Source organism: Amblyomma americanum, chromosome 11 (genome assembly GCF_052857255.1).
Source record: "Amblyomma americanum isolate KBUSLIRL-KWMA chromosome 11, ASM5285725v1, whole genome shotgun sequence".
Taxonomy (NCBI): Eukaryota; Metazoa; Arthropoda; class Arachnida; order Ixodida; family Ixodidae; genus Amblyomma; species Amblyomma americanum.
The window spans coordinates 110,020,494-110,260,517 of NC_135507.1; the positions used below are offsets into that span (position 1 = coordinate 110,020,494).

Here is a 240,024-nt window from a genome sequence, read left to right on the forward strand (position 1 = left end):
AGGAAAGATTAGGCTGGGGGGTGGTAGGTACATGAGCGGCTGGGGGCTGGCGGCGCAGCAACCGCTATGGTATCTCTTTTACAGATTGCGATGGTTCGTCGAAGATATATCGTCGGGAACCGATGAACAGGGTTTTGTATCGCAAAGAAAAACGGTTAGTCTTGCTTTTGGCAAATGTAACTAGATGTTTGCGCACATTGCGAACGCGGCGTGAAAAATCTTCACCGACGGAGTAGTCAGTGTTCTTGAATTTGCGGCCATTAGCTAGAATTTCGTCCTTCGTTTTGAAAAGTGCGAATTTGGCAATTAACGGACGGCAGCGATCAGGTTCGTGGCGCCCAAGACGGTGAGTGCGGTCTATTGTTTTGGGGTCGAGGGTGATGTCCAAAAATTCGGAGCAATGGCGAATTAGTAGCTTTTCAGAGTCAGCCCACGTTTCAGATGGGTCAGGGTCCGGAATGTTGTAGAATATGAGGTTGTTTCTTCGTGATTGGTTTTCTGCTTCGTCTATGCGATCCTCGAGATCACAGAGCTGGCGAGTTGCCTGGGTGGTGTGAGTGCTTAGGCCTTCTATCTCTGTGCGTAGTGACTGTATGGTTTGGTAATGACCTTCAAGAGCGCTGATGCGCCTGCTTAGATCAGAAATAAGGTTGTCTGTTGTTAGTAACTGGTTTTTGAGGTCTGTAACTTCCGCGATTAATGTCGACTGACCGGCGGACAATTTTTTTAAGTTCCGTAACTACAGTTTCGAGTGAGGCAGGGCCGGGGTTAGTCTCTATGTCGCCGGACAACAAAAGCAAGGAAATAATGACATCAGAACACTCAGTGACAATGGCAAGGCAGCATTGCGGGCTCGGCAGCTGTATCAAAAAGTAATCACTAGATTTCTTAGCGTAAAGACAACATGGCTTACTAACCTGCATAGCGAGACAGAACGGGTTAAGCGACCGCATCGTGGCACAGCCACCGAGCCCACAAAGCGACGCCGGTGGCCGAAGCTGCTTAAAAGCTGGAGCGGGAGAGGATGTTGATGGCGATGGTGTTTCCAACTGTCTGTCGAGGGTGCAGTGCACTGGTGAGGTCAGCGCACGATCGGGCGAAGCGGTGATGGCGCAAGGCTGGCACATATCGGTTCGGTTGAGAGCGGGCGTCCATTCCGGCGAGATGTCCGGTGGACAGGCAGCAAGAGGGGCGGGGAAAAGCGTGGTAATCCAGAGGGGAGCGATCACCTGCATAGCGAGACAGAACGGGTTAAGCGACCGCATCGTGGCACAGCCACCGAGCCCACACCCGATTACCCGATTAGTCTCCACGACCCTCCTTTCCGTTTCGAAAGCCTGCCTCTGGACCTCTGGGATTGTGCATATGGCCACATGCACACTCTCAGAGGCCTCTCTAAGCCTACGCATCCCCACCTCCAACTGCGTCTCAAGATTCTGGCTCCTCCCCTGCAGTACATCATTGAGACCAGCATGGATGACCACAAGGTGTTCGCCATCCATGCTGCCCACCACCACCTCCCGGGCTCTGGCCATTGCATCCACCATGCACTTTCCCGACTGAGCCTCCACCTGCACCCGCCTGTCTGCCTTCACTGCCGTCAGAACGCCTCCCTCAACCCTCGCTACATTCGAGTCCCCGACCACCAGAACTCTCCTGCGCCCCAAACGTTCGTTTCCTAATTCCGTCTGTTGGCCTCCGGATCGCTCTAGCTGACTCTCCTGCCGCTGTGCGCTATTGTCGCGAGTTTCCATGGCCGCTTTAACCTTTTTCATTTCGTTCTCATTTTTCACACTCAATGCTCGCTGCGCTACAGCACGGTACGATCGACGAGCTTCGTCCCCCACCTGACACTTCTCCGAACTGGGGTGCCCAGCGGGCCGCGACCTGAGCGCTTCAACCTGTTTTTCTAGCTGGGTCCGCTTTTCCCGCTCTTCTTTAATCTCGCCCACAATTCGCTTCAACGGGGCGGCATTATTCTCCTCCTTTTTAATCAAATCGGCGACCTGAGCTTCCAGCTTAATCCGTGCCTCTCGTTCGACCTGCCGGTCCGCATTAAGTGCATTAAACCCAGCTTCCCATTCCCCTTTTAACGCATGAACGGCGTCCCCAAACCGCTTACACATCTTACACACGAAGCTAGCCTCCTCCGCCTCGGCTAAGCTCCCGAACCCAGTCTCATCTAAGTAACACCAACGGTCGCACTCCTGGCACTGTACTAACTCCCCGTCCTCGTCCACCTTAACTTTCCTAGCTTGCCGACCCATCGTCCGGCCGACTACGCCTTGTGAAAGCCCGCCAAAATTCCTATGCCGATAGCCCTCGACCCTGCGCAACGTAAAAACCCGCCAAAAATTATTCTCACACACCTCCGCTGGCCTCCCTACCCTTAACTCGGTCTAAAACTACCGCCCGACAGCATGTATACAAGTGTAAATACCAAAAGCACTTAGCTTCGGACGTAGTTGCTGCAGCACCTGTTCCTTTCAATGATGTGGGGTCGCCGCGCCTCTTTCGGCCTGTCCCTAGAGTGCCTAGGGAATCGCTAGGGCCGGCCGGCCGGCCGGGCGTGCGTGGTCTGCGGGCATTCTCTTCGTGAGCGTAGGCGGCGTCGCGCGCTTTTCGGGAGCTGTCCAAGTATGGCTTTTTTTGCGTGGTGCGCTCGTCGGCGACAGCCAGCTGAAATTTCTGTACAGTTCTTGCTTCCACGACATTGCGACGACCCCCAAAAGGCGCTGACCCGCGAGAAATCGCCAGCGACATAAAGGTACGCATTTTATCTCAAATTTCGCTTCATCAAGTGCTGTACCGCTTACTTACATGCCTTGCGCATTCCAGGACCTCGTTTTCCTGCTGCAGGAGCACGTGGCGAGTGTCGTGCTGGTGTTCAAATTTTTGCAACTCCATTACGACGACCCACATAAGGTGCGGTTTGAGGACCGCCGGCGTCGCCATCTGAACCGCCGTCTGACAGCCACGATGAAGCGCTTGTCGCGCGTGCACGTTCTCAATCACGAGGTAAGGGTTGAAAAACGTTTTCGCAAGTTTTCCCGTGCAGAACTCGCCAAATTGCGGCGCTTGTAACGTAACTTTTTTGCAGCATCGTTTCCCGGATGCTTCTGGCGAGCCGATGCTGTCCTTATTTGCCGCGGACCGATACCACATGGCGAGACGCCGGGGCATCGACCCCAGTGCGCCTTTGTTCCTTTGCAGTGGCATGTCCAGGGTAAAAGTGGCCACGATAATTCTGCCACTACAATCTGCCCTTTAGGATCGCTATCAGCTGCAACGGTAAGTCCAGAAGTTCCGACTCGCGCATTGTGGAAATCGCGCCTGGCCTAAGTGTACAGCATTCACCCAGTGCAGTGCAGCTTTGTTTAATTCCTTAGAGACTTCTCGCGCTTTGTCGAAATCGACGGCAGCCGTGAAAATTTACATATTAGACCTCGCTACGGCGTTATCCCAGCGCAGCGCGCCTTTGTTTCTTTGCGTCGGCAAGCGTTAGAAGCGCGCGCCGTCTCGCGCTTTGTCCAAGTCGGCTCTAAAACTCGCGCTAGGCCTCGTTGCCTGGTTGACAAAGTGCACGGCTTTGTTCCTTTCAATGGCAAGCCTCTGTCACTGCAGTCGGCGGCCTTAATTTTTATGATCGCTGTCAGCTTCAACAGCACGTCCAAGAAAAGTTATGACGATCGCGCGGTGTGGAAATCGGCGGTAGAGACAAAAAACTCGTGCTTGTAGCTGCAGACTTACCGAGCTCCAGTGCGCCTTTGTTTATTTCCGTTGCGACTACCCGCGCTTTGTAGAAATCGACGCCAGCCGTGAAAATTTACATATTAGACCTCGCTACAGCATTAGCGCAGAGCGCCTTCGTTTCTTTGCGTTTTAACTTGTTTGCTCGTTACTTTTGTTCTTTTCAGTCGTTTCCTGAATCTGTCCAAAGAGCCGTGCTAGGTGGATGATTGTTCGCCGTCAGTGGAACCACATGGCAATCGCACCCCTATCAGAAAAATACACTCTACTGGGCATGCTGGAACCCGGCACCCGACATGATAGTGGATTATGGTGATGGGCAATGGTGGGTACCTACCATATTGCTGGGTACAGGGTGGCCGCCATATTGCTGGATGTTGGGTATCATGGTGGGTGCCCAGCATAGTGTTGGGTACTGCTGGGTGTCGGGTAATACACTGTTGACTGCCCAGTATAGTGGCAGGTGCTCGTGTGTGCCGGGTAACATGTCGGGCACTCAATAAAATATTAGATACCGGATAAAATTATAATGAGAGACGCTGTCTAAACTCTATATGATGCATTACACTAAGATTAAGGAGCACATTCACTGCATGATGAACAATAAACTGATGCACTGCAACCTGCAGAGTATAAATTATGGTGATGTAAAAGGAAAAATACGGCTGTCTCCTTGGCCTGTTTGCAAACAGCGAAAAACAACCTGCTACCATCACAGGTTTATTTGTATGCAGAGCTTGTACGGCATAGCCTCTGGCTTACATAGAGCTGCTCAACGATACTTGTGCACTCATGCACAGCAACGCTCCTGGGACAGCATGGTGTGGAAAGGTCATCGATGTCTTGCCCAAGTCTGTAAAAAAGGAATGAGGATGATCACCTACAGGAATGGCAGCAGTAGAAAAGTATTAATTTCTTGCCACGTTATGAATCCTTCGGGCTGCAATTCAGTAAACTACCACAAGAATTCATTCCCTCATACAGCCTCCGCAGTTAAGATGGGCATGTACTATTTAAGGACGCACTGAGGACTCCATCTAATTTTTTTTCCATGCAAAAACTGAGTCACGGACATTGTGGCGCTTTCTGTCTATGTTAATCGCATTTATTGCAGACAGCTGAATTTAGAAATGGGACATTTTTCCCACTACTCAGTTTCCATTTGTGAGGTCAAGACCAAAAAAGACTCCGTGATGACTGTTTTGAAGTGAATGGTGGTGCAGCGTACCTTCAAGCATATGCTCACAATAACTGCCATGAGAGCACCAGTTTGCTTGTAAAAACGACCACTGGTAGTGGTACCTGCATTTTATTACACACTGGCTTCAAAACCTCTTTTCAGTGAAAGTAGGTTCTTTCAAATTAGAACGTAGGAATTTGTCAATACAGACCATCATCATCATCATCAGCCTGACTATGCCCACTGCTAGGCAAAGGCCTCCCCCATGTCCCTCCAATTAACCCTGTCCTTTGCCAGCTGCACCCACCGTATGCCTGCAAACTTCTTAATTTCATCCCTCCACCTAACTTTCGGCCGCCCCCTGCTACACTTGCCTGCTCTTCGAATCCGCTCCGTTGCCCTACCAACATTTATTTATTGATTTGTTTATGTTACCCCTAAATGCCCTCTACAGGAGCAGCTGGGATACCTTTTAATATTACATTAAACAGAGGAAAGATTAATAAACAAAATTAGCATAGCCAATGGCAAGCAGGCCGCTACTCATAGCTATTTGTACCTAGCACAAAAATATGAATATATGAATACTCTTCTCATCCAACCATTCGTACTTCATCGAAATACAAAAATATGATTTCAATTCAGTTTTCAAATGGAACACTTGTCACAAAAAAATTTCCCTGCAAAAAGGTAGATATTCAAACAATAAACAGGATAGCAAACTGAAAATACGTGGTTACTTTTAAAATCCTTCAGACGCGAGAAAAGAATCTTTTGGCTGCAGTGCATACTTAAGTCTAAGCGTAACTCTAGTACTGTACGCAGAATATAAAAAATCTGACCAGGAAATCATTTATTTCTGCTTTAATTACTATGTAAGTATTCTACTTACGCACTATAAAAAGCATTCAACCATTAGCTCCTTAGCTTGAGCAAAGGTATACACCAGTTAAGACGGTGAAATGAACAAGTTGGTAAGAATGCATACTCAAGTAATACAGCGCAAAAAACACTAACACCGAGAGAACGTAAACCCAGTCCTGACTCGCAGTTTAATACACAACAGAAACTTATTTACAACCTCAAGGCATGCAGTGTGGGAAGGTGCGCAATCCAAAAAGGCCGCAACAGGACACATGTTCGCCGTCACTGCCGCGCCAAAAATGCAGATTCCTTATATTAGTGAATGTAGAGACTGTTGATGCAATCACCTCCATTTCTCCTGATATGAAAGCCTTCTGACACTTCCCACACTAACTGATCCCAGTGAAGGAATATGAAAGAATAAAAATCTTAGTCCTATGCAACCAAATTTTTCTTTCATCCTTTCAACTGCGCCGTTCACACGAGGCACAGTGCGCTGAAAGATAAAAAATTCTCCTCCTGCTGCCCGCTGACACCACGGCGTCTGACTGATATAATATTGACGACAAAACATTAGCACCTATGGCACCAACATTGGCAGGTAGCCTGTCTTGTGCCTGACACCAAACTCAAGCGGTATGCAATCTTCCTTGGTGCGAGAAACCACACATACTTTTACCTCTAACTCGCATTGCCAAGGCCTTGAGATAGCTTATTAAGGTAGTATGACAGCAACCTTGTGCCCTACCGGCCTATCCCGAGCTGGTGTTTTCACTTGGCCTTGTATCAAACCTGCACACACATATACAACCAGATCTTGTGAATAGCTCGTTATCGCTAATTTTTTAGACTGAATGGCAATACCATATGATGGTGGCAAAATCTACTGAGCATTGACTTGAAGTACAAGACATCACTCTTCACCAACTTCGAATATGTCAACAAGAAACTCAGGATAGGCACTTTTGTCATTGGGTAGTAAGCCTAGCAAACACGCCATGTTTTCCCCTCCTTAAGAGCATCAAGGAACTGCAGTCACTTCGTCTGGCACTTTAACACTGAACTCCAATCCCATGATTTCCTTTTTGAAGGCCTTACAAACATGAAGTAGTTGTAACTAAACACTTGTAAGGCAAGGCCTTGCAAACTGCGCTAAATGTTTTGGTCCACACACACAAAGAAAATATTACTCAGGATAGGAGCCACACCTAAGCCTGCCCAAACTTCTTTCTTCCACACATAAAGGCCCTTCTGTTCCCTCACAAACATAGAATCAAGGTGAAATTGCAAAACCTTGGAGACTGCATCAACAAAAATACCACAGTTGTGGTCAGAAGAGCTTTTGCACAAAGAAAAAGAAAGAAATTAGCTTGCATGCGTTCAAGAGTGGTTCCTATCGTGAGTGATATTTCCCTTGCTTGTGTAGACCAAAACATTGAGCGCAGTTTTAAAGGCTTCGTCTTGCAGGTGTTTAGGTACAGACACTTACTTCGTGTTTGGAAGTTCTGCCAGCCAGCCTAGAGCCATAGTTGCAATGCTGCGGGTTATCAATGAGCAAGGCTGGGGATTAGATTTCAGTGCTGAAGCACCACATGAAGGGATTCTGTAGTTCCTTGATGTATGGCCTTTGTCAAAAATCATAGCCTAGGGAGTTTGCTTCCAAGCTGCATAACGAGGGCCCTTGTAGCAACCTGGGAAGCCCTAGATTTCAGTGGTGTGAGGATGAGAGCTCCTCTTACCTTCATGAGGTTTATAAACCTGGTGATAAGTAACGAGACACACGCCATGGCCGAGAAGCAAACTTCTTGGGCTCAAAATGTTTGACAAAGGGTGCATGTATGCAGGTGAGACCAAAACACATTTGCTGGGTGTATCACCAGAGGTCAAACAAAAAGCAAACTTGTTTTGAGCTTCACGGCAGCATATTCAAAGGAAGTAAAGAGGGGTATTGTAGTGTCATGTTTGAAGTCAGTGCCCATTAGGCCTTGCCACTGTCAGACTGCCTCTAGCTTTGGCCCTCAGCATTTTTGGTCTCTTTATGATGAAGCTGGCAAGCTCACACCTGTTACCGCGTTGTGCCACGTTTGGACAGCAGAGGGAAAAGGATGAAAGTAAAAAAAACACCGTAAGCCTTTGTTCCATAGTGCTAAGATTTTAATCTGTCATCTGGACCAGTAACGTGGGAAGTGTGGACAATGTTTCATATAAGCAGAGGTGGAGATGACTGCATCAGGTTTGCCTCTCTGTACTTGTATGATAAAGGAATCTGCATGTCTGACTTTGTAATGTCAGTGTACAAATGTCCAGCTGTGGTCTTTTGGTTTGCGTGCGTGTTTTTTCCACAGCCTGTTTTTTGGCACAATGATTTCTACAAAAAAGCACAATTCTGAAATGTTGTAGGGAGCAGAAAACATCAACTTGACATCATATTTTGCCACCATGTATTCTAGAATCTTGCCAATACTCTCCTAAGGGGCAGAAACATGGAGGGTAACGAAAAGTGTTCAGCGTAAGTTTAGGACAATGCAGTGAGCTATGGAAAGAAAAACGATAGGTGTAACATTTAAGAGACCTGAAGCAGGCAGAACGGTGAGGGAACAAATGCGGGTTATTGACATGCTACCGAAATCAAGAGGAAGAAATGAGCTTGGGCAGGGCATGTAATGTAAAATCAAGATAACTGCTTACCCTTAATGTTAACGGAGTGGATTCCAAGGGAAGGCAAGCATAGCAGGGGGTTCCAGAAAGTTAGGTGGGCAGATGAGAATAAGAAGTTTTTTGGGATACGGTGGCCACAGCTAGCAAAGGAAATATATGGGAGAGGCCTTTACCCTACAGTGGGCATAGTCAGGCTGATTCAAGTTATGAGAGAATTTGCATAATTATGGTTGTAGTATGCACTTTGATCCAGTTCTCTGTTCAGTTTTTCTCACACTGTTGGTCACACTGTAAAACTGCTTTTACACCGTTTCTACCACTGCTCGCAAAAGTGGCAAAGGGAAGAATCCTGTTTTCTGTCTCAACTTGTATTTTACTCAGCTCTGCCTTTAGAGAGTATGAGCTTACGACACGGTCGTTTAACCAGATGAGACTGCGAAAAATAAATCGCCATGACTTCTTTCAATATTCTAGAAATATGAGCTCAACATATGGTCCTGTTTAAAGGAGCACTAAAGAGGATTCTGAGCTCACCTTTTTATGATGAGAACTCGATCTACACACTGCAAGCTTTCTTAGAGACTTTGAATTGTCCTGTGGAGTAATACGGGGAATGATTTGTGAAAACAAACAGTCCACGGAGATCTTTATTTCTGTGGGCCTAATTGCCAGCTATGCTGTCTGCAACTGAAACTATTCATAGAAACCTGAAAGCAAAGCAAAACCAAGAGCCGCCTGTGACTGGCTGAAGGCACTCCCCGCGCTAGTTGACTCCTACTCTCAGAGGTCAGTTAAAAAAAAATGGTGGGAGCTAGGACATCTAATCCAATTTAACAGAGAAATTGGCTGCACAAGACAATAATTCGAAGTTTCCAAGAATGCTCGGAGCATGTAGATAGAGTTTTCATGGTAAAAATACGAGCTCAGAATCCTCTTTACTACACCTTTAAAGAACTGCGCTGCATCTGAACATTTCAGACACTTTCCTTGCTGCACTTCCAAAGCACAGTGAACGTGAATAAATACTGAGACTTCAGGAACAATCAAGCAAAGTTGGCGTCATTTAATTTAACAAACCATAAAACCAGTAAAAGATCATTTACATATCTCACCATTGTTAAAATCTGGACATCACATAAGGCAATTGCTAGCTCTTTTGTGAATGTTGCTATAGTCGGATACATACCAAGAGAGAAGCAGCAGATACCATTCAAAAGAGGCCCTCCAGCCGATGACGTCGAACGATTTTCCTTACGCCATGGTTAATTTGCTTTCGTCTGGCTCCCCCTACGACGCCACCCTAGCAGGATTGAGGGGATTAACCACATTTTGAGAACAAGTCCTCGCCATTGGCTGGGTGCAATCATTTGAGGGGCATTTGCCGCTTTGTTTTTGAATTTTACCTAACTTTATAAAATTTCACGAAATTTGTTACACCCGACCAAAAATCAAAACGTCAATCTTGCACAACCACAGGCTTTGAAATCTCACCATTTTTTCACATTCACTATGCACCACTTTGGAAATTCCACAAGTTGAGTGTCTCAGGGGTTTAGATTCAAGCTAGTCACTTGAATGCGACGTGTTACACTGATACGCCTAGAATAGCGACAGAAAGAGCGCATATTTATTTTCCGCATCCTTAACCTGTTGCACGGGTAAAGAACCTTCCTCCTGTAATTCTGCTGTCGTCAGCACCTAACAACTTCAGACAGAGCCGAGTAACAAAAAAGTCGAGAGCCTTCAGAAAGCAGGCTTCCCTTACCGCCTTTGCAGGCAGTGGCAAAAACAGAGCTGAAGCAGTGGTAGAAAGTTCCCAACAATGTGAAAGAGGCTGAGCACATAACTAGATCAAGTATGTGGCACTACCAAAAATAGTACACAAAATTTCTCTTAGCCTCCAAAAAAGTGGTGGCAAAATATGTCGAGCTAGTGTTTTCTTCAGCACCCCCTCCACCCATATACTTATTAAAGGTCAAGTTAAATGTTTTTAATTCTATCACTCCTCTTGCATTTTAGTTGAGGTTGTGATTACTTAAGGTGGAGATGCACATTTGTCATTGCTTGCCAATTGACAGACTTAAGTGTTCAACCATCTTCGAATTCCTTAAAACCATCACAGTTTATTACATTAGTAAGGCAAATCTTATCCCAGCTTGTTTTTACGAAAAAAAATTTCCATGCCAAAGCCGCCGTATCAAGTTTCGAAACTCGTGTAACAACAAATAAATAATAAACTCGAAACAAGGTACAAAACTGCGATTTTTCAATTTTTGATGTAATTTTATGTTCTCACAGTAATCATTACAACTACTTTGTAAGTTGCCTGGCAGACAAAGAAGCCAAAAAAATGTTTCAGCGATTAGAAACCGTAAGCAGTCAGAAAAAAAAAATTCTTAATATAAGAGGGGACACTGGTCTTAGAGCTATTTTTCTTATTTTGAAGCCTATCCTGACGAAATCATAAAAATATGTTCAGTTTTTATGCTGGTTTCAAATCTTTATTTTTTTCTTTCTAAGTCAATTAGTCAATGAAATAATTAATTTTTATTGTTCATTAATTAGTACCTCCGTGCAGAAAAATTGGCTCCATAAAAAATTATTTCTAATGCATGGCAACGTAGTACAATGACCAGAGAGTGCAACAATCGAAGCAGTTTTTTCATTTTACCCTTATTAGAAATCTTGCAGCACTTGGAATACCATCCTTCAAGTTGTGCCTATCATGCTTCAATGAACTTTGCAAGATAAAAAAGTTTTGAAGGTTAATTAAAGAATTCTGCTTCGATCATTGCACTCACTGCACTTCCAGCTTTCTTTAGCAAAAAAAAAAATACATCTCTGCCCATCATAGGTGCAAAGATATCGACAAACTAAAACAAGCAGGTGTACAAAATTTGCGTTTTGAGAAAATTGAGAAAAACAAACTAGACATAATTTATTCAAAATTTTATGAAGATATATACATATTTACATTTCTTAAGGGCTAATAAGCACCAGGCATGTAGTCAGACTGCTTGGTTTGACTAGAATGGCACTTTTTCAGTGCCCGATGCATGGTTTCAGTAGAGGCACGCTTGCGAGCAGATTCTGCTGTCCGGCGCCTGTCTTTCTCGGTCATCCTCCTGATATTATGTTGGCCAGGGTTCATACTGAGCTCGCTCAGTATTTGGGAAGATGCCTTCAGGTTTCCCGCACTGAAGCGGACAACAGCCTCTGCAACGGCTGCTTGAACTGAAAACAGTGAAGCATGTCTCTCCTTTGGTGCAAGCGACCATATCAGCGAGTGCAGGCTTTCATTATTATTTTGAGTTTTGCCACGCAAGCAACGCTGCAGTAGCTTTGGGTCTCCCAAGCGCTCATATATGGGGAAAAGTGCTTTGCACACATGTGGCGGCAAATTATACCTGTGCTTGGGAGCGGGCTCGCCCTTGGCTGCAGCAGCGTTCTGGCGGCACCATGAGTTTGGGCCTGTTGGGCACAAAGTGTGGTTCGCTGCACTATCATTTGATGTTACATGATAGTATATCGCCATCACGGCCTTGTGCATGGCTTCAATATCTCCAGCATGGGATTTCAGGGCCCAGCTGTAATATGATGTCAACTTAGTGACAAGGTCGCCTGTTAGCTTTCCTTTGCCACTAAGGCTCTCTTTTGCATTGCCTTTATGCTTGGCAATTGCATTGCGCAGAGCCGTGCCTATTCGCTTCTGCACATGCTTCGTGCAGTCTTCTTTTTGTATTTTTATATAGCCATATACAGACAATTCTTGCAGTGCAAGAAATGTGCGGCTATCGCCATCTGAAAGGACAGTCGTGTATCTAAGGCCATGTTTTTTCCATGACCTTTCGAATAACACAAGTCCAGCCAGTACTTCCATTTCACCGGACTTTTTGTCCGTGTTTTTTTGGCACAAGTGGCTGTCGCTCCATGCTTGATAGGACGGGTCGTCGTCCTTAGGCCCGCGCTCGCACCCGGCACAGAAATTGCTAAACACAACGTAATCCAGGACGAGCCCAGTAAAAAGTTCAATCACTGCACCGACACCTATGCGGGATGAATGACCCCGAGTCATCCACGAACCATCGAAAGAGACGGAAATGTTCCCGGGGTTGTCAAGGTTCAGCACGCGGTAGAGCTGCCGAACAGAATTTGCGCTGTCATTCAACACTTCTTCGGCTGCGCGTGTTGCTGCGGGCATCAGCTTGCTTTTCACATAGCTCTGCCACGTTTTCGTGTGCAGGCCACGATGCGATATATTCATCGCAGCAAACACATCATTTAGCGCGGTTCGCCTATTTCCAGTACTTTGCATCGCGCGTGCAGCAAGAATGTTTACGGCAAACGGATTTATCTTTTGGCTGCCTTCCGCGCGTGGCGAGCTCCATGCCGACGCAGTGTCTCCGCAATTCACACACACGAGGGACAATTTCACCGCTAAACCATACTCGCGATTCCCTTTAGAAACGTGCACATCTCCGCCACACACTCTACACTTCACGGCACGCAACAGTTCGTTGAAGGAGTCTAACCTCACAATAGAGAAAGCACTATCGTCCGCACGGCGACCGTCTGTACCGTCAAGGGGACGGTCGTCACAGCTTCCGATGAAATCAAGCTTTTTCTTCGTCGCTGCAGTTGATTCCAGCTCCTGCAGAATTCCTTCCGCTTTTCGCTTATTTTCAAGCAAGTCCGAAGGCTGCAGCATCGTTGTGTCGCAGCGGACGCGGCCGCTGTGTGTAGACGTCGTTGAGCTCGTTAGGCCTATTTCGTCCGCAGGGTCTTCACTTGCCACTGGCTCCTGCACGTTCTCAGAGCATTCGGGTGACGCAGAACGTTTTCGGAAGTTGTCACCGCGCGCGGACTTCTTCTTTTTGCCGAATTTGTGGCGCGAACGAAATTTATTGAGAGGCATCGTTGGACCTCGGTCTCGACTGTCAACAAAATGGCGTCTTCGACGCTTCCAACGCTGGCTCAAGCAGACGATGCATGGCGGAATCCGCCAATCGGATGGCTCGATTCAGTCACGTGTGCTCAGCAGCGAATCAGACCCCGCATTTTTTGCTTTTTTTATGGCTCTTTTTCTTGGTGGCCACTGAGGCCTTGCAACCAGCAATGGCGGGAAATTGAAGCCTAGAGAGCGCTCTTTCAAACGAGCCCAACATGGCCGCGATCGGTACGGTGGCGGCTCCGCACGATGAAAAATGTGCCGTTTTTTCGTCTGCTCTTGCGCAAATTCAGACCACGCGGTGATCTAAACTCAATAATACCCTGAAACTACTGACTTCTGGAAGAAGAGAACTGGTGAACTTGGAGAATAATAGCTGAAGATTCCGAAAATGCTATTTTCAGAAAATCGGTTTTTTGGCCATTTTTGGGTCTCAAAGACCCATGTCCCCTCTTAAGTAAAGTAGCTTTTTGTGCCATATTAAGCTGTGAATTCATTGTGAGGTGATACTAGTAAAAATATGAAAGGTAGTAAGCTGCACATTACCATTGAATGCAATTTATTCTGGAGAGTGAAGTAATTTTTGTATTAGGCGAGAAAACAGTGTTGAAAGCTGAGCACCGATGCCAAACCTCAACGTTGCTCTGTGCCTGCTCTTTACTGCAGTGCTCACTAGAGCCGGTTGCAAACCAAATATAAGCAGTGCTGCAAGGTGCTCCAAATGGATGTTACTATGTTTGTGGGTTGAAAGGCCTGGTGGCATGTTCATCCATGTTTTAACACTTGAAACAATTGGGTCACTGATTACAAAGTAATTCTAGCATGCACAGTTGAAGCACCACTGGCTGTTTCACACGTAGAGAGAAACTGGGAGTGCGACACCGCCAGGCTTTGAGAACCACTGCTGCCAAGAGCCGGCTAGAACGGGCGCATATTTATTGTGCATGTACCTTTGCCATCAAATCTCCTCAGCTGTCGGCAGCTGTGGTTTGCGAAGCACAGCAGCCATCCACTCCCAGTTTTCCCTTAAGTGGAAAAGAGCCTGCACATGAAGACGATGTGACGAAACACTACTGTTCTTTCCAAGGTGCTCTTTTAAACCACTTAGTGAGTTCAATTTGTTTTTCTTGAATGACTTCAAGGAAGCAGAAGACAGCACCATCATTTCATAGTGCTTCTTGCTTCTGCGCAATGAGGAGCGTGGCTGCAGTGGTCTTTGGTCCGCATCTCCAGTTACCACGAGAGTTGACTTGATGCTTCTGCTAAGTGGCCATTTAATTTTTATTTTTTGTAACCGTGCCCTTGAGTAGACCTCTGTACTCCAGAAGCTGAAAGCATTCAAGCCCAGCACACCACCTGCAGCACTGCTTAAACCTACACTTGCAGCTGGCTCCAGCATGCACTGTACTGAGGAGCAGGCAGGGAGCAATACCACAGTAGGGCATTGATGCTTTTTAGAACAAAAATTACTCGAATTAAACTTGTGATAATAAATGCGACTGAATGGTATCGTGCAGCTTACTACCTTTCTTATACTTACCAGGACCACATCACTATGCAACTGACAGCTGAATATGCCGCAGAAAGCAACTTTTTTCCAATTTAGAATTTTTTCTGGCACGGCTTAGGTTTTCTCATCGCTGAAACATTTTATAGGCTGCTTTGCCATTCATACAACTTCTGTGAGACCATAAAATTTGGTAAATAATTTCAAAAACGAATAGCTTTACACCTTTTTCAGTTTAAAAATAACGAAACATGAAACAAATTAATTTCAAATTTTTGTAAGTGAAAGCATAATGTCTATTCTAAAAAATTGATAGTCATGCGTTCTTTATTAAGCCAAATGAAAAGTGATAGTGCATGCATGTGGTACTTCAGATATCTTTAGCGCATTCACCTTTCCACTGTGCAGAAAACATATAAGATCATGCACCTGCATAGTGCTTCCCATGTTTATGATGTGCATGAGTGCATGTCTGTGCGAGCACATACTAAAAATTAAAAAAACACTTCGCAATTTCATAATGCCCACTGCCAGCCCAAAGTAGCTGATTCGATGGTTGAATTGAGAAAGAAGCTGCTTCACTAGCTGTATAGCAAGCATACACACCATGAATGTAGTTCTGAGCTTTGCGGTTCTGATCTTGCTGTGTACAATGGCTGTACACAGCCAGAGTGCACAAAATGCCCAGCGAAAGCTTCAGCGCTGATGTTTGCAGCTAACCTTTCTTTCAGTTATCGCTTTTGCGCTGTTTTAACTACGAGACCCTTCGCACTGTCGGCTATGCTCGCCATGCTGCCTTCTTCGCATTTCGACGGTAATGGCCCCATATGGCAATATAGCGTTCCTCCAGAAAGCTTACGAGTACGCCACTCGCTATCACGGCTCAAATCTACAATGGGCGTTACCACGTGTTTCTCGCTTTTCTTACACGTATATCTATAAGTGTTGTTTTCTGGTTAAAAAGACATAAGTGCTTTCAAGTGATCCTACCTTACCAGTCTAGCCTGTCTTAGTACTTCCCTTTAGTGCACCTTTAAGATGGGGCCACAGCACAATTTTTTTTGGCAAAAACAAGCTGGGATAATGATTCTTCTAGTAAAAGAATAAACTATATGCATTTTTAAAGGAAATCGAAGATGCTCGAACAAAATCTGGGTCAGATGACTTGGAATGACCCAATTTCAAGTTTATAAACTAAAATACACCATCACAAAGTTATTCAGTCTTGTCACATTTCAGCTGCACAAAAAACATGCACTGACGTCTCATCAACAGGTGTCTGCTGAAATTGCTATTTTTGTGTTGTGTACCCAGATATCTCATCCAATCCACTAGATACAGCATGATACTTATGTGAGCACACTTACCAGTTGTGTTATAGGCAGCACCTTTCCCACATAATGATGTATGAAGTCTTCAGCATACTTTTCTGTGAATACATCACAGTGAAGGGATAAGGAAAGGCAGCTGCGCTACAACACAACAATGCATAAATGATCATGCACCACAGGTCTTTTCTCCTCCAACTGCACCAATAACCCAAAGTGTCATTAAAAACTTTAGGTGCTCTTTGAATGACACGAGAAAGTTTTACTGGCTGAAATGAAACAGTTATGTTATTAGTGTGGCCACACCTGGATGTGCAGGTAAAGCAGTCAGACCCCATGACACGGCACAGCTGTGCAACAAGCAGGCAGTGATATTCTTGCTCTCTGCAGTAAGAAAATGAGAAAAGAACATCATCATAAAAATCAGAAGCATTCAAAGCAAATAAAAAAAACTATAAACACTATACCACATGCAAAATGGTTTTGGGGCGGTTGGTTCAGCATTTTCCGAAACAGCGCTCGAAGAGACAGACAGAAGGATGAGAAGCACTACACACATTGCACTGAATTAACAGAATTTTATTCATTAAGCATTACAATATACACAGTGCAGAAAAAAGAGCCAACAATCACTCCCGTCACAAGCTCCATCATTATTCTCATCTTTCCCCTTCCAGAAATACGCTTTGTTTCACTAGAAGCGATAGCAATGCACTGCTCAGGCATATCTCTTTATAATCAAAGATTATATGCAATAATACACTGATAGTTGACTGAAACCGAGATGAAAAAGCACAGGAAATTATTGAGCGTAAAACAATGTTTGATTATAAAGACACATGCATAAGTAGCACCTCCCAATCACTACTAGCAGAAGAGGCATTTTTGGAAGAGGAGAATGAGGGTGACGATGGAACGTGACAGGACTGATTGTTGACTGTTTTATCTGCATTGAACATATAAAAAATGCTTCATGAATAAAATTTAGTTGCCAGTTCAACATAGCGTGTGCGTCATCATTCTGTCCACATCTTCCAGCATTGCTCAGAATAATATATACCAAAGCTGAAGTACATCCAGCACACGAGGTTTTCCTCTTTGGTTGGCCCATACAAAAACTGCAGCTTTTTTTTTTTGCTTTTCATCACAACATTCAACACACTGACCGCTCTCGCTACGCCAGGTAGCCTGCAGACTGTCTTTAACCTTTTATAAGGTGCAAGCTGCACGCATGTCTCACCATGGCCGGTCTCGAAGGGAACGTGTGCTCTATTTCTTATGGCCTGTGCAAAGGGGTCTGTTTCTGCCTCTTGGCACATCGCGGTGGGGTCGCCACTGCCCCACCGCTGCATCCGCCATTCACGCGGGAGAAGGTGCGTTCGCTCCCAGTTTGGTCCACGTCATTGGTAACCATCAGGCCCGTATGTTTCATCCTTTGCACTGTATGCAAATACGTGAATCAGACCCCGTTCCTTTGTTTTGCCATGTGAGAAATCTGAAATGAATTAATGTTTGTGCATGCTTGCCTTCAGTCCGACTGTGCATGATAGCATGTACTCTTCAAGCACAAATGTCAACCGTTCTACACTTTACATTTCACAAAAAGTCAAGACTCTCAGCCTTTGTAGGTCATCTTCTGGCAGGTCTGCATCAGTGTGCAGAATGATGTGCCATGTGGAGCATTAGCATGACAATTTTCAAAGTGTCAAGAATTCTGCAGTATTAATATAGCTCCTGAAATTTCAAGCACAGCTGCTTTAGCTTTGCAAAACAGTGGCATTAGCAAGAATTCATGCTGCACCCAAGCAAAGTGCATCATATAATTCGTGAATGGAATGGGCACCGAAAAACCCCAAGACTGGCCACAGGAGCACAGTGCGATGACAGCACGTTGCACACACTTAACCTCCAAGAGGCATAGACCTGCTCCTCTTGGAAAGGCATTTTGAAGTTTGCCGGTGTCTCATGACTGTCCATTCCCCCAGATTACAATGCATAAATTAGTTATTGAAAATATCTGCCATCACGAGCTAACTGCCAGCAAGTCAAAGTTCGGAACTGCGCTTTGAATAAAATCAGCCTTCGCTAGCAAACAGACTTATCTCAGAGGCAATGACAGCCAGTGTGACACAGTGTATTCTGCATTTGTACAGCCTCATCATTGCTTTTGATAAACCTCCCAAGAACATGAACATTCCTCATATCATTAAGGAAACGAAGAAACGCCCAGAAAGATTATTCTTCTCAACCTAGCGTAGGTAAATTAAAGCAATCTGCAATGTTTTATGCTAGTTGGCTTACCTTGAGATGTAAGGAGCTGAAAATTAAGGTTTGTTATACTGACATGTTAATAAGTTCCTGAATTTAAGAATAATAGAGGGCAGTGAACATTCAACCGCACGCACGGCTAGCCATAATCTCAGCCCTTCTTTTATAAAAATGTTTAAATGAAATATTTTATTGGTAGCTTCTTCAGGGTATGCTGCAAGTTAAATGTATACGTCGACAGCAAAATAGGGTGCTCTTTATTATTGCTTAAACAATTCATCGGACATCATTTCTGAAATTCCAATACTCAGTACACGTCACTATCTGTGCCAGCACACACAACTTGTACTGTTGCTTTCTGGTGATTTTAGGCAGACAAGAATGCCTACAAGCAAACTTGCGCTTAACCCAAAACCTGCTCATTGGGAAAACCCATGTCCTCGAACATCTAGCAGTTCGGCGGCAGCAATAATAACACCAACATTAGTTTTTCCTGATACTTGCTAACATATTAGTCATTAGTATTCCTTCGAGGTATCGATACAAGTCCCTCGTTTAAGGAAGTTGGGAGGTATATGGGGGGTAAAATAATTCAGAACAAGTGAAAAGTGATAGCGTAATTAAGTATTATATATATTGCCCCACAATATTTATTTGACAGTCAAATGTTAGTGTATGTGAGTCTGACTACGCTCTACAAGTATCGTCTCAAGCCAGCAGCCAATAATGGCGGTACAGGATTTACCACTCGCACGTTGCGGTCACTTTTGCCCTCGATGGTACATTTTTATGAGGTGAGCTCAAAACTCAGAGTTTTCCTTCTCTTCCCCTTAGCATTAAGCATCATTTAATCATGGACTATGAGACGTGCAAGAAAATCATCAGAGTACTTCCTTCTGGATGAGGAATGAGTGATTCCTGCTTTTAAATGTTTTCACCAAGCACATTTTGTGATGAATCTGTGCACATGTGGGCTGCACTGAAGACGTACAGGCTCAGCATTGTTTTTTTTTTAATTTCGGTGTTGCACTCACCATAAACCAGTGGCCGACAGCGCGAACCAAGTGAATGCCACCCACCACCGCAGGTTCAGGCAGGGAGCAAGCGGTCGGGTCTTCACGCCTCTAGCAACAGCAGACGGAGTAACTTCTGGAGAAAAACTCCCATTGCTTCTGCGGTGATTGTAAAGGCCGCAGGAAAGAGTGAAGCGGTCCCCTTGACACCAGCTTGGCCTGATATGCATACAAATGGTAAAAGTGCGTTCAGAATGGTTCTGAAAATCCAATGACATCGTTTTCAAGCCGTTTTGGCCACACGTTTTGTAGAATGGTGAACACATTTGCACCAATGACTTCGTTTCTTTAAAAAGACCTCAAATGCGATGCCTATGTTTTATCTACCTATAAGAACACTTGTAATATATTTGAAGATTGCTTAGAGGCAGTTTACTGATGGAAAAGGCTGAAACGGTCAACAATTTTTCCAAATTCATTTCCCCACCAGTGCGGGCCACATCAAACTGAACACCAGTAACCCTTATTGCCGTACTTCATGTCTACCCCTCATGTAATAATACCCTGTAATGGGGCCTTTGAGTATGAATATATAAATAAACAAGTAAATACCCATGCTTGTAAATACACACAGAACACCAGGGGGACCATTACCAAAATATAAAAACATTCTGAGTGGTTTGTTTTATTGTTAGGTAGTAATGAGCACGTAAAATGTGTTATGTAATGTATCATATTCATTTGCCCGCACTTGAAGCAAAAGGAACGCGAATCCCCGATTACTACAAAGGGTTCAACATTTTTCACATACTGTAATGGCTGAAATGCAATTCGTTTAAACCAGCATGATTATCCAATGTGTACTGAAATCCAAAAGCTTATTTAAATGCTGTCCTGAAACAAGCCATAAAATAACACTTTGTCGGAATTCACGCGCTCCTTTTCATTCCATACAACTCACAAAGTTTACTTTTACGAGGAGGCAAGATCCGTGCTGTAGGCTCCAAAGTGGATGCAGACGAGCCACATGCGACGAGCCATGATCCACCTGCGAACACTCGTTATTAGAGAGCATAGTGATATAAGAAATGAAAGAATGTGTCAAAACATTGATTCCCCTCAGTTATGAATAGACAAAAAGAGAAAACTAGGATATTTAACGCAATCAGCTCCCCTAAAATTGCAGTCTGTCAACACAAGTACTTCTGTTATGACAACTGCCAAAACCTGTTAAAGCACCAAGTAAACTCCAGAAAAATAAAGGCAGCACACACACAAAATGCGTGTATGTGTGAAAGGAATCAGCAGGCATTAATTACGCATTGTAGCACGCAACAGACGTGATGCCCTTTATATTCCAACCAAAATTTACAGGAGCAAAAAGACACAGAAACACAAAAAGCTTGACAAATGAGTGTTCAATTTTTAACAGTGATCAGCAAATGGTAGACAGACTTGCGCTGAAGCTTCTCCACATACTAAAAGCCTGTAAAGAGAAGCCCATTTCTGTATATTATGGCATTCCTTTTGTGAAAAGAACCACACAGGAGAACTGAATGGACATGCTCCGAATTATAATGCATCTTTTCAGCTAATGATAAGGATTGCAAGCGAATAACTCGCCGAGTTGCACAATCGCAGCATTTGAAAGCTGGCCTGCAAGTACTCTCGTTGCCGCTTACTTTTGCACTAACTGAGAAATTTTACATTGTGCTAAATAGGCGCACTAAATTTTCCGTTCAACGGATTCACTACAGGTACGTAGCATATATTATAATCGGCGACAGCTTTCTGCGGCTGCGAAGCAGAAAATACGAGCGCGAAACGCCGGCTCTCACGCACGCGCTCACGAACCAACGACGCAAGCTTGTGAGCCGGCGGTGAGAGCTCGTAGCTTCCGCTGCATAGTCACTCCTTCAGAGGCAACTTCACAGAAAGCTGTCCAGAATAATGTCCGTTTGACCAAGTGGATTTATTGTTTCTGCAAGGTCATGAACTATTTCTATCAGTTGGGTAATTGTGGACAGACCCTTTCAGAAGCCATGCTGATCATAATGCAGGATATCATGCTGGCCGAGATAGCCGAGGGGGTGCTTGGATATGATGTGTTCAAGCAACTTCGAAACTGTACTACTGAGCGAAATTGGGCGATATTTGCTAACAGAATTATTTCTGCTTTTATGAACTGGTATATATATATTTTGCTCGCTTCCAGTCAGTTGGAAAGCATCCGCTACTAAAAGAAGACTGAAAAATTTTTGTCAGCATACCTATATAAAAACTCGTAAGGGATACGATCTGGACATTGGCTTTTCTTGACGTAACAGCATATTAGAACACCTTGCTTGTCACTTTGTAAATCAGTAATAGGCTAGGTCTTTCAGTTTCAGCGTTAAAAGGAGGCAGTATGCCATTATCACTTATGTAAACAGATGAAAAATATAAATTAAAATCCTTAGCACGCTTATGGGCATTCCCCTCGGTCAGAGCAGGTTGCAGAACTTTAGACGGATTTATATAGCGCCAAAATTTACCGGGCGACTCGCGGAAAAATTTCGTGAGCGCCACGTTATAGAATCTCTCTTTTGATTCCTTAAGAAGTCTTTAAATCCTGACTGATGCCGCGAATACATAGTTTACTTTCGGGGTTTGGGTTGGGTGAGTAAGCGTCTTCGTTAGAGATGAAGTATGTCTCTAGTTATACAGGGACTCCTTTTATTGGTGCGCTTAGTTTTCTTAGGAACAAAGTGACTAAGGCATCGTTTTGCCAATTCCGAAAAGAATTCCCATAGTTGGTCCATACTAGCATCAGAGTCATAGAGCTGCATAAAATCTGCATATGAATAATCAAGACAGTCTATCACAGCAGCGTCATCAGTGTCATGAAAACCATCCTGTCATCTGACCAGCCCTCCAGGATTTCACATTCGCAGACAGAAGTTTGTATACGTTTGGGAACCAAAATCAAATCCAATATGGATGATGTTGTAGGACATATCCTTGTGTAATCAGATACAACTTGAACTAAATTATGACAAAAAGCCGGTTCAAGTAACTGCTCACAACAAGGCACCTCTCGTGTTCCAGGTAATTGCGAACACCAGTCAATGCCGGGTAGGTTGTAACCTCCAAGGTAATAAGGTCCTACTATCATGAGGCAAGTAAGAGTCCATAAATGTTCTTAGATTTATCAGGACGTCCAGCGGAGCACTTGGGGCCCTGTAAACACCCCCAATAAAAACTGTTTATCTAATTTTATCTTGGCCCATAGCGCTTTTATGCCATTCGCATCTGTAAGTATAGAAAATGTATTCTTGTCTTCGATAATTAACGCAACTCCCTCTGTCTTCTCGATCCTTTCTTACTATTTTATGAATACGATGAGTAATTTCAGTGACTGGCATATCCATATGCAGCCATGTGCAGCCTTTTCTGAGCGTGTGCGGCACGTTCAGTCGAATCCTTCTTGCCACAAGCAGAGGTGGGCAAATCCCCTCATTTTTACTTTTCCTCCCTCACCCTCATTTTTGAATCTATGGCCCTCATCTTCAATTCGAAAATTTTGCTGGCCCTCCCTCGCCCTCGTCCTCACATCGTCGGCCCTCCCTCACCCTCACCCTCATGAACAGTCGTTTTAAAACTCGTTATTTTTAGCAGTCGGCCACTTCTGGCGATATTACTGAGTAATAAACATACAAGACAAGACCTCAAGTCACAATCGGACGAGAGGTTAGATCCTTATATTGTGTGTGTCCGTGTACATGTGTGTGTATTGTTAGAGCTAATAAGTGAGGCAAAACCGTGACAGTTACGAGTTGAGCCTCAAAATGTCATTCTGCCTTTACTTCTGGTGCGCACTGCGTGCATACATAAGCGCTGCGCTTATAGCATTTTATTATCTATATGCACTGCTAAAATGAGTCAGCGCGTTGTGCTCTTTGTACAAAAACTAATGCATGCCAGTAATATTTCGAAAACAATGCAGTAGCCGTTACCACAACAATTACAATAAGTGCTGAGCACAGAATAGACTCAGAACAAGGAAAGTTTGCAGGTCGCTTAATTACCATTACCCGATGACATTGCGATAGCACAGGGTATTCTGAATTTCACTGCTTCTAATCTCCCGTCATTTCGTGCGGTTTTCTGCACGATCGTCTGATGACGCTTCCACGCGCACGCATGGAAGATGATGAAGACCACGCTTTCAACCTAAAGCGTGAGAGACTGGCAGTTTAGCGCACGTGAACGCGGGTACGTGACAAAGACGACGACATTGCAAGCACAGCTAAGATCGCTGACATTGGCCGATCCCCCAGTGTGGGTATGTGCCATCTTTTGATAGGCTAACAACAACAACAACAACATCGGCTCTGCTCTGCTGGGATCGATCGGCTAAGTTTCGGGTGGCTGGTTGTGGCCTTTTCTCTCTGCGTTTTTGCGCGGCAAGGCAGTAAGCCCGGGCTACGTCGACCCAGTCTCCCGGCCAGGGGAGCTCCCTCTGGTCGGCTTCTCTGTCCCCTGATCTCCTGCCGTTGTAAGCTTTTTTGCGCAGTGGTGTCGGCAGTATCCCTGTCGCGCTGGTGCCTAAGGATGGTGGTGTAATCAAGATGAACAACCCTGGTGCTGTTCGGGCTGCTCTCCAGTCGGCGACTTCTCTATGAGTCAATCTCAGAGGTACGCCAGTTTGGACGCGGCGGGATTCTGCGCAGATCGCCAGACCTCGCCTGTGTAAGAGATTTGCTAAACGCCTCATACTTTGCCTCCCTTCGGGTAAGTTCCTTCATCCCTTCAGATCTGGCGTGCACGAAAGGTATTGTACGAGGCGTAGATTCTTCCCTGTCTCCGGCAGAGACTCTTGAGCTTCTGTCGGCTGCAGGCGTTGTTGCTGTGCACCGCTGTAGCCGGGATGTAAACAACTTGCGGATGCCCACTGAATCTGTGATTGCTACCTTTGCCGGCACTTCCTGCCCCTCTGAAATCAAGGCATGGCCTCTAATTCTTCGGGTAGACCCGTCATCATCTCGGCCTCTGCAGTGTAACTGCTGGCGCTATGGACATAGCGCCGGCGGTTGCAAATCCAACTTGAGGTGTTGCAACTGTGGGGATGCTCATTCAACAAGCACCTGCACTGAGAAGAATGAGAAGTGTTGCCTTTGCGGTGAGGCCCACTCTGCAAACTACTCAAATTGTCCCTCTCGAGCTCAGGAAATCCAAATTCTGGAGATAATTGACAGAAAACGCTGTTCGCGCCGCGACGCTATTTCAGAGGTCAAAGAACGTGGCCACGGTTATGCCGGTGTGACCGCTCGGCAAGGTGTCATGTTAGACTCAATGCAGTCCCAGGCAATTGCGGCTGCTGTGGAGGCTTCCATGTCTAAAATGGTAGAAAAGATTGTCGCAAGTGTGTCGGAGTGCCTTACAAACGTTCTAGCGTCTCAGCTTACACATGCCGTGCAGGCCGGTTTGGCACCTCTTTCGACAGCAATTCCCTCTCCTCTTATCCGGTCTACAATTCCAGTAGCATCACAGCCCCAGGAACAAACCCCTGCCCCTTCCGCTGTACCTACCTCGAGTACCTCGAGGGATGTTGGTATAATCTATGATTCGGAGATGGTGGAGCCTGATGCGTGGCTTCTTAAGCGCAGCGGGTCCCCCATGCCTCATTCGTTGTCTTCTCTGTGCACCCAGCCCAAATCAAAGAAGCAGCAGCTTGACACCAAACCCAAGGATACAATTTTGGAGCAGGCAGTTGCTGCTGCTAGGCTTTCGCAACCATAGCGTCGTTGCGAGTTCTGCAGTGGAACTGTCGCTCTATTCTTTCAGCTTCCACAGATTTACACTGCATATCTACCCAGCTTAATCCGGATGTCATAATTCTGCAAGAAACGTGGCTTTCAACCGACAAACATTTCCATATCAAAAATTACCGTTCATTTCGCCTAGATCGCCAGTCTAGAGAAGGGGGTTTACTAACTTTAGTCTCTTCAAAATTTTGCCACAGGGCTATGGTATCTTTTCAACTAATGTCTCCTGACTGAGATTTTGGCACTAGACTGTACTTCCTGGGTGCTCTCCATTTTCAATAGCAAATTGTTATTTCCCCAATGGTGTCCAGGATGTTAGACCTCTGGACTTGTTACTCGCTAACTGTAAAAACCCAGTTCTCGTGGCTGGGGACTTCAATTCTCACCATGTGTCGTCGGGGTTTAGGACTAATACATGCTGCAAGCGCCTTTGGGACTGGGTTTCTGATCACAACCTGATGTGCTTAAATTCAGGATCGGCCACTTATCTTCGCTCACACACTCAATCTGTTTTATATCTCACGTTCACTAGTCCTGGAATTGGCGTAACGAATTGGTCGACTGTTGATAGCGGCACCTCAAGTGACCATATACCTATTCATTTTAATATCATATGTTGTGTAACTCCGGCGTCTTTTTAGTTGCGGTAACATGTAAATTATGACAGATTTCAGACAGCGTTGTGCTCTGCCTTTGCTTCAGTGTCTAACATCGCCGAAGCCCACCAGTCAGCAAGCATATGTCTGGCTATAGAGGAAAGCCGTAAAAAGTCGGAGTTCCTGGTGAGGCCAACAAAAGGGAATTCTTCTAACTGGTGGAATGCGGACTGTACAAGAGATTACAGGCGGAGGAAGGCAGCATGGAAAAAGCTTCTTCATAACCAATGCCCGAATAACTGGAGTGATTATAAATTTATTGCAGCCACCTTTAAACGCACAGTTTCTCGCGCGAAGGAAAAATATGACTCAGAACGCTTTGATTATCTTTCAAAGGCGGGCAACCGACGTGCACTATTCGGTTTTCTACGGTCTAGGAAGCAGCTCATGTCCTCTCATAATTTTCAATCATTAGTTATGTCACCTGAAGAAGCTATCCAGGCGGTTGAATTAATTGCCACAGGCCTGCAAAAGCGGTTCTCGTCTTTACTACCTTTGCGCCCAATGTTGTTTGCACCAGTCGTGTCAAATGAAAATGCCTCACAAGTAAATCTATCAGATCTTTCACAAGTTGTCCAGAGATTGCCAGCTGCTGCTCCTGGTCCTGATGGTGTTACTACAAAGATGCTCAAGATTCTCTTTGAAGAGTCTCCCAACTCCTTATTGCACCTAATAAACTCTCTCAAACACGCTTGGATACCTTCTGAGTAGAAGCTGTCCAAGGTGATCCCTGTACTTAAAAATCAGGGCGGAGGCTATGAATTGGATAATATTAGGCCAATTTCTTTAACAACAAACGTGGTAAAGTTGATAGAAAGGGTGTTACTAATTCGGGTGTCAGCCATTGTGGACCGCAAAACTATACTCAGCCCGTGACAACTCGGTTTCCGGCCACGGTGTTCGATATGGAATGCACATGCTGATCTTGAGAGCAGAATTCTCCTTGCTCGTCGTCAACGCCTGGTCGCGGCTTTGGTTACGTTAGACGTCGCCAAAGCTTACGACAGTGTAGAACACTCCATCCTGATACATAGGCTAGTCTCATCAATTTCCAGATTATATAGCTGCATGGATATCTGCATTTCTTTATAACAGGGAATTCTTTTGCGTCCATAATGGTGTTCATTAAGAGAGGTACAGACAAACGCGAGGTGTACCGCAAGGAGCTGTTCTTTCTCCTGCGCTCTTTAATATTCTGTTGAGCTCAATTCCTCTCCACCGCCATGTACGCACTTACGTCTATGCGGACGACATTGCGTTTTTTGCTGCTGCGCCGGATATACATTCCCTGTATGGTCTGTTGCAGTCATATTTGAATACACTTGAGCATTGGTTGAGCGCATTACACCTGAAGTTAAATGTTGGCAAGTGCGCCACCCTTGTTTTCCCTCTATACACTCCTGTAGTGGTCTCTCTCACTTGCCAGTTAAAAATAATAGCGCAGGTTCAATCCCTAAAATACCTAGGGGTCATTTATGACAACAAACTAGCCTGGCGACCTCACATTGACCATGTTGCGGCGAAAGGAGCTCGTGCCGTGGGCATGTTACAGAGATTGTCATCAACGGTACGGCATACGCAGAGATGCGCTAATAATGATCTACATAATGTATGTCAGGCCAATTTTAGAATTTGGATCAGTGTTGTTTTCAGGCTCGGCTACATATAAACTTAGTCCTCTCGTCCTTTTATAGAGGTTTGTGGCTACCAATATGATGTACCTTGAAGCGCGCATTCCGCCTCTCTTATCACGACTTCAATTTTTAACTGTGCAAACTTACCTCAGGATCTATGAATCCCATTTCCACCGTTTTCTGTTTGTCAGCCGTTTTCTGTTTTTCAGCATTTTCTGTTGTCAGCCGACCTCCTTTTTTGGTGTCCCCTGGTCTCGTTTCAATTCCCCTCAGGTAGTGTTTGTGCAAAGATTACTTCAGCCTTTAGATGTAAACATTTATGATATCCTTCCTGCGCTTCGCAATGGGCCCGCTATCCACATTCTTTTCGATGACATATTCCCAAAAAATGCAAAACTTTTGCCACCGAGTATTCTAAATGGTCTACTAGAAGATCCCCCCCCCCCCCCCCATTTGAGGACCCTACCTACAGATATAGCAATAGCCACTGACGCATCGCAATGCAATTAAAAAGCAGGTGTGGGAATATTTTGCTCGCATTTAGACCGGTCCTTTTCACTGCGCCTTCCAGATTTTACCCCTATTTTTCAAGCAGAGTTTCTAGCAGTTGTACTTGCACTACGCAAGCTAGACCCCTCTATTATAGCAGTTGCAGTAATTACTGATTCTTTATCTTTGTGTTCGTCCCTCGCTGCACATGTTGACGGTCCCATTTTAACAACTTTTTTTATTTCTACTTCCTCCGCATTTGAGCCTTGTTTATTTAGTATGGGTTCCCGGTCACAGCAGTGTGACAGTAAATGAGATTGCTGATAATCTCGCAAAGGCTTCCCTCAGCGGCCCCGTGTTGCCAATCATCCCGGCTACAGCCTATATTACAGCATCTAGATTTCGGCGACGTGCGTTTTTAAGCACGCAAGACACATCACTTTTAACATCGGCGGATTATGAGCCCCTTAAATATTATTGGAACAGGAAAATCTGTTGCTCTCGGCAGCTTGAAGTATCACTGACGAGACTGCGTTGCCGCATCTCCCCTCTAAATTTCTATTTGCACAAGTCGGGTTTGGCGCTCTCTCCCCTTTGTGCATTTTGCCTTGAGCCTGAATCTATAGAACATTTTTGGCTGTATTGTCGCCGATTCAACTCTCTGAGAAAAAGGTTGCTGGAGGAGCCCTTGAAGCATCTTGGCCTTAGTTTGAGCAGCCCGCTCTTGCTATCATTTGGCGCCACCACATTTGGGTTCAGCCACAGACCTGTTTGTACCGCTGTTCTAAATTTCCTGGTAGAATCTCACCGACTGCCTTGCTAAGTGTACCAAAATTTTTCTTTTCTATCAATTATTACATTTTTACTTAATCATTATTATTTAATCCCTCTCTTTATTATTCATATAATTTTGAAATCAAAACTCTCACCCCTTTTTTCTGTTCTGTTTTCTGTTGCGCTCCCACGTGCTTTTCCTTTTTATTAACTGCGTTCAGGTGAACAGCCACCCGATTCTTGGCCGATCCCCCAGTGTTGGTATGTGCCATCTTTTGATAGGCTAACAACAACTAAGAGCATGGCAGTTCATACAGGCAGGATGTTAAGATTTCTCCCAACTGATCGTACATCTGAGTGAAGTATATGAACAGACCTACTTTAAATGCGAGTGGCATTCCCTCTTGGTGACATGCTCAGCCTTACCTAGCGTCTAGTACTCTCCTGATTTGTGTTTTTGCGATGTGTTTCGTGGCATTTCCGAAAAGATTTTTAAATAATTTAATTAATGTAAATATATATTTTTAAATGCAATAAATAGATGATTAATAAAAGCTTTGGCGATGGCGTAGTAGTCCAAAGTAGCGGCCAGCGGAACTGATTTTTAGCGCTGCCGCGGGTTCGGATCCCGCTCACCCAGCTATGAAGTTTTTTTTATTTCTTTAGTGTCTTCCCCCAGTGCGATGCCGGCTTTCCACTGTGGTGAGGCTCTTACGCTGTTGCTTAAAATAAAAATTGGCACTCGCTTAGCTCGGCTATGCCAGGATATACGTAGCGAAAGCTAAGGCATAGCTTGGTTAGCCTTGGGTGATCTTGATTGCAAGTCCAGGTTAGTCTGGGTAGTTGTTGCCACGTGGTTCGTCACGCGGTTGGTCACGTGGTGCGGTGCGACCACGGTGGGAATGCGAGCGCGGTGAAACTGCGAGTTAGTGGCCAGTGTAGCTTCCGCTACAAAACATTATTCATGCCACTTGAAAATCAAACGCGTCGCTGTAATGCAGCATTTGGGCTCAATAACTGTAATTACTACCCACCCCCCAATATTCAATAGCCTTAATTCAATAGCCTTACTAGGTATAATTCCTACATGCTTTACTCTGCACTCTGATGATCCGACAGACTCATTGCTAATAATGAAAATGCTGACTGCGGTACCACGGTTCTCGTTGGACCGGCGGCTATATACCCGCACGGCCAGACCAGTGCCTATACTTGTTAGCGCACTATACAGGGTGTTTCACCTAAATATTGACATAATTTCTAAAAATAGGCTTTTTAGTTAGAAGGGCGCTTTTTACGGCATAGCATTGTCAGCACATCGCGACGACGTTCTCGAGATGTTCGGCTCCCCATGTTTCTTGTTCGCCTCGTGTACCTCCATACTGCAGAAACTACGTTTTCCCCGGGAACCTTCACCCTAAGAACTGGCGCTTTAAAACGTTAATTCATAACAGGCTGCGCAAACGAGATACGTTAGCCCGGAGTACGGTTCGAGTCATCAACCTCGCCCTCAGACCGTGCATCTTGCCCTCTCTCACCCTTACCTCCCCATGTCTTTCCTCCCTCACTCTCACCTCACCGAGTTAAATACTCATGAGGTGAGGGTGAGGACGCCCTCACGAGGTCTTACCCTCGTGAGGATGCCCATCTCTGGCCACAAGTAAATTGTTTTTTTTTTTTTGGCCATACAATGAACGCAGCAAATATTTCACTAAACAGTGAGCAGGGTAGCACATCACTCATTCCCATGTCTGCCAAATAACTTGGACCAAATGACATATTCCTACACCATACTTCTGCATATAGGAGCAGACGATCACGTGACTTCGGCTGAACAGTGTCTCAGGATGCTGCCTAAATGGCAACACACACCCAGGGGAAATAGTAAATGCTTTGGTTTAGTTGGTTTATGAGGGTTTAACGTCCCAAAGCGACTCAGGCTATGAGGGACGCCGTAGTGAAGGGCTCCGGAAATTTCGACCACCTGGGGTTCTCTAACGTGCACTGACATCGCACAGTACACGGGCCTCTAGAATTTCGCCTCCATCGAAATTCGACCGCCGCGGCCGGTATCGAACCCGCGTCTTTCGGGCCAGCAGCCGAGCGCCAAAACCACTCAGCCACCGCGGCGGCCTATGGGAATAGTAAATGATCTGCGTGCTAACTTAAGAAAAAAAAGAGGATTTCGAGCGTGTGGCATAACAGTGATCTCTAAAAGGTGGCAAATAATAAATTACTTGTTTGCTGCTGATCTTTGACTTGAGAAAAGAAACGCGAGTAAAAGCTTACTGCCAGAAAAAGGGATTCGCCTTGTGCGATAAGAATAAAATTGACAGTCAAGCACCATATAGTTAACCGAAATTCCAATTAGGTGGCCATGGTTTTCAATTATTTATCTTGGATTTGAATTTTTTATCGTACTTATGCTTTGTTATGCATGATACTGGTATGTGATTAAAGTGGTATTCCAGGTGTATTGGGTGTGTTTGCATGGCATGAATGCAACGTCACGTTTACAGTCATTATGTGAACGTATGCGCTAAAAGCGACACAAGAAAAGTGTACGCACAGCGAAGCGGCATATGCATTGGTTCGTGTCTGGCTCCTGCACTTTCGAACCTGTACATGACAAAGGGCGATCGCACCCTTAAACCAGAGCTGGAAGGCAGGAATGTGTTGGCATGCTTTCGATATGTAGACGATTTTTTGCTCTGTTTTAGTGCGGAAAAAGCAGGCGCGGTTGACGCGGATGCGATGGTCACGCTTTTTAAACGCATATTCGATGGTCTTGACTTCACTTATGAACTACTTGAAAAAGCTATATGTTAAGGTTCCTCGATCTAAAAATATAGGAAACCCCTGTCCACACTTGCCGGTGGTATCATACAAAAAGCGAAAAAAAACATCATGAGATATGATTCCAGCCAGCCTAAGCTTGTCAAAAGGAGTGTTGCCCACTCGTGCATGATGTAGAGGCTTACGAAGTCCTGCGATCACAAAATGACTGAGAGCATGAACATGCCAATCAGTTGGCTGATCGATAGTGGGTTCCCTGACAACATGACCGCATCAGTGTCCGAAAAACTGCTAAAATCCTTGACGAGGAAAGGAAAGAAGCCAGAAGAGCAGGGGAGCAGAGGATTGGTTGTCATACTGTATATACATAAAGTATCACACGCATTGAAGAGAGTGGCAAACAAACATCAAATGAAAGTAATATTTAGCGCATCAAAAAAGCTGATCAGCCTCTGAAACAAGGTGAATGCGAAAGGAAAGCGTGACGTGACATTGCCCATAGAGAAAGGCTCATACCATGCCAGAGAGACGTTATTTATAAGATTCCAATATCATGCGGGAAACAATACATTGGACAATCAGGAAGGTGTGTCAACACAAGGCTTCTAGAGCATAATAATGACGGCGAAAAAATTTAACCACCCGGGGAATTTAGCGCAACATTGCAGCAGGTGCAAAAAGAAATGCGAACCATAGTTCCACAGTTGTAGGTAAGCAGAAAAAAAGGAATTGAAAGAGAAATAGTTCAAGCGTTTTTAATCGAAAAGGCGGAAAATGGAACGTGTGTAAGCACTCCTTCTATTGCACTTACAAAAACGAAATTGATATGATAAATGCAGATGCTAGGTCGTGGTGGTGGTCACGTGTTTGACGACGGGAAGGTTGCATTTTCTAAAAACTGACATTGCGTATATATAAACGCATCTTCCGTAAGGAATAAACCGTTGTTAGTTTGCGCTCGTATCGTGTATTGTCTTGTGTCGCTTTTAGCGCATACGTTCGCATATCGTGCATATCAGTCACGCCTCCCACTGTGCAGAAAATCCGCCGTCGTAGGCAGCGGCGTTGTGTGGAAAACAGGCGACCCACCTGCTACATAGGTCACGTGACCCTGTGGAAAACACCTGCTAACTGCGTATTAACCACATTCTCCTTTTATAACTAGATGCAAATTGCACATTACGACCTATACAGTATTGTGCATCTTTATCTTGAAGACTTGTAGAAATTTTCCTGCCTCAACCGCTGAATGGTTTGCGGTGAGAGCAGAGCTTGTGTAATGTTTACCTTCAGGTTGAGCGACTGGAAAGGGCGGGGTTTTTTTAGTTTACTGTTAAGAGTGATTGCTGAATCTGTAGACAGAAAGAGAGCGCCTTTCCCAAAAACCGGCCAGCCTGAGAAAATATGATTTCACATAATCTTTATTGCAGATCATTTTTATTGTACATAACCATTAGTGTAACTAGACTACTCTTTTATACTTTCCTTTTCACTGTTTTTTTTCCTAGTAAAATGAACAAAATATTGAACTGTTACAGTGTTGTCATTGTTGCCAGCGTGGTTGGAGCTTTGTCAGGCTGTTATTGTGCAGCTTTTTCTCCAACCCCCCTTTTCGCCATGTATATACTTTATGTTGGTGAAAATAAAATTGAATTGATTTTCAGGTAAATATGGTATTGATATTGCTTTTTCCGAACATTGCAAACTTTGTAAAACCTGATGGGAAAGAGTAACTCGAAACCAGGCACGTGCAGAAAAAAACACATGGAAGATATTCCACTCAGTTGCAGTTTTCATAATGTACGAACTGGTTGATGCAAGTATGCGTGTTCCTTGCGGGGGCTCAAATCTGCCAGTTCACTACCACAGTTGCCAGGGCTTTTGCCCACAGTTCGGCAGTACTCGGATTATAAGGGACAACTTGAAAGAGATAAGAGGATGAATGTCTTAGCTCACCTCCTGTGTCGATCCTACAAAAAAAAAACGGTTTTCTTTTGGTTGCATTTTCCTTTTTTTTTTCCTGCGCGGTTTCTCAAGTGATCACTTCCACGTGCGGTCTCACTCAAGTTTCAGAACTTTTTGTTATCCTTTCCATGTACTACTCGTTTCTGCTGCTGGAGCCCTTTCGTTTCTTCACTTCCCCGTGCAGGTTGTCTTTTTCAAAGATCTTGTTTTGTTTCGTTTTTTATATCTTCATCCTAAAAGATATGTTTTAAGAGCGTTAGCTCTGACTACTTACGTTTGTCAAGGATGAGTCTGTCTGCAATGATAGTAAAATTGACCAAAACACTTACCACGTGACCACACTGTATCACATAGCAACAGTGGGCACATAGCGCCTCGATTGATACCTATACTTACGATCCGTTATATATGTGCCAGTACAGCGACCATCGAAGCGGGACCTTCCCGGGACGACCATTTGCATAAAATTAGGGGCCACCCGTTTGATGCAGAATGTTCGAAGTGGTCTCAAATGACTTGGCGTGCTCCTGAGGATAAAATTACTATTGAGATGAAGTAATAATAATAATTGGTTTTGGGTGAAAAGAAATGGCGCAGTATCTGTCCGTATATCGTTGGACACCTGAACCGCGCCGTAAGGGAAGGGATAAGGAAGGGAGTGAAAGAAGAAAGGAAGAAGGAGGTGCCGTAGTGGAGGGCTCCGGAATAATTTCGACCACCTGGGGATATTTAACGTGCACTTACATCGCACAGCACACGGGCGCCTTAGCGTTTTTCCTCCATAAAAACGCAGCCGCCGCGGTCGGGTTCGAACCCGGGAACTCCGGATCAGTAGTCGAGCGCCCTAACCACTGAGCCACCGCGGCGGGTGAGATGAAGTACAAAATGTGCGTGGGATTTGCAACGACGACCTTTCCGCCCCCAAATTGTGCAATCTGAGGACTTACGGCCGAACTGTTGTGATCACGTTTATAAAATTTATTAACTGATATAATGAGGAAATATACCGGATATAGCGAAGGTGGCTGTAAATCGCAATAGTAATGCAAAATTCATGAGGTAGATGGCGCTGGTTCTGGAAGTTTGGCTCGTAACGACGTCGGAGGAGGACGCTTTTTTTCGGAGCTCCAGCGACTACGTCCGCAGCTAAGTGCTTTTTGGTATTTGCGCTTGTACATGCTGTCGGGCGGTAGTATTAGAAAGAGTTAAGGGTAGGAAGGCTAGCGGAAGTTTGTGTGAATAGTTTTGGCGAGCTTTTACGTTGCGTAGTGCCGAAGGTTTTTGTGTAGGAATTTTGGCAGGTTTTTACGTTGCGTAGTGCCGAAGGTTTTTGGAGTATAAATTTTGGCGGGCTTTTACGTTGCGTAGTGCCGAAGGTTTTTATATAGGAATTTTGGCGGGCTTTTACGTTGCGTAGTCCCGAAGGTTTTTATATAGGAATTTTGGCGGGCTTTTACGGTGCGTAGTGCCGAAGGTTTTCTGTAGGAATTTCATTGGGCTCTTACCGTTGCGTAGTGCCGAAGGTTTTTGGTGTAGGAATTTTGGCGGGCTTTTACGTTGCGTAGTGCCGAAGGTTTCTATATAGGAATTTTGGCGGGCTTTTACGTTGCGTAGTGCCGAAGGCTTTTGTTTAGGAATTTTGGCAGGTTTTTACGTTGCGTAGTGCCGAAGGTTTTTGGAGTAAATTTTGGCGGGCTTTTACGTTGCGTAGTGCCGAAGGTTTTTATATAGGAATTTCGGCGGGCTTTTAGGGTGCGTAGTGCCGAAGGTTTTTGGTGTAGGAATTTTGGCGGGCTTTTGCTTTGCATAGTGCCGAGGGTTTTTATATAGAAATTTTGGCGGGCTTTTACGTTGCATAGTGCCGGTTTTTGGAGTATAAAATTTGGCGGGTTTTTACGTTGCGTAGTGCCGAAGGTTTCTAGATAGGAATTTTGGCAGGCTTTTAGGTTGCGTAGTGCCGAAGGTTTTTATATAAGAATTTTGGCGGGCTTTTACGTTGCGTAGTGCCGAAGGTTTTTGTGTAGGAATTTTGGCGGGTTTTTACGTTGCGTAGCGCCGGTTTTCGGAGTATAAAATTTGGCGGACTTTTACGTTGCATAGTGCCGAAGGTTTTTATATAGGAATTTTGGCTGGATTTTACGTTGCGTAGTGCCCAAGGTTTTTATATAGGAATTTTGGCGGGGTTTTACGTTGCGTAGAGCCGAAGGTTTTTGGAGTATAAATTCTGGCGGGCTTTTACTTTGCATAGTGCCGAAGGTGTTTATATAGGAATTTTGGCGGGCTTTCACGTTGCGTAGTGCCGGTTTTCGGAGTATAAATTTTGGCGGGCTTTTACGTTGCGTAGTGCCGAAGGTTCTTAGATAGGAATTTTGGCAGGCTTTTACGTTGCGTAGTGCCGAAGGTTATTATATAGGAATTTTGGCGGGCTTTTACGTTGCGTAGTGCCGAAGGTTTTTGTGTAGGAATTTGGCGGGTTTTTACGTTGCGTAGCGCCGGTTTTTGGAGTATAAAATTTGGCGGACTTTTACGTTGCAGAGTGCCGTAGGTTTTTATATAGGAATTCTAGCGGGATTTTACGTTGCGTAGTGCCCAAGGTTTTTATATAGGAATTTTGGCGGGGTTTTACGTTGCGTAGTGCCGAAGGTTTTTGGAGTATAAATTTTGGCCGGCTTTTACGTTGCATAGTGCCGAAGGTTTTTGGAGTATAAATTCTGACGGGCTTTTACTTTGCATAGTGCCGAAGGTTTTTATATAGGAATTTTGGCGGGCTTTTACGTTGCGTAGTGCCGGTTTTTGGAGTATAAAATTTGGCGGGCTTTTACGTTGCATAGTGTCGAAGGTTTTTAGATAGGAATTTTGTCAGGCTTTTACGTTGCGTAGTGCCGAAGGTTTTTATATAGAAATTTTGGCGGGCTTTTACGTTGCGTAGTGCCGAAGGTTTTTGGAGTATAAATTTTGGCAGGCTTTTTGCATAGTGCCGAAGGTTTTTATATAGGAATTTTGGCGGGCTTTTACGTTGCGTAGTGCCGGTTTTCGGAGTATAAAATTTGGCAGGCATTTACGTTGCGTAGTGCCGAAGGTTTTTGGAGTATAAATTTTGGCAGGCTTTTTGCATAGTGCCGAAGGTTCTTATATAGGAATTTTGGCGGGCTTTTACGTTGCGTAGTGCCGAAGGTTTTTAGATAGGAATTTTGGCAGGCTTTTACGTTGCGTAGTGCCGAAGGTTATTATATAGGAATTTTGGCGGGCTTTTACGTTGCGTAGTGCCGAAGGTTTTTGTGTAGGAATTTTGGCGGGTTTTTACGTTGCGTAGCGCCGGTTTTTAGAGTATAAAATTTGGCGGACTTTTACGTTGCATAGTGCCGAAGGTTTTTATATAGGAATTCTGGCGGGATTTTACGTTGCGTAGTGCCGAAGGTTTTTATATAGGTATTTTGGCGGGCTTTTACGTTGCGTAGTGCCCAAGGTTTTTGGAGTATAAATTTTGGCGGGCTTTTACGTTGCGTAGTGCCGAAGGTTTTTGTGTAGGAATTTGGCGGGTTTTTACGTTGCGTAGCGCCGGTTTTTGGAGTATAAAATTTGGCGGACTTTTACGTTGCAGAGTGCCGTAGGTTTTTATATAGGAATTCTGGCGGGATTTTACGTTGCGTAGTGCCCAAGGTTTTTATATAGGAATTTTGGCGGGGTTTTACGTTGCGTAGTGCCGAAGGTTTTTGGAGTATAAATTTTGGCCGGCTTTTACGTTGCATAGTGCCGAAGGTTTTTGGAGTATAAATTCTGACGGGCTTTTACTTTGCATAGTGCCGAAGGTTTTTATATAGGAATTTTGGCGGGCTTTTACGTTGCGTAGTGCCGAAGGTTTTTATATAGGTATTTTGGCGGGCTTTTACGTTGCGTAGTGCCCAAGGTTTTTGGAGTATAAATTTTGGCGGGCTTTTACGTTGCGTAGTGCCGAAGGTTTTTGTGTAGGAATTTGGCGGGTTTTTACGTTGCGTAGCGCCGGTTTTTGGAGTATAAAATTTGGCGGACTTTTACGTTGCAGAGTGCCGTAGGTTTTTATATAGGAATTCTGGCGGGATTTTACGTTGCATAGTGTCGAAGGTTTTTAGATAGGAATTTTGTCAGGCTTTTACGTTGCGTAGTGCCGAAGGTTTTTATATAGAAATTTTGGCGGGCTTTTACGTTGCGTAGTGCCGAAGGTTTTTGGAGTATAAATTTTGGCAGGCTTTTTGCATAGTGCCGAAGGTTTTTATATAGGAATTTTGTCAGGCTTTTACGTTGCGTAGTGCCGAAGGTTTTTATATAGAAATTTTGGCGGGCTTTTACGTTGCGTAGTGCCGAAGGTTTTTGGAGTATAAATTTTGGCAGGCTTTTTGCATAGTGCCGAAGGTTTTTACATAGGAATTTTGGCGGGCTTTTACGTTGCGTAGTGCCGGTTTTCGGAGTATAAAATTTGGCAGGCATTTACGTTGCGTAGTGCCGAAGGTTTTTGGAGTATAAATTTTGGCAGGCTTTTTGCATAGTGCCGAAGGTTTTTATATAGGAATTTTGGCGGGCTTTTACGTTGCGTAGTGCCGAAGGTTTTTAGATAGGAATTTTGGCAGGCTTTTACGTTGCGTAGTGCCGAAGGTTATTATATAGGAATTTTGGCGGGCTTTTACGTTGCGTAGTGCCGAAGGTTTTTGTGTAGGAATTTTGGCGGGTTTTTACGTTGCGTAGCGCCGGTTTTTAGAGTATAAAATTTGGCGGACTTTTACGTTGCATAGTGCCGAAGGTTTTTATATAGGAATTCTGGCGGGATTTTACGTTGCATAGTTCCGAAGGTTTCTATATAGGAATTTTGGCGGGCATTTACGGTTCGGAGCAGTGTCGGGGGGGGGGGACGAGGCTCGTCGATACTAGTGCTGTAGCGCAGCAGGCTTTGAGTGGAGGGGAGGTAAAAACGGGCACAGAGACGCGCAACAGTAGTGTACGGCGGCGGGAGAGACGGCTAGTGCGATCTGGAGGGCAACAGTCGCAGTTAAGAAACGAACGGTTAGAGCGCAGGAGGGTTCTGGTCGGTGACTCGAACGTAGTGAGTGTTGAGGGAGGCGTTTTGACGACAGTGAAGACGGACAGGCGGGTGCAGTTGGAGGCCCAGTCAGGGAATTGCTTGGTAGATGCAATGGCCATAGCCCAGGAGGTGGTAGGGGGCAATATGAATGGGGAGCATCTTGTCGTTATCCATGCTGGTCTCAACGATGTGCTGAAGGGGAGCCACAATCTCGAGAAGCAGTGAAGTGGGGATGCGTAGGCTGAGTGTGGATGTGACCACATGCACAATATCAGAGGTCCAAAGGCAGGCTAGTGAAACGGAAAGGAGGATCGTTGAGGCTAACCGTGTAAGTAGGTTAATGAGTCGACGACTAAGATACGGGGTAATGGAAGTTAACAGGGAAGTGTACGAGGTCAGGCCCCACCCCTTTGCACAGGATGGCATTCACTACGGTGGTGTCAATGGCAAGAGGGTGGGTAGTAGGATAGGTCGCCAGGCAACAGCTTTTTTGGGGGGACCCAGAGCTCTGAGGGAACCAGTGTAGAAGAGGAAGAACCAAGATCAAAGGGATGATGGAACCATAAAGAAATAGACACAAGCGCCAGGGCCAAGTTAACTCAGATATAGGTTTCATTAACATGCAAGGTGGCAGGAATAGACTGAAATGGGAGGAAATAAAAGAACAGTTAAAGTAGGAGGAATTAATGGTATATGGTTTAGTGGAAACACATCTTAAAAACATGGAGCAACCAACCTGTAATCCAGACTACGCATGAGAATATTGCAATAGAACAGAGGGCAGCAAAAGGGGGGCTGGAATTGGGACATTCATTCATAAAAGTGAGAATTTTCAAACGGTTAAACTGGGATGCAAGAAACATTTATGGCTAAAAGGAAAAGTGGCAGGGGAGCAAACACTCCTTGGATTTGTATACCTGTGGACAGGAGCTGATGCCAAGGAGGAAAACAGGAAAATGTTGGAATGTATTGCAAGCGACATTGATGAGCTAGGAGGACAGGACGAGATAATTATATTAGGCGACATGAACGCACATATAGAAGACCTGGATGGGTACACACATTCGACAGGAAGCATGCTGCAGGACATGTGTGACAGGCATGATTTAGTTTTATGCAACAGTACCGAGAAGTGTGAACGGCTCATAACATGGGAGGGAGTCTGCACTCAACGAGATTATGCACTAATGTCACAGAGGATGTATAATAGATTAGGGGTAATGAGCATAGATGAACATGGTTCCAGAAGTCTAGGTAGTGACCTCAAGCATATCAAGTTGAGTTTCAGAAGAGAAACCAATGTAGGACTGAAGCGAGATGAACAATCAGAGGGGAATTTTTACTCAGAAAAGCAATTGGAAGCAGCAGCCAAACAAATTGAGAAAGTAATTTTTGAGTATAGTGAAATAGAATTGACTTATAAAAAATTAACTCGATTACTGGAGCTAGAGCTAGCTAAGGTGCGAGTAAAGCTAAAAGGGAAAAGACGCAAACCCAAGACTTAATAGGATGAGGAGGTCAAGAGGGCGATAGAGAAACGTCAAGAAGCGTCCAGGGAACACAAATATTCCAAGAGGGGCGAACCAGAAGTTGAAGTAGACAGAAAATGGGATATCTTCATAAAGTGTAGAAGGGAAGCATCCTATTTGATTAACGCGAAAATTAGAAGGGCGCCCAATGTCAAAAGTAAATAAAAAGGATAGAAAAGCAGCTCAAATTCTGGAAACATCTAAATGCAATGAGTAATAAGACTAGGCTAGAGCAAAGGTTTATTGTTACAGATCAGAGTATTCGACTAGAAGGGGATGAAGCGATACAACACATAGGAATGCCAGAAAATTGAAAGAAAGAAATGTTGCACATAATTTATCGGAGGATAGACCGGTTACTGCAATAGCTTCACTTGACCAAAGAGTGGGAAAGGGTAGAGAAGAAGGTTCCTAGTGGCACGTCGACAGGACCAGATGGTATTCCAATTATGTTGATAAAGAAGCTAGGACCAAAATCTAAGCAAACATTAATACAGGTAGTGAATAAAATGATAGTGGATGGGAAAGTCCCCGATGAATGGCGATTAAGTAGAATGAGCATGATATATAAGGGAAAGGGGTACAAAGCTGACGTAACTACCGTCCCATAACAGTGACATCTGTGGTTTACACGGTGGTGATGCAGATTATAAAGGACAGATTGCAGGCTTGGGTGGAGAACGAGGGGCTGCTAGGGCAGCTACAAAATGGGTTCCGGAAACAAAGGAGGTTGGAGGACAATCTGTTTTCATTTACACAGTGTATAGAGATTGCTGAAAAGGAACACAGACCCCTATGGCTAGCATTTCTGGATATTAAGGGAGCCTGCGACAACGTTATTCAAGAGTATCTGTGGGACATATTGGGCACTAAGAAAAGAAGCGCCAACAGAGACAAGACGTAAGAAGCGACACGGACAAGCGCTACTGACAACTGATTTTTTATTCAGGGAAACACGCTATAGGCGAACAGTGCCGGTGATAATCAGAGGCGGTAAACGTCACATGGTGTATAGGGCCATAAAAGCGATAGACTTGCATGGTGAATATGTAAAAACGATAAAAGAGCAATGACACGTGATGTACAGGCCACATGAAAAGGAAAGTATAAAAGGTTTTTAAAAAGAAACATGAATTTCAGTTTTTTTAGGCATGCGCAGATACCAGCTTTACACTTGTTCCAAATTAAACCGCGGCCTTCTTCTAGGAAAGCCAGTTCACTTTCCTAGAGCAATTTTGATGGGTAACTTACGCATTCCAAGTCCTTTCGTTTGATGAAAAACGCCTTTTAACTCGTGAGCTAAGCTGTCTCGACTTCTGTCTAAAACAACAGTATCTTCTAAGCGAGGCATGCACTTACATTTTTTACAATGAATCGGAAGATTGGATCCAGTGCCCTTGTCCAGTGATCGGTCATGTTCCCTCAAACGCTCATTCAGACCAATGTAAACCTTGCCACATGTGAGCGGGATCTGGTAAACCACCCCTTCCTTGCATCCGACAAACATTCGAGCATGCTTGGTTCCACAAGTTTGCTTTTTGGTTAATAATCCGAGTACACAAGGAAGCCAGCTTACAAGGGGCGGAAAAAACTACAGGGACCTTGCACTTATTCGCCACCTTCTTCAAGTTATGTCCCACACGGTGCGAGTACGGGACTACAGGTTTTACCCTCCTGTAATCCTCCGGAATGTGATGCCTTTTAGTTTTTGAAGCAAGGACTCAGTTACTGCCGACAAGACTGTCTGCAGGAATCCTGCCCTTTGCAGCCGTTCGATCTGGAGTTGAAAGCTTCTTTGCATACAATGTTCACATGACCTCTTAATCGAGTATTCTAATGCCGATATGGCTATGGCTCGTTTTACTGTTTTTGAATGGAATGACTTATATGACAACAGGTCTTTTTGAGCCCGTGGGTGGTACATCCAGCAAATTCCATCTTGTACCAAGGCGAGTTCCAGGTCCAAAAACTGCAACTTTTTGCCTTCGGGATGTTCACAGGTAAATTCCAATCCATGGCTTTGCTGTCTAAATACTTCTAGAATATCATTCATGGTGTCAGGGTATGTCAATGGGTCCTGTTTGTTTAAGATGACTAGAAAATCATTGACATACCTAAATACCTTCAGAACTTTTCCTTTGTCCAGAACAGTGTTCAAAACTTCAACGGCTGAGAGAAACATTACTTAAAATAGGCGCCACACAAGAACCTATGCAAATACCTTTCTTTTGAATGTAGACCCGGTCTTCAAATTCGACCACCGTGGCACTTAGGTAGAATTCCAATGTTAGAAAACTGTCTATTGACATTCCCACTGCATTTTGAAATGACGCCGCACCTTTTTTCTCGATACATGACTGAACGGCTAAGAATAATTCTTTGTGGGGAATAAAAAAGATCCTTAACATCGACCGAGAAAACGCTGCCTATAGTTCCACAAGTCTGAAGAAAGTCTATTAGATGTTTCAAGAGGAATTGGCTAATAAGGCGTTGCCAAGACTCGCTCACAATGCAACGGAACGGTACATCTACCTTATGAGTCTTGGCAGTGAAAAACATGCTTAGTCTTTTCCTTGCACTTACTTATAGCATTTGCAATCTTTTCCAAATCCAGGTTCCTACAGAGGGTGACTGCTCGAGATCTCTTTTCCCGGCTTGAGACATGTCACAGCGAAATTCTTTTCCACTGCAGCGCATGTCTTTTCTTTGTAGCATCCCGGTGGTACCACCACAAAACCTCCTTCTTTGTCTGCTTGTAATAACCGCAGACCTCTGTCCTTGAAAAAAGTGACGACGGTGTCACCGTGTCACTTCTTACGTCTTGTATGTGTTGGTGCTTCTTTTCTTAGTAACATGCACCAACTAGCCCAGCAAAAACTTCTACTTACATACTGGGCACATTGGAAGTGGAAGATGGAGTACTTAATCTTTTAAATGATATATATATATATATATATATATATATATATATATATATATATATATATATATATATATATATATATATATATAGGTAACAGAGTGCTGGGGAAAAAATGTATCAGAGCCTGTAGAGATACAGCGGGGGCTTAAGCAAAGATGTCCTCTGTCTCCTTTGTTGTTCATGTTGTACCTGCAAGGGTTGGAGAACAAGCCAGAGAGGAGCGGACTAGGCTTCAACCTTTCTTTTTTCAAGCAAAGAGAATGGATTAAACAGTCATTTAAACAGTCATTACCAGTACTAACATACGCCGATGATATAGTGGTAATGGCTGACAAGGAAGATTTACAGAAGTTGATAGACATGTGGTACAGAGGGAGATAGATTAGGTTTCAAGTTTAGTAAGGGAAAATCTGCAGTCATGATATTTAATGATGAGGGCGGCGAGCATAGAATACAGGAGTGCACGCTAGAAGTAGTGGATGAGTACCAGTATCTTGGGGTGTGGATAAATAACAGTGCTGAGTATCTGACAGAGCATGAAAAATATGTAATAAAGCTAGTAGGAATACAGCTGTCATGAAAAATAGGGCACTGAGGAATTACAATAGGTATGAAGTGGTAAGAGGGATCTGGAAAGAGGTGATGGTTCCTAGCCCGACTTTTGGTAATGCGCTCCTGTGTATGAGACCAGCTGTTCAAGCAAGGTTAGAAATCAAATAAAACGGCGTAAGGAGGTTAGCTTTGCGAACACATTGCAATACACCAAATCAGGGGGTACAGGTTGATAGGGGATGGGCCTCGTTCGAGAGCAGAGAAGCTAGCAGTACGATAGCATTTGAGGAGCGATTGATAAAAATGGGGGAGCAGTGGGCGAGGAAAGTTTTCAGATACCTGTACATAAGGAATGTGGACACGAAATGGAGAAAGCAAACTAGAAAATTGACAACCAAATGTCTGGACAGCAGTAGGGGGGAAAATCAGCAATTATCGGTTAAGAAAAAGGTTAAACAGAGAGAGCTCTCTGGAAAACAGGGATCCTGATGAAATCAGCACTGGGAACATACAGGATCTTTAGGCAGGAAATTGTTAAAGAAAATATCTATGATAGCTGTAGGGGAAGCTCTTTTTTGTTTGAGGCTAGGACGGGAGTTTTGCAGACTAGGACAGAGTCAGGTACCACGAGATAGACGTGCGTTGCATGCGGAGAGGAGGAAATGGCTGAACACTTGGTAAAGTGCTTCACCCTACAGTGGAATGCAGCAGGGTTGATTTATTCAAAGCATTGGGGTTTAAGGACAGTGAAGGAATAGATTTTAAGTGGGTAGAAGTAACCAAGCGAAGGTTATCCGATTGGTGGCTAAAATCAAGAGTGCACGAGCCACCCGATTTAAAGGCACCCACCCGTCTGTCCCTCTGTCCGTCCATAGCATGTTACCGGAAGCATGCCCGTATATTTGGATTTGATCTTCACGTTTGCTGAGCACATTGATGTAAACAATTAAAGATCCCCTAGCTAACGCTCTTAAGTCGAACACTGAGGCAGTGTGGGGGGAAACATTTTCTATAATTTTTTTGTTGCAATCACTGCCCTGTGTTGTCACCTGCCTCCGTGCAGTGTCTAACTGGCCTACAGTTTTGCCGTCCTCAGTTGCGTACTGCAGTAACTGTCTCGTAGCAAGTTTGGCAGCGGTATTTACTTGGTTCAGCCAGGAATGATAGAAATCCGTGACCGTCCACACCCCGATGAACGAAATGGCCGAGCTAGTCAACATCCTGGAAAGAAGATACCACAAGCGCAGCTAGCGCCAGGTTGCCACCGAAGGGCGGCAGTGGCACCATGCAAAGCTCGCCTCGGCACCTTTTGCATCGTGGCGCTTTCCTCAGCAGACAAGACATGGGGTCACCATCGCCCCTTCGGCAAAAAGTAGGCATTGGCAGCTTTCGGTTCAACTATCTTGAAGCACATGATTACGACTTTGCAACATGCGCAGCTGAACCGCGTATCATTATCAAACATGATACAAAAGTTACACAAGAGCATGCTGCTCTCAAGGCTTCAGAACGCATCATGGGCTTTTTGCTGAGTGCGGGCTTAAGTACTAGCGCACCTAAATCGCAGTGCTAATCTATTGCACTACGGAAACGAGAGTGCATATTTTCCACCACCCCTTTCAAAGGGGACGCTATCTTCCATGCATTGCAGAGACCGCCTTACCTTCCTCCTCCCTGTCTTCATGCGAGCTGCCGTTTTCCCACTTTTCTTTTTCTAGTCTGGCCCAAGAAGTCAACTCTGTGGAGCCTAAATGTGGCAGCCGTTTATTTGGCTCGAACCAGGAAAGAAAAACGGAGTAGCCTAGCTAGAAGTGGCGAGGATGGCGACGTTCTCGGGTGTCACGTCCCGCGCGACGAAGTGCACCAGCCTGGCAGCACTGAGTGTGGTCGCAGAGCCCAGATAGCGCGCTCTGGCCTCGTCCAGCAGAAGCTTGCAGCGGCGACCCACCTCTTCGCGCCGTCCCACGGAGAGGCCCATGCGCACGTACCTGCAAGGACATTTGCCTGCTGTCGTGACAGTGCACACGCAGCACCAGTAGAGGACACCATCATAAATCACTTGTACAGTTGGTGGCGTTTCTGGCCTCTTCGCGCCGTCCCACGGAGAGGCCCATGCGCACGTACCTGCAAGGACATTTGCCTGTTGTCGTGACAGTGCACACGCAGCACCAGTAGAGGACACCATCATAAATCACTTGTACAGTTGGTGGCGTTTCTGGCCTCTTTGGTGTGTGAAGAAATTCCATCGTCCATTTCATCGCCTGGAGATGGAAAAGAGCGACTGCTCGGTGCAGGAGGTGGGTCGTTAGGACTGATGCTTGGGCGAGTTGGTATGCCATGTTCAAGAAGAACAGCGCGAAAAGACAAGGACCACAGGAAGATACACAAAGACAAGCGCTGACTTTCAACTAAAGATTTATTGCTCGGAACGTGGTAATAAATACATCAGGCTCTAAGCAACAAAAAGAACACATAGGAGTGATACACACTTGTCCACGCACACAAAAAATACCAAACAGATACAGCAGCATTACTTCCTTGCAGATAGAAATTCTAATTCTTTCTTTGACAAAGATATGGAGGGACAACTGATACATGCGTCATTTAGCCGGGCGATTTCAGCAGCTTCAATGATTTCTCGAGTCAGCGTATTGGGGTGTCTACTTAGCACTTTTGTTTGTTGGAAGAATGGTTGGCCTTGTAAAGGCAGGATATCCCAAGCAACTGCTCGTGTCCGTTTCTGAATCGATGCTCGCAAGTTTAAGCAAAAACAACAAGAATGATCTGACAGAGTCTGCCAAGGAAAAAGAAAAAACAACAGTTGTTCCTTACATTCATAAATTTTCCCATAAGCTAAAGAAGATAGGCAACCGAGCTCAAGTAAGAGTTGTTTTTTCGGCTCCCGAAAAGCTTGGGAAATTGTGTAAACGAGTTAATGATGAATTCACGCCAAAAAAGTGTTCCATAAAGCATGAAAATAAGTTTGTTGCATGCCAAGAAGGTGTCATTTATTCTATTCCACTTTCGTGCGGGAAACAGTATGTTGGCCAGACGGGCAGATGTGTGAACGAGCGCCTAAGAGAACATAATATCACTGTTTATAATACTGTTAAAGGGCACCTCGGCATCCACTGCCGAGACTGCGAAAGCAAAACGTGCCAACCATTCTTCCAACAAACAAAAGTGCTAAGTAGACACCCCAATACGCTGACTCGAGAAATCATTGAAGCTGCTGAAATCGCCCGGCTAAATGACGCATGTATCAGTTGTCCCTCCATATCTTTGTCAAAGAAAGAATTAGAATTTCTATCTGCAAGGAAGTAATGCTGCTGTATCTGTTTGGTATTTTTTGTGTGCGTGGACAAGTGTGTATCACTCCTATGTGTTCTTTTTGTTGCTTAGAGCCTGATGTATTTATTACCACGTTCCGAGCAATAAATCTTTAGTTGAAAGTCAGCGCTTGTCTTTGTGTATCTTCCTGTGGTCCTTGTCTTTTCGCGCTGTTCTTCTTGAACAGGAGGTGGGGTTGTCGTACCAGCATCGCATCCGGAAATGGATGCGATGGCTGCGAGAAGCCAAGCCGGGGTTAGACAGGGTCTGAAGCCAAAGTTGCTAGCTGCCAAAGGGTCCCAAGGGCTATCCAACAAATGCCTGGTCGCCACTGCATGGCAACCTTGGGGGCCTATACCAGGGAGTATAATATTCTAAATGCACCGAGGTTGTGGGGACCTGCCCTGCAGCCCCCTGAGTTTGCTTTCCCGCGAGGCACCGTGCAGCGGCGGTCTCACTTCGAGGCTGGGCGCATTCCCTTGTGAGTTACATTAACTGGCAAGAGAGGGCGCCAGCATCGCTGCGCGGAAGCCCCCCTCTCCCGCGCGCGGGAGTGGGGGGCTTCGGCTGGGATCGTCGGCCCGAGCGGACGTGTCGCTCGCGGCTCCGCTCTTCGCCGGCGGGGCGAGGAAGCGACGGGGAGACAGGCTCCCGTACTCGTCCCGTCCGGCCTTCGGAGGATATATCCCTTGCCCTAGCGCGGGCGAACACTCGCTCGGAACCTTGCTGGTGAGTCGGACGACCTCGATTCATTAGCGTACCTTATTGCTAGCTGGCGTTATTGTTGCTGTAGCGATAAATGCCGGTTTGTGTCAGCCAATGTGTCGTTCCTTTGTTCCCCCAGAGCAAGGCCCGCCGAGGTCGGCGAGCGCTCGGTAGCGTACGCGATCACGGGGTGGGGTCCGGGCGGCTTTGAACCGTGTCAGCCGCGATTGAGTGGGGAGAACGTAGTACTTATCTCCCCAATTCAAACCTCACATCTGGCAGCCCAACGTGGGGCCTGCTCTTGGAACATTGGACGACTGTCGGTTCGGTTCGAGGAACGCTCTTTGTCCGGACTTGATTGCTAGGCCTAGAGTGAATTTTGATCGCTAGGACCTGCGGCATGTTTTCTTGAGTGCGAGGTGTATTGCGCTGCAGCATGTTTGAACTTTTCGACATGCTCAGCACATTTTTTCCCCTGGAGATACTTCGCGAGAATCACTTGGTCCGCATCGAGGGAGCGCGAGGCCTAGCGCCCGCGGAGTCGCCGAGCCCGAAGCGAGTGAGTACGGAAGCCGCGTGGGTGGTCCGAGTTTATATATTTTCTCTACTGTCTCTTTTTCGACTCTGGGAGTCGCGGCTCCGGGAGCCGGGTGGCCTGGGGCCACGGGTGCCGCTACAAGCTCGCTGGTATTGCAGCTCGGCACCGGGCGCTCCGACACCGTCCGATACGGTGGGCGCCGACCGCTCAGAAGCTGCTTTGTGCAGTGAGCGGGGTAGGACCACCCCACAAAGCTGACGTCTCCTCGCGGCTGCGCGCACATAACCCTTTTCGGGTTTTTGTTGTGGTCACGGTCGTTGTCGGAGTGGTAGTTAGGCCTGAGGCTTTCGGAGCTGCCTGCACCATGTTAAAAGAGACGCGACCATCGGACCGTGTCGTTGAGAGGGGGCGCTTTGCTGCCCGCCCGTTTTTTTTTGTAACCTCGCACGAACTGAGCAGTCTCTTTCAACTCAAGAAAGGGCTTCGTTCACTCGAACTTTGCGTTTGCACAGCCGCCGACACGTTTTGCTAGCGAGTTAGGCATTGTGCCACGAGGCCCTTGCGGATGCCGTTTCCCCTCCCGCGACCTACGTTAAAGGCACGCCGAGAGCGTTTCGGCAATTTTGCAGATTCGGTGGAGCCACCCAGGCTTGCTGTCCGGTGCACATCGTCTCGCTGCCACCTGCTGCGACGGAGCGGCCTGTATCCTGTTCGCCGCATCCATCCGAGGCAGCTGTGGCAAGACTGCCAAAGCCCGCGCGTGGGAGGGGGGCTTCGGCTGGGATCGTCGGCCCGAGCGGACATGTCGCTCGCGGCTCCGCTCTTCGCTGGCGGGGCGAGGAAGCGACGGGGAGACAGGCTCCCGTACTCGTCCCGTCCGGCCTTCGGAGGATATATCCCTTGCCCTAGCGCGGGCGAACATTCGCTCGGAACCTTGCTGGTGAGTCGGACGACCTCGATTCATTAGCGTACCTTGTTGCTAGCTGGCGTTATTGTTGCTGTAGCAATAAATGCCTGTTTGTGTCAGCCAATGTGTCGTTCCTTTGTTCCCCCAGAGCAAGGCCCGCCGTGGTCGGCGAGTGCTCGGTAGCGTACGCGATCACGGGGTGGGGTCCGGGCGGCTTTGAACCGCGTCAGCCGCGATTGAGTGGGGAGAACGTACTTATCTCCCCATTCAACCCCACAAGGTTCAAGTCAAATTTGAAAGCTCTGCGTGGGCCCTACAATTTAAAATAATTTTTAAAAATCACTGTCGTAGTAGCTCGCAAGCGATTAGGGCCACACGCCTCACCGTGTGTCCCCTACCCTGATGTCGTCAGTGGGCAGACGGGGCCAGCTTGAAGGTCGGCCCTTCCCACTGACGTCATTGACGTGTCGCCCTGATTGGTTGCGAGCTGCTGCGACAGCGATTCGATTCTTAAAATTTATTTCCGAATTATAGGGTCCACGCAGAGCTCTCAAATTTAACCCGAGCACCCACAAGGACCAACTCTGCAGATTTGTTGTGCCAGAATATGCCCGTCGAAATCATTTCAGGGTCCCTTTAAGACATCTTCAGACCCTTTGCACTTGGCCTACTGAGCATGAGTGGAATTGAAGCAACTGCAGCAGAGCAAAAGGTTCAACAGAAGGGGTCGACCTCTGCAGAGTGGCGACGAGCGAGCCAGGAACATCAAGCTACGAGACCGTTGGGCGCCAGCAACTATCGACTGGCCAACAAGTGCGTCGTATGCTCGAGTAGTGCTGGGACCACCTGAAAGCGCCATGGCGTCACTGGAAACGCAGACAGCAGCAACACGCTCTCGGCATCACTGGAAACCAGCCGCAGCCTGCCAAGCACACACCAGGTAGCGCATGAGCCAGAGTGTGCACCAGCAACACCACTGCGAAGGTCAACCTGAGGAGGAGACCGGTGGCGGTGCGGTGGTGTTTGCGTCAGTCTTTTTTGTTCGTGTTGAGACCACGCTGTAGTCCTCAAAAAACGTTAAACCAACAATCCAGCCATTACATATTAAAAGAGGAGGACATGATAACATAGCGGTGTGACGTGGCATTACGTCAGTGAGCCGTTGCCGATGGTGGCGCCATCAGACTGAAAACAAAAAGCGCAGGGGATGGACCAGCAGTTGTGACCAGACCTCGATGACTGAGGTGTTTCTCAGGCAAAAAAAATTTCTTTTCCCTTCAGTCCGAAGTTGTCATAGTTCCACACTTGTTCAGTCTGTTCTAGCATCTACAAATAGACAACCTCAAAGGTACACAGTGAAATCAGTAAAGTACTTCCAACAGTTTTGTTTACATGCATTTCCATATGGGCCCTACCCACAGCTGTTACCCCGACCAGGTGATAGCAGCGCCACCGCATGTTGCTTGTGTTACACAACGGTAGTGGCCCACCATTCGTGAGAGGGCAATCAGTCAGTAGACGAGGAAGGCTTTTACGTGTACAGTGACCAGAAAGGCATATTCGCCTCGTCCTAACTTGAAAATGATACCATCTACACATGCCTGGATACCTAACTCTGCAGGGTCTCTCCTGCATGCTCTCAGTGAAAATAGCTTCCACGGATGTGTTGTTCAGCAGCAAAGATGCATTTATTGGTTATGAAATAGCATTGGAAAGCCATATGATCAAAACTTGGGACGTCTGCTATAAGTTCTATAAATCTGCCCCAACATGCTCTTCTTCCTGAACGGTGTAGCCTAGCTGCATCACAGCTCACTTGCAAAATCGAATGACACGCAGGGCCGCTATAAACATACAAAAAAAGATGTGTGCCTAACTGCAATAGTTAAGAAGCAAACTTTTGCGGATTGTGGGATTTTAACGTCCTGAACCGAATTGGACTCCGTAATGGAGGGCTCAAAATTAATTTAGAGCACCTGGGGTGCCTCAACCTGCGCCGACATAGCACAAGGGTCTTTCTGTACTTCGCCTCCATAAAATACGGCCGCTGTGACCTGGATTGAGCCCACAACCTTGGGATCAGCAGCCAAACGCCAAAGCCACTGAGCCATAGCAGTGGGTGGAAGCTAACTATTAGAATATAGTTAACCACTTTACTACACAGTTAACATGACTCTCATTTTATGATGTCCGCATGTATTGGTGTCACTATACCACAGGTCATTTCTACAGCAGAAAATTTTGGTAGCCTAGTTGGTTCACAGGTGTAGAATAAAAAAGGCGGGGCACACACAACTAGCAGAAAAACGAAGGGACTTACTTATAGTGCAACAAGTGCAAATCAGTTGTGTACTTTCTTACAACAGGCAGCCCTTTGATGCCTGTCATGTTGACACACTCACCTGTTGACGGCAGCACTCGGCTCCTGGGGAACACAGTGGTCACTATTGACGACTGCTGCTGCACGAGCTTCTGCAAAAGAGGAGCATCGTTGTACTTCGGTAAGCCTCCGCTGATCCGCCAGGACAATGCCCTAAAAGATGGCGGTAGGATGGACCGTCAGCTGAATAAGGCTTTTGTGCGGTTTAACATCGCAGAGCAAATAAGGAGGGGCACTGCAGACTGTGAGAGTTGTGCTAATGCCCGAGACGCAGTAACGGATTAGTTCTTTTCCTTTATTTTTAGCGCAGACCATATTAACCTGCATGTAGTAACAAACTGAAATCCCCCCCGTGGTGTCACACTGTGATGGCACATTTTATTTATTTTTTATTTGTACCTCACAGGCCCAGAAGAGCACTGGGTGATACATTGATACAAAGCATGTCCGTTCTAAGGTGACAATCGGATGAGGAATCATTGTCATGATGTGTATGCACCAAACAAAGAAATTGCAGAAGTAGAATTGACATTTTAGCTAGTTGGTGTAGCACCACGGAAAAAATAAAGCGCACTTTCTCCTTGTCTTCCTTGTCCTGAGTGCGCTTTATTTTATTTTTTCCATGAAAGAAATCACACCCTCATGTGCATTGCAATGGCGGCTGTTCTGGCGACGTAAACTCCTAGGGAGCCTCGATGCATCACTCCACCGCTTTGGAGCACAGACACATTTAGCCACATCAGAAAAATTAGGGGACAATTAAGAGCGTGATGAGAGAGTGTTAGTGGTTATTTCCTACTTTCTTTCTTAATTAGTACCTCTATCTAACTGCACAAACTCATTAGAGCACATCAGTAGCCTTACTAGACATCATGATACACCATGAGAGGCCTCTCTTTAACCAAATCAAACAAACATGCCTCAATAGCCTTACGGTTAGTGTGTGTGACTCACAACTGAAGAGTCATGGGTTTGATTCCAAACTAATTACCCCAGTTTTCTTGCAAGCATAATTACATGAGAAACTTTGTATTCACCATCATTATTAGAACTTGTGTTCCTATCTTGCAAAATAGTTGATGTCATTCAAGCCGAGAATATCGGACCATAAAATTGTATCCCTTGATGTACCAATTGGCACACAATCATTGGCATCAATATTCCTAAGCTGACAAACCAGTACGCTCAGGTAGACGACACAACAATAGCTGATGTTTTAAGTCTATCATTCAGTGAATTTGAGCTGAGCTTGTGTCAGCTAACAAATCTGTAGAGGAATTATGGCAGCGTTTCAAGAATGTCGTGAAACATAGCATAGATTCACTTATTCCTACTGGCATGAAAAAAAAACAAGAAAACAAGACAGCAAAGCCCACATGTAACTTGGGAAATTATCCACAAAAAAAGCAGAATAAAGTGATCATACATAAAAAAAACGCAGCTTAAATGTCGAATTTGTGTTCTGAGCTCAAAATAGTGTTAAAAGAATCCAAGCAGTTCTTTAAAGAAATGCTTGTCAGGTTTCTGAATTCTTCGCAACCAAAACTCTGGAGGTAATTTAGTGATACATAACAAGAAATAGACCAGATAAAGTGTGGATCTGAAGTGATCACAGAAAAGACACAGATTGCAGAGTGTCTAATGTTAATAAATATGCAGTTATTAAGGACGAAAAACTCTGCAGGTTGGTGGGGATTCATACTTAAGCCTCGCGAACTACAAGGACCAAGTGAGCGAGAAGACACGACACAGGCGCAGAAATGGTATGCACGAAAAAGAGCCCATTGATCAAGATACGCAGCTAATAAGGACGAGAAACTGGGCAAGTTGGTGGGGATTCATACTTAAGCCGTGCAAACAACAAGAACCAAGTGAGCGAGAAGACACGACAGGGGCGCAGAAATGGCACGCACGAAAAAGAGCTCATTGAACAAGATACGTAGCTAATAAGGGCGAGAAACTGGGCAAGTTGGTGGGGATTCATACTTAAGCCGCGCAAACAACAAGGACCAAGTGAGCGAGAAGACGCGACACAGGCGCAGAAATGGTATGCACGAAAAAGAGCCCATTGATCAAGATACGCAGCTAATAAGGACGAGAAACTGGGCAAGTTGGTGGGGATTCATACTTAAGCCGCGCAAACAACAAGGACCAAGTGAGCGAGAAGACACGGCACGGACGCAGAAATGGTACGCACGAAAAAGAGCTCATTGAACAAGATACGTAGCTAATAAGGACGAGAAACTGGGCAAGTTGGTGGGGATTCATACTTAAAGGGGCTGCGAAACACCACTTGAACGGATGCCGTTTAAACTTCAGATGGAATCTTTATGTCGCACAGATGCTGACTCAAAAAGAATTGCGAGAATCGATGCATAGGAACGGGCGTTATTCAATGAAGAAATTTCAAAATACAAGGAAACAAAATGCTGCCCTCAACTCTATTTTCGCAGCTTCCCATTCCCATTTCACTCTCCCAATGACGACACACTGTGCGATCAATCAAAGCAGCCTATCTTAGCACGTGGCGGAAGTTTACACTCCATGGTTGCCTGTTCTCTGTAACTCGTTCATGCCAAGGCTGGCGGTGCTGTTTGCATGGTTACAACAACCATGTGAACGCCCAGCTGACCCAGCGATGCTTCGTCGTCACCTCAACGGCGCAGAAGGGAACACTGATCAGTGACGTTCCCTTACTTATGGATTCCAACTCGAGCGCGAGATACTGCGACAGTGTGACAGCTTGTGCAAGATGTGCATAGCGCATACCGCTACTGCTTACCGCCAACCATCGCCCCTAGCGCACTGGTTGGTCACGTGGCGCCATCTGGCGCCGCCGACCGGTGATCCTCCACAAGCTGACGCTGCGCACTGTCTGCTAAATGTGAACTGAACGCATCATTCCTTGGGACCAAAACAAACGCTTATAGAGTGCAATGACTCGATCGGATCAACTCCACAAAGCCGCTCTCAGATACACAGAGTGTTAGTGCTAGGTCGTAAGATGTTTACAGAGGCGCAAAGTCCGTCGATGCAAAAAGTAGCCAGAGCCTCTAGTGGTGTATCTTTGTTTTACTTGCTTTACAGTGCTTTTATCTAGGGCAAACAAGTTGGTTTTGTTAATTTAATATAGAACACAAAAACTCGACAAAGCGTATCTCTAGTTATTAACACAATTTGCAGTATATTTACTCTTTGTCCAATCATAAAGCTCGCCCTCCGTGATGTCATATCCGATGCTAAAAACTGCCACTGTATGGTGACACCGTATGGCTACTGGTCGACTGATGAAGACCACATGCTAACGGCAATGGGCTGCATAGCAGCAGCGTGGGACGACATCCCAGGTACTTTGATCGTGCGTGCCTTTAAAAAGTGCAGCATATCTAATGCGCTTGACGGTACCGAAGATAGTGCACTGTTTGAAGGTGACAGTGACAAGGAACACAGCGACGACGACATTGAATGAGCTCTGCACGTTATGATTCAATAAATGCTGTTTGCATTTTGTGAACGCTGTCGTCGCTTTTTTTTGTTCGGCCTACATTCGAGGTAATTTTTTGTTGTTGTTGTTGTTGGTTACAGACTTAGGGGGTCGGCCTAGATTCGAGTAAACAAGTTACATACTATGCAGTATCCCAGATGAGCGCAGCTGAACAAGTGAAAATTTGCTGACGAGCAAGCATTCAGAAAGGAAGGGAGAGTGTGTGATACAAGTGTTCTTGCCCGGAGTTAGGGATGCTGTTCGCACCATCAAGTTTTTCAAATTATTTGTCATTTTTAATTTATATTTTGAAACAAACACTTAACTGGTACCGATATAACTCTGAGTTGGGACCACACTGGCTTCAAGAAAGAAATCTTTGCAGGGTGACCCACAGTTAACATTAAAGACACAGTGAAGAGCCCTTTTTTTGCAATTTGTGAATTTTATGAACAGAGGAATGTGTTGCAGTTCCCCACACAAGCTGGCAATAATTTAAGTAAGAATAAAAAAAGTATGTTGTAAAGAGGTACTTTAATGCATCATGTGCAAGCAATCATGGCAGCTACTCTAGCCACCTCTTTGACAACATGGGTTGCATAGTGTTCCCATGACATAGTTGAAGAAAAAAATACTCCAAGGCATTTAAAGTGAATATAGGTCTAGAGTTAAAGCTATGAAGGTCGTTCCTAGAACTGTCTCTTCTAGGGTAACCCAAGGTACTGTTGTAGCAGCTCTTCTTTGTCGTATAACACAGTGGGCATGTCTGCAGATGACTGCATAATTTATAAAGAAATAAAGGACCATAACTACCATATCATTCTAAATTGCCAAGACTGGCAGATGACTGCCACTTTTGAACCACTTGGATTCCGAACATCTTCGACGGAAGTCCATCTGGCTGGGGTCTTGATGCTAGTTGAGAGAAAACTGACGCCAACCAATATTTTTAACTTTACCCAAAGTTTCGGGACGAACTCGGTCCCTTCTTCAGGGGTGACTAAAGTGTGCCGGCAGCAGCAGCGAGTTGCTGCCTTTGATCTCCCTTTGTTAGCACGTGGCGCAGTCTACTAATGTACGTGGAGGGGAGCATTCCTGGAGTCCTATTCATCGCCTCCTTTGTGAGCCAAATGTGCCATGACTCCACATGGACGAGTGCACTCCACACGGACGAGTGCATGGTTTCATTCGACGGGGTCTCACTCTTTACCAGCGTTCCTGTGCCCTTTGCCGTGTCCGCAGCGACGCAAGCCCTCAAAGCGGACGCTGACCTAGGTACCAGGACGAGCCTGAACCCAGAAGAATTCTGCCGGCTTTTGGAGTTTTGCCTAAGCAGCACAGCTTTTTCCTTCAAGGGAGATTTTTATAAGCAGACCAGCGGCACTGCCATGGACGCCACGATCTCGGTGACTGCTGCCAACCTGACGATGGAGGCCATCGAGGAAAAAGCACTGATGTCGTTCCAAGAAAAACCAAAAGTTTTCATTCGTTACATTGACGACTGTTTCTGCATTCTGAAGACAGCGCAGGTCGAAAATTTCCTTGCACACCTCAACTCGGTCAAGCCGAGTTCGCAATGGAACGAGAAGTGAACGACACTTTGCCATTCCTGGACGTCTTCATAAGAAGAAAAGGGGCAGACCTAAAATTCGGTGTCTATAGGAAGCCAACCTGTACCGGCCGCTACCTAAATTTTAATTCCATCCATCCTACTAGCCACAAAGGATCTGTTGTTGCCTCTCTTCTGAGAAGAGCAAAGTCAATCTGCTCCTCCGAAGCAGAGAAAAAAGCAGAAGCCACCGTTGTCGCCGACCTATAGAAGAATGGCTACACACGTGGCTTTATTCAACGCGTTAGTCGCCGTCAAGCTCGGAGGACAGGGGGACCAGACAACAATGGAACAATGAAACGCGCGTGCGTTGTCCTTCATATGTGAGGGGAACCAGCGAGGCACTCGCACGCATTCTCGGAAAACATGAAATCCACGTGGCTCACAAACCTGTTTCGACACTAAGCCGCTTCTTACCATGACCGAAAGACCGCGTCCCCAGAGAAAAACAACCGGGTCTCGTCTACAAAATCCCGTGCTCAAAGTGCCCGGCTTCATACATCGGAGAAACAAAAAACCTCCACCAAAGAAAGGCAACACAAAAATGACATGCGGCTAATGAAATCAGAATCCAACCCCCTCGCCGAACACTGCGAGCGCGCCGACCACCGCGAGCGCGCCGACCACCGGATAGCCTTCGAGGAGGTGAGCCTCTTGGCCGTGGAACCAAACCTGTTCAAGAGGCGACATGTGGAGTCATGGCACATTCGGTTCAAGGAGGCAATGGACAGGACTCCAGGAACGTTCCCCTTGACGTACGTTAGTGGACTGCACCACGCACTAACAAAGGGAGAGTGAAGGCAGCAACCCGCTGCTGCTGCTGGCATACCTTAGACACCCCTGAAGAATGGACCGAGTTGGTCCCGAAACATTGGGTAAAGTTAAAAATATTGGTTGGCGTCACTTTTCTCTCTACTATCACTTGGATTCTCTTAGAGAATTAATCGAATATCTTGCTAATAAGGTGGATTGTTGAGCTAGTTGGTGCATGATCGAATAAATGGCAGCGGAAAGTAAACGAAGACATCGAAGAAACACACAAACGAGGACGATGCTGCACTGACAACTGAACGTTTATTGGAAAGGCCGCATATTTATACTTAGAGACCAGCCAGTGCTTCGAATGATATCCTATCGATTCCTGCTTGCATCCCGGCACAGATATCTCACTTCTTTTTTCGATAGGCCAACCGATGGCGTGCTGACGCATTGCTCTCCGGATTCACGGATGGCCCAGGCTTCCAGGATTTCTCTTGTCAGCTTGTCTTTGCTCTTTTTCACTACTTGCACGTGGTGAAGGTCAGCAGGGCTTGTTTTTTTTTTTTTTTGCAAGTTTCGCAATCTCTGCAGTGTATCGCAAGGTTGGTGCCAGACTTGCCTGCTATGGCTGTTGCGTGCTCTCTTGCTCTGTCGTTGACGCATCTCCCGGTTTGGCCTATGTAATGCTTCCCGCAGAATAGAGGGATACGATAAACAATGCCCTGAAAGCACTGAGAATACCTCGTTCTGTGTCCGATTTGGCAATCGGATTTGTTTTTCTGCCCATTCACTCGCGCACACATGCTTTTCGCCTTGTTTGGCGCCGTGGGAATGATCTTGATGTTGTGCTTCTTCCCGATCTTTTATTGGAAAGGCAGCATATTTATACTTAGAGACCAGCCAGTGCTTCGAATGATATCCTATCGATTCCTGCTTGCATCCCGGCACAGATATCTCACTTCTTTTTTCGATAGGCCAACCGATGGCGTGCTGACGCATTGCTCTCCGGATTCACGGATGTCTTCGTTTACTTTCCGCTGCCATTTATTCGAATATCTTGGCGTTGTTCTTTCTTCTGACCTAACGTGAAGCAAGAAGGTTTCTCACACAACAAATAAAGCTCTTCTCCCTGTAATGTTCTATCCAATCTGCCTCCGCCGCTAATAAGCTGCTAGCCTACACCACGGCTGATCTTCTTATGGCCCCATCGTTGCACCCGCCATTCATGTGGATCGTCAGTGGTGACCATCAGGCGCTTATAGTGAGTGTGCAGAATGATATGCATTTGCATGTCAAGTTTCAAAGCGTTAAGGATTCTGCGGCGTAAATATAGCTCCTGAAATTTCAAGCGCAGCTGCTTTAATTTTGCACAACAGTGGCATTAGCAAGTGTTCATTGTGCTCTCCAGGAAAACACGTCACGTCATTCGCAGAAGGAACGGGTATAGACAAAACCCAACCATGGCCGCAGGAGCAGAGCACGTTGCACGCACGCTATGTCCAAGATCTCCTCTTGGAAAGGTGTTTTGAAGTTTGCTGGTGTCTCGGGACCGCCCGTCCCAACCAATGACGATGCAAAAATTAAGCCAGTTGCTGACTGCCAGTGTGAACTAACTGCCAGCAAGGGAAGGTTAGTCTGGAACTGTCTCAATAAAATCGGCCTTCACAAGCGAACAGACTAATCCAAAAGGTGATGCAGTGTTGCATATATTGCATTCTCCTGCATTTCTACACCCTCCTCATCGCTTTCGATAAACCTCCCGAAAACATCAACTTTTCTCATATCATTCAGGAAACAAAGTAACACCACAAAAAGCATCTTTTCCGCATTGTAACATAGCTCCACTAAACCTCACAGCAACGTGTTACACCAGCCTGCTTAGCTTATGATGTAAGGAACTGAAAATTAACATTTGTGATATTTACATACTAACAAATGTCCCTGAATTTAAGAAAATAGGAAGGACATTCAACTGCATGAATAACCATAATCTGAGCCCTTCTTTTCCAAAAATATTTTAATGGAATATTTTATAGGTAGCTTCAGGATGCCACAAGTTGAATATAACTCAACAGCAAAAAAGGGCGCTCTTTATAGCAGCTTAAGCCACACATTGGACATAGTTTCTGAAATTTCAATAAATGGTTTGCATCGATATACATGCCAACACACGCAACTTGTACTGTTTGCTTCTGTTACGTACTTGCATGGTGACATTAGGCAGGCCAGAATGACGACCAGCAAGTTCGTGCCCAACTTCAATGGGTGCTCTCAACGGTCAACTGAGGTCAGAAAGGCGGTAGCTTTCGGCCTTGCAAAATTTAAAGGTGACAACGAACTTGGAACCTACCCTTACGACAATTTCGAGCATCGAAGGGAGACTTTCGCACGGCTACAATCATTCCAGAGAAATCTGGTAGCCTCTTGACTGACAAACAAAAGCGATATAAGGTCGCGTGCTAGCAGCTTCAAGCAGAGAACAATACATTACAATTCTTCACAACACTTTCGAACATATAAGTGGATAGTATTTTTTTCAGCTATCAATACAGGCCAGTATTCGTAACATGCGAAAAATAATACTGGTGTAAGTATAAATATATTTCCCATATATCAATTTATTTCGCAGTGAGTGTACGTGAGTGACTCAACCCTACAAATATTGTTTCAAACCAATAGCTAATAACGGCGCTATATGATGTACTGCTCACGCATCATGGAGACATTTGTTCCCGATAGTATATTTTTATGGGACGAGGCCCAAACTCTCACTCTCCAAGTTTTCTTTCTCTTCCCCTCGGCATTAACCTACAATTTAATCACGGACCATGAGACACATGGGATAAATCGATGAGAGTACATCCTTCCGGACTGAAAACCGCAAATGCTCTGAGAATGGGAGACTGATTCCTCCTTTAAAATGTTTCCACCAAGCAAATTTTGAGACGAGGAATCTGCTCACATCTGGACTACATTAAGCACATGCAGATGAAGCATCTGCTTTTTGTTTTCTTTTATTTCAGAGCTGCAATCACCATGAAGCAGCGGGCAGCAGTGCCAAACGAGGCAAACGCCATCTGCCGCTGCAGGCGGAGAGCGAGCGGTTTACAAGCAGTGGGGTTGTCATGCCTCGGTGGACAACTCCCGGAGAAAAACTGATTGCTCTCGCGGCGAATGCAAAGGCCGTAGGAAAGAGTGCGTGCTCCCCTCAAGACTGGCTGTGCCTACACATCCTTGGTTCATCCTATACCAAAATATAGTGATCTCCTTAATCAGAGCTTCTCTCTTTCATTCACGCAGCACGATGACGAACACGGACAAGAGGGGAGATACCACAAAGCGCTGACTTAACATTTATTGCTGCGTGCAGCTTATACGTATACAGTACAGCGCGCATGCACATCAGCAAAAAAGGAACACAAAGAGTCAGGCTAAAATTAGCAGTGGCACTGAACCGTGCAAGGATACGCCTTTCATCAGTACAAGAAAGAAAGCATAAAGCTAAAGACTAAAAATGTGACTTTTCTCAACAACCACACAAGACATGAAGGAGGCATGTCCCTTGTAGAAGCTGTGCATCACCTCTGGCTGTGCAGGTGGCCCAGCCTGCCAGGCAGATGAGCAGCTCAAAGTCCATACGGTCCAGGCCCAGTGACTCCAGGAAGGGCCGGCCCACAAACGAGTCCCACCGGCACCGGTGGTGGCAGCACGTTGCCATCAGCACGCCCCGGAAGCTGCAGTGAACAGAGGGCGCTCCTTGTGCACTGACAGTGAAATGCTAGCATCAAATTATGTGAGTGTTGCCCAGTGTATGCTTCACACGTGACCTGCCAATGATTATTTGCAAGATGACGGCCTGTGTTTGTTCATGCTATGAGAGGGTACAATGACTGTGACAAAGCAGTCAGAGTGGAGCCAACTCTGCCATCTCATCCTGCCACAGCCTTGCCAAGCAGACAAGGCTGAACCAGAAGGGTTCTCAGGTACCGCCAGTGCAGCAGCAGTGTGTAGGGACTCAGGAACAGGGTGGGGGGGGGGGGGGGGGGGGGGCACTAATGCTGGATATGTAAAACAGACTGACCGATCTTTGTGCCTTATAATAAAGCTGCTTCTTTGAACACTAACACAACTGCATCCCAACAACAGAAGCTGATTGATAGATCCCACTCCACCAGTGTGATAAGCACTCAGACTATGTGCAGATATCTTATAATCTATACTCCATTTCATACATAGCAGGCAACGCTACGAAGGTAGTGCATCCACAAAGACATATTAATCCACCTAAGCGGCACCACCACAGCACAGAACTGGTGCATCAAGTATAGGCAAATCGAACAGAACAACGTACTTGACCCAACCATGATTGGAGATCACAAGTGATGCCGCTGGCTGCAATACGTAGATGTAGCCTTCAGCTTTCTTTATTCAGATGTAGTTGGATTAAATGCATTAATTCTGGAACAACCCATAATAAAGTAATATAATAAACAAATAAATTGTGCCAATAGCAAGAGGAAAATAAACATACAAAATTAACTAATAAATTAGAAAGAAAAAACCAGGGACCGGGTACTGATTCAGATTCAGACTGTAGCTCTAATATTGAAATACTGAAAAAACATTCTCAAAGAGCAAGTGAAAACCAACAAAGTTTTGAAACAACAACGAACCTGAAACAGGTAGAATCAACTGTTTGTAGCATCCAAGACAGGATCACAGTAATTGAGACAGAAATGAGTCGACTTAAGCAATGTGAAGATAAAATTGCAGAATGTGACGCAACCTGTCAGAGTACTAATAAACAGATGCTAGAGTTAGTAGCCAAGGTAGACGATTTAGAGAATAGAAGCCGGCGCAACAACCTTGTCATATACGATGTGAAAGAAGAGCCGGAGGAAGATTCAAAAACGCTAGAGGGTAAAGTCAAACAAGATATTTTCAAAGAGGTTCTGGGAATTGACGTAGTGTGAACAGAAAGAGTACACAGAGTCGGCAATCACCAGAGCGACAGCTTCCATCCGATCATGCTGAGACTGTTTGATTTTTCAGAAAAAACTAAGATTTTGTCTAACTGCTTCAAGCTGAAGGGATCAAATATTTCAATAGCTGAAGACTTTTCAAAAAGGATAAGATACATACGCTCAAACCTTTGGCGTTCCACAGCAGATGAAAGAGCAAATGGATCGAAAGCGACTCTCAAGTTTGACAAATTGAAAATGGACGGAAAGTTTTACATCTGGAATTCACAACGAAATTGCAGAATGGAGGCAACTCGTCCCACTACTTCTACCCCTCGCAAATCAAGAGTTCGAACTGAAAAATGACAAGGCGTCAATAAAGTTCTGAGAGTTTGTCACGGCTCTCCCCAGAGAACACTCGGACCAAAAGAATGGACTAGGCGACGTGTGTACCCACACAAACGCACATTTAATACACCCTATGTGACACACACACTAGAACACAAAACTAACAAAACTAACTCAAAACACAAACACTATAGATACACACGACCCAGGCACACTGCTACCAGCGTCTACTACTAGCGTTCTACTATTCGTGGTTGGCGTTCGTGCTCACGGTTGGTTCGGTGCGGCTGTGGCGGTGTATGGATCCAGTATCCGGCGTTGAGGCGGCGTTCGGCATGCTTGGGCTGGCGTCGCTTGCTGCGTCGTACAAGCTCCAGGTCCAAGCGCCCGTGGAGGTGATGCCGGTGTTGTTGGCGTTGAGGGCACCACCCGGATGGGTGGAAACAGCGCTGGAGACACTCCTGGCCGTAGCAGGTGGTAGCGTCCTCCATTGACTCCCCGGAACGGGCTCAGGCACGGCACGAAGTCTACGATGCGATGCCGTAGAATGCGAGCTTACTGGAGCAGTAGCCGGCGTCGCTCTCTTCCAGCCGAAGTGTCCCTGACCTGCCGGAGCCTCCGCTTCTCTGCTGTTCCCCCCTGTGCCTCGCTCTCACTCGCCCTTCTATAGCTTCGGTGTTAGTCCATGTAAGCCTTGTCATCGTCTTCTTCTCTTCTCCACCAGTCATCTCTCTCCATCTCACCGAATGCTTCTCCACCAATCATCTCTCTCCACCTTAACGAATGCTTCTTCTTCCTCTTCTTTAATCTTTGGTTAATTCGCGTGTCTTCTTCACACCCTTTTCCTTTAAAATTTAGGCTCCTTAATATTTGTGACAAGGGCCCCCTCTTTCAAGAGTTTTTCCATGAAAAACTGTTCACGTCACCCTCATCTCCAAGCCATCCAGCCAACAGACTATCTTCTTTGGCGATTCTGAACCCAGCACACACCACACCGCAGATGTTCAGCACACACCAAACGCACACCACTAACACAGCACACCAAACGGCGTTTTCAGAACACTAACACACCACTGCCGCTGTCCGTACAGAGTCCTTAATAAACATGTTCGTGTCCACAACACACTCCCTTGAATAATCACATAACACCAGCAACAGCAACAACAACAAGATAAATCCCAGAGATACGTTAGCACAACAACAAGATACATCCCAGAGATACCTAGAGCTGTTCAGTTGGCTCTACTCATGAAGTCCGCTCCAACGTTATCTCTGCCTTTAATATGTTCCACCTGAAATGAGTATTCTTGCAGGGCCAAACTCCATCTTATAACTTTACTATTGTTCATTTTGGCCTTGGTTAAGTATTCAAGCGGCTGATGATCTGTCTGAATCCTGAAATGTCTCCCATACAGATAAATGTGGAATTTCTTTACCGCCCACACCACCGCCAAACATTCCTTTTCAACGGTGGAGTAGTTGCGTTCACTAGCCGATAATCTCTTGCTTGCAAAAAATACTGGATGTAGCACGCGATTCTCTTCTTGCAAGAGTATGGCTCCTAATGCTCTATCTGGTACATCAGGGCGAAGAACAAATTCTTTATCCAATGCCAATAGCCACTCTTGGAAGTGCTAGGCCGATGGCTGGCGTTTTGCCCAGAGCTACAGGACCAACTCTTCCCTTCGGGACTGTGCGCTGGCACACGTCACATGAGCGAACAAAGCGCTTAACGTCACTCCGAACACCCGGCCAGAAGAACTCGTCGGTGATCCTAGACACCGTTTTTTGGACACCCTGGAGTCTGGCCATAATGGCGTCATGTCCTAGCGTAGCACGGTCTCTCGCATATCTCTCGGTAACACCAGCACTTGGACCCGCCTTCCTGAACTAAATATGCATTCCCTCTGCAGAAGACCATTTACCAATTGATACTCGAATGACGTCCGACCCTTCTTTCTTTTCACTCTTTCCCCGACTCTTTCGAAGCAGGTCTTCAGGCTCGGGTCTTCTTTTTGCCTAATTGCAATTTCGCCCGGTGTTACGTTCAGGCACGTCGTAACAGGAGCAGAGAGCGGACGCTGCGTTGCTCGGGCTGTCGCTTGAGCTCTTGTCTCCACTGCCGACGAAAAACTGACTGCACCCGTCTGAGCTGTCGCACGCCTTTCCTCCTTTGGATGTCCTTCACCGTCGAGCATCCTCCACTCGGGATCGGGGTCTTCAACGCTTCTTGCACCCGTAATGTTTCCCAAGATGAGATCGTAGATGGGTTGGTCTACGCATTTTGCCACTACCTGCCTAGTATAATATGGCGTGGACACTAGGATCCTGGCTTCAGGAAGGTACCTTACTGTGCTATCTGCAAGAGTGACGGCCGACGCTTCCCCTGTAAGATCCTCGTCCTTCACCAGGCTTCTACGAACCAGGACTGTGTGGGCTCCGCTGTCTCTAAGCACCAATATAGGGCGGTCCCCTATTTGCCCAACCACCACTGGCATTGCTGCTTTCGACTTGGGTGTTCCACTCACTGCCTCATTTTCCAGCGGCGTTTGCTCTCCTTTCAGCTGTGGAACTTCGGGTGGCGTGACAAGTTCTACCCTTGAGTCGACAACGCATGCAGCTCGGTCCTGCGTTCTGTATCGGCACTCATCCAGAGTATGACCGCTCCTCTTACAACCTTGACACAGAACCAGTGCTTTCTGGGCAGCACTACTAGTCCGACAGTCAGCTGCACGGTGTCCCACCTTGCCGCAGAGAAAACACCTTACTGGCGCCTTAGATGCACCGCCATATGCTCTTGGTTTTGCTGCATCTGTCTCTAGGGTCTTTTGGGTTTCCTCCTTTGCCTTACTTAAATTTCTTAGCCCTTCAGCCTCGAGGAATTGGTCTGCAGTGTCGGCGAACTCTTCCAATGAACACAACTTTCTTTCAGGAATAGCGCTAGCTTTGAGCTGCAACACGTTAAAAATTGCTCTGTGACCACCTTGTCACGCACCCCTTCGAAACTCTTTTCTGTGTTTGACATATCAAGCCACCTATCAAAATAGTTGGTCAGCCTGCAGGAAAACTGCTTAGCGGTTTCCGAATCCTCAGGTTTTGCGGTGCGCAATCTCTAACGAAAACCCTCTGCCGTAAGGCTGAATCTTTGGAGTAGCGCCTTTTTGACTTTCTCGTAGTCCATGGAATCAGCAGCAGGCATCCTTCCAAACACATTCAGCGCCTCTCCGACTAAACACATGCTTAATGCCGTGGCCCATTCACTGCGCTGCCAGCATTGCCCCAAAGCTATCCGCTCGAATCGTTGCAGATATGCGTCCAAATCATCTCTCTTGTCATCGAAAGGAGCCATCAGCTTTCTTGGGCAAGCTCTGGCCGGTCTGGGAGATTCTGTACCCGCCAAGGAACGCTGATCATTGTCCGTGATATCGTCATATCCTCCCGCGACATGCTCCTGTTTCCACAAAATAAACTCCTTCTCTTGTTCTATCCTTCTTTTCTCCTGTTCTTCTGCCTCGCGGGCTCTTCTAGCTTCTCGCTCTTCTGCCTCGCGAGCTCTTTTCGCCTCGCGCTCTTCTGCTTCGCGAGCGTCTGCGCGTGCTTGCGCCCTTTCCTCTCTCTGCCTCTTTGCCTCCTCGTCATAGAGACGCATAGCCTATTCTTTGCTTAACCCCAGCTTGAGCGCCAGTTCTAACGTTTTTGCCAAATCCATACTTTCTGCCGTCGAAAAATCGAAAAGATCTGAGACAAAGCAAAAATAAAAAAAATAAAATGGATCCTGGCACAGGCTCGCCACTTATCTTTGTCACGGCTCTCTCCGGAGAACACTCGGACCGAAAGAATGGACTAGGCGACGTGTGCACCCACACAAACGCACATTTAATACACCCTACGTGGCACACACACTAGAACACAAAACTAACAAAACTAACCCAAACACAAAGACTGTAAATACACACGACCCAGGCACACTGCTACCAGCGTCTACTACTAGCGTTCTACTATTCATGGTCGGCGTTCGTGCTCACGGTTGGTTCGCTGTGGCGTTGTATGGATCTAGTATCCGGCGTTGAGGCGGCGTTCGGTGTGCTTGGGCTGGCGCCGCTGGCTGCATCGTACAAGCTCCAGGTCCAAGCGCCCGTGGAGGTGATGCCGGTGTTGTTGGCATTGGGGGCACCACCCGGATGGGTGGCAACAGCGCTGGAGACACTCCTGGCCGTAGCAGGTGGTAGCGTCCTCCATTGACTCCCCGGAACGGGCTCAGGCACGGCACGAAGTCTACGATGCGATGCTGTAGAATGCGAGCTTACCGGAGCAGTAGCCGGCGTCGCTCTCTTCCAGCCGAAGTGTCCCTGACCCGCCGGAGCCTCCGCTTCTCTGCTGTTCCCCCGTGCCTCGCTCTCACTCGCCCTTTTATAGCTTTGGTGTTAGTCCACATAAGCCTTGTCGTCTTCTTCTTCTCTTCCCCACCAATCATCTCTCTCCACTTCACCGAATGATTCTCCACCAATGATCTCTCTCCACCTCAACGAATGCTTCTTCTCCCTCTTCTTTAATCTTCGTTAACTTCTTCACACCCTTTTCCTTTAAAATTTAATTTAGGCTCCTTAATATATGTGACAGAGCTATATCGCTTAATGCGCGAGGTGTACTAAACAAATTCAATCTTCTAGAACGCATAATACTATCTTATCAGCCACACATCTTAGTTATTACCGAAACATGGTCGTATGCAGAGGTGCAGGACTCTGAAGTTGTCCCACCATCGTACAAGCTTATCCGCAAAGACCGAGGTGCAAGAGGCAGAGGAGTAGCAATTGTAGTTAAAAACAACATTACATTCTCCCGCATGGATGACATTGGTGGACACAAAAGTGTATGGTGTAATTTAGAATACGCGGGCAAACAGATACTGCTCGGAGGTGTATATCGACCACCAAACGCTCCCGCCGAGTATCTCGAAGTAATGCACGACTATCTGCATTTAGTTTCCAGTTAAATCAATTAGTTATCTCTGGTTCAGCAAAACGTTGAGTTCGGCTAGTCGGTGCACACTTCCAACTGAAGGTTTGATTCTTTAAACCTTCGTATATATAGGTACACACAAAAGCACGAAAAGCAGGGTTACTGTTCACCTTTGAGCTGCCAGTGGACGAAGAACTGTAATTTTTGGACCTGCGGCTGTGTTTCAAGCAAAACCATATATGCTGGAGATACAACCCTAGATCGACAAAGGAGCTTCTCAATTCACACTCAGGCTATTCAAAATTGGTAAAAACAGCATTATCTGTTCTTGCCTCTGAGGTGTTTTGACGAAATCGTGCTATCATGCCACTGGAGCTTTCAGGCCCAACTGTCCAGGGTCAAGGATGCTGGGTATGAAGACGAAGTGATAAGTGGGGCTTGCTCTCGGTTACTAAACTCTAAGTGCCAGGCTCAACCTGAAAACAAGACAAAGTTACTGTTCTACCATATGTTCATCGCCTCTTCCATGAGCTAAAAAACATAGGACGAAGGTGTAATGTTGGTGTGTTCCTTTCAGCGCCCATCAAGCTCAAACAGATATGCCCGGCGGCCATTCAGAGAAAGGAGGAGGCCAAGAAAAAGAAAAGCTGTGGCCTCACGCACAGGGATACGTTTGTGGACTGCTGCACAGGTGTTCTGTAAAGTGTCCCCCTTTCCTGCAGAGCCCCCTATATTGGCCAGACTGGGCAGTGCCTGAACAAGTGCCTACAGGAACACAGGAATAATTTACAGAATGGAAATGACCAGTCTCATCTGGTGAAGCATTGCCAAGCATGTCAATTGATGAAAGAGAACAGTGCAATGCATTGTTTCATGACACACGTGTATTATACAACCACAAAGATCAGACAACATGCAAAGTGGTAGAGGCTTACCACATTGCAAAAGACTAACAGAACTGCATAAGCAAACTGACTGTTCTTCTGTGTGATAAGGAGGTTGCATTTCTCGATGGTGCTTGAAGGGTTGGTGTGAGCAGTTTTGTGTGACGCTTTTTCTGCTGTGTTTTTAGGCTTTTTGGTTTTCATGCCTTTGTGTGTTCCTATACATATATGAAGGTTTAAAGAATAAGACGTTCAGCTGCGAGTCAGCGCGTGTCCTGTGTTCTCATTTCTCTGGTCCGTCATGTTTTGCACTGTTTTATTATGGATACTTACAAACTACTCCGTTTCATACATCAGGTGCAATGCTGTGAAAGGTATGGAAGTAGTCTGCGCGGAAAAATAAAGGAAGGCGTGTTACTCCGTGCTTGTTCTGTCGCCGAGCAGTCTAAGGCACAAGAAAGCAACAGCTTGTCAGCAGGAAGAGTGCATTTAATCAAGATCATGACAAATGTGTCATGCATATATAACGATACAATTGTTGGTAAAATAACAGATGTAACAATTGGATTCTGGTTGCTCAAAAGGTGTTTGCCATTAAAATTTGCTGGAAAGTCTAAGAAAAGACAAAGTACTTTGAAGTAAATGACATCAAACTCCGCAAACCACAGAGCCAGGGAAAGCTGGCGGCTGTTCACTTCATCCACCATGGACACAGCACAGGAAGACAGCACACCAGAGATCCGCAGTTCATTTCAGATCCGAAGCATCCAAAGGCGCTTGACTCGAAGTGAGCAGAGCACATTGTCTGGTGCCTGCTAGGCCTAAATTCCCTCACTGGGATCCATTTATGCAGCAAGCTGGGTTTTGCTGAGTGAAAGCCTGTGCTACCTGTGCATGACATGTGAAAGGGAACAAGTGTCTTTGTGAAGTGAGAACTAAGCAGTCTGCTGCTGTGACCACTCCGCACATATTTCATAGGAGTCTCGGAGACGCATCTTTAAAAGCGCAAAGTCCTTCGACAAGTGCAACTTATGTTAACCGTACTCGCCGAGGATTGTGTCTGGTTCATTTCGATGATGGTGGCTGCACATTGCATGCAGGAATGACTTCCACTTCATGAATTAATTCACACAAACACCCGCATGTTGCACTTATCAGCATGAACGCAGCCATCACTTACTTGTGGTAGGAGAGGTTTGCACTTCCTAATTCATGTTTTTCTTGGCAAAATCTGTAAGCATGGCGCCAGGACATGCCGAGAGACGGCACTTAGTGCACACAAACTAGTCATTCCCACAGTGGATGAAGTGCTCTTTCATGGCCTTTTCAGAAACTCGCATAGACGGTGGCGCCAGCTTTCCCTCTAGGCAATATTTAGAAACTCTATGCTGGAAACGGACCAGCTTGGCAAAATGCCTCAGGAACCAAGCACTATCGTAGCCACAATCGCTGGAGGGAAGACCTTGCTTGGCTACCACCGCGCAACACTTTCTCACGCAATTCCGCCTTTCATTCGTGAACTGGGCAAAAATGGGATGACTAAGCTCAAGGAGATATCTCTGAACCCACCCTCCACTTTTGTTGTTGAGAACTGACTTCTTTTTTTAAACTTTTCTTAGTGCCTTCCTCCTTTTCATGCTGTCCGGGCGCAGACCTTGGCAACGCGCCAAGATGCTCAGCGCCAATAACATCACAGTGCATTTATCTTTTGATAGGTTCGGAGAGGGTGGCTCGCTCGGTGAACTTCGCAGAGTGCCAAGATGCAGGGTGCCCTTGACACGAGTGCCGGTGGGGGTGGCTACATGCATGGGTGTGTTCTTTTTGCTTTTATTTCTTTTTCTTGCTGGTCCAGATATAACGACAATCAGTTATAACTATCGGATTTTCTCGATATCGTTATAAGTGAACTACACAAACAACAAATGCTTTTTATTTCCAAAATCGCATGGTACAAAGCGACCCATGCAAGCCAGTGGGTTCCGCACACAAATGTGCTATCAATCACCTGCGTCGATCCGACAACATTTCAAAGACATTTTGTACATTAGAACAAACAATGTGGGGATCGCAGTGCATAACACAAAATTACAGGGTGATAATTCAGTTACATATGCGGCCTCTACCCCGCCAGCGCTTCGACTCCTTCACCGATAGCCAGCGCCACAGCAGTGCAAATTGGAACTTTCGCAATCACTGGTGACGCAGTGCACTCAGTGGGGCTTTCCCAAAGGAGATCGAGCTGCCCTGTCAGCAAACTTTAGTGGTGCAAAGACTGCTAAGTGGAACTGACCCTGCCTGTATTTCTTCTCCAGTAGCTACTGCTTCTGTGTTCTTGTCCGCCAATGGTAGAGGGCAGTAAGTACCTGGGGGTGATTCATGACCTGCGCTAGTGCACCCAGGTGGAGGATATCTGCTCTATCAGAAACTGTGCTGACCGAGAAAAAAAGTAGAGCATGCCCCAAAAAAACTTGAAGCTAATTGCAAACAGGATGTTTACTCATCCAGTACTGGAGTACACCACCTCTGTTTGGAGCCATCGCCTGCGTGACTGCGAGACAAAGTGAAACAAATTGAGAGAACTGCAGTATATTTAGTTTGTTTACATTATTGGAGAACCAATTCTGTAACTAGAAGGTTGAAATCCTGCAGCCTGGAACTATATTAGTAACATGACGAGCAAAATGACAACTGAAATTGTTTTTCCAGATAAAAATGAAATAAAAATAAACAAAGAAGCATATATTGTGCAGTTTGTGCTGCTGCACAGTTCCGGACTGCACAGTAGCAGCACAAAATGGCAGAGTTTGAACATTTTGAGAGCATGAGCTCTTCTTGGTTCATTCCTCCCTCTGCAGCAGAGGGAAAAACGAGTGCTGTGCATGAATGCGCGTGGACGGCCCAACCTGCACAGATGCCACACAGCCATTTGAGCTGGCAAGCAGGCCCCGGACAGTTGTGCAGCCTTTGGAAGGACACAGCTGATCCTGTCCTGAAACGCAGATTCTGGAGGGAAGAAACTCATCCTCTCGTGCTTGTGCGGGTCTCGAGGAGACAAGGGACACGCGTTTAGAGAGACCACTTTCCACTGGAATGCGCTGCCACAGAAATGCTGTCGGTCTGGCTTCTTGTCCTGTTCTCCTGTCAGCGCCAGCTTTAGTGTGAGCCCTCTTCTAGCAAATGAACTACGACTTCCTCAATAATTCTGCACATGAGCACGATCTTCCGTTTGAGGCAGTACACACAATTTGATCCTAGACAATTGGCACAAAACAACTGACTTTACTACATTAAGAGAAATAAAACTGTCAAAACTGAATGAAATATTTTTTGCTCTCACCCCATAGTAAATGCGTTACATGCAATCGTATTACAGGCAATGAGAGAAGTGGTTGTGCTTTAGCTGCTGCATTGCTGACACCCTTTCCTGTTATGACCACAAATAAACAGATGAATAAAACATGCAAGTGGCTCACGCTTGTGCCCTGCTGCTTGCATCTGAAGCCGTCTCCACCAAGCACCGCAATGCAAAGTCTGCAGAAGGAAACACATGAAAATGACATGACGGTGCAGCATCAGTCTAGTGCACTCTGTGAACAGCAGCCCCATATACATATGCTCCCAGTGGCACCCTGCAACCAAATGCAACGTTCACTTTACAACCTGCATAGCTGATGTGTGAAAACACATGTTTAAAAATGAAAGTGTGGTCGGATGCAAGTCCTGAGGCTAGGATGTGTGGCACAAAAATGTGTTGTGTTGGGTTTTATGGCACTGTCACATATATTAAGGAGCCTAAATTAAATTTTAAAGGAACGAGGTGTGAAGAAGACAATGTGGATTAACCGAAGAATAAAGAAGAGGAAGAAGAAGCATTCGGTGGGGTGGAGAGAGGTGATTGGTGGAGAAGAGAAGAAGATGACTACAATACGTGGACTAACACCGAGGCTATAAAAGGGCGAGTGAGAGCGAGGCACGGGGGGGTGAAACAGTAGAGAAGCGAAGGCTCCGGCGGGTCAGGGGCACATTGGCTGGAAGAGAGCGACGCCGGCTGCTGCTCCGGTGAGCTCGCGTTCTACGGCATCGCACCGTGGACTTCCTGCCGTGCCTGAGCCCGTTCCGGGGAGTCAGCAGAGGACGCTACCACCTGCTATGGCCAGGGGTATCTCCAGCGCTGTTGCCATCCATCCGTGTGGTGCCCCCAACGCCAACAACACCGGCATCACCTCCACGCGCGCTTGGACGGGAAGCTTGTACTACGCAGTCAGCGACGCCAGCCCAGGCACGTCGGACGCCGCCAGCGACGCCAGCCCAAGCATGTCGAACGCCGCCTCGACGCCGGCTACTGTATCTATACAATGCCGCAGCCGCACCGAACCAACCGTGAGCACGAACGCCGTCTGCTACCAGTAGAACGCTAGTAGTAGATGCTAGTCGCAGTGTTACAGGGTCGTGTGTATTTATAGTCTTTGCGTTTTGTGCTAGTTTTGTTAGTTTTGTGTTCTAGTGTGTGTGTCACGTAGGGTGTATTAAATGTGCGTTTGTGTGGGCACACCTGTCACCTGGTCCATTCTTTCGGTCCGATCTCTCGACGGCAGAAAGTATGGACTTGGCAAAAACGTTAGAACTGGCGCTCAAGCTAGGGATAAGCAAGGAAGAGGCGATGTGTCTCTGTGACAAAGAGAAAGAAGAGGCAAAAAGGCAGAGAGAGGAAAGGGCACAAGCACGCGCAGATGCTCGCAAAGCAGAAGAGTGTGAGGCGAAAAGAGCTCGGGAGGCAGAGAGAAGAGCTCGTGAGGCTGAAGAGTGAGAAGAGAAAAGAGCTCGCGAGGCAGAAGAACAGGAGAAAAGGATAGAACGGGAGAAGGAGTTTATTTTGTGGAAACAGGCACATGTCACGGGAGGATACGAGGAGATCACGGACAATGATCAGCGTTCCTTAGCGGGTAGAGAATCTCCTAGACCGGCCAGAGTTTGCCCAAGGAAGCTGATGGCTCCTTTCGATGACAAAAGAGACATTGTCTCAACCGGAGACATTGTGACATACTTCAGAAGTAACAACCTTAAACTCTTACAAGCCAATAAGGAGGGCGGTTTTGTTGTGTTATCTGCAGATAGTTTCTCGGAATAAGCCACACAGGCACTAGAAAAGAATTTTGTGTCTGTTAAAGTAAAAGCAACTAGAGTTAAGAACAGAGCTGTTGCACTATGTGAGCAGTTCGGTTTGGACCGTCTTGGCAAACAGATAACAAAATGTAAGAATAATGCTTTGAAGGCTTTCTTTTCAGTAATAACCCATAAGCAAGGTATGCCTTTTCGAACAATAGTCACAGAAAAATGGTCGCGGCAGAAGGAGCTAAGCCAGTTCTTGTTGAAGCATTTAAGTAAACTTGAAATAGGCGACCCATTTCTTACAAAGAATTCTGACGAAGTTTGTGACTTCCTGAAATCGCAATGTGATGTGGGGCGCGCCTTTTCTGTGGATGTGGTGGATTTATTTTACTCTGTTCCTCACAAGGCCCTATTTGCTGCACTCCGAGAGTGTATAGAAAAAACGACCCCATTTCCTTTCAGAATACTGTGGGAGTTTCTATTGACAATTTTTTAACCCTTTTAGAGTTTTACTTGCAATCGACTTACATAACATTTGACCAGCAGTGTTTTCTGCAGAAAGCCGGCATATGTATAGGATCCTGTGTGGCACCGGTATTGTGTAATATTTTTCTTTCAGAAATGGGTCAAGTTTTACATCAGGTTTTATCGTCTAGGTATGTTTTTAAAGTGTTCAGAGTCGTGCACAATTTTTTTTATATTTTTTACTAAGGACGGAAGATTGAACTTCGAAGAGAGTGTGCATGATATTTTAACCTTATTTCGACAACATGGAAATGGCTTGCAATTCACTTGTGAAGTGCCTGAGGGTAACTGCCTGCAGTTTCTAGATATAAATATTCGGTTTTGTGAGGATCAGCTTTGTTGGGGATATGCTCCTCGTGCAAGAAAAGGGCTCCTGCCGTATGACTTTACCCATTCGAAGTTGATAAAAAGAGGAATTACTTCACTTTGCCTTAAATCCGCCCTCAGGAAATCGTGTCCTCACAGAATGCAGGTTAGCTTTCAGAACCAAGTGGCCAGGCTGTCTTCAGCCGGATTCCCTGATTTGGTTGTGATGGCAGTCGCCAAAAGCCTACTGCAAAAAATGAAGATTGTGGCGGTTAGAGCTGGGGAAGGTCCCTCAAGAGAAGAGGCAATGAGACCGGTAGTGGTGCCCTATGTACATAAGATGGCCCACAATTTAAAGAAGGTCGCAAGCAGGCATGGGGTGCCGCTCGTGTTTTCAGCCCCCCAAAAGCTCGGAAACCTGTGCCCGCGTATCGAAAGAGTACGTGAAGAGGAAAAAGGATGCATGCGCGACCGTTTTTGAGGTGCGCCGTAGGGGTGGTGTATGAAATTCCCCTCTCATGCGGTCACTCATACGTAGGGCAAACCGGGCGCTGCGTCAATGACCGCATTAGGGAACATGAGAGAAATCTAGAGCAAAATAAAGAAGGGCCAAACATACTCAAGCATATTAGGTCCTGCCCGTCACGCTCCTGTGAGGCATATTTTTCAGGGGCGAGGATTCTAGCTTCCAGTAAAGATAACAAAGCTCGGGAACTAAATGTGGGTGATCTCTTCTCTGCATAGCTCGCATGTAGGTATTTCTAGTTTTGCTAGAATAAAACTTTGTGCAAAGATTGTGTGTTTAATACGGAGGCGAGATAAAATGACACCAGTGTGAGCGTGACTTCCACTCTCCTATGAAGGGCTTTTACTAGGTGCATTTTATTATTTACTGCAATATTCCATTTATCTTTCAGCTTACATTGTAACAACTTCACTCCATCTCTGTACGGGATGCTTACACTCTTGGTTTCTTTGTGCCGGGCTTGTGCAGCAAATGCATCTGCGTCCTCATTCTCACCGATTCCGAAGCGGCTCGGAACCCAGCAAAATTTTGTTTTGTCCCTTTGTTGTGGCTCTTGTTATGTTGTGTATGATACCGCCGATTATTGGCATAACTGCATTTCCAGGGTGGAGTGCAGTGCTTAAAGAATTGGTGTAGATTATGCTGTTCACAATGTTGTCCTTCATTATATTTTCTACAGCCACAGAGACTGCATAACACTCGGCTGTGAAAATGGCAGCAGCCTTACTGTCTTCTCCCATTTTTGTTCTGTATTAGCACTGCACTTCCAAGGTGGTGGGCTGATTTTGAACCGCATGCATAAAATACTCCTTCAGTGCTAAAAAATCTTGTAATATATGTTCATGTGGCGTTTGTTTTTTCTGAAATGACGTTAATGTGAAGTCTTATACAGAGAGCAGACTAGGCGGGAGTGGATCAGATTTGCTGGCAATATTAGGCAATGTGTCCATTACATCTGGTTCTCTTCAAAGTGCAGGAGAAGTGGCCCGTTTGTTTGGGGCTTGTTGGTAAACACTGCTCGACACGGGCACTTCGTAACCATTAGATAACAGATATGCTTCGGCAATGAACGTATTATTTAGAACGTAGGAGCATGTTAGCATTGTTCTTCTGGCTGCAAGTGGTGGTTCATTAGTTTCTACACACAGACTGTTTATGGTTGATGTTCTGTATGCACCACTTGAAATCTAATTTGTGTACTGGGTTCAATTGTTTCAAGTATGATGGCCTTCCTGAACCATGCACTATACAACCATAGCCTAAACAGGAACATACTACAGAGCGATAAATTTGCAAAAGGCATACCCTAACACAATGTTTGCCTAAAAGGACTTTGAGTATGTTCAGTCATTGCGAAGCTTTCTTTTCTAACACGTTTATGTGAACCAGGAAAGCGAGTTTTTTTTGTCAAAAAAGTTATGCCAAAAAATTTCTGTTCATTTTTTATTGGTAATTAGGTTTCATTCAGGTCTAGTGTGGGGTCTGTCTATAAGCCTTGTTTGAGTGAGAAAAAGATGGCCACTGTCTTCTGTGGAAACCATTTCTATCCGCCCATGTTGCCAGTTTATTTACTGTTAAGTGTACTTGTCTTTCACATGTTGGTATATTTGAGGACGTGCAGATTATCTGAAAATCGTCTACATAGACTGAACACATAATGGACCTTGGGACTATTAATAACACATAATGGACACATAATGGACCTTGGGAGTTCACCTTTAGAATAAGCAAGGCTGTGCTTAAAATACTTCCCTGAGGAACTCCATTGTCTTGAATGACTAATAGGAGTACTAAGAGAGCTAGGTGATCTTCCTGTTTTTAAAAATGGAACAAAAATGGGTTTCTTCCATGCTTCAGATATTTTACCCGATGCCCAAACTTTCATAAAAGATCTTAACAGTGCCGAAGTAGAGCGTCATTGCAGGCTAGTTGTTTTGTTGCAGAAAAAAGGTTAGCACTGCGCGAATGAGACACATGTAACAGGCAAAGGCGGGCTAGTTAGTGGTTGTTAATGGAGGGCACATTGCAACCATGCAAAACGACGAGGGACAAAGAGAAGATCCGCGTTTTGTCCTGGGCTTTATTCTCTTCATCCCTCGTCGTTTTGTGCGGTTGCAATGTGCACTCCATCGAATGAGACACGACGGGAGAACGAGGAACAGGCGCAGACGTCCAACTGTTTATTCCAGACCGAAAAGCAAACGCTATATAAGAGATGAACCTAGGCGCATAACCATCACTGTCATTCACACAAGACCTGGTCAAAATCTAGACCGCATTGATTAACATTTTAACGTTACACAAGGGCCGATAAACCACAGAGCACTAAGTCAGCATGTCCCCAGACACTCCATGCCAAGAAAACGATTAAAAACAAATAAGGAACATAGCAATCAACTTGAGTAAAGAGGGTGAAAAATGCACGAACTGACAACGCAGGTGACCCAACAGACAACAAGAGTGAAAGGTATGCAAACGCGATAAAATCATGGAGTGACATATGGAAAAACCGGCATGAGAGCATGGAAACAACAAAGAACACGTGTAAAGGTGAAAGTTAGAACCAGGTAAAATAGTGGATTGAGGTATGGAAAAACAAGCATGACATGGAAGCCAACAAAGAACAAGTGTAAAGGTGAACATAAAGCCATATAAAACTACATTTCCGGCCTTAAGGTACATTTTAAGAACAAAGTTAGGACAGCAGTGATACAATTATAGGTGGCCTCCTAAAAACGAGATTTTACTCAGTGAAAGCGAAATAAACTGACACATTTTTCACCATTTTTTACGATGCAATAGGCTGCGACGACCTCCCTTTCCATCTTATCTCTTGATTTAAACAAAAAGGTAGTGTTGCGCAAAACTGGGTTGCAAGGTACTTTTTTCTTGCCCTTGACCTTCCCTTTACAGTTCTTACAATGATGTGCCAGATGACCTCCCATATTGTTCTTCACTGCCACGTTATGTTCGTGTGCCTGTTCATTGAAACACCTACCAGTCTGCCCATGTAAACTCTACCACATGTGAGGGAAATTTTGTAGACAAGGCCCGAATCGCACTTTGTGAACTTCTTTTCGTGATTGGTATACATCGCGGCCTGTTTCTCTTCTCTGTTGACAGCAAAGGGCAGACGCTGCTCAGCTTGATCGGTGCTGAAAATACCATTCCGACACCATATCGGTTCGCCACTTTTTTGATGTTGTGGGATACCCGGTGTATGTAAGGCATCACCTGCAGTGGCTTTTACTTGTCATTTTCATTTTTCTTTTTACGGCCTTTAAGCTTCTGCAATAGGCTTTCACACGGTGCAGTGATGAGGTGGGGCGGATAACCAGCTGCGCGGAAACGTTGAACTTATTGGCTAAAGATTACTTCTATTTTGTGGTTGCATGATTTTTCTAGGGCAGACTGGCAGGCTAAGATTATGTTGGCGCATTTTACGAGCTTAGAATGTGCGCTTCCAAACGACAGTGGGTTCTTTTTGGTTCTCGGACTGTATGACCAGCAAATGTGTTGAGAGGCAAATTCGAGTGTAAGATCAAGGTGCTGCAGTCTGCTGTTGTTAGCTAACTTGTGGGTGAAGATTAAGCCCTGGGAGGAGGTGTCAAATATCCCTAGAATCTCAGTCACCACCTCATTAACGTTATTTTCTGGGGAAAAGTTAAGTATAACGAGGTAATCATCAATGTACCGGAAAACACGCAAAACCTTTTCACTGGACAATCTTTCTTGAATGCGCTGATCAACCGCTGACAGGTAAATATCACAGAGGACAGGGGCTACAGATGACCCTATGCAAATTCCAGCTTTCTGCAGAAAATGTTTGCCTTTAAATTCAATGACAGTGGAGCTAAGGTAAAATTTTAACTCAAGAAAATACTCCGTGCTGACCCCTGCCTTATTCTGAAAACCTATTTCCCCACTTTCTTGCATTTTTTGGCGGATTGCATAAAACAGGCCATCATGTGGCACAGAATAAAAAAAGTCTTGAATGTCAATTGAGAAACCAGTAGTGGCTTTCAGCAGGCTTAGATCCAAGTACGCCACTACTTCACTTGAGCTCCGAACGAGAAATGGGTCTTTCCCAACTATCATTTCCAGATTACTCTGTAGATAGTGCCGAATCGTCCTTTGCCAAGTTTCTTTTTCAAAAATGATGGCTCGTAAAGGACACTCCGGGTTATGGATTTTCCCACTGAACAATACATGCAGACCACCAGTTTCTTTCTTCTTAACTTTCTTGGCTATATTTTCAAGGTTCATGTTCTGCTGCAGCTTGAGTGCAAACCTTTTTTGCCTCTTTGGAATGAATTTTGCTGGTTTGAAGTTATTTCTTACTGCTTCCATGGTCTTTTTGTCGAACACACCGACAGGTTCATCCAAATTTGAGTTCGCTATGCCACAGCGGTTCGGCACATGCTATCTATGGCCTTCCCAAGGTGCACAAACCGGACGTACCACTACGCCCTATCGTAGACTTTACGTGCTCTCCGAATACTTGCATCAAGTGCTTCACCCTCTGGGTGGAAGACCAACGACGTATGTAAAGGACTCCTCCCACTTCGTCAAGAAGCTTAGGGACGTCACTATAGACGACGAGGATGTCCTAGTCTCTTTCGACGTGGAGTCAATGCTTACGTCAGTCCCGGTAGGCCTCGCAGTTTCATCCTGCAAACGCCTTTTAGAGAACGATGCCTTGCTCCCTTCACGTACGCCTTTTGAGGTTGCTGATGTTTGTTGTCTGCTCGAATTGTGCTTGCGCAACACGTATTTTATCTTCAGGAAGCAGCACTAAAACAACTGTTTGGTACAGCCATGGGCGCTTCCGTCTCTGTCGTGTGCGCAAACATTGCTCTAGAACACAGTGAAGCAATAAACGTTGTTGAAGTTCGGTGCTTTGTGGTGTCTCCCCTCTTGTCCGTGTTTGTCTTTGCACTGTGTGAATGAAAGCATAAAATACCAGCTCGCCCAGCAACTGATTTTACCACTTTGTGAATAAGAGCTGAAGAGAGCCGAGGACAGGCAGCAGACTGGGACTGGCTGAATGCATGTACGGGCTGGGTGACCCCTGTGTGCAGTGCTCAGGCGGTGCACTTCCCTGCAAACAAATCCAGATCTCGTCGCAGCTGCTAGGTTCCAAAGGCCAGATAGACCTGCCCAGAAATCAGGGGCTGCTCTCCAATTTGAGTTTTCATTACTGGGTATGCACTGCTCGAGAACTCTACTACACCAGGGTGGCGCGGACTGTACCTGTGGTCCACTCAATCAAGCACGCTGGTTCAGTGACGTGACGAAGGGATCACCAACCCACCTGTAGCCTCCCCACAGAGGTGTTTGCAGAGGCCGACTAGCTTCCCTTGGTGTGCCCTGACCAGGTCAACCTTTCCTGTTGTGAATAGAGAAGAGGCAGCACACGAGAATGTGAAAACTGTGCTCATTCATTACCAACAATTGTGGAGCACCATTAATTGGTGGGTATATAAGCATGAGCCCATGTCAGTACATTAGAATGAATGTAAATGTGCAAATTCAACACATACCTTATTTAAGCGATTGTAAGTTGGCTCAAATTTAAGCCCATATCGCATGCCAGAAAAAAAAAAAAAAAAACAGGATGTCGCTTAAGCTTGGCTTTAATAGTAGAACGCGATAGCATTATCCAACCTCATCCACTTATCAGCCTCTATCGGCTGCTGCACGCGGGCGTGCCCGTGAGCACATTTCAAAGCGAAAATGTATGAAGTCACTGGACTACACGCCCACACTTGCACCATCATCCTCACTAGCGCTGCCAACGTGATCGCTGCTGCGGTCCCACAGCACATCATTCTAGCGTCGTCGTGGAGTGAAATCCTGCACTTCCCAAACAGCCGCACCACGAAATCACGTGGAACAGCTGAAAATTTTTCCTCACTGCAGCTGCCACACCTGAATCACCCATTGCAAATGTCGAACTTACGGGCCGACGCGCAGTTCATTTCTTCAGCGTAAAGAATGACAGACATCTCGAATGTAGCCATGAACAAGCGCAGGACCCTCCTGTACCCGGAGCACAAATGACAATTGACGAAACACTACATTAAAAACTTGTAAAACGCGGCCGGCAGTAGTCAAATGCGTCAGAGCCAGAGAAACTACGCTTAAGCGGCGTTGGCTCTTCCATCAGCTACTGACACTTCCTAGCACTGCTGTCGTCCCGAGTGGCGGTGCCGCCGCGGTTTGAACAGCGGCCCTTCCATCTACTATTGACGCTCCCTTGAGTGCTGAGTGCGCAGTTGAAAGTAAACAAAACTAAAAAAACTTGGAGGACGCTTAAGCTTCCCCTTTAGGAGTAGAACAGGATAGCATTATCAGCAGCCGCAATCTGCAGCCACATGTGGGGAGGATGGGGCTGACGGTTTTCTGCCGCTGTGCACGGGGAAAAGGTGCCGGTTCTGTGCGTTGACATAGCAGCTGCTCAAGACCAGCACCAAGAGCGTGCGACGGAGCCCCAAAACAAAAATGCAATCACGTTGTAGCATCCCTGATATCTCATTTGTCTCACCTGTATTTATGGTGCCATGCATTGGTTTCGATTGTAAGTCGACCGCCCACCTCAGATTTTCAAATTAAAAAAAAGATAGGTCGACTTACAATACTGTAAATACTGTAAGTCATATGTACTGTGGTGCTCTCTTGTAGCTCTTTTTGCCGCTTCCCGAGTGTGGTTTCAAGTTGTGCACTCTAACAAACGGCAGATACCTGGCCTTGCAGGGTGACTTTAACAGTTCAGCAATACAGTAAAACCATTTAAAACGTACCCAATGGCAGTGTCAAAAGACTACACACAAATTAAACAGCAGTGCGCCCTAAGCAAAAACAGCTTCAATATTTGCACTTACCTGATAAAGGGTTATACCTAGCGTATTCCACAAAGGAAGCCACACATGGAAGCTTTTATTCACTTTGGCTTAAGGAAATCTTTTTTTTTGTCAATCACTGACGCAGCCTCGCATCGCAGTAAAAGCTCGTTAATTTGAACTCGAAGGGGACCGGAAAATTGTTCAAATAAAGCAAAGTTCGAATTCCCGAATGGGCGCTAGAATGAGCGGTCAGTGCCCCACTGCGAGCGCAGAACTGGCAGAACCTGAAGCAGTCACATCTAGACTTGTTACCGCGAGCTAGGCGCTACTACACATTTGTGGCAGGCGATTCTGAGAATTAAATTCAACCGGTCCTAATGGCAAATGAAATAAATTGATCGGCCAGTTATGCGCCAGAAACAAGTACTGGACTGCATTCGCTTGAACAGCAAGCTTTAGTGACACTATTTATGCCCCAAAACATGTTTATATACAGGGAAGGGTTGTCAAAATTCAAAATAATCGGCAAAGTGCATTTGCTTGCGTTTCTTCTGCTGAGACTCCAACAGCATCATCTCCAGCTTGCCCAAAGCTTCTGTGCAATGCCAGAGTTCTAAGTGGCGTGTTGCAACATCGAGTCCCGACACTATTTCACGTGCACTTGGCGGTGCCATAGTCTCATTGCTGCCGTCGGACCCATCACTGTCAACTGTTCTCACCACACGTGAGCCCTGCGACGTCTGCTGGGAGCATGGAGCCCCAATTATATCGGCGTCACTCAAGGGCCTCCATGCTACTGTCCATGTAGCTCCAACAAAAAAAAGCGCATGACTGCGGCGGCAAAACTGGTTGAACTGTAAGACTTGCATTTGAGCTAGTTGATTGTAGCTTGACGTGGTTTACCTAAATGTATACTGGCACGAAAAGACAGAGACAACACACACAAGAAAGGACTGGCGCCAACTTCCAACTAAGTTTATTCATGGAAAAGCCACTTAATAACCACACGAGCAGGCAAAAAGATAAAAGCAAAAACGATACAAAGGGTGACTTAAAAAAAGGCACACGTGCCAAAAAGGACCAAAGCAATGATTACAACGTTGACAATGACCCACTAAGAAAACTAATCTCTTCTTCTGACAGCGACACAGATAGCTTGCTTATGCAGATATCGCCGCTCTGCTTGATGCATGCAGGAAGGAAAATTTTTCTTCCTCCATGGCTTGATGGCTGAACTGCGTTGTGTACACCAAGTGATCGTGACCCAGCGACCGGAAGATAACGAAAAGCTGGAACGGCTTGCGCTGAAGCATCAGCGGCGCGGGCGAGTGCTCCGGCAGCGAAAACCTGCTACGGCATGCACCGGAACGCGGGCTGCGTGAGCCTCATGTACTCGGCTTTTTTTCTTTTTCATTGTTTTACACCTCTGGTAAATTTCGAGCGTGCTTTACTCGCTATGGGTCAACTTCTATCTACGAGGAGCAGTGTGAGCCAGTGGCTCCTAGTTCGAATCAACCGTAGCGGATGCCGAGTTGTTCGAATTATCGGGAGTTTTCTCCCACTGAAATACACAGGGCTGGGCCGGGACCCGGGCGTAAGTTTGAATTAACCTAAAGTTCGAATTAACCGAGTTTGAATTAACAAGCTTTTACTGTAATTGCACTAAAAGAGTGTGGAACAGGGTTAATAAGTTTTGGACTAGTTGGTAATCCATTCTTTATAACAAAGCATGCAGAAAACGACGAAGACGAAGATGACAAAAGGCACAGACAAGCGCTAACTTCTAAATGAATTTTATTCGGAACATTGGTCAAAATATATAGGAACATGACAGGAAGGGGGGAAGAAAAGGCAATAAAAAAACGAGGAAGAAAGCAAATAGCTTACAACACCAAATTCAAGTAGTCAGGCGGTTGGGACACAGATACCTAGTTTCCTTTTGCAACAGAGCAACTGAAGGCATGCTTACACAGTCACCACCCATCCTACCTATCTCCAGCACTTCAAGTATCTCTCTTGTGATCTGAGTACAAGATTGCTTGAAGGGTCAATGTAAAGGCCATTCTTTCAGCACCCCATACACTGGGCAGGCTTTGTAGGCTGACGAACTCGTCGGGAAATCAGAATGTACACTGCCACACACGGCATGCTAACAGGTTTGTTGATTACATAGAGAATATCATCTACACAACACCATTGCCATATGGCCACTCCTAAGTTGGCCAGAGGGAACGACGTGTAAATGATCGACTGCGTGGGCATGTCAATAATGTAGGAAGGATGCATGAAACTCTTGCGATTCACAGTGATTTCGAGGGTGGCGGCCACTGTGCTCCTGAATTTGAGAGATGTATTATTATTTACAACCATAGCATACTCAGATCACAAGAGAGATACTTGAGGTGCTGAAGATAGCATGGGTAGTGAGTGTGTAAAGCGCACCTTCAGTCGCTCTGTCGCAAAAGGAGATTAGGTATGTAATAAGGCTGGGAATAACAGCGCTGAGACGAGGGACGAAGAAAGAAGATAACAGGACCGGCGCTGACTATCAACTGAAAGTTTATTAGAAAAAACACGCAAAATATACTCCTTTGACAACCAGGAGTGCGTGGGCAGCACCAAAAGCCATAGTGATACATCAATCACTTGAATCAAGGTACATTAGTTCACAGTCATGAACTGTTACAGAGGGGGTGCTCACGCACGAGTCAATGTTTTTATGAATATGAAATGCCTCACTGATTTCTCTTGTTAGTTTATCTTTGTGTTTGTACAGGATCCTAGTTTCATTAAAAAGGGGGGTACATGATTTTTCAGAAGAATCAGGTTGGTTATTCCGGGGTCAGTTCCTGTAATGCAAAGCTAGATTTGAGGACGGAGCTCCTTTCAAAGAAGTGTTGTGGTCTCGTAGGCGGGTATTTAAGCACCTTCCTGTTTGACCTATGTAGGTCTTCCCGCACGTGAACGGCACACATCATACACAACCCCTTCATCACAAGGGACAAACCACAGGCCATGCTTTATCTGGCACCCTCTTTTTGTTTTTCTTCGTTTCTTTTGTTTTCCCTGGCCCCTCTATCTATAATGTTTGGTGCAGAAAAGAGAGCATCAGTGCGACATCTGCTGCCTACTTGCTTCAAACGGTGTGACGTTTGGTGAATGCACGGTAGAACAGCACTAATTCTTATCTTGTTCCAGTGATTCTTGCTGTTTGACCTTTTTAAGTATCTTACTGCAAGCAAGTACTAAGACATCATCTGGAAAGCCGGCAATTCTTAGCCTCTGAACCTGCTGATTAAAACTAGTACTGATAGCACGCACGCATGACTTGGCAATGGCAGCACCTAGGCAAGAAACTGCTATGCCACATTTAAAAAAACCTTCGAATGCGCTGAAAGAAAACTGAGCAAAGGCTTTTCTGATCTCTGTAGGAAGGACCAGCACATATGATCTGGCTTCGTTACCAATCTTATATCTACAAATTGTAGCTCATTCCTGTGAGGTTTTTCAAAGGTGAAAGTTAGGCCGTGTCCGCTTTCGTCAAAAATTTTTAACAAATCTTTGTCCCTTGTCTCAGCGCTGTTATTACCAGCAGCATGTACCTAATAGCTCAACTCTCCGTCAATGAGTAATTACTCCCCTATTACAAATCTACTCCACCTTGGGGGTCTCCCCTAAACATGTGACCAACGGAGATCAGGTATATCCCATCCGCCTGACTACTTGACTTTGCTGTTGTAAGCCACTTGCTTTCTTCACTGCCTTTCCTTCCCCCCTTGCTGCCATGCTCCTGTATACTTGGACCAATGTTCTGAATAAAAATTCAGTTGCAGGTTGGCGCTTGTCTGTGCCGTTTCTAGTCTTTCTCATTGTTGCTTTCTGCACACTTTGTTGTCAAGGATACTGCACAATGTCCTTCTGACACGCAACCACACATTTGCTGTTTCCACGCTGCCGAGGTTCTAGACAGGACACACATAGCTCTGCTCTGACACGCACTGTCACTTGGGAAGCAGTGTACGTGGAAAGCGCACAATCCATCACAAAGCCGATAGTGCTACGGAGCCAAATCACTACCCAGTGACGTGGAGGAGCTCTGTGGCTGAACTGCAGACAAGATGAACAAACAATAAGTGATGGACTGGAATGAGAGGTCGCAAGGGTGTGGACGTAATGTGTCAGGAGCACCAGTGAAGCCTCCCTGTGATGCACAAGTGGGCACCAAGTGGAAGTTGAGCCAGCCATTTCGTGCGACAACTATGCCTTAACGTGATTATACAGTTTCCAATATTTTTCTCTGCATTTAGGAAATGTGACACTTGAGAATGGTTATGAAACAAAAAGGACACCACAGAAATCTTCTATGAAGAAAGCTAATGAAAATGTGGTAATAAACCGCTGGAACCATCAGCCTCCCAGCTCTGAGAACTTGTCCGACAAGGTGCATGCTCACTGGCTGGAGCTAAAGAAGCCACAACTGAATTAGCTGCAGCCCATCAGAGCTTCTCCGAATCCCTCTGCCTTCCTAGCACTCGTTCTTGAAAACAAGGAGCACCACACACAGAGTGGGCACAGCTCGGGGATCAAGAAAAAATGATGGCACCCACCACTCCGAAACCACCCAGAGGTGGCCCAAAAAAGCATGCAAAATGAAGATGCACCAATGTGGGCAGATCCTGAGTGCTATACAGTTGAGAATAATAATTACACTTGCCTGGCACAGGTGCAGAGGATGCGGCAGTCCACTCAGGACCCACTTACAACCTATACAGTTAAACCTGCATGTAACCAACCTCCATGTAGCGAATACCTCGATATTACCAAGTTTCTCACATAACAAAGGTATAAGAAACTTGACACCAGCCTTCCATTAGCTAGTGCTGCATTGCCTGAAATACGGCTATAAAATGCAAACCACCACGTGAGAAGTAATGACAGACACACCATGCAGCACTGTCCATAGCTTTAGCTTTTGCAGCCCAGCACCAAGGGGCACTACAATGGCTCGTGTCCAAAAGCAGCATAAAATGACAGGAATGCATGGTGCGCACCCATCCCTGCTGCTCGGTTGCTCACACAATTCAAGCACTGACAGCAGCCGCGCTGCAGGAGTGGGGGGCTACCGAAAAAGCCGGCCACAGATGGCAAAGAGGGCTATGGCGGACGACCAGACCGGCAACGGAAGCCGAACACATGGAGAGACTCCTGCTGCCTGCCCCACTCTCCTCATCCCACGCATAGCGACATCCACACCATGGATGGTAGCACTCATGTCATCAATGCGATCACAAAATGTCTCTCCATGTTTATGGCCTCGAGCGAAGGAACACATTTGCTAGACATTTCATCTACATTTATTTTTCGTCTTGGCTTCCGTTCTGCACAGTCTTTGAGTGTTCACGTCAAAAACAGATGTAACAAAGAACTTGAGACCCTTCTCAGTTTCGTTACACCCAGATTTAACTGTATCATGCCAGCATTTCCTCGAACTGGCTTCTAGTTTTCCGCCCACACTGTGAGCCTCCTCCTTTCCACTGAAAGATTCCACCAGCTGTTTAGTAAAGTGACCTCCCAAGCATCTAGTGTTGCACTTGTTCCCCACTGATGATTTCACGAGCCTGGGTAAAGCAAACACTCTCGGCCACAGCCTACGGAATGCCTCAACCATGTGTGCTGCAGTGAAAAACCGCTTTCCACGTGACTAAGCATCTCAGCATTTGTGTCAGCATGCCCGCAGAAAGGAGGCACACCACGGGTGCACCATTATCAAGCGGCAGAACAGCGAGTGAGAAGCACTGGGTTGAGAGACCCAAAAACAAATGAATGGATCTGGGCAAGCACCTCGAGCAGACGGAAGGGTGGCTAGGAGGATCCGTGGGCTGAACCCAAATGGCAGCAGTCTGACCTTTGGCAAACAATGTCCTTAGTGATGCTGGCGAGGCCTTCTGCTTACCTAGGCACAGATGCTGGATGTCGACCTGGAGCCGCCGGATATCAGGGACATCGGCCTGCTCTCTTTTGAGCTTGTTCTCAAACTGCAAGAGTTCAAGTTTATTGCCATTCTTAGGATATGCAAATTTGATACATAATAGGAGGTATGAAACTACCTGCGCGACCTGTTGGTACAAAGTGAGTGGTTTGAATACAATATATGCACCAAGCAGAGCAGCTGCAAACTGCAAGAAAGGCTCGCAAATAGGAAGGCACAGAAGATTTTAAAAATAGAGCACAAATAAAAAAACTCTAAACGATGCAAATACAAATTCTGGTACCAGAAGGTGTACAGAACTTGGGCTAGAAAGGACACACTAAAGTTGTACAACACAATATATATAAAAAAAGGCATCCCACCACTTCACTATGAGTTCACAATTGCATTCCACGGGCATTTTATTTACTTTTTAAAGGTTCAGAGGTGCTCCAGAAAGAAAAAAATTTATAAAGTGGACTACAATTGCAGGTCATCAATCTGACTACACAGTGTATGCCTCACCATCATCAGCCCGACTACACCCACTGCAGGGCAAAGGCCTCTCCAATGTCTCTCCAATTAACCCTGTCCTTTGCCAGCTGCTCCCACCCTAGCCCTGCAAACTTCTTAATCTCATCTGCCCAACTAACTTTCTGCCATCCCCTCCTACACTTGCCTTCTCTTGGAATCCACTCCGCTGCTACTTGAGGGGGCTGTGAAACACTGCTTGAACGGAAGACGCTTACACTTCAGATGGATTCTTTATGTCACACAGATGCTGAGTCAAAAAGAATTACAGGAATCGATGCATAGGAACGGGAGATGTTCAATAAAGAAATCTCAAAATACAAGCAAACAAAATGCTGCCCCCAACTCGATTTTCGTGCAGCTTCCCAGACCAATCAAAACAGCCTATCTGAGCACGTGGCGGAAGTTTGCACTTTATGGTTGCCTGTTCTCTGTAACTCGTTCTTGCCAAGGCTGGCAGTGCCGTTTGCACAGTTACAACAACCACATGAATGCCCAGCTGACCCAGAGATTCACGTTGACGGTGCAGAAGGGAACACTGATCAGTGATGTTCCCTGACTTATGGATCCGAGCATGAGCCACTGCGACAGAGTGATGGCCTGCGCAAGCATAGCGTATACCGCTACTGCTTACTGCGTACCATGGCCCACCATTAGGAAAGCGCTGATTGGTCACGGCGAGCAAGGTGCGAGAGCTGTTGACGGGACCATGGCACCATCTGGCGCAGCAGCCCGGTGATCCTCCGCAAGCTGACAATGCGCACTGCTAAATGTGAAACGAATGGCTTTTTTCTTTGCATCCTTCCTTGGGACCAAAACAAACACTTGTAGAATGCAATGACTCGATCGGATCGATTCCGCAAAGCCGTTTTCAGATGCACAGAGAGCAGCCATAAGTGCTGTGTGATACGAATGGCTTTTTTCTTTGCATCCTTCCTTGGGACCAAAACAAACACTTGTAGAATGCAATGACTCTATCGGATCGATTCCGCAAAGCCGTTTTCAGATGCACAGAGAGCAGCCATAAGTGCTGTGTGATAGGTCGTAGGATGTGTCAACCCGTGTTTGTCAAGATGTGTCAGGATGTCAACCCGTGTTTGTTCCCTCACCCACTCTTCCCGCTTCCGGTCTGTTAACGCTACACCTATCATTTTCCTTTCCATGGCTCGCTGCTCTGTCCTTAACTTAAGCTGAACCCTTTTTGCTATCCTCCACATTTCTGCCCCATAGGTGATTGCTGGTAAGATACAGCTGTTGTATACTTTTCTCTTGAGGGTTATTGTTAAACTGCCATTCATGATCTGAGAGAAACTGCCATATGCACTCCACCCCATTCTTAATTCTTCCAGTTACTTAAATCTCGTAATCCGAATCAGCTGTCACTACCTGCCCTAAGTAGACAAATTCCTTTACCACTTCCAGCACCTTGCTACCAATTGTGAACTGCTATTCCCTTGCTAGACTGTTGAACGTTACTTTGGTTTTCTGCATGTTAATTTTTAGACCTACTACTCTGCTCTGCCTGTCTAACTCACTGATCATGATTTTCAGCTCATCTCCTGAGTGACTCGGCAAGGCAATGTCATCAGTGAATCGCAGATTACCAAGATATTCTCCATTAACTCTTATCCCCAACTTTTCCCAATATAGGCCTCTGAATACCTCCTGTAAACAGGCGGTGAACAACACTGGTAAGATCATGTCTCCTTGCCTGACGCCCTTCCTTATTGGAATTTTAATGCTGACTTTATGGAGGAATATGGTGGCTGTGCAGTTCCTACATATATCTTCCAGTATTTTGACATAAGGCTCATCTAAGCCCTGATTCCGCAGTGCCTGCATGAGTGCTGAGGTTTCCACTGAGTCAAATGCTTTCTCGTAATCAATGACCGCTATATATCGTTCACTGTCCTTATTTTCATGCCCTTAACGCCGTCTTTCTCACTTGAGGAAAAAGTACAATTTTAGCCTTTAGGACCAAAAATTTTTATGAAAACAATTATGAAAACCTCAGGGAGCATGCATTTCAGCATGCTGAATCCAAATATACCATAAAATTTATTGTCAAACTAGTCCTTATGTTGTTATGTTACGCCATGTCATGTTATGTAAGGTTTATGTCGCGAGATGTTAAGAAATTTTGTAGCAGGGAACTTTAAAGTGCATACCGTTGGTTGTTCCTGATATTAAGGAATGCAATACGGCTAAATTGATCACAGTGACTATCATGAAACTTGAAACAGGAAATAAAGCTCTTCGGTTTCTTAAGGGTTTCACAGTTCACACTGCGTGGTATGCAGCTTCTGTCTGGGCTTTGAAAAGTGCACCACTGACTGGTGAGATTATCAACATGGAGGAGATGGACATAGTTTAGCCCTGAATCACACTTGCAAGGGAATGCCACATCTGCCATCACACCGAAAGATGCTTGACTGTTCACTCCGAACCGGTCTGCAAGCTTGGTGGCACTGCGCCTTCACTTCACTTCACTTCACTTTATTCACCTTAAAGGCCCCCTTCAGGGGGTATTACATAAGCGGTGGGTTAATATGTTGATCAACAAGTACAAGTCATTTCTTTGAAATAATTGCTTAGCGTATCTGAAAATGCAGGCAGGTGTGTGATGGCAGCGATATCGGTGGGGAGGCCATTCCAGTCAACAGTTCGGAGAAAAAATGAACCCGAAAAAGCTGCAGTACGCGACACAGGGCGGGCGATCTGAAACGGATGGGCAGTGCGGTGAGATATGCGGTTCGGATGAGTAATGTAGGGTGGTTGATTTAGAGAACTATGGAAAAACTTGTGGAGCAAATAGAGGCTGGCAATGCGGCGGCGGTCTGCGAGGCTTTCAAAGAGCGGAATTCTTCTTCAGAGCTGAAACGCTGGTGGTATATGAATATGCAGAGTGAATGAAACGAATGGCGCGGTTCTGAACTGATTCGAGTGCATTTGTTAGGTATGCATGGCGTGGGCTCCAGATGGGGCTGGCGTACTCAAGTTTGGGTCTGATGAGGGTTTTATAAGCGAGAAGCTTCACGTGTTGCGGCGCATGACGAAGATGACGTTTCATGAATCCTAGAGATCTGTTAGCAGATGATATGATTGTGGTAATGTGTGTTCGCCAGGAAAGATCGCTGCAGAGGGTGACACCAAGATACCTAAACGATTGGACGCTTTTTATAAACGAGTTAGCAACTGCATAGGAAAAAATAAGAGGGTTGTGTTGTCGATGAAAGGAAATGAGTTTGCATTTGTTAGCATTTAGTGTCATTAGCCAGAGGTCACACCATTTATGGATGCTTTAAGGTCGTTTTGAAGGGCCATTTGATCAGAAATGTTAGTGACAGTGCAATAGATTACGCAGTCATCAGCGAAGATACGAATTTTACATGACACATGTGAAGCTAGATCATTAATATATATTAGAAACAAGAGTGGGCCGAGCACAGATCCCTGAGGGACGCCAGATTTAACAGGGAGAGCGCTTGAGCGGTGGTTGTTAATAGAAACGAACTGAGATCGGTTAGCTAGAAATTCTTTAATCCATTGCAGGATATTAGGGTGTAAATTTGAAAGGGCGAGTTTTAGTATTAGGCGCTGGTGAGGTACCTTGTCAAATGCCTTCGCAAAATCTAAAAATAACGCATCGGTCTGCAGGTTGCGGTCAAGGTTAGCATGCACGTCGTGAGTAAAGATTGCCAGTTGGGTTTCGCAGGAGAGCCCCCTACGAAACCCGTGTTGAGCCGGATCAAGGAAGCTGTTTGAATCTAGAAAGTTTATGATATGGGAATAGATGACATGTTCCATGATTTTGCAAGGCACGCTGGTTAAGGAGATGGGACGATAATTTAGCGGAGAATCCTTTTGACCTGATTTCTGGGCCGGGATGACCCTCCCCACCTTCCAGTCGTCCGGTAAAGTTCCTGTCGACAGCGATTGCAGAAACAGTAATGAGAGATAAATGGCAGAAATGTGTTTTGTGTTTTTCAGTACTTTTGAGTTCATTTCGTCCACTCCAGCGGCTGACGAAAGTTTAATTCTGTCGACAAGGTTTTCAATACCCTGCGCTGTGATTTCGATGGGAGACATTGCTGGCAGTGTTAGAGTAGGCGGAGTGGGCAATGGTGAGGCTGTGCTCAGTTTTCCCAAAAACCACCACCACTCACACTGGCTCCCCCTTTTTCCTGCGAGTGAAGCCAAGAAAAAAAACTATGAACGATTTTTGCTAAGTTTAACTAAATGCGACAAAGGTGCACTAGTGCAACTGCACCTTCGCTGGCACACTAGACCTACTGCATTCCAAGCATACTGTGGTTTTCCAGTGTCTGCTGCCTAGAACTGGCATGATGCAAATGTTCTGCTTTCCTCACAGCATGACGCAGGTAGCTGCAGCTGTTGTGCAACCTGCGGCAACTAGTGTTCCTTTCAGCTCGCCTACTGGGATGCATTGCCCCCTTCCAGGCACTGGAAACTCACCTTGTGGCGAGAAGCTGCCTTGTCAATGAGCAGAAAACGGCAGCCTTCTCCAGGCAGGATCTTGGCAAGCCAGTAGGAGAGGCGGCCTGGGGAAACGGTAACATGGGCTACGAATTAGTCCCACCAGCAGAGCGGCGGCGGCAGCGTCCAGCCGAGGCCCAGGTCCTGAGCGTTATTGTCGTTATCCTCAAAAAGATAATGGCACGTACCCACTGCGGGGGATTAGCCAAGACACAGGCGGCGACTGACAGGTGCTCAAAACGTGAAAAAATAAGATATAAAAAAAAGAGAGAGCAATACAGATTCGATGATTTAAATTAACAAATCGACCACAGTGAGACTGGCCATGAAAATGGGAATGGGGCTAAATGAGCCGTGTTTAGGAAGCTTTGGACACAGATGAATTTTGAACATGAGTAGCCTCAAGCTACTCGTAAGTAGCTAATGACACTGCTTTCCTGAGTCACTCGGGAGATGAACTGCAAAGCATGGTCAATAAGTTAGACAGGCAGAGCAGAATGGTGGGTCTAAAAAATAACATGCAGAAAACGAAAGTAATGCTCAACAGTCTAGCAAGGGAACAGCAGTTCGCAACTGGCAGCGGTGTGTAGGAAGTGGTAAGGGAATACATCTACTTAGGGAAGGTAGTGGACAAATAACTAGAACAAGAAAGAATGCAGCAACCGAATGCAGAGACATCCTGCCGCCGCTCACAGTCACCGACATCCGCTTTCCGGCGTTTCGACCCATCAGGTGTGGCAGCTGCGGCAGATTACGATGCTTTTTATTATGACGCAAACTCGGAATACGGCCCCAGGAAGGCGGAGTGAGAATGACCAGTCGAGGGGGAGAGAGAAAATATCAACACAGCCCTTTCTGCACATCGTGAGGCGTCTGTCGCAATGAGCACATGAGAGCGTGATAAACTTCTAATAAACTGTTGAGCAAATGGAAAGGCATAAATTTTGCATGGTTTGGAAAGATGTCATTAAAGACAATCTCAATAGATGTAGAACCAGCACACACTGGTAGGATGTCCAAAATGCGGACGTTTAAGGGGTCTCGGAGAGATTGCACAGAACAAATTTGTGGAGTATGGAGACAAGACCAGCTTTCGTTGAAAAATGTCCTAGGCTGACGAAGGAAGAACAAATTTGAGGCATGAAGCGACGAATTGCATATTTTTACAAACGTTTGGACTGTTAAGAGTTGAAATCTTGAAGGCAGTGATGGAATCCGTGCTTCCAGGTACAAAACAGATTTAGTCACAAATTTTGGAAGGCCCAGACAGAGGCGCAACGCCTCCTACTCCAAGAGAAGAAGGGGGTGAAGTTTATGTGCAGGTGCTCCAGAGAACAAGACACAGCCGAACTCTAACATTGGATGGACATACATTCTATAAATCATCGATAAATCATTCTGTAAGGCGAGTGCCTTCTCATGCCCAAACGAATATTGCTCAGCCTGCGCAGCATGAGTGGACACGGCGGTCCTGCCATGATGATGTCGCCTCACGTCCCCTTCTTCGTGCAGGTGCTCGCTGGGTTCTTTTTTTTGCTGCGGCACCAGAACAGAGCCTACGGGACGAATGGCTTTTCCTGCCCTGCAACCAGCCACCTTTGCAGCTGTGGTTCCACGCCCACATCACCTGTCAACGCTCGTGATTTCATGACGCTGACAACCGCTTGCCTTGTGGACAGGACCTTCTGCGACACGCAAGCCAAACCAGCAGATATAAATTGGACGTTCTCTTCTGTGCCCTTCAGTGGACATGGCGGCCCGGTCGTCTCACGTCCCCTTATGCGTGCAGGTTGGTGACGAAGGATATGGCTTTCATAGCGACAGCTTATGTTTGGTCATGTTGTCGTGTCCACATACCGTTATGAACTGTATCTGTGAATGTTTTGTTGGCAAGCCTGTTGTCGCTATCTGGCGACGTTGACGAGAATCCTGGCCCTTTCTCGGAGGAAACGATTAAAGAATTGCTCGACACGCAGAAGATAATCTTGTCAAAAATTACAGAAATTCAGGAAAAACAAGCAGGGTCTGAAGCTGGCTTCCATGAAGTTCAAAATAGGCTTACGACTATTGAAAACAAGTTACAGGCCCTCTATGAAGCCCACAACAGGCTTGCCAAGATTGAAAAGTCCTTACTGCTAAACAGGTGGAATTTTCTGCTCTGTGAGAAAAGGTTGATGAATTAGAAAATCGCTCTAGGAGAAACAACTTGATTGTGAGAGGTGCGAAAGAAGATGATGAAACAGAGGACTTGTTCATGAAAAAGGTGAATGACGATATCTTCGACACCATACTGAAACAGAAACTGAATTCTATTGAAAGAATACATGAATTAGGAAGAAAGAGTCCAGCCGAGACCGTCCTATAATTCTTAAAATTGCTGATGACAGGGATAAAAGAAAGATACTCAACAAGTGTTACATGCTTAAAGGTACTGATTTTTCTATTAGCGAGCACTACTCAAAAAGAGTTGCCACAATTCAAAAGAACTTGTGGGATTCTTCGGCGCAGGAAAGAAAGGAAGGAGCGAAAGTAAGTCTAATTTTTGACAAACTGAGAGTTGGCAGGGTCATGTCTGCTTGGAATGAGGACACTAACAAACATTACATGCTTAGGAATGCTTCAGAGAGCGACAACGCATCACCTTGTAATCCTTAAAGTTTTAAAATCATAAATATCATTGCAAGAAGCATAGCAACCAAGGCCAAAGACATAGATTGCATAATATTTGAACATGAACCTGATATTATAGTAATTACCGAGACTTGGCTACACAAAGATATTCTGGACGCTGATGTTACCCCGCCTAATTATACCATAGTAAGGAAAGACAGAAATACTAGAGGGGGAGGTGTATTGCTACTAATCTACAATAGCATTCCCTTTACTATTCTTGATGCTCCAAATGACACTGAGACTGTATAGATCAAGATCAGGTTGAACAATCGCACTATCTATGTGGGAGGCGTTTATAGGGCTCTCAAGTCTTCATCTGATCTGCTTGAAAATCGAGAATCGCACTCACCCGGTGAAACAGAAACTGTCAGCTGCCAAAACAACTTTCATTTGCCTTCAATTTGTTGCAAGTTGTGAAAGATTACCTCTTCCTCTGTCCTCGACCTCATTTCTATCTCTTCTCATTTGGCTCCATTTCTGCGCAATTGCAAGATGTGCAATGGCTTGCCAGACCACAAAATGGTAATGACATCCTTCAACATGCAAAAAAATTTGCACCTCTCTCGAATGCAAAACAATTTTAAACTTTGCTGCAGCAGACGATGTTAGTATTCTAGACATGCTCGAAAGTTCATTTAGTGAATTCAAAGAATTGTATGAAACAAATTCTGGCACTGATGTACTTTGGTAGTATTCCTCCGAGCTGGTTACGTTAAGTGTTGAGTGGTACATGTCCGCACATTCAAGAGGAGTTAACAAAATCAATCCCTGGATTACGCGAGAAATAATAGAAGCGAAACGATAGGTAAAGCGAAAGCGTAATCCCTTAATCCCAGCGCTCAACTAAGAGAAACCATACATCGTATGAGTAAACACCTAAAACATCTAGTGAACCTTAAGGGAATAATGGTGCAGCATCAAGTGACCAGGACAGCAGGAGAGCACACAAGCGCCATGTGAATCCTCATCTGTGAAGCGCCATCTAGTGAAGGACTCCCAAAATAAGTCTTTCAATGTTACCTTATGCAATTTTCTAACCGAGGCACCCGAAAAATTCAGCAGGTTTACTTGCACACTCAGTCGGCTAAATCCAGAGGATTCTCAGGAGGGAACAGCCAACCATCTGCTCAAGCCTTTAACACATATTTTTCTACAGTCTAAAGAGCTACAACTGGGGCTAGTTGGAAATGCATCCTTGAAGGTATTGGTGAGCGCTACCAAAATACGGAAAGGGACGAACACACAAGACAAGCGCTTGTCTTGTGTGTTCGTCCCTTTCCGTATTTTGGTAGCGCTCACCAATACCTTCAAGGATTCTACAGTCTACACTAGTGATGATGGTCTCGCTCCTAATTCCACGTCTCCTAAGGATCAGCCAGCCATAAATAATGTACTAATCACTGAACCTCCTACTTAACATTAACATAAGGAAAAGCCCAGGGCCCGATGTATCCCAGATAAATTTCTTTACCGATACGCAGAATGGAAATCAAAATACCTCTCTTATTTCTCAGTCTTCAGTCAGTAATGGTTCGTTTCCTGCGGCGTGGAAGCTAGCAAAAGTTATCCCGATTTTTAAAAGTGGCAATAAAGTAGACATAGCTAATTACCGTCCTATATGACTCATAAGTACATGCTCGAAGGTGCTAGAGCACATAGTATTGTAACGGGCTTCGTGTCGACGATGAAGAGGAGAAAATGGGCAGCGTAGAGAAAAAATAAGCTGGTCGGCCTGGCCGGGTTGAGCTCTCCGCCCCCGTCACTCAACCTTTTAAATAGACGCCCCAGACTTGCTCAGTGCCTGCTGAGTACGTAACAGTATCAAAACACCTGCAATCTTACCTTCAGAAATATAATTTATTATCTAGTGTCCAGCACGGCTTTCGGAAAGGGTTATCAACAATTTCTCTGCTGACCGAATTAGTACATGACCTTTTTAAAACAAATGATTCATGTGGCCAGACCGACATTATTTTTATGGATTTCGCCGAAGCCTTTGACAAGGTATCACATCCTAAATTATTAACAAAAGTTAAGGCAACATTAAAGGGACTATGCAATGAATAAAAAGTTGCTTGTAAATGTTTTCAACGCTTAGAATTGATGCTAAGAAGCATTCACACCAAGTATGAGTCTTCGGAACTGAGCCGGCAATTTATTATGAGTTTTTAAAACCGTGTTTTTTAAAACTAGCGGGCCGATTGGTGTGCTCGTAGTGACCGATTTTGAAACTAAAATCGTGAAAAAAGACGTCACTATACCCATGACGTCACCAGGCCACCACACGCTCTCATTCGCTGGAGCCACGGCAGCCACGATGTCACGGGCACACTTCCGGTAGCCGTGAAAATCGTCTGCTCGTGCCGCCGCGCAACCCTCTCAGGCAAGCGAGCCAGGGCATTGCCTTCGCGCATATGGTTTCAATTTTCCTCTGCCGCCTCCTTCTGTTGGGAGTTCCAGAGCCACTCGCAGTGGCTCGCCAAGTCGCTACTGTCGTCGCAGGAGTTCAGCCGGTACGGCGTGAATGCATAGGGCTCGATGCCCATCGCGGCCGTAAGAGCGAGCAGTCGTGCCTTCGAGGTCCGGGTCCATTACTGCTAACTACAACAGACGACAAGCAAAGAAACCCGACGTGCGCCGCAATCATGCCGCTGACACTGCTGCTGGGGCGCTGGGTGTGACAACTGGAAGTTGCAAAAGGAACGTCAGCAGATGACGTGGTCATGGGCGGCGCCCAGTCCCAGAGCTGTTTTCTTTATTTTTGTCCGGTGCCCCGTATGTATGAGTTGAGGGGGGAGAGGAGGAGCGTAATTTTTAATCGTCTATATCTTGGTTGTTATTGATGCTAGCTTAAAAATTCTTGCGTTGAGGTGACGAGTGATGAAATGCCTATCTCTCGTCTGCTTTATGTAATCCCAATTAATTTATTGCATAGTCCCTTTAAGGAACAAGTATGTCACAGATTGGTTCCTCTCATATTTACATGGTCGTGAGCAGCATGTTCAGATGGGAGAAAGCAAATCTACCCTTTCATGCACTGCCTCAGGGGTACCCCAAGGAAGCGTTCTGGGCCCCCTGTTGTTTCTTATTTTTATTAATGATCTCCCTGAAAACACTGATGTACCAATAAGGCTTTTTGCAGATTACTGCACAATTTATAACCCTATCAATACACTAAGCGACCAGGTAAAACTAAACTCAAATTTGGAAAAAGTAAAAAAAATGGTGTGATGAATGGCAAATGGTCTTAAACCCGAAGAAGACACTCTTCAAGGTGAAAAACGTAGCGCAATGAAACGAGGACACAGAAAGACAGACAACACACGGCGCTGTGTGTTGTCTGTCTTTCTGTGTCCTCGTTTCTTTGCGCTACGTTTTTCACCTTGAAGTTATGAACCAACAAGCCCAAGCATATACCCTTCTGAAGACACTCTTAATGACAATAACTAGGGAAGAAAGTACCATGAATTTCCTATAATATAGAAAATGAAGTAATCCAAAAGACAATGCAGCGTGAATGCTTAGGTCTCATATTTACCCCCGATCTTCGTTGGAACACTCACAGAGATTTTGTGAGCTTGAAAGGTTGAAAGGCACTCTGGAGCCTTGGGCAAAACAGATACCATGCAACCCCGGAAGTAAAATGTCTAGGATATAAGATATTGATCAGACCAATCATAGAATACGCGAACTTTGTCTGGGACTCATACACGAGAAATAATTGCTCAAAGAGTGACAAGGTCCGGTGTCTTGCTGCCAGGTTCATATTTAACAAATACCGACATCTTACCTCACCTTTCGATCTCTGTTCACAAGCTGGTCTTCATACGTTAGAGTCACGTGCAAAGCTTGATAGGCTAAAATATTTGTACCAAATTATCTATAATCAAACTAATATTGAGATGGCAATTTTTTGGCACTGCTGTGAAGGGGTGCCATCGCACAATAAAAAGCAGGTCCTGCGCTAGTACCAAGGACAGACCGCATACAACGCTTAACGGAAGTCACCTGTTGACAACCGCCTCTGTCCCAGTGGGTCTGCTGCCCCCTTCATAACCGCTTGTTGGTGGATTCATCGTCAGAGCTGCGAGAACACTTGGGTTTGCCCTTCTTTTGTGACATTCTTGCAAAGTCTCCATTATATTACACTCTGTGACACCCCCCTCCACCTTACAAGTGACTTCCTCCATCACACCACAGCCATCGCTCATAAAGTAGCTAATTAGCCAACGTGTCTGGCTCCCACAAGCCTCACATGTGCAAACACACCGACAACTGTGGAGGATTCGATATGTATGCATCAATATCCAGCACAGGAGGGCACTGAAAGAGCCGTGACTGCACATCAGAGGCAAGGCCATGAAAGTGGAGAAACACACTTATGGAGAGGGGTTTCGAATGTTTTGTATATTTTTTTTCTGAGCATAGCCCTGGGTTCGAGGTTCTGTTTTAGAATTTCCTGGTTTATTCAAGCCTGGGCTCCGGTCTCAGGGAATGACTGCCTAAACTTCCTTATTTCAGAAGGATTTAACTGTGCTTAGCACATAATTTTACAGCACCAAGGCATTAACTAAACCCTTTAGTGAAAAAAATAAGGTCCTGTAGAGTTGTTTCTCTGTGTGAGGTCGCATTGCTTTACGCTACAGTGCGAATTCCCTTCTGTAACTTGCAGTTTACACTTATGTACTTATTCCTCATCTGAATCATTGTCTTCTGCATCACCACCACCGAATCACCATGTTTTGAGAAGTCTGAGCCCGTCCAAAGAACTCAATAAGCCACCCTAAGTTTACTCCACCTTAATCCATTTTCTGAGGTGGGTAAACTTGCAAAATTTGAATTTTTGGAATTTGGGGGATTTTGGCAGGTCGTGATGACCTCGCAAGGTCACGTGACCTCTCTTGGCCAATCAGGGAATTTCGCAAGAGAGAGGATGCAATTTTTTTGCAAGACGACAACCTAAACACTGTCGCATTAAAAACAGTTTCCTTAATCAGAGCAAACCTTCTCCGCACTTGGTGCTACAAGAAGGTGCCCTCTCTTGTCGCCAAGCAAAGCTGTGCAGAGCCCCTCAAGCTGCTGAGCAGCAACTGGATTAGCGGCTAGTGTGCACATACCTCGGCCGGCACCAAACTCGATGAAACACGACTCCCTGGCCAGCAGGCCATGGTGCTCTGCCAGGCCCAGCAGGGCTGCCTTCTGCGTCAGGTGCTTCTCGGCAACCGCACAGCCAGACAGCGTCCGCAGCTCAGTGGAAAATGCCTCGTGCAGCCGCACATGCTGCTCCGGCAAGGGCACCCGCTCTGCAACAGGCATCGCTGGTCAGCCTGGCTTGATCCAATTTATGGCTGAGAAAGTGGGATTCAATCATTCAACCAAAGAGGACTCTGTGATCGCTGATGAAAGTGAAGGGTAGTGTGTACTAGCCTCAAAGATTCATGGTAAAAAGGTAGCAGCACCTGGAGTGACAAAGTTGCCTTCCCTAACTGCCAAGCAAAGCTGTCACCCAGTGCAGCACCCCTTGAGCTGCTGAGCAGTAATTGCAGTGTGGGAAAACAGCATTTCGCTCCTTTCAAGTCCAATGTTAGGGGAGAGTAGCAGCCTCCTCCTCATCATTAGATGCAGGCCAACATCACAGTTTTCCCTCCTCTTTTAATCGCAAGCCACTGCTTGGAAATGCGTGTCTGTATAGTAGCAGCAGCAAACTGCAGGCCCAATGTTTGTCACACACCAAGCACCCTGGTCTCAAACATCTGCTCAAGCAACACTGCTGGGCTCCACTCTGGAATAAATTCACAATAGCACACTAAGATAAGGACTTGGACTGACACGAAGAAGAAACCCTGAATGGAGTATCCACCGTTTTATGAAATGCAAAAACAGAGAAAGGCCCTGGTGAGTCTACTGGTACTCAAATTAACTACTACGTATGATGAACGGACATATCCTTTGGTGATGTTTCTCCATCCATTCAGATTGTTGCCGGAAAAAATGCTATCACAGATATATACACAAGATAAAAAATTAATAAAATGATGACAATAAATCTCAATAACGCCGAGACAACAGAGACAGAGGAAAACGAATAACTACAGCAAATCTCTTCTGCAAAATGAAGCAAGTCCTGGAAACACCAGGCACAATTTAGAAGTATCATCATCATCAGCCTGACTATGCCCACTGCAGGGCAAAGGCCTATTCCACGTCTCTACAATTAACCCTGCCCTTTGCCAGCTGCAGCCACCGTATCCCCGCGAACTTCTTAATCTCATCCGCCCAAGTAACTTTCTGCCGCCCCCTGCTATGCTTGCCTTCTCTTGGAATCCATTCCGTTACCCTTAACAACCAGAGGTTATCTTGCCTTCGCATTACATGCCCTGCCCACGCCCATTTCTTCCTCTTGATTTCGACTAGGATGTCATTAACCCGCGTTTGTTCCCTCACCCACTCTGCCCACTTAACGTTACACCTATCATTTTCCTTTCCATAGCTTGCTGCGCTGTCCTTAACTTAAGCTGAACCCTTTTCGTTAGCCTCCATGTTTCTTGAACAGGTTTGGTTCCACGGTAAAGACGCTCACCTGCTCAAAGGCTATCCGGTGGTCAGCGCGCTCGCAGTGTTCAAAGAGGGGGTTGGATTCTGAATTCATTAGCCGGATGTCATTTTTGTGTTGTCTTATTCTTTGGTGGAGGTTTTTTGTTTCACCGATATATGAAGCCGGGCACTTTGAGCATGGGATTTTGTAGACGACAGCCGGTTGTTTTTCTCTGGGGACGCGGTCTTTTGGTCGTGGTAAGAAGCGGCCTAGTGTCGAAACAGGTTTGTGAGCCACGTGGATCCCATGTTTTCCGAGAATGCATGCGAGTGCCTCGCTGGTTCCCCTCACATATGGAAGGACAGCGCGCGCGCGTTTCGTTGTTCCATTGTTGTCTGGTGCCCCTGTCCTCCGAGCTTGACGGCGACCAACGCCATTCTTCTATAGGTCGGCGACAACAGTGGCTTCTTCTGCTTTTTTCTCCGCTTCGAAGGAGCAGATTGACTTTGCTCTTCTCAGGAGAGAGGCAACAACAGATCCTTTGTGGCTAGTAGGATGGATGGAATTAAAATTTAGGTAGCGGCCGGTACAGGTTGGCTTCCTATAGACACCGAATTTTAGGTCTGCCCCTTTTCTTCTTATGAAGACGTCCAGGAATGGCAAAGTGTCGTTCACTTCTCGTTCCATTGTGAACTGAATAGAAGGCTCGACTGAGTTGAGGTGTGCAAGGAAATTTTCAACCTGCGATGTCTTCAGAATGCAGAAACAGTCGTCAATGTAACAAATGAAAACTTTTGGTTTTTCTTGGAATAACATCAGTGTTTTCTCTTCGACGGCCTCCATCGTGAGCTTGGCAGCAGTCACCGAGATTGCGGCGCCTATGGCAGTGCCGCTGGTCTGCTTATCTCCCTTGAAGGAAAACGCTGTGCTGCTTAGGCAAGACTCCAAACGTCGGCAGAATTCTGGGTCCAGGCTCGTCCTGGTACCTAGTCAGCGCCCGCTTCGAGGGCTTGCTTCGCTGCGGACACGGCAAAGGGCACAGGAACGCTGGTAAAGAGCGAGACCACGTCGAAAGAAACCATGCACTCGTCCGCTTCCAGTTGTGCGTGGGGAAGACGTTCGACGAAGTGGCTGGAGTTGCACACGTGCGTTGATGAGTTGCCTGTCAGGGGCGATAGGACTCGGTGGAGGTAAGCAGAGAGTGCCTTAAGCGGTGAGGTGGTGAAGTCGACGATGGGGCGCACCAGAACGCCAGGTTTATGAATTTTTGGCAGTCCTTAAAAGGCCAGTGCTGAGCCGTTCCAGCAGATCAAGCGTAAGTAGAGGTGTTTTGATTCCGGGTGGTGCTTGAAGGTGGATGCTAAATGTTTGTTCATTCTGGCCTGAAGTTGTGAGGTTGGATCCTTTCTTAATTTTTTGTAAGCTGTGCTGTCACGTAGTGTTTTGACTTCAAGGAAGCAATGGCTTTTTGTAAGGTATTGTTTGATGAGCCATTTATACATGCAAGGTAATGGGCATCAGGAATTACGCGACCGCAAGTTTGAGCAAGGCTTCAAAAAGTGGCAAGCATTCTTACAGCCAACCTCCGCCTGCAAGGCCGGAAGATTTCTACTGAAAAATGTTCCCTTTTTGCCTTTACTTGCAAGAGCACGTCCCATTACCTTGTATGTATAAATGGCTCATCAAACAATACCTTACAAAAAGCCATTGCTTCCTTGTAGTAATCATCGATCGCAATCTAACATTGAGCCCACATGTCTTGTACATGAAAAGGCGACTGACATTGATCAACCACATTCTCTCCTTTCTCAGAGGGAAGTCGTGCGGAGCATCAGTGCAGTCGATGCTCCAGCTGTACACCACATTATTCATGGGGTTCCTTCGGTACAGTATCCCTGCACTAGAAAACTTGACGAAAAGGAACATACGGTGTCTACATAGTGTTCGAGCTCAAGCTCTCCGGAGCGCCTAGGACTGCCAAAACGCACGTCTACAGCCGCAACACTACTCATCGCTCAGGAGAATCCAGTGACTGCCTATGTCACAATCGAAGCCTTGAGAGCGCATATTCGTCACCTCTCTCAGATTCCCGCACAACATCTTGCAGTCTTCCTGCTAACCGGCCGAGTACATCGTTTGCCAAAATTATTGATGCCCATCGCGGCTTCCTACCAACCCAATTTTCACCAGCCTCTAGACCGTCTTCTCCATTTCGGTGTCTGCACCAACCTCGTGTGCTTGTTTCTATACCGGGCATAAAAAAGAAGGCTGATTTATTGTCGACAGCACTAACAAAGACCACTCCTGAATATTTGCATGAGAAACACGGACACCGACTGCACGTGTACACAGATGGTTCAGTGACCCCTCACAGTTCCTCGGGCTCCATGGTCATCCCCATAAGGCCCATAGTTAAGAAAGTGAAAACATCACACCGGACTACATCGACTGGTGCAGAACTTACTGCTATTTGTGTCGCCATTGAGCATATCAGTGAAGAAAAACCCCAGCAATGGTCTGTTTTTACAGATTCAAAGGCAGCCCTTTAAGTGTTACAATCTTCTCTTCGTCATGGGTCCCATGAACAACTAGTCGCCGAAATCCGAGAGCTCAACCACACAGCCATCAACAAAGGGCATGATATTATTTACCAATGGCTGCCAAGACACAGTGGCATAGCAGGCAACTACCGCGCGGACGAGGCCGCGCATGAGGGCGATTGTATGTTCATCCCCATCTCGAAAGCCGACGCAGCGGGTAGGCTTCGACCACTGGCGCGGGACATCACGCTTGCCGCATGGAATTCAGGCCAATTATCGAATTTGAGTTTAAAAACATTGGACCCAGATCCATCTGGCCTACCACGACGTGAAGCAACTTTGCTGTGTTGCCTGTGGCTTGGTGTAGCTTTCACCAAGCATTACTCTTTTATAATCGGTATGGTTGATAGCCCTGCATGTGCCATCTGCGGGTGTGATGAGACCATAGCCCACATTTTTTGTGAATGCCCCACCTACAGCACCAAAAGGCAGTCTCTCTGCCATGCACTGGAGCGTCTAGATCCGCGCCCACTGACAGAAATGAAGATTCTCGGCCACTGGCCGCGGCGATCGTCGGCGGTGAAGGCCTACAAGGCACTGCTCAGCTTCTTGGACTTCTGACCTGCACGATAGGCTGTGAGTGTACCGAACGCTGTGACTTTGCATACTGACTTCAATTTCCTGCTACTCCCTTTTCTCCATCTTTTTATCCCCTCACCCCTTTCCCCCCCATGCAGGGTAGCAAAGCAGTTATTCTTCCGGTTAACCTCCCTGCCTTTCCTCTTCCTTCTCCTCCTTGTTTGGATATAAGGTACGAGTGATGAGGGTTCCAGATTAGAAAGACATATTCGAATTGGGGCTTTTTTATAACAATGTTATAAACAAGGAGGTTAGTTTCTCTGTTACCATGATGCAATAACCTCCGAATGAAACGCAGAGTTTTATAAGCGTTGGCTCATATGTGGCCAATGTGCGCGACAGCGCGAGCTCTCAACGACTGCGCCATTAATTGTATAACCCCTTCAGGCGCAGGGTCCACATATGTGCACGTGACCTAAGTCTCTTCATATTTTCGTACACAAGGCGAATTTCGACCTTTGAATACTGCACTTTTATCATTTTGACCCTTCCCGTCAAGGTTGTAGCGACATCTCTTGCAGCTACAGTGAAATGCGTTTGCAAAAAAAAGAAAATATGTGCATCACGTCGTTTTTTGACAGGACGAGTAAATAGCTTTACTTTTTGCATTCTACCGTAGCAAATAATCTTCAATGATGCAATTTAGGGCTCGGGATGTGTCGATAGGTTAATGTAGGAACGGCACACCAATTTTCATCGTCATAGATGAAGAACAAGTGCTGTGGTGGACGTTCAGAGTGGCGCGTCCACAAATGAGGACATGGCGCCTCAATGCCGAAAATATCGAAGTGGCATTTTCTCCCTACAACGCGCCGTTTTTTTGTGGACGTATGGTACAAAATGGGCTTACTGCTAATGGGCGTTGAAAACTATGCTTGTACAAGGAGAACGTTGGACGAGTCCAGCGCCGAAGCGTTTTTCGTGAAAATAGCCGATGGAGAAGCACGTACAAAGAATTGCGGCCGACCGAGCAATGAAGACAAGCAGATGGTCGCAAAGAACTGCCACTTAGCTGAGCCGCTGCCAACAAACACAGCACGCTATGACCAGTGCTTAAAATCAGGGAGGTCTAGGAGAATTTTGCGCCCCCTACCAAAATTTCAAAAAGTTATGAGAGACCACCTGTGCTAGATTGTAGAATGCATGAATCCGAAGGAAGCAGTCATTTCAGTGGCGGTCAGAAAATTTTTTCTCTGTTTTTGAAAATTTCGCTGCAGTTTTTAGCAAGAATCATTAGATCTTTATGATTGGCAGCACTACACAATGGGGGATGAAAAAGGGCAACCCGTGCCCTCACACCATGGCCGCTCAGATCCAAGGCAACGAAACAACAATCAGCACACTGGTAGAGCAAGGGGACTATTTGTTTCAGGTCTCTGACATAAACTGAGCAAACGACCTTGAAAAATGATTTCTCATTTTTGTAAAAACCATGCGTAAAACAGGCCGCAAGATGCTCTCTCTCTCTCTCTTTCCACCTGTGCTCAGATGACTCGAGACCCCTTCGATGCAGCCGGACTTTAAGCATTACTTATGATGGAAGCAACCATTGGCCCCCACTTCTGAACACATTAATTACAAAACAGTGCCGACGTGAAGGCTCCACATCTAAATGCCGCGTTCGGTCCTCGAAATACTGGATTTTCCTCTGCCTGTCATCACAGAATGACTGCGTTGATCTGTTTTATAAGTCACGAACTACAGAATAATTGCCTGAAGCATACATTCTCACAGCTAAACATTTATTCATGTCTAGCGATCAGTTAGAAAAGGCAAGCAAATGAAGTAGTGTTTACGTTCATGTATCAGGTTTAAGGCGCTATGTCCACAAATGTGGGCGCAAATAAAATATGCTTAAATATGAATATTTTTGCATAACTTTTTTGCACATCACCTCTGCTTAGTCTACTGATCGTCATTTATGCAAAAAAGATTTTTCCTTTCAGCAGATTTAATTGGCGCCTGAAGGGGATAAGTGTTGTGCAACTCCTGATTCCACGTAGTGAAACATGCAAGTTTAGTTTTTCTAATGTTTATAGTCCTCTGCCAGTCAGAACGGCATTTAGTTAGACTCTGTAGGTTATCATCAAGTCTCAAACAGCCACTAAGGTTAGCCATGGAGTGATAAATGATGCACTAATCAGCAAACAGTCATAGTGAAGAGGCAATAGTAAGTGAGAAATCATTAATGTAGAGAAGAAATAATGTAGGCAAAAGAGAGGGTTAATTGCAGAGACATGAGAGATGCCTTTGCCCTGCAGTGGGCATAGTCAGGCTGATGATGAAAACGGAACCATGGGGAACTCCGGATTTTATGGCCTGCAATGTAGAATGAACATTCTCTATTTTAATGGCCTGTTATTTAAGTATGCCTCGACCCAGTTAATTATCTTGGCTCATTTTAAGTATTAGTAGTTTGTGGGCAACAAGGTCAAAGGTTTTCTCAAGTCAGTAAATATGGCGTCAATCTGCTCTAAATTGTGCACACCACACTGTGGTGAATTCAAATAGCTGGGTTTCACACGACCGGCCATGCTGAAATCCATGCTGATTATTCTAATATCAGCGTCATCATGGCCATTTCAAAATACCCTGACCAGTTTTTCTTCACAATCCATTCAGACATTCTGCATGCACTAACTACCGTAAAATAAAACCACCAATGAGTCATATTTCGTCTATTCATCCTCTCAATAGACGAGAAAGGAGAAAAAGCAAGAGCTAAAGGCGTAGCTTGACAAGGGCTCTTGCTTCATCCAGCAGTCACAGTGCACAGGATGCACAACGGTTGCATAAGTAATAAACAGATATCTGTAGCACATCTTGCATAAAAATCAACATTACTGAAAAAGAGGTATAGAACTAGGAACAAAATTTCGGAATTATATAAATACAAAACAACCTATAAATATCAATTCAGTCAGATATTACTGTAATCATTTTGCAATAACCATTTCCTCAGTTATTTATTGGATATATGTTGCGAGAGAGTATAGCGCAGAGTAGGTCAGGACACAAGAAGAATGGAACAACACGAGCGCTAACTACCAGCAAATTTTATTTCACACATGCAACATATTTGTATACCAAAGATACGCCTTAAAAACTCGAGTTCTTTATCACATAAAAAGATAAGAGGGAGTGCTTACACAAGTCTATCCTTTCAGCTTTAATTATTAATCGCATGGTCATGCCGCTACTTTTTGCTAGCACAGCAGTTTTTTCAAAATATGGTTTGTACGTTTTAGATTCGCATGAACGAATGTGGCCAACAAGTGATCAACGTTTATAAACTGGAAAGGAAAACCATACCTTCAAAAGGACTGAATATGTATCGGGTATGCTAAGCCCCAGTTTTAAGTAACCTGTTTTTATCCCAACTTGACACGACTGTTATTAGTCGCCTTAATGGTAAGGACGTTGTGAAAATCTTTAGATTTGTTGATGATTTCCAAATCCTTGTTAACAGTGACTCTGGCTCACTAAAGTCAAAGGCCGTAGGCATTTTAACCATCATGAAGGATTGTTTTGAACCACTTGTTTTAACCACTGACTTGCCAATAAATGACACTATCAGGTTTTTAGACCTCAACTTCACCTTTCACCCTAATCACATTTGCTGGGCCTACCAGCCTCGTAGTAACAAACATGTATTACAATATCATTGTGCACACTCCAAACTCGTAAACAGAGCCATCGTCAATGTGTTTTCAGAACTCCCTGAGAAAATCATGTACGCACAGGATGTATGAAAGTTTTAAGGAGCAGACCAAAAGGCTGACTGAAGCTGGGTACCCTGCTGATGTCCAGGTGTCTGTTGCTGAGAAGCTTCTAGGAAAACTGAATGAAGATCAATGTCAACAGCCTCTGATGCTCGGTGAAAGGAAGCGCTTTATTCTATTGCCCTATTTGCACAAGATTTCTCATAATCTGAAAAGAATTGGACAGCGCGCAAACGCAACTCTCGTATTTCTGGCACCAAAGAAACTTGCCCCATTGTGCAAGTTTGGGAAACTAGCAACAACAGAGCACGTGGTTGCACGGCTCATCATCAGAAGCAGTATGTGACATGGACTGAAGGTGTCATATATAAAATACCGTTATCATGCGGGGGCCAATACGTCGGGCAGACGCCTCAATCAGCGATTGATGGAACACGCACACGACGTCAAGAACGGGAAAGACAGATCATTTGTTGACCCCATTCGTTCATGGAAATCTAAAACGTGGAAACCATTTCTTGAAAAAACTGCTGTGCTAGCAAAAAATAGTGACATGACCACGCAATAATTAATTGAAGCTGAAAGGATAAATGCTTCAGGAGAGACTTGTGTAAGCACTCCCTCTACCTTTTTGCCTCGTTTCTGAGGCAACGTTACTGTTAGCACAAGTGATGACGCGTCTTTGGTGCGTAAATATGTTGCATGTGTGAAATAAAATTAGTTGGAAGTTGGCGCTCGTGTTGTTCGTTTCTTCTTGTGTCCTGTCCTACAATGCGCTATATTCCCTCGCTATGATCATGCACCAACAAGCCCAAATAAGCCACGCTATTGGATAAACCAGAGCAGAAATAAATGCTACCTCCTAATTTGTTTAACACTACCTCTTGCTGGGCTAGTTGGTGTAACATTGTGTAACAAAAGTAAAAACAGCGCTAATTCTTACACAAACCACACAGAAAGACCAGACAGGACAGCGCCCGTCCTGTCCGGTCTTTCTGTGTGGTTTGTAGCGCTGTTTTCACCTTTGGCTCCTAATCTGTTGAGCAGAACAGGGACCTGGTAATTAACAAGCAGCATGCCATAATTAGTGTGGATTCTTGGTGTTTTTAATTAAAGTCTCCTTGCGCAGGCTGTACCGACTGGGTGACTTGGGCATCGTGCTCTCATATTTTGCTAGTCTAAAATAGTAAATAAGTATTTTACGAAGAATATAAACATTCTTTGTTCCCAAGTGTTTGGAATGAATGGTTAGCTGCTGTATTGCGGAGTGTATAAAAAACTTAGTGGTTTGAAGCGCTGACCCTTCTATTTCAACCCCAGTGCTGTTCCACACATTCCTGCGCTGCTGTTTCCCAAGTGACCCCAATGTCTGCTTAGCTTCTGTAGTTGCTGTAACCACACCTGCTTGGGCCTGCAGTATTTGTGAATAAATAAATAGTGCGCTACTGTATAATTTTAAATCTCATGAACATGTCTTACCTCACCCTACACAGCTCTGCCGCTGTGATTTGAGCACCGCACAAACCACTGCACTGGCCACAGGTGAAACAACACGACTCTCATGGCTCAAATGAATTACAGTCCTCCTCACATTCATCGCCAAGAGATGAGGTATTGAATAGACTTCTCGCAGCAGATTAATCTCTACACCACCGGAGTATTGAAAAGACAACCTTCGAGGAAGACTCAAGCACTCTTTGACACTATACAGTTCCTCCTCTAACACACTATCACGGTAAGTCTGGTAAGAAAGAGCTGTCACACTCACTCACCAATGTGAAAACTGCCTTATTTCTTTTTCGGCAGTGGCCAGCACAGTCACCTGTTTGCACGGTTCTTTCTAACATCCTGTCCGTTGCACTCTCTTAGTGTGAGCGATTAAACCAGGAAGTGTAGTACTAAACTATACAGTCAAGCCTGTTAGTTCTTGCTGATACCTGGTTCAGTGAAAAAAATAATTCATAACACCAAAACAATGTTTGAAGGAGAAGAATGTTTATCAAGACGAGAAAGCTGCACATCAGTGAATGTGCAGAAGGAGGAACTGCAACGTCTACACAGCAAATTCTCACTAGCCCATTTTATCAACACTACGTTTGTAGCCAGCAAACTGTTTCAGAACCCAAGTATATTTAGAAGCTGAATAAACCGTAATGCCGAGTGTATCAGATGTCATGTAGAGCATAAAAATGTGGATAATTTTCATTTCTGCTCACATCACTGTGAATTGGTAGAATATCACGACCACTTCAAGTGTTTCACTGAAGAACTTATCTGTCATTATGAATGCCCACCCCTTATGTAAAACCCCTGCACAAGAACTTTTGAGGTACTGAAAGCAAATAAATAACTAAATGGCTTATTGGTACAGGTGCGGCAGCATATAAAAGAAATGGCATGAGTAAAACAACAAAAAACATGGGAAAAAGATACCGCACAACCACACAACTGGACTGAAAACAAGCCGCGTCACTGATTATGATACGCATTTTCCTTAGGTAATAGATTTATTGACGGGCTGCTGATACAAGTGCTACCTAGCTTTTTTATATGGCAGGCCTCCGAAATGAGCCTCGCGGTCTCATCTGTATATCGGGCGATGATAGTGGTTCGATTGAGATGCGCTTTACAATCGTTATACTCTGCTCAATGCAATGCAAGATGGTTTCTATGCGACTTGTGTCTCTATATCCTTTGCGTGTTCAAGTAGTCGATCGTTTATGCAGCGTCCCATGTCACCGATGTAGAAATTGCCACACGACGTCAGGATCTTATAAACAACACCAACAAGACAGTTGACAAACTTCTTGTTGGGAGCCTTTTTTTATTTTGCTTCCATCCTCATTTACGCATTTGCACAATCCGCTACGTTTATTCCTGGCTGAAAAAACCAGCCTAATGCCTCCTTTGCCCACTATATTCTTTCGATTGTGCGAAACTTTGTGCACAAACGGGATGCACACTGTTTTCTTTCTCTCTGCCTGACCCGCATCGGTGTGCTTGTTCTTTCGCGTACTACATTCAGCAAGTGAGGACTCAGCAACACTTGGAACAATCTTCTTGGGGTATCCCGCTGCAGATATCCTGTTCACCAGTGCATAGAAACTGCCTTTTGCCTGATGATCTTTGCAGTGCAGCTCTTAGGCATGCCTTGGCGATACTGCGCTTAACAATCTCGGAGTGAGCCAACTGGAAAGGCTCTTCTTGGAGCGCGGTGAGTATGCCCAACAAACATGGTAGTTAGAAATTGTCCGTTCTGCCTAAAAACCTGTGCCTTTTATTAGTGGAAGCTCTGAAGTCAATTGGAGATCACTAAGTTCATAACAGAACATGTCAGAAATTAGACACCCATTGTAGGCATCATATTTTTGTCATCAAATATGGTTAAGAAGGGATTCAATTTACTCAGCCATGTATGGGTCTTTTGCTGCTGGACAAACACCAACACAAGAGAATCAACATTTTATAAAGTTATTGCCCCTCCCAGAAATACTTTTCGCACAAAATTTATCATCAATTCTCCCACCCCCATATATTGGGTGTTTCACCTACTAAGTTCTACCATTTTTTAAAAAAAGGCTTTTTCAGTTGCATCACGGGAAGCATCCGGACCACTTGGCACATGATTCTTGGCCAAACAGAACGTGGGGCAACAGCACACAAGAAAAGAAAACACAGAGCTGACTTCCAACTGAGCAATTTATTGCTTCGCTTGCAATAAATACAGGAAGCATCATCTAAAATACAGTCATCGTCTTGTTTTGTCCTTGTAATCACTCAGCGCAGTCAAGAATCACAGCAACAAAGAAGGACATAAATATTGTCACCTTTGTTACTTCTGTCATCATTACTTAGTTTCTTTTTGATGATGGCGTGCTTATGCAGGATGACAAGTGCGAAATATGCCTTGTACAACTCGCACATGGACTACAAGAGTGCTTTTTATGGAATAGCCTTGCCAGCGGTGCAGCACATTAGAAAAGAGCTTAGACGTGCCAACAAGTAGGCTGGTTAACTAATGTTGAAAAGTTCACTTTTTACTTATTACTGGTAGTCTCCTCATTTACTGTGAGGTGTATGGCTCACCATGAGTAATATCCAGATCAGTTTTTAGAACGTCATAAACGCACTTACCCTTCGCCTATTTTACCTATTTCGACAAATTATACCCCTGTCACGCGGGCATTTCGAAGCCCTTGAACCGATATTCTATCGACTCAAAGGCGTCCCGAGCGCAGCTACGTGGGCAGCTTCAATGGCCATCAAGTCAATAGTCTATCAAGTCAACGAAGCAGCGCAAAACTCTATATAGAGATTTCGAGGGCCTTAGAACATTGCCGAAGGTTGCTAGCATTACTTCGAGTGGTGCCAAGTACACTTTCGTACACGATCCATTCACAGTACAAAAGCATGAACAAATATTATTCTCCTAAACTTTAATGCAAGCAGTATGTACAAGCCACGAGCCCGCTTTTACGTCACGGTCTACGTCATCGCCATACCGCGGTGCCAGCTCTACATAAACCCAACGCAAGCACTGGGACGCTTCACTTGGCAGCGGCGGCAGCAGCGGGACAGCACGGCTTACGCTGTATCTCTTCTTCTATGCCTCGCAGATTGCCTATCGTCCGCCGGCCCCATCGATATATCGGCCACCCATGATCATCCCGTGACAAGCCACGAGCCCGCTTTTACGTCACGGTCTACGTCATCACCATATCGCGGTGCCAGCTCTACATAAACCCGACGCAAGCACTGGGGCGCTTCACTTGGCAGCGGTGGCAACAGCAGGACAGCACGGCTTACGCTGTATCTCTTCTTCTATGCCTCGCAGATTGCCTATCGTCCGCCGGCCCCATCGATATATCGGCCGCCCATGATCATCCCGTGACAAGCCACGAGCCCGCTTTTACGTCACGGTCTACGTCATCACCATATCGCGGTGCCAGCTCTGCATAAACCCGACGCAAGCACTGGGACGCTTCACTTGGCAGCGGCGGCAGCAGCGGGACAGCACGGCTTACGCTGTATCTCTTCTTCTATGCCTCGCAGATTGCCTATCGTCCGCCAGCCCCATCGATATATCGGCCGCCCATGATCATCCCGTGACAAGCCACGAGCCCGCTTTTACGTCACGGTCTACGTCATCACCATATCGCGGTGCCAGCTCTGCATAAACCCGACGCAAGCACTGGGACGCTTCACTTGGCAGCGGCGGCAGCAGCAGGACAGCACGGCTTACGCTGTATCTCTTCTTCTATGCCTCGCAGATTGCCTATCGTCCGCCGGCCCCATCGATATATCGGCCGCCCATGATCATCCCGTGACAAGCCACAAGCCCGCTTTTACGTCACGGTCTACGTGATCACCATATCGCGGTGCCAGCTCTACATAAACCCGACGCAAGCACTGGGACGCTTCACTTGGCAGCGGCGGCAGCAGCGGGACAGCACGGCTTACGCTGTATCTCTTCTTCTATGCCTCGCAGATTGCCTATCGTCCGCCGGCCCCATCGATATATCGGCCGCCCATGATCATCCCGTGACAAGCCACGAGCCCGCTTTTACGTCACGGTCTACGTCATCACCATATCGCGGTGCCAGTTCTACATAAACCCGACGCAAGCACTGGGACGCTTCACTTGGCAGCGGCGGCAGCAGCGGGACAGCACGGCTTACGCTGTATCTCTTCTTCTATGCCTCGCAGATTGCCTATCGTCCGCCGGCCCCATCGATATATCGGCCGCCCATGATCATCCCGTGACAAGCCACGAGCCCGCTTTTACGTCACGGTCTACGTCATCACCATATCGCGGTGCCAGTTCTACATAAACCCGACGCAAGCACTGGGACGCTTCACTTGGCAGCGGCGGCAGCAGCGGGACAGCACGGCTTACGCTGTATCTCTTCTTCTATGCCTCGCAGATTGCCTATCGTCCGCCGGCCCCATCGATATATCGGCCGCCCATGATCATCCCGTGACAAGCCACGAGCCCGCTTTTACGTCACGGTCTACGTCATCACCATATCGCGGTGCCAGTTCTACATAAACCCGACGCAAGCACTGGGGCGCTTCACTTGGCAGCGGCGGCAGCAGCGGGACAGCACGGCTTACGCTGTATCTCTTCTTCTATGCCTCGCAGATTGCCTATCGTCCGCCGGCCCCATCGATATATCGGCCGCCCATGATCATCCCGTGACAAGCCACGAGCCCGCTTTTATGTCACGGTCTACGTCATCACCATATCGCGGTGCCAGTTCTACATAAACCCGACGCAAGCACTGGGACGCTTCACTTGGCAGCGGCGGCAGCAGCGGGACAGCACGGCTTACACTGTATCTCTTCTTCTATGCCTCGCAGATTGCCTATCGTCCGCCGGCCCCATCGATATATCGGCCGCCCATGATCATCCCGTGACAAGCCACGAGCCCGCTTTTACGTCACGGTCTACGTGATCACCATATCGCGGTGCCAGCTCTACATAAACCCGACGCAAGCACTGGGACGCTTCACTTGGCAACGGCGGCAGCAGCAGGACAGCACGGCTTACGCTGTGTCTCTTCTTCTATGACTCGCAGGTTAGGCACTATGTGCGACTGAATTATTCACGTTGCTTTTTTTCTGCTGTTGCTACTGCCAAAGTCATTTTTTCTGTGTCTGTTTTTGCTGTAATGTCCCCTGAGGAACAAAAAATGCTGAAAGATTTGAAACAAGAAATTCTTGATATGCGCTCATCTCTGGAGAGAGAATTTAGGAAGGAAAATAGAGAGATTAAGAATAGCCTGGATCATATGAACATTGTTTTGAGGAAATGTGTACCACCATGAAAGATATTCAAAAAGAAAACGCTCAAATCAAGGCTGAGAACGCTTGCCTCACTTCAGAGTGCACACTACTGAAGAAGCGTGTACTGGAAGCTGAGCTCAGAATTGTACAACTAGACCAATATTCCAGAAATAAGAATCTGGAAATCAAAGGTGTTCCAACTTCACAGGGCGAAACCTTTCTGCCATTCTGAAAAAACTAGGAGAAGTTGTAGGTGAGCCTATTAGTGAAAATGATGCTGAAATCTGTCACAGAATTCCAACGAGGGATCCTGGGCAGTCTAACATTGTGGTACAGTTCCGCAGCTGAACAAAACGCGACGCTGTCCTCAACAAAACACGAAATAAGTGATTATCAGCCACTGATCTTGGCTACACACAGTCTTGTGCTGTGTTTGTCAATGAACACCTGTGCTCTGAATTGAAAAAACTTTTGAGCATGATGATCGCGCGAAAAAGGGAAAAGAATTGGCGTTTCGCTTGGATGCGGGACGGGAAGATTTTCGCTAGGAAAAGTGAATCCTCCCAGTCACTGCAAATAATGCATGTTTCTGATCTGGAAAAAATTGACTAACCAAGGTTTCATGGCTACTAATGATGACGTCATGTTTGGAAGAGCTACGCACGCATCATATTTTGCGCCGCATGAAGTTGGCAGCCTGTATGCCGAAAATAAGAACTGCCTATCTTTTATCCATCTTAATGCGCAGCCTGCCCAAAATAAAGAGGAACAGATTCTTGCACTTATCGCTGCGTTTGGCTTTGCTCCTGACATATTAATGGTGACAGAAACTTGGTATCAATGTGAATCGGAAGTTCTTAAGTTACCTGGCTACACAACATTTTTTATGAATCGATCATGTCGAAGAGGAGGTGGTGTTCTGTTAATGGCAAAAAGCACACTCCGTTGCAACATTGTTGCGTGTTTTTCTCTTGTTACGTTGGATTATGAAGCGCTTACTGTTCAGTGCAATGATAATGTTTTCTGCATCCTATATCGACTACCAGGATTGAGCACGCAGAACTTTCTGTCCTTTATGGAAAAATGCTTCTGCTGGGTGACTGATAATGGTTACAAGTTAATTCTGGCAGGGGACCTAAACATGTATTTCTTAAAGGCTTCTACTTCTCGAGAAGAACTTAGCAAGACAATCAAATCAAATAGTTTTGAAAATGTTATAAATAGTCCGACTCGTATTTCGATAGATACATCGGCATTAATTGACGTCTTCATAACCAACATCCACCATTCTAACATTTTATCTGGTGTTGTGAGTGCTCATATAAGTGATCACCTTCCAATATTTCTTTTGATGACCCAGTGTTCACCTTCAACATCCAAACACCGTTTACCACAAATGGTTCGTGATGTCAATATGCAAAGCCTGAAGTATTTTCGTGAGGCAATATCGCTAATAGATTGGTCAGAACTGATGTGTGCCAGTGATCTTTCTTAGAAACTGCTTATAAATACTTTTGCAGTAGGTTTAAGAATACCTATGATAAATGCTTCAAATACATAGTAGTTAAACCAGCACGTAAAGCCAAAAAACCATGGATAAATAAAAACTGTATCCGTGAAATTCGTGCCAAAAACCGTCTCTACAAGACTTTTATTGACACCAGGACTGAAAACGCTTTGCATGAATTTAAGGTGCAAAGGAACAAAGCAAATAGTTTTTTGCATAAAGAGAAGAGACAGTATTTGAATAATTTGTTCAATAATGACGTAATAAAGATATCTGATGTTATCTGGAAGCGTATTAATGGTTTTCTTGGGCGAGGAGATAAGAACACAACTATAACAGAAATTACACCAGGTGATAAAGTTTTATCAAATGAGACGCTTGCAAATACATTTAATAGCTATTTCACAACCTTAGTAAACAGCACTCATGATCCTAATTCTTTGAGTTATCTTCGCTGCAGGACTAAACAATCTGCATTTTTAGTGCCTACTATGGAAAATGAGGTATTTACTACTTTTATGTCTATCAAAAACAGCAGATGTTGTTACGTCGAAGGATTCGAGATCATGCCAATTAAGCATGTCCTGGACTTGATTCTACCTGCATTAGTACACATAATCAACTTGATATTTTCCAGGGGCTCGTTCCCGAGAAGACTTCAGGTTGCGAGGGTAGTAGTTTTGTACAAAGTTGGTGATAAATACGAACTGACAAACTACTGTCCAATATCTATGTTGCCCATTTTTTCTAAAGGTATAGAAAAACTAGTACATGCCCGCATGACATCGTTTCTGATCAAACATGACCTTATAACTAGTATGCAGTATGGCTTTGTGAAAGGGCAGTCGACAGAAACTGCCTTACTTACTCAAAAGGAAATTATATTGCAGTCGTTTGAACAGCAATTATGTACTCTGGGCATCTTTGTTGATTATTCGAAGGCATTTGATTGTATAAATCATTCCACACTACTCCCCAAACTTGAACATTATGGATTTCGTGGCGTATTTCTTGAATTAATACAGTCGTATCTGCAACACCGTATGCAACAAGTGATCATAGAACGATATGTGTCTAATTTAAAGCCAGTTCACGCGGGAGTGCCACAAGGAAGTATTTTGGGGCCCCTGCTTTTTTGTATTTATATCAATGACTTAGTTACTATAGATAATAATGTGAAATTTATTATGTACGCGGACGACACAACTATTCTGGTTACCGCACCGAATTCCAGAGAGGCTATCGGTATCGCAAATGAAGCACTAACAAAACTGTCCTCGTGGTCTACCGCAAATTCACTTAGCATAAATATTAAGAAAACAACAGCTGTTCTGTTCAGACCGAGAAATCGTAATGTCGCTACAGACCTAACATTACAACTTAATAAGTCTACTATTCCGATTGTGCCTACTGTTAAATGTCTGGGGTTGTATTCGAACAACATATGTCGTGGAATTTGCATGTGGATTTAGTCGCTCCAAAAATATCCCGTGTGAGTGGAATTTTATGCAGGTTAAGATATTTTCTCCCTAAAAGCATCAAACTTCTCCTATACAAATCCTTGCTTCTCAGCCAAATTCATTATTGCCATCTTGTTTGGGGTACTACGACACTTTCTAATATCACCACATTACACAGAATACAAAAAAAGGCCATCCGTAGTATTCTGGACGTTCCCCACGACACACATATGCCCCCACTTTTCAAAAAACTGAATTTACTTCCTATGCCTGATATTTATGAGCAAACACTAATTCACCGATATAAGACAGGTATTAAAAGAAATAATAACACGTTAAATACTATATCGAACTTAAAACGTAGAGATGGGAAGCTAAATACACGCAGTTGCGAACTCTGGGAGATGTCATGGGTAAGGACTAATTACATACCAAATGTTACGCTGTACATTACCATCTTGTCTAAATAAAATTAACACTGTATAAGTTTCATTATTGTGCTATCTAGGTAGCTATCTTTTCCTTGTTTCCGCAAAAATGGAAGAAATTGTTTTTGTAACACTGTATTTGCCGAATTGTGCATTGCAGTATGTTTTATGTGACCCATTTGTTGATTTCATATATGTATAATGTGCATTAGTAATTAGCATTAATTCTTTCGGTTTCAATTGTACGTGAGTGCTGTATGTACTGCATACACTTTGTTTCACTTGAATTCATTTTACGCATATATGTATGTATATATTATATATATATGCTATGTCTGACACTCGTGTTATTGGGACTTAGGTAATTCTAGCTTAATCTGTAATACCTAACCCTATGCTCTGTCACTGCTTGTTAAAAGGGGCTGCGGACCTTGTCAAGCCACAAAAGGCTTTTTGTTTCGCAGTCCTCAACATTGTAGTGTTGAAATAAATTGAACTGAATTGAATTGAATATTGTATCAGTCTCGTTTAAAGCGCATTAATTTTATACTCTCCATCGCAGAAGACAGAAATGCCAGCAGTATCAGCGTTGCCAGAGCGCTACAAAACTATGACAACAAATCCTAAAAAAGGCAGTGTCCTTCAAGACAACGCAACTGGCCTTTAATAACAAATAAGTACCTCCTGTGACTACACAAAAGTGTATTTTAGCACTTAGTATAGATTTATAGAATATTTTTTGTTATTTGCGCAAAATCGAAAGTAGCGATTGCGGCACCACACAAGCTTGGCGTAAGACACGAGAACCATTTCAATGGCTCGAGAAAGAAAAAAACAGTAGTGCCGAAAAACACACACAGCAGAAGAACGATGTAGGACAAGCGCTGTTTTTCCTTTCTCGAGTACAATAAACCACCTAGCCCAAATAGAAGTTCTTCTAAACATTGCAATGGCCATTGAGATTTGCCGTGAAGCAGCGAAACAACTCCTTTGAGTTCGATGGCAATTGAGAAAGGCTCTCGACTCGATGGCCATTGAAACTGGCCGTGCGACAGGGGTATTACTTACACTAGAGGGGTTACTTTGCCTGCAAGCTCCTTGAAAATGTGCATTTTGGTGCAATGAAAATAAAATTTATAGGGCCACAACAGCAAGGGCAACTGCGTTTTCAAAATTTTAAAAACTGAGTGGATATTACTTACGATGGGCTACACGGCTCTCAATAAAAGGAGCTCTTTTAGGTCAAAAAGCTTATTTTTACAAATTGCACATTTTAGGTGAAACACCCAGAAGTGACCACAGGCCAGTAAGAAAGACATAATTAGAAATGGCCAAAGTACAGCTTAAACCAACTGAAATCCCAGTGCCTGAAATTGTGTCTAGGCCAGTTCTGATAGGTGTCCTTGTGGATAGCCCCACCACAAACAAGAAACACAGCGAGAGGAGACGTGATCCCAAGGTCACATTGCACAACTCAAAGCACTTTTCCTCACCTACAGAAGCCATCAATGGCAGCAGTTTCAGTTGGAAGACTGAAAGTGGGACTTGTCTACTTTCCTTTCATGTCTAGCTAAAGAATGAAGTTTCGTGAAATAACTTGGAATGCACCACTCTGATTGAATGCTACCAGAAACAATGAATAAAAAATACTGGTCAAGCACGTTTACATACCATCAAAGATTTTGTCAATTTTGTGGATGACCTCCCACAGTCTTTCATCCCCAATGTCCTTCAACGTGGGCTAAACAAAAGGAAAAAAAAAAAGGCCTTTTTCACTATTTTACAAACACACCAAGTGAATGGCTACGTCAAGAGTACACCACGGTAAGTTGTTCCACATCGCGCAAATAGCACTGTAACATTGCCTGTGCATACTCAGTGGTTGTTCCACCTGCACTGACATCACCATCCCGACTACATTAACTGCAGGGCAACGGCCTCTCCCGTATCTCTCCTGTGCCGTGCCAGCTGCAGCCACCCTATACCCACATCTCATCCGGCCACCTGCTGCCCCCTGTTACGCCTACCTTCTCTTGTTAAGCAATCAGCCCTTGCAATTCATCCCTGAGTGACTTAACAAGGCAATGTCTTTATAGCTATTGGCCAAGACAACATGCAGGACAATGTTTCGGAACCCAAATGGGACAGCGCTTTGAGCTTAAGCCACAGAGCGAAACCTGACAATGTGCCTTCTATCATCCAAACCATGAGCCATACATGCCACTAACACTCATCATGTCACAAAACCTTGCTTTTGAATTTCACCCATTCATCTTGCGATCACTTAACCGAAATTTGGACGCGGTCACCCGTAACCCTTTTTTCCAACCTCAAGGGACCACAATATGAAAGACTCGCACCTTGGTTGTCACACACCCACCGGAAAGTGATGGTGTGCCTGAATTGATGTTCCTGATGAAAAACTCCTGAAACGAGGTAAAAGGATAATACACTCAACCACAAGCTACAATTTTCTCCACGAGGGTGGGCACAAATGAAGGCCAATAGGGGAGGAGCATGCTGCATGTGCCCAACACTGCAGCCAGCAAACTATGCAATACTTGAATTTTAATTTTGAATTTATTTCAAACAAGCATGTTCACATACATGTTTGAGAAACATGGGAGTAAAAGCCGCTCAAGAGCAGCTTGACAAAGCTCCCATATCCCTTCTATACTCGGCAGTGCAGGACAGAAAACACAGATTACACTAAAAATAAAACATAACAAAAATCAGCCAGAAGCAGTACAGTACAGCAAAAATTGTGCAAATACAACAATACAAGACATTATTATATGCTCACTTTAAAATGCTACTCTTGCAATCAATATACAGGTGCATTAGAAAGAAAGTTCTTTTACGCTTTTAAAAGAAAAAGAAGAACCGGTAATATTTTGTTGTGTGACTTTAAATTTATTTAATGCGTATGGCAAAGCACAGTTAAGTGTTTGAAAGCCATAGTTTGTGCGCGGATGTGTTCGCGGCATCGTGTTGTGTAGTTTGTGGGATTTCCACACAATTTAGTGATGTCTCTAGATAACATATTGTTTTGTTTAACCTGAACTTTATAATAAAGCACCTAAGAATGCAAAATTCATATATTTTTTTCGATTTCCATGATGTGGTACGTTGAGAAATGGGAGCTAATGTGTGACGTAAAAGATACATTCACTGTGGCTCTCATCGCAGCCTTCTGCAATTTCAGAAGTTTATTTTTACAAGTAGACGTGGTTCCCCGCACCAAATTACAGTAGTTACTATAAGACTCGAATAAAGCATGATATATTGCAATCTTTGTTTTAGCTGGACATGTGCGCTGAAATTTTTGTAATACTCCTACAATACGAGCTAGCTTACTGGTTATCAGGTCCCCATGATTGTTCCACAACCTGAATTCATTAAAGTAAACGCCTAATGTTTTTACAGCACTCACTATTGCTATTGTGCTACTACCAAGGGTTAAGGTGAGGTCAGTCGCAAGATACTACGACGAATATTACGACTTTAGATTTGTCTGTGTTAATGAGCAACGCATTTCTTCTGGACAATGCATGCAGTTTTGCCAGTACATCGTTTCCTCTACATATTAAATATTCTGCATTCATTCCTGTAATAAATATACTTGTGTCATCGGCAAAAATGATGTAATCGATCTCATCATCTATTTGCACCAAATCATTTATGTAGATGTTGAACAGCAGGGGCCCCAATATGCTCCCCTGAGGGACACCTTGACTAACTGATTTAAATTGCGAGCGACAGTTACCCAAGTGAACAGATTGAATGCGGTCAGTCAAAGATTAAGCGGCATGCCACGGACGCCATATATAGAGAGAGTTTCTGTATCAGAGTTAAATGGTGCATCCTGTCAAAGGCTTTTGAATAGTCTACGAATATACCGAAGGTCAGCAGTTTGTGTTCTATGTTATTTAACATTAATTCTTTTTGTTTAAGTAGCACTATTTCAGTAGATAAATTCTCTCTAAAGCCGAACTGCTAGTTGATAGAATATTATGTTTTTGAAAAAAATCTGTTGAGGCAGATGAAAAGTATCTTCTCTAGCCCTTTGGAGAAGATTGGAAGGATCGACACTGGTCTGTAATTACTGAGCATGTTTTTAGGACCACCTTTATGTATTACAATTACTTTAGCTTTTTTCATCGCTGACGGAAACACTCCGAAGTTTGGTGATAGGTTAAACATATAATTTAGGATTGGGGATATGACATCAAGTACATACCAAACAGGTTGTACTTTTAAGCCATATGTGTCTTCACTTTTGCTCTTTTTCATGTTGTTAAATACTGATAACACTTCTTCATTGCTTGAAGGCGATAGGGCCATAGAGTCACATACATAATTATTAATGTACTGAAGCGCACTAGGGTCATATGCACTGTCAACTAATGTAGTAAAATACTGATTAAATTTGTCTGCTAACTGAGCGCCGCTATACTGAATTCTATCAATTTTAAGAGTTTCGGGTGCTTTATTTGGAGTTCTGCAAAGTAGGCGATTTAGCTTTGCCCATACTTGACTTTGGTCAGTTGTAGCATTGAACATGGTGATGTGGTAACTATCCTTCGCCTTCTTCAAAGCCGCAGTCAGTTTGCTGCGGTGCGCTTTGAAATCTGAAAAATCATCAGGATCATTACTTTGTAAAGACCGTTGAAATAATTGATTTTTTTCGGAGATCATATGAAGGATGGTCGACGTTAGTCAGGGCTTGCAAGCTTTTTTGGGGGGTTTGACAGGATTATAGGGAAACTTATCTCGATATACGGAAGTGAATATCTCAAGAAAGGAGTTAAACGCCTCCTCTATGTCTGTTTGATGGAATACTCAATTCCAGTTTGTGTTCATGATGGCAGCCCTAAATCAGTCAAGTGTCTCAGCGGTGATGAGTTGAGTCATCATGAAGGCAGTTTTTTTTTTTGTGATATGTACTTAGCCCAGGAATTTTACACGCTAAAAACATGAGAAGGTGGTCACTCATAGCATAAATTAAAACACCACCGGATAAGACTTCAGATTCAATCTTAGTTATCAAAAGATTTAGAACTGCTGCAGATGTAGGTGTTACACAGGTGGGTGTATTTACTACATTAGTCAGTAGATACGATTCAAGAAGGACAAAGAATTCTTGAGTTCTACTGGACGCCTCCTGGATATCAATATTAATATCGCCACCAGTAGTACATGATAATTGTTTTCACTTGCGAACTGAAAAATTTGTTCCAAGGAGTTCAAAACTATCTCAACACATCCCTGCGGCGGCCGATAAACTGCAATGAACGATACTTTGTTACTTAAAAAACACAACCCCTCATAATCGGCAGCAACAACACTAAGGTGATTACATAGTCACAATATAAACAGTCGCGAACAAACAAACACACACCACCTCCACGTCTGTTTTTACGATTCAGAAAGAACGAACTGTAACCGGACAGGCTGAAACACTCAGAATCATCAAAAAGCCACGTTTCAGTTAGCATGATAGCCGTGAACTCAAATTTGAATTTTTGTAAAAACACGTGAGCAGAATCTATTTTGCCATGAATAGACTGGATATTTATACTGAACAAAGATGAGCACTCAGGAATACCAGCTACTAGGTTATTTAACTCGTTAGTTGTGAAGAACATCCCAGTCATAGACTTACAAGCTATTTGAAAAGGGAGCACTCTACTCGGTCAGTGCTTGCAAGTCGTCGTCGCTCTGAATGACATGAGCAGTTTCTCCGGTTGCCTTCCTAACTAGAACCTTGCCATTTCGGCACCACACATACTAATACCTAGAACGGTCCGCTCATTTCTTGGCGGATTGAAGCAGCTGCCAATTTAACTGCGTCAGGTTTTCTGTTATTCCTACTTTAGATTCTAACTTTCTCAGGTCCTTATTGATCAGTAGCCATTGATCTCTCTCGTCTTGGCGAACGAAGCGTACAATGATTCCAGAGATTTTGCCTAGCTTAGCAGGAAGCCTGTGCACAGCGCAAATGTCCTTCAGACGAAGATCAGGTAGACTAACAGACTGGGCAACGTCATTAACTTTGCAAAGCAAGTCCTCATTTTCAGATAGTTTGACACCGTGAATCACTCAGAAAATGAAAGGAAGGGCCCCGCCCTGCTTGGTTTACGGACCAGAAATATTTGCAACATCTGATAAAAGAGGTGGTTTGCAAGACAAGGACAGAGGGGCTCATTAGCCAACAGTCACTGAAACGAAATAATTTAAAACTTTGCGCGGAATAACACAGGACGGGAGGAAGAAACACGCACACGAGCGCAATTGAAACTGAAACGAAGGAGCACAGGGGAATGTTTCCTTTCTTTTTTTTTTTTTGTGGTGCTTATCAATGGGAGGTTAATAGAGTAATTATTTTATCGCATAAAGATAGCCGAGAAAAAGCAACTACATGCTGCCGGTGGGATCCAAACCCATGACCTCCAAATATTGTGTCCGGTGCTCTAGCAGCTGAGCTACTGCGATGGCAGTCCAATCTTGTGCTTTTCAGGTGTATTATGTTATAATTGATGAAAGGCACCACCAGCAAATTGGGAACAAGGCACCTGTGCCACTCAAGTCAAGTTTATTTTTCTCTTCGTCGAAAGGAAGAAGCCAGGATTAATTGATCAAATTTAAATGCCACTAAGTGCTTACCACCTTAGGTTTTAATGGCATTAGCCTTACTGCCATTCGCGACCAACTGAGTTGGCCACAAGTCATTCACCCCAGCAATATGTACTCTCATCCCTATTCCACACACAGAAAAGCACGCAACTTTGTTAGTACTAACGACTTCTCCTACCCAGGAGCAAATGGCTCATTCATCACTTTCAGTCAGATGAGGCATCTCTACTGCATTCCAGATATGAAGGGTGCCACTTTTATTAGCTCTTCTGACAGATACTTGGGTGCTGACACAAGAGTCTATGGTATTATTTCTCAAGCAACACAATGCAGCATTTTCTGCAATATAATTTTTGCAGAATTTTTGCAAAATAACAGTTGAAGAACTTTGCCGTGATATTGTGATATTCAAGTGAAATTTTTAACTGCTTTGCAGGCATTACCATTCTCGTGACTTGCACATAATGACATTATATATTTCATTTCATTTTTTATTCAATCACAACCAAAACAACACAAGCAACATTCATACAAGCATCTGGATCCCTAGCTCGCAGGCTAGTTGGGATCCATGCACATAACGTTCACAAAACTAAATCAGCAGACAGCGCAGACATGGGACACAGTTTCAAAGGAGCAAACAAGGTCACAACCTGTTACAATAGTAAGCCGTGCAGAGAAGTTAGTATTTTGTGTTATTTTTATTGGGGTTTCATTCAAAACTCTAGTCCCTATGAACAGAAGAGTTCTTTTGCCATACATGTTTGTACTAACTGGAGTTTTAAAGTTATTTACCGAAATTCTTCATGATCTACATTGTGAAGAGACAAAGTGAGATGATTGAAAACTACACATTTTGACAGATTTGCCTGTCTGGCTGGGTTTGAAGACTTATAATAAACTGCACGCCTCCAACCAAAAACAGGTACAATAAAGAGGAATTTGAACTCACCTTTTTACAGCGGGAACTCTATCTACACGTTCCAGGCATTCTTAGAAATTTCTAATTATTGTCCTGTGCGGCCAATTGCCCTAATTAAATCGGATTAAAAGCCCCAGCTCCCACCTTTTTATGAACCCAACGCGGTAGGTAGGTGGAATCAACCAACTCGTCAGCAAGTCCTGTGGCGGCTTCGCTTTAGCTTTTAATTTGCTTTTTAGGTTTCTGTGAATAAACGTTTTCAGTCACAGACAATATAGCCGCAAATTAGGCCCACGAAAATAAAAATACATGTGGACTCTTTGATTTACGTATCACTCCGCTGATGGCAGAGCAGCAAGCCGCCACAGGACTGGCTGACGCGTTGGTTGACTCCTCCTACCTACCACATTGAGTTCAAAAAAAGAGCGGGAGCCGGGACGTTTAATCCGATTTAATTAGGGCAATTGGCCGCACAGGACCATAATTCCAAGTTTCTAAGAATGCCTGGAACGTGTAGATAGAGCTCCCGTGGTAAAAAGACGAGTTCAAATTCCTCTTTAGTGCACCTTGAATTTTAACCTAACATTTCGAACCTGACTCGGCTCCTTCATTAGGGGTGACTGAGGGAAGTAGCTACCGTCTTTAAGTATGGAGGGGGTCAAAGGAACGAAAGCTGTGATGCGAAAGGCGTGGGGGAGGGGAAGGAAGGTGAAGGTTAAGGCTGTTAGTCACGTTGTCACACTGTGGGGAGGCGGTCAATGGCGGCTTTTTTTCGCTGAGCTGAAGAGCGAAGTCCCTGGGCATATACTGGGGGCGGGTTTCCTTTCATGCGGTTGATGCTGTTCGGGGTGGTTTGGATGTGCCAGGATTCCAGAAGGAGCCTTTTGTGGTAATTTGTTTCGGTTCCGAGGATGCTGGTTTCTTCGAAGTTGATTTTATGGTCCGAGTCCTCGGACTTCGCTCTTCAACTCAATGAAAAATAGTTGCCATTGACCACCTCCCCACAGTGCGACAACGTGACTCACAGCCTTAACCCCCCCCCCCCCCCCCTCCCCCACGCCTTTCGCATCACAGTTTGCGTTCCTTTGACCCCCTCCTCCCCTCCATACTTAAAGACGCTAGCTACTGCCCTCAGTTACCCCTGATGGAGCCGAGTCGGCTTCGAAACTTTGGGTTAAAATTTAAGGGCTCAGACCATAGAATCAACTTCGAAGAAACCCGCGTCCTCGGAACAGAAACAAATTACCACAAAAGGCTCCTTCTGAAATCCTGGCACATCCAAACCACTCCGAACAACATCAACCACACAAAAGGAAACCTGCCCCCAGTATATGCCTAGGGACTTCGCTCTGCAACTCAACGAAAAAAAGTCCCCATTGACCGCCTCCCCACAGTGCGACAATGTGACTAACAGCCTTGACCACACCCCAACCCTTCCTCCCCCTCCCCCACGCCTTTCGCATCACAGCTTTCGTTCCTTTGACCCCTTCCTCCCCTCCATACTTAAAGACGCTAGCTATTGCCCTCAGTCACCTTTGATGAAGGAGCCGAGTCGGCTTCGAAACGTTGGGTTAAAATTAAATTTTTTGGTTGAAGACGTGCAGTTTATTATGTCTTCAAACCCAACCAGACAGGCAAATCTGTCAAATTGTTCAGTCTTCAATCTATCCGTGCAGACTTGGGGCTAGAAGCTATGCAGCTCGCCAAGAAGTACACCAAGACCATACAAGGAATCTCGGTATTCAAGACACACCTGGAATTCACCAAGAAATGCCAGCAAATCAAGGCTGCACCCCAGAGCCTACGACAATGACGCCCGGTCAGCACACCGGAAGGACATCATCAACAAGGCAGAACAGCACCTAGTGACAGCACGGATACATGAGTGCCGTAGCGTGATTAGGAAGAAAGAAATCGACGTCTTCTTCGCCCGCCGACGACTAGAATACAAGATGGCCAAGCAAGTGACGTCAATCGAGGCCTTTGCCAAAGAAACCGCATCATCAGAAGCCAACAAACACCGCACCAAGCAGAAAGAGAAGTTGTCGAAACTTCAACGCCGGCCCGAAAAACCCTCACCGGACCATTCTGGCCTGGTCGCCAACTTCTCCAGAAAGCTCACAACCGCCGAAACGTCAATCCTAGCTGAGGGACACAAATTCAACCTCCAGGTGAATAGACCCCCCCTTCCAGTAATCGTATCTGCGCTTGAAGTCGGTATCCGGCAACTGGAACCTGGTGTACGAGAAGAGGTCAGGCTCAAAGCAATAGGTGTACTTAATTGAATACAAACACACCGAAAAGAATCAAACCTGCCACCGGATGAAAGGCAAGCCATGCAAGAACTCAAGACAGACACCAACATATTGATCCTCCCAGCGGACAAGGGCAACACAACAGTCGTTCTGGACAGACGGGACTACGAAGAGAAAATATCCACCTTACTCAGCAGTCAAGAGTATGAACAATTGAAGAAGGACACCACAACTACCCAAGCAAGGCTAAACAAAACGTTGAAAGAAGTCTTCCAAAAGCACCCCAACTTCCGAAACCTCTACCTACAGTTATTAAGCACCAACGGATCGGCTCCACCATTCTATGGTCTGCCCAAAGTCCACAAACCGGGGTCTCTTTGCGCCCGATTGTGGACTTCCGGTGTTCTCCCTTCGCTCGTTGTCGAAAAACCTTCACAAGCTCACATCCCCAATCGCAGGAAAAACAGCGACCCATCGAACTTCATCGAACTGGTGTCCCAAGCCAACCTTGAGGCCGACAAATGCCTTGTCTCCTTCGACGTGGTGTCCCTTTTCACAAAAATCCGCGTGAAGCTTGTGGTGACCGCTACCAAAACACCCTACAATGCGACGACACACTCGGCGCCCGAACGCCGCTGAGTGTAAATGATGTGTGTTGCCTTCTGGAGCTGTGCCCATCAAACACATGCTTCTCGTCAAACGGGGAATGGTACCGACAAGTGAAAGGAACGCCAATGGGAGCCTCCATCTCTGTCGTCGTGGCCAATTTAACCATAGAACACATCGAACAACGAGCCCTCAACTCATTCCACCCGAAACCAAAGATTTTCCTCAGGTATGTCGACCACAGCTTCGCCGTCATCAAAAGATCTGAGATTCAAAATTTCCTTTCTCGTTTAAACTCTGTAGAACCTGATATTCAGTTCACGCTAGAGGTGGAACTAAACTCCCTGCCAATTTTGAACGTCCTCGTGTCCCGAAACCAAAGTACCCTTCAATTCTCCGTATACCGCAAACCAACTCACTCAGGCCGGTATCTCCACTTCTCTTCGACCCACACGACAGTCCATAAAGCATCAGTGGTGAAGACGTTGTTCAGAAGAGTTGAGGCACATTGCAGCAAAGAACTTGACAGAAAAAAAGAACAATGCACAATATTCAAAGAACTCATCATGAACGGCTAACCAAAAGACTTTATTCAAAAAACCATTCGACGTCAAAAACATGACAACATGCACCAAGAAATCAACGCACAAACACCAACACCAAACCAAAATACGTCACATTACCTTATGTCGGAGCTGTCAGCGAAACGATCGCCCGAATTCTAAAAAAAGGCGGTCTCCAGGTTGCGCACAAGCCCACAAACACTGTTGCACTTTGCCTACCTGTTCCCAAAGACCAGCCGCAGAGAGAAAGAGCACAAGGCACTGTCTACAAAATTCCTTGCGCCGACTGCGATGCAAGCTACATCGGGGAAACCAAACTCTAAAAGAAAGAATTCAGCAACATAAAAACGACGTCCGCAACTTCGCAAGAGAGTGCAATCCTGTAGCCAAACATTCCGAGGACTAAGACCATAGAATCAACTTCGAAGAAACCCACAACCTCGGAACCGAAACAAATTACCACAAAAGGCTCCTTCTGAAATCCTGGCACATCCAAACCACCCCAAACAGCATCAACTGCACAAAAGGAAACCTGCCCCCAGTATATACCCAGGGACTTCACTCTTCAACTCAGCGAAAAAAAGTTGCCATTGACCGCCTCCCCACAGTGCAACAACGTGACTAACAGCCTTTAACCCCCCCCCTTTCCTCCCCCACGCCTTTCGCATCACAGCTTTCGTTCCTTTAACCCCCTCCTCCCCTCCGTACTTAAAGACGCTAGCTACTGCCCTCAGTCACCCCCCATGAAGGAGCCGAGTCGGCTTGGAAACGTTGGGTTAAAATTAAAGTGTTTGGTTGGAGACGTGCAGTTTATTATAAAGTGAGATGAGGCTAAAGTATAGTTGTACAGGTGCACCATTATCGCAGTTTTATATTAATTATTAGATGAAGGCGAGATATGAGCATGGTAACTAGCAGATGATATGAGCATGGTAACTAGCAGATGATATGAGCCTAACTGCTCTTTTTTGAATTTTGAAAAATGGTTCTAAATATGTCGGGGTAGGTATGGCCCCAAGATTCAACACAATATGACAGGTCATAGCGAAATAAATTGAAGTATACTGTTCTTAAAAGTGACTATCAAAATACTGTTCACATTTTAACAGTGTGAGCAGACACATGATAGCTTCTTGCATAGAGATCCTGTGTGTGGCTGCCAGTGAAACTGCTCATCCAGTATTACTCCTAAGTATGTGATTTGAGCAATTTGTTTAATAACTGAGCCTTGAATGTGAACATCCAGGTGTTAAGTTGGTGGCAACCTGCGTGGGAAGCTGAATAAAACGCACTTTGTTTTAGCGTAATTAAGCACTATTTTATTACTAGCAAACCAATAAGAGACAGATTTAAGTTCAAGGTTCGCACTTATGACCACATCTTCATATGATTCACTAGCACAAATCAAGGCAGTGCCGTGAGCATACATTAAAGCTGTAAATGTATTTAATGCTTTCGGGAGGTCATTTATGAATATAGAGAACAGGACAGGTCCGAGGACTGACCCCTGAGGAACGCCGGCACCAACAACCCTGTATTCTGATTTTACATGGAGCAATGCAATACTGTTTTCTACTACTTAAATAACTGTGAAAAAATTTTAGTGTTATACCACGAAAGCCGTAGCACTCTAATTTGCGTAGCAAGTTGTTGTGGTCTACAGAGGAGTCAAAAGCAATTTGAATGTCTAAGAACACGCCCAATACAGATTTGTTATCATTTAATAGCTGATTTATGAGGTTGGATATTGAGAGGACCACGGCACTAGTTGATCGACTTCTCCTAAAGCCATGCTGACAGGTAGAGAGTATAGCTTCGTGTTCCAAGAAAGCAATTAGCCGCGCAGCTAAATGTTTACAAATAGAGTACTAATACTGCTGAGGATGAAAATGGGATGATAATTTTCAAAAGCATTATGTTTCTAATTTTTAAATATAGGAAGAAGTTTAGCTACCTTTAGAGAGTCTAGAAATATAGCTTCATGAGAGGCGTGATTAAAAATTTTTTCTAGTGGAACGTCTATGATATTAATGCATTCTTTTCATTTCATTTCATTTCATTTTAATACCTTAAAGACCCACTGGGGGTATTACATAAGGGGTGGGTACATACAGTCAAATGAACAAGTGTTATGTTGAAAAATGGTTGGTAACAGCTTCGGCGAATGTGGATGGGCATGAGATGGTAGCGATGTCATTGGAGAGGTCGTTCCAGTCTACAGAAACACGGTGAAAAAAAGAAGCGGCACAGGTAACAGTACGGGCACGGGGGCGAAACACTTGGAAAGGATGACGAATGTGGTGGGATATGCCGGCTGGCGGGGCAATGTAGGGAGCGCAGCGCAGCGAACTATGGAAAAATTTATGGTATAGGCAGAGGCTAGAAATACGACGACGAAGTGAAAGGGGCGCTAAACTGGATTCCGCTTTTAAAGATGTTACACTGATATCGTACGAATAGGAGGAATGAATGAATCTGGGTGCTCTGTTTTGAAGTGACTCGAGCGCATTGATAAGGTAAACTTGATGAGGGTTCCAAACTGGCGATGTGTAATCTAACTTTGACCTGACAAGAGTTTTATATGCTAGTAATTTTACCTGTTGTGGGGCGTGGCGAAGATGACGTCGTAAGAATCCGAGAGTTTTATTAGCCGAGGAAATGACGTTAGTAACGTGTGTAGCCCATGATAAGTTGTTACACAGTGTGACGCCTAGGTATTTGTATGATGAAACGGACTGCAGGTGAACGTTAGCGACTACATATGGGAAATCAAGCGGGTTACGGCGGCGGTGGAAGGACAAACGTTTACATTTATGAGGGTTCAGTTCCATTAGCCAACGGTCGCACCATTCCTGTATGCGGTTTAGGTCATCTTGAAGGTATGTTGGGTCGGAGGCGTTAGTAACTGTGCGATAAACGACGCAGTCGTCCGCAAACATGCGAATATTAGTACAAAAGGAGAGATTTCGTCTATTCCAGCAGAACGCTTCGCCAGCATGGCATTAACAACTGTGACAAATTTCTTCAGCAGTTATATCAGTATACCCGGAACGATGCCGAACTGAAGTAAACGGTAAAAGGACTGTTAACCAAAGGACATGCGTTCGCAACACATGACCCTATTTCACAGAAATAAATATTAAATGAAGCAACTGATGAATTCAGCGTTATATTTAAAACTCCAAAGTAAGGCATTATAAAACCAACAGCTCTAGGTTTAATGACCGAGTTAATCTTTGCCATTTCATCTTCGAATCATTGGAACGTTTTTCTATCAATTGGGAGTAGTATTCTTTTTTACACTTTCTTAAGGCTGCAGTGACTTTATTTTGCTCAACGTTGTATTTCATTCTATAGTATTCTTTGATTTTATTCTGCTTAAGCTCAGTATGCCAGAAATCTTTGGTTTTATTAGAGAGGATTGTTTCGGTCACCTATGGAGAGATCGGAGTGCTATAGTACTTCTTGGAATGTGCTTCAGTTGACTGAGAAATCGCATTCTTTATAGTACTGCTAAGCGCATATATTGCAAGGTCATGTCTTCAAGGCCTGATGGCTCCAAATTCACCTCTTGTAGACACTGCTTTAGACTATTAAAGTCAACATGATTGTAAAGGCGTCTTGGGGCATCCTTAATACTACCATTGGACGGAAAAGGGAAGCCAATCGGAAAATGATCAGTTACGGGATCGTCATATGTGCTACACCGGCTCAGATCTGTGCCAAAATTACAATGTATATGGTCAATTATTGATGATGAGTCACACCAACTCTGAAAATAAGGACATTAATAAACCATTTCTTAACGTGACAAAGCTGGAGACTCTCACGTGGTTTTCCTTCCTCTTGGCATTGCATTTCTTGAGGTGCTGGCTGAGAAGGGCAGCTGAGCAGGTGCTGAAAGTTTCAGAGGAACATTGTTGAGAGGTGCGCATTACACGACTGAAGGACACAAGGACGGCAGCACGAATGTGGGCTCCGACATGGCACTTCGCGTTTGCCCCTCCATGAGGCACCCATGTGCCCAGACGTAAGCACACGAGTGCCATGCAAACAGTGGATGCCCGCCTCTGAACTGCATGGAGATCCAGAGGTGGGCGTTCCCTTTTGTAGCTTTTGAATTCACCCCTGCCATCCCTTTTCCTTCATATGTTTTCAACACTCCCTTCCTCTCCACAGCGCTTGCTAAAAATAAAAAGCACACCTCACTCTGACCCACTGTCCGAGACCACAGCTTTGAGTTCGTGAAAGCACATTTGTTATGTCCATGAGACAGCCACAACCGGCGACTACAAATGCCGTCGTTCAAGATGGAACAGGACGCTCATGTTTCTACTTCCTTATGTCTACTGTGGTCTCAACTCAGTGCACTCTTACTGTAAAGAATACACGCTAGCGATATTGTGAAGACCACGAGCTGCAAAAACAAAGGCTGTGGTGCAATGGATGCCTTCAGAGCAAGCAGCCTCATAATTCCATTCAGCTGATGAAAAAAAAAAATCAGCTGCACTCTGATCAGTAACTCCCAACCGCTTGCCGTCACCCACAGTCTGAAGGCAGCCTCACACAACCCAGAAAACATCCTCGGACGGTGCTCACTGGGTCGAGTCCAGGGGACAGACGATCCGGTCGTGGCCCTGCGATCGAACCGAGAGAAGCGCGGTCAAACACCCTTTGCGCTCCTTCGAGGACTACTCACAGAGTCTTCCGACGACGACAGCACGATGTGCTCGCCGCAGTAGCGCGAACCGGACACCTGCCGCAGTCGACAGCGCCGACCTTTCTTCGGAACGATGAAGGCGCACTGAGTGTCGCTCATCGTCGCACAAGCAGCGCGTTGCGCCGTTCGAAACCGAGGCTCAACTCCCAGCTCTCGCCGCCGTCGACCACAACAGGCGCTGCCATGACGGTGCTCTGCAGACGATTCACGATGTAAGCTAAAAATACGAGCTGGCAACAAAAAATGTTTAAAAAGAAAATATTCAGAAGAAAAACAGAACGTGCTACGTCAAAAATCAATTAAATCCAGATTGTTGCAGACACGACCGTTGCGAAAACCAATTTCGGAACCGAAATCAGATTCAGCGCAGATATGAGCGCAGACCATAGATTTAAAAAAAAAACAGCGCCCTTTAAGAAATAACGACACAGCGCTGTATCGTTATTTCTTACTCAGTACTTGTCTTAAGGTGCGCTGTTTTTCCAAATATGAACTACCAACCATAAAGTTAATAGCAGGATGCGTTGTTGGGCAAGTTGGTTCATTGCAATAGGAAACATTGGTTGCGCTTTCTAGACAAGAAGACAGGACAGGCGCAAACTAACAACTAGAACATAAATGCAGGCCCCTGCTCCACAAAGTTAAGATCCTGCGCAAGTGAGTAATGAAAAAGCACGTGAACTTCTTGAGTCATATTATATAAAAAAGAAGGGACAAGCATGCATCAGTGACACATCAGTCATACTTTACAATAGGGAGGCACGTTTTCTTGATAGTATGTTTAGGTGAGCCACGCCTTTGGTTTTTTTCTGATTTTGGGTTGTTCTTTTGTTACGCTGCTGATACCCTGATGTGCCTGCGCTGGTATGGTATGATATATAAGTGTTTTTTCTGGAATAAACCTCATTTGTTAGCTTGCGCCTGTCCTATCTTCTTACATGTGATTGTCTAGAAAGCGCACCAATGTTTCCTAAAAAGCCCGCGAACCACGGAAACCATAGGAGAGGCCCTCGCTATCCAAGGCTGCGTTCCAATACTCTAGACGTCTAACAAGACGTCTAGTGTGACGTCTAGGAAGCAGTCTACATGTCCATGTATTGGAACTTGTCTACTGCTCACGCGCCTCGCGGCATAATAATGTAACTAAAGCTTATGAACAGTTGTACTACTATTTTTCACAAACTGAGCAATAAAGATAATTAAAAACGTGTTTTCAACAAGTTTACACATTTCTTCTGGAATGAATTTGCGCGTAAACCGGACTGGTGGATGTGCCTATCGGTCAGTCTACTTGTAGCAGACGGGACCGCTCTCCGAAGAGGACGCTAAAGAGATATGCGATTATTCTTTTATTATTGATGCTCAACTGTACATGCTCCTCGAACGTGCTCGTCCAGACGGTCCTGTAAACATAAGAATACGAAAGACTGTAATTAATATGCGCGAAATGCGATACGGCTAATATACACTGCAACAGGAAAACACATACGCGACATTAAACCCGCTGTCTGCCCTACGTGGCACTCGGAGACAGCGAGAGACCTAAATACAGCAGCGATCTTTAATCCTGCAACGACTAAAATCAATTCGCAACATGCCGGTGTATTTGTTCTGAGAGTGTGGAGAGAAAAAAGAATGCACGCGAAAGAGTTGATGCAACTAATACAGCAACAGAAGAACACATTTGTTAACCGTCACGCCAGCCGTCTTAACGCCCGTCGAGGAAACCAACGACAGCGACGAGTATTCTCTAAAATCAAGGTGCTAATTAAGATCCGGCATCGTCAGATGCCGGATCACGTAAACAGACCTACAGCGTCCGCTGCTGTAGCAAAGCTCTCAACTGCACGATTTTCTCCTGCGTGATTCACTTCTAGGAATCGCACGTCCACGAAGATTAATTAGCCACTAGTTTGCGTACCAAATAACATAATAGAATGACTCACATTTTTCCTTTCCTATACTCTGTGTACAGTCCGACGCCCGCAAGAGCACGACTCGCTCATCCGCGTACATCAGCTCCGCCATCTTTAGACAGCAAGTTAGCCTGCATCGATGTGGACTTCGGCGAAGCAGTCTTATGAGACTGCTTCGCCGAGAAATGGAACGCGTCCCAAGATAAGTAGCCGTCTACTTGGGAGTATTGGAACGCAGCCCAAGCCGCATGACAAAAAACGTGCAGGAAGTCACGTGGTTTTGCAAAGCCTACTGGGATTTGTTGGCCGATGGCGCAGCCAATAGCAGCGTTGGGCGCAGCGGCGTCGTCTGCTTCACGCATCACCCATGTCGGCAGACCGGTCGAGTAGAGTTGGAAATTCGCATTTTTATTCAATCGTTGTGGTCCGCGGGAGGCACAAAGGCCTGTAGTCGGTGCTGGTCTTCATTGCTGTGCACTTAGTTCATTCAGGACGCCGTCTTGACGAAAGCGGTTGTTTTGGAAGCCCGCGACAGCTTTCTCTGAAAAGGCTTGGTGGCTTGCACGTGACGTCACATCCGCCTGCTCGTTGACCCGGCGACCATGCTTGTGACCCAGTTGACCCAGTCGCCAAGGCGGATTTAAAGTGGTGGCGAAGGCTGGGCCGAAAAGTGGTTTAGCGCGACTGCAGCACAACCAGAGGATGGGGGGCAAAACACTCATATAAAGAAATGATAAAGCTACAAAATTGGAATGTAATCTGCCAACAAAAAAAATATATTAGCACCTTGTTTTATGGAAGAGGTAAGTCATTTTATTAAAACCTGGCAAATTTTGTATTTTTGCAACACTCTTGACCTGCCCCCTATTCATGAGTGTGCGGTGCATTACAGCGCGTCTTTGCAGGCCTTGTTTCGATACCCGGCCACAGTGGCAGGAGCTCACGAAGCGATTTCTTATCGCCAGCTGTCTGCGATGGCGCGCCTGGTAAAGCGTATAAATTTAGCTCGCCGGTCTCAAAATGCTCCTTTTGCGAAGTTTTCGTCGTCCTTGCACGTCGCTTCTTTGTCACCGTTCGGTAAGATTTGCACCCCGCTGCACCGCTGCGGCAGTTTTCTCGGTTTTGTCGTTTCCTTCGGCGTGCGGCCAGTGCGAAGTCTTTTTCCGTCTTTGTACGCTTCGCGCTCTTCTTTTGAAGCGCTTAGCGCTTCATTTCAAGATGAGCTTGCGGCATGTGAAGAAACGATGCTCCGTGGTACACTGCGACAGCGTAGATAGTACCATTGGTGTCACGCTACACCGATTCCCGCTGGACTTTCACAGGTGTGTCGTCTGCTCTAGGTATGCGCGATAGCTTCGATATGGTTTCGCCGGGCTGTTCGCTCGTGTTTCATAGCTGTAACCCGTTCGTGCGTACTTGGCTTCATGTCTTTTTCAATGTATGGTATTTGCTCCTACGTTGAGCACGTTTGAGGGTGCTAAAGCTTGCAGATGTAAACGCACCTGCTATATTCTTTCAGCTGAAGAAATTAAATGTGAAGAATAATCCCAGTGTGCTCTATGGTCTGTGTTGATGCGCCTACTTATGTCATGTTATGTTTGCTTCAATTGAAGCTGTCGTAGCATTGTTTCCTATACTTTTCAATTTCCTAACTGACAACGTTCGTGGCACTTCAGGGCTTTTTCCTATCTGCACTGTGACTATTGAGATGATTAGCCAACTTAAACAATACTGCTTGTGCTGCCTGTGACATGTATTTTTTGTTTGTGTGCCAAGGGTGTGCTTTGTGACTGTATTTGTTTGGTTGCTGCAATAAACAATGAATATGAAACTATGAAAACCATACTTGCCGTACACTCTATTGCGAACTGTGCACTTGAGCCAGTGCTTTGTGCATCATACCTTGCATCATACCTTGCTGTACTCAAAAGCTCTCAAAAGTACTAGCACCAGTATTTGCACTACGAATCATGCATGCTTCGCCAGTGTCTGGAAGTGTTGCTGCCTTTCTATGCTGCCCCTCCTTTACCAGTCACTTTCATTGCGTTCCCAATTGCACATTAACAAGGCCATAACTAGCAGGAACTCGAGCACATTTGACTGGCAAAGGTTGGGGCGCGCTGAAAGGCAGCAACCTTCGAGAGGTACGGGCTCGAAAACGCGGATTCTACAGAAAGACCGCTTTATAATTCGCGCCAAAAGCATACGTATGCGTGACGTCATTCTACGTCACGTTTGCGTAGTTTGCCCCCCAAAATTTAGGGGGCGCTGGAGTGCCCACGAGCCGCCATTTTTTGGACCAATGGGCGTCTATGGAGCCTTCGCTACCAGTGTACATCTACCTTGCAGTCGCTCAGTTAGAGATGGGCATAACGGCTCACTTCAGTGAACGGCTCAGAACGGCTCCGCTCACTGAAGTGAGCCGGATCATTTTAACGGCTCACCCGCTCACTTGGGTCGCTCAGGAAAGAGCCGGGTCTTTTGAGCAACTCCTTTAAAGAACGAGTGAGCCGTGGTTCTTTCCTTTCCACTCCCTCTCTCCACAAGTGCGGCGCAGGGACCATCACTTTTTTTCTTCTTTTCCTTCCGCATGCTACCGGCTCCTTCAAGCGCGTCTCTATGCGTCGCGGGCCTCCGCTATCTGATATTTCTGGGACGAGCCAGTGGGTTAGTGGCACCGCCAGTTAGCTGAGAAAAAAAGAAAGAAAACTTGTCATCCTTCGAGAGGCGACGCGCAGGTGGGGTGGGGAAGGAAAAGAGCATCACGCAATAAGGGTAAGGGCTCGCGTAATAATAGGTTTTTCGAAAATTTTCGTTATGTGTTTTTTCTTTTATCCAAGCCCTGGGCTCGAGGTTGTCAAACTTCAGGGCTGTACGTGGCTACCTTCATTGGTTATCGAAACTTAGGACGGGCCTCGAAATACGGCCGCTCTAACTTCTTTGTTTATAAAACTTACAAAAACGCAAGCAAATGTATTACAAATCACAAGTCGGTATTGCCTAGTTTAGCTAGAGGCCCCGTGCAGTGGCTTGTAATTCTGCAAATATACCTAGGCTTTAACACGTGGGTCGATAAGGTCTTGTGTATGTTCTCTGTGTGAGAATTACCTTTTTTTAGTTACAGTTAGTTCGGCCGTCTGTGTGAGATCTGCTTCTGTAACTCAGTTTGCCTTTGTACATTTATGTAGATATATTTCCTCTCTTCATCATCTGCATTCGACAATCGTCCCTATCTTCAAACACTGCCTGGAGAGGCCCTGTTCCTCTCTTAAGAAAAGGAAGAGACCATGCCTGAAATTACTACACGGCTATTTTACTGATGCATATATCGTTTTGTTTTCAAGAAAGCCAAATAACTAGCAGGTTACACTGTAACCTCTGCTATAGAGTTTAGTTATTTGCCTTTAAAAAAAACGATATGTGCATTAGAATAACCGTGTTATAGGTATTTTTACTAATACCTTCGAAATGTTGCACCAGCTCACGATGCACGATCAGTGGGAGTCGTGAGACATCGCTCGAACAACAGCTGTCAACGAACGGCGCCATCCTTTGCCAATGATTTGCCAGAAGACACGTTCTGAGCGAAACAGCGCTCGCAGACAACGGACGACAACAAGGAAGACACAACACCGCAGGATAACACAAAGCGAGAACAAGCTCTGCGAGCGCTCTTTTACTCGGAATGCATCTCAACGAACTCTCCCAGAAATACGCACTTTGCCAGAAGACCCGGCTCTGATTGAACGGTTCTTCGAACGGCTCACTGAACGACAGAGAAGCGCCCCTTCAAAACAGCCGCACGGCTCACTGAACGAGAGAGAAGCGGATCTCCAAAAGAGCCGCACGGCTCACTGAACGAGAGAAGCGCCTCTCCAAAAGAGCCGCACGGCTCACTGCACGAGAGAAGCAGTTCACCAAAAGAGCGACTCTCCAAAAGAGCCAAACGGCTCACTGAACGAGAGAATCGGTTCACCAGAAGAGCGGCTCTCCAAAAGAGCCAAACGGCTCACTGAGCCAAAGACCCGGCTCTTCAAAAGATCCGGATCTCCAAAGGAGCCAAACGGCTCACTGAGCCAAAGACCCGGCTCTTCAAAAGATCCGGATCTCCAAAGGAGCCATTCGGCTCACTGAGCCGAAGACCCGGCTCTTCAAAAGAGCCGGATCTTTTGAAGAGCCGGGTCTTCGGCTCAGTGAGCCGAATGGCTCCTTTGGAGATCCGGATCTCTCGTTCAGCGAGCGGGCGACCCGTTCACTCAACCAGCTTTCTCGCACTGCTAATAGATGGCGAGCAAATCGCACCCAGCAGCTCTGACGGACGGTTCGACACAGCTAACTGAACGACAAACCAGCTTTCTCGCACTGCTAACAGATGGCGGGAAAATCGCACCCGGCAGAAGACCCAGCCAGACCCAGCGTGACGGTCTGGCGGAACAGACAGTTCGCCGTTCGGCACGGATCACTACGCTGGACTACGGTCCTATGGATCAGTGAGCCGGATCTCCAAAAGAACCGCCGCTCACTTTTACTGAGCCACGGCTCACCCGCTCTTTTAAAAGAGCGGCTCAGAAGATCCGGCTCACTCCTGAGCGACCCATCTCTACGCTCAGTCTTCGTTCAGTGCTGTGCTGCCGCGGATGCTTTCAAATTCGTGGCACCGGCACCGTTCACAGCTCTTCTTCATCCGATTTGTGTCTGCTATGGCGCCGCATGAACCTTTAAACGCGGGTTATTACTCTGAACTCATCGGCAGTATTCGCCTTCGTTACGAAGACAAGTTGAAACTGTGCGATATCGATCCATACACGCCGCGGCCCGGAGTGGACACAAGTGCCGATGTGAGTGGCTTCCCCGAGATTTCGCACGGCGACATCGTCACGTATCTTGTGTTTTCCGCGAACTTTGTGACTTTGGAAAACATGAAAGCGTACAAAGCTTTGGAGTCCCACAATTATTTTACAAGCGGCTGGGTGAAGCACCTTTCTGCCACGGAATTCCAGGACGGCAAAGTTGTCCTGCTCGGCGAGGTAAGCATTACGAATCCATTTGATGATTGCAAACCTTGTTAATCTGTATGAGCAAAGCTGTGACGAATGGTCCGTACGCCGTTTGCGCTAAGCGCTCTGTGCGGCGCATCTGAAGCGCGACATTCGGTTATGTATGTACGCGAGCACGTGAAGTGCCCGCAAAGCGTGAAAGGAGGCGGAAAAACCTTATCGGTTCCAAAAAACAAACAGAAAAACGGAACTTGAGGTCAAATCTAGGTGATCAGAATACTTTGCTTCGTGATGACCTCGGTGGCTCGCTCGAGGACCCGACGTTGAACAGTCAAGTCCGAGCTGGGCAGCGCAGTCTCCAACAGATTAAAAGAACCGAGTTATATTATTTTGCACAGTCTGAATGGCATTGCAAATGAGCAGGTTCAGACAGACAAGTTCGTGCACCGCAACTCTGAAAAAAAAAAAAAAACGGCTCAAATGTTTTGTTCTAAGACGACATCCCTAGGCAAAGTGCAACTGAACCGCAGCAATTTTGAAACGATAGGTCAGTAAAGCCGGCGTTTTTTCTCGTTGTCTTCGCAGGTGAACCACTCGCAGAGGCTGGGGCACAAACCTCTCCAAGTGTGGATTTTGTGCAAGAAGGATGGCGCTGTGATCACTGCGCACTGCACATGTATGGCTGGAGCAGGGGAAGCATGCTCCCATGTTGGAGCCTGTTTGTTTGCAGTTGAGACCGGCATCAAAATGATGAAGTCAAGAAGTTGCACCCAGAAGGATAATATGTGGCTGCCCGCTTATGTCGAAAAAGTACAATATAAGCGACTCAAGGACATAAACTTCACATCATCTAAAGGGAAAAAGCGGCAGCTTGATAGCAATTCCTTTGAGGCAGGTCCAGTCAAGGAGCGGGCTCATGTCCCGCCACTTTCAGAGCAGGAGCGTACCAAGCTTTACGGCTCAATTCAGGATGCCGGCATTGTTCCTTCAATTTTTTCAGTCCTCCCTGGATATGATGGACACTTTCAAAATCCTGTACCGATGCATGATGCCCGTTTGAGAAACCTCTACTCCGAAGAAATGTTGCGCATGATTTGGATGTTTTGGTTAAGAAAGCCAATGATGTCATGCCATCAATAATTATAAGTGAAGAGACCGTAAAGGCCGTTGAAGCTTTGACAAGGCAACACAGCAGCTCGTCTAATTGGTTTTTGTACCGAGCGGGCAGGGTGACTGCTTCTGTAATGAAAAGGGTGTGCCACACAAGCATTGATAACCCTAGCATATCACTGCTAAAACTGATGTGCTATCCTGAAAAGCAGTCGCTGAAGACGCCTGCCATCACATGGGGAGTGAAAAATGAGCCCCGTGCCTTCAGGGCATACCAAACCAGTGAAGCCGAGAAGCACGACATGTTCAAGTGCTCCAAGTCGGGGCTGCACCTGAGTACAAGATATCCGTTTGTTGGAGCAACACCAGACGGTCTTGTTTGTTGCGCATGCTGTGGGAAGGGTGTTGTTGAACTTAAGTGCCCATTTTCGCTCAGGGAAGTGAAGGATGTTACAGAGATGGCTACTGCAGGTTCCTGCCTGGAAACTGTCAATGGTGTAGTCCAGCTACGGCGACAACACGGATATTTCTACCAAGTGCAGACACAAATGGCTGTATGTGATGTTCAGTGGTGCGACTTCGTGGTGTGGACACCTAATTTGTTGCACGTGGAGAGAATACAGAAAGACAGGCACTTTTGTGAGGAAATTCTGGCTGCTGGAAGAAAATTCTTCATTCATGCAATCCTGCCCGAGCTTTTCAGCACCTACTTCACCAGGCAGCATGCTGGTCCAGTGGTGAACTCTCCCAGTGATGTCTACTGTTTTTGCCGTGGACCAGAAACTGGAAAGATGGTTGCTTGCGACAACGCATCCTGCCACTACAAATGGTTCCACTTTTCATGCGTGGCACTCAAGCGAGCACCAAAAACTACACTGTGGTTTTGTCCAGAGTGCAAAGGACCCAAAGGCTAAGCAACCTGTAACACAACTTGGACAGCTGCCTCATGTTTCAACCTTGGAAGTGCGTCTTGAGGCTGGAACACACGTGGCCCATATGGGACACGCTGAAATCTGGCGTTGAGAAATGACGCCGTCAGCAGATTCTGAGTTTGCTTTATTCAGACATGCAGGAGCAGGACTCACAATCACTTATCCACAGAGGCCGAAGCCTGCTGTCCAGTGCTTTATTCAGACATGCTGAAGCAGGATTCACAATCACTCATCCACTGAGGCTGAAGCCTGCTGTCCAGTGGCGTCCTTTGGTGCAGCAACAATTGATGCACACAAGTTAGATAGCACACAACACACAGTTACAATTTTGTCGAGTGGTGCGACTTCATCTCCTGGCCGGCACACAACGTAATCGATTGGCACGACAGACTTCAGAAAAATAAACTTATTCCTAATGAGTCCAATTACTCTTTCCACGTGTATTCGCACGTTTGCGAGCTTTCTTGTGCTCTGCACATCTTCTGCTGAAAGTTGTTTCTTTCCCCTGGTAAACGCTGGCACGTGAAGCTTTGCACAGTAGAAACCAACGCTTTCGCTGATGTTAAAACCCCTGTCTGCGAGTACAACGTCTCCAGGCACCAAGTTGTCCAAAAACCCACAGTGTTCGGCGATATGTTTGTCACTTGCCCTGCCTCCCCAACCTTCGGATATATAAGTAACAACACCTTGTGGAGCAATCCCAATCAGGAACTTGGCTGTATTGCTACCTTTATACTGGGACCATGTTTCACATCTTGGAAGATACGATGATGGCCTTTCTATCTTAATTTCGAAGCAATCGATGATGACTGCTACATTCACACCAAACGAGTCGTAGAATGCCTGTGGCATTGTCTTTTGCAAAGCATCTCGTGTGGGCCAGATTATTTCATCTTTAAGTCTGCAATACGCCACGTGCAGCCACTTGTCGAAAATGCGCAATACTGTAGCCTCTGAAATATTGAACCGAAATGCAAGGTCAGTGTTTTGCAGATTTACTTTTAGCTTCATCATGAACAGAACGAATTCTTGAAATTTTGTGAGCTTATTGTTGACATTGTGCGAAATGAAGCTTGCTAGTGCTTCGAACACAGCAAATAAAACAGCAAAGTTTGGCATCCCAGTGTACAGTCGCACCTTTGCTTCACAACTTTTCAGTGAGTCTTCAGTCACCTCGAGCTGCTCTTTCTCTTTCTGCAATGTGTACAGATGTTCATTCAGCACTACAGAATGCTGCTCCAGTGCCTGTATGTCTTGCATGGTCATGTCAGTTTGAACAGCGATTCCTGTATAAAAAAAAAAAGTTTATAAGCTCGTAAACTAGAGTGGCAGCCAGCGAAACTGCATGCTGGCTAGGCATCACAAGCACTAGGTAAGCGGACCGACGCACCAAAGGCCTTGGAATGCATCGTAAGCAAAAACAAATGACCATGCATTACTATGAAAAAAAAAATGCCTACTGACCTGTCTCATTTTCATCGGCGCTGACTTCCTCGGCTTGCGGTGGCTGTGGGGAATCGGGACAGGCACGCGGCGACGCCTCCGATGCCACTGCTGTCGCTTCAACATCGGCCCGTCGCTTGTGAGCGAGTCTTTTTGCTCTGCGATCGTGCCGCGCGGAATCAGCATGCCTGGTCCCGTGGCCGAGACTGAGAGACGGGGCCCAGTCTGGATTTGTCTCGTCGAACAGGTTGGACGGTTCTCCTGCGGACGCAAAGCTGTTTTCAAAGCGTTCCACGTAGTCGTGTTGACTTTTTTTCTATAAAACGGAGATACATACAGTGGGCTCACCTTTTATGAAATGCACACCGCAGACGCGCACATTGGGGCTTTCGTGGTTGAAATTAGCATGTTTTATGCGTGCTAACCACAAGCTGCGGCGCTTCGCACTCAGAGTCTTGGTTCGCTCGCACTGGTTTTCGATCACTTTCGGCAGAGAGAAAAACCTCGCGCTAGTTGGCCTTTTCTTTCTTCCTGTAACGTCGCTGCGATTGGAGCAGCCCACAACGGCGCAGTTGACCATGCTGAGATTGCAACGCTTACGCACACGCGGAAAACAACACGAGCTGGCACTACGCCGCCTTGGCACTACCGCGACCACTCCAGTGCGCACGGAGCGGCGGTATTAGCGGCGGCAAGGCGGACATCTACCTTGGCGGCGGTGGGTCATGAATATGGCGGCCGCGTATCCCAGCATTCCCGTTGATGACGTCGGTGCAAGCCATGTATTCTCTTTCGGCTTTGTGCGGTTGCGTCCCTCAACGCTGCTAGCCTTGTTCGAAGGAGAAATTGACAGTGCCGACGGCTCATAAAGCGATAGACGACGGTGACACGCTGGTTTATGGTTACAGCAGCGCGGGAAGAAAAAGTGCGAGTCGGCGCTTAATTGTTTTGTGTGTGAATACGTGTTCTGCGTGTTCCTTCATTTTTGTGTATTTTTCCCGCGCTGTTTTAACCACGAATAAATACAAACTCGTCCAGACCGTGTCCCTGTAAGCATACCCGTTGCGTCTACATTCCCCTATGCATGACGGTCACAACTGGTGGCAACCGATATGCGTGGGCCGCGGTGTGCTCACCGAAGTGTGCAGTGCCAAGGAAGCCGCGCCGCATGCGATGGTATCCGTCAGCAAAGCGATACGCGAAGCAGTCTGAAGCGTACCATATGTTTACTGTACGCTGTGCGAGCGATATGTCAACTGCGTGCAAGTTTTCTCCGATATGGACCCAGTGGATCGACCGACCCGCGCTGCTGTCTCGATCGAGTGCTGTTGTGCGGACACATAGCCGGGTTTAGGAGGCGCAGTGTTATTAAACGGATTAATGAAGTCCAAAATTTGTATTTTATTGGGCAATCAAAATATGAGCTTTAAAAAGGTTTGATACAGCATAACACGTATTACAAAACATAGCTTGCTACCTGAAGCAAGCAAAATCTTTTAAGAAAAGTGATAACACATGGAAGGAGAACACACACAAAAAGGATTCAACAAAAAAGACCAGAAGAAGAAATGCACAACTGAATTAGATCACTTTGCAACCATGAACCATTCGAACAGAGAGAGTAAAACATATATAGTGTGATGACCCCCATAATGCGCAGGTCCACACGGGACGGAGAGGCAAAGAGACACCGTATGGCTCAGTTTAAACAAACAGGTATATTCAATAATTACACATGATTAAGATTATACATCAGAGGCTGGGGCGTCCGAGCTTACGTGCCGACGACTTCATGGGGGCGATGGAGTGGCTCCGGAGTTGGGCTCGAGCGGTTGCTGGCAGAAGCTGCACGCCGACGGGCTTCGGCGCTGAAGGCCCTCTTGGCAAACGATGTCGTCCTGAGCGTGCTTGCAGTAGAATTTCAATAGTCGTCCGTTTCTTCGAGGATGGTTCACAAACCCTTCCTCTAGTGTCGTTTGGCTTGGAAGATGAACAGGAGGCGAGCTTGTAGATGATGACAGCAGAGCATAATTTTACAACATACATATACAGAGAGTTAAACTGGAAAAAGCAGAACTGAATTTACAAAAGAACAAACTTTGCACTACTTTACTCATCGACCGGGCAGGTTAGTGCCTAAGTAGCATCACATTACATGCTAAGCATGGAGCCCCAGCTCAGACTGGACTGCATCCGTTTACATGCGCTTTTAAGCACTTGATTAACAAAGGACTAAGGGCGGTCATTTCCAGTGGCCCGCCCAAAGCATCAATTCTCCAATCCAAAATAACATGCGAGATGGGGACCACCCCTTGGGTTGGGCTTAGCCTCGAACCCAGAGTCTGTTAACAATACAAACTAAATAAACAACAAAAACGCCACCACTCTCTCTCAAGTGAGAGTATACACAGGCTCTCTCTTCGGAGCTAATTCATTAGCGCCTGTCTTTCCACATTCTTGGCGAGTACTGCCTGTCCGCCATGACAGGTGTCCGTCACGGCCCTTCTGGGAATGCGCTTTTGTTCACGAGGCACGGCGGGAAGCTGTGGGTGCCTTCCCGGCGATAGCCCACGTCGAAAGGGGAAGGAGGGAAAGAATGTTGTCTTCGCGGTAGCGCATAGCGTCGGCTGTGGTACGGCGCGCTCTGGCCCGCTGACAGCTCCCTTGTCCTGGAATGTGCCCGGAAATTGGGGAGGATAAAGCCTGTTTCCCCGCGGCGGCGGCGGCGGGTCCGGTTGTTCTGGTCGTCACTCAAAGAGCATGGCTGGGTAATTGATGATGCCGCTGTCACGGCGGCGGGTCCCTTCGTCTACGCCGCGCCGTCGAACGTGGATCCTCGTAGCACACACAAAGAAATACCTGGGTTTCCGTCTACGCCGCGCCGTCGAACAATGTACCTCGTAGCACACAAGGAATGTCACACTCGCTCACCCTCCAGAAGAATGTTCTCCGAACATTTGAGTCCCTGCAGCTCCCCTTGTCTTTCTGAATCGCCTCGCACAGTGCGTCCGACAAAACACTTTTCGCTGCACTCAACACCACTGCACAACACCATATGCCTCCGCTGTCATAACTGGCGTCTCCAGGGGCAGCACTGATCTTCTTTTACAGATAAACATGAAACTCAGCACCCAAGCCTCTCCTTTCTAGTCCAAACTGGACGAAATAAATTTACCACAGTTACAAAGGAGCTCCCACTTCTAGCACGATCACGGCACAGACAAAAATATAGATAACGAAAGGAAGTAGGGCAGGTTCTGCATGCGCTCCGCATGCTCTCCTGTGAAGGTGTTACTTAATGACAGAAAGGTTTAACTACCAACTCCGATAACTTAACACATAAGCACATAGCAATGTTATGAGATGCGGCATTACACAATTCTAACCAGTTCACAACTCCGCTCTGTTTACGCCATTAGTCCGACTTAGCTTTCCGATTTCGCAGCGGATATCGGCCTTCATGAGTCATACTAAGTAAGTCTGTGCCCCTTTGTCTGCTTTGGGACTCGCGAGGGCTCGTGGCAGGAGCCTCTCCTGGCGTTATCTGCGCGGCAACCTCGCGCGCTTCTTCTTCTAGCAATGCATGAAGTAAATCCGGTGGCATTCCGGCCGTCACCTCGGGCGCCTGCCGAACAAATGCAGGAGAGGGCGTTTCTTGCGAACTATCTGCGCGCTCCGCTTCACTTCTGTCCCCATCAAAATCCGCGCTTTCCCTTTCCTCATTTCGTGAATACTGAACCGGTGCCGACTTGAGGCGATTTGCGTGTATCCTTATCAAGCGCCGGTTCACGTCTCGGACTCTGAAGTTTACCGGAGAAAGCTTCTCGACAACCTCGCACGGTCCTCTCCACTTCGTCTGGAACTTACGAGCTAGCCCAATCTGCCTTTGGCAGTTTTCAATGTACACGCTGTCCCCCACATCAAACGGCGCGTCTCTAGCACTGCGATCGTGCACCTCCTTCCTGCGCTTCGCCGCTTTCTTTAAGGACTCCTTTGCGATGTCCCTCGCCACTTGCAAGCGCGATTCTAGCTCAACCTTATAGTCGTCCAGTGAAGCGTATGGGACACGACGGGGGCCCTCTGGCACTTCACTAGGCTGGTCCGGGTCTCGGCCGTAGAGAAGAAAGAATGGCGATTCGCCCGTGCTCTCGTGTGCTGCGGAATTGTAGGCAAACATTGCATACGGGAGCCACAAGTCCCAGTCCCGCTGGTCGCGCGAAACAAAATGCGACAGGAACCCGGCCACGGTTTGGTTCAGTCGCTCCACCGCGCCGTTGCAAGCCGGATGGTACGGTGTTGTCTGCTTCTTAGCGATCTTAAGCAGCTCGCAAACTCTCCTCATTAGCTGCGACACGAAGTTCGTTCCCCGATCTGTCAAGAGTTGCCTCGGGGGTCCATGTCGGAGCACGATCTGTTCGACAAATGCTCTTGCAACCGTGTCTGCCTTCTGATCTGGGAGTGTTACCGCTTCCGCGTATTTTGAAAGGTGATCGACAAATACTAAAATGTACTTGTTTCCGGAAGTGGTCGTGGGCAATGGGCCCATTATGTCCATACCTGTCCGCTCGAAGGGAGCCGAAACCTCAGAGAACGGCTGAATTGGAGCTGGTCTTCGTCCCTTGGGTGTTTTTCTTTCGAAACAGGAATGACACTTCGCACAGTAGTCTCTAACATCCTGTCGCATGCCACTCCAAAAGTACAAACGCTCCACACGCCTGCGTGTCTTCGCTACGCCAAAATGACCGGCGCATGGCGCATCGTGAAACGCGCGAAGAACCCTTTCTGTCCACGACCGAGGTATGACGACTCTCTCCCAAGCGGTTTTCTCTAATCTCCCTTTCCTGGTTGGCCTCGTGCGCCGACACAGGGTGCCGTCTTTGTCAATGAAATAACCTAGCTGTTCGGGGTGAGACGGTGCGCCCTCTAAGCTTTCGATTATTCGCTTCAGGTCAGGATCTTTGCATTGCTCTGTGCGTAATTCGGCGGGGTCGACTACGGGGACAAACTCATCTATAGCTGCCACGGCAGCTGTGCGGCTGAGTGCATCAGCATTCAGATGTGTCTTTCTTGACTTGTGCTCAACTTCAAAGCAGTATTCCTGCAGGTGTAGATTCCATCTAGCGAGTCGCGAGCTAGGGTCCCTGACACTCATCACCCATTTCAGAGGATGGCAGTCTGTGACTAGCTTGAATTTGCGGCCGTAAAGGTAGCATCTGAAGTGCTTTACTGCCCAGACAACGGCGAGGCACTCCCTTTCCGTAGCTCCGTACTTTTGCTCTGTGGGGCTCAGCTGTCGGCTAGCAAAAGCAACGGGATGTTCTTTGCCCTCGATAACCTGAGATAGCACGGCACCAACTGCGAACTTTGACGCATCTGTGGCCATAACGAAGGGCAAACTAAAATCCGGGTGGCGCAACAGCAGTGCACTCATTAGCTTCCTTTTCAGGGCCCCAAAAGCATTCTCCGCGTTTTCGTCCCAGCGAAAGGCGACATTTTTGGCTGTTAAGGCGGTGAGCGGCTTAGCGAGCTTGGCGAACTCCTCTATGTGCCTTCGGTAGTAACCGATCAGGCCGAGAAACTGCCGGACCTGGCGGACGCTAGTCGGGGATGGAAAATCCGAGACACACCTTAGTTTCTCAGGGTCCGGTCGCACGCCGTCAGCTGAAACAACGTGCCCGAGGTATTTCACCTCGTTTTTGAGGAATTGGCACTTAGAGGGCTTCAGCTTGAGACCCGCTGCTCTTAGTCGCACCAAAACCTGTTCAATATCGCGCACATGGTTATCAAAACTGTCACTGTATATGATAATGTCATCCATATACACGAAGCACAGCCTTCCCAGAAGACCTGCCAGGATAACATCAGCGGTTCTCTGCCAGACAGCAGGGCTGTTGGCCAGACCCATCGGCATTCTTTTCCATTCATAGTGCCCTGAGGGCGTGTTGAATGCCGTTTTCTCGGCATCTGCCGGATCCATTGCTATCTGCCAGAATCCCGCCGCCATGTCCACTACCGTGAAGTACCTGGCAGAGCCCAGCTGAGAAAGCGTCTCCTGTATATTGGGGATGGGGTATGGATCGATGCGAGTTACGGCATTTAGTTTGCGGTAGTCCACTACCAATCGATACGAGCCATCTGGCTTTTCCAACAATAGTGCTGGTGCTCCCCAGGGTGACTTTGAGTGTTCGACAATGCCGCGATCAATCAGGTCCTGCACCTGCCGCTCCATCTCCTCACGTTGGGAGTAAGGAATCCTGTACGCACGCTGGTAAACGGGCGATGAAGTGCCGGTTTCTATCCTGTGCTTTATAACGCCACAGCAGCCCAAATCCAGGTTGGACGCGGCGAATACCTCCGAGTAGTCGTTCAGCAAACCAGCCAGAGCCTCCCTCTCCCTGGATTTTACGTGAGAAAGATCGAACGACACCTTTGGAGCAGCCGAAGGACTAGCATGCTCTACAGTTGCGAGTACCGTATCGGTGGGCTCACGTTGCTCTATCGCAGAGGTGAAGAAAGCCAATGTTTTGTTCTTGGGAAGGCTCAGTGGCTGCTGGCTACAGTTAACCACCCGTAGGGGCACTCTGTGGGCGTCATTAACTGTCACGAGGCACGCGGCTGCCTTCAGGCCATTGCTGAGAGAGTCGACCGGCTCAAGCACTCCCACGGCGCCGCTCTCTACATCTGAAGGCACAAACGCGTACAAAATGTGCTCCGACCAAGGAAAGACGACCGCCTCCTCGACCAGCCGGACGGCAACCCGCGAATATACCTTCTGCAATGATCCCACTGTTTGACGGGTGTCAATATCGGTAATGCGAATCTCAGCCCCTCTCCTGTTCAAAAACGGAACTTTTAAGCCGCCCGCATTAACCTCTTCCTCAGAGAATGAGACTACTACCTTCCCTTTTCTCAAAAAATCCTGCCCTAATATACCTGACACTCCGTTTGGCAGAGACACCGTGTCCGGGCATACGTAGCAGAGGTGCTCCAATGCAATTCCGCTGAGGGAGAAGTGTAACCGGTAGAGTCCACTTATGCCAAGAGGATCCCCCGTTATGCCTACAAATTTGGTTGCCATACCACCAGACGCTTCCAACACCTCGCGGTCCCCCTTCCTTCGAAGCGTGTTAAAACTGCTCTCCTTAAGCAATGTCACCTTTGACCCCGTATCTATCAACAATTCCATGCAACAACCATTTAACTTACAACGCACAACAGGGCATGCCTCGTCGGCCACACAAACTACCACCACCTCATCATCTACTGCTCCCTCCCCACGCTCCTCAGGCTGGGGAGGACTAACTAGTTTTTTGTCTCGGTATCTGGAGCCCCGCTGTCGGCTTGCTTAGGGCGTGTCTCGCCTGCTTCTCTTTGTGGCTCCCCACGGCGCACGTTTTGGCAGAACCTGACGATGTGTCCGCGACCCTGGCAAGCGAAGCATACGATTTCTTCAAAATCTCGCATACCGCGCCTGTAGCTTTGTGGCGGTCTCCGGTTTCCAGCGAATGGGCGCTGTTGAGCGCGCGCTTCAACCTGGCGTTCTACCTGCTGAGTTAGCAGCTGTTCCAAGCGATCTAACCGCTCTGTCAAGAGAGCAACCTCAGGGTTGAGCACCGCTCTCTCTATGACGCGTACTCTCGCTGCGGCTGTCGTTAACGCCTCATTTCGTTCCTCATCCAATGCGGCCTCCACGGCTTGGTCGAAATTGCTCGGCTTGCGCGAGAGCACGAACCGGCGCACGGGGTCTTGCAGACCAGCCACGAACAAAGCGGTCATTTCCTCTTTAAGTATATCCTCCGCGTATTTCTTCCTTAACTGGTCTCCTTCCTCCTCCCTGCTTAACGTATCGCGTGCTAGGCGCTGAAGCCGCGACGCAAATGTTCGCACGTCCTCCCCTACCATCTGTCCGGCGTCACGGAACCTTTGTACTCGCACGTGACGTGGTTCAGTGTCAAAATGCTCAAATGCGAGCTTCTTAAATTCCGCAAATGATTTTGTGGATTTTACTTTTTCGTCTCGCCATGCAAAATCATGAGCAGCTCCTGCCATCTTACACCTCGCCATTCCCAGCATTTGAGCATCGGACCATCCCCCCATTTTCCCAATCTCTTCTAGCATGGAAAAGAAATCGCAGATTGGAACCCCTGTCTTATCTCCCGTAAACGTCGGAATGACGCTTCCTAATGCCAGCATGCTTGCTCCGAGCGACGGCTGTGGAGTGGGAGCTCCCTCAGATACAGTCATTTTTTTTTCAAGCCCTCCAGTGCCTCAAGCCTCTCAAATGGGGGTAAAAGTCCCACAATCAGTCCCGTGATTCCCTTTTGATTACAATTTTGAAGTCATGAATGTCACAGCATTCAGAGGACATTTGCTTTTGAGACCCCACTTCTGACACCAGTGTGATGACCCCCATAATGCGCAGGTCCACACGGGACGGAGAGGCAAAGAGACACCGTATGGCTCAGTTTAAACAAACAGGTATATTCAATAATTACACATGATTAAGATTATACATCAGAGGCTGGGGCGTCCGAGCTTACGTGCCGACGACTTCATGGGGGCGATGGAGTGGCTCCGGAGTTGGGCTCGAGCGGTTGCTGGCAGAAGCTGCACGCCGACGGGCTTCGGCGCTGAAGGCCCTCTTGGCAAACGATGTCGTCCTGAGCGTGCTTGCAGTAGAATTTCAATAGTCGTCCGTTTCTTCGAGGATGGTTCACAAACCCTTCCTCTAGTGTCGTTTGGCTTGGAAGATGAACAGGAGGCGAGCTTGTAGATGATGACAGCAGAGCATAATTTTACAACATACATATACAGAGAGTTAAACTGGAAAAAGCAGAACTGAATTTACAAAAGAACAAACTTTGCACTACTTTACTCATCGACCGGGCAGGTTAGTGCCTAAGTAGCATCACATTACATGCTAAGCATGGAGCCCCAGCTCAGACTGGACTGCATCCGTTTACATGCGCTTTTAAGCACTTGATTAACAAAGGACTAAGGGCGGTCATTTCCAGTGGCCCGCCCAAAGCATCAATTCTCCAATCCAAAATAACATGCGAGATGGGGACCACCCCTTGGGTTGGGCTTAGCCTCGAACCCAGAGTCTGTTAACAATACAAACTAAATAAACAACAAAAACGCCACCACTCTCTCTCAAGTGAGAGTATACACAGGCTCTCTCTTCGGAGCTAATTCATTAGCGCCTGTCTTTCCACATTCTTGGCGAGTACTGCCTGTCCGCCATGACAGGTGTCCGTCACGGCCCTTCTGGGAATGCGCTTTTGTTCACGAGGCACGGCGGGAAGCTGTGGGTGCCTTCCCGGCGATAGCCCACGTCGAAAGGGGAAGGAGGGAAAGAATGTTGTCTTCGCGGTAGCGCATAGCGTCGGCTGTGGTACGGCGCGCTCTGGCCCGCTGACAGCTCCCTTGTCCTGGAATGTGCCCGGAAATTGGGGAGGATAAAGCCTGTTTCCCCGCGGCGGCGGCGGCGGGTCCGGTTGTTCTGGTCGTCACTCAAAGAGCATGGCTGGGTAATTGATGATGCCGCTGTCACGGCGGCGGGTCCCTTCGTCTACGCCGCGCCGTCGAACGTGGATCCTCGTAGCACACACAAAGAAATACCTGGGTTTCCGTCTACGCCGCGCCGTCGAACAATGTACCTCGTAGCACACAAGGAATGTCACAATAGGAAGGCAGTAAATGGGGGCTTTGAGACAGAAAAATATTTGTGGACCGATCTTGCCAAATTGTGTGAAAGCTTTCATTTCTCGGTAGTTGTTTCTGCATCACAAAGTTGATAAAATTTAAGCGATGCAAATGCAAAGTAATTGGAGCACTGCCTGGAAGTGACTTGAAAAATTGGTAACAGTTGTTGCGGCTAGTGGAAAAAGTGAATCATTTTCCTCCCTTCTGCTTCATGTATTCCTTTCTGTAATATATGTAAAGAAAGAGAGCACCCTGCTGACACTGTTTCTATTGTTGCATTGTTGTATTTGACTCTTATCTGCCTAGCCTGAAACAGTATAGAAATAGCATAGTTTTCTGTCCAATTTTCTGTTCTGTTTGTTGTGTACTATGCGGTACTTGTGTGCACATGCTGTTTTATATTTATCAAAACCACGAGCCAACCAACATAGCCTGCACATAAGTCGGGCATTTGAGCTGTGCACAACTAAGGCATGATGACAGCTAAAGAATGTTTAATATAATGTACAAATTGCGGCTGGTAGAATGATAAGGTTGTCCTCTGTATGCATGAATGTACCAAGTGCATGTGGAAAAGTGTTTTCATCAGTTAAGAACATGAATTTGTTGCAAAACTTATATGCTAGTGCTTACTCTGTTGCTGCGTGCAGTGGGATGATCACCCCCTTTTGACACTATTACTTTGAAAGGCCAAAATCACCTTCAGTTGTGTTTAATATCTAGAACTAAAATTGTAAGTATGGTACACTAATTACTTTCTTGATTATTCTGGCTTCTATAGTATGAAAAACATGCACTCCATATTTTTTACAAAATACGAGATACTTCAGTCACCCTGTACCCTAAAGGACAGTAGTGCAGGCACGCTGTAAAGAAAGCTCTGGGAGACTGCTAACTGCAGCCCCTATTCTTGAACATCAGTGACCAATAGTACATGTCCATCTGTGAATCTACAGCATATAGATTCATGAACAAGAACTAGCATTTGCGCTCTGGACATGTACCGATTTTACTTAACTGACTTCTTTTTTAAAATGTGCGTATTGTTCATTTACCACAAAAGACGAAAATCTGATTTTAGGAAGCAGGTAATTTCTGGTTGATTCAGTAGCAATCAAGCTAAATCAAAACCCTGATTACTCCTGAAAAAACTGACAGTGACTGCCATCAAGCATGAGCCTAAGTCGGTGGTGTACATGACGCATTCACATTAAAAAGCTATTCTTTTCAATACTCAGTATGACAGGTTGTAATGTACTCTAAACTGTGAGTGGCCGCTTGAATAGAATTTTATTCTGACAAAGTCAGACATGAAAGTCTGTTACATGTAAGATTCTTATTCAGCTCATATTGCGGCAGCAAGCTGCAGTGTCAACATGAAGCATGGAACCCCTATGGACTGGTTGCATTCATACTCTACGGTAAATTAAGACGTGCTGACGAAAACCAAGTCTGATTTTTGAATTCTCACTGTCGCATCAGTCACTGCCTCTTGAATTGAGTTATTTTTTTAAACATCTGCCGGACCTGAGCAGAGTGCAGGCTCTCGGTTGCCTGCTTGTCAACATGAAACAAGCGCATGTTGATGTAATTTTCTGCAACACTTCTGACAAGGTGTATGTAATGATTGTCGAGTGGAGAGTTGTCGAACATGTGCTCATGAAGTTCATTGAAGAGCTCTCTACCGTGGAATGCGTAAAGAACCTCGTGGAGAAGATCAGTGAGTAGTGTTCTTGAAGCCAATTTGTTCAGGCGCACTGCCGTCCTGATCACCGCCTCCGATTTTTGACAGATCTTCAGTACACTTTCTGATGGGTATTTCAGCCCTCCTCTGCTTTTCCTCTTAATTAGTGAGTAAATGTTTCCTCGTTCTGTTGTGAGTAGTGCACTTGTGCAGTGCTCACAAGTCAGCTTTGCAGCCAATTTATGAGCTACATAACCTGCCATGTAAGCCACAATTCGGCCTCCACATTCACTGATGTAGCCTGGAGCTATGATGTAGTCATGGTCTGCAGCTGTTACCTGAGACTGCTGAACAGCATCACTGTCTAGAAGTTGCCTCCTTGGTGCAGATATATTCAAGACCTGAGAAGAAATAACTGTTGCACTGCTGCATGACAATATGGAGATGCTGTCCAGGCTCAGACAGTTGCCTGTTGATACATCAGCCAGTTCACTTTGAACAATCACTTTTTTGAAGGCAGCACGAAACTGCTGTGTAGTAGGGTTGTCATTATGCCCGCCATGTGCTCGAATCAGGCCAAAAAACAGTTCCAAATGGTCCTGGCAAATTTTGTGGGCCGGAATGTACTTCAGCACTCGTTTTTCAGTGACAAGAAAATGAAAAAGACTAATCAGGCTTTGCATGCAGATGATAAAACCTAAGAAACCTGTCTTTCGGTTTGTTTCAATCATTCGTCTTCCATTTGCAGACTCCTTCAAGGAAGAGAGGTAATGGGTTGTGGTTTTGAACATGCCTTCGAAAGCTTCAATGTTCTTTTCATTTATAGGTTTCTTCCAACCTTTCTGATATGGGCTTCTAGAATTTAGGGCATCAAATGTCTCATTAATTTTCAACAAAAAATTCTCTGTTGCCTGTGTGCCAGAAAAACTTCCAGGTCAAGTTCCCTGCACTCGGCTAGTGCTGTCGCAACAGAAGTGCTCATTACTTGGGCAGCAAGTCTAACTTTCATGGGCTGCCGCTGCCACTCAATATGAGCTCTGTGCAACTTGTTAGCCAAATGTAGGCCTTCTTTCTGCTGCACAGTATGCAGCCGCTCAATATGCTCCCATGACACTGTCCTTCCTTGGTGGTCAATAAAGTACCTCTTGTGTGCCAGTGCATTCCTCACAAGTTTTAGCATATGGCAGGGATCCAAAAAAGCTGCCACTGGTTCCTGGGTAGCTGGGTGTCGAAAGGTTGTTTTTAGGTCTCCCACTTGTTGGAAATCACACCCAAGCTCTTGCAACATAGCCAGATTTGCGGGCGCCCCGTCACAAGTGAGTGAAGCAACCATAGCTCCAGCATCATGTGCCTTATGAAGGCACTGGGTGACAAGGCTAGCCCTCTGTGTTCCAATTAGGCCATCAACTAGGAAGTACCCAAGGGGCAACTTCCATCGCCCATTAATAGCCACAACCATTATAACGAATGCAGCCTTTGCTTGTGGCAAAGAGTCGCTGTCAATGCCACTGCCAAAGTCAACAAACCCTTCAAAGTTGCGTTTGTTCCACTGGATGTTTTGCCGAATAGCCATTTCATCAACCATGAGGCTGCAAACTGTTCGGTGCCCCTTGCTTGCTGTTTCAGCACACTTCATTTTTAGTGCATTGAAAGCTTCTGTTGAAAGTCCTGCCTGGCCATCAACAGTCTCATACCATTTTCGCAGAGTTCTGGGATGTGGGAGGCACGTGTCAAAAACTTTCCTGACATACTGATAGGCTCGTGGGGAATAGAAATTTAAAGTTAAGGCAAAATTTCTCAGTTCAGGGAAGTACTGCTTTGGAGTGCCAATTCCACCATGCTTTCCGACTTGTCTTTCAAGTAGGTGCTTATTTACTTTACCCAGGCCATCTAAAACAGACACTTGCTCTGTCAGGAGGATATTCTCCGTAGTTAAAGCTGACAGAACAGATTTTAGTTCCGCATTTTTCTTTTGCAGTCTCCGCCTTGTTTGCTGCAGCCTTTTTATGCTTTTTCTTGGCTGAGCATGCATTGCAGAAAACCATGCAGCCCTTGCTCTCAAGTAAGCTTTTTCGGGTGTGTCCTCCTATGAAGAGAGATAGAAAATGCAATGCATCATTAGAACAATGCACACCCAAGCCTTGCATACCACAGTTACAACAGTGTGCACATATAAAACACAAAGCACTCTGAATGTTTTATTAAAAGAAGAATGAAGGAGCTCAGTTAATCTTCTCGTCCTACTTCAATATCAAAGTGTTTCACCTCTGATGGAAATGCTCAGCATGCCATCACTCACAACGCACAGAAAATTCACTTGATCATCTTTTTCTCGCACATTGTACCATAGCAACAGATCATTTGCCCTGTCACATATTTTACCAGCACCTCACCTCGCATCAAGCCGGTAATGCCTACAAGGGTAACCCTGTTTTTGTCCAGATGGAAAAGTACAAAAATTCACCTGTAACCTTAATGATGAAAGAATGCAATGATTTACTTTCCAGGATTGCCATGATAACAGAGTTTGTTATTTCAGTCAGGATCACTTTCTTATATGGATTCCTCATACTTTCAGTAACAAAATTTGATTTCTCAGATGACTAATTCGCACCTGCTGTTTATTTTTTCTTTGTGAATTTTCGTAAGAATATTTACTTGGCAATGATGTTTCTCGACTCGCACCTGAGTGCCGTACCTACGCTGCTTTTTTTGTTTTTGAAACAATTTTGTTTCGCTTTGAGTCCCTCCCACCTCCCCCTATGTAATGCCCCTAGTGGACCCTTAGGGTACTTGAATAGATCAATAAATGAAGCTGTGACTCACCGATTCTCCTCTGGTAGATGGAGAGGTGTCCAAGAAGAAGATTCCATAATGTGCTCCTCAGCTTGATATGCAGGCCACTCACACGCTTAAAAATTCATTGGTTTATTGATTCATCATTGCATACAATATACCATGCAGATCAGTTAGTAGATATTAGTAAAAATTGCCACGGCGAAATCAAGCTAAGTCCATTCACACAGTCTGGGTGCCTGCGCATGCTGTGTTAAAGATTATGCTAATAATGCATGCTGTGGATGGGCCACTCACGCTATCAAATACGCTCTTGGCATATGCACAAGCATTTGACATTCATGGTGTTGAATTCTGCTTCAGAAATAGGCACATTTGACAGGTCCATTTGCCATTGCTGGCCTCCTTCGTGGCGTCCCAACAGAGGCTGGGGCGGTTGGCAAAGTCGGAAGTTCCTGCATAAGATAAACTGTTTAGTAATGCAGCCCACCTTAGAATGCCTGTTGCCCTGTTCTCCTCCGCCATGCATCAAGGCATAAGAAGGAAAGCAGGACATGAGGCTAATCACAAAATTACTCGGCATGCCCACTACTGGGCCACGCAACAGCTTCAGTGCATATGCACTCAATGCCTTTCAATGTCACTGCAAAAGAAAAACGCTCGCACATTGTTAAACTCATATCACCTAGCATGTTAAGGTAATGTTATGTCTACACATTTTATTTTTATTATACACTCAAAGTGTTGCAGAAATAAAGCAGGGTTAATAGCACAACTGTGTAGAAGCGTGAATACATACAGCTTTAAAAATTATTGCATTAAATTTTGTGTCGTGCAATCTCCTTTTCTGAATGCCCACTGGAACTGGCGTTAAAGAGGTTGGCATGTACCCATATAAGAAGTAGTTCATGAAAACTTATACAAGGAACAACTGAAAAAGAAAACATGACAGTACAAATTTTTCATGTAGCACGCATGCCAGTTTGCACCGAATACTTTCTACATAGCTGTCAATGACCTTGTCCAAAATCAGTAAAACCAGATTGGAATAACGTGAGAAAATTTTGTAGAAAAGATATCACTGACCTGGTGGTGTATGTCTTGCATAGCCAAATTTTTCTTGATACTGATAGATTATTTGTAGTGGAAATCTGACGAGATGACTATATTGATTTGTGTAACGAACATAAGCAATGAAGGCACATGAAAGAATATTGTGGCAGTTACTAATGTGCTTATATGGTTCCACAAAAAGGTACCATCCTATATGAAGGATCTTTGCAGAACCTACTGCACTCTGCTACTGTCTCCGGTAAGCACGGGGCCTGACAAACAACTGCAGGTTTACTGCACTTTACATTGCAGAATTGCAACGACATCCTACCTCATGCAGTGAATAAACCTGGATGGAAACCACACAGACGATATTGTGACATTCTTGTGTGCTACGAGGTACATTCCTTGTGTGTGCTACGAGGTACATTCCTTGTGTGTGCTACGAGGTACATTCCTTGTGTGTGCTACGAGGTTCCACGTTCGACGGCGCGGCGTAGACGGAGACCCAGATGACAGGCATCATCAATTACCCAGCCATGCTCGTTGAGAGTGACAACCAGAACGAAGGGGTTTAAGCCCAACCGGACCCAACCGGACCCCCCGCCGCCGCCGCGGGGAAACAGGCTTTATCCTCCCCAATTGGCGTGGCGGTTCCAGGGGCGGCCCTCCCGAGCACATTCCGGGACAAGGGAACTGTCAGCGATCCAGAGCGCGCCTTACCTTGAGGAGCGAGTGTCAGTTGATGGATGAAGAATGGAGGCCGGTGACCCACGGGAACTGTCAGCGGCCAGAGCGCGCCGTACCACAGCCGACGCTATGCGCTACCGCGAAGACAACCTTCTTTCCCTCGGACTCAACACGTGAGGGGAGCGAGACGATAAGTGCGGTGGTATGTTTGTGCGCCCAAGTGAAAGCCTAGCCCCCCTCCTTCCCCTCCGGCGTGGGCGTCCTCACCCCTAGGGAGTGTGGAGAAGAGGATATAAAAATCGAGAAGCAGTACGGAAGAAGGACGCTCAGGACGACATCGTTCGCCAGAGGGCCTTCAGCGCCGAAGCCCGACGGCGTGCAGCTTCTGCCAGCAACCGCTCGAGCCCAACTCCGGAGCCACTCCATCGCCCCCATGAAGTCGTCGGCACGTAAGCTCGGACGCATCTGAATGCTGATGCACTCAGCCGCACAGCTGCCGTGGCAGCTATAGATGAGTTTGTCCCCGTAGTCGACCCCGCCGAATTACGCACAGAGCAGTGCAAAGATCCTGACCTGAAGCGAATAATCGAAAGCTTAGAGGGCGCACCGTCTCACCCCGAACAGCTAGGTTATTTCATTGACAAAGACGGCACCCTGTGTCGGCGCACGAGGCCAACCAGGAAAGGGAGACCAGAGAAAACCGCTTGGGAGAGAGTCGTCATATCTCGGTCGTGGACAGAAAGGGTTCTTCGCGCGTTTCACGATGCGCCATGCGCCGGTCATTTTGGCGTAGCGAAGACACGCAGGCGTGTGGAGCGTTTGTACTTTTGGAGTGGCATGCGACAGGATGTTAGAGACTACTGTGCGAAGTGTCATTCCTGTCTCGAAAGAAAAACACCCAAGGGACGAAGACCAGCTCCAATTCAGCCGTTCTCTGAGGTTTCGGCTCCCTTCGAGCGGACAGGTATGGACATAATGGGCCCATTGCCCACGACCACTTCCGGAAACAAGTACATTTTAGTATTTGTCGATCACCTTTCAAAATACGCGGAAGCGGTAGCACTCCCAGATCAGAAGGCAGACACGGTTGCAAGAGCATTTGTCGAACAGATCGTGCTCCGACATGGACCCCCGAGGCAACTCTTGACAGATCGGGGAACGAACTTCGTGTCGCAGCTAATGAGGAGAGTTTGCGAGCTGCTTAAGATCGCTAAGAAGCAGACAACACCGTACCATCCGGCTTGCAACGGCGCGGTGGAGCGACTGAACCAAACCGTGGCCGGGTTCCTGTCGCATTTTGTTTCGCGCGACCAGCGGGACTGGGACTTGTGGCTCCCGTATGCAATGTTTGCCTACAATTCCGCAGCACACGAGAGCACGGGCGAATCGCCATTCTTTCTTCTCTACGGCCGAGACCCGGACCAGCCTAGTGAAGTGCCAGAGGGCCCCCGTCGTGTCCCATACGCTTCACTGGACGACTATAAGGTGGAGCTAGAATCGCGCTTGCAAGTGGCGAGGGACATCGCAAAGGAGGCCTTAAAGAAAGCGGCGAAGCGCAGGAAGGAGGTGCACGATCGCAGTGCTAGAGACGCGCCGTTTAATGTGGGGGACAGCGTGTACATTGAAAACTGCCAAAGGCAGATTGGGCTAGCTCGTAAGTTCCAGACGAAGTGGAGAGGACCGTGCTAGGTTGTCGAGAAGCTTTCTCCGGTAAACTTCAGAGTCCGAGACGTGAACCGGCGCTTGATAAGGATACACGCAAATCGCCTCAAGTCGGCACCGGTTCAGTATTCACGAAATGAGGAAAGGGAAAGCGCGGATTTTGATGGGGACAGAAGTGAAGCGGAGCGCGCAGATAGTTCGCAAGAAACGCCCTCTCCTGCATTTGTTCGGCAGGCGCCAGAGGTGACGGCCAGAATGCCACCGGATTTACTTCATGCATTGCTAGAAGAAGAAGCGCGCGAGGTTGCCGCGCAGATAACGCCAGGAGAGGCTCCTGCCACGAGCCCTCGCGAGTCCCAAAGCAGACAAAGGGTCACAGACTTACGCTGCGAAATCGGAAAGCTAAGTCGGACTAATGGTGTAAACAGAGCGGAGTTTTGAACTGGTTAGAATTGTGTAATGCCACAGCTCATAACATTGCTATGTGCTTATGTGTTAAGTTATCGGAGTTGGTAGTTAAACCTTTCTGTCATTAAGTAACACCTTCACAGGAGAGCATGCGGAGCGCATGCAGAACCTGCCCTACTTCCTTTCGTTATCTATATTTTTGTCTGTGCCGTGATCGTGCTAGAAGTGGGAGCTCCTTTGTAACTGTGGTAAATTTATTTCGTCCAGTTTGGACTAGAAAGGAGAGGCTTGGGTGCTGAGTTTCATGTTTATCTGTAAAAGAAGATCAGTGCTGCCCCTGGAGACGCCAGTTATGACAGCGGAGGCATATGGTGTTGTGCAGTGGTGTTGAGTGCAGCGAAAAGTGTTTTGTCGGACGCACTGTGCGAGGCGATTCAGAAAGACAAGGGGAGCTGCAGGGACTCAAATGTTCGGAGAACATTCTTCTGGAGGGTGAGCGAGTGTGACATTCCTTGTGTGCTACGAGGTACATTCCTTGTGTGTGCTACGAGGTACATTCCTTGTGTGTGCTACGAGGTTCCACGTTCGACGGCGCGGCGTAGACGGAGACCCAGATGACAGGCATCATCAATTACCCAGCCATGCTCGTTGAGAGTGACAACCAGAACGAAGGGGTTTAAGCCCAACCGGACCCGCCGCCGCAGCCGCGGGGAAACAGGCTTTATCCTCCCCAATTGGCGTGGCGGTTCCAGGGGCGGCCCTCCCGAGCACATTCCGGGACAAGGGAACTGTCAGCGATCCAGAGCGCGCCTTACCTTGAGGAGCGAGTGTCAGTTGATGGATGAAGAATGGAGGCCGGTGACCCGCGGGAACTGTCAGCGGGCCAGAGCGCGCCGTACCACAGCCGACGCTATGCGCTACCGCGAAGACAACCTTCTTTCCCTCGGACTCAACACGTGAGGGGAGCGAGACGATAAGTGCGGTGGTATGTTTGTGCGCCCAAGTGAAAGCCCTAGCCCCCCCTCCTTCCCCTCCGGCGTGGGCGTCCTCACCCTAGGGAGTGTGGAGAAGAGGATATAAAAATCGAGAAGCAGTACGGAAGAAGGACGCTCAGGACGACATCGTTCGCCAAGAGGGCCTTCAGCGCCGAAGCCCGACGGCGTGCAGCTTCTGCCAGCAACCGCTCGAGCCCAACTCCGGAGCCACTCCATCGCCCCCATGAAGTCGTCGGCACGTAAGCTCGGACGCCCCAGCCTCTGATGTATAATCTTAATCATGTGTAATTATTGAATATACCTGTTTGTTTAAACTGAGCCATACGGTGTCTCTTTGCCTCTCCGTCCCGTGTGGACCTGCGCATTATGGGGGTCATCACAATATGAAACTTACTGGAGTAAGTTGAAAGGCTTGAGATGACCCTGGCTGAATGTCCAGCATTGTGGCCACATCCATAGATGCCTGTAAAAAAATTTTGTTCAGGAGAAATGTGTGTGTACCGAGACATAACAAGCGTTCAGTTTTAAGCACCTAGTGAAAAGTGGAGAAGCATCGCACTACTAGACCGTTTTGAGTTATGTCTGAAGGAATAAAGATATGACTGGTGTGCTGAGGTGGCTTGGTCAAAACTTCCTCTGAGCCTGCGCCAGGAAGCTTTCTTTTACATAAAAATTCACCCGTTTCGTGACTCGTGCTGCGAGATAAACTCAGACACTGTCAATCTTCTAGCAGTTGCTGTCACAAAATGGTATATCGTAACATACCTGTTGTGATGGGCCTGGTAAAGTTTCCTGGCTTTCAGTGACATCCATAGGTGCCTGTGAAAAAAAATTTTATTCTTGAGAAATATGCTTCTACCAAAGCATAAGATGTATTCAGTTCTAAGCAACTACTGAAAAATAGAAAAGCATCACACTGCTAGGCTGTGTTTTCAGTTCTGTCAAAAGGATTATAAAAAATGACTAATGTGTTGAGGCGATTCAGAGAAAACTTCCTCTGAGCCAGTGCCAGGATGCATTCTGTTACAGAAATCTGTTTTTGGTCGCTCGTGCTGCGACATAAACGCAGACACTGTTGTTCTTCGAATTGATGCAGTCACAAAATGGCATATTGTAAAATACCTGTTGTGATGGGCCTGCCAAAGTCTCCTGGCTTTCAGCGACATCCATAGGTGCCTGTAAAAAAAAATTTATTCTGGAGGAATGTCATCATCGTCATCATCAGCCTGACTACGCCCACTGAAGGGTGAAGGCCTCTCCCATGTTTCCAATTAACCCTGTCTTTTGCCAGCTGCGGCCACCGCATTCCCGCAAACTCCTTAATCTCACCCGCCCACCTAACTTCCTGCCGCCCCCTGCTACGCTTGCCTTCTCTTGGAATCCACTCTGTTACCCTTAAAGACCAGCGGTTATCTTGCCTTTGCATTACGTGCCCTGCCCAAGCCCACTTCTTCCTCTTGATTTCAACTAGGATGTCATTAACCCACGTTTGTTCCCTCATCCACTCTGCCTACTTCTGGTTTCTTAACGTTACACCTGTCATTTTCCTATCCATAGCTCACTGTGTTGTCCTTAACTTAAGCTGAACCCTCTTTATTAGCCTCCACATTTCTGCCCCATAGATGAGTACCGGTAAGATACAGCTGTCGTAGACTTTTCTCTTGAGGGATAATAGTAAACTGCCATTCATGATCTGGGAGAACCTGCCATATGCGCTCCACCCATTCTTATTCTTCTAGTTATTTCCCTTTCATGATCTGTATTAGCGGTCACTACCTGCCCTAAGTAGCCATATTCTCTTACTACTTCCAGCACCTCGCTACCAATTGCGAACTGCTGTTTCTACTTTGGTTTTCTGCATATTATTTTTTAGCCCCACCATTCTGCTCTGCCTGTCTAACTCATTGATCATGCTTTGCAGTTCTTGTCCTGAGTGGCTTAGCAAGGCAATGTCATCAGCGAATCGCAAATTACTCAGGTATTCTCCATTAACTCTTATCCCCAAATGTTCCCATTTCAGGCCGCGGAATACCTCCTGTAAACAGGCAGTGAATAGCATTGGCGAGATCGTGTCTCCCTGCCTGACACCCTTCCTTATTGGAATTTTATTGCTGACTATATGGAGGACTATGGTAGGCGTGCAATCGTTATAAATATCTTCCAATATTTTCACATAACACTCTTCCACACGCTGATTCTGCAGTGCCTGCATGACAGTTGAGGTTTCCAATGAGTTAAATGCTTTCTCGTAATCAATGAAGGCCATATATAGGGGTCGGTTATAATCTGTGCATTCCTCTATCACTCACTGATAGCGTGAACATGATCTATTGTTGAGTATCTTTTACGAAAGCCTGCCTAATTATTTGGTTGATTAAAGCCTAAGGTCGTCCTGACTATTAGCGATTACCTTAGCAAACACTTAGTAGGCAATGAACAGTAAAATCAGTTGCTGGGCGAGTTGGTACTTCATGCTAACATTCACAGCGCAAGACGAACACGGACACGAGGGGAGACACCACAAAGCGCCGACTTCAACAAAAGTTTATTGCTGTGCGAGCGACTATATATGGTGTACAGCGGACATGCGCAGCAACGAAAAGGTACAATCATTCATGAGCATCTGGTAGCGGCGCCACATCTCAAGGGAACACATCATTTTCTGCACACGACAAAAAAAAAGGAAAAAACAAAAAGCTAAAAAACCTAAAAAGCAGTACGCGCACAAGAACGTCGAAGCCATAATACTCATTCCGCAATTCGCAAGATATGACGCTCCTTATCACTTAACAGCAATGATGGAGTGCTGACACAGTGATCCCTTTTTTTTGCAATCTCTGCAGCCTCAGCAATCTCCCTGGCTGTTTTGCTTATGTACTTGTGAAGGATGGTGGTTCCTCCCAAAGAAGGACCACGTTCCTTGCACTGTTGGCAATCACGGCAGTGTATGCCGAGATGACGAGATGCCCCGATGAAGCTGTTGTTATGTTCCATGAGCCTCTCGTTGAGGCACCTGCCTGTTTGGCCAATGTAGGCTCGTCCACAGGGCAATGGAATCGAGTACACCACGTATGCAAAAAGGTGAATTCCGCCGTCTCTGTCAGCAACTCCTGCGCTGTTAGGCACAGGCAGCCATTTGTGAAGTGCGCGAGAAACGTGGTGTACTCGATTCCATTGCCCTGTGGACGAGCCTACATTGGCCAAACAGGCAGGTGCCTCAACGAGAGGCTCATGGAACATAACAACAGCTTCATCGGGGCATCTCGTCATCTCGGCATACACTGCCGTGATTGCCAACAGTGCAAGGAACGTGGTCCTTCTTTGGGAGGAACCACCATCCTTCACAAGTACATAAGCAAAACAGCCAGGGAGATTGCTGAGGCTGCAGAGATTGCAAAAAAAAAGGGATCACTGTGTCAGCACTCCATCATTGCTGTTAAGTGATAAGGAGCGTCATATCTTGCGAATTGCGGAATGAGTATTATGGCTTCGACGTTCTTGTGCGCGTACTGCTTTTTAGGTTTTTTAGCTTTTTGTTTTTTCCTTTTTTTTGTCGTGTGCACAAAATGATGTGTTCGCTTGAGATGTGGCGCCGCTACCAGATGCTCATGAATGATTGTACCTTTTCGTTGCTGCGCATGTCCGCTGTACACCATATATAGTCGCTCGCACAGCAATAAACTTTTGTTGAAGTCGGCGCTTTGTGGTGTCTCCCCTCGTGTCCGTGTTCGTCTTGCACTGTGAATGTTAGCATGAACAGTAAGCTGATCGGTCTGTAATTCTTCAAGTCCTTGACGTCTCCTTTATAAAGATAATGTTAGCATTCTTCCAAGCTCCTGGTACTCTCGAGGTCACAAGGCATTGCATATATAGGATGGCTAGTTCTACTAGCACAATCTCCCCTCCCTCCTTCAACAAATCTGCTGTTACCTGATCCTCACCAGCTGCTTTCCCGCTTTTCATTCCTACTAAGGCTTCCGCTACTTCCTCTTCTCTTACTGCTACGGGATGCCCATTGCTGTGCGCTGCGGCTTCTCTCATTAACGTTCTGATTGCATTGGCTACTGCATAGATTTGTGTCTCTTTGGCTATTTGATATCTTATCCATATTGCTAATGATATTGCCCTCTTTGTCTGTTAACGCATACATCATGTACCAAGCATACAAGGTGTTCAGCTTTAAGCAGCTAGTGAAAGATGGAGGTGGAGCATCACACTTTAAGACTGTTTTGAGTGCTGTCTGAAGGGTTAAGAAATATGATGACTAGTGTGTCATAGGATTCGGATAAATCTTCTGGTGAGCCCGTGCCAGGAAGCAGTGTTTGTAGCTCCTAGTCCAACATATACACAGCCACTGTGATGCTTTGAATAGCTGTAGTAGTCACAAAACAGCGCTGTTTGAAAATACCTGTTGCAGTGGAGACGCTGGAGATGTGTGACTTTGTGTTAGTGCTTGCTGGGCGCCATGCTGAGCAGTGGCAGCAACAGCTGTGCCATCGCCTGGCTGCTGTGAAAGGGGTTCCTGCTGTAAATGAATAATGAGGTGCATCACATGCTCGCAGTAGAACGCCAGCCTTAGCTAAAAAGATGCATGTAATTCAACAGACAGATGTACCAATCTGAGACTGTCAATATGGAACACAGCCAGTGGGCGAGAGTGCACCCATTTCTTAAGAAAGCAACAGCAGAGAAATGCATTGTTAGTACAGCAGGTCTACCATATTTTTGAGAAGGGAGAGTGGGGTGTCTCTCCTCAGGCTCACCCAGCTATACCCCATGAAGTGTGTATGGTATGTGTATGTGGAATTATATATGCAGAACTGCCGTATCTGTATAATAAAGGAGCTAATTATACTCATTGGCATCCACCCAAGCGCAGCTATGCGGCTAAAGGAAAGCTATAAATTGTTTCCACAGAAACTTCGCAAAAGAAAACGGGATTCCCCTAAACATTTGGCCAAGCTTTCTGCCTGTGTTTTGTCTTTTTTTCTTTGTCTCGTGATTCCCTTTTTCCTTATGTGTATGACATTTACCGTATTTACTCGCGTAATTTGCGCCCGCACATAGATTGTGCACCCCAAAAAGTTTCAAACTTTTAACCCGATAAAAAAAAAAAACTACTCGCACATTTTGCGCACTATGCTGAGCCAGACCACCAGCATGTACGCGGGTCCGAACTGTGCCGTTTACCCGGCTTGCTCGCGCTGGCGGTCGCTGTCCCGGACGAACAGTTGCGCGCGCGCCCGAATCCAAAACTCTACCGTACCGTTTGCTATACGGTTTGCCGCTAGTCAGTCGGGCCACACGCAAGGGCCCCGTTTTATTGCCCGTTATCTCCTCCCACGGCTGACTTCGCGATTGAATCTTTGCGCGTTTATTGCTTTGAGCTAAGCACGTGCCGTCATGTCATGCCACCCCCCTTCCCCCCGGGGGGGGAGGGGGGGGGGAGGGAACGTGTCAACCTTGTTGCCATGAGGCGAGGGGTGCCAACCTTTTTTTTAGGACGTGTTCGGATAACTCGCTTGCGCGTAAATTGCGCACCCTCTTTTTGGAGCCCTAATTAAAGAAAAAACGTGCGCAAATCACGCGAGCAAATACGTACGGTGATTTATGCCTTATGGATTCTTTGTGATTTCCTTTGTAAACGAACTATAGTTTTAAGGAATTACAGTGCTCTCTCAGTGACACTTCCCAGGTGCTATGGCCGAGATGACAACAAAAAATGCACCGCCTACTGCTAGACGCAAACATTTGCACATTACAAGTAATAATTAAATAGAAATGATGCCCCAAGGAAAACTGTGGTGTGCTCGATGCTCTTTTTTTTATTTTCTTCGAATGATGGAGTGCGTAAGCTAATAAATAAATATATTATCATGTACAGTAAGCAGAATTTCACCAGAGCCATATATAAACCGCAGCCAGTTTAGGAGTATAATGACACAATTACTTTTTATCAGTGCGGGAGTACTGTAGCCGCGCTACTCGATCATAACGTCTAGCTAAAGCCATTTATTCACAAATCGTTCTATTTCTTGCACGAACACCTAAAACATCATATTGAACGCATGCTTATATATGCAGTCAAGTTATAATAAAGCACCTTCTCAATAAGAGCATTTCTTTCCAATCTCTTGAGAATGTATAGAAGGTGGTTCCTCACCTGAAGGGGGACGGCATCCGCACGTATACGAACTACGAGCGGCGACATCCGATCGAAGTGCTCGGGCAGGAAATGTTTTGAACATACGCAGGTCCATTTTGCTGGCTCCCAGTCTCTGGCCTGGTCTAACGGCCTCAGTCCACTGCCTCCTTCGCTCTGGATCTTTCGGAAACCTGTTTGAAAACAATACTATTCACTGCACTCGGACAAAGAGCCACCAATAAGGCCGGGGCGGTACGAATACCACGTTCACGCCGTGTCGTGCGTTATGTTCTGCGAGCATGCATTTTACTCATTACGCAGTCAATTAAATACGAAAACAAAATGCAGTATACTTACGTGTGGAAAGTGACGCCCGGTTCTTGTCCTGGCGTGCGCGACCGACACCCAGGAACGCAGCAGCTGGGCATCGCAGCGTCTTTGTTGTCAATTGGAGCAGAAGTCTCACTTTCCGCCCTGTGTGACAGCTGCCGACAGCCTGGCGCGGCGCGAAATCGTCTGCTCGCGCCGCTCGCGTTAGAAGCGTTTCGGTGCAGGTGGGCTGGAAACGCTGATTGGTCGATGGGATGCGCTTCTCCGTGACGTTTTTCTGCTTCTCCCTCGTTCTCAACCGGACGTGGGTTCGCCGCGCCTCTCTCGGCCTGTCCCTAGAGTGCCTAGGGAATCGCTAGGGCCGGTTGGCCGGCCGCCGGGCGTGCGTGGTCTGCGGGCATTCTCTTCGTGAGCGTAGGCGGCGGCGCGCGCGTTTCGGAAGCTGTCCAGGTATGGCTTTTTTTTTTTTTTTTGCGTGGTGCGCTCGTCGGCGCAGCCAGCTGAAATTTCTGTACAGTTCTTGCTTCCACGACATTGCGACGACCCCCAAAAGGCGCTGACCCGCGAGAAATCGCCAGCGACATAAAGGTACGCATTTTATCTCAAATTTCGCTTCATGAAGTGCTGTACCGCTTACCTACATGCCTTGCGCATTCCAGGACCTCGTTTTCCTGCTGCAGGAGCACGTCGTGCTGGTGTTCAAAATTTTGCAACTCCATTACGACGACCCACATAAGGTGCGGTTTGAGGACCGCCGGCGTCGCCATCTGAACCGCCGTCTGACAGCCACGATGAACCGCTTGTCTGGCGTGCACGTTCTCAATCACGAGGTAAGGGTTGAACAACGTTTTCGCAAGTTTTCTCGTGCAGAACTCGACAAATTGCGGCGCTTGTAACGTAACTTTTTTTGCAGCATCGTTTCCTGGATGCTTCTGGCGAGCCGATGCTGTCCTTGTTTGCCGCAGACCGGGGCATCGACCAGATGTCAAAGATTATCGTCGCGGCCCTCGTCAAGATCTACGGACCAGGGATAGCGTCGGCTTCAAGAGCAAGACCAGGAGAGGTGTACGTCGTGCACCGGTGTCGTCGGTGCGGAGCCAAAGGGCACAAGACGGACCACTGCTGGGCCTACTGCTCACCGCGCCGCCACGCCGCTGCAGGTCGCGGTTGAAGTGCTCCTGCAAACGGCCCTTTTTAGGGCCACCTCATTGTTTCCTGGCAGATCGCGAGCGTCCCGTTTCGTGCCCGTATTCCCTCTCTGTCGAAATCGACGCCAGACATCAAAATCGCGCGGTGTGAGCTAGTAAATCGCTGGTAGAGACAAAAACTCGTGCTTGTATACACACTTACCCATCTCCAGTGCGCCTTTGTTTATTTCCGTAGGCACTACTCGCGCTTTGTAGAAATCGACGCCAGCCGCGAAATTTTACATGTTAGACCTCGCTACAGCATTAGCGCAGCGTGCCTTCGTCTCTTTAAGTTCTAACTTTTATGCAGCGCACCTTTGTTTGCTCGTTACTTTTGTTCTTTTCAGTCGTTTCCTGAATCCGTCCAAAGAGCCGGGCTAAATGGATGATTATGGAACCACATGGCGATTGCACTGCATACAGCACGACTTTGGTCCCTGTGTTTTTAAATAAAAACATCAGATGTCGAAGGTCATGGTCGTGTCCGAGGATGGCTTCCACAGCTGGGGCCTAACCATAGGGCGCGCACACGCTTTGTCGTCGTTGCCAAGTGGAGAGGCCCAAGATGGCTGGCATCCTTAATAAAGATCCCTTCTCGGGGCCGCTTTAGTGTTTCCTGGCAGATCACGCGCTTTCCACCCTGTGCACATGCTCTCATTTCCAATTAAAAAGGTCCTTTAATAACAAGATGTTGCATGGTACTTGAACAATAGCGGCTACAATGACAAAGGTGAAGAAGTGCTGGAGTTACACGGAAATAAAAAAGGTTTGGGGTGCCCACATAACAACCTGAAATGGTTTTGGACAGGACTCCTAGTTAATTGCATTTGGAAGAGAAAGACAAGGTTTAATTTTGCAGTGTAAGCTTGCTTCTCTAGAATGAACAGAGAACGTTGCCTCGCACTGTTTGGACCACCTTCCTTGACCCCATGAAAAAAAAAAGGATGCCTCTGGGAAACTATTTGCGGAATTTCCGCCCCCCCCCCCCGCCCCTCATTCAGAAGGGGAAGGGGGGGGGGGGGGGGTGACGGCCTTTTCTTTGTCGGGCTCGGCGCGACGCACGATGGACAAGACGGCGAAAGGAAGGGGGCTGTCAGTGACGCATGTTCCGCGCTCTTCGCTTAGCCAGCGTACAAGTCCCTTCGACAGCCTGAAATGCCTTCGGTGGGCATCGTAACGCATGTCGAAAGGATTGTCATGCACGTGCGACCGCCGATAACATTCCTTGCAAGCTTATTCATTGCCGTGAAAATCGGGCGGTGAGCATTTCTGGTGCGAAGTGAAGGAACTTAGTAAGGTCTGCAAGGAAAGACCTTACGCAACTTTACTGGGGCATAGCCGCCTTTCCGAAATTAACCGTGACAAGTGCCTAGCTGTCTTTGGATTCCAGCGAAGTTGCAGCTGTACCTCCGAATCCTCCTCGCCCGTTCCCACGCGGCTTCGCATGTCATGTCGCCATGTGCGGTAAAAAGAACAGTTTGCAGAGTTTAAATGGTTCAAGTATGAAGCTATGCAATGAAGCCAATTACAGACTTCTGTACAACAGCTAGAGGAATTTCAAGAGCATGCTGTGTGATGGTAGTCAAAACTAATGCAGTCAACTATTATTTCGTATTTTTTTGACCAAACAGACATGAAATGTCTGAAGATGAATGTGTACCAAACACATCGGTGCATCAGTTAATTGTGATGCGTGAAAAAAATTGTACTAACATATAAATGCCCATATGTCGTCATAATCAGGAATACTGAAGAATTAAGGAAAATATAAGGTTTTTTTTTTGTTCAGGCTCACACACCTGCTACAAACATCTTTATACGCGTACGTAACAATTTATGACTCTGTAAGAAGCATTTTGGGTAAAAAGTACAGTATGGCAGAAAGGAGTCTTTAGGAAATGCACTGTGTAGAAATAGCCATACCAATTTCATGTGATCGTTCGATAAATGTAACAAATACCGTGCAAACAAGCTAGCTGCATAGTATAGTTTTTTTGCAAGTTACTGGTTGCAGACCGCTCTGCAGTCACTGGACTGTGATTGTGTAAGTACTGCATGACAGTGCATGGATTGCACAGCAGTTGCTTGTTCATTTCGTTTACCACCATCATTTGTAAGAAGGGGCCATTTCTCATATACATGTGTTTCTCTGCGAGTGTCGTTCTGCGCAGCGAGCGTTCTTTTGTGCCCGCATGTGTGCTTTCGGTGCGGGAGTGCGTCCTTGGCGGCACCCTCCGTTCTGCGAACGGACCGATGGGCGCCCGCTTCGTTAGCTTATTGGTGTGGTCGTTAGGGCCGCGGGAAATGCCGCCGCTGCCAGAAGTACGAACCGGAGAGCCGTGCGGCGTCTCCTTTCAAGTGGACCCATGCACGTGTGCGCGTGAGAGTGTGTGTGTTTGTGTGTGTGTGCGCTTCCGGTGCACTGCAGGTGCGCGGTAGCCTGCAGCGCTTGGAGGCGACTCAGTCAAGTGACAGACGACAAGGAACCCGTGAGAGTGTGTGTGCGATGGTATTTTAGCTTGTAAATAAGTTTTCGTAAATATACCCTTTTGTATTTCCTTCACATGAGAGTTTAATCGTTTCATTTCTTCAGCGCGTATTTGTAACATTAATTTAATCTTAAGCCTCATTTCAAACACAATGAAACAGGACGTGTAACTTTTTGACATGTTCCTTTTTGGCAGCCTCTAAAAATATTTCCGCATGAATGGGCTAGCTTAATTGTTTTGCAGCAATATAACCACGGGACTGCTGTAACTTGCAACACTTTCAAATTGTGTGAGTATCACTGCATGTGAGGGGTCACAACCATATCCTAGCTGTTTCTTGAAGGTCCCGTTGCTTTGATGGCAATGCTTGGACAACCATGACCATCTTCCGCATTCATGCGTACAGGGTATGCCCATTACGTGCATGCCTTTCTACCTATTAATGCCTTACAATGCAAACAGACAACAAATAAAAGGAAGAGCACAAGTACAGACAGTGTTCGTAGCCCACACTCTTCTTCTTCACGTCAGTAAATATATATGGCACATACCTACGCGGGGGGATTTGCCAAGGTACAGTGGAGATTGCCAATGAAATATTTGCACGGGGGAAAAAAAAGACGTGAGGCGGCGGCGTAGAAGACTGAATCAGAATAAAAATTGGAAAATTCAATAAAATTTAAGAAATATGAATTACCGAGAATAGAATCAAGCATTTTAGACATGCAACAGAATTTTGTATGCAGCTAACAAGGTGACCGATCAGTCGCACTTATGCGATCATGAAGGTAGCCACAAACACTGCTTAACGGGAATTCCTTGGCGCTCGCACCGAACGAGAGAAGAACTGGAAGAGATAGAGGGAGGCCTAACCTCGAAAGAGGGACCTCCAAATACTGCTTTCCTTGAACTGCGAACCGCCGGCAAGAGACGAGAAAATGACCTATTGTTTCAACTTGCCCACATGAGACACAAAGGTTTGTCGCAGCGAACCCGCATCGGCGCAAGTATAAATTTAAGTGAGGGATTTTGCATCGCAGAAGCGTCACTGACACCTCGCAACGCCTTGATTTACACCACTGGACATTCCATGGGTAATTTAAGTGGTGAAAATCCACGGTATTGAGCAACGGATCACTCAAGCTGGCTGAAATATGTTGGAACCGCTGGAAACGTGAAGTTTCCAACATAATGAGGTGAAGGACAGGAAAGATTACAGGAGCGCTGAGAGCTGACCTTGCCAATAAATCAGCCACCTCGTTAAAATAAACACCCGAATAGGCAGGTACTCAGACCAAGTGGATCTCACGCACTGTGCACGGAACATAAAGCCTAAGCGACCAATTCAATAACGATTTTCCGGAATTTTGGAGACTAGAACTGAAAGGCAGTCTGCAAGAATGAGAACTCAAGCTACATGCCTGGGAATTAAGAGAAGAGCCAAAATAACCAAAAAATCTACGAAGAATATAGGAGTATAATCAGGGATACAAACAGAATAGCTCCAAGCCAGATCCTGCGAATATATCCCAATTGTAATGTTTAGTAGCTTCTTCTGAATTTAAAAGTAATGCTACTACTTTGAACTTTAAACTTTGGGGGTTCGAATAATAGCTGATAAATCACAGGGGGACAAAAACTGAATAACGGTAACAGAAACTTTGGCTATATTCAAGAAACATTACAAATGTCTTCCTTCGACGACTCTTCTTCCCGCACTGCCCCGTCCGCCCGTTTTCTTCAGCAACTCGTTGCAAGGAGATCAGATCAACTTGAAGCGGAGCTAACAAATTCTGCGTGAACCTAACTTGCGGAAGCTGATAGCGTGGCCAATGCCTCCCATGCCTACTACGGATGGAATCAATACAAAGTCGAAGAAAAAGTATACCGCAGCACACATGATTGGAAGTGAAAGACGAATTTTGTTGATGTTGTTAGCCTATCAAAAGATGGCACATACCTACACTGGGCGATCAGCCAAGAATCCGGTGGCTATTCACCTGTACTCAGTTAAAAAAAAGAAAGCCGCGCGGGAACGCAATACTGGTGGATGTGCTGAATTTCAGGAACAAACGTATCGTGCAACAAGTAACAAAAATATTCGTGAATCAGATTTTACATTGCATAATGAACCATGACTGCACCATCCTCGTCACTCTAAAACAAGCATCCCATACTCTCAGGCACATCGATCTAAAGGAATATGTTCCCAAGATGAAGACTTCGTAAAAAATTCCAAACGCATGCAAGAAGTCCTCATTAAGCAGCGATACCCGTCGCCATTGCCGACGATGCCATTCAAAGGACATCTAAACCCAACCGAGAGCAAATACTGGAGTGACGTCGATACAGCGAGCAAACAGACCATCAGGCAAATCTCGTACTTCCCTTCACCAGTAACCCAGCCGTCTAACGTACGTAAACAAAATCTTCAAAAAAACATTTCAACATTCTCAAACAAAGCGAGCTAGCGCCTCGCCAAAATTTTCACTGCTCTCCCTCATGCAGTCTACAGACGACCGAAAAACATTCGAAACATTCTAATAGACTCAGTCACATAAAGAGCCGGTTTTGGGGTGTCGACCTTGTGGAAAAAGTAGATTCCAGGTCTGCAAACACATTACAAACATCAAGCTGTGAAATAAGCACAGCTTCAGGATTCAAATGGAAAATTAATGACAACTCTGATTGGGATTTCTGCAACGTAATATACCTCCTAGGATGCAGTGTGTGCAGTACGCAGTACATTGGGCAGGCCGTTAACTTTATACGAATTCGCTTTAATAACCACCGCGCGCATATTTTATCCCTACCTTCCCTTGTTAAAACACATATATTAATGAGAAAAACGACCCATTTGATGCAATTAAGTTAACAGTCCTACAGGGTGGGTTCCACAACAAAGAGATCTCGAGCAACGCGAGTCGTACTTTATTTACAAACTTAATAACAATTCCTCACGGCCTTAATGAAAGTCCGGGTGTATTGACCTCCATCGCCCCTTGCAGAGCCAATGCTGACCTTAGGAATTCCGGCGCGACAAACCTCGGTCGTTTGTCGCCAGCGGCATCTTTTTCAAACTTCGCTGCCCGCTTACACAAAGCTCTGAATTCATCCCCCACCCCTGTCTTGCCAGTTCGACGCACCACCTTGCCGAGCGGGGTGCAATTGAAGAACCAAGAACCCTTGATGGGCACAAAAGAAAAATACTAGAAAAAGGAGAAAGAAATAAAGAGAAAAAGAAAAACGCTTTGTCCCCTGCCGCCCAGCGAGCTTGCGCGGGAGGCCAGCCCGGGGGAAAAAAGGAATAACGAGGGGAGGGAGGGCATCCGGGCCCTCAAAGCAACAATGACAGACTTTGGCGGAGTCCCGGAGCAGATAAGAATCATAGATGCATGTACTGCCCGTGCCGCCGGCCAGAACGAGCAAACAAATAAACAATAAATTCAGACAGGGCAGGAGACGTTCCAGGAGCGTCTTCGGTACGAATAGTGAAGGCGGAATCAGCGGCGCAGTTAGCTTAACTACACACACGTGCACTGTGCATGAAACACACACACAAAAGAAAAAGAAAAAGGCGGCAAAACATACGAGTTCGCGAAAGTGTCCTGTGGGGGGGTAAAGGTGAATGGCAGGAGCATTTAATCAAGGGTTCTTGGTTCTTCAATTGCACCCCGCTCGACAAGGTGGTACGTCGAACTGGGAAGACAGGGGTGGGGGATGAATTATGAGCTTTGTGTAAGCGGACGGGCAGTGAAGCTTGAAAAAGATGCCGCTGGCGGCAAACGACCGAGGTTTGACGCGCCGGCACTCCTAAGGTCAGCACTGGCTCTGAAAGGGGCGATGGAGGTCAATAAACCCGGACTTTCATTAATGCCGTGAGCAATTGTTACAAATTTGTAAATAAAGTACGACTCCCGTTGCTCTCTTTGTTGTGGAACCCACCCTGTAGGACTGTGAACTTAATTGCATCAAATGGGTCGTTTTTCTCATTAATATATGTGTTCTGACAAAGGGATGATGGGTAGGAATAAGATATTTACTTATGCAAGAGTGACTAGCTATGCGCAAAAATTTCCGTGTTTCAATTTTCAAAACTGCGAACTTTGACCGCAGCGTCCCGGACAAATAATTCCAACTCCCGACCGCGTTTTTAAATTCATTCTAAACGGGGTACGTGTTTACTGGTTCCTGCAGTGGTCGGCTGCGCAACTATATATATAAGCTATCGCGTGCAGCTGTCATATTATAAAAGAAAATCCGCACAAAACAAAAATTACGCAGCAACGGGCTGTGGCGAATGATTGCGCGCAATATTTCTTCGCGGGTTAGTGAAACAAACAGTTTTGTTTTAAATCACGAGAGTTGTATCAAAAGCCTTTATATGTCGTCATTAATTACGATAGGTACGACGACACAGTGAATAGGAGTTTATATAGACTGTCGTCCTTCAAAGACCCAATGCTTTTCTCCTCCAAAACGTCGTGTAGAACAAAACCGGACCGCCAACTTTTGACATGGTTGTACGAAATTTCTGCACTAACGAAAGCTATGAGTGTAGTCTCCTGCATGTAGAGAATGTAGAATACAAGGAAAAATTATAATATGTATGCTCTAGGTCAGGTTCATAGTCCTGCAGCACTCGATTGTAAATGCAGGCACTCGACGGAGCGCTGATAGACGGGCGTGGTCACCTGTAGGCGCATTTGCGTGGCTTTGCATGGATAGTACGTGTTTAACCTCTCAGGTCTGCAAAAGCTGTATCGGGTCCGCCAGGCAGTGGCGATTATAATAAATGCACAACGAAGCGCGCCGTTCGAGCGCACTAAAATAATACACCAGCAGTTCAAGGATATCATATATAATAAAAATATAGAAACGCGCATGCAGTGTGTGAAAGCGCGGCGCATCAGGTGCGCTTTTTGAACCCGCGCGCGCTGTCAAAAACGTGGGGAATTCCGAGAAAAACCTAGGGAAAATATGTCTCTTCCCAACCAAACACGACGTCATTAAAAATCACGTGGCCATGACGTCACGTGACGTTTTAGGCGTGTGTCACATTTTGTTTGACCAATCAGTGTTTCCAGCCCACCTGCACCGAAACGCTTGTGTGAGAAAACAAACGGCCAAGTGTCATGGCGGAGCCCGCGCTTCCGGCTTCAAAAAATGTGACGTAGCAGCCTCTCCCCTTTTCCTTCTTTCCGCCATGCCGCAAACTAGCGATCACGTGGGGTTTTGCTTCCGGTCTGCGAGGTCCGCGGGCCAGATCGCGCGAGAAATGTGAGCATTTTTTCTGGCTGTGGACCACGGACTTTTTAGCCTATTCGCACACATCGAGTCTGGCAACTACACCCCACTGGTCCTTCCCCGAAGTAGAGTGTATCTAGTACACTCTAGTACCGCAAAGGTCGGCATTTGACTGGCAACACTGAGCGGCCACCGCCATATACCTTCCAAGCCGACTGCGTCGCAGGAAGGGCTCATTCACAGTTGAGAGTCGCAGAGGTCGCGCGACCAGCAGTCGCTTGCGACTACACCGCAGTTCGAGTACACCGATAGAGTGTACTAGAATGTTTTGAGTGGCGCGGCCAGCCGCCGCGGAGAGGGCCGGTGAGCGTGGAAGTTGGCGGTGGCGCTGCAGTCAACCGCACTTGAATGCGTCTTCGCTGTCAGCCTGCCGTTTGCTGCCGCGCACGGAAGTCGCTGCGTAATGCCCGCGTGATGTTCAAATTAATGCATCGATCCTCTTTAGTAAAATTAATTATGCAAATGCTCTATGACCTCACGCACCCCATAAAAAAACTCCAAAACAATGCATAGCAGTAAGTGAAATTTACACAGGAGCTCCCTCCCCCGTGTACATCCACGATCTTGTTTAGTTTGCACGACGGTCCGACACGGAATTCCGTAAGAGCCTATAGCGGAATGCAGTGACTGCGATGTTGTTGCGTTAATGATATGGCACACACCCACGACGGGGAATAAGCCAGGGTTGGGCGAGGAGCGTGCCGCGGTTACATGAAACACTTTCGTTGTCGTCGTTTAAAGCACGTAGTTTTTTAGAAGGGCGAGCTAGTGGACTTACTCGCAGCATCAGTGCAAGTAGAGCCTTTGTAAAAAATTTAGAGCCGACGGAGTTCACTTCCGAGCCACACTGCATAGCTCGTAATTAATGCATTTCCAGCGTTCCATATCTCCGGAAGGTAAGATTTTTGTCCCGTTACCTCCAATGGGCTGAACGTCCAAATGTGCTACAGGAGCCCCACTATACACACCCTAGAAGCAAACCCCGTGAGCTCTGAGCTCTTGACAAAGGCTGTACCAAGTAAAAGTGCAGTTCAATTTCATGTATCTAAATCCAACTTTCCAGGAACTTGAAAGAAGCGCCAAAAATTGTTCCGGAACTCTTTGTGCACGGCGACCCAGTCTTACGGCAACAGTAGCCGCACCCCCCACTTAGAAAAAAATACACGAATATGCATGACACAACTAATTTTATTTACATATACTGTGCCCCACTCAGTCCCCAACAAAATCTTCCATCTCAATTTGCTACACACGGTTAAACTTTATAAATGCTGCTGTGCTTTCCTTCGGGCGAAGTCACAAGACATGTTGAGACCTTTGACAAAAAAAATGTATTCTGGTTACAAGATAAAACCCAGTCACATTTGAGGCGAGCTCCTTGAAGTGCTGATCGCATTCAATACGGTTCATGCCCGTCGTGTTCAGAAGAGCAAGCACAATCATGATGCTGTCGTGATGCAGTTCTCCATAGCTAAAACAACCTGTGAAAACGTCCTCAAGCTGACTCATGAACTTGAACAGGCTTAGTGCGGGGTTGAGCAAGCCACCAAAATCGCATGCTTTTGTAAATGTGGCAGCATTCAAATTTTTGCCACCGGGAGCTGGTAAAAGAAGCTGATCCATGCACACACGACATTTTGTTTTCAAGATACACCTTCTTTCAACACACCCCGCAATGTAGTAAGTGAGCCTTGGGTCACTCCTCTGATTGTTATAAGAATTTTCTGTCATAGCTTCTTTGTTGTTAAGAGTTCTTTCTGCTTCATCAAGATTACCCGTGTGGATCAGCATATCAAGAAGTTTCTGCTGCTTGTGAGAACCTGCCGCCGGGTCCTTGCATGATAGAAGCGAGCTAACCACGACCTCAGGAACATTTGACACAGCCAGGCTCTTTACCAGATTGTAATAATTGAGGAACTTGAAGTTATTAGGAATTGCTGTGGGCTTGGGTGGGCCAGTTCGAGCATATCCCGTCTTGCACCCTGGCGCGTAGCAGTGATTAAGCCGTCGCTTGGCAGGCATCACAGGCGAAGAGCAGGCCAGCAGAGATTTCTCGATAGCAAGAACTTCCAGAAGAAAGCACGACGACCGTTCCCAGCAAGCAAGGCTCTTCAAGTGCGGGCGACGACAGCGCCGCCGCAACTTTCTACACAAGCGGGGCCGCGGCTAACAATAGAACCGGTCTCCGCTCCTTCCACTCAAAACATTCTAGTACACTCTAACACCGATGTTCACACTTGCAAGGGCGACCTGCCTGTCGCCTTCTCGTTCGAATCTCGTTCGAAATGAGAACTCTTGGGAATGTCGCCGTTCGCGCGCTTTCGAGAGTTTTGTGTGCTTTGGCAGCGAATCCTGCGCTCGCGCTAGGCCCTCGAAAGTGCTCTGGTCCCTCGATATTAGCAATGTACTGCGACGACCTGAGCGAAGAGGAGGATGTAGCGGCAATGTGCACCGTGGCCGTACAAGCGGCCTGCCAGCCAGCCTGGATGCGCCTAAAGCCCCTCCATGACGCTACCGCTTTTTAAAAACTGGTCGGAAAAAAACGTCATGGAGGGGCTTTAGATACAAGCGTTTCGGTGCAGGTGGGCTGGAAACGCTGATTGGTCAAACAAAATGTGACGTCACGTTTAAAACGTCACGTGACGTCATAGTCACGTGACTTTTAATGACGTCGTGTCCGGTTGGGAAGAGAGATATTTTCCCTAGGTTTTTCTCGGAATTCCCCACGTTTTTGACAGCGCGCGCGGGTTCAAAAAGCGCACCTGATGCGCCGCGCTTTCACACACTGCATGCGCGTTTCTATATTTTTATTATATATGATATCCTTGAACTGCTGGTGTATTATTTTAGTGCGCTCGAACGGCGCGCTTCATTGTGCATTTATTATAATCGCCACTGCCTGGCGGACCCGATACAGCTTTTGCAGACCTGAGAGGTTAAACACGTACTATCCATGCAAAGCCACGCAAATGCGCCCACAGGTGACCACGCCCGTCTATCAGCGCTCCGTCGAGTGCCTGCATTTACAATCGAGTGCTGTAGGACTATGAACCTGACCTAGAGCATACATATTATAATTTTTCCTTGTATTCTACCTTCTCTACATGCAGGAGACTACACTCATAGCTTTCGTTAGTGCAGAAATTTCGTACAACCGTGTCAAAATTTGGCGGTCCGGTTTTTTTCTGCACGATGTTTTGGAGGAGAAAAGCATTGGGTCTTTGAAGGACGACAGTCTATATAAACTCCTATTCACTGTGTCGTCGTACCTATCGTAATTAATGACGACATATAAAGGCTTTTGATACAACTCTCGTGATTTAAAACAAAACTGTTCGTTAGCACTAACCCGCGAAAAAATATTGCGCGCAATCATTCGCCACAGCCCGTTGCTGCGTAATTTTTGTTTTGTGCGGATTTTCTTTTATAATATGACAGCTGCACGCGATAGCTTATATATATAGTTGCGCAGCCGACCACTGCAGGTACCAGTAAACACGTACCCCGTTTAGAATGAATTTAAAAACGCGGTCGGGAGTTGGAATTATTTGTCCGGGACGCTGCGGTCAAAGTTCGCAGTTTTGAAAATTGAAACACGGAAATTTTTGCGCATAGCTAGTCACTCTTGCATAAGTAAATATCTTATTCCTACCCATCATCCCCTTGTCAAAACACATATATTAATGAGAAAAACGACCCATTTGATGCAATTAAGTTCACAGTCCTACAGGGTGGGTTCCACAACAAAGAGAGCAACGGGAGTCGTACTTTATTTACAAATTTGTAACAATTCCTCACGGCATTAATGAAAGTCCGGGTTTATTGACCTCCATCGCCCCTTTCAGAGCCAGTGCTGACCTTAGGAGTGCCGGCGCGTCAAACCTCGGTCGTTTGCCGCCAGCGGCATCTTTTTCAAGCTTCGCTGCCCGTCCGCTTACACAAAGCTCATAATTCATCCCCCACCCCTGTCTTCCCAGTTCGACGTACCACTTTGTCGAGCGGGGTGCAATTGAAGAACCAAGAACCCTTGATTAAATGCTCCTGCCATTCACCTTTACCCCCCCACAGGACACTTTCGCAAACTCGTATGTTTTGCCGCCTTTTTTCTTTTTCTTTTGTGTGTGTGTTTCATGCACAGTGCACGTGTGTGTAGTTAAGCTAACTGCGCCGCTGATTCCGCCTTCACTATTCGTACCGAAGACGCTCCTGGAACGTCTCCTGCCCTGTCTGAATTTATTGTTTATTTGTTTGCTCGTTTTGGCCGGCGGCACGGGCAGTACATGCATCTATGATTCTTATCTGCTCCGGGACTCCGCCAAAGTCTGTTGTTGTTGCTTTGAGGGCCCGGATGCCCTCCCTCCCCTCGTTATTCCTTTCTTCCCCCGGGCTGGCCTCCCGCGCAAGCTCGTTGGGCGGCAGGGGACAAAGCGTTTTTCTTTTTCTCTTTATTTCTTTCTCCTTTTTCTAGTATTTTTCTTTTGTGCCCATCAAGGGTTCTTGGTTCTTCAATTGCACCCCGCTCGGCAAGGTGGTGCGTCGAACTGGCAAGACAGGGGTGGGGGATGAATTCAGAGCTTTGTGTAAGCGGGCAGCGAAGCTTGAAAAAGATGCCGCTGGCGACAAACGACCGAGGTTTGTCGCGCCGGAATTCCTAAGGTCAGCATTGGCTCTGCAAGGGGCGATGGAGGTCAATACACCCGGACTTTCATTAATGCCGTGAGGAATTGTTATTAAATTTGTAAATAAAGTACGACTCGCGTTGCTCGAGATCTCTTTGTTGTGGAACCCACCCTGTAGGACTGTTAACTTAATTGCATCAAATGGGTCGTTTTTCTCATTAATATATGTGTTTTAACAAGGGGAGGTAGGGATAAAATATGCGCGCGGTGGTTATTAAAGCGAATTCGTATAAAGTTAACGGTCTGCCCAATGTACTGCGTACTGCACACACTGCATCCTAGGAGGTATATTACGTTGCAGAAATCCCAATCAGAGTTGTCATTAATTTTCCATTTGAATCCTGAAGCTGTGCTTATTTCACAGCTTGATGTTTGTAATGTGTTTGCAGACCTGGAATCTACTTTTTCCACAAGGTCGACACCCCAAAACCGGCTCTTTATGTGACTGAGTGTATTAGAATGTTTCGAATGTTTTTCGGTCGTCTGTAGACTGCATGAGGGAGAGCAGTGAAAATTTTGGCGAGGCGCTAGCTCGCTTTGTTTGAGAATGTTGAAATGTTTTTTTGAAGATTTTGTTTACGTACGTTAGGCGGCTGGTTACTGGTGAAGGGGAGTACGAGATTTGCCTGATGGTCTGTTTGCTCGCTGTATCGACGTCACTCCAGTATTTGCTCTCGGTTGGGTTTAGATGTCCTTTGAATGGCATCGTCGGCAATGGCGACGGGTATCGCTGCTTAATGAGGACTTCTTGCATGCGTTTGGAATTTTTTACGAAGTCTTCATCTTGGGAACATATTCCTTTAGATCGATGTGCCTGAGAGTATGGGATGCTTGTTTTAGAGTGACGAGGATGGCAGCTTTGGAAGTGTACGTATTGTTGACGGTCCGTCCGTTTACTGGTGGTGAGTGAGCTTTCGTTTACCAAAATCTCAACATCTAGGAAGTTAATTGTGGTGTGGGCGCACGTGTAAGTGAAAGATATGTTGGGGTGGACGAGGTGTGTCAGTCCAAATTAAAAAGATGTCATCCAAGTAGCGTTTGTATAGGGTGGGCTTAATGGGACAATCTTTCAAAAATTTAGACTTATTACTATGCATGAAGATGTTGACGTAGGTGTGGGCCATCCTTGTACCCATGGCGGTGCCGTTAATTTGTGAATAGTGTTGATTGATGAATTCGAAGTTGTTATATTCGAGTACGATTTTCGACAGTATTTATAAAACACGTGGAGCAGGTGAGCATCAAATCACTGATCGAAGCGTATGAACAAAACAGAAAGGAGGAATCCCCTGCTGCACGTGTATTAGATATGTTGTTCACAGCAACATCTTGCATGAAGCTGCAGGGAAGAGAAAAGTCGATGAGACGTAGCCAGTTGTACTTGAGCCGTCTACATCGAAGGAATCACCACCGATCCTCTCACCAGGTTTCGTGAAGCTTGCGCTTTATCGTGCCGGTTTACCACTGTCCTTCTTGCTAGTGAAGCGATTATTTTTTTAATGTTCTCTTTTTGCCCCATTTGCCATCTGCCATTTTTGATCGTGCCATCTTCTGGGCAAGTACTACGTTTGAGGTTCGAAAAAGGTGCATAAGCGATCACGACCTATGCAAACAATAACAAAGACGAAACACGCTACAAGAGCACCACTAGCTGCATATCTGCTATAAAAGTAAATATTTCCAACAATACATTATCTTTTAGTATGCACCGTTTACTTGCCATACATACACACACACAAGCAAAAAAAAACACGCCATAATGAAGAAAACCGCGAAAAACAACAATAAACAAACCGGCCTCCGAACTCCACTTGCCACTTTTACACGCCAGGGCGCACGGCACATTTCGGCGCGACATCTGAACCGCGCTGTGTGTGTCTTGTGTGTCCCTCCTGTGTCCGTGTCTTTTGCGCTGTTTAAAACAAGTTTGCAGCACCAACTAGCCCGCACGTCTACCCTTGTAGCCTTCATTTAAACCGCTTTGAGCGGGCGCTCGAGGCCGCGCTTCCGCAGGACTGTTCCGCATAGTGTAGTCGATTTTTCTGTGCCAAAATTCCAAATTTGATTTTTGGTGGAGGGTTACCCTACCATGCTCCCTTAAAAATGCACTGATATCATTGCCTTCAATACCTTTGATATTACTTTATTCATCGGGCGCACACGTCCACAAGACAATAACGATAACACGAGGGGATCGCATTCCAGGATTCCACCACGCAATTGCATGCTTCAGCGTTAAAGTGGGTATTACGAGATAGTAACTAGGGCCACATAGCAAAAACAGCGCGTAGTTCCTGAACACATTGATGAAAACACAGTTGATAGGTTTGATAATTCCTTCACAAACATTGGCCCTGAGTTTGTAGCTCATATCCCTAATCTACCATGCTCTGTTAATGACCCTTGTGTTCATGACACCTTCTTACCGCAAGCTGTTGCCGATTGTGACATCACAGCAATCAAGAAAACTCGTTGCAAACAAGGCAACCAGACATGACGGGATTACTTTGAGAGCATTAAAGAGAACATCCACCAACTTGCTCCACTCCTATCAATAATAATGGATCATGCAGTTTACGAAGGTATTTATGCAAATATTTTGAGGATCGCTGCAGCTATACCAGTTCACAAACAAGGATAGTAATGATTCAGGCAGTTACCGTCCAATCTCGGTTTTGAGTATCATTAACACTGTGTTCGAAAAGCTTGTCGGAAAGCAACTAAATGACTACTTGGAGAGAACTAGAATCATATCTCACTGTCAACAAGGCTTCAGAAATAACAGGTCTACATCTACAGCAGTAATGGCATTGTCTCAAGAGTTATGTTCATCTTTGCATAATTATGAAATGTCTGCAGCCTTGTTCCTAGACTTAAAGAAAGCATTTGATACTGTTAATCATAACATTTTAATTCACAAGCTAATGAAATATCTGCAGCCTTGTTCCTAGACTTAAAGAAAGCATTTGATACTGTTAATCATAACATTTTAATTCACAAGCTAGAGCACTATGGTTTTAGGGATTCCACTCTTGATTTCTTTACAAGCTACATTACTAACAGAAAACAATTTTTCCACATAAAACACTTAAAATCATCTCGACAGCCTGTGTGTGCTGGAGTGCCTCCAGGGGTCAGTCTTAGGCCCTGTGCTGTTGAGTGTTGCTTGCTAATACTTTGTTCACTGATCATTTATAACCAAGTTTCATGTTGGCATCTTCTGTTGCTGTAATAACAAATGTGTACATTGGGCCTATACTAGCTTCGGCTATTGACCCAGCAGTTTTTGCAAACGTTTTGTAGTATCTGAAGTTAAAAGAAAGTACATGCTCTGAATTAAGCATCTGTGATCACGACCACTGGTAGAGCCGGATCAAACAAGTGCATTACGTCACAAGTTGAAAGTAGTTGCTTCACTTCATGAAAGCTTTGAACTGCCTCAGAGTCCCAAGCGAAAGCAACGTAGTGTCACAAGAGCCTGCGCAGAGGCTCAACAACACCTGCATAGTGAGACCACAATTGGGACCACTTGTTAAAACCACTTGTTTTGAGGTGGCACCACTTGAAAACAAGTGGGACCGTTTGAAATCCCACTTCATATTTGGAATCATTGTCTATAAAGTGGGGACATTTGGAATCCCACTTCATAGACACCTCGAATTGCCATGAACTACTTAAGCGCACACTCCAAGGGAATGTTGAAAATCCGCTGCAGCACGAAGAGGCTCATGACTGAAAAAATGCAGATGCAGGAACCATTGGAAGCAAGCTGTTGTCAATGCACAGTGTTTAGAGTAAATGGTACCACAGGCCCACAAAGCGCAGATTTTGTTTAAAAAATCGGCCGTCTTGTTAGCATCAATGCCGCAGTGTCCAGGTATCCAGTGAAAGCGCATTTCTTTAACATGTAGTGGAATGAAAAATCTTAGAGAATGGCCCAGAAGAGCGTCCTTCGAGCCTTCGAGTGAGTCAGGACAGAAAGGCCGTCAGCAAGTATAATGACATCAGTAACGATGCAAGAGACCTTATCTATAGGGCCAACTGAACCCCTAGAAAATGAACAGCGAATATAGGTGTATAATCAGGGGCCCGAAACGAATAACTGCAATCTAGAGCCAATAGCTGCCTATAGGCGACTTCATGCAAACATTTAAAGCGAAAGCCTTTAATGGCTCTCGTTATCCATCCGTCCGCGAAATCTGTCACACTATGACGTCATGAATGGTATAATAATTGATATAACCCATATAGTCTTAGCAATTAAGAAGTAATTGGTGATTAGAAATTGCGCATTAGTTTGTAGTTACACATTAATTTGTGAAGTAAATTAATAGCTCAAAACGAAACGTTAAAAATAAAAATAAATAACAATTTTAAAGAAACAAAAATAAAAAGGAAAAATAACTTATGTGACAATGCAGTTTCAGAAGCGAAAAATTAAAAATAATTAAATAAAAATTAAAAGAAGCAGCCACAGTGGGCGCAGAAAGGCTTTCGCCTCGCGCACTTTACATCGCCAAAGTGACCACTGAATTTTAAAAAAAAGTGCCTCTTCGTACAAGCGATTAATCGCCTTTTCCCGGTTCGCCCTGCACCTTCGAGCAACAATTTCATCCTATGAAGTTGTCCGACGCAACGCCAGAAACGAGCTGATCACGAACAACAGTGTTCACGGAATTGTCGAAGTCGCAGTTCTACGCAGGTTCGCGTAACTGAGCAATGTAAACCTGCAGCTGACAGGCTCGCCAGGGTTCTGTAAACATATCTTGAACCGCGGTAGCGTTCCGTCGTGGCTGAGGACAGACGGTTGCAAGTGCTGAGCGCGGTTTGAAACTTATCTTCGCCTTTCGTAACTTCACTTATGGCGAATTCCACTGGTGGATCTGAAGTGAGGCGCTCGAATCGCAAAAGAGCGCCCCAAACCGCCTCGGAGCAGATCCGCCACTGGTCGGCGTATCAACCCTGTGAGCTCCGTTGGAACGGAGTTGCTCCAATCGACCAGCGGAATTCGCGCGGTCGGTCCAGGTCGACCAGTTGAACTCGAATTCGTCGTCGCGGAGCAAGAAAAGCTGCTCCAGCACGACCAGTGGAAATCGCCATTAATTTAGGTCCCTGCTCCTTCATTTTGCGCTCGTGGCAGGAGGCGTTAATTGCGGAACGACGCTGACCTTCGACGCCGCGCGACTGCAAAGGCATGGCTTTGCGCCGGGTTGCAGCAAACTCAGGCCAGACGCCTCTAAGTAGGTAGAAAACAGTGCCTTCCACTGGTTCCATGGTACTGGTGACTGGCCCGGTGTTTCCAGGAATGTACGAGGGGGCGTAAGATCCCGTGCAACTCATAGTAACTGTTTACCTCGTCGACACGTTGTTGTATTGTAGATGCAAGATCGAACGACACACCGGAGCGAGCGATGTCATGATGACGCCAAGTTTCCGCCGAACCCCCCCCCCCCTCCACTTTTCTTGCGTCACGTATACGTGGTGGCAAGAGACATGCATGTGACTGAAACTCTGAAGAAGCGAAACTGAAAGTAAGACAACCGAAACTGAAAATAAGAGAAGAGAAACTGAAACTGCCGCACAGTTCATTGCCTGATGGACACATGCAGTATCACGTATTATTTAACGTCTTCATAAAACCGCTGTTTGTTCTTCTATAGGATTAGCAGCATTAGTATATGTTTGCTATTAATGACACCCAGGTAATGAACATGATTTACCAACTTAAGTAGTGTTGGTTCTGGTGTAACACACGAAAAATTTATGGGCATGCCTTTGTGTATACGCCAGAAATGAAATTGTGAAGCAAGCCTTGAAACTGCCTGTGCATTTCTCATAAAAAAAAGAAAAACATTATCTTGTTTTCAAAGCATGCGTGTCATCTATATCAGATGTGACTAATGTTGAGCTATAACTTTAAATGGTTCATGCTGGCTGCCATCAAAAATCACTTTTTTTTATTCAACAAACCTCATAACTCATTTCTGTCACGAAAGCAACGAAATGCTTCACTTATATCTCATTGCTTTGGTGCAGTCATGGTTCATTATGCAATGTAAAATCTGATTCACGAATATTTTTGTTACTTGTTGCACGATACGTTTGTTCCTGAAATTCAGCACATCCACCAGTATTGCGTTCCCGCGCGGCTTTCTTTTTTTTAACTGAGTACAGGTGAATAGCCACCGGATTCTTGGCTGATCGCCCAGTGTAGGTATGTGCCATCTTTTGATAGGCTAACAACATCAACAAAATTCGTCTTTCACTTCCAATCATGTGTGCTGCGGTATACTTTTTCTTCGACATTGTATTGATTCCATCCGTAGTAGGCATGGGAGGCATTGGCCACGCTATCAGCTTCCGCAAGTTAGGTTCACGCAGAATTTGTTAGCTCCGCTTCAAGTTGATCTGATCTCCTTGCAACGAGTTGCTGAAGAAAACGGGTGGACGGGGCAGTGCGGGAAGAAGAGTCGTCGAAGGAAGACATTTGTAATGTTTCTTGGAATATAGCCAAAGTTTCTGTTACCGTTATTCAGTTTTTGTCCCCCTGTGATTTATCAGCTATTATTCGAACCCCCAAAGTTTAAAGTTCAAAGTAGTAGCATTACTTTTAAATTCAGAAGAAGCTACTAAACATTACAATTGGGATATATTCGCAGGATCTGGCTTGGAGCTATTCTGTTTGTATCCCTGATTATACTCCTATATTCTTCGTAGAGTTTTTGGTTATTTTGGCTCTTCTCTTAATTCCCAGGCATGTAGCTTGAGTTCTCATTCTTGCAGACTGCCTTTCAGTTCTAGTCTCCAAAATTCCGGAAAATCGTTATTGAATTGGTCGCTTAGGTTTTATGTTCCGTGCACAGTGCGTGAGATCCACTTGGTCTGAGTACCTGCCTATTCGGGTGTTTATTTTAACGAGGTGGCTGATTTATTGGCAAGGTCAGCTCTCAGCGCTCCTGTAATCTTTCCTGTCCTTCACCTCATTATGTTGGAAACTTCACGTTTCCAGAGGTTCCAACATATTTCAGCCAGCTTGAGTGATCCGTTGCTCAATACCGTGGAATTTCACCACTTAAATTACCCATGGAATGTCCAGTGGTGTAAATCAAGGCGTTGCGAGGTGTCAGTCACGCTTCTGCGATGCAAAATCCCTCACTTAAATTTATACTTGCGCCGATGCGGGTTCGCTGCGACAAACCTTTGTGTCTCATGTGGGCAAGTTGAAACAATAGGTCATTTTCTCCTCTCTCGCCGGCGGTTCGCAGTTCAAGGAAAGCAGTATTTGGAGGTCCCTCTTTCGAGGTTAGGCCTCCCTCTATCTCTTCCAGTTCTTCTCTCGTTCGGTGCGAGCGCCAAGGAATTCCCGTTAAGCAGTGTTTGTGGCTACCTTCATGATCGCATAAGTGCGACTGATCGGTCACCTTGTTAGCTGCATACAAAATTCTGTTGCATGTCTAAAATGCTTGATTCTATTCTAGGTAATTCATATTTCTTAAATTTTATTGAATTTTCCAATTTTTATCCTGATTCAGTCTTCTACGCCGCCGCCTCACGTCTTTTTTTTCCCCCATGCAAATATTTCATTGGCAATCTCCACTGTACTTTGGCAAATCCCCCCGCGTGGGTATGTGCCATATACATTTACTGACGTGAAGAAGAAGAGTGTGGGCTACAAACACTGTCTGTACTTGTGCTCTTCCTTTTATTTGTTGTCTGTTTGCATTGTAAGGCATTAATAGGTAGAAAGGCATGCACGTAATGGGCATACCCTGTACGCATGAATGCGGAAGATGGTCATGGTTGTCCAAGCATTGCCATCAAAGCAACGGGACCTTCAAGAAACAGCTAGGATATGGTTGTGACCCCTCACATGCAGTGATACTCACACAATTTGAAAATGTTGCAAGTTACAGCAGTGCCGTGGTTATATTGCTGCAAAACAATTAAGCTAGCCCATTCATGCGGAAATATTTTTAGAGGCTGCCAAAAAGGAACATTTCAAAAAGTTACACGTCCTGTTTCATTGTGTTTGAAATGAGGCTTAAGATTAAATTAATGTTACAAATACGCGCTGAAGAAATGAAACGATTAAACTCTCATGTGAAGGAAATACAAAAGGGTATATTTACGAAAACTTATTTACAAGCTAAAATAGCATCGCACACACACTCCCACGGGTTCCTTGTCGTCTGTCACTTGACTGAGTTGCCTCCAAGCGCTGCAGGCTACCGCGCACCTGCAGTGCACCGGAAGCGCACACACACACAAACACACACACTCTCACGCGCACACGTGCATGGGTCCACTTGAAAGGAGACGCCGCACGGCTCTCCGGTTCGTACTTCTGGCAGCGGCGGCATTTCCCGCGGCCCTAACGACCACACCAATAAGCTAACGAAGCGGGCGCCCATCGGTCCGTTCGCAGAACGGAGGGTGCCGCCAAGGACGCCCTCCCGCACCGAAAGCACACATGCGGGCACAAAAGAACGCTCGCTGCGCAGAACGACACTCGCAGAGAAACACATGTATATGAGAAATGGCCCCTTCTTACAAATGATGGTGGTAAACGAAATGAACAAGCAACTGCTGTGCAATCCATGCACTGTCATGCAGTACTTACTCAATCACAGTCCAGTGACTGCAGAGCGGTCTGCAACCAGTAACTTGCAAAAAAACTATACTATGCAGCGAGCTTGTTTGCACGGTATTTGTTACATTTATCGAACGATCACATGAAATTGGTATGGCTATTTCTACAGAGAGACCTCCACTACAGCACCTCTTCTTCCTTTCTTCTTTCACTCCCTCCTTTATTCCTTGCCTTACGGCGCGGTTCAGGTGTCCAGCGATATATGAGACAGATACTGCGCCATTTCCTTTCCTCAAAAACCAATTATTATTATTATTATTATTATTTATACACAGTGCATTTCCTAAAGACTCCTTTCTGCCATACTGTACTTTTTACCCAAAATGCTTCTTACAGAGTCATAAATTGTTACGTACGCGTATAAAGATGTTTGTAGCAGGTGTGTGAGCCTGAACAAAAAAAAACCTTTTATTTTCCTTAATTCTTCAGTATTCCTGATTATGACGACATATGGGCATTTATATGTTAGTACAATTTTTTTCACGCATCACAATTAACTGATGCACCGATGTGTTTGGTACACATTCATCTTCAGACATTTCATGTCTGTTTGGTCAAAAAAATACGAAATAATAGTTGACTGCAATAGTTTTGACTACCATCACACAGCATGCTCTTGAAATTCCTCTAGCTGTTGTACAGAAGTCTGTAATTGGCTTCATTGCATAGCTTCATACTTGAACCATTTAAACTCTGCAAACTGTTCTTTTTACCGCACATGGCGACATGGCATGCGAAGCCGCGTGGGAACGGGCGAGGAGGATTCGGAGGTACAGCTGCAACTTCGCTGGAATCCAAAGACAGCTAGGCACTTGTCACGGTTAATTTCGGAAAGGCGGCTATGCCCCAGCAAAGTTGCGTAAGGTCTTTCCTTGCAGACCTTACTAAGTTCCTTCACTTCGCACCAGAAATGCTCACCGCCCGATTTTCACGGCAATGAATAAGCTTGCAAGGAATGTTATCGGCGGTCGCACGTGCATGACAATCCTTTCGACATGCGTGACGATGCCCACCGAAGGCATTTCAGGCTGTCGAAGGGACTTGTACGCTGGCTAAGCGAAGAGCGCGGAACATGCGTCACTGACAGCCCCCTTCCTTTCGCCGTCTTGTCCATCGTGCGTCGCGCCGAGCCCGACAAAGAAAAGGCCGTCACCCCCCCCTTCCCCTTCTGAATCGAGGGGCGGGGGGGGGGGGGGCGGAAATTCCGCAAATAGTTTCCCAGAGGCATCCTTTTTTTTTCATGGGGTCAAGGAAGGTGGCCCAAACCGTGCGAGGCAACGTTCTCTGTTCATTCTAGAGAAGCAAGCTTACACTGCAAAATTAAACCTTGTCTTTCTCTTCCAAATGCAATTAACTAGAAGTCCTGTCCAAAACCATTTCAGGTTGTTATGTGGGCACCCCCAACCTTTTTTATTTCCGTGTAACTCCAGCACTTCTTCACCTTTGTCATTGTAGCCGCTATTGCTCAAGTACCATGCAACATCTTGTTATTAAAGGACCTTTTTAATTGGAAATGAGAGCATGTGCACAGGGTGGAAAGCGCGTGATCTGCCAGGAAACACTAAAGCGGCCCCGAGAAGGGATCTTTATTAAGGATGCCAGCCATCTTGGGCCTCTCCACTTGGCAACGACGACAAAGCGTGTGCGGTCCCTATGGTTAGGCCCCAGCTGTGGAAGCCATCCTCGGACACGACCATGACCTTCGACATCTGATGTTTTTATTTAAAAACACAGGGACCAAAGTCGTGCTGTATGCAGTGCAATCGCCATGTGGTTCCATAATCATCCATTTAGCCCGGCTCTTTGGACGGATTCAGGAAACGACTGAAAAGAACAAAAGTAACGAGCAAACAAAGGTGCGCTGCATAAAAGTTAGAACGTAAAGAGACGAAGGCACGCTGCGCTAATGCTGTAGCGAGGTCTAACATGTAAAATTTCGCGGCTGGCGTCGATTTCTACAAAGCGCGAGTAGTGCCTACGGAAATAAACAAAGGCGCACTGGAGATGGGTAAGTCTGTATACAAGCACGAGTTTTTGTCTCTACCAGCGATTTACTAGCTCACACCGCGCGATTTTGATGTCTGGCGTCGATTTCGACAGAGAGGGAATACGGGCACGAAACGGGACGCTCGCGATCTGCCAGGAAACAATGAGGTGGCCCTAAAAAGGGCCGTTTGCAGGAGCACTTCAACCGCGACCTGCAGCGGCGTGGCGGCGCGGTGTGCAGTAGGCCCAGCAGTGGTCCGTCTTGTGCCCTTTGGCTCCGCACCGACGACACCGGTGCACGACGTACACCTCTCCTGGTCTTGCCCTTGAAGCCGACGCTATCCCTGGTCCGTAGATCTTGACGAGGGCCGCAACGATAATCTTTGACATCTGGTCGATGCCCCGGTCTGCGGCAAACAAGGACAGCATCGGCTCGCCAGAAGCATCCAGGAAACGATGCTGCAAAAAAAAGTTACGTTACAAGCGCCGCAATTTGGCGAGTTCTGCACGAGAAAACTTGCGAAAACGTTGTTCAACCCTTACCTCGTGATTGAGAACGTGCACGCCAGACAAGCGCTTCATCGTGGCTGTCAGACGGCGGTTCAGATGGCGACGCCGGCGGTCCTCAAACCGCACCTTATGTGGGTCGTCGTAATGGAGTTGCAAAATTTTGAACACCAGCACGACGTGCTCCTGCAGCAGGAAAACGAGGTCCTGGAATGCGCAAGGCATGTAGGTAAGCGGTACAGCACTTCATGAAGCGAAATTTGAGATAAAATGCGTACCTTTATGTCGCTGGCGATTTCTCGCGGGTCAGCGCCTTTTGGGGGTCGTCGCAATGTCGTGGAAGCAAGAACTGTACAGAAATTTCAGCTGGCTGCGCCGACGAGCGCACCACGCAAAAAAAAAAAAGCCATACCTGGACAGCTTCCGAAACGCGCGCGCCGCCGCCTACGCTCACGAAGAGAATGCCCGCAGACCACGCACGCCCGGCGGCCGGCCAGCCGGCCCTAGCGATTCCCTAGGCACTCTAGGGACAGGCCGAGAGAGGCGCGGCGAACCCACGTCCGGTTGAGAACGAGGGAGAAGCAGAAAAACGTCACGGAGAAGCGCATCCCATCGACCAATCAGCGTTTCCAGCCCACCTGCACCGAAACGCTTCTCTTTAGATGCGCCCTTCGCCAAATGCAGCCGGCACAGCCTGACGGCCGCCGATTGGCCGCGACGGCTTGTGACGGATTTCCGGTGTATTTTTGTTTTGCGCGCTCAGAAATGTTCTGAACTGCAATAAACAGTTCACAAACTAAATAGAATCACAATGCAAAAAATACTAAGCGCGATATATATTTTATGCCAACAAAAATGTTTGATTGTTATGACAACTAAGTAGACAAGATCGCGCCCAGCAGTTCGGTGAAACGAGCCGTGAAAGCAAGCACCAGCAGTGGGTGTAAAGAGGTGGCATAGGCGCGCACGAGCGTTGCGCCACGCGCTTCGATGCCGCTCTGCTTTTTTTTTTATTAAAGCGATGTTTATTGCCTCAGGGCATAAAAATTATGAAGTGCCGTTCTGCTTCAGCGTGGTCAATAGACGAATTTAGTGACCTCATGGCTGTGCTCCGTCGTGCTTGTTCCTAGTTGCTGTTCCTCAACCAGTCGTCGCGGAATGCTGTGCGTCATGCAAGTCTCGGTTTGCGTGCTCTATTCACCTGCGTGAGCTCTTCACTTTTTAGTAGTGGTCAGCGAGATGTTGGCATGCTGCTTGACGAAAAGATGTTTATCCTTCAGGCCTGCGATTGCCTTACTGTCTTGCCCATGACTGTTGTACTGGTGACACTGCAGGCGGATGTCACTAGCGCAACCCGCATTGATCTGATTACGCGTTTTTGTTTGCCGTCACCTTGTGCGAAGGGAATATCGCGGCGCCCGCACGAGCAAAGTTGTCCTGCACTCGAGATTCAAATAATTCCTTCTGTAGCTCACCAGTCAACAGGAATATGCGTGTTCTTCACTACTTGTCCCACTCCCTCGTCAGTTTTACCACAACTTATTAGGGCAGAACTTATTAATGCATACGTACAACCAAGCTTATTGACAATATTGCCGACTGCAGTGCACATAAAAGTGGACGGTAAAGTAAAAAACGACTTGTTTATTTTTACGCTGCTTTGTTTAGGTGCCAGCGCATCACACAGATTACTCTCACTAGATAGTTGCTGAATTATCATTACAACTCCTTAGAGCAGTACTTCACTTGGAAGGACTACATCCTTGCATGGATTAACTGCAATTCATATCTCCTTGAGTAATTTCTAGCATTTTTCTTGTACATTAATAACTGTGCTGCACGTGACTTCCTCCAAGATGAAAGGCCACTGATTTAGTAAAAACAAAATACTTCCACTCACGTGCTCAACAGTAAGAAAGGTATTAATGTTGGTGGGGCAGTGTGCACCCTAGATGAAGTTGTTGCAGTCATCAGGTAATCCAGGTGGGCGTGGACCATGTGGGCGCTTGGCATGTAGGCAATTTCCTCCAGTCCTTGTCCTTTAGCACTGCTTCATATTACCCACGTGGCCCTGGCATAGATGTTATTGCGCGGAGGACAGCACTACAGTTACTGCACTCCTTTGCCGCATGCGAGCGTGAGGAGCCTGAGATTTTTTTTTGTAAATATACGCAACCATATGTAAACTGGCGTGATCTTTCTATCTTTTTCTGTGTCCTAAAATAAATAATGTACCACGCATAGTAGGCTAAATCTTGGTGTAAATAAACTGCAATATGTGCAATGCTCTTAACCTATGCAAATAACATGAAAGCTATCCAATGTGTTTACAACTTCCAGCTGTGGGAGAGTTCATGTGCACTGTCCAGAGATGCAATTACAGTGCCTCCAGCCACTCAGCTTTGATTTTTAGATTTATTAAATGCAGTGGACTGGCTGTCAGGGATCGCACAAATGTTCATAGCAACTTTCCTTACACTCATACTAAAAAGTGAAATATGCATGTACACTAGGCTGAACTTTTCGTTTGCATGCAGGACGAGGAACAAATTTTATTTGTCATATGACAAAGAGGGTAAGGGATGAGGCTTAGACATGGGCCCTCGTGAACTGCGCTAAGTGGCTTGAAGACCATGCTTCTTGGCGACCTCAGGGCCCAGCCCACTATCCAGAGTTTTATCTCCGTGTGAGGGCTGAGCAATGGAGTCTCCAACTGACTTTGGAACTGACTTTGACTTCAGATTTGGAAGCTCAAGGGTGGTGGGTCCTTTGGGCACTCGAATAGGATGTGATTGAGAATTTGCTTTAGAATCATTGCAGAGTGTGCAGCGGGAATTGTATTCCGCAGGATACATCAAGGAATAGATATAAGGATTTCGTAATGTCCCCATCTGAAGTTGCCACCAGGAAACCTGCTCTGCTTTGGTGAGGGATTTGTGTGGGGGTGGGTATTTGAAGTTTGAGCTGAGAGTCATTGCCTTTCTGTAGTCACCTTCGTCCTTGGTACAGTGTATTGTGCTGCTTCTTGAAGATGTGTACCACCAAGTAATCCAGTTGTCTAAGCTAGTGGGATTTTGTTTCCAAGTGGACTCAAACATGTCTGCAGCCATTTAAACATGAGCTTAGAGCTTAAAAAGCAGTTCAGTAATGCAGCAGTTGTTTCTGAATGTTGCAATGTTTTTACAGTTGCTAGTGAAATGCAGCACAATATTTACATACACTTCCCCCAGCAGCAGTATATAGTCTGGAAAAGATGCAGAAGCCAGTTTTTATTTGACTGTAGTCAGAGCATAGAGGAATGATTAAACAGGCCCTGCCATCCAAGCTGCATTCCAGAAAGTGTCGTGGTTTTTCACGAAGAGCACCAAGATTTTTTAGCCATCAGTCATGTTAATGGCACCTGCAGCAAGCTCGAAGAGGATTTCCATGGTATCTGCTGCCCTGCACTGCTTTGTGCATGCTCAGGCATTGCTATAGCAAGAGAGATACCAGTTGCTCTCGGCTTCCCAATTGGTCATGTAAGTGGTATTCATGGCAATGCCTACTTGTCGCCACTGAAAAACTGCTGTAATGCAGTACAATGCCCTTTTATTTTTCATCTTTCCGACACACATCTCGATCAGCGGTGAAACACTGTGTGCATATCAGTAAAGCTGACCAGAAACTTCATAGAAATGAAAGTTGAACTTCTTGTGGACTGTCTCTGTAGAATCACAAAACACCACAAAAGTAATTGTTCAACACAGTATGCTGTCAGAAAGACTGTACAAGTTACAGGAGGCAGTAAAGACATTTCAGATATGGCTTTATGCTGTAGAGCTCAGTTGGGCACAGTTAATACGAACGACCCAAAGTATACACAGCTTTTCTACTGACTAAACTTTCTCAATGTGTTCTGTTAAGATGGAGATCTCCTGTTTGGACAATGGACAGAATGAAATGCAGAGAGTCCTTTAAGACCCATGGATGTTCGTTGCTTCATTATGGAGAGCAATGTGAACAAACCTTGACTGTGGTGACCAGATACTATATTACAGAACAAGTACTGATAGAACTGTTGGGCAGAAGCATCCAATATACATTGAACCGAACGACATTCTTACTCAGTGGAATGCACATCATACTGCTTATCAGTGTACAGATATTACTTCATTACCCCATGAACTGCAGGCACACTGGCTACCCCTGTTCACACATTTCCTGGCTGCCAGCACCTCCTTATGTAAAATTCATGGGTAGTAAGTTGCGCCCAAAGGTTTCGGCAACTAACTGTCTGGCACGCATCATTTTTATAACACTCAAGAAATGAAGCTACTCAAAAATAAAAGAACACAGCCACTTGCGAACAGGATAATCTTCCCGAAAAGAGCATGCAACAAATAAAAAATGCACGCTTCTCAGCTACTTAACAATAAACAGCAGCAGCAACCACATCACTCAATCCGAACAGTATAGGAATTGGTTCAACTGAAACTTGGTCACCACAGCAGCTGCCTAGCATAGCACTGCGAGCATCCGCCTGATATGTGGCAGGTCCAAGGCTTTATCTCTAGTGCCTTCGGGCACCCACCGGTTTCCAACGTGTACAAGCTTACCGCTGTACTGGTGTTTGGTTTCCCTGGGGTAAAATTATAGGAAAAATTGGATCTTTCACCTCACCTGAAGCACAAACACAATAGCAATGGTTTGTCTTGGCCTAAGTGTCCTTGGCAGGGCTTAAAACCAGGGGCTTAAAATAACTAGTGTTGACAAAGGACCTGAGACCCAACACCCCACCCCCCACCCCCTTACTAGAATGTGGGAACTGCATGAATCTGAAGCAGGCAATTATTTCTTATTCTTGTGAGTGATGGTCGGAACATTTATTTGCTATAGTTTCAGAAATTTCATTGTGATTTTTATTAAGAATCACTGATATGTTTTCTAAAACCAGAGAAGGAGAAAAATAAAAAGTTGGCAGCGCTACACAAAGGCTGGAAGAAAAATGGAAACCTATGCCCTCATACCACGAGGCAATGCAGAGGTGGTCACGTAGCTCCAAGGCTAGACAGAAACAATGCATAACAACGAGCACACTGGCAGAGTGAGAAGATCATTTGTTTCTAGTCTGTGTTAAATTGAGCAAACAACGACGTTTAAAAATGATTTCTCCCCTTCGTATAAAACGATATGTAAAACAGGCTGCTAGTCACTTTCCCTCCGCCTGTCATTGCACCACTAGAGAACCCCCTTTGATGGAGCCAGACTTTAGCTCTTGGAGCATTAAAGAGAAGCCATCACTAAACGCGATTTGAGCCTCGACGGGCAGGCACTTGTATCAATAATGTAGTATTTGGAAACCGCTCAAAGCTGGCACTGCAGAGTCAACCACCATGTAAGAGCACTAGCACACTTCGAAGAATTGGGATCAGCCCTAATAAGGTGATACAGAAATATGCATGGTTTCACATGGTTCCATGAACACATAAATGGCAAAAGATACACTTACCAGGAAACATAGCTGGTTACAGCAAAAGTTGCAAATCAGAATCTATGTTTGAACAAAGTTTTGACAATGCAAGTGCCTATATTTGTCAATTTTGTTCTTTTGCATTTCTTTTGTTTTTGATCTTTCCCTGGCACCTGTTTCTGTATCATTTCCACTTGACTGTACATTGGATACAATGCTACTGCTCCTTAGCCAATTGTGTGTCACTTCTTGGCTCATATCATATATGTACCCTCTGGTGACTTCCAAAATATGTGAAAGTTAGCACCCATACCGACCACTCCTGTGTTTTTGTCTATGTTTCTGTCATGCTGGCCCTACATTGGCTAAGGGTTGGAGGACTAGGGAAAACAAGAAAGCAATTTTCATTGGTTAAGCACCGTTATCACTCAACAGAGAAGAAATCATGTCATTGCAGACGATCACAAGCAAAATGCAGCAGACGGATGCACATCAATGATATGCCCCGTGCAATGCTTTGAGAATGCCTTCAATAAGATGATGCTGCCGAACAAGGAAGCCTCGCTCAATGCCGGTAAAGAACCCGAGCTGGATGAGCGGCTCAGTGATGGCACTATTCTGAATACGGCAGCAAATACAGAATCAGAAGACAATACAATGAGCACAGTTTCATGGTGAAGAGTTAGGTCAGTGCAAAGCGCAGTACTATGCATACTGTGGCCCAGGAGTCTCTTCATACCTTGTCGCATTTTTGGAAGGCTGTACAAGATGCAACATGTACTTGAAAAATCACCAAAAATTTGCCTAATATCGACTGCACTACACACTGCTAGGCACAGAAGCATATTTAATTTACAAGAATTTTTCTGAACCCACGTTATTCATCATCAATAATTATTACAGCCAACTTGCTTTATTGAAAATTTTGGTTGAGAACCAAAGTGTTGATTTCAACAAGACATGACTAAACTGTATGAGACAGGACTCTTATACCTCTTAGCTGCGCTCTGCAACTTTCAATTTGTCAAAGAAGGTATGGAGATGACACTTAGCAATTCTATCACAGCTGTGTGAAGAACCGCATTCCATATATCCTGCACGTCACCTTTTCCATGTTGACTAAGAAAATAGGGCTAATCAGCGGCCCATGCCATTAGCCAAGCTAACATAAGCAACCAAAGCTAAATGGAAAGCTGCTTTAATGATGGATGCAACTCCCAATTGCATAAAGGGCGTTAAAATATGGGCGAAATCTATTGCCACAGGAATTATGAACGACCATGTTCAACATGCATAAAAAGCGTTTCTGGTCTATGTACCATAGGCTGCAGTGTCTGGAAGAAAATTAACAGTGTGATTTCATTTATGGAGCCCCTTTAATTACTGAAACTGCATTCCAATGCATACTTATACAGCCCAGCATTAGAAAAAAGAAAGTCAAGAATCGCTTTTACTCATTTACGATGCTCGAAAACATTTTCTAATGAAGTCTCAAAATGTTTTCATCACCAAAGGGTGCCGTCTCGAGAATGTTTCAAGCAGCAAAAGCTGCAGTCTTCACTGTATGCCAGACTTTTTTTCCCCATTTTCTCGTGCGGGGCACAACCTGATGCAATTTGACCATGTGACAGGTGGGTAACAGGGAGGCGGGCAGGTGAGGAGTAGTGCAAAGGAAAACATCTCCATGGAGAGAACACACAGCTCGTGCATTCTCAATTTCAAATTTACCGCAAGGGAGGCCGAGTCGATAATTGTGCTGAAAGAGGTGCAGGTTGTATGAAACAGAGATGAATCTCAGAAATATCAAACAACATAAAAGTTGACCGAAAACTGGAGGAGACACTTGAGCTGAAGGGTATGACGCTATAGCGTTAATGGGTTAATGTCCATATATTCAGAACTGGTCATTCTTTACTTTAAATTCATACATTGCTGAGGGTCCTCATACCCCTCGTCGTGCAGTGCTGTAGCAGTAAGGTGATGTGCCACTTCCCTGGAATGGCAGGTGCTGCCCCAGTGGGAACCGAGAGACCCGAACTGATCTTTTTGAGCAACCTTTCGCGACCAGTCATTAATTTAACTGCCACCTGCCATGGTGGGCACTTCACAATCCGGTGGGCAGGTTATGACGATGCCACAAACCAAAAAAACCAAAGTGTCCCACATGTCCCCTAGGATGCTCCTCTGGGGATCTTTCGTGGATTTTTCGCTCACGGATAATGATGCCGATGATGACACTGGAATTTTGCGCGACATGAGGCCCTTACCGCTAGCACATTAAAAAGCACTGGGAGGAAAATTGTCAAAGGTATCAGAAGCTAGTGTTTCAACAGGCTGCACGAAGATATATAAGACTGGCCAGTGCCTGTTGAAATGAACAAGAAAATGGAAAAAAAAATGCAGCATGTGAGAAGGATAGCTAGGAAGAAACTGAAGAGCATGGAAAACAATTTGTGGCGATCAATTGGATTGATGTGGAGAAAGTGTGATAGTATTGTTATTCCCCGCGTCAATCGATTCTATTTCTGATTCCGTCACGGTAGAATTAACTCAGACTTATAAATACCTCGGCGTAACAATGTCCAATGGTCTAACCTGGAACGCGCATGTAACAAAAGTCATATCCGCTAACAGGAGCCTTGAATTCTTAAAACGACATCTACGCCATGCGCCACAAAACGTAAAATTACTTGTCTACAAATCACTTGTCCGTTCTAAATTCGAATACACCTCTGCTATTTGGAGCCCAAACCAAAATTATCGAACAAATTCCCTAGAATCAGTACGAAGTCGAGCCACAAGGTTCATATGCTCGTGCTATTCATATAATGTGTACCACCATATATAATGTTAGTATATCATATAATGTTAGTATATATAATGTTAGTATATCGTCATTAAAAGCAGAGGCAGGCTTAACATCTCTAGCTTGTAGACGTGGTAACACTAGTATGTGCTTGTTTCATAAACTTTATTACAGCTCACTTCGTTCTCCGCCCTACATCAATCCGCCGGCATGCATTTCCCCCCGCATTGGTCATCCCATTCAAGTTGCCCGGCCTCGTACGCGCACTACTACATTTGCATCGTCATTCTTTCCACGTTCAGCCACGGACTGGAACGGCCTTCCACACGACATCGCCGCAATCACCTGTCCAACAACATTTGTGAATTGTTTAAAACACATATTTAACAGCGTATAATTTATGTACCTTACGTGTTTTCTTTGTTTATTAAATCTGTTTTATACATGTAACCCGCCCCTTATGTAACACCCCCAATCCCGGGGGCCTTTAAGGTAATAAAGTGAAGTGAAGTGAATTCCAACTACAGAAAATATGTAACATTGCCAGGTCGTGCCAAGTCCTCACATCACATCACTGCCAGCGCATTGGTTAAGCGATGCGCCACTGCATTGGCCAGCGACTGTTTCAAGCACAGCCACCAATGGGGCTTGCGAGACCCAGGTCACTCTTTCCAAGCAATGTGACAAAGAACAGCTCCCGCAAGCCACATTTTTGCACAGACAGTTTTTCAGGATGATGTATATTTTGCTCATAGGACTTCTGTTGTCCGCATAGTTGTCTGCTCAGTTCCTCGTCTCCCCTGCGAGTGAACAGGGGATAGGAGGCAGGTAAGAAGGGGGGCAAGTGGCAGGTGGAGAGAGAGAAATCCCTCTAAACACTACTTGACACGGTTGGCAGGTGGAGGATTTATGATGCTGCTGCCGCCGAGGGAGGCTCCAAGACCCTCCAATGTTATCACACTAAGATGCAGCATTTCTTTTTACTCGTCGGCTACTGAAGAAGTGCATTTCAACAGTAGAAAAGGGAATTTGTTGGCGAAATCTCTCTCGTAAAGAGATAGAATGTAATAACCTTTTATTGATGTATATCGACATGCCAAAGCAACACCATCAGCCATTCCTCCTCTTGGGATTCCATAACAAGCACCAAAATGTCAGTACACATAATTTCTGCACTTTGCCTCCATTGAAATGGTGCCATCATGGCCAGGATAGAAACCATAACCTTCAATCTAACAATGAATGCCATAGTCACTGCGCCACAACTGCGTATCACTGTTTTCAAAGTACAATTGAGGCCCTTTATGGTTTGATGCCATTAGAGAACAAAGCATTGCAGAGGAGCCCCATTTCTCCTGTAAGGTGATACTAAGCAATGTTTTGGGGACCTGCCCGGCACCTGACTCGGCACACACTTGCCAGGGTCATCTACCTGACAAACATTTGGACAAATGACCCTCGACAACACATCATGCTGCAGTTCATCACACAAAAAGGCACTAGCACCACCACAAGTGCTGACATTCCAAGGATGAGTCGTTGGGCATGTACAGAAGAAAATGTTCACAGCGTTCAGACAGATGAAGCTGATATGCTTGGTAGCTAGCTGCCACTCCTCACAGAAGTGCAAGCTGCCAATAAATGTGCAATACCTTTTACCCCATGGCCTTTTCTTCTTTCATTTATACCTCCTGATAGGGCTCTTAATCAATGCGCACATCGCTATAGAAATCCCAGTGACTGCCTCCCCTTTGCTATTTGCAATCCTGGCTTCAGAACACTGCATACATTCAGGCATTGCCTTGTCACTGCAAGGCCAATGACAAATGTAAATACAACTGACCAGGCATTTCTGAAAATGATGGCAGTTTTCAATTTTAGCCACAAGATATTTTGTTACGTTGCATTTGCATTACCTATCAACACAATCAAAGTTTCACTGCAGCACCTCTTCACCCCCCCCCCCCTCCCCAAGCCCCTTCCACTGAGGCCCCTATGGTCAAAACGCATCACAAAGATAACGAATGGTTATAAAAGATTTATTTCAATGCAATGAAATTCCATCATATACAAAATATTATTAGACAGCACATAGTTTTTAGCAGTACTGTCAGAAAACCTGCATGGCCATGGTCCTGCATTTTAAACAATGGCGAGACAGGTCTAACCGAGTAAAGGTATAGGCCAAAGTTGACGCTCCCTTTAGAACATTAGGGGAGGAGGGGGGCCCTGCCCTGGCCTGCCCCCCTCCCCCCGTGCGCACGTGTATATGATGAAGACCATAGAGTTTCTAAATATTAACTAGAGGGCAAGCTGGCAGCCTTGCTGGCATCCAAGGAGGTCATCCTAGATATGCCGAGAAGACATGGCTTTGGACTAACATCTGGTAGCTTGTAGACACTTCTAAAGATCAGATTTTTTTGGTTCAGTTTCGTTTTCAATGATGTTTTTCGTGCTTTCAGTGGTGTAGTTATCCAGCTATGCAGGCAGTTCATTTCAGATCCGTAGCATGCGAAGGCTGGAACTGAACTGAACACAGTGTCTGGCTGCATGTTGGAAGAAAAATAGTGCAAAACAGACAAGGGCAAATGAAAAGGGGACACATACAAGCGCTTTCTCACAATGAAATTTTATTGGGAAGGCTGCAAAATACATATCAAAATGGAAGCAGGCAAAAACAAAACAAAAAAGGAAGAAGAAGGGCAAAAAACTGAACTGACAACTGCGGAAAAAAAACAGGTCTGAAAAAAAAAAACATAAAACATGTATGGCAGCATTATTGTTATGTGGCCCAAGGCGAGAACACAAGAACGACCCGGGCACAGCGCAAAGGCTGACGGCACAGGCCCCGCACAGAGCACCCAAGCCCAGAACATGTGCACCACCGAGACACTCCGTTAACCTCTCCACTCACAATATCCGTTGCGCGGCCCCCGGTCGCAAAAACACCGTCTCTGTGTACATCAGGACACGGCCGGGGATGGCGACAGGTAGGGCTTGAGGCAAGAGACGTGGACAATGTCATGCTGAGCTGCACGGGAGATGGTCTCCGGGAAGGCCCGGGCGATCGCGTAGGTGACAGCGGTTACCTGGCAGAGCACACGGTTTGGGCCAACATACCGGGACAGAAGTCTTTTACAAAGCCCGACGCGGCGAGATGGCGACCAAAGCAAGACGAGGGCGCCAGAGGAGAAAGTGACCATGAGATGGCGGCAGTTGCAGTAGTCCTGCTGTGAGGCCTGCGATGCTAGTAGTCGGGATCGCTCCAGTTGGCGGGCGTGGTCTGCCCGGGCAATTGCGTCGTGTGCGTATTCAGAAGGCTGTGAAGTAGATGTCGGAAGCAGCGTGTCCAGAGGTAATGGGGGCTTGAAGCAGTACAAAAGATAGAATGGTGAGTAACCGGCAGTGCCATGACGGGAAGAGTTATAAGCGAAAGTCACGTACGGAAGGAAGCCCAGTCCTGATGGTCCGGGAAAACATGCATTGCGAGCATATCCATGAGAGTGCAGCTGAGGCGCTCTATGAGGCCGTTGGTTTGGGGATGATAGGCGGTGGCCAGCTTATGTTTAGTCAAGCAGGAATGGGGAACATAGTCGACAACTTTAGACAGACAGCAATGGCCGCGGTTGGTGAGAAGTTGGTGGGGTGCACCATTATGAAGGATGAGATCGTACAGAAGAAAGTCTGCAACATCAGTAGAAGTACTGGTAGGGAGGGCCCACATGATAGCGTAGTCAGTGGCATAATCCATAGCAACTGCAACCCATTTGTTTCCGGAGGTGGACTCAGGAAACAGGCCCAAAAGAACCAAGCCAACACGATGTAAAGGTATGGGGAGCACATCCACAGGTTGGAACATGACCGCTGAGAGAGTGGCAGGGCGTTTCCAGCGCCTGCACTGGTCGCAGGCACGAACATAGCGGCATACAGACTGGTAGAGGTGGGGACAAAAGAAGCGATGACGCATGCGGGCATAAGTACGCGAGACACCCTGATGTTCAGCAAAGCGGAGGTCATGAAGCTCGTGGAGGACGGGGCTTGGCGGGGTTCAGGCTTCTCTGCGGTATAGTGTGTCATAATGCAGCACAAACCAGCGCACAGCAGGGACAGATGGGGAGGAGTTGAGGTGGTCAATAATAGAGTGCAGCTCAGTATCCCGTTGTTGCTCATCGCCAACGTGAGCAATAGCAGAGTGCGAGAACAGGTCGGCAGCGCAGGCAGTGCAAGATGGTCAGAAGGGTCAACGGGATATCGGGAGAGGCAATCAGCATCTGTGTGTGGCCGACTGGACTTACAGACCACTGCGTAGTCATAGTCTTGTAGGCGCAAAGCCCAGCAACCTAGCCGGCCAGTAGGATCTTTCAGAGAGGTGAGCCAGCAAAGAGCATGGTGGTCTGTGACAACCATAAAAGGGCAGCTCTATAAATACGGGCAAAATTTTCTAATGACCCATACGAGGGCCAAGCACTCTCATTCTATGATAGCTTCTCATTCCGTGAGGCGGCTGGCGCAGGCAATGACACGGTCAGAACCAGATTGCCGCCGAGAAAGGACAGCGCAGATTCCATGACCGCTGGCATCAGTGCGGACTTCAGTGGGAATGACCACATCGAAGTGTATCAAGACTGGCGACGTGGTGAGCTTCGAGATTATAGTGGCAAAGACGTTTTCTTGTAGGGGTCCCCAGGTGAAAGTCATGTCCTTTTCGAGCAGATCACCGAGAGGGCGGGCAATGAGAGCAAAGCCTGGCACGAATCGACGGAAGTAGGAGCACAGTGCCAGGAAGCTCCGCACATCGTTGCAGGAACGCGGCACCGGGAACTCTTTCACGGCTCAGATTTTAGCTGGATCAGGGTGAACATTCGTGGCATCGACGACGTGGCCCAAGATTGTGATCTGACGACGCACAAAACGGCATTTGGAGGAGTTGAGCTGTAAGCCGGCATGACGGAAAAGGTAAAGAATCTTGGAAAGGTCATCGAGGTGAGAGGAGAAGCTGCATGGGGGGAAGACTATGACATCGTCGAGATAGCAGAGGCACGTGGACCATTTGAATCTGTGCAGAAGGGCGTCCATCGTACGTTCGAAGGTGGCCGGTGCATTGCATAAGCCAAAAGGCATAACTCTGAACTGATACAGCCCATCAGGTGTCATAAATGCAGTATTCTTACGGTCCTGGTCATCCACTGCTATCTGCCAATAGCCAGAGCGTAGATCTATGGAGGAGAAGAATTTGGCACCGTAGAGGCAATCAAGGGCGTTGTCAATGCGTGGGAGACCCAGGTACAAGTCCTTTTTACTTATCTTGTTCAGGTGGCGATAGTCAAAACAAAAATGCCATGAGCCACCCTTTTTCCTCACAAGAACGACTGGCGAGGCCCAGGGGCTGTAGGAGGGTTTGATAATGTTTTTAGCAAGCATCTTCGTAACCTCAGCGTTGATGACCTCACATTGACGAAGATGGCAGCTTTCTGGACGTTTCGCTGCAGAAACCGCAGTGCAGTGACATCCTGCTGCTACTCACAGTCGCGACCAAACCGACATCTACTTCCGGTGTTTCGAGCAATCAGGTTTGGCCGCTGCAGCAGATTGTGATGCTTTTGATGATGACACAAACTCAGAATACGGACCTTACTTGCAGTAGACAGGTTTCCGTTTCCTAATTCATGCTATTTTTTTTGCAAGAACCACAAGACAGTGCCAGGACACGGTGACAGCCAGCACTTTGCATGTGCAAACAAGTTTCTCATAGAAAGGTGAAAAGTCAGGCATGTTTTTCATAGCGTGAACCACAGCCTATGCGCGAGCATAGTGTGCAAATTCAGAATAGCAGACTACAGCAATGAAACGTTTCGATATTTCACAATGCCAAAAATGGTTTTATGGGAGTTAACGTCCCCAAGCGACTCAGGCTATGAAGGACAACATAGTGAACGTCTCTAGAAATTTCTGACCACCTGGGGTTCTTTAACGTGCACTGACATCGCACAGTGCACGGACCTATAGAATTTCGCCTCCATCGAAATACGACTACAGTGGCTGGGATCAAACCCACGTCTTTTGGATCAGCAGCCGAGCGCTACAACCACTGAGCCACCGCGGCGGCTCAATGCCAAAAATGGAAACTGAAGTGTTAAATTTTTTCCAATGAACATTTTCTCTGATATGTATACATGAGGTTCCATAGTGCAAAATGAAGGGACAAGACACAAGTGTCCTTGTACTTGTGGCTTGTACTTGTGTCTTGTCCCTTCATTTTGTGCAATGGAATCTCATATGTGAATGACCCACTAGCCTCAATCACCCTTCGGAAAAGTGCATCTACTAACAGCAAAAATTGTTTAACTATATTTGCTAAGATAAAAAGCCCTCTCTAAACTCAGTGCTCATTTACAACTATTTGCTTTTCTGTTCCTTTATTGCCATATAAAGTTTTTATTATGGGTCACTTTGACTGTAATATGAAGTTTCCTTGCTATATATTTTTAAAATTTATTTTTGCAGTCGTAGTTATGTTTTATGGCTAACAGTAGCGAGGCTGAGAAACCTCGTCGCCTCAGCAATCCCCATAGTTGAATAGCTCTTTTAAGGAGTATAGACAACTAATTAAGTATACATTGATAACCATGTGGTATCCACTTATGTATGCAAAATAATTTATATTCGAATTTCTCTGTCAGAATGCTGGCTCCGACGTCAAAGTTGCATATAGGTCACGTGGGGCATGTGAAAACAGATATAATCACTGCTTCGTTGCATTAATTCACTGCAATGCTAAGCCAGCAGCCTCAAGAACCGAAATAATGAATGAAGGAGCAGCGATTTTATTGCTGTCTTCGCACGCCTCACGTGGCCTATCCGGAACTTTGACATCACTGAGCTGTTGAAACCAAAACCGAAATTGCATGACAGAAATATTCAATTGTAAATTTGTTAAGAGTTGCAAGCAAATATCACGTGATTATCCATATATACAGTTTTATACATAAAGTGCAATGGTGTCAAAGCTAATCCTGTTGTTTGTGCTGCCTGCATCTGTGGCCAAAAAGTAGTGCGTTCCTTGTGGTGAGAAGAAAATATTAAATACTTTGCCTCCAGACTTACTACATGTTACATTTGTCATGAGCTTGATTAAATGCACTCTTATCGCTGACGACACATTGTCGCTTTCTCGTGCCTTAGAACACTACACCACACAAGAAACGCTGAGTAATATGCCTCCCTTTATTTTTCCGTGCGGACTACTTCCGTACCTTTCACAGCGTTGCACCTGATGTATGAAACGGAGTAGTCTTATGCATCACTACAATGAAGAAAACATGCCACCAAAATTAGGTATCTATACTTCTTTAAGAAACTCGCAGAAACGGTGGCGCCAGCTTTCCCTTTAGGTAATATTTAGAAACTCTATGATGAAGACGATCAGTTGCTTGAGCATGACAACATGGCCTGGGCAAGGTGACAGTTTAAAAGCTTTTGTGCACAGTAGAGATGCACTTGTTAGCGAATAATTTTGTAAATAAAAACACCTGCACGCTGCAGTCAATGATGACCAAAATCGAAGGAGCCAGTCACAGCGAAACGCTTATAATACAGACCATTGACGAGGCTGAAACTGTATGTAAACACGATCAACGGAAAAGCAGTACTGAAGCAAACAGGTGTAGGCACGTCATCTTTCACAATCGCCTAGGCCATGAAGAAAGCATCGTGAACAAGAGCAGGTTTACTCCAGACGCAAGACGTGACATTTGTTCACAAGTGCGGCGTCTTTTTCCATGTCTGCTGTTTCAAGATTGAAAGAAATGCAAACTAACCATCACATGCACCAGCAGCCTCAACTCGAGTACAATGCTTTGTCCGCACATTTAGCAGTAAGGCAATGTAAACAACTGTAAGGCTCGGTTTGCTCCTACTTACGATGCGCAATATCGTACTCAACTGCGAGATTTCTGCGAAGAACATGCCGCCGACGTATGGGACGACCGTTGATGTGAGGCGTTTTGCCCTCCCGTTCAAGAAGAGGACACCAAGGCAGGCAATGCAGGCCCAGCAAGCTGCGTCTTGTGCACAAAGCAGACACACCGCATCATCATCTTGGAGCTCACCAGAGCCCGTGTTTGCCCGCCGCAAATCCTTTTCGGCACTGCGTCCCATCACAGATTTCCTTGAGTTTTTACCACAAAATATACTGACAATAACCTGGTTTCTACTTCAGATTAACTCCCAAATTAAGCAAACGGGCAAAAGCATGAAGAACCCGACGCCACTTTTCACTCCTTTCCATCATGGCGACTTCAACTTTGGATTGGATTGGATACTAGACGATGCGTCAATTAGGCAAGGCAACTATAGACGTCCTTTTTGTTAAAAGATGAATAAAATAAAAACGTTTCTGATATAACACGCACAAATTTTTTTCAGAGTTATAAGTACATAAATCGTACTAGTGCGCAAAATACCATTCGCAGAGTATGACACAAACGAAACCGAAACTCTTCACATCGCGCCGCTTCTGAAGCGTTGAAATGCGCGCGCTAAACTATTGCGCGAAAGTTTGCAAGTTCTCCGTGGTGTGTCTTCTGTAAGCCGACAGCTACGCCTAGCTGAGTGACAGCGACCTGCACAGTCTGATCGCATCCCTTAATGACAATAAAGTTGGCACCATAAAGTGCGCCATGGACCTTGGGCCATCCACATCTTCGCAGGGGGATGAACCGGCCGCCGGCGCTCTAGAGTGCGTGGAAGATTGCAGGTCATCCACTAGTGATGTGAAGGTGCTCCGCTGCAACTTGTTGGATGGAAAAGCCGCAGAACTGTGGGTGCGCCAATATAGCACGAACACTAACACCTCCTGGATTTGCGAGAAGATCCAAACAAAATGCACCAGGTAAGCGAAACTGCGGTTTTGGCATGACGAAATGTGATGCGTGTTATTCAAATCAGGATGTATATGTAGGTGGCTCCGGATTAATTTCAACCACCTAGGGTTCTTTAAAGTGCGCTGACATCGCACAGCACACGCGCGCCTTTCGCCTCCATCGAAACGCGGCCACCGCGGCCGAGATTGCAACAGGGTCCTCCGCCAGTAGTCGAGCGCTCTCGCAATTATAACCTCAAGAATTTTGATGTCTCAGGCTTGTTTGATATAAAGTCCCTTCATGAGCTTTATGAAGATCCATCCATTCATCCATCCATCCGTCCGTCCGTCCATTCTCAAGGATGGAGGAAGCCGATGTTGCATGCAAGCAGCTTGAGGAACCCTAGACTACTGTACAAGCAACAGTCGCAGAAGGCATATATACACTTTATGGAGCACTTTCACAGGGTGACAGATCGTAATACCTTCAATACAACGAAACAATGTATAAATGCAAGTATAAAAAAATTGATTCTTTAAAAAAAAGACTAAAAAATTCAGGGGCACTTTGTTAACCTAAAGTGCGGTGAGGCGATAGTCTTTAGCGCGGTGTCACTGATGTGTAGTTAAGATGTTAATTAAGTACACAATTATTTGTGAATCTTAAATGCTGGAGACACTGGAGGGCATTTGGGAGGCATCCGCCTGATTCGACGCCTTTCTGCAAACACTCTCCAGCGACGTAGACAAGGAGAACTACATGTGCGTTGGCAGGAAGTAGAGTAGTCGTTAGCACTCTAAGCTGCGGAATGGGAGTATGGTAGTTCGAATCCCATCGTGCACAAAGATTTTTTTTCTTATCGAAATGAAGAGTGTCACGGACGGATGGACGAATGGACACCGCGAGTATGAGCCATTAAAGGCTTTCGCCTTAATAATGCAGCTTAAAATATATACAATTAAGTGTGATGAACATATTGATTAGAGGTAAGAGTTCATGAGCAACTTGATTTCTGACGGAGTTTGGTTGAGAATTTCTTTGCCTCTGTTGTGACAACTGTTTAGAACTTTGGGTAGGTGACACTGAAGCCTTTGATCACCATAATTAGTACGGGAGCAGGTAACTTTCCACACATCTGTATGATGATTTAGACGTGCTGATGCAGACTGTTGCAAGTTTGCTATTTCAGTTAATGTCATGCAATGTTTTCAAGAACTGAAATAAAAATGTTTTATCGTCTTCGGTTATAGATCTGCTGATTTTTAGGAAGATTATATTTTTTGAAACAGGTTAAGTGTGCTCTGTATAAGGTAGGTTTTCAAAAAAGATTTTTTTTGCAATAATAGAAGTTTGTTAAAGGAGTATAGATACCTAACTTTTGGGCGCGTGTTTTCTTCTTTGTAATGATGCGTAAGATATTATTATACATGGATCACCACGTGTTATTCTCCTACGACCGCTGAATAATTTATAATCGCATTTCTTTCTCGTGCTGTTTCGGTTTCAGCAGCCTAATGAGGACTGTGATGTCAACTTGTGTTTACAGGTCACGTAAGGCATGAAAAAACTGCAATATAATTGCTGCTTCTACATTCGTTGGCATTTCGTCTCTTGAGGAAGGCTCACTTCAGCACTGCAGTAAATTTAAAAAATGAAGCAGCGATTATACGGATATTTTTCCATGCCTCACGTGACACAAAAGCACTTTTTGACATCACAGCCATCGTTCAGATATTGAAACCGACACAGCATGACAGAAAAATTCGATTATAAATTATTTACCAGTTGCAGGTGAATATTGAATGATGATTCATGCGTAGTAGTGTCTTCCGCATCATTGTAGAGAAGAAAACATGCCATCAAAATTAGGTGTCTATAGTCCTTTAATATTGGATTCCGCTGTCGAGCGCCATACCAAATGGGAATACTGTATATTAAATATAACGTATATATTGTATATATGTTATGTTGTGATGATAAAAACGTTTGCAAAGGTTGGTCTTTTGTTTGTTGGTTTGGTTTTATAGAACTTTAGTTAACGTCCTAAAACGGCTGAGGCGAGGGACGCCGTACTGGGGAGCTCCGGAAAATTGTGACTACCTAAGGGTTCTTTAAAGTGCACTGACACTGCACAGTACACGGGCCTCTAGCATTTTGCCTCCATTGAAATGCGACCGCTGTGGCTTGGATAGAACCCGTGTCCTTCAGGTAACTAACATGGAGTGAGGAACAGAGCTTCAAAAAGTTTCTTTTGATGAAAATAACCCTCTGTATTGTGCTCAGTTCTTTCATAAAGTGTAATAATTTCTCCAGGCGACATAGGTTGACTGCCATCAGAGCCTCTAACTTTTATCTCGGTGTGCCACCACCATCTGTTCTGGCTTGACATTCTTTGCAAATTCAAAATGTAAATCCTTGCTGAAACCCCCAGTTTTCCTATCGTTATTGTCATCATAGGGAAAGGTGTGCAAGAATATGCCAATAATTTAAACTTGTCCAAAAAGTTGACTTCGTTCGTTTAAGGATTTTGGTAAACTGCGTTATGAATTTTTACCTGTTCATTAATTATAATAAGCTACGGCTGTAATAACATTTTATACTGAACTATGAAACAGTACTGAAGTATGAAGACAAAGAAATCCCTTCCTGGCTTAAAATTTCAGAATTCCTCAAAACTTTTCATAATAAGCATGCCTTATGAGCACTATTTATTTGAGCTCTCCCCAAAGGCACAAGGCACATATATCACACATATATCATGTATGATGTTAAATAATGGCACATAATTTGCTCCATATGCAAACTATTAGGCCATGTTTTTTTTTTTTTTGCCCTGTAGAGGCCTTCTCAGTTATTACACTCCTTGATGTGTCTGGATTCATTTCAAATAATTTGGCTTGCCTGCTTTGCACAATTACATAAAGACTGTCTTGTTAAGGTCATTACCAAACCTCATAAGGCCTACATTATGCACGTGTGCACTGACTGTGGCATCTTTTGGTTCTTGTAGGATGGTCTTCCACAAGGTGTGGCGGTGCCAGCATAATCCACGTGACAAATCGTCACACCGCAACACCTCGTGCCCAGCGAAGCTGGATATCAAGATTAAAAAAGTGAATCGCGACACTATGAAAAATGACCTGTTCCTCTGCCGGCAGACACCTCTACAGGCCGTTGTAAAGGTGTCGCAACACAACCACAGCCTGCAGTCAGCTGACTCACTAAGACTTCTTCGACCCAGCGAAGAAACAAGAGCTGCTTTTCAAGAATATTTTGAAGATGGAATGACGACAGCTCAAGCAATAAGCCACCATAAGAGGGTTCTCACTGAAAAACCAAATGGGCACACCCTGCTGGCAAATTCCATGGCCAACCCACCACCAAGGAGTGTTTACCGGTGGCACCAGGAATGGTGGAGTCAAAAATATGGACCCCAGGGTAACCCGTCTTTAAAGCTGCAGGAAAACAAGCCCAGGTATTTAGCCCAAGGTAAGCAGGATTACCTATTCCAAAAAATTCCAGCATTATTCTTTGAAATTTTTAATTTCTGCTACTGCTTCCAATCCTGATAAGTGTTTGCATCACCACATATCAGAGATGTAAGTAATGTACAGTTGTGTGATGGGGAAGACATTCAGGAAAATACTTTGGACAGGTGCTGTACACTCTGCAGTGATTTAGCTCTTCATCATCCGGGCAAGGCAGAGCTAACGCATTGCCAGCATCTGTGCTTATTCATGAGAGTGTATTGTGAAAACAAAAAATGGGCCATCATTTCCAAGCTATACTAGCTCTGCATTTTCAGTGAAAGTCCTTACACTGTGGGAAAAAAATTTATGTTATAAATCAGAGTCCTACATTCATGCAAAGAAGAAGCATGGAGTAAGTTCAGCAGGGTGCATTGCTGGGCAAGTTGGTTTGACATACTCAAATATGCAACACTGGCAGACGACGGAAGTCATCAGCCAGTGCTGCATATATGAATGCAGTAAGTGCTCAGTGTTAATTGCTGACTTCAAAATTATTCTTGTACGCCAATGCACTGCACATGTAAAAGCTGTGTAGTGACAGACCTGTGCCATGTTTGAGCACAAAAAGCCATAAACAGAGGCATTTCCATGAAATAGTCTCAGTACTACACTACAATGTTACAAAGTTCTAAAAGCGGCACTGTTACCACAGTGACCTCAGTTATTGTCAGTCTACGAAGTCATACCGAAATGATGTGTGTTGATTATTATTTACCTGAAAACACCTTAAATGAAATGAGGCCACAATGCAACTCACTGTAACTCTAAGTTGTCTGAGAAATATACATGAATGGTAGATGGGCAATACACTGCATATGTGTACACTCAAGTACATCTTCATCACCCATTTTGAAGAGCCAAAAGCATCATAAAATTGAATACAGCCGCTTTTATACATTTTCTCTTTCCTTCTGTGTATCTTTGAGTAGAAGGATTACCTGTTCGTATGACTACTGTAAAAAATTTATCACCGCCTCTACTGCTGTTGCACTGCATGAGTTGCAGGTTCTTTGTGTCCCACTAGTCCTAATTCTGACAAACTGGCTTATATTTACTGTTGAGCCATTGTTAGAAAGCTGCAAAGCATTGAAGGCAACAAGAGAACTGATGCATGACATGATAAAGGAAATGAACCATGTAAACAGTGCACCAACTCAGGCGGTGCAAAAAGATTCTCAGCATTACGTAAGCGTAGATGGAGACTTTGCAAGTCACTGCTGCTGGTAGCATTCCATCACGTGCACTTATCAATCTATGATTATTTTTAAAAATGCATACAGTCATTTGATCACTTCAATGATATAAAGGTAATGAATAGATTTAGGCAAAGAATCTATAAAGTGCTGCCAGAAACTCAAGAGCTGTGGTATACAAGAGCGATAAACTTCCTGGCTGAAAACGTGCTAATCCTTGTTCACTGTCCAGAGACCTGACCAATGTGGGAGTTACACACATGAGCAACATTATCTTTTAGAGTAAGTGAGAACAAATTTATTGTCGACTTTGTCGCTTACGCTTGCTGAGGTGGACAGAAGAGGAATATGGAAATATCAGATTTGCCCTGCTCTAGAATTCTAAGGAAAAACTAAAACTATTTATTAACATTTTTTCGCCAAGAGATTACAATACAATATCTTTTTATTTTGCATTGGCAAAAAATATTGGCAAATATGCTAAGATAAGTGGCCTCTACAAAGCAATGTAAAGCGTGGCTAAACCAACCGTGTCCTTCATTCATGTATCAATAGACCCCTACTTTTCCCTTTCTTAGCAACCCAATTCCCCAACAAATGGCCTTGAGCCTCCCTTTCTAAATAAACAGCTCATTCATTAATTCATTCATTTTACATGAAACATCAAACTGCTCTGAAAATGCACTGTTAAGATGCAAAGATATTAAAAAAGACTGTCTTCGAACAAGCTTGTGTTACTAGAGGGAACATTCTGTGATAAAAATTTACAATGCACAAATAAAAAAGACTGCCTTTGAACAAGCTTATATGTTATCAGAGGCAACATGCTGTGATAAAAATTTAAAATGCATAAAATCTTCTAGACAAAGTACTGCCAGTACAAGAGCTGGAATATGGTATGTGGAAACACCTGCATCAGGATTAGTGACTAGCTAAAATTAGTGATAAGCTCTTGTTCAAAATACCTTGCACACCAGTTGCAGTGCGGAGTAGAAACTGATGTTCAGAGTGCTGTGGTTTTATAAAAACAATAACGAGCAAGCTTGTGAAGTCAAACATACAGATTTTACTTTACTCCGCTGCTGTAATCCATAGTGAGTAATAGAGAGTTCTCCTATATACATAAAAATGTTACGAAAGCTAGCTATTGGGCATAAAGAGAAACACAAAAGGTGGAGAGGCTAACCCTCATGTTTATCAGTCTTTTCATGCTCCTTCAATGATATGCTTGTTTGTTTTGCAGGGACAGATGTCAGCATCACGAGTGTGGCAGATGACAGCTGGGCAGTCCTTGTCGTCACACCCATCATGCATCGAGCCCAGCAGCTGGAGTCCGCACGTGACATTATATTCGTGGACTCTACATCATCATGTGACGAAACTAGGAGCACCATAACGGTGCTGCTGACAGCCACAAAGGCAGGGGCAGTGCCTATTGCACTCGTCATACACAGCTCCCAGACCAGGGAGGGGTACAAACAGGCCTTCCAGCAACTCAAAAGCCAGCATCCATTATGCTTTGGAAACAGCCCGGTTTGTTGCTTTATTGAATTATGAGCAAATTAGAATAACATTAATTTTTTTTGCAAGACTTCCCATCCAAACTGCCTTACTATCCGAAATATGACAATGGTGACAGATTGATGTGGCACGATATTGTATTTTGATTTGGTTTTCTGTGCGTCTTACAACTTTTACATCTGACACTTCTAATATGACCACTGTATTTTTCTCTTAGATGCCTATTTGTCATATGCCCTGCATTAATGCTGCTACGAAGTGTACCTTGTACCTATGTATATTTTTGCCTTTAAGTTTTGCCACGTACAATAGTTTATTTACTTTTTGCCTTCCATCTCATGTTGTATTAATTAGTTTCTCTTGTACATATGCCACTTCTTGTCCCTCTTACTCAATGCATTTCTGACCCTTGTAAGGTATTATGAATAAATAAATGAATAAATACAGTGCATATCTAAAACCGAACACAACTGCAGGAGAAGTTGGATTTATAATGCAACAAGCTGGACAATTTTTTGGTATAGGTTCAGTCACATGTCAGGCAAAGGATTACCAACTTTCTTTTTCGAAGAAGATTGGATAGAGGCCAGGACACATGACAGACAAACAGCTGCATGTCGAAATTAGCAATTTTTTGGTTAACGCGTATCTGCCTACAAGCTGATTTTCTCGACCACGCTGCCTTTCAAGGCATGTTTCCACCAAGGAATTTTCAAAAGGAAACACAATGCAGGAAAAGCAAGCTACCAATTTTTCCACCAACTCGTTCTTGGTTTTTATCAAGGAACTCCTGCAGACTGCTGCTGCAGACTGTTGCTTTACCCCTCATGTAAATCTCTCACCCAAGGACCCTTGAGCTATCTATAACAACAAAAAATAAAATCAACCACGTTCCTGAATTCTAGATGAATCTTTAGCTTAGTTTTGAGAAGTTATGTAATTAGCTGCATAGTCATCCTTTTCTTCTTATCTTTCCAAGAGTTCTTCACAGTAGAGAATGCTTTCTTCTCTGACTGCTGTTGCAAGGCAGATAGGTTAGAAAATGAAAACCCTTTGGAGTGGCTATTTATTCCTGGCTATATGACCTGATCGAACTCAAAAAGTGGTTATTTTGATAAGGTCATGTTCGGAACAGAAAGTGTGATTTGGAAAACCCTCACAAAACATGGGCTAATCAGTAATCATAATCAACAGCATTGACTGCTTTTTTATACATGCCGAAGTGCTGGTCAGCATTGGTGTTAATGTCCACACAGTAAGTACATGTCCCACTACAACATTTTAAACATGGGCTGTAAGTGCCTCTGCATTTAGAAACCTGCCACCCACAGGCTCTAGTATGTGCCAGAAGTAAGCATAAATTTTTTTTAATCCTCTTGCCACAGTGTTTGCAGAATATTCAAGAAAAAACAGGGCATAGAGTTGGCAGATGGGTAGAATGTTAAAATACAATCTTGCCGAGGTGTATACGAGTGCGTCAGCCTGTTGGTTTATGCTTGTGATGGGTTCCTTTTCACCTTACAGGCTCCAGCTGTGTTTATGACCGACAATTCAAGACCCGAAAAAGATGCCCTACATGAAACATGGCCCAGCGCACGACAGCTGCTGTGCCACTTTCATGTTCTACAGGCCGAGTGGCGTTGGCTGACCTCCACAAAGAACCAGGCAGCCAAGGAAGAGCGACGTCACTTGATGAGAGCTTTTCAGAAGGTGATGCAGACACTGTCATTTGACTACCTGCCTAGGCCATACAATACAAAAGAAAAGAGAGACACTCTGCACATAAAACACTTCGCCATGCCCATTTTGGCTGAAACATTGCATTACTCAGAAATAAGAATGTACAGCTAATATTTAAAAGGACGCTAAGGGTAAACTGAAGTTGGCCTGCACTGATAGATTCCTGCAAATGAAAAGAGGCTAACCACACCCCTAATGATGTAGCTTTTAGAAGTGAACAAAGACAGAAAAAAATGAGAGTTATCGCTACCACAACCATTCTAACAAGCAAACTAGAATGACATTAAGACCTAATCTTATACGTAGATTCCCAAGGCAAGGATCCATCACCTCCCACTTCTAAACAGTGGTCACAGAGCTCTTTCCAGTCTTGACGGCATGAGTTTTAGTCAAGTGGAGGGAAGAAAACAAGTGTTTCATTTTTACAGCCAACTTTCTAAGAAATAAATGCCTCTTTCACTGCCAGCACTAGTCATTTTGTTTTTGATTTTTAACGAAGTAAGTACAACATGCAGAACCTGGCACATATAGTGAACACCTTGAGGTAAACATACTCACGATGACAGGAAAAGAATTCCATGCACTTTTCCTGTCACATACATAGTCTCATTGCCATGCTTCACAACAATGTAGCAAACACAGATGAGAGAGACTGGACATAACAAGCACTTGTTGTGTCTAGTCTCCCTTTCACCCATGTTTGCTGCACTGTTGTGAATCATGAATATATATCAACTCGCCCAACCTTCTATACTCTCATTGCCACTTGATTCAATGGCCACTGAACTGAATGGAAATCCGCTGGTGCCAAACTTTAGTTTTTTCACTCGCCATTCAACTCTATGGGGATTAACTTAACAGAGGTTTGAAAACGCAAATAGATAATGTCAAGAAGCCATGAGAACAACCACATGGTCAGCATACATTGGAAAAAATACACAGGATTGAAACAAGAAAAATGAAAATTTTCTGTTCATTATTTTATTAACTGTTGACTTAACTAACTCCTTCAGAAATTACTTTTTATTCGATCATCAAAATAACAGCTCCGCAGATTTCCAGAAGTAAGCAAAGCAATACCATCTTTTTTGTATGCCACGTCTCTGTAGTTTGCCGATTTTGCCCATTTAAGCATAACTGCATACTTCATGACAACCAAGAACTGGCAATGCCCTACTGGTGCTACAACACAAAGAGAAGAGAACAGATAACAATTTGTTTGTGAAAGTACCACTGGAAAAAAAATAAATGCTTCTAGCTGAAACGAAATGCACAGTGTTACCTCCCATCTCTGTCTTTGGATTGTGCCTACTTGCAAAGTGTGCAGTGCTTTATTTTCTGAACATGTGTGAATTAAAAACTGCATTTACAACAATAACAAATGTTTTCCTAATCTGCTGCTTCAGGCCGAGTGTTCGTCCCGAATGTAACTTACCTAGTTAGATATATCTTTTGCCAGCCAACAGATTTCATGCTTTCTTATTAACAAATTCATATCTGCGACAGCAACACACATGTATGGCCCTTGAAAAATTTTATGGTCATTGACTCCTTGTGCATTTAGATTGCTCATGTGACAGAGGATCCCTGGTGAGAAAAACTAAGCAAAGTTAACTGATCGAGGAAGGATGATGAGGAATGCAGAAACAGCTTGTACTTACGCAAGATATAGGTCCAATCCTTTTGTGATATAAAGACATTCAATTCAAAAATGAGTTCACGTGTTATGGTACAGAAATAATGGTACGCAGCTAGTAATACAAAACACTACTGTATGCGTAGACGATATGCTTTTTTTGTTCTGGTTTCAGAATCTGTATGCAAAAACAATGGAAGAGCTCCAGACAGCTAAGGAAGAGCTTCACTGCCACAAACACGAAGCCTTCATAAAGAGAGTGGAAACCTTCCTTCAACACCAGCAAGAGTGGGTGCTCCTCTACCGTGCAGGCACAGTCACCAGAGGCCATAACACGAATAATTATTCAGAGGCATCCATACGAATCCTGAAGGACATCGTTTTGTGCCGCACCAAGGCTTACAATGCAGTAGCCCTGGTAGAGTTTACGATCACAACTTGGGAAAAATATTTTGAGGCACGGTTGCTGAGGCATGCGCATAACCGTGACTCCTCCCACCGTGTTGCATTCCAGCACCTGCTGCAGAAGCTGCCCAATGATTTCGCCAAGTCCATTGTACAGGTGGATGGCGCTTTGTATAGTGTGCCAAGCTCATCTGGCACCAGCTCTTATGAAGTGGATGCGGACATTGGCTTCTGCAGCTGCTGGAGAGGCAGCCAAGGCGCTTTTTGCAAGCATCAGGCTGCTGTCCAGAAGGCTTTTGGTGGCTGTTTTCCGAACAGCCCGGAGCTGACGCCCGAAGACCGCCGACGGCTCGGCTACCTGGCACTGGGTGACCGTTGCCCAAACATAGAATTCTTTCTTCCAATGATGCCAGGAGGCAATGAAGAGGTCACAGTAGCCTGTACATCGGCACACAGTGACCAGGCTATGCATGCAGATGTGAGCCAGCTGCCAGAATCTCCTCCCGGGCCATTTCCAGACAGGAAAGAGAAACCTGACGTACAGTGGAGCATTAATCCTTTCAGCTATTATAATGAACTATTGTAGAAGCATAACAAAACTTCTTGGAGGTTAATCGCATAGTCATCACTTTCAGCATAGTATATCCCTGTGCTCATTACCTGGCTGATAAGGATATTGTAATGAACCACTAGGTTGTGGACAGTTTTTGTTATGTACTGTGTGCAGCAGGGTTAAAGTTTGGGGCATGCTTGCCCCAACTTGTAACCAGCAGCTCCATAATATTACATAAGTGTGAAACAATATATGAATGCAAGGCCAAGACACGCACCACCAACATCCCATTCCCAATAGTGTTATATCGTGTAGTGAGCCTTCATATAATTTTTGTGCATCTTGAAGCACTGAAAAGCACATGTTGTGTTTGACATCATTAATACACTACATGCAGTCATATACATGCATGTATATATGCGTGCATGTCTATGCACACATGTATGGCAAGCATACAGTTGCCACTAGTGAGAAAGTTCCTTTTCAGGTGAGAAGGCCCTGAAGGTCAAAATAAAATGAAACAGCAGATCATGCATCAGTGCGTTCACCTTCATTTGGGATGGCGTGCATGCATGTGTTAATGATTACAGTGCACATATATTCAGGAAGGGCAACCTCCTTGAGAATACTGACAGGGTGATAAATCTAATGGCCAGGATCGAAACTTCACTTATTCTTGAAAACAGAGAGACAGATGCAAGGAAAGGCATAAAGGTTCACCAGGAAATGCCCAACAGGCTGCCCCACATGAGGAGAGGGTAAAAAAAGGACAAAACAGAAGAGAGAAGGAAAGTTGAATTCAATTAATTGAGAGGATGGAATATGTCCATATTGTCGTCTATAATCTACAAAACAGACTGTATACAGACTGTAGCTTAGGATAAACGTCATGTTTGTGACAGTAGAGGTAGTTTGGCAGCAGCACGTTTTAGGCATGCAACCAAAACAAAAATATACACATATCTGTAACTCAAGCTGGAAAGGCTGATGGTGGGTCAGTTGGTGTAGGATGTTCAGGAGGGTGAAAACCAGAAAAAAAGATACGGTGCAGAAGATAGAGGGCAGGACAGTGGCTTCACTAACAACTAAAGTCTGTACTGAAGACTGGCTGCGAATTAGTAACACAGCCATACATGGGCAAACAGAAATTTATCTATGAAAATTCACAACATCAATGTCTTTGTTATAGATGGTGCACTCACATTTTGTGCTTCCTTATCGGGAAGGTCTGAAGGATTTTGCGTGCCTTATGTGTTTTCTGGTGGCCTAGAATGGAAACCTTGCCAAAATATGGTGGTACATCTGCTACAGTGAAAGGTAGCATTACAACCAAGGCGGAATGCCTGTTCAGCTCGGACTTTCCATCAGGAATGACAAAACAGCAGAATCCATCTTGAAAAGTAAGAACGGCAGTGCCAAAATAGAAAAAAGGAAAGATGTGACCAAAAAAAGGTACATTAAAGTCAGTCATTACTTATTTTCACAACATGATGCACAGCATAAAAAATTTACCAAACATCAAGGCATAAATGATTTTTTTTTCACGTACAGCAAAGCCATCGTGCCTCATGAAATATGCACTGAGTAAAAAAGAAACTGTGCGCCACCAAACATGACAGCCAGCACATGTAATGCACCACAGAAGCGGTTTACAAGATTCCTTTAATTTGTGGAACAAGTTATGCCTGGCAGCACATGTGTTAATGATAAGAGAAGTGACAGATTGTAAAAGTACTAAGCTAGTGAGCAATACTGATGCTGGAGAAAATGGTCGTCTTGCCTTTTAACGTAGCTGATGTACCACAGTATCTATAGTCGCAGCCATTTAAATACAAAGCATTTGTTAATGATCAAACTCCTCTCGCACCTCACCTATAGTAAATTAGGAGGTACCCGACATGCACACAAACAAGTTCCGCTGGTGTGTTCATACATAACGTCTAGAAACCTTCACACTTTCGCTAAATGTACGCAAAAAGTTGAAATGATGAAGCTTGCTCTATATAGTTGTGGCCTTGACTGCACGTCACGTTTAGTGAAGTTTACATTCTAGGCCAGAGCGACATCCTTGAGGCCTTTCATATCAAGAAGTTTGGTGATTCTTATGCGAGTGTACCATCTCTAGCGCTGATGAAAAAGGAATTTTATGTTATGAATTCTCGTATGTAAATTTCGCTTAGCTGCGGCTTTGGCATATTTAGGCTGTATTATTTGGCAGCCTGCCTTCAATAAATATTTTAGTCCAGCAGTTGTCCACCCCTTTGTGTTGTGTACCGTCTTTTCTGGCTGATTTTCATCTACCTGTTACCCACTCTACCCACCCGTCCATTTAAAAATGTCGCATCAGTTTTTAACCCTTTGAGGTGTTATTTTTGTTTTAATCGAAAACAAACATTTTTCATCCTAAATAGTATATTCAAGCCCCATGAAGAGATAATTTGTTAGTTTGCAAGTGTGAAATACCACTTTATTTTTTAAACGGATGTGCAAAATCCGGTACAATGTGTCACAATTAATCGAAACAGCAATATTGAAATGACAGGAGTTGTCGAGTAAACAGCCGAAAAATAGTGAAATCAATTTTTGTTTTTGAGTTACACATTACGCTTGAAATTGCGAGACAAAAATGACCTTACTGCTAGTGGCAAGATCTATCTGCATAAAAATGGCGAAGGACATGCTAATACCCTGCTCAATGTTTCGCTAAATATTACTTATTGTATTCATTAAGTGGCATAAATAAGAAACACATCATATGTGACATGAAGGACACTAATTCCATATGAAAGAAATTACTGCTACGCATAGCACACTCTCAGAAAAGCCCGTTAGTTTGCCCTGTACACAGTTATGTACAAAATGCCTTAAAGGGTTAAGCAGGACTCACTCTTTCAGTATACAGTCAGAGATAGTATCATGATTATTTTTTTATTTTCCATTGCAGGACATGGAGGAAAAATACTGTGCACTTGAAAAGGAGCTGCGACGTGTGCACAAGCTGGCTGAAGACAGCGCTGTTTATCCGAAACTACTGGATATGCAATCACTGCACAGCTCAAAAATGTGACAAGTAGTGGTGCACATGCTCTTCTGCTGAAGCTAAAGGCCTCCTCTGCAGCAGATAGGAGGCGTGGCCAAATAATAAGAGTACAGCCAACAAGCCTGGCAAGGCGCCGGCCTGGCCTACCAAGGGGCTCGAAACGCATTTCTGCTGGGCGGCCACTCACAGCAGGACAAGCAAGAAAAATCAAACGTGGCCACAAATTGGGCAGTAGCATTCAGGAAAATGTACCGGGGGCAAAAAGTCACTAGACCTGCTTTCATAGGTAAAGACAAACAGGATGCAGCAGCACAAGAATACAACCACTGCTACTGCATCCTAGTGGCGTCGCTATAATTGCACCCAGTGCGGTGGCAATTGCGTCACCCTCCTCCCCCCTCCACCTTCTCTTCCAGTGTGTGCCGCATGACCCCTCTTCCGCTTCACTGTTTAGCTTACTTCATACCATATGAATATAATTCAACTAACAGTGGCATGAAAAACATGCTTGGTGAACTTTCATATTCATATTAGCAGAGCCAGGAAAACGAAACCTCTGAAATTTGCTTTTTGAACAAAGGTGCACCAATTAAGAGAAATTTACACTTGTGTTTTGAAGACATGAATGAATGCAGCGACTGACAGTGTGAAAAGAATTGCGAAAATTGTGTGGGCGTTTAAAAGGTTTGCAAAGATATGAGTACCAAAAGCTAAAAAGAGTTATAACGGTAACTGCCTAAGGACTGTTTCAGATGTATACAGAACCACTGAATTTATATCTGCAGAGGTAATTAAAAAGAAACAATAATTAACTGATGCAAACTCCTTTCCAGTATGTGAAAATGTGTGTACTCATTACGCAGGAACCTTGAAGGACAATTGAATGTCGAAGTGCACAAGGCCCTGACAAAAGTACAGAAAACAACTGAATTTTATTGCTGTTGGAATAAGCAACAAAAATGCAACCATTCAAGAGAGTTTTGACAGTTAGAAAGCTGAATTAAATTGCAAGAATGACAGGGCAACGTTATTTATTACTGCAAAACAAACACCTTCAGAACGACTAGTAAGTCGTTAATTGCAGTATGCAAAACACTTCTGGGGATGTACACACTAGCACTTCACTCCAATTAAAGCACTGGCAGTAACGGGATGACAACTGTAGTTAAGTGTGGGCTAAACAGAAATCAAAGGATTTCGAAATCTGTGCAATGGAATCACAGGGTTCCCAACTGTATCTAAAGAAATGTAGTGTACAAATTTCAACTGGAAAGATTACGGCCATACCCTTTTACAATACAGGAGGTTTTTTATTACTATAGTGCATGCCATGTAATACGAAGACATCAATATGCTTCAGTAACGACAAATATGGGAGAAACCAAAGTGAAATGTCGTGTGAAGCTGACAGCAAATGCGTTACGGCAAGTCTGCTCACGTCGATGCGCCAATATGCAAGCCTTTCAAATCTGAGCTATCTGGGAAGGTGGCTTCATGAAGCTTGAGCATTCACCGTGTTGTTCAGGCCTCGGTGGCGGTGATTATTTTATCTTCTGTAATACAAGCAATTTCTGTGTGGGCAATGATTTCCTGACGATAATGTTCCAATAGGTTCCTGCAGCGCCAAGAAGTCTCCTCAGTTGTGAGAGCAATGACGTAAGATGAAATTTGTGTTCATGTCAAGCAGTATTACACTGATAACAAGACGTACAATTTCTCTCCGAAAATTTTGTTTCAAATGCAAGTAGACAACCTATTAGCCCTTGGAGAACAACTCACTCACCTTGAGTTTGTATCGCGCAAATAAAACGAGCAATAATTTTTTTATTCAAGGAGAGGGTTGCAAGAAGCTCCTGATCGTTTCTTCAACTTCAGTGCTTTTTCCCAGTTTGCTTTCAAGAGATAATAATGCAAGGCCTGAGAACCTAGACATCTTATTTGTAGATGTTAAGTAGTTTTTGATAAGTTAGAAATTAGAACCACTGACCACCTCATTATGCCCCAGGCAGGGGTATCCTGAGGAATATTTGAACGTCTAGTGAAAAAGCTCTGCAAGATGAAAAACCCAACTGAGGGATGAACGCAAAGATGTGCAACAAGGACGAATGCTTGGCCTCATGCAGGTCAGTGCCTGCCGCTTCAATGTGTCTCCGTAGCCAAAATATTTCGGCTCGAACAACTGTTCCGAGAGAGCTGTGAGTTTAGGAAATGAAGCATTAAGCTAAGTGGCAGTTAACAAAGGCACTGCGTGTTTAGGAAATGAAGCATTAAGCTAAGTGGCAGTTAACAAAGGCACTGCGTGCCCCCCGCCATCCTTCTATCCTGCAGCTGCACCGTCTTGAGCTCTGCTCCCGATGCAGACCGCACCCCCTCACCCCCCTCGTGACGCCACTGCTGCATTATGCCACTGACTTTGCAAAGTGTCGCATTGCTATGCCTGCCACTTCTAGAAAAGGCCTCCCACCTCAGTTGTGCTCAGTATACATTCCTATTTCATGTTGGAGTGTGCTATGAGGTGTCCAAAGAAGCTCTAAGGGGCAAAAGAGAAAGGCTGTAAAGCTTTATTTAGTTGTTAAAAAAAACTGAACAACTGGAGACTTGAGATTACTGGTACGTTTACGATACCTAAGTGCATTTCTGTTCCATAGAATGTTTTCTGTTCCACCGATCCGTTTTCTGCTTTGCAATAGCTTAGTCGCGGTGCGAACTGTGCAATTTTTACACTTTCCTGTATACTGTTTTTTTTTGTGTGTTGCCTTACGCTATGATACCTCAGTGCATTTCTGTTCCATAGAGTTTATTCTGTTTCACCGATCCGTTTTCTGCTTTGCAATAGCTTAGTTGCGGTGCGAACTGTGCAATTTTTACACTTTTCTGTATACTGATTTTTTTTGTGTGTTGCCTTACGCTATGATACCTCAGTGCATTTCTGTTCCATAGAATTTTTTCTGTTTCACTGATCCATTTTCTGCTTTGCAAAGCTTAGTTGCGGTGCGAACTGTGCAATTTTTACACTTTCCTGTATACTGTTTTTTTTGTGTGTGTTGCCTTGTGCTACGATACCTCAGTGCATTTCTGTTCCATAGAGTTTATTCTGTTTCACCGATCCGTTTTCTGCTTTGCAATAGCTTAGTCACGGTGCGAACTGTGCAATTTTTACACTTTTCTGTATACTGTTTTTTTTTTGTGTTGCCTTACGCTATGATACCTCAGTGCATTTCTGTTCCATAGAATTTTTTCTGTTTCACTGATCAATTTTCTGCTTTGCAAAGCTTAGTTACGGTGCGAACTGTGCAATTTTTACACTTTCCTGTATACTGTTTTTTTTTTGTGTGTGTTGCCTTACGCTACGATACCTCAGTGCATTTCTGTTATATAGAGTTTATTCTGTTTCACCGATATGTTTTCTGCTTTGCAATAGCTTAGTCGTGGTGCGAACTGTGCAATTTTTACACTTTTCTGTATACTGTTTTTTTTTGTGTGTGTTGCCTTACGCTACGATACCTCAGTGGCATTTCTGTTCCATAGTATTTTTTCTGTTTCACTGATCCATTTTCTGCTTTGCAATAGCTTAGTTGCGGTGCGAACTGTGCAATTTTTACACTTTCCTGTATACTTTTTTTTTTGTGTTGCCTTACGCTATGATACCTCAGTGCATTTCTGTTCCATAGAATTTTTTCTGTTTCACTGATCCATTTTGTGCTTTGCAAAGCTTAGTTGCGGTGCGAACTGTGCAATTTTTACACTTTTCTGTATACTGTTTTTTTTTGTGTGTTGCCTTACGCTATGATACCTCAGTGCATTTCTGTTCGATAGAATTTTTTCTGTTTCACTGATCCATTTTCTGCTTTGCAAAGCTTAGTTGCGGTGCGAACTGTGCAATTTTTACACTTTCCTGTATACTGTTTTTTTTGTGTTGCCTTATGCTACGTTACCTCGGTGCATTTCTGTTACATAGAGTTTATTCTGTTTCACCGATCCGTTTTCTGCTTTGCAATAGCTTAGTCACGGTGCGAACTGTTCAATTTTTACACTTTCCTGTATACTGTTTTTTTTGTGTGTGTTGCCTTGTGCTACGATACCTCAGTGCATTTCTGTTCCATAGAGTTTATTCTGTTTCACCGATCCGTTTTCTGCTTTGCAATAGCTTAGTCACGGTGCGAACTGTGCAATTTTTACACTTTTCTGTATACTGTTTTTTTTTTTGTGTTGCCTTACGCTATGATACCTCAGTGCATTTCTGTTCCATAGAATTTTTTCTGTTTCACTGATCAATTTTCTGCTTTGCAAAGCTTAGTTACGGTGCGAACTGTGCAATTTTTACACTTTCCTGTATACTGTTTTTTTTTTGTGTGTGTTGCCTTACGCTATGATACCTCAGTGCATTTCTGTTCCATAGAATTTTTTCTGTTTCACTGATCCATTTTCTGCTTTGCAAAGCTTAGTTGCGTTGCGAACTGTGCAATTTTTACACTTTTCTGTATACTGTTTTTTTTTGTGTGTTGCCTTACGCTATGATACCTCAGTGCATTTCTGTTCCATAGAATTTTTTCTGTTTCACTGATCCATTTTCTGCTTTGCAAAGCTTAGTTGCGGTGCGAACTGTGCAATTTTTACACTTTCCTGTATACTGTTTTTTTTGTGTTGCCTTATGCTACGTTACCTCGGTGCATTTCTGTTACATAGAGTTTATTCTGTTTCACCGATCCGTTTTCTGCTTTGCAATAGCTTAGTCACGATGCGAACTGTTCAATTTTTACACTTTCCTGTATACTGTTTTTTTTGTGTGTGTTGCCTTGTGCTACGATACCTCAGTGCATTTCTGTTCCATAGAGTTTATTCTGTTTCACCGATCCGTTTTCTGCTTTGCAATAGCTTAGTCACGGTGCGAACTGTGCAATTTTTACACTTTTCTGTATACTGTTTTTTTTTTGTGTTGCCTTACGCTATGATACCTCAGTGCATTTCTGTTCCATAGAATTTTTTCTGTTTCACTGATCCATTTTCTGCTTTGCAAAGCTTAGTTGCGGTGCGAACTGTGCAATTTTTACACTTTCCTGTATACTGTTTTTTTTGTGTGTGTTGCCTTGTGCTACGATACCTCAGTGCATTTCTGTTCCATAGAGTTTATTCTGGTTCACCGATCCGTTTTCTGCTTTGCAATAGCTTAGTCACGGTGCGAACTGTGCAATTTTTACACTTTTCTGTATACTGTTTTTTTTTTGTGTTGCCTTACGCTATGATACCTCAGTGCATTTCTGTTCCATAGAATTTTTTCTGTTTCACTGATCCATTTTCTGCTTTGCAAAGCTTAGTTGCGGTGCGAACTGTGCAATTTTTATACTTTCCTGTATACTGTTTTTTTTTTGTGTGTTGCCTTACGCTACGATACCTCAGTGCATTTCTGTTCCATAGAGTTTATTCTGTTTCACCGATCCGTTTTCTGCTTTGCAATAGCTTAGTCGTGGTGCGAACTGTGCAATTTTTACACTTTTCTGTATACTGTTTTTTTTTGTGTGTGTTGCCTTACGCTACGATACCTCAGTGGCATTTCTGTTCCATAGTATTTTTTCTGTTTCACTGATCCATTTTCTGCTTTGCAATAGCTTAGTTGCGGTGCGAACTGTACAATTTTTACACTTTCCTGTATACTTTTTTTTTTGTGTTGCCTTACGCTATGATACCTCAGTGCATTTCTGTTCCATAGAATTTTTTCTGTTTCACTGATCCATTTTGTGCTTTGCAAAGCTTAGTTGCGGTGCGAACTGTGCAATTTTTACACTTTTCTGTATACTGTTTTTTTTTGTGTGTTGCCTTACGCTATGATACCTCAGTGCATTTCTGTTCCATAGAATTTTTTCTGTTTCACTGATCCATTTTCTGCTTTGCAAAGCTTAGTTGCGGTGCGAACTGTGCAATTTTTACACTTTCCTGTATACTGTTTTTTTGTGTTGCCTTATGCTACGTTACCTCGGTGCATTTCTGTTACATAGAGTTTATTCTGTTTCACCGATCCGTTTTCTGCTTTGCAATAGCTTAGTCGCGGTGCGAACTGTGCAATTTTTACACTTTCCTGTATACTGTTTTTTTTGTGTGTTGCCTTACGCTATGATACCTCAGTGCATTTCTGTTCCATAGAGTTTATTCTGTTTCACCGATCCGTTTTCTGCTTTGCAATAGCTTAGTTGTGGTGCGAACTGTGCAATTTTTACACTTTTCTGTATACTGATTTTTTTTGTGTGTTGCCTTAGGCTATGATACCTCAGTGCATTTCTGTTCCATAGAATTTTTTCTGTTTCACTGATCCATTTTCTGCTTTGCAAAGCTTAGTTGCGGTGCGAACTATGCAATTTTTACACTTTCCTGTATACTGTTTTTTTTTGTGTGTGTTGCCTTACGCTACGATACCTCAGTGCATTTCTGTTATATAGAGTTTATTCTGTTTCACCGATCTGTTTTCTGCTTTGCAATAGCTTAGTCGTGGTGCGAACTGTGCAATTTTTACACTTTTCTGTACACTGTTTTTTTTTGTGTGTGTTGCCTTACGCTACGATACCTCAGTGGCATTTCTGTTCCATAGTATTTTTTCTGTTTCACTGATCCATTTTCTGCTTTGCAATAGCTTAGTTGCGGTGCGAACTGTGCAATTTTTACACTTTCCTGTATACTTTTTTTTTTGTGTTGCCTTACGCTATGATACCTCAGTGCATTTCTGTTCCATAGAATTTTTTCTGTTTCACTGATCCATTTTGTGCTTTGCAAAGCTTAGTTGCGGTGCGAACTGTGCAATTTTTACACTTTTCTGTATACTGTTTTTTTTTGTGTGTTGCCTTACGCTATGATACCTCAGTGCATTTCTGTTCGATAGAATTTTTTCTGTTTCACTGATCCATTTTCTGCTTTGCAAAGCTTAGTTGCGGTGCGAACTGTGCAATTTTTACACTTTCCTGTATACTGTTTTTTTTGTGTTGCCTTATGCTACGTTACCTCGGTGCATTTCTGTTACATAGAGTTTATTCTGTTTCACCGATCCGTTTTCTGCTTTGCAATAGCTTAGTCACGGTGCGAACTGTTCAATTTTTACACTTTCCTGTATACTGTTTTTTTTGTGTGTGTTGCCTTGTGCTACGATACCTCAGTGCATTTCTGTTCCATAGAGTTTATTCTGTTTCACCGATCCGTTTTCTGCTTTGCAATAGCTTAGTCACGGTGCGAACTGTGCAATTTTTACACTTTTCTGTATACTGTTTTTTTTTTTGTGTTGCCTTACGCTATGATACCTCAGTGCATTTCTGTTCCATAGAATTTTTTCTGTTTCACTGATCAATTTTCTGCTTTGCAAAGCTTAGTTACGGTGCGAACTGTGCAATTTTTACACTTTCCTGTATACTGTTTTTTTTTTGTGTGTGTTGCCTTACGCTATGATACCTCAGTGCATTTCTGTTCCATAGAATTTTTTCTGTTTCACTGATCCATTTTCTGCTTTGCAAAGCTTAGTTGCGTTGCGAACTGTGCAATTTTTACACTTTTCTGTATACTGTTTTTTTTTGTGTGTTGCCTTACGCTATGATACCTCAGTGCATTTCTGTTCCATAGAATTTTTTCTGTTTCACTGATCCATTTTCTGCTTTGCAAAGCTTAGTTGCGGTGCGAACTGTGCAATTTTTACACTTTCCTGTATACTGTTTTTTTTGTGTTGCCTTATGCTACGTTACCTCGGTGCATTTCTGTTACATAGAGTTTATTCTGTTTCACCGATCCGTTTTCTGCTTTGCAATAGCTTAGTCACGATGCGAACTGTTCAATTTTTACACTTTCCTGTATACTGTTTTTTTTGTGTGTGTTGCCTTGTGCTACGATACCTCAGTGCATTTCTGTTCCATAGAGTTTATTCTGTTTCACCGATCCGTTTTCTGCTTTGCAATAGCTTAGTCACGGTGCGAACTGTGCAATTTTTACACTTTTCTGTATACTGTTTTTTTTTTGTGTTGCCTTACGCTATGATACCTCAGTGCATTTCTGTTCCATAGAATTTTTTCTGTTTCACTGATCCATTTTCTGCTTTGCAAAGCTTAGTTGCGGTGCGAACTGTGCAATTTTTACACTTTCCTGTATACTGTTTTTTTTGTGTGTGTTGCCTTGTGCTACGATACCTCAGTGCATTTCTGTTCCATAGAGTTTATTCTGGTTCACCGATCCGTTTTCTGCTTTGCAATAGCTTAGTCACGGTGCGAACTGTGCAATTTTTACACTTTTCTGTATACTGTTTTTTTTTTTGTGTTGCCTTACGCTATGATACCTCAGTGCATTTCTGTTCCATAGAATTTTTTCTGTTTCACTGATCCATTTTCTGCTTTGCAAAGCTTAGTTGCGGTGCGAACTGTGCAATTTTTATACTTTCCTGTATACTGTTTTTTTTTTTGTGTGTTGCCTTACGCTACGATACCTCAGTGCATTTCTGTTCCATAGAGTTTATTCTGTTTCACCGATCCGTTTTCTGCTTTGCAATAGCTTAGTCGTGGTGCGAACTGTGCAATTTTTACACTTTTCTGTATACTGTTTTTTTTTGTGTGTGTTGCCTTACGCTACGATACCTCAGTGGCATTTCTGTTCCATAGTATTTTTTCTGTTTCACTGATCCATTTTCTGCTTTGCAATAGCTTAGTTGCGGTGCGAACTGTGCAATTTTTACACTTTCCTGTATACTTTTTTTTTTGTGTTGCCTTACGCTATGATACCTCAGTGCATTTCTGTTCCATAGAATTTTTTCTGTTTCACTGATCCATTTTGTGCTTTGCAAAGCTTAGTTGCGGTGCGAACTGTGCAATTTTTACACTTTTCTGTATACTGTTTTTTTTTGTGTGTTGCCTTACGCTATGATACCTCAGTGCATTTCTGTTCCATAGAATTTTTTCTGTTTCACTGATCCATTTTCTGCTTTGCAAAGCTTAGTTGCGGTGCGAACTGTGCAATTTTTACACTTTCCTGTATACTGTTTTTTTGTGTTGCCTTATGCTACGTTACCTCGGTGCATTTCTGTTACATAGAGTTTATTCTGTTTCACCGATCCGTTTTCTGCTTTGCAATAGCTTAGTCGCGGTGCGAACTGTGCAATTTTTACACTTTCCTGTATACTGTTTTTTTTGTGTGTTGCCTTACGCTATGATACCTCAGTGCATTTCTGTTCCATAGAGTTTATTCTGTTTCACCGATCCGTTTTCTGCTTTGCAATAGCTTAGTTGTGGTGCGAACTGTGCAATTTTTACACTTTTCTGTATACTGATTTTTTTTGTGTGTTGCCTTAGGCTATGATACCTCAGTGCATTTCTGTTCCATAGAATTTTTTCTGTTTCACTGATCCATTTTCTGCTTTGCAAAGCTTAGTTGCGGTGCGAACTGTGCAATTTTTACACTTTCCTGTATACTGTTTTTTTTTTGTGTGTGTTGCCTTACGCTACGATACCTCAGTGCATTTCTGTTATATAGAGTTTATTCTGTTTCACCGATCTGTTTTCTGCTTTGCAATAGCTTAGTCGTGGTGCGAACTGTGCAATTTTTACACTTTTCTGTACACTGTTTTTTTTTGTGTGTGTTGCCTTACGCTACGATACCTCAGTGGCATTTCTGTTCCATAGTATTTTTTCTGTTTCACTGATCCATTTTCTGCTTTGCAATAGCTTAGTTGCGGTGCGAACTGTGCAATTTTTACACTTTCCTGTATACTTTTTTTTTGTGTTGCCTTACGCTATGATACCTCAGTGCATTTCTGTTCCATAGAATTTTTTCTGTTTCACTGATCCGTTTTGTGCTTTGCAAAGCTTAGTTGCGGTGCGAACTGTGCAATTTTTACACTTTTCTGTATACTGTTTTTTTTTTGTGTGTTGCCTTACGCTATGATACCTCAGTGCATTTCTGTTCCATAGAATTTTTTCTGTTTCACTGATCCATTTTCTGCTTTGCAAAGCTTAGTTGCGGTGCGAACTGTGCAATTTTTACACTTTCCTGTATACTGTTTTTTTTGTGTTGCCTTATGCTATGTTACCTCGGTGCATTTCTGTTACATAGAGTTTATTCTGTTTCACCGATCCATTTTCTGCTTTGCAATAGCTTAGTCACGGTGCGAACTGTTCAATTTTTACACTTTCCTGTATACTGTTTTTTTTGTGTGTGTTGCCTTGTGCTACGATACCTCAGTGCATTTCTGTTCCATAGAGTTTATTCTGTTTCACCGATCCGTTTTCTGCTTTGCAATAGCTTAGTCACGGTGCGAACTGTGCAATTTTTACACTTTTCTGTATACTGTTTTTTTTTTTGTGTTGCCTTACGCTATGATACCTCAGTGCATTTCTGTTCCATAGAATTTTTTCTGTTTCACTGATCCATTTTCTGCTTTGCAAAGCTTAGTTGCGGTGCGAACTGTGCAATTTTTACACTTTCCTGTATACTGTTTTTTTTTGTGTGTGTTGCCTTGTGCTACGATACCTCAGTGCATTTCTGTTCCATAGAGTTTATTCTGTTTCACCGATCCGTTTTCTGCTTTGCAATAGCTTAGTCACGGTGCGAACTGTGCAATTTTTACACTTTTCTGTATACTGTTTTTTTTTTTGTGTTGCCTTACGCTATGATACCTCAGTGCATTTCTGTTCCATAGAATTTTTTCTGTTTCACTGATCCATTTTCTGCTTTGCAAAGCTTAGTTGCGGTGCGAACTGTGCAATTTTTATACTTTCCTGTATACTGTTTTTTTTTTGTGTGTTGCCTTACGCTACGATACCTCAGTGCATTTCTGTTCCATAGAGTTTATTCTGTTTCACCGATCCGTTTTCTGCTTTGCAATAGCTTAGTCGTGGTGCGAACTGTGCAATTTTTACACTTTTCTGTATACTGTTTTTTTTTGTGTGTGTTGCCTTACGCTACGATACCTCAGTGGCATTTCTGTTCCATAGTATTTTTTCTGTTTCACTGATCCATTTTCTGCTTTGCAATAGCTTAGTTGCGGTGCGAACTGTGCAATTTTTACACTTTCCTGTATACTTTTTTTTTTGTGTTGCCTTACGCTATGATACCTCAGTGCATTTCTGTTCCATAGAATTTTTTCTGTTTCACTGATCCATTTTGTGCTTTGCAAAGCTTAGTTGCGGTGCGAACTGTGCAATTTTTACACTTTTCTGTATACTGTTTTTTTTTGTGTGTTGCCTTACGCTATGATACCTCAGTGCATTTCTGTTCCATAGAATTTTTTCTGTTTCACTGATCCATTTTCTGCTTTGCAAAGCTTAGTTGCGGTGCGAACTGTGCAATTTTTACACTTTCCTGTATACTGTTTTTTTTGTGTTGCCTTATGCTACGTTACCTCGGTGCATTTCTGTTACATAGAGTTTATTCTGTTTCACCGATCCGTTTTCTGCTTTGCAATAGCTTAGTCACGGTGCGAACTGTTCAATTTTTACACTTTCCTGTATACTGTTTTTTTTGTGTGTGTTGCCTTGTGCTACGATACCTCAGTGCATTTCTGTTCCATAGAGTTTATTCTGTTTCACCGATCCGTTTTCTGCTTTGCAATAGCTTAGTCACGGTGCGAACTGTGCAATTTTTACACTTTTCTGTATACTGTTTTTTTTTTGTGTTGCCTTACGCTATGATACCTCAGTGCATTTCTGTTCCATAGAATTTTTTCTGTTTCACTGATCCATTTTCTGCTTTGCAAAGCTTAGTTGCGGTGCGAACTGTGCAATTTTTACACTTTCTTGTATACTGTTTTTTTTTTTGTGTTGCTTTACGCTACGATACCTCAGTGCATTTCTGTTCCATAGAGTTTATTCTGTTTCACCGATCCGTTTTCTGCTTTGCAATAGCTTAGTCACGGTGCGAACTGTGCAATTTTTACACTTTTCTGTATACTGTTTTTTGTGTGTGTTGCCTTATGCTACGTTACCTCAGTACATTTCTGTTACATAGAGTTTATTCTGTTTCACCGATCCGTTTTCTGCTTTGAAATAGCTTAGTCACGGTGCGAACTGTGCAATTTTTACACTTTCCTGTATACTGTTTTTTTGTGTGTGTGTTGCCTTACGCTACGATACCTCAGTGCATTTCTGTTCCATAGAATTTTTTCTGTTTCACCGATCCGTTTTCTGCTTTGCAATAGCTTAGCCGCGGTGCGAACTGTGCAATTTTTACACTTTCCTGTATACTGTTTTTTTTTGTGTGTGTTGCCTTACGCTACGATACCTCAGTGCATTTCTGTTCCATAGAATTTTTTCTGTTTCACCGATTTGTTTTCTGCTTTGCAGTAACTTAGTCACGGTGCAAACTGTGCAATTTTTACACTTTACTCTATTACTGTTTTTGTTTGTGTGTTTCTTTACGTGCCTGTTTTTCAAGAATCTATTTTCGTACGGGGCCACAGCCAGTATTAAAGCTAAATGTTTGTGGTTCACCCCCTTGCCGAAAGTGGCGAATAAATTAAGGCTTATTAAAATACCCCACGCTTTGATACCAGGACCAACAGTAGATTGTTATGGCAAATACACAACAGCTGTGTGCAATTTTCTTATTGTGCATGCAATGTCCATGTGGCAAATTTAATTTAGGCATAGAAGAAATATGTAACCGTTCTTGTCTGCACACACTAGCAAAAGTCATGACCTGTATGCAAAATGCTCCTTTTCATATGTAAATCTATGAGGCCAGTACCTTCAACTGCACAAGAATTTTTATTGATATAAGTCGTCATCAGCACCACCCAAGTGCAGTACCGGACAGAGGCTCCTCCTGTTGGCCCCTAAATTTCCTGTTTTGTGCCAGCCACGGCCATGCTACCACAACTAATTTCATGAACTTGTTACTTCCTCCTGCAGTCAGCCACACTTGAATGCTCTTTCTTAATAGTCCAGAGTGCATGACAAAGAATTGGTGAATTCAACTAGTACGTCAGACTTCCAATCACATCTACCTCACTCCACATCAGCAGCCACACGATTAAGTTAATTAGTACCTGGCCACTCAGTGTTGAGTGAAAAATCTAGGATGACAAAATTAAAGGGGCTTCTTCCTCTGGCTTCAGTTTTTACCTCATCACGAGTGCACCAACTGATATTTTATCAGTGGATTACTTGGAGACTTGACATATACCTGAGTAATAAAATTCAATCACTAGGATATATCTCAGCAGAGGAGAGGCTACAGTTTAAAAAATAAGCAAACATATATTCAGAGAAGTACAAGAAGATCATCACATCAATCAGCATACCAGTATATTGCAAATATGCAAAAATGCTGTGCACTGAAGACAGCTCAGAAATTCCTTATCAGATTATTGCTTTGAGAACAACTTTTATAACGCAAGTACTCTGCTGATAGGTAGACAAATTGGGAAATTTAGTGTCATGTCACAGGTATTTTACTTCTGAAGAAGTGTTAGTTCTGACTCATAATGCCCCATTATTAGGCAAGCACCGAGGTGGCTTTGAGTGATGGAGTAGAACTAAGTTCAATAAGCATGCCTCACGTCCTTGTCACAATCAGCCTCACTGTGTCTACTGTCCAGCTTGCGCAATGACTCACAAGCGTGAAATCTTCACTGCCGCTTCCTTCCATATCAGCAGTGTTCTCAGCATTGTCAGCAGTTTCCCAAGCATCCTTAGACAAATATGACAGCACCTATGTGTTAACTTTAACCTCTCGTGAAAGGCGACATGGTAGGCTCCTCAGTTATGCAAGCTTCCATTGCCATATATTAGTACGTCTCTAACATATC

At 45.3% G+C, this 240,024-nt stretch overlaps 7 protein-coding genes and 1 long non-coding RNA gene across 13 annotated transcripts; 3 read left to right on the top strand and 5 right to left on the bottom strand.

Moving 5' to 3' along the window:
• Positions 1-4,493: 4,493 nt before the first annotated feature.
• Positions 4,494-20,566, bottom strand: LOC144110495 (uncharacterized). Its single transcript, XR_013309853.1, has 4 exons — positions 20,478-20,566; positions 19,538-19,735; positions 16,542-16,619; positions 4,494-4,603 (listed from the first exon to the last, which is right to left on the bottom strand). It is a non-coding gene; the product is annotated as an uncharacterized LOC144110495 (long non-coding RNA).
• A 24,869-nt stretch (positions 20,567-45,435) lies between these two features.
• On the bottom strand, positions 45,436-135,745 carry LOC144111049 (tRNA:m(4)X modification enzyme TRM13 homolog). 3 transcript variants are annotated; one of them, XM_077644155.1, is made up of 14 exons: positions 135,362-135,739; positions 134,840-135,054; positions 134,740-134,777; positions 133,971-134,037; positions 121,519-121,584; positions 120,830-120,899; positions 100,659-100,844; positions 92,848-92,933; positions 87,826-87,907; positions 80,342-80,416; positions 72,035-72,092; positions 60,989-61,140; positions 51,577-51,646; positions 45,436-45,682 (listed from the first exon to the last, which is right to left on the bottom strand). In XM_077644155.1, the coding sequence occupies exons 2-14, from the start codon at positions 134,957-134,959 to the stop codon at positions 45,496-45,498; spliced, it is 1,257 nt and encodes a 418-aa protein (XP_077500281.1). In that variant the 5' UTR covers positions 134,960-135,054; positions 135,362-135,739; the 3' UTR covers positions 45,436-45,495. The 3 variants fall into 3 exon arrangements, with proteins under 3 accessions (XP_077500281.1, XP_077500282.1, XP_077500283.1); XM_077644157.1 differs by having other exon boundaries at positions 45,682-45,818; XM_077644156.1 differs by lacking the exons at positions 133,971-134,037; positions 134,740-134,777 and having other exon boundaries at positions 135,362-135,745.
• A 5,467-nt stretch (positions 135,746-141,212) lies between these two features.
• On the top strand, positions 141,213-143,797 carry LOC144110026 (uncharacterized). Its single transcript, XM_077642830.1, has 2 exons — positions 141,213-141,803; positions 142,359-143,797. The coding sequence occupies exon 2, from the start codon at positions 142,901-142,903 to the stop codon at positions 143,795-143,797; it is 897 nt and encodes a 298-aa protein (XP_077498956.1). The 5' UTR covers positions 141,213-141,803; positions 142,359-142,900.
• A 124-nt stretch (positions 143,798-143,921) lies between these two features.
• On the bottom strand, positions 143,922-146,586 carry LOC144110025 (uncharacterized). The gene is made up of 3 exons (XM_077642829.1): positions 145,607-146,586; positions 145,280-145,519; positions 143,922-145,101 (listed from the first exon to the last, which is right to left on the bottom strand). Exons 1-3 carry the CDS (start codon positions 145,836-145,838, stop codon positions 144,041-144,043), a joined length of 1,533 nt encoding a protein of 510 aa, XP_077498955.1. The 5' UTR covers positions 145,839-146,586; the 3' UTR covers positions 143,922-144,040.
• Positions 146,587-159,559: 12,973 nt separating this feature from the next.
• Positions 159,560-170,532, bottom strand: LOC144110221 (uncharacterized). 2 transcript variants are annotated; one of them, XM_077643062.1, is made up of 6 exons: positions 170,415-170,532; positions 168,660-168,776; positions 165,374-165,427; positions 165,017-165,070; positions 164,646-164,714; positions 159,560-159,898 (listed from the first exon to the last, which is right to left on the bottom strand). In XM_077643062.1, exons 1-6 carry the CDS (start codon positions 170,460-170,462, stop codon positions 159,803-159,805), a joined length of 438 nt encoding a protein of 145 aa, XP_077499188.1. In that variant the 5' UTR covers positions 170,463-170,532; the 3' UTR covers positions 159,560-159,802. The 2 variants fall into 2 exon arrangements, with proteins under 2 accessions (XP_077499188.1, XP_077499189.1); XM_077643063.1 differs by having other exon boundaries at positions 168,660-168,773; positions 170,415-170,491.
• A 648-nt stretch (positions 170,533-171,180) lies between these two features.
• LOC144110220 (uncharacterized) lies at positions 171,181-172,375 on the top strand. Of its 2 annotated transcripts, XM_077643060.1 has the most exons (3): positions 171,181-171,314; positions 171,386-171,556; positions 171,640-172,375. In XM_077643060.1, the coding sequence occupies exons 2-3, from the start codon at positions 171,518-171,520 to the stop codon at positions 171,895-171,897; spliced, it is 297 nt and encodes a 98-aa protein (XP_077499186.1). In that variant the 5' UTR covers positions 171,181-171,314; positions 171,386-171,517; the 3' UTR covers positions 171,898-172,375. The 2 variants fall into 2 exon arrangements, with proteins under 2 accessions (XP_077499186.1, XP_077499185.1); XM_077643059.1 differs by lacking the exon at positions 171,181-171,314 and having other exon boundaries at positions 171,368-171,556; positions 171,640-171,897.
• Positions 172,376-194,782: 22,407 nt separating this feature from the next.
• Positions 194,783-196,163, bottom strand: LOC144110485 (uncharacterized). 2 transcript variants are annotated; one of them, XM_077643411.1, is made up of 3 exons: positions 195,810-196,163; positions 195,568-195,738; positions 194,783-195,483 (listed from the first exon to the last, which is right to left on the bottom strand). In XM_077643411.1, the coding sequence occupies exons 2-3, from the start codon at positions 195,604-195,606 to the stop codon at positions 195,226-195,228; spliced, it is 297 nt and encodes a 98-aa protein (XP_077499537.1). In that variant the 5' UTR covers positions 195,607-195,738; positions 195,810-196,163; the 3' UTR covers positions 194,783-195,225. The 2 variants fall into 2 exon arrangements, with proteins under 2 accessions (XP_077499537.1, XP_077499535.1); XM_077643409.1 differs by having other exon boundaries at positions 195,568-196,163.
• A 16,213-nt stretch (positions 196,164-212,376) lies between these two features.
• On the top strand, positions 212,377-226,371 carry LOC144110088 (uncharacterized). Its single transcript, XM_077642903.1, has 5 exons — positions 212,377-212,676; positions 215,658-216,136; positions 218,614-218,903; positions 220,416-220,601; positions 222,443-226,371. The coding sequence occupies exons 1-5, from the start codon at positions 212,465-212,467 to the stop codon at positions 223,256-223,258; spliced, it is 1,983 nt and encodes a 660-aa protein (XP_077499029.1). The 5' UTR covers positions 212,377-212,464; the 3' UTR covers positions 223,259-226,371.
• Positions 226,372-240,024: the final 13,653 nt, after the last annotated feature.

Coding starts and splice junctions, on each gene's coding strand:
- LOC144111049 (XM_077644155.1), bottom strand. CDS start 134,959: ATGAGCGACACTCAGTGCGCCTTCATCGTTCCGAAGAAAGGTCGGCGC. Junction 92,934..100,658: donor CGAGTTTGGTGCCGGCCGAG/GTATGTGCACAC, acceptor CCGTTTCCCCAG/GCCGCCTCTCCTACTGGCTT. Junction 87,908..92,847: donor AGGCAGCTTCTCGCCACAAG/GTGAGTTTCCAG, acceptor GAACTCTTGCAG/TTTGAGAACAAGCTCAAAAG.
- LOC144110221 (XM_077643062.1), bottom strand. CDS start 170,462: ATGTCGCCGCTCGTAGTTCGTATACGTGCGGATGCCGTCCCCCTTCAG. Junction 165,428..168,659: donor CAGCGTCTCCACTGCAACAG/GTATTTTCAAAC, acceptor TTTTTTTTACAG/GCACCTATGGATGTCGCTGA. Junction 159,899..164,645: donor AAGCCTTTCAACTTACTCCA/GTAAGTTTCATA, acceptor TATCTTATGCAG/GAACTTCCGACTTTGCCAAC.
- LOC144110025 (XM_077642829.1), bottom strand. CDS start 145,838: ATGGTCAACTGCGCCGTTGTGGGCTGCTCCAATCGCAGCGACGTTACA. Junction 145,520..145,606: donor CGGTGTGCATTTCATAAAAG/GTGAGCCCACTG, acceptor TTGCGTCCGCAG/GAGAACCGTCCAACCTGTTC. Junction 145,102..145,279: donor CGCCGATGAAAATGAGACAG/GTCAGTAGGCAT, acceptor TTTTTTATACAG/GAATCGCTGTTCAAACTGAC.
- LOC144110220 (XM_077643059.1), top strand. CDS start 171,368: ATGCCTTGCGCATTCCAGGACCTCGTTTTCCTGCTGCAGGAGCACGTC. Junction 171,557..171,639: donor TGCACGTTCTCAATCACGAG/GTAAGGGTTGAA, acceptor CTTTTTTTGCAG/CATCGTTTCCTGGATGCTTC.
- LOC144110026 (XM_077642830.1), top strand. CDS start 142,901: ATGCCATCAATAATTATAAGTGAAGAGACCGTAAAGGCCGTTGAAGCT.
- LOC144110088 (XM_077642903.1), top strand. CDS start 212,465: ATGGACCTTGGGCCATCCACATCTTCGCAGGGGGATGAACCGGCCGCC. Junction 216,137..218,613: donor GCCCAGGTATTTAGCCCAAG/GTAAGCAGGATT, acceptor TTTGTTTTGCAG/GGACAGATGTCAGCATCACG. Junction 218,904..220,415: donor TATGCTTTGGAAACAGCCCG/GTTTGTTGCTTT, acceptor TTCACCTTACAG/GCTCCAGCTGTGTTTATGAC.
- LOC144110485 (XM_077643409.1), bottom strand. CDS start 195,756: ATGCCTTGCGCATTCCAGGACCTCGTTTTCCTGCTGCAGGAGCACGTC. Junction 195,484..195,567: donor TGCACGTTCTCAATCACGAG/GTAAGGGTTGAA, acceptor TTTTTTTTGCAG/CATCGTTTCCTGGATGCTTC.